We start from the raw sequence: 288358 nt of genomic DNA on the forward strand, positions 1-288358 counted from the left end.
GGGGTTGGGAGAGGGGGAGGGCGTTATGGACATGGGGGAGGGCGTTATGGACATTGGGGAGGGTATGTGCTATCGTGAGTGCTGTGAAGTATGTGATTCACAGACCTGTACCCCTTGGGATAAAAATACATTATATATTTATTAAAAAAAAAGGATGAATACCCAACTTTTGTAGCAACATGGACGGGACTGGAAGTCATTATGCTGAGTGAAATAAGTCAAGCAGAGAGAGTCAAGTATCATATGGTTTCACTTATTTGTGGAGCATAACAAATGACATGGAGGACATTGGGAGATGGAGAGGAGAAGGAAGTTGAGGGAACTTGGAAGGGGAGGCAAACCATAAGAGACTATGGCCTCTGAAAAACAACCTGAGGGTTTTGAAGAGGCAGGGGTGGGAGGTTGGGGGAACCAGGTGGTGTGTAATAGGGAGGGCACATATTGCATGGACCACTGGGTGTTGTGCAAAAACAATGAATACTGTTATGCTGAAAAAATAAATAAATAAATTTAAAGAAATAAAAGAAAAATAAAAGAAAATAAAAAGCATCTGTGCAGTGACAGAAACAATGAACAAAACTAAATGGTAAACTATGGAATAGGAGAAATTTACAAATAACACACCTGATAAAGGATTGACATACCTAATAAAGGGTTAGAATCCAAAATCTACAAAGAACTTACAAAGCTGAACACACACAAAATGAATAATCCAATTTTAAAATGTGTAGAAGACCCAGACATTTTTCCAAAGACTTACAGATGGTCAACACACACATTTGAAAAGATGCTCATTATCATATATCATCAGGGAAATGCAAGTCAAAACTACAATGAGGTATCACCACATACCTGTCAGAATGGCTAAAAAAACACCAGATATCAGGAGTGGTGAGGATGTGGGAAAAAAGGAACTCTTGCAATGTTGGTGGTGGGAATGCAAACTATTACAGCCACTGTGGAACACACTATGGAGGTTCCTCAAAAAGTTAAAAACAGAAATACCCTACAATCTAGTAATTGTGCTACTGGGGCTTTTTTTGGGGGGCGGGGCAGTGGGGGTTGTTCTTGTTTTTGTTTTTGCACTACTGAGTTTTTAACCAAAGATTACAAAAACACTAATTCAAAGGGATCCATGCACGCCTATATTTACTGCAGAATTACTTAACAATAGCCAAGATACGGAACCAAACCAAATGACCATTGATAGAGGAATGGATAAAGAAGATGTGGTATATATAAAATGGAATATTTTTCAGCCATAAAAAAAAGAACAAACATGGTTAAAACTAGAGAGTATAAGGGCATATAGAGGGAGAAGGAGCAAGATGGCAGCGGAGGAGGAGACCTAAATATCATCAGGTCCCAAGAGTTCAGCTAGATAGTTATCAAACCATTCTGAACACCTCCAGACTCAACAGGAGATCAAAGAGAAGAGCAGCAATTCTAGGAATAGAAGAGCAACCACTTTGTGGAAGGTAAGATGTATGGAGAAGTGAATCCGAGGCGATATACAGGAAGATAGACTGTGGGGGGAGGGGTTGACTCCCAGTAAGAGGTGGAGCAACAGAGCACAAAATCAGAACTTTCAGAAGTCAGCTCCACTGAGGGACGTCACTCCAGAGGCTAAGCAGGGGTTAGAGCCCTCGCAGGAACAGTGTGCTCACAGAAAGACCAGGAGTGTCTGAGTGTGGCAGAGCTCCCAGGTTTCGGAGCAGGGAAGCTGGCAGCAGAGATGGAGCCGAGGAGGGGGCTCTCAGCTCGGGGTTACCTTAAACAATGATCTCAAAGAGCAGGGACCCCACAAGTGACTGATTCTGGGAGACTCACCTTCCTCTTCCAGGAGGAACAGCATGGCAGGAATTTGCTGGGATTGGAGACTTCAAACAGAGCCCTGCACCAGGGATAGAAATGCTTGGACACAGGCTAGGTGAACTTTGAGTGTGGCTGGAGACCAGGGAGATGGGAGCGATTGACTGCTTTTCTCTCAGGGCACACTGAGGAGTGGGACCCTGAGCTCTTGGCTCCTTCAGCTAGAGATTGGGAGACTGGCATCATTATTCCCATCCTCCAAAGCTCTACAGAAAGCACTCAGGGAACAAGATCTCCTGAGACCATAACTGTGCAGATTACTTATCCTGGCCTCTGGCAAAGGCAGGGCAATTCCGCCTCGGGCAAAGACATTTGAGAATCACAGCTACAGGCCCCTCCCCCAGAAGATCAGCAAGAATATCCAGCCAAGACCAAGTATACAGATCAGTGAGAACTGCAGAACTCCAGAGCTAGGGGAAGGCAACACAGAGAATTCATGGCTTTTTCCCCATGATTCTTCAGTCTTTCAAAGTTAAATATTTTTAACTTTATTTTTTTCTCATTCAGTTTTTAAAATTTTTCCTCTTTTCTATTTTAACCTTTTTAAACTATTTTATCTTATCAATACCTTTTTTAATAATCATTTTAAATTTTCATTGTTATACTCTAGACCTTCATTGTATTTAACCTTACTTTTTGTATACATATAGGCTTTTCTTTCTTCTGGGATACAGTTTCTTCTAACAAATCAAAATATACCTTAAATCTAGGGCATGGCTTTGTTTCAGTCTCCAGCCTGCTCACATTCTTTCCTCTTTTTTTTTCAACCAACTCATCTTATCAATTCTTTTTTTTTTTTTAATCACTCAGTATCAGGGAAATACAAATCAAAACCACAATGAGATACCACCTCACACCAGTCAGAATGGCTAAAATTAACGAGTCAAGAAATGACCAAGGTCGGCCAGGATGTGGAGAAAGGGGAACCCTCCTACACTGTTGGTGGGAATGTAAGCTGGTGCAACCACTCTGGAAAACAGCATGGAGGTTCCTCAAAATGTTGAAAATAGAACTACCCTATGACCCAGCAATTGCACTACTGGGTATTTACCCTAAAGATACAAACATAGTGATCCGAAGGGGCACGTGTACCCGAATGTTTATAGCAGCAATGTCTACAATAGCCAAGCTATGGAAAGAACCTAGATGTCCATCAACAGATGAATGGATCAAGAAGATGTGGTATATATGCACAATGGAATACTATGCAGCCATCAAAAGAAATGAAATCTTGCCATTTGCGACGACGTGGATGGAACTAGAGCGTATCATGCTTAGTGAAATAAGTCAATCAGAGAAAGACAACTATCATATGATCTCCCTGATATGAGGACATGGAGAAGCAACATGGGGGGGTAGGGGGATAGGAGAAGAATAAATGAAAGAAGATGGGATTGGGAGGGAGACAAACCATAAATGACTCTTAATCTCACAAAACAAAATGGGGGTTGCTGGGGGGAGGTGGGATTGGGAGAAGGGGAGCGGGCTATGGACATTGGGGAGGGGAGGCGAACCATAAGAGACTATGGACTCTGAAAAACAACCTGAGGGTTTTGAAGGGTCAGGGGTGGGAGGTTGGGGGAGCAGGTGGTGGGTAATGGGGAGGGCACGTTTTGCATGGAGCACTGGGTATTGTGCAAAAAGAATGAATACTGTTATGCTGAAAAAATTAATAAAATGGAAAAAAAAATAGAACTACCATAGGATCCATGAGTCCCACTTCTGGTATATGTATCCAAAGAAAATTAAATTATCTCAAAAAGATATCTATCTTCCTATATTCACAGCAGCATTCACAAGAGCTAAGGTACAGGAAAAAGCCTGTTTTCATTGATGGATGAATGGATAAAGTAAATATGTGTGTGTGTGTGTGTGTGTGTATATATATATATATATATATATATATATATGAATGGAAATTAGCCTTTGAAGTAAGGAAATCCTACCATTTGCAAGAACATGAATAGACTTGGGAAGCATTATGCTAAATAAAGCAAGCAAGAGAAAGATAAATACTGCATGATGCCATGTATATGTGGAACCTACAAAAGTTTGTTTGTTTGTTTTTAAGTTGAACTCATATAAACAGAGCAGAATGGTGGTTGTCGAGGTTGGAGAGTGGGAAAATGTGTGGAGGTTGAGAGAAGGACGTAAGCTTTTAGTTATGACATGAATATGGTTTGAAGATCTAATGTGTAACATGGTGGCTATAGTTGATAATTCTGTGTTGTATAATTGAAATTTGCTAAGAAACTAAAACTGCACTAAATAAATAAATATGTGGGGAGCAGAATGCATTAATTAACTAGATTGTGAGAATCCTTTCACAATGTATACATATATCAACCTGTCACACTGCACATTTTTTTTAGAGTTTTTGTTTGAATTCTAGTTAGTTAACATACAGTGGACTATTGATTTCAGGAGTAGAATTCAGTGATTTATCACTTATATAAAACACCCAGTGCTCACCACAACAAATGCTCTCTTTAATACCCACCATCCATCTAGCCCATCCCCTATGCACCTCCCTCCATCACCACTGTGTTTGTTCTCTATAGTTAAGAGTCTCTTATGGTTTGAGGTGCACTTGGGTGGCTCAGTCGGTTAAGCACCTGCCTTTGGCTCCAGTCATGATCTCAGGGTCCTGGGATGGAGCCCCACATTGGGCTCCTTGCCCAGTGGGGAGTCTACTTCTCCTTGTCCCTCTGCCTCCTCCCCCTGCTCATGCTCTGTCTCTCTTTCTCTCAAATAAATAAATAAAATCTTTTAAAAAAATAGAGTCTCTTATGGTTTGGTTCCCTCTCTTCTTTCCCCTCCCATATGTTCATCTGTTTTGTTTCCTAAATTCCACATATGAGTGAAATCATATGGTATTTGTCTTTTTCTGACTGACTTATTTTGCTTAGCATAATACATTCTAGTTCCATCCACATCTGTGCAGCAGGTAAGATTTTATTCTTTTTAATGGCTGAGTAATATTCCATTGTACATATATACTACATCTTCTCTATCCATTCATCAGTCGATGGACATTTGGGTTCTTTCCATAGTTTGACTATTGTTGATAAAGCTGCTATAAACATCAGGGGAACTACACCTCTTTGAATCTGTAGTTTTGTATCCATTGGGTAAATAACAAATAATACAATTGCTGGATCATAGGGTAGTTTTATTTTTAACATTCTGAGGAAACTCCATACTGTTCCAGGGTAGCTGCACCAGTTTTCATTCCCACCAAAAGTTAAAGGGGGTTCCCCTTTCTCCATATCCTTGCCAACACCTATTATTTTGTCCGTTGTTAATTTTAGCCATTCTGTCAGGCATGAGGTGGTATCTCATGGTGGTTTTGATTCGCATTTCCCTGATGATGAAGGATGTTGAATATCTTTTCACGTGTCTTTTAGCCATCTGGATGTTTTCTTTGTAAAGGTGTCTATTCATATCTTCCTCCCATTTCTTAACTGGAATATTTGATTCCTGGGTGTTGAGTTTGGTAAGTTCCTTATAGATTTTGGATACTAACCCTTTACCAGATATGCCATTTGCAAATATCTTCTCCCATTCCATAGGATGCCTTTTAGTTTTGTTGTTTCCTTCACTGTGCACAAGCTTTTTATCTTGATGAAGTCCCAATAGTTCATTTTTGGTTTTGTTTACCTTGCCTCTGGTGATGTGTCTAGTAAGAAGCTGCTCTGGCCAAGGTCAAAGAGGTTCCTGCTTATGTTCTCCTCCAGGAGTTTGATGGTTTCCTATTTCACATTTCAGTCCTTCAACCATTTTGAATTAATTTTTATGTATGGTGTAAGAAAATGGTCCAGTTTCATTCTTCTGCATGTTGTTGTCCAGTTTTTCCAAACCATTTCTTGAATATCCATTGGATATTCTTTCCTGCATTATTGAAGCTTAGTTGACCACATAGTTGTGGATCCATTTCCAGGTTTTCTCTTCTGTTAAATTATCTACATATCTGTTTTTGTGCCAGTAGTATATGGTTTGATGACTACAGTGCTGTAATACAGCTTGATATCCAGAATCATGATGCCTCCAGCTTTGCTTTTCCTTGTTCAGGAGGGCTTTGGCTACTCAAGGTCTTTGGTGGTTTCATATGCATTTTACGATTGTTTGTTCTAGTTCTGTGAAAAACACAGGTGGTATTTTGATAGGGATTGTGTTAAATCTGTAGATTGCTTTTGGTAGCATAGAGATTTTAACAACATTTGTTCCAATCCATGAGCATGGAACGGTTTTCCAATTCTTTTCGTCTTCTTCAATTTCTTTCATAAGTGTTCTGTAGTTTTCTGAATACAGACCTTTTACCTCTTTGTTTAGGTTTATTCCCAAGTATCTAATTATGTTTTATGCAATTGCAAACCGTATCACTTCCTTGATTTCTTTTTCTGCTGATTCATTATTGGTGTATAGAAATACAACAGATTTCTGTATATTGATTTTATGTCCTGTGACTTTGCTGAATTCATGTATTAGTTCTAACAATTTTTTCTGGTGGGGTCTTTCAGTTTTCTACATAGGGTCATCTTCAGATAGTGAAAGCTTGATTTCTTCCTTGACAATTTGGATGCATTTTATTTCTTTTTGTTTTCTGATTACTGAGGCTAAGACTGACAGTACTATGTTAAATAGTAATGGTGAGAGTGGATATCCATCTTGTTCCTGACCATAGGGGGAAAGCTCTGTTTTTACCAATTCAGGATGATATTACCTATGGGTCTTTCTTATATGATTTTTATGACATTGTGGTATGTTCCATCTATTTCTACTTCGTTGAGGGTTTTTATCGAGAACAGATGCTGTATTTTGTCAAGTGTTTTTTATGTCTCCATTTAGAGGATCATATGGTTCTTATCCTTTTATTAATATGGTGTATCACATTTATCTGTGAATATTGAACCACTCCTGCAACACAGGAATAAAACCCACTTGATCATGGTGAATACTTCTTTTAACGTATTATTCAATTTGATTTGCTAGTCATGTTCATCAGAGACACTGGCCTGTAGTTCTCCTTTTTAGTGGGGTGTTTGTCTGGCATTCACATTGTACATTTTACAGTTAAAAATTTTTAAAAAAGAACAAAAATGTAGTCATTCCCATTGTCTGATTAGTGGTCCCTAACCTTAACTTTTATTTCTTCTTAAAAACAGATCCTCAGGCGCCTGGGTGACTCAGTCATTGAGCATCTGCCTTCAGCTCAGGTCATGATTCCAGGGTCCTGGGACCAAGTCCCACATCAGGCTCCCCATACTACGGGGAGCCCTCTTCTCCTTCTCCCACTCCCCCTGCTTGTGTTCCCTCTCTCACTGTCTCTGTCAAATAAATATATAAAATCTTAAAAAAAAAAGAAAACCCTGTTAATGAATTAAAAAAAAAAACCATATTCTCAAATAATGAAAAACTATTTTAATAGATTTTTAAAGACCCAAAGAAAATGTATTTTAAAATGCAATTACCCCAATTTAAATTCCTATAGCTAGGTCAGACAGCAGATTGGATACGGCAGAGGTGACAATTAACTAGGAAAATAGAAGAAATAATTGAGAGTATAAGGAGACACACCAAAAAAACAACCAACGAAACATGCAAAAGAGGTTAAGAGATATGAAGTTTAGATAAGAAAGTCTAAATATGTTTTGAGACACCAAATCATAGATTCAAAAAGCCAAATGAAATTTATGTTGTTAGACAGGATATAGTACATCATAAGTTTTTGATGAAGTGTTCAATGATTTATTAGTTGCACATAACACCCAGTGCTCATCCCAACACATGTCTGCCTTAATACCACCACCCAGTTACTCCCTTGTTTCCCGGAGTCCAGAGTCTCCCATGGTTTGTCTCCCTCTCCGATTTCATCCCATTCCATTTTCCCTCCCTTCCCTGTGGTTTTCAACTCTATTCTTTATGTTCCACATATGAGTGAAACCATATGGTAATTGTCTTTCTCTGCCTGACTGATTTCACTTAGCACAATCCCCTCCAGTTCCATCCATGTCAATGCAATGGTGGGTATTCATCCTTTCTGATGGCTGAGTAATATTCCATTGTATATATAAACCACATCTTCTTTATCCACTCATCTGTTGAAGGGCACCTCTGTCCTTTCGACTGTTTGGCTATTATGGACATTGCAGCTATGAACATTGGGGTGCTGTGCCCCTTCTTTTTACTACATCCTTATCTTTGGGGTAAAGACCTAGTAGTGCAATTGCTGGGTCATAGGGTAACTCTACTTTTAACATCTTGAGGAACCTCCACACTGTTTTCCAGAGTGGCTGTACCAGCTTGCATTTCCACCAACAGCACAAGAGGATTCCCCTTTCTCCACAACCTCACCAACACTTGTTTCCTATCTTGTTAATTCTGGCCATTCTAAGCGGTGTGAGGTGGCATCTCATTGTCGTTTTGATTTGAATTTCCCTGATGGCTAGTGAAGTTGAATATTTTTTCATGTGTCTGTTAGCCATTTGGATGTCTTCTTTGCAGAAGTGTCTGTTCATGTCTTCTGCCCATTTCTTGACTGGATTGTTTGTTTTTTGGGTGTTGAATTTGAGAAGTTCTTTATAGATCTAGGATATCAGCCCTTTATCCAAAATGTCATTTGCAAATATCTTCTCCTTTTCCATGGATTGCCTTTTAGTTTTTTTGACTGTTTCCTTTGCTGTGCAAAAACTTATCTTTTTTTTTAAATTCGTTTATTTGTTTATTTACAGCATAACAGTGTTCATTGTTTTGGCATCACACCCAGTGCTCCATGCAGTACGTGCCCTCCCTATTACCCACCACCTGGTTCCTCAACCTCCCACCCCCCCCCCCGCCCCTTCAAAACCCTCTGGTTGTTTTTCAGAGTCCATAGTCTCTCATGGTTCATCTCCCTTTCCAGTTTCCCTCAACTCCCTCTCCTCTCCATCTCCCCATGTCCTCCATGTTCTTTGTTATGCTCCACAAATAAGTGAGACCATATGATACTTGACTCTCTCTGCTTGACTTATTTCACTCAGCATAATTTCTTCCAGTCCCGTCCATGTTGCTACAAAAGTTGGGTATTCATCCTTTCTGATGGAGGCATAATACTCCATTGTGTATATGTACCACATCTTCCTTATCCATTCATCCGTTGAAGGGCATCTTGGCTATCTGTACCCCAATGTTTATTGCAGCAATGACTACGGTCACAAAAACTTATCTTGATGTACGTCCCAAAAGTTCATTTTGCTTCTGTTTCCCCTACCTTTAGAGAGGCATCTTGAAGGAAGTTGTGGCCAATGTCGAAGAGGCACTGTTCTCCTCTAGGATTTTGATGGATTCCTCTCATGTTGAGGTCTTTCATCCAGTTTATATTTGCATATGGTGTAAGAGAATGGTCTAGTTTCATTCTTCTACATGTGGTTGTAGAGTAGTCCCAGCACCATTTATTGAAGAAACTATCTTTTTTTCCATTGGATGTTATGTCTTGCTTTGTAGAAGATTAGTTGACCAGAGAGTCCATTTCTTGGCTCTCTATTCTGTTCCATTGATCTCTGCATCCATTTTTGTGCCAATACCATACTGTCTTGATGACTGTGGCTCTGTAATATAGCCTGCAGTCAGGCATTGTGATGCCTCAGTTTTGGTTTTCTTTTTTAACATTCCTTTGGCTCTTTGGGGTCTTTTCTGGTTCCACACAGATTTTAGAATTATTTGTTTTAGCTCGGGAAAAATATCTGTGGTATTTTGATAGGATTGTATTGAAAGTGTAACTTGTGCTCTGGGCAGCATAGACATTTTAAGGATGATTATTCTTCCAATCCATGAGTATGGGATATGATTTCATCTCCTCAATTTCCTTCATAAGTATTCTGTAGTTTCTAGAGTACAGATCCTTTGCCTCTGTGGTTAGGCATATTCCTAGGTATATCATGGTTTTTGGAGCTTTTGTAAATGCAATTCTAAGTATGGAACATTATTAAGATAAATAATAAGACATCCACATCTAGACACATACGAGTATACTTGCAGTAAACAAAAAAAGGGGGGTTGCCCCCGCAGGAGTAAAATCTTTAAAGTAACCAAAAATTGTGGGGAAAAGGAACAGAGTGGGGAACAGATTATGTTCAAAGGGGAAACAGGTAGACACCTGATTTCTAAAGAGCAATTATGAAAGACAAAGGGCAATGGAATGACATTTTCTGTATGATCAAAGAAAATAACTATTCACCTAGCATTTTCTATGCAGTGAAAATGTATATCAAGAGGAAGAGGAAATAAAGACATTTACTTATTTTTAAAATTTTTTTTTTCTTTTGTAAGAGAGTGAGAGAAAAGGAGTGAAAGAGGGAGCACAAGTGGTGGGGAGGGGTAGACAGAGTGGAAGAAGACTCCAGGCTGAGCAGTGAGCCTGAAGTGGGGCTCCATCCCAGGACCCTGGTATCATGACCTGAGGCAAAGCCAGTCATTTTATCAACTGAGCCATCCAGGTGCCCAATAAAGACATTTTTTAAATAGAGGTTCATTACCTGGCAGTTCTCACTCATGAAAATTTTGAAATATGTACATAAACAAACAGAAGAAAAATAATCCCAAATAGAAATTCTGAGATGTAAGAAGAGAGGAAAAAAGTTAAATATATAGTTCAATTTAAATGAACATTGAGAGTATCATATGAAAGTTATAAAAATGTCGATTATTTTTTAAAGATACAAGACAGAAAACACAAAGCAACAATACACATAAGTTTAAAGCCAAGTAAATTGAGTTAAATATATTCAAAATTCCTTGTATTAACATTATCCATGGACAGGAGAAAATCCTCACTAAGATATTAGCATATCAAACATTAGCATATGAAACAAATGAATGAAATCACAACTTAATTCAGTTTACCTGAGAAATGCAAGGTTGGTTTAACACGAGCACATAACGTATTCATCACACTGACAAATTATTAAAAAAATTATCTCAATATATGCAAAATAAACGTTCATTCACTCAACATTTTTCCATGATAAAACTTAGAAAACTAGTAGTATAAGGGATCTGTTAATATAATTATAAAATAAAGACCCTAGGTGACCCCATAATAAATGCTCTTTGGTGTTCCCACCTTTTATAATCCTTTTCCCTTAAGTGTAGCCAAGATCTGTGACTATACTCTAGCCATTAGAACATGGCAACTGTAAAGGAATCTTGCAGATATAATTGTTAATTTTGAGTTCATCAAAAAGGGATTATTCTATGTAAGCCTGATTGAAGCAGGTGAAATCCTTAAAAGATGACTGAGCCCTCTCTGCAGGGAAATTCTTCTTACTGGCCTTATGAAGTAAAAAGCCATATTGGAGAGGTCTACCTGGCAAAGAACAAGGAACAGCCTTGCTATAGACTGGATATTTCTGTCCCCCTGGCTCCCAAATTAGTGTGTTAAATTTTAGTGTTCAATATAATTGTATTTGGAGGTGGAGACTTTGGGAAGTGATTACTCATGAAGGTGGAACCCTCATGAATGGGATTAGTGCCCTCATAAAGGAGTCCTGAGAGAGCTCCCATGGCCCTGTGTAGTACGAAGAAACAGGAGGAAGACCACCATCCATGAACCAGGAAGTAGGCCCTCACTGGACACTGAATCTGCCAGTGCCTTGAATTTGGACTTCCCAGCCTCCAGAACTGTGAGAAGCAATATAATAAGATAGTTTAGCAAGATAGGTGAATCTAAGTTCAATATGCAAAATAATTTTATTTCTATAACCTAGCAACAGGAAATGAAGTTGATTTTTTTAAAATAATATTTATAGTAGGATCAAAAGTATCAAATAACTGGAATAAATCTAAAAAATATCTGCAAGACCTTTATAAGAAATTTTTTAAACATTGAGAGTTAATTAAAATCGTGTTTGGAAAACTCAGTATTATGAGAGAGAAAACACAAGCATGGGCAGCAGCAGGCAGAGGGAGAAGCAGGTTCCCCAATGAGTTAGAAGCCCAATGCAAGACTAGATCCCAGAACCCTGGGATCATGGCCTAAGCCACCCGGGCATCTCTGATCTGAATTTTATCATAAGGAAACATAAGAAAAACCTGCACTGAAAGACATTCTACATTACTGGAATTAACTCTTCAAAAGATTAAAAGTCATGAAAATCCAGGAAAGACTGACTAAGGAACTGTTCAAAATTGAAAGAGACTAAGAGACACAACATCTGAATTAAATACATGGCTCTGAACAGGAACTTTCTTGCTGTAAAGGGTATTACAGACAAGTGACAAAACTTAAAAAGAGCATGAGGACTAAATGATTAAATGATAGAATGTATAGGGTGCTTAGGTGGCTCAGTCGGTTAAGCAACTGCCCTGGGCTCACGTCATGATCCCAAGGTCCTGGGATGGTGTTCTGTATCAGTCTCTGTTTTCAGCAGGGAGCTTGCTTCTCCATCTCCCTCTGCCTGCCACTCTGCCTACTTGTGCTCTCACAAGTCTCTCTCTCTCTCTGTCAAATAAATAAATAAAATCTTTAAAAAAAATGTATAGTTGACACGGTTTGAATGGGTGCACTTATATGCAGATTTTTTCAATAAATGCATGACAGGACTGTACGTGTATTTTCTCTTATGATTTTTTAAAAGATATTTATTTATTTATTTATTTATTTATTTATTTATTTACTTGTTTGACAGACAGAGATCACAAGTAGGCAGAGAGGCAGGCAGAGAGAGAGAGAGGAGGAAGCAGGCTCCCTGCTGATCAGAGAGCCCAATGTGGGGCTCCATCCCAGGACCCTGGAATCATGACCTGAGTTGAAGGCAGAGGCTTTAACCCACTGAGCCACCCAGGCGCCCCCTCTTCCTTATGATTTTAATAACATTTTCTTTTCCCTAGCTTACTTTATTGTAAAAATATAGTATGGAATATATATAACATACAAAACAAAGTCTAATTAATTGTTTTTGTACAAGTAAGCATTCTGGTCAACAGAAGATTATTAGTACTCAAGCGCTTGGGGAGTCAAAAGTTATTCACATATTTCTGACTGCAAAGGGTCAGTGTCCTTAACCCCTGCATTATTCAAGGGCCAACTGTATTAGAATTAACTGTCTGATTGTCAAGGTTGTACAGTAGTTATGTGGGATGTACTGACTTGTAGGATATAAATGCTATGGGAATCAGGCATAATTTAACAATTGTCTTGCAAGTGGTTCTGGGGTAAAAGTTATTTTTTTCTTCTAATTTTAAAACTGTTCTCAAAAAGTAAATAAACAGAAAAGGTGAAAAGCCTTACGCAAATCTTATTTCACCATGAGGGAAGGGAAGAGCTATGCATCAGTATTTATTTATTTATATATCTATTTATTTTATTTTTTAAAAATTTTATTCATTTATTTGACACAGAGAGAGAGAGATCACAAGTAGGCAGAGAGTTAGATGGAGAGAGAGATGGAAGCAGGCTCCCCGCTAAGCAGAGCACCTGATGTGGGGCTCGATCCCAGGATCATGAAACCATGATCTGAGCTGAAGGCAGAGGCCCAACCCACTGAGCCACCCAGATGCCCCAGAATCAGTATTTAAAACTAAAATTATACATAGGTTTTATGGCACTATAAAAATTAGAATACATGCAAACATTGACAATAAACTTAGCAGCAATATATCAAAATAATGTCTATCTAAATCTCTAGGTTCATATGTAGAAATAAAAATAGGAAAATACCAAAAAGTTACCAATTAACATTACTGAAGTATTCATGAAACTTGGTTGGTTGGGTGCTGTTTAGAAAGCTGGTATTTGGGCAGCCTAAAGCATGTAAAACCCATAATGCTGATTTCCACATAAAAAATCTCCTTAAAAGTCAATTAGCTGCCAAGAAACATAGCTTAAAATATTATATAAACTTTCATTACACACATGATCCAGAAATATTTTTCTTTAATAAATATTTTTTGCATATCATCCATTTAATAGGAAACAATTAAAATGTTGTATAAACATCCAGTAAATAAATTTTTACTATTCATCTTTCAGATGCTATACTTTTTCTTCAGAAACTCTGAGTATTCTCTGTATGATTTCTGTACATCATCACAATTTATATGTCCTTCAAAAGTAGATTCCAAAGAGGTGGCCCCACCAGATGAGCCTGATTCAATTTCAGCAAGAGCTGAAAAGAAAAAGAATTACAGTCTTTATCTACAATACTTCATTCTTAACTAAAAGTTAGTAAAAAAAAAAAAAAACAAAGTTGAAGCCTTATGAGTATTATGAAGAATGAAAAATATCTAATAAAACTACAATATAAAATACAAGATAACTTTTAAATATATTTTGCTCACAGTTGCCCACTGAGGTAATTGCTATTGTGGATAAATATCAGAGCTTCTGTTTTTCTCATTACAAGATGATAACAGAGCCCACCCGTGAACAATCATATAGGACAGACTGAAAAATCAAACAGGCAACTTTCAGAGTTGAACATAAGAACACACAGAAGGAAAATCCTAGTTTTCTATCAATATTGTCTGCTTTTTGGTGGAGGGATATGTAAGCTGATACCTGAAGGACAGGGAAGAAGTGTGCCAGGTAGAGGGAAGACGCATATACAAAGAACATACACAGAGAGTGAGGAAGAACACTTGTGGAATTGCAAGTCAATGCTGAAGAGGTGCGAGAGCAAAGCAGCAGAGTAGGGTAAACGTTAGCGATAGAGAAGGCTGAAAAATCTGGCAAGAACCAGACTGATTGGGGTGTTTTTATTCCATGTATGGAGCTTGGAATTTTACCCAGTGGCAAAAGGTAAATCAATGACAAAATCAATGACTGAAGATTTAAATGTCACCTGTCAAGTGACAGCTATTTGAACTATAATTGCTTAACTATTACTTAAGACAAGACTGCTTTTTTTTTGGGGGGGGGGTATATCATTAGCAGAAACAAGGATTTGAGAAAGCCCACATATTCAGGTGGACAGTTCCAGAGGGATGGCAGAAGTGAAGGAAGATTATAGCTTGAAATAACAGATAAATAGGCATTTGGAGATTTTTTTTTTTTTAAAAGTCTGAAACACAATGACTAAATGAGGAATAAGTATATTTCTCATTATGTTTATGTTTTACATTTTTATTAGATATATATTAAAAATTTTAACATAGGACCTATTATCCAAACAATGGAAATCAATGCCATTTACCATTCATAGTTTATTTCAGAAATCAATGACCATCTTAATTCAGAAATTTGGCAACATACCTTCCTTTACTTCTCTAGTTATGTTTTTTTCCAACTCCAGTTGCATCTGAAATTAGTCAAATATTATTTATAATGTTCAAGTTAAACAAGAGACATTACTGTAGGAATCATATACAGCTTATGAAATGTGAACTTAAAATAACACTATTATGTCCTCCATGTTGTTATGCTCCACAAATAAGTGAAACCATATGATAATTGACTCTCAAGAGGAGAAGGGAGTTGAAGGAAATTGAAAGGGGAGATGAACCATGAGAGACTATGGACTCTGAAAAACAATCTGACGGTTTTAAAGGGGCGGGCGTGGAAGGCTGGGGGTGTCAGGTGGTGGGTGTTTTGGAGGGCACGATTGCATGCGGCACTGGGTGTGGCACATAAACAATGAATTCTGTTACACTGAAAAGAAATTAATAAAAAAATTTAATATAAAAAAACCACTATTAGAGACTAAAACTAAGTTAGGGATTGCTTAAATAGAAAGATAATCACATAAATAAAATAAATCCCTACTTATTTTAATCTTAGGCAACAGAAGAAATGCGTGTAATGCTATTTAGATAAATCTGATAAAAAGTACAATTAATAGTGGTCTATTAAATATACAAAATTTATAGAAGAAGAGGAATATGGCAGAGGCATAGGGGACCATAGTTTTGTCCAGTCCCTGGAATTCAGCTAGAGTTTTCAAATCATACTGAACACCTGTGAACTCAACCTGAGATCTAAGAAAAGAACTACTATAATTCTACAAATAGAAAAATGACCACGTTCTGCAAGGTAAGAGGTGTGGTGTGGAGAAATGAATCCAAGGTGATATATGGGAAGATAAACTGTTGGTGGGGTGGGAGGCATAAACCGCCTATCAGAAAGTGATATAGCAGTGGCGTGCAAACTGGAACTTTTATAAGTCTAATCTGGTGAGGGACATCCCTGCTTGAAAATCATTCAGGTGGAGAAGTAGGTCGGAATCCTAGGAAGAACTGCCTGATCTCAGGATCCCTGAGGTCACAGACAGAATGGGGTGCCTGAGTATGGGAGAGTTCCCAGGTGTTTCAGCAGGGAAACCAGATGCAATCAGAGAGCAGAGGAGGGGGCTTTCAGCTCAGTGTTGCCATTAACCACAAACCCCAGCCCATTGGGTAACTGCTCTTAGAGCAGGGGCCAAACACGCAGAAAATCCAGGGCAAGACCTCCCTCCCTCCCCCTGGAGGAGCGTCATGAATGCTGCTTTGCAGGAGACTGCAAAGTTCGGAAACTCCAAAGGGGGTTGCATGGCTGAGATAAAAATGCTGAGAGTGCATATAGAAACCAGGGAGACAAGAGTGATTGACAGATTTTCTGTGAGGACACACTGAAAGTGGAGGGTGCCCACTTTCAGCTCTAGGTCTGGACACTGGGAGGCTCACATTTTCATTCTAATCCTCTCATGCACTGTGGAAAACCGTCAGGGAACAAAAGCCACAAAGAGGAATCTGGAAGCCCTTACTTAGCTTGGCCCCCTGGCAAGGGCTGTGCAATACCACAAGGGCAAAGACCTCGGAGAATAAGCTCAAACTCAAAGGCTCTTCCCCCAGGAAATCAGCAAGAACTTCCCACTAGGATCAAGTTTAACCAATCACAGGGAAGTGCAAAGCTCTAGTGCTGGGGGGAAATACTATATAGGACTTATGGCTCCTTAATCTTTCAAGTTTAATTTTCTTTTTCTTTTTTCATTTCAACCAATTTCTCATTTTATCAACTCAGGTTTTTTTAACTTTTTTAAATTTCAATTTTTATAGTTACATTCTATCCTTTCATAGTGTTTAACTTTATTTTTGCATATGTACATTTTTTTCTTTCTTTACAATTTTGGGATGCAGTTCCCTCCAGCAAACAGACCAAATTTTTCCCAGAATCTAGTGCATTGCTCTGTTCTCATCACCTGTCTGATTATATTCTCTCTCATTTTAAATTTTTATTTTATTTATTTTGTTTTCTGGTCTCTTCTGATTGGTTTAAGATTATATTTCTCTGGGTTGTTTTTGTTATTTTAGTATTTTGTTCTTTCATTTTCTATTCTTCTCTAGACAGAATGACTATATGGAAAAACTCATCTGAAATAAGAGAACAGGAGGTACTACTGACTGTCAGGGACTTAATCAGTATGGATATAAGTAAGATGGCAGAATTAGAGTTTGGAATAACAACTATAAAAATACTAACTGGACTTGAACAAAGCACAAAAGACACTGGAGAATCCCTTTTTGCAGAAAAAAAAAAAAGAACAAAAATATTACCAAGTTGAAATCAAAAGGTTATTAAGGAGATGCAATAAAAAAAAATGGAGGCTCTACCTCCAGGAACAGTATGGAGGTTCCTCAAGAAGTTAAAAATATGACCCAGTAATTGTACTGCAAGGTATTTACCCCAAAGATGCAAAAATACTGATCTGAAGGGGCACCTGGATACCAATGTTTATAGAAGCAATCTCCACAATAGCCAAACTGTGGAAACAGCCCGGATGTCCATCAACAGATGAATGGATAAAGAAGATGTGGTGTATATATAAATATAATGGAATATTACAAAGCCAACAAAAAAGATGAACTCTTACAATTTACATTAACATGGATGGAAATGGAGGGTTCTATACTGAGAGAAATAAGTCAATCACAGAAAGACAATTAACATATTGTTTCATCCATATGGGGAATATGAGAAACAGTGCATAGAATCATAAGGGAAGGGAGGGAACACTAAATAGAAGAAATAAAAGAGGGAGACAAATCATGAGAGACTTTTAACTATAGGAAAAAAACAGAATTTTGCTGAAGGGGAGGTGGGATGGGGTAGGGGTGATGGGCATGAAGGAGGGCATGTGATGTGTAGAGCACTGGGCATTATATACAACTGATGGTTAACTGAACACTATATCTGAAACTGATATATCATGTATCAGCTAATTGAATAGAAATTTTTAAAAAATTCATCACGTACATAACGGATAATGGTGAAATAAAACACTACTTATCTTTTACAGACTTACTGAGCTATAATTAACTAATAAATATTAACTATTTCAAATTAAAAAATTCGGAGGCACTAATGGCTAGAATAAATGACACAGAAAGGAGAAGTAGTGACAAAGAAGACAAAATAATAGAGAATAAAGAAGTTGAGAAAAAAGAGAGATAAACAATTACTGGATCACAAGGGGAGAAATCAAGAAATAAGTGATACCATAAAGCAAAACAATATTAGAATAACTGGGATCCCAGAAGAGGAGGAAAGGAGGTGTGGCAGAAGGTATGTCTGAGAAATTATAGCACTGAACCTCCATAATCTGGGGAAGGAAAAAGGCATTCAAATCCAGGAGGCACAGAGAACCCCCTTCAACATCAATAAGGGTAGCCCAACACCTTGACATATAGTAGTGACTCTTGCAAATTTCAGCGACAAAGAGAAAATCCAGAAAGCAGCACAGGACGTGCCAGAAAGGACTGGCATGGTATAGTCAGGGTGCTAATATGAAGCCAGAACAATATGCAGCCAAGAATACGTTATTCAGCAAGACTGTCATTCAAAATAGAAGGAGAGATAAAGAGTTTCCAGGACAAAAAGAAACTAAAAAATCTGTGACCATCAAACCAGCCCTGCAAGAAATACTAAAGGGGATCCTTTAAGCAAAGAGAGAGCCCCAAAATGAGATAGACCAGAAAGGAACTGAGACAATATACAGAAACAACGACATTACAGGCAAAACAATGGCACTCAATTCATATCTTTTAATAGTTACCCTGAAAGTCAATGGGCCACATTCCCCAATCAAAAGACATAGGGTATCATTGGATAAAAAAACAAGACCCATCAATATGCTATCTGCAAGAGACTCATTTTAGATGCAAGGACACCTCCAGATTGAAAGCAAGGGGGTAGAAAACCATTTACCAATGCTAATGGACATCAAAAGAAAGCCAGGGTAGCAATCCTTCTATCAGACAAATTAGATTTTAAGCCAAGGCCGTCATAAGAGATTTGGAAAGACACTCCAAAAAGTGTCTCTCCAAAAAGAAGATCTAACAATTGTCAAGGTTTATGCCCCTAACATGGGAGCAGCCAATTACATAAGCCAACTAATAACAAAATTAAAGAAACACATCGAGCATGATACAATAAATAGCAGGGGACTTTTACACCTCACTCACTGCAATGGACAGATCATCTAAGCAGAAGATCAACAAGGACACAAGGACTTTGAATGACACACTGAACCAGATGGACTTCACAGATATATTCAGAGTACTCTATGCCAAAGCCACAGAATACATATTCTTCTCAAGTGCACATTGAGCTTTCTCCAGAAGAGATCACATAATGGGTCACAAATCAGGTCTCAACAGGTACCAAAAGTTTGGGATCATTCCCTGCATATTTCCAGACCACAGTCCCTTCAAACTTGAACTCAATCACAAGAGGAAATTTGGGAAGAACTCAAATACACGGAGGCTAAAGAGCATCTGACTAAAGAATGAATGGGTCAACCAGGAAATTAACGAACAAGTAAGAATTCATGGAAACAAAAGAAAATGAAAACACAACGGTTCAAAATCTTTGGGATGCAGCCAAGGCAGTCCTGAAGAGGGAAATATAGAGCAATACAAGCCTTTCTCAAGAAATAAGAAAGGTCCTAAATACACAACCTAACCTTCCCCCTAAAGGACCTGGAGAAACAACAGCAAAGAAAGCCTAAATACAGCAGGAGAAGAGAATTAATAATGACCAGAGCAAAAATCAATGAAATAGAAACCAAAAGTACAGTAGTACACGGCAACAAAACTAGGAGCTGGCTCTTTGAAAGAAGTAATAGGATCGATAAACTCCTGGCCAGACTTTGCGAAAAGAAAAGAGAAAGGACCCAAATTAATAAAACCATGAATGAAAGAAGAGAGATCACAACCAACACCAAGGAAAAACAAACAATTTTAAGAACATATAATGAACAACTATTTGCCAACAAATTAGGCAATCTGGAAGAAATGGTAACAGAAAAAGCTGAACATACCCATAACCAGCAAGGAAACTGAAGCAGTCATCAAAAATCTCCCAACAAAAAAAACTCCAGTTCCAGATGGCTTCCCTGGAGAGTTCAACCAAATACTTAAAGAGGAATTAATACCTATTCTTCTCAAGCTGTCTCCAAAAATAAAAATGGATGGAAAATTTCCACACTCTTTCTATGAGGCCAGCATTACCTTGATCCCAAAACCAGACAAAGACCCCACAAAAAAGGAGAATTACAGACCAATACTGCTGATGAACACGGATGCAAAAATTCTCACCAAAATACTAGCCAACAGGATCCAACAGTACATTAAAGGGATTATTTACCATGACCAAGTGGGATTTATTCCTGGTCTGCAAGGGTGGTTCAACATCCACAAATCAATCAGTGTGACACAATACATTAATAAAAGAAAGGACGAGAACCATATGATACTCTCAATAGATGCAGAAAAACCATCTGACAAAGTACAGCATCGCTTCTTGATTAAAACTCTTCACGGTGCAGGGATAGAGGGAACATACCTCAATATCATAAAAGCCATCTACAAAAAGCCCACAGTGAGTATCATTTTTAATGGGGAAAAACTGAGGGTTTCACCCCTAAGGTCAGGAACACGGTAGGGATGGCTACTCTCACCACTGTTGTTCAACATAGTACTAGAAGTCCTAGCCTCAGCAATTAGACAACAAAAAGAAATAAAGGCATCTGAATCAGCAAGAAGCCAAACTCTCATTCTTCACAGATGATGTGATACTCTTTGTGGAAAACCCAAAAGACTCCACCCTAAAATTGTTAGAAGTCCTACAGGAATTCAGCAAAGTGGCAGGATATAAAATCAATGCATTTCTATACACCAACAATGAGATAGAACAAAGAGAAATTAAGGAGTCAAACCCATTTACAATTGCACAAAAAACCGTTAAGATACCTAGGAATAAACCCAACCAAAGAGGCAAGAGATCGGTATTCTGAAAACTATAGAACACTCATGAGAGCAACTGAGGAAGACACAAAGAAATGGAAAAACCTTCCATGCTCATGGATTGGAAGAACAAATACTGTTAAAGTGTCTATGCTTCCCAGAGCAATCTATGCATTCAACACAAACCCTATCAAAATACCATCAACATTTTTTCAGAGCTGATACAAATAATCCTAAGATTTGTATGGAACCAGGAAAGACCTCAAATAGCCAAAGGAATGTTGAAAAAGGAAAGCAAAGCTGGTGGCATCACAATTCCGGACTTCAAGCTCTATGACAAAGTTGTCTTCATCAAGACAATATGGTATAGGCACAAAAACAGACACATAGGTCAATGGAACAGAATAGAGAGTCCAGAAATGGAGCCTCAACTCTATGGTCAACTAATCTGTGACAAAGCAGGAAAGAATGTCCAATGGAACAAAAGACAGTCATTCCAACAAATGGTGTTGGGAAAACTGGACAGCCACAAGCAGAGGAATGAATCTGGACCATCTTCTTATACCACACACAAAAATAAGATTCAAAATGGATGTAATACCTACATGTGAGACAGGAACCCATCAAAATCCTAGAAGAGAGAACACAGGTTGTATTCTCTCTGACTTTGGCCAAAGCAACTTCTTGCTAGACATGTCTCCAAAGGCAAGGAAAACAAAGACTTCAGCAAGATAAAAAGGTTTTGCATAGCAAAGGAAGCAACGGACAACACTAAAAGATGACCTACAGAATGGAAAATGATACTTGCAATTGACATATCAGATAAGAGCTAGTATCCAAAATCTATAAAGGATTTATCAAACTCAACACCCAAAGAACAAACAATCCAGTCAAGAAATGGGTAGAAGAAATGAACAGACATTTCTCCAAAGAAGACACACAAATGGGCAACAGACGTGAAGAAAAAAAAGCTCAACATCGCTTGGCATCAGAGAAATGAATATAAATCAAAAGCACAATAAGATATCACCTCACACCTGTCTGAATGGATAAAATGAACAAGTCAGGAAACAACAGATGTTGTCAGGCATGCAGAGAAATCAGAACACTCTTACACTGTTGCTGGGAATGTAAGCTGGTGCAGCCGCTCTGGGAAACAGTATGGTGGTTCCTCAAAGAGCTGCAAATAGAGCTACCCAACGACCCAGCAATTGCAATACTATAGATTTACCCCAAAGATATAAACATATTGATCCAAAGGGGCACCTGCACCCCAATGTTTATACCAGCAATTTTATTGATTTATCTATTTGAGACAGAATGAGAGATACAGAGCATGAGTGAGGGAAGAGGCAGAGGGGGAGGAAACAGCAGACTCCCCACTTAGCAGACAGCCTGAAGTGGGGCTCTATCCCAGGACCAAGGAATCATGAGCTAAGCTGAAGGCAGTCACTTAACCAACTAAGCCACCCAGGCAACCCTCAGTACCCTACATTAGACCCCATTTGGGGCATTCAGTGAGAGGATACCTTTTATGAGAAAGGTCTAAGTAAGAAAATTCTAGATGGGAATACTTGTAATATACGGCTGACCCTTGACCAGCATGGGTTTGAATGGTACAGGTCTACTCTACTTACACATGCACTTTTTTTGATACTGTATTTTAGTGTATTTTCTCTTATGTTTTTCTCATTAACATTTTTTTCTCTAGCTTTATTGTGAGAATATAGAATATAATACATGTAAGGTAGAAAACCTGTGTTAATGGACTATTTATGTTATTAGTAAGGCTTCCAGTCACCAGTACGCTATTAGTAGTTTAGTTTTTTAGATTCCATGCAGAAGTGAAATCATATGGTATATGTCTTTCTCTGCATTATTTCACTTAGCATAATCCTAGGTCGATCAATCTTGTCACAACTTGTCACAAATGTTGTCACAAAGATCCCATTCTTTTTAATAGCTGAATAAATATTTCATTGTATATGTATCACATATCTTCTTTATCTACTCACCTATTGATGGACACTGAGGTTGCTTTCATACTTTGGTTATTGTAAATAATGTTTCAAAAAACATAGTGGTGCATATAACTTTTCAAATTAGTGTTTTCATTTTCTTTGGGTAAATACCAAGTAGTGGAATTACTGAATGGTACTGCATTTCTATTTTTAATTTTTTGAGGAATCATAACACTTTTTGACAATAACATTATATTCAGGCCTTATAAAATTAATAATCTGACAACATTATTGGATAGCCTTGTAAAATTAATAACTCAGTACCACTTGATGAGAGAAACTTTTATTGAAGCAATTTTATAATACCATTAATAAATACTATGTAAAATATAAAACACTTTTTTATATGACATGACTTAAGGAATTACCAATGTAATGTTACTATCTTTTCCCCAAAACTTTTCCTAAATATTTATTTCTGTGACCTTTATTTCCAGGTGAGAACAGTGTTTAGATGGTAGAAATAGCTTGAAGTCCACTAATAAGGAGAACGCATTTGTAATTTTATTTATACTTTTCCATTTATCAAAAAAATAGGAGGTTAAGAAAATTATACACAGAAAAACAATGTACAATGTGTCAGCAAATTTTAATTCAAAGAATTATTAACTAGAAGGATTTTCTCATAACTGTTAGTTTTCAAACTATGGCTCATAGAAATCTAAGGTTCCACTGGGACACAGCAGGATTGAAGGAGAAGGAAGTCTACAGGTGTAGTCTCATCTCTCCTTTAGCTAACCAGCTCTACTTGTCTCTGTTTTATATAATACAGTTTAATGCAAAAAAAAAAAAAAAAAGTTAAGTTCTATTCTTTGGAAAAAAAATTTTTCCCCAGAGGCATAACAGTCACTAATTTAGTCAAAGTCCCTAATTTTACATAAGAGACAAAAAGGCCTCAGAGAGACTGTAGTTTGCCTGAGGTCAAAAAACCACTTAGTTGCAGGCCAGGAATGTGTTTTAGGTCTTACTGAGCCTAGAGTTTTATGCCAGTTACTTCCTCATATTCAGGAAAAATACATGCATTTTAACTAGAACTCAGAGAAAATGAATACATAAAACTTTGTCATGTGGCTCAATGAAGTTAAGGCATTAGGCAGAAAACAGCTTTCTAACTAAAATATAAATTTTTACAGTCATGAACAAAAATAAAGGAAGAGAACTTATCTTAACTCCTATTAGTAAGAGTCAATATACTCAATTTATAAGCACAAATTTTTTTGACTTGAAGGGACAGGGAACTTGAAGGAGAAAATCTTTAGTTGAACCAAAGGACCTGAAACTGAGGAAATTCTTCCTTGAAAGAATTATTCATTTCCTTCAAATAAAACTTGGTTTATCAAAATCAATCAACAAATGAGTTACCTATGGTGTGAGTTATTTATGTCAAAATTTAAAACACTGAACAGATTTCTCTTTGCCATTTAGCCTCTCCATTAGTTCATATGTACAAAAACATGATTAACTTTAATTATAAACTAAATCCACTCAGAAATTATAGGTAAACCTTCATTTCCATGTGAGAACATTTCTCTACCTTCTTCATGACAGGAAACGAGATTCACCTAATGGGTGAATTGGGGAGAAGGCACTAAGCAGTGCCTACGTGTTTCCAAATCTCTTCTTTGAAAAGCTATGCCTGCCATAGTAACATGAATTGAGGTCTGCTTTCATCTTTGTGGGATGGGCATCAAACATCTGTTCCTTCCATTTACAGCTGTGTGTGGAAGTGCCTAATTTGGAGTAAAGTACTAGGAAGTTCACTGTGGCCACATACCTAAGCCACATCCTCCAATTTGTTAGTATGTATTGAAGTCACTAAGCTAATCTCCGGATGCCTGACTCCTGTGTTCTCAACTCAGAAAGAGAAGAGCAAGGTCATCTGCCACCTACTCCACCACAGTTCCAACAAGAAAAATGATCAGACGATACTTGGAAACGGTTTCTTCTTCCTTGACTTTATACCTAACATTCACTGTTCAAAGCAACATACTTTCAAGAGGGAAAAAGTAGAAAAGAACAATTTCAGAAATAAACACAGAAAGTCTAGGAGGAGATAGAGGAATATGTTCCAAATGAAAGAACAATACAACACTTCAGAAAAATAACTAAATGAAACAGAGATAAGTAATGTACCTGATAAAGAGTTCAAAGTCATGGTCATAAAAATGATCAGCAAACTTGGGAGAAGAATGGATGGATTCAGTGAGAACTTCAACAAAGAGAAAATATAAAGAAGAACTTATCAGAGCTGAAAAATACAATAACTGAAATGAAAAATAGACCAGAGGGAATCAATAGCAGATTAAAATCTGCAGACGAACAGATCAGTGATCTACAGGACAGGGTAGCAGAAATCATCCAAGCCAAAAAAACAAAAAGATAAAAGAATTTTACAAATGAGGACAGGTTAAGGGACCTTCTAGGATCAAGCCCCACACCAGGCTCCATGCTCAGGGAGTCTGCTTCTCCCTCTCTCTGTGGCCCTCCCCTCCCATCTGTGTTCTCTCTTGCTTGCTCTCAAAAATAGATAGAAAGAAAGAAAAAAGAAAGAAAAGGCCATAACTAGAAATAAGAAAATTATGAAAGAAAGAGTTTTATTGGTAAAAGCAAACATACAATAAAAGTAATGATCAATAACTTTTATAAAGCCAGTATGAATGTTAGAAGACAAAAGTAGTAACAACAATTATATCTACAGTAATTAGTTCAGGGATACACAAAATAAAAAGATATAAACTAAGTCATCAAATACATAAAACAAGGTGGAGTGGAAAAATGTAGTGCTTTTAAAATGTGTTTGAACTTAAGTAACCATCAACTTAAAATAGACTTCTATATGCATGGGATGTTATATATGAACTTCATTGTGATCACAAAAATCTATAATATACAAAAAAGAAAAAGAAAGGCAACCAAGCATAACACTAAAGAAAGTCCACAAATTAGAAGGCAAGAGAGCAAGACAATAAGGAAACCAAATGAAAGAACAAGATTGAGGCCTCATTTACCATGAGCCTATGCTACTTTTGTCTACATTAGTAAGACCATGAATATACCTTCAAAACCATAAACCTATGTACATTGATTGAAATGGATATTTTAATAACAATGATACACAATGGAAACTAGCTGCTACTTTAAGACTCCCTATTATTCCCATCTTAGTCATCAGTCATTCAAGTGATGGCAAGGTGGATACATGTGAACTTCATTTTTAAAACTCTAATTGTGTGGCACCTGGGTGGCTCAGTCAGTTAAGGATCTGATCTTGACTTTGGTTCAGGTCATGATCTCAGGATTGTTGAGACTGCATCAGGCTCTGCACTAAGTATGGAGCCTGCTTACCCTCTGCACCTCACCCCCCACTGCCAGCTTGCACACACTCTCTCTCACCCTTTCTCTCTCTCTCTCTAAAAAAAACAATTCTGTATTTGCTTGATTTAGCAATTTAGAAAATGCTCTACAATTGCTCAGCAAGACATTTTGTAAAAATTGAGAAATAGTTTTTTGTTTTTTTTTTTAAGATTTATTTATTTGACAGATAGAGATTACAAGTAGGCAGAGAGGCAGGCAGAGAGAGAGGAGGAAGCAGGCTCCCAGCTAAACAGAGAGCCCGATGCGGGGCTCGATCCCAGCACCCCGGGATCATGACCTGAGCTGAAGGCAGAGGCTTTAACCCGCTGAGCCACCCAGGCGCCCCGAAGTTTTTTTTTTTTTTTAGAGATTTTATTTATTTATTTGACAGATAGAGATCACTATAGGCAGAGACGCAGGCAGAGAGAGAGGAGGAAGCAGGCTCCCCAATGAGCAGAGAGTCTGACGCGGGGCTCGATCCCAGGACCCTGGAATCATGACCTGAGCGGACGGCAGAGGCTTTAACCCACTGAGCCACCCAGGCGCCCCGAAATAGAAGTGTTGTAAGTTTTAAAAAATGCTCCAAGTAAGACAACAATTAAGGATGTACACTCAGGTAAGAAAATGACAACAATTACAACTTAAAAAGAAAAATTAATCTCTTTAGCATTACAAGTTTATTTAATTCATAAAAAGTACTTATCATGTCTTTGATAGTTGTCTTTCTCTGATTGACTTATTTCACTAAGCATAAAGACAACTATCATATGATCTCCCTGATATGAGGACATGGAGAAGCAACACGGGGGGTTAGGGGGTAGGAGAAGAATAAATGAAACAAGATGGGATTAGGAGGGAGACAAACCATAAATGACTCTTAATCTCACAAAACAAACTGGGGTGGCTGGGGGGAGGTGGGGTTGGGAGAGGGGGAGGGGGTTATGGACATTGGGGAGGGTATGTGCTATCGTGAGTGCTGTGAAGTGTGTAAACCTGGTGATTCACAGACCTGTACCCCTGGGGATAAAAATACATTATATGTTTATAAAAAATAAAAATTGGAGGGGGAGGCAAACCATAAGAGACTATGGACTCTGAAAAACAACCTGAGGGTTTTGAAGGGGCAGGGGTGGGAGGTTGGGGGAACAGGTGGTGGGTAATAGGGAGGGCACGTTCTGCATGGAGCACTGGGTGTTGTGCAAAAACAATGAATACTGTTACACTGAAAAAATAAATAAATTAAGGAGAAAAAAAAGTACTTATCATGGATTCTTTTAAATAATAAATATCCATATGTGATTAAGTGTTTGGATTCTTATTGTTCAGTTATACATAGGGGTGGGAAAATGGGTAACAGCAAACTTTAAAATTGTTATGAACCGTGGTAAACCAGGAAATTAGTCAAAGCATCTAATATAGATTTCATTCGTGAGCAATAATGTTTACTTTCTAAATCGAATTTAGATGTAAGTTTTCAAGAAATTTAAAATGTGTCAGTTTTGCAGTGCCTGGGTAACTCAGTCAAGTGTCTGACTCTTGTTTTCGGCTCAGGTTATGATCTTAGGGTTGTGAGGCTGGGCCCCATGTAGGGGTTCCACACTCAGCAGGAAGTCTGCTTGAGAGTCTCATACTCTCTCCCCCTCTTGTACACTCTCTAAATTAAATAAAATCTTGAAAAAATAAAAATATGTCAGTTTAGTTACATTTATTGAATTAAGTTAATAATAGGTATCTCTTGAAAGTAAGAGCTCCAGGAACTAAGAAAAAAAATTAAAATTTCTGTCTCATTTCTTTATTAGCACAAATAATTATGACTTTTACTTAATGTGTATTAGTTAGCTAAACAACTCAGAGTTTTACCAAATAAAAACAAAAATTATATCAGAAATCTGAAATCCAAGGAAAAAAAAGAAAGATAATATAACTAACCTTGGTCGAGAAAGACTCGATGTCATTACTTGAACGCCGTGAGTTTAAGGTACGAATCACCGTGACTTCTCTTAGAGGAACATTTCTATTGAATAGTGAACTATTATTAACATTTCTAGCATAAGGCAGATCAGGGGCTGGCCTCATCTTAATAGTGTCGGGCAAAGTTTGCTTCTGCTGCTTCTCCATCAGCAGTTTGGTACTAGTCTCTGCCAGCCTGTCACGAGTCCTGTTAAGATTACAAAACACAATGCTTAGTATTTCACTTCTCCCCAAATCAGTCCTAAATTACTTGCATTCTTTAAAGTTTCCATAATAGTAAACAGAATGTGCCATTAAACAGTGTTTTAACATGGTAAATGTGACAGAGCAGACCTACTATGTATAATTATAGGTGTAAAACTGTTCTGAAGAAGTACATATATTTCTGGGGTTCCTAACTAGCAAGTAATTCAAATTAAGGAGGGAGAGAAATGGCTATCAGTGATGTCCATGGCTTAACAGGTAATGCCTGCTGCCTTCTGGAATGGTTGTACTTAAAAGATTCTTGGGGAGGCCATGACACATACTTATATTTAGTAAACCAGTTTAGAGCTGCAAAAATAAACCATCCTGGGGGGTCTGCTTGTCTCAGTCAGTTAACCATCTGCCTCCAGCTCAGATCAGGACCCCAGAGGCCCAGAATTGAGCCCCACACTGGGCTCCCTGCTCAGCGGGAAGCCTGCTTCTCCCTCACCCTCTGCCTGCTGCTCCCCTCTGCTTGTGCTCACTTGCTCGCTCTCTCTCTGTCAAATAAATATATAAAATCTTGAAAGGAAAATGAAAATAAAAAAAAACAGCTCTCAAAGACATTTTTCAAGCATTGGCTTTCACCACTCTTGTACATTTCACACATTACCTCAGCGAAACTGAGCATTTGGCACTGAGGAATGATTTAGACGAACAATTGCTAGGGGAGAAGTAGATGGCAGAGTTGTGATCAGAAAGAACTGAAACAGCTCCAGAGGCGATTAGGTTATAACACAGATACCAGGGTACTGGAGGTGGAATCTGCCCTTTCCGTCTTGACCTTTTGGGTTAAAGATGCACTCTTCCAAAAATAAACTAACATTAATAAATAAATATTAATAAACTCATTTCTATTTAGTGTAATTCTGACAATTTTATAATAATACGCTGTCTAAATTATAAACCTTCAAACAATTAGTTTAAAGACTAGGAGATCAGATTAACTGAAAATATTCAAGGGAAAAAATAAAATCATTTAAACCAAAAAAAAGAGAAATGCAAACTGTCTTGGACTAACATTTCAACAGTAAGTTCATTTACAAACATCATTTTTCAAAATTATACTATCTAGTTGGCTTTCACTTACTACTGATCTCATGAACATGGCTCCATAAAAATTATGGTTTAGAGGCAATTTAATAAGCTAACTCTACTTCCTATGATTGTTTTAACTTACTTGTTCAGTTCATTTGTCAATGACATTCGATGTGTTACTTCTTCTAGGTAGAGATGCTTGTATCTGTCCAATTCTGTATTAATAACATCTCTAGAATTTTTCATTTTGGATAATTCAAATTCCAGCTCTTTAATTCTGAGTTCCATTTGACTTCTTAGTGAAGCATTATTATTTTCTCTTAACTGTGTTAAGCTTTCTTGAAATGCTACTTGTGTCTAAAGCAAATTAAAAGCTTAGTTTTAAAAGTGTTACAACCTGGGTAATTACAGTATATTTCTTTCTTTTAGTTTTGTGTCAATGATTCAGAGAGCAATTTTTAAAGTAAAAAAAAGCTGAAATGTAAAATATTTATCATTAATGTGAAACTGAATTAAATGTAAATAATGTTCATTCTTACATTAGAACTCATGCAATCTCATAATTCAAAGAATAATAAAATCATTTAAATTTTTAAAAAGTGAGCAATACAACTTAAGAATAATCGAGGTACATGGGGTGCCTGGCTGACTTAGTCAACTGAGTGCCTGACTCTTGGTTTCTGCTCAGATAGTGATCTCAGGGTCCTGGGATAAAGCCCTGTGGCGTACTCAGCATGAGGTATGCCTGGAATTTTCTCTCTACCTGTCCATCCTCCATTTGTGCTTTCCAAATAAATAAATAAGATATTTAATATAAAAAAAGGAATGATCTAAGTATGATACAATTTCTTTTACGTAGACATGCCCAGAATGGAGCCCAAACAAGCAACCAACTGAGCCACCCATGTACCCCATGGTAAAAAATTTTAAAGCACAATTTTTTCTTTTCCTCTCAATAACCTTGTTTTATACTAACTGGTCTTAAAAAATAAAATGACTTTCTACTGTAAATCATTCTGAAAGATCAATTTAGTGTGAATAATGATGAAAACTGAAATTTTTAAAGGGAAGGAACAAATGTTTCCAGAAATTTACCAAATGGCCATAAAGGAAGTAGAGGAAAAATCTCCAGTGCATATAACCAAAATGTAATTTGCAGTGAAATGAATTAAAGCATTTTATAGACAAATAAATTAACCTCTAAAAATAGATCCACTTCTTTTAATTTTTCTTTTACGTTCAATCTTGTCCTTTCTTCGAACTCCAGTTTATATTGTTCTATTTTACTGTATTCTACTATATTGACTTCTACACAACTTCTGAGGTTTACTACTTGTTGTTCCAACATCTTTGTATTCTTCTCTAGTTTTTCACATTTCGTCTGTATTTCTTTCATAGATGATAATTCCTGAGTAAGAACCTGGTTTTTTGAAGACACAGTTTCCAGTTTTACTGTAAGGTCATCAACCTGCATGAATAAAATAATACAGTTTGGAAGTAGAGTGAAAAGAGTCTAATGCAAAGCTAAGACCCAAAATTTTTTTAAAGATTTTAAATCTCTGCACCAAACATGGGGCTTGAACTCAAAACCCCAAGATCAAGAGTCACATACGTTACTGACAGCTCCAGCCAGGTGCTCAGATTTTAAAATAAGTTCATTTTCAACAAAATGTTATCTATATCGTAGTACAGTCTTGGAATGTGGAACCTCAAATAACTCAGAAAATCAAGAACAAAATTACAACCACTAGGAGTTGCTAAAATCAATCTCTGCTATCATCCTCTTTACCACACATTTGTATTATATTTTTATACTTTTCTTTTTCTATGATTGTTTCAGATTTTTCCTCCATAAAATAACTGTAAGTCACATCTTAGTAGAAAGTCTCTGAACCCTTGCCTCATCTTAACACTCCAAAATTTTTTAAAGATTTTATTTATGTATTTATTTGAGAGGGAGAGAGAGCAAGAGAGTGAGGGCAAGAGCAGGGAGAGGGAGAAGCAGACTCCCCACTGATCAGGAAGCCCAGCATGGGGCTCAATCCCAGCTTCCCAGGATCATGACCCAAGCCAAAGGCACTTAACTGAGCCATCCAGGTGCCCTCATACTCCATAATTTTTAAAGAAGTTTTAGGAATACCATGTAGACTTATGTAGGTCTGAGCCAGTAAATGCTTACCAAAATAAGACTTTGAAAATAAGACTCTAATTAATGAATCTATAAATACTGATTCTAATGCCATCAGCCTTTTTCTGAATTAACAAATGTTTAATGCTAATTTGAATTGCATTCTAAGGAGAAATGATTCACAAGGTTAAGAAATCACATCTCTCAATAAAAAAAAAAAAATTAGTGGGGAAAAATTTAGTGAGATAATCCATATATTTTTGGACCAAAAAAAAAATTCCTTAACTCGACAGTGTTACAATCCTTTGTTACTTCCCACAAAATAAGAGAATATGCTAAGCAATAAAAACAACCAAAAAACTTGCAGGAGTTTCGGTGATGCTGAGTTGGGAAGAACTCCTTTCCTTTAGATAGGATTGGAAAGACAAGGTGAGTGGATGTGGTGGTTTTATAAATTGACACTTCTCCCATGACAATCGCTCCCCTTCATATGTGCTGGCCTTAGAAACTGGTTCCTAGTGAACAGAATATGGCAGAGCTGCTGTGTGATTTTTAGGGCTCGGTTAGAAAATGTGATAAAGCTTCCATCTGACTTTCCTCTTCTGGGAAACCTCACCCTTAGAATCCAGCTGTTGCGGGAAAGCCCAGGCTACCTAGTGAGTCTTCATGCAAATATTCCAGCTGAGACTGCCCTGGCTAACATCCTAGCCCAAAGCCAACCTCAATAGCCCAACATGTGCATGAACAAGGTTTTAGAAGATTCTAGTTCCCAGCTTCCAGTCATCCCAGGTGATGCCAAATGAAGAAGAAATGAGTTGGCCTTACTCAGCCTTGTCCAAAGATTTGTGAACAAGATAAATGCTGTTTTGAGCCACTAGGTTATGAGACGGTTTATTACACAGCAATAAATAACTGAAACAGACACTGATATTAAAATGGGATGCTGCCATTAAAAAAAAAAAAACAAAAAAACAAAACTAAACCTTCTTTGAACCAGGTGGTGGGTGGAACCTGAAAGAAGACTGAGAGTGAGAAGCAGAGAAGAGTAAGAATGAAAACCAAAAGGGCTTCCAATGACTGTTTGCGGAAACCTGACGGCCCTTGAAGAGGCTTACAGCAAAGGCTTCTAGACAAGTGAAGAAAATGACACTAGAGGGAAAAGGAACTCGTGCCACAAACCACTTGAAAGTAAAACTGACAGGAGAGAGAAGCTAAAGAAAGACTATTCAATATGAAGGAACCAGGACTTACTGGGTTCATCTACCTGTTCCTCATTTACAGCCTCTCCACATGCTGTATTGTCAAATAACGCTAAAATAAAGAAATGGCTTCTGAGATAAAAGCAAATCCTGGAAGACACGGCCTATGGGTGAAGCCAAAACTATAAGCCCTTTATTAAGACTTGAGAAGGATTTAAGATGTGCCTCAAATTTCTTTAAGGATCTTAAGAGTATGAGAATTTGAAAGGCATTGTCAAATGAGAGCTGCACAGGAAACCTGAGGTGAAAAGCTTATCTCAAAAAGACCCAGGAGAATGGCTTTTCTAATGGCATGAAATCCAATCATATTCACGGAAAACTCAAAAAACGAAGAGAATTATAGTAGCAAAAACAGTGTTTGCGAGCTTGGACTAAAAGAGACCAAGATAGTACAAACTAAAAATAGGCCATTGAGTCTTAGAAGTCCCACCAGGAGGAAGCAGGCTGAAAAAGCAGCTACAAACACAGGTCATTCCTTAGGAAAAGGACAGAACCAAGAGCTCAAAGAGTAAAGCAAACAGCCATGGAGAAGCATTCGGGTGGTTAGGACCAAGTCCTAACTGAAGAACTGACAGCATGCTTCAGGGTGTGTTTCCAAACTGCTATGGACTAGTGTGCCTCCCATCTGCTTTCAATGGGAGAGTCCTCAGCAGGTTACCAGAGTGTTCCATTCTGAGTGGTAGAGAACTGTCTTCCTTAATTCACAAGGGTTCACTTGCACTCAAGGGACTATACTTCAGGCACCTTATCCCTGCTGTACCTGACTAAGATGATAAGATGTTGGACTCAGGCCTAAACCCAGTGCCAGGAGAACTGAGATTTATGGGAGGTATGGTGGGGAGGTGAGTGTATTTTTCATGTGGGAGGAATATAAAAAATTGTGGCTAGTGGGTAAATCACGCTGCTTTTTAAATGTGTGCATAGGTTTTTGTGTTTTTTTTTTACCTATTTTTAATTAACTTATTTATTTTTTCAACGTAACAGTATTCATTGTTTTTGCACAACACCCAGTGCTCCATGCAATACGTGCCCTCCCTATTATCCACCACCTGGTTCCCCCAACCTCCCACCCCTGCCCCTTCAAAACCCTCAGGTTGTTTTTCAGAGTCCATTGTCGCCTATGGTTCGCCTCCCCTTCCAATTTCCCTCAACTTCCTTCTCCTCTCCATCTCCCAAGGTCCTCCATGTTATTTGTTATGCTCCACAAATAAGTGAAATCATATGATACTTGACTCTCTCTGCTTGACCTATTTCACTCAGCATAATCACTTCCAGTCCCGTCCATGTTGCTCCAAAAGTTGGGTATTCATCTGTCCTTTTTTTTCTTTTTAATAAACATATAATGTATTTTTATCCTCAGGGGTACAGGTCTGTGAATCACCAGGTTTACACACTTCACAGCACTCACGATAGCACATACCCTCCCCAATGTCCATAACCCCCTCCCCCTCTCCCAACCCCACCTCCCCCCAGCAACCCCCAACATGGGGGGTTAGGGGGATAGGAGAAGAATAAATGAAACAAGATGGGATTGGGAGGGAGAAAAACCATAAATGACTCTTAATCTCATAGGTTTTACATATTCATTCCATTAAAAAAAAAAAAAAAAGACCATGGGCCTATCTTAGTGACTTTCTCCTAACACAATATGGTGAATTGTGAGCATCACAATGTGTATTCCAAGGCTAGGTTGCAAAAGACAATAGAGCTTCTGCCTTGCTCTGCAGCTCAGGCAGCTTTGTTGGAATTGAGCCCCCCATCTTGTAAGAAAGTTCAGGCCACAAAGAGTCCAGGTGTGCCTTCAGTGTTTCGGGTGTTTCGGGTGCCTGCCCCAACGATAGCCCTAGGCAATAGCCAGCATCAACACCACCAGATGTGAGTGAACAAATCTTCAAACAGGTCCAGCCCCAAGCCTTTCAGCTGCCCCACCTGAAGCTAGGGGAAGAGAAACAAGCTGTCCTGGCCACGCTTTTCCTAACTGTAGATTTGTCAACAAAATAAATGTTATTTATTTAAGCCACTAAACGTTGGGGAGTTCGTTAAGAAAAAACAAACAGATAGAAAAACGGATGACAAGAAGAGTTAATAAGATACATAATTTATACAGTAGAAACTAGTCTCCATTAAAGTGGGAAGTAATAAATGTTAAGATTAATTTTTTTTAATTTTTTAAAATTTATTCATTTGGGAGAGATATGGAGAGACAGAGCACAAGCAGGGGGAGAGGCAGAGGAGAGGGAGAAGCAGACTCCCTGCTGAGCTGGGAGCCTGACATGGGACTCGATCCCAGGACCTGGAGATCATGACCTGAGCCGAAGGCAGACATTTAACCATCTGAGCCACCCAGGTGCTCCTAAGCTTAATTTAATAATGACAAACAGTGCTAATCAGAAGAAGCCCATAACCAGAAGCAAGATCTAAGAGGTTTTTCTTTCCGTTTTCCCCCATTTAGGATGTCATTACCTGTGCATTTTTTATATATGACCTTTATTATGTTGAAGTATGTTCCTTCTAAACCTACTGTGTTGAGGGGTTTTGTTTGTTTGTTTGTTTGTTTGTTTGTTTAAGATTTTATTTACTTATTTGACAGAGATCACAAGTAGGCAGAGAGGCAGGCAGAGAGAGAAAGGAAGAAGCAGGCTCCCTGCATAGCAGAGAGCCCGATGTGGGGCTCGATCTCAGGACCCTGGGATCATGACCTGAACTGAAGGCAGAGGCTTTAACCCACTGAGCCACCCAGGCGCCCCTGTTGAGGGTTTTTATCATGAATTGATGTTTTACTTTGTTATCATGAATAGATGTTGCACTTTGTCAAATGCTATTTTTTTTAAAAGATTTTATTTATTTATTTGACAGACAGAGATCACAAGTAGGCAGAGAGGCAGGCAGAGAGGTGGGGGGGAAGCGGGCTCCCTGCCGAGCAGGGAGCCCGATGTGGGGCTTGATCCCAGGACCCTGAGATCATGACCTGAGCCAAAGGCAGAGGATTTAACCCACTGAGCCACCCAGGTGCCCCTCAAATGTTTTTTCTACATCTTTTGAAATGATCAGATGATTCTTCTCCTTTTATTAATTTAGTGTATCACAATGATTGATTTGCTGATATTAAAACACCCCCATAACCTAGGAATAAATCCCATTTGATCATCGTGATGATTTTTTTAATGTATTGTTGGATTCCGTTTGCGAGTATTTTGTTGAGGATTTTTGCGTCCATGTTCACCAAAGAGATTGGCTTAGAGTTCTTTTTGGGGTGTCTTTGTCTCATTTTGGTATCAGGGTAATACTGGCCTCATAGAATGAATTTGGAGTTTTTCCTTCCTTTTCTGTTTTTTTGAATAGTTTGAGAATAGATACTAACTCTTCCTTTAAATGCTCGGTAGAATTTGCCTCTGGTCCTGGACTTGTGTTTGTTCATAGTTTTTGGATTAATGATTCAATTTTTTTGCTGGTTTTCAGTCTGTTCAAATTTTCTATTCTTGTTTCAGTTCTGGTAATTTATATGTTTCTAGGAATTTGTCCATTTCTTCTACATTGTCCACATTGCTGGCATATAGTTGTTCATGATATCCTTTTATAATTGTCTGCATTTCTGTGGTGTTGGTTGTTATTTCTCCTCTCTCATCTGTGATATTATTTGGGTCCTTCTTCTCTTCTTTCTGATAGCTCTGGCTAAAGCTTTATCGGTTTTATTCATTTTTTCAAAGAACCAGCTCCTGGTTTCATTGATCTCTTCTATTTTTGTCTTTTTAAAGTTTCTATAGTGTTTTCTTCTGCTCTAATTTTTAAAAAAAAAAAATTTATTTGAGAGAAAGAGAAAGTGGGGAGAGGGTCAAATGGAGAGGGAATGAGAGAATCCTCAAGTAGACTCCCCACTAAGTACAGAGCCAAAAGCAGGGCTCAATCCCAGGACTCTGAGATCACGACCTGAGCTGAAATCAAGAGTCTGCTGCTTAACCAACTGAGCTACCCACTACTACTACTGCTCTAATTTTTATTATCTCCGTCCTTCTGCTGACTTCAGGCTTCATTTCTTGTTCTTTTTCTAGCTTCTTTAGGTGAAGGTTAGGCTGTTTTTAGATTTTTCTTCTTTCTTGACGTAGGCCTGTATTGCTATATACTTCCGTCTTAGAACCATATTTACTGTATCTCAAAAGTTTGGGCAATTGTGTTTTCATTTTCATTTGCTTCCATGTATTTTTTAAAAATTTATTCTTTTATTTCCTTTTGGTCCATTCATTGTTTAGTAGAATGTTACTTAACCCACATGTATTTGTGGTCTTTCAGAGTGTTTCCTGTGGCTGACTTCTAATTTAATAGTATTGTGATCAGAAAAGGTGCATGGTATGACTTCAGTCTTCTTGTATTTATTAAGACCGGTGTTGTGGGGATTATGGAGGGCACATATTGCATGGAGCACTGGGTGTGGTGCATAAACAATGAAGTTGGGAACACTGAAAAAAAAAATAAAGTTAAATTTTAAAAAAAGACTTATTTTGTGGCCTAATATGTGATCTATTCTACAGAATGTTCCAGAATGTGGATTCTGTTGTTTAAGGATGGAATATTTTGAATATATCTCTTTAGTCCATCTAGTCCAGTGCATCATATAAAGCCACCGTTTCCTTGTTGAATTTCTGATCTGTCCATTGATGTAAGTGGTGTGTGAAAGTACGCAACTATTGGTTATTTCTATTCCTTCCTAAAATATCTGAATTGTACATTGTCTTCATGGATACCTTTGCAATTAGGAATAAAAGCAATGAATTTCATTTAAAACATATATAATAAAATTAAAGGGCCCTAGTATTATTGTATTATTATCAATTAGTTCTTTTATGTTAGTCATTAATTGTTTTATGTACTTGGGTGATCCCATGTTGGGTGCATAAATATTTACAATTCATAGCTCTTCTTCCTGTCAGACTGTCCTCTTTATTATGATATAGTGCTCTTGTCTCTTACTACAGTCTTTCTTTTAGACTCTCTTTTGTCCAATTTAAGTCTTACTATTCTGACTTTCTTCTGATATCCATTTGCAGGATACATGTTTTTTCCATCCCCTGACTTCCAATCTGCAAGTGTCCTTATGACAAAAATAAAACTCTTGCAAGCAGCTTATACATGGGTCTTGTTTCTTCTTCTCCTTCTCCTTCTCCTTCTTCTTTAATCCATTCTGACATCCTGTGTCTTTTGATTGGAGCACTTACCCCATTTATATCCAAAGTAATTATCGATAGATATGTATTTGTCATTTTACTACTTGCTTTGTGGTTGTTTCTGGAGATTTTCTCTGATCATTTTTTGTGTCTTCGATGTTTTACTGGTTTTAGTGATATATTTGGATTTCTTTCTCCTCTTTGAGTGTTTATCAGTGGTTTTGATTTCTTTTTAGAGAGGGCACAAGTGGAGTGGGGAGAGGGAAAGAGAATCTTAAGCAGACTCCATGGCCGGAATAGAGTGCAGTGCAGGGATCAATCTCACAACCCTGAGATTATGACCTGAGCTGAAATCAAGTCAGATGCTTAACCAACTAAGCCACCCAGGCACCACTATTAGTGGTTTCTGATATGTAATTTGTATATAACCACTTCTGCATATAGCCGTCTATATTAAGCTGCTGGTCTTTCAGTTTGAGCCCATTCTTTTCTCTTCTCCCCATGATTTAGGTAAGGTATTATATTTTATATCCTTCTTTCCTGAGTTCCTTATTTTTTATATAAATGTTCATTTTTTGCTACTTTTGTGTTTCCTGCCTTATACTGTCACATTTGGTCTCTTCTTTCCACTCAAAGAGTCCCCTTTAATAGTTCTTGTGGCAGTCACAAACTCCTTTAGTTTTTAATCCGGGAAACTCTATATCTCCTATTCTGAGTAATAGGCTTGCTGGATAGAGTATTTTTGGCTACAGATTTTTCCCATTCACCACATTGAATAGATAATACCACTCCCTTCTGGCTTGCAAAGTTTCTGCTGAAAAACTTCCTGCTAGCCTTAAGGGGTTTCCCCTGGAAGTTACTGACTTGCTTTCCTGCTTTTAAGATGTTTTCTTTATCAGTATATTTTGAAAATTCAATTACAGTAGGTCTTGGTGTTGGCCTACTATTGTTGATTTTGATAGTTTTCGGTGTCTCCTGGATCTTGATGTCTGTTGCCTTCCCTAGATTAGGGAAGTTTTCTGCTATTATTTCTAGAAACAAGTTTTCTTACACCTTTTTTCTCCCTTCTTCTACTGGGACTCCTATAACATGAACGTTATTATATTTGATGGAGTCACTGAGTTCCCTAGGTCTGGTCTCATTTTGCATAATTCTTCTTTCTCTCCCTTCTTTGGCTTCATTGCTTTCCATTAATTTGACTTCTAAGTTGTTAATTTGTTCCTCTGTTTTTTTCCAGCCTGCTGTTCATTTCATTAGGTGTGCTTCTTGTCTCATTTATTCCATTCTTCATCTCTGATTCTTTTTTAACTCTTTTATCTCTGTTGTAAGGGTCTCACTGATGTTGTCCATCCTTTTCTCAAGTCCGGTGAGTATCCCTATGATCACTGCTTTAAATCCTCCATCAGCCATGATATTTACGTCTGTCTCACTTAAATCTCTGGACCCGTGGCCTTATCCTGTTCTCTCATTTGAGACAAATTCCTCTGTTTTCTCATTTTATCTAAGTGTCTACCAGCTTCTCTGTGTTAGAAAAGCCAGTTACATCATCTGCTCCCAAAAGTAATGGACTTATGTAAAAAGACATCATGTAGTGCCCAGGGTCTCGTGCTTAGGGGAGTATCTAGTGTGTGCTGCATGCACTCTGCTGTTGTGTTCTGGCTGCTCTATCCTTCAGGCCAGATATCTGCAGAGGCTCTCCCTAAGCGCTGTGGGCAGTGTTTGGTACCTGGCCTGAAGGTAGCAACTTTGAACTAGGTGTGCTCTGGTGTGCTTGTGAAATGAGACCTGTCACCACCTCCACTGGAACTGAGGCCCTCCCGAATCTGGTCAGATGTGGTGTGGGCAGGGGCTTGTGCTGATTTTCTGGGGGAAAGGCCTGCTGTGGTGGAACTGAGGCAAGAATGATTGAGCAGGGCAGTTCCACTGGAGTGCAAAGCGAGGGTGCTCGGTGTAAGCAGATTAGGCAGCCAGTGTCCGAGCTGCACTGCTTCCCACAGATGGCTCTCTGCTTGTGCTGAGAGGCAGTGGAGGGAAATGGCCTTTGTTCCCATAGAGGGGTCTCTGTGAACACTGCCTCTCAGGGAAATGCTCTGAGAAGAGTAATTTCCCTACTGTATGCCCCAGACAGCATTCAGATCACTGTTTCCATGCTGTATGTTCCCGGGTTGTTTGCCTGCCTTCTCTCCAAGAGCAGCACAGCGCCCTACAGGCTCTATCCCAGCCAAGCCCAGTGACCTTTATAAGTCCAGGTTTTAAGTCCCCCTGGTTGTAAGAACTCATGAAATTAAGCTCCTTTCACTTTCCAGTGTAGCCAGTGGCTACAGGGAAATGTTCTCTTTGTGCAGTCCCATGTCTCGCTCCTGCCCTTCTCCATGACCAAGACTCCCTTCTCCTCTGCAGCAGCCAGGACCTGTTTCTCTCCTTAACGACATCTCTGTACTTCCTACCTTCTTTGATGTGGCCTCTTCTCTCTATTAGTGGACTTTGTTCTCTTAGTCTTCAGGGATTAGGTGAACCTAGGCTCCTCTTACTCTGCCACCGTCTTCCTTTCTCTTAAGATATTTTTCTAAGATTCCCTTCAATTACAAATTATTACAACTGGCAGGAACGCCTTTTCAGAATTTCCCCTCAAGCTAGGGGAAAAGAAAAACTTGCAAGCAGAGAGACAATGTGATTTGAAGTATAATAGCTGAAAAATTAGAAATAGTTTAATAACCAAAATCTGACCTTTTACCTGATCTCCATTAACTGAAATTCTTAAAGAAATAGGCAGCTTTGAGTATTTTTTAATCAATCTAATACTCAATCTTTATTCTGTTTTCATCAGTGAGGAAATAAAGAGAACATTATGGAATCATTTTTAATCTTTTCATTAGAAAACCAAATGTACTATCCTTTGGCATTCTTTAAATTGAATATAACCTTCTCCTTTATCTTACTCCAAGCTTGTTTATGTGGGCAGATAAGTAAGACCACCTCGTCTTTACGTTGTGCCACAAAGCTTTCCCATATCATACAAACAGGCTTTGAAAAAAAATTTTTTTTTTTTTGGAACTTAAACTGATTATCTACTACTTGTCTCTGATAACTCCATTAAATAAAACCTGATAATTTACAGCTGTATTCTGGAAATAATGTAATAAATGTTTATTCCATTAATTATGTATTGAGCTATTAAAGTACATATCTTTCTATTTAAACTAAAAGAAGATGGATAAAGACAACTGAGTTTTCTGAGAATGTAGGATCTGTGCCAAGAATAGGATCAACACGAGTGCTATACACAAGAACCAGGTCAAAAGAGTATCGAATTGTGAGTTGCAATTTTGGATTAGCAAGATTTCAAAACAGGAAAGCTGAAGGCCCAGAGTTCATCTTTTCCGTCCTAGATGGTGAAATTTACGGATGAGTCTACACTTTATAACAAGTTCATAAAACATAATGAAGTAAATAGTAGACAGCAGATCCTACAACCAAGATCTGATGAAAATGGATATGCGAGGCACTGAGTGAGAGACTAGAGATATGAATGGAGAAAAGAAATAGGACTCTAGCTTTTTGAGCCTAATTTCTCATTGGATCAGGGAGTCAGCAAGGCATAAGTTGGTAAAAGTCTCCTTTTTAAGAAGCAAAAAATGTCTACAGGAGTAAGGTTAAGCTCTACTACAGTGACTTTTATTATTACATAAGTGAGTGGTAATTCACCAGAGGACTAGGGAAGATGTCTCATAAAATTTGATTGGACAGTGACATAAGGATAGACATATAGATCAATGTATTAGAACTGACAATCTAAAAAGAAAATGCTACATTATGGTGAACTGACGTATAACGAGGGTATAAAAAAATTAAATGGAATAAGAATAGTCTTTTTAACAAATGGTACTAGGACAAATGGATATCCACATGCAAAGTAATAAAATTAGACCTCTACCTCATGGCATATATACAAAATTTACTCAAAACATAAGAGGTAAAACTATAAAACTCTTAGAAAAAAAACATAGGTGTATCATTTGTGACTGGATTTGGCAACAGTTTCTTAGATATGACACCAAAAGACAAAAAAAGATTAAGTATACTTCATCAAAATTAAACACGTCTTTGCTTCAAACATCACCATCAATAAAGCGAAAAGTCAAGCTACTGAATAAGAGAAAAGATTTGAAAATCTTATATCTGATAAGGGATCTGTATTTAGGATACGCAAATAACTCTTACAATAATGAAAAGACAATCCAATAAAGAAATGGACAAAATAATTGATTCGGTCTTTAAGGAAGATATAGAAATGGATAATAACACACGTAAAAAGATGAGATGCTCAACTCAACATAATTAAATTTTTGTGGGTTTTTTTTTTTTTTTACATTTAATTTGTTTATTTGACAGACAGAGAGAACACAAGCAGGGGGAGCTGCAGAGGGAGAGGGAGAAGCAGGCCCTCTGCTGAGCAGGGAGCCTAATGCAAGGCTTGATGCTGGAGGCATCACAATTCCAGACTTCAAGCTCTATGACAAAGCTGTCATCATCAAGACAGTGTAGTACTGGCACAAAAACAGACACATAGATCAATGAAACAGAATAGAGAGCCCAGAAAGGGACCCTCAAGTCTATGGTCAACTGATCTTCAACAAAGCAGGAAAGAATGCCCAATGGAAAAAAGACAGTCTCTTCAACAAATGGTGCCATGGGCGCCTGGGTGGCTCAGTGGGTTAAAGCCTCTGCCTTCGGCTTGGGTCATGATTCCAGGGTCCTGGGATCGAGCCCCACATCGGGCTCTCTGCTCAGCAGGAAGCCTGCTTCCTCCTCTCTTCTCTCCCTGCCTGCCTCTCTGACTACTTGTAATCTCTGTCTATCAAATAAATAAATAAAATCTTAAAAAAAAAAACAAATGGTGCCGGGAAAATTGAACAGCCACAAGCAGAAGAATGAAACTGGACCATCTCCTTATACCACACCCAAAAAATAGACTCCAAATGGATGAAGGACCTCAATGTGAGAGACAGGAATCCATCATAATCCTTCAGGAGAACACAGACGGCAACCTCTTTGACCTCAGTCGCAAGAACTTCTTCCTAGAAACATCCCCAAAAGCAAGGGGCGCAAGGGCAAAAAATGAACTATCGGGACTTCGTCAAGAGCAAAAGCTTTTGCACAGCAAAGGAAACAGTTAACACAACCAAAAGACAACTGACAAAATGGGAGACGATATTTGCAAATGACATATCAGATATAGGGCTAGTATCCAAAATCTATAAAGAACTTATCATACTCAACACTTAAAGAACAAATAATCCAATCAGGAAATGGGCAGAGGACAGGAACAGACATTTCTGCAAAGAAGACACCCAAATGGCCAACAGACAGATGAAAAAGTGCTCAACATCACTTGGCACCAAGGAAATACAAATCAAAACTATACTGAGATACCATCTCACACTAGTCAGAATGGCTAAAATTAACAAGTCAGGAAACATCAGGTGTTGGCAAGGATGTGAAGAAAAGGGAACCCTCCTACACTGTTGGTGGGAATGTAAGCTGGTGCAGCCACTCTGGAAAACAGCATGGAGGTTCCTCAAGAAATTGAAAATAGAGCTACCTTATGACCCAGCAACCACATTACTGAGTATTTACCCTAAAGATACAAATGTAGGTATCCAAAGGGGCACGTGTACCCGAATGTTTATAGCAGCAATGTCCACAATAGCCAAACGATGGAAAGAACCTAGATGTCCATCAACAGATGAATGAATAAAGAAGATGTGGTATATATACACAATGGACTACTATGCAGCCATCAAAAGAAACGAAATCTTGCCATTTGCAATGATGTGTGGATGGAACTAAAGGGAGGGTATTATGCTGAGTGAGACAAGTCAATCAGAGAAAGACAATTATGATATGCGCTCTCTGATATGAGGAATTTGAGAGGCAACATGGGGGTTTGGGGGAGTAGGGAAGGAAAAATTGAAACAAGATGGGACTGGGGAGGGAGACAAACTCTTAATCTCAGGAAACAAACTGAGGGTTGCTGGAGCGGGGGAGGTGCAAGGGATGGGGTGGCTGGGTGATGAACATGGGGAGGGTATATGCTATGCTGAGGGCTGTGAATTCTTGAAGACCGATGAATCACAGACCTGTACCCCTGAAACAAATAATACATTATATGTTAATTTAAAAAAAAAAAAGACTGAGAGATGGTGAAATCAACCCAATTAACTGAGAGGATACAAATGTGATGGCAGGGAAATAAAAACAGATGTCTAGACAAGAACTAAATGAACGTTCACAGCAGCATTGTTAATGGCCAAAAAGTGGAAACAACCCAAAGGTGCATCAAATGATGAATGATCAAGGGTTTTAGCCCCCAGTGGAGTACTGTTTGATAATAAGGAATGAAGCACTGATATATGCTATGACACAGATGAACCCCAAAAACATTAAGCGAAGGAAGCTAGTCGCAAAGGACCACACACTGTGTGATTCCTATACATAAGAAATATTCAGAATGGGCAACTCTACAGAGGCGGGAAGTAGACTGGTGGTTGCCTGAGCCTGGGGGCAACGATTAAGGGTTTCTTTTCAGGGTCATTAAAATGTTCTACTTGATGGCAGTAATGGTTGCTCAACTCTATCAATATACTCAGAAACATTGAACTACACATATTAAATGGGTGAATTGTATGGAATGTGTATTCTATCTCAATAAAGCTTTAAAAAAAATCCAATGGCAACACCTAGATAATTTTCTTAATTCTCTCTTTTGGGTGTATACATGATCTAAATATTTCTGTGCATTTATTATATATTGAAGAGGAAAAGAAAACAAAGGAAATGTCTAAGTTCAACTGGTTTGGGAAATCACTTTTCTATACAAGTTATCCTGAAATCAGTACAGATTCTGTATCCATTCAAAAGAGTGGAGATGAAAAATAAGACAAGTTTCTGGAACATTCTATTAAACATTATCTTCTGCTTTTACACGGCTTAGCTCATCACGATAACAGAGATATCATTAAAAAACATTGTTTAGCGCACCTGGGTGGCTCAGTTGGTTAAGCATCCAACTGGGGATTTTAGCTCAGGTCATGATCTTATGGGTCATGGAATCAAGCCAGCATGGGGCTCTTTCTGGGAAGGGGTCTGTTTGAAATTCTCTCCATCTCCCTCTGCCTCTCCGACCCCCACCCCCACCACAAATAAATAAATAAGTCTTTTAGAAAAATTATTTAGTAGGAAAAAAGTCCCAATTTCTGTGAGGAATGACGTGTAAGTTTCAACTTTCCTAAGGGTAACTACTATAAGAGAAAAATGTATAACACAAATAACAGAATGAGAGTCAAAGTTTAAGAAATAAGTACATTGTGGGGATACTAAAATTATATTAAATTAATTATAATGAAAATACAGAAGGAAGTGGTCCATGGAAATAAGCATCCTAAAACACTTCATATTATTTAACCAACTACAGATTAACTTGACATGTGACATTTCATACATACCTGATTCCTACTCTGAGCCAGTTTTTTCTTTAAGTCCTGTACCTCATCTTCTAAATTCGTACGACAACGTGATGTCTCCTCCAGTGAAGCCTCTGACATAGATAGTTTTTTTAGGGTATCGGCCAGTTCTTCTTGAAGTTGTCTCACAGCGACCTAATAAGACATTTCTGTTACTGGTTTTATAAATCATCTTACTATTAAATTATGTTAACAACATATAACTTTAACCTATGTACTCGGAAAATTTCAGTACAAACATCAGTTCATCTCCTTTTCCTATCATGTACACATTATGGCTGTTTAATGAATTTGGTTAAAGACACAAAAAGATGTTATCCTGCCTAGTCAGTATTATGTTACTGAGATAATTAGTTCAGCCCCACTATCCATTCCTTGTGGATGAATTTTCGCAAAGCTTCCCAATCGACTGAAGTCTCAAGAACAAATGGGTATATAGGTGGGACTAACACTGGTAAATTCTACCGTATGAAATGTTTTCCCTCTTCTTTATTAGAGGCTTCAGTTAATGTCAGAGTTCCTCACATGTTCAATCCTCTGCTCAAACCCTTTTAACAGATAACTATCTCAGAACATAAGTGAAGTCATTCTAATGGCCTTCAAGACCCTAGATGACCTGGCTTTCACCTCTCCCCCTGACCTCCATTCCTGCTACACAAGAATCCTGCCACCCCTCATTAATCTGAAAATGGAGATCCAATGCCCAATTAATAAATTACAGAGCTACAATTCTCCTTGTGTTGGACAAACTTATGCCCAAATGATAGTAATTGAGCTTTGAAATGAGCAAATTATTTGTAAAATTGCTTAAAAAATTATAAATAGCAGTGGGAAGATTAAATCAAATATAGTTTTGCTAAAGCTCATCACAGTTGTCCCAAATTATGATTTAATGAAAAGTAAGGGCCTTCAAAGGATTAAAAGGTCATAAGAATACATGATTTCAGACTAAAAATTCAAATTTATATAAATAGGAATAAAATTATGCCAGCCTAAAATGTATATAAAGCTACCATGTATAGTTTGTATAAATGTATAAATGTTTCAAAGTATATATGTATATGTATATATACATATATTTATGCTTATATATATATATATATATACTTATACTTATGTATATATGTATAAAAAGTACTGAGATACTGTACATCCTAGGATAACATCCTAGCCCAAAGCCAGCCTCAATAGCCCAACATGTGCATGAACGAGGTTTTAGAAGATTCTAGTTCCCAGCTTCCAGTCATCCCAGGTGATGCCAAATGAAGAAGAAATGAGTTGGCCTTACTCAGCCTTGTCCAAAGATTTGTGAACAAGATAAATGCTGTTTTGAGCCACTAGGTTATGAGATGGTTTATTATACAGCAATAAATAACTGAAACAGACACTGATATTAAAATGGGATGCTGCCATTAAAAATAACCCAAAAAACTAAAACTAAACCTTCTTTGAACCAGGTGGTGGGTGGAACCTGAAAGAAAACTAAGAGTGAGAAGCAGAGAAGAGTAAGAATGAAAACCAAAAGGGCTTCCAATGACTGTTTGCGGAAACCTGACGGCCCTTGAAGAGGCTTACAGCAAAGGCTTCTAGACAAGTGAAGAAAATGACACTAGAGGGAAAAGGAACTCGTGCCACAAACCACTTGAAAGTAAAACTGACAGGAGAGAGAAGCTAAAGAAAGACTATTCAATATGAAGGAACCAGGACTTACTGGGTTCATCTACCTGTTCCTCATTTACAGCCTCTCCACATGCTGTATTGTCAAATAACGCTAAAATAAAGAAATGGCTTCTGAGATAAAAGCAAATCCTGGAAGACACGGCCTATGGGTGAAGCCAAAACTATAAACCCTTTATTAAGACTTGAGAAGGATTTAAGATGTGCCTCAAATTTCTTTAAGGATCTTAAGAGTATGAGAATTTGAAAGGCATTGTCAAATGAGAGCTGCACAGGAAACCTGAGGTGAAAAGCTTATCTCAAAAAGACCCAGGAGAATGGCTTTTCTAATGGCATGAAATCCAATCATATTCACGGAAAACTCAAAAAACGAAGAGAATTATAGTAGCAAAAACAGTGTTTGCGAGCTTGGACTAAAAGAGACCAAGATAGTACAAACTAAAAATAGGCCATTGAGTCTTAGAAGTCCCACCAGGAGGAAGCAGGCTGAAAAAGCAGCTACAAACACAGGTCATTCCTTAGGAAAAGGACAGAACCAAGAGCTCAAAGAGTAAAGCAAACAGCCATGGAGAAGCATTCGGGTGGTTAGGACCAAGTCCTAACTGAAGAACTGACAGCATGCTTCAGGGTGTGTTTCAAAACTGCTATGGACTAGTGTGCCTCCCATCTGCTTTCAATGGGAGAGTCCTCAGCAGGTTACCAGAGTGTTCCATTCTGAGTGGTAGAGAACTGTCTTCCTTAATTCACAAGGGTTCACTTGCACTCAAGGGACTATACTTCAGGCACCTTATCCCTGCTGTACCTGACTAAGATGATAAGATGTTGGACTCAGGCCTAAACCCAGTGCCAGGAGAACTGAGATTTATGGGAGGTATGGTGGGGAGGTGAGTGTATTTTTCATGTGGGAGGAATATAAAAAATTGTGGCTAGTGGGTAAATCACGCTGCTTTTTAAATGTGTGCATAGGTTTTTGTGGTTTTTTTTTACCTATTTTTAATTAACTTATTTATTTTTTCAACGTAACAGTATTCATTGTTTTTGCACAACACCCAGTGCTCCATGCAATACGTGCCCTCCCTATTATCCACCACCTGGTTCCCCCAACCTCCCACCCCTGCCCCTTCAAAACCCTCAGGTTGTTTTTCAGAGTCCATTGTCGCCTATGGTTCGCCTCCCCTTCCAATTTCCCTCAACTTCCTTCTCCTCTCCATCTCCCAAGGTCCTCCATGTTATTTGTTATGCTCCACAAATAAGTGAAATCATATGATACTTGACTCTCTCTGCTTGACCTATTTCACTCAGCATAATCACTTCCAGTCCCGTCCATGTTGCTCCAAAAGTTGGGTATTCATCTGTCCTTTTTTTTCTTTTTAATAAACATATAATGTATTTTTATCCTCAGGGGTACAGGTCTGTGAATCACCAGGTTTACACACTTCACAGCACTCACGATAGCACATACCCTCCCCAATGTCCATAACCCCCTCCCCCTCTCCCAACCCCACCTCCCCCCAGCAACCCCCAACATGGGGGGTTAGGGGGATAGGAGAAGAATAAATGAAACAAGATGGGATTGGGAGGGAGAAAAACCATAAATGACTCTTAATCTCATAGGTTTTACATATTCATTCCATTAAAAAAAAAAAAAAAAAGACCATGGGCCTATCTTAGTGACTTTCTCCTAACACAATATGGTGAATTGTGAGCATCACAATGTGTATTCCAAGGCTAGGTTGCAAAAGACAATAGAGCTTCTGCCTTGCTCTGCAGCTCAGGCAGCTTTGTTGGAATTGAGCCCCCCATCTTGTAAGAAAGTTCAGGCCACAAAGAGTCCAGGTGTGCCTTCAGTGTTTCGGGTGTTTCGGGTGCCTGCCCCAACGATAGCCCTAGGCAATAGCCAGCATCAACACCACCAGATGTGAGTGAACAAATCTTCAAACAGGTCCAGCCCCAAGCCTTTCAGCTGCCCCACCTGAAGCTAGGGGAAGAGAAACAAGCTGTCCTGGCCACGCTTTTCCTAACAGTAGATTTGTCAACAAAATAAATGTTATTTATTTAAGCCACTAAACGTTGGGGAGTTCGTTAAGAAAAAACAAACAGATAGAAAAACGGATGACAAGAAGAGTTAATAAGATACATAATTTATACAGTAGAAACTAGTCTCCATTAAAGTGGGAAGTAATAAATGTTAAGATTAATTTTTTTTAATTTTTTAAAATTTATTCATTTGGGAGAGATATGGAGAGACAGAGCACAAGCAGGGGGAGAGGCAGAGGAGAGGGAGAAGCAGACTCCCTGCTGAGCTGGGAGCCTGACATGGGACTCGATCCCAGGACCTGGAGATCATGACCTGAGCCGAAGGCAGACATTTAACCATCTGAGCCACCCAGGTGCTCCTAAGCTTAATTTAATAATGACAAACAGTGCTAATCAGAAGAAGCCCATAACCAGAAGCAAGATCTAAGAGGTTTTTCTTTCCGTTTTCCCCCATTTAGGATGTCATTACCTGTGCATTTTTTATATATGACCTTTATTATGTTGAAGTATGTTCCTTCTAAACCTACTGTGTTGAGGGGTTTTGTTTGTTTGTTTGTTTGTTTGTTTAAGATTTTATTTACTTATTTGACAGAGATCACAAGTAGGCAGAGAGGCAGGCAGAGAGAGAAAGGAAGAAGCAGGCTCCCTGCATAGCAGAGAGCCCGATGTGGGGCTCGATCTCAGGACCCTGGGATCATGACCTGAACTGAAGGCAGAGGCTTTAACCCACTGAGCCACCCAGGCGCCCCTGTTGAGGGTTTTTATCATGAATTGATGTTTTACTTTGTTATCATGAATAGATGTTGCACTTTGTCAAATGCTGTTTTTTTTAAAAGATTTTATTTATTTATTTGACAGACAGAGATCACAAGTAGGCAGAGAGGCAGGCAGAGAGGTGGGGGGGAAGCGGGCTCCCTGCCGAGCAGGGAGCCCGATGTGGGGCTTGATCCCAGGACCCTGAGATCATGACCTGAGCCAAAGGCAGAGGATTTAACCCACTGAGCCACCCAGGTGCCCCTCAAATGTTTTTTCTACATCTTTTGAAATGATCAGATGATTCTTCTCCTTTTATTAATTTAGTGTATCACAATGATTGATTTGCTGATATTAAAACACCCCCATAACCTAGGAATAAATCCCATTTGATCATCGTGATGATTTTTTTAATGTATTGTTGGATTCCGTTTGCGAGTATTTTGTTGAGGATTTTTGCGTCCATGTTCACCAAAGAGATTGGCTTAGAGTTCTTTTTGGGGTGTCTTTGTCTCATTTTGGTATCAGGGTAATACTGGCCTCATAGAATGAATTTGGAGTTTTTCCTTCCTTTTCTGTTTTTTTGAATAGTTTGAGAATAGATACTAACTCTTCCTTTAAATGCTCGGTAGAATTTGCCTCTGGTCCTGGACTTGTGTTTGTTCATAGTTTTTGGATTAATGATTCAATTTTTTTGCTGGTTTTCAGTCTGTTCAAATTTTCTATTCTTGTTTCAGTTCTGGTAATTTATATGTTTCTAGGAATTTGTCCATTTCTTCTACATTGTCCACATTGCTGGCATATAGTTGTTCATGATATCCTTTTATAATTGTCTGCATTTCTGTGGTGTTGGTTGTTATTTCTCCTCTCTCATCTGTGATATTATTTGGGTCCTTCTTCTCTTCTTTCTGATAGCTCTGGCTAAAGCTTTATCGGTTTTATTCATTTTTTCAAAGAACCAGCTCCTGGTTTCATTGATCTCTTCTATTTTTGTCTTTTTAAAGTTTCTATAGTGTTTTCTTCTGCTCTAATTTTTAAAAAAAAAAAATTTATTTGAGAGAAAGAGAAAGTGGGGAGAGGGTCAAATGGAGAGGGAATGAGAGAATCCTCAAGTAGACTCCCCACTAAGTACAGAGCCAAAAGCAGGGCTCAATCCCAGGACTCTGAGATCACGACCTGAGCTGAAATCAAGAGTCTGCTGCTTAACCAACTGAGCTACCCACTACTACTACTGCTCTAATTTTTATTATCTCCGTCCTTCTGCTGACTTCAGGCTTCATTTCTTGTTCTTTTTCTAGCTTCTTTAGGTGAAGGTTAGGCTGTTTTTAGATTTTTCTTCTTTCTTGACGTAGGCCTGTATTGCTATATACTTCCGTCTTAGAACCATATTTACTGTATCTCAAAAGTTTGGGCAATTGTGTTTTCATTTTCATTTGCTTCCATGTATTTTTTAAAAATTTATTCTTTTATTTCCTTTTGGTCCATTCATTGTTTAGTAGAATGTTACTTAACCCACATGTATTTGTGGTCTTTCAGAGTGTTTCCTGTGGCTGACTTCTAATTTAATAGTATTGTGATCAGAAAAGGTGCATGGTATGACTTCAGTCTTCTTGTATTTATTAAGACCGGTGTTGTGGGGATTATGGAGGGCACATATTGCATGGAGCACTGGGTGTGGTGCATAAACAATGAAGTTGGGAACACTGAAAAAAAAAATAAAGTTAAATTTTAAAAAAAGACTTATTTTGTGGCCTAATATGTGATCTATTCTACAGAATGTTCCAGAATGTGGATTCTGTTGTTTAAGGATGGAATATTTTGAATATATCTCTTTAGTCCATCTAGTCCAGTGCATCATATAAAGCCACCGTTTCCTTGTTGAATTTCTGATCTGTCCATTGATGTAAGTGGTGTGTGAAAGTACGCAACTATTGGTTATTTCTATTCCTTCCTAAAATATCTGAATTGTACATTGTCTTCATGGATACCTTTGCAATTAGGAATAAAAGCAATGAATTTCATTTAAAACATATATAATAAAATTAAAGGGCCCTAGTATTATTGTATTATTATCAATTAGTTCTTTTATGTTAGTCATTAATTGTTTTATGTACTTGGGTGATCCCATGTTGGGTGCATAAATATTTACAATTCATAGCTCTTCTTCCTGTCAGACTGTCCTCTTTATTATGATATAGTGCTCTTGTCTCTTACTACAGTCTTTCTTTTAGACTCTCTTTTGTCCAATTTAAGTCTTACTATTCTGACTTTCTTCTGATATCCATTTGCAGGATACATGTTTTTTCCATCCCCTGACTTCCAATCTGCAAGTGTCCTTATGACAAAAATAAAACTCTTGCAAGCAGCTTATACATGGGTCTTGTTTCTTCTTCTCCTTCTCCTTCTCCTTCTCCTTCTCCTTCTTCTTTAATCCACTCTGACATCCTGTGTCTTTTGATTGGAGCACTTACCCCATTTATATCCAAAGTAATTATCGATAGATATGTATTTGTCATTTTACTACTTGCTTTGTGGTTGTTTCTGGAGATTTTCTCTGATCATTTTTTGTGTCTTCGATGTTTTACTGGTTTTAGTGATATATTTGGATTTCTTTCTCCTCTTTGAGTGTTTATCAGTGGTTTTGATTTCTTTTTAGAGAGGGCACAAGTGGAGTGGGGAGAGGGAAAGAGAATCTTAAGCAGACTCCATGGCCGGAATAGAGTGCAGTGCAGGGATCAATCTCACAACCCTGAGATTATGACCTGAGCTGAAATCAAGTCAGATGCTTAACCAACTAAGCCACCCAGGCACCACTATTAGTGGTTTCTGATATATAATTTGTATATAACCACTTCTGCATATAGCCGTCTATATTAAGCTGCTGGTCTTTCAGTTTGAGCCCATTCTTTTCTCTTCTCCCCATGATTTAGGTAAGGTATTATATTTTATATCCTTCTTTCCTGAGTTCCTTATTTTTTATATAAATGTTCATTTTTTGCTACTTTTGTGTTTCCTGCCTTATACTGTCACATTTGGTCTCTTCTTTCCACTCAAAGAGTCCCCTTTAATAGTTCTTGTGGCAGTCACAAACTCCTTTAGTTTTTAATCCGGGAAACTCTATATCTCCTATTCTGAGTAATAGGCTTGCTGGATAGAGTATTTTTGGCTACAGATTTTTCCCATTCACCACATTGAATAGATAATACCACTCCCTTCTGGCTTGCAAAGTTTCTGCTGAAAAACTTCCTGCTAGCCTTAAGGGGTTTCCCCTGGAAGTTACTGACTTGCTTTCCTGCTTTTAAGATGTTTTCTTTATCAGTATATTTTGAAAATTCAATTACAGTAGGTCTTGGTGTTGGCCTACTATTGTTGATTTTGATAGTTTTCGGTGTCTCCTGGATCTTGATGTCTGTTGCCTTCCCTAGATTAGGGAAGTTTTCTGCTATTATTTCTAGAAACAAGTTTTCTTACACCTTTTTTCTCCCTTCTTCTACTGGGACTCCTATAACATGAACGTTATTATATTTGATGGAGTCACTGAGTTCCCTAGGTCTGGTCTCATTTTGCATAATTCTTCTTTCTCTCCCTTCTTTGGCTTCATTGCTTTCCATTAATTTGACTTCTAAGTTGTTAATTTGTTCCTCTGTTTTTTTCCAGCCTGCTGTTCATTTCATTAGGTGTGCTTCTTGTCTCATTTATTCCATTCTTCATCTCTGATTCTTTTTTAACTCTTTTATCTCTGTTGTAAGGGTCTCACTGATGTTGTCCATCCTTTTCTCAAGTCCGGTGAGTATCCCTATGATCACTGCTTTAAATCCTCCATCAGCCATGATATTTACGTCTGTCTCACTTAAATCTCTGGACCCGTGGCCTTATCCTGTTCTCTCATTTGAGACAAATTCCTCTGTTTTCTCATTTTATCTAAGTGTCTACCAGCTTCTCTGTGTTAGAAAAGCCAGTTACATCATCTGCTCCCAAAAGTAATGGACTTATGTAAAAAGACATCATGTAGTGCCCAGGGTCTCGTGCTTAGGGGAGTATCTAGTGTGTGCTGCATGCACTCTGCTGTTGTGTTCTGGCTGCTCTATCCTTCAGGCCAGATATCTGCAGAGGCTCTCCCTAAGCGCTGTGGGCAGTGTTTGGTACCTGGCCTGAAGGTAGCAACTTTGAACTAGGTGTGCTCTGGTGTGCTTGTGAAATGAGACCTGTCACCACCTCCACTGGAACTGAGGCCCTCCCGAATCTGGTCAGATGTGGTGTGGGCAGGGGCTTGTGCTGATTTTCTGGGGGAAAGGCCTGCTGTGGTGGAACTGAGGCAAGAATGATTGAGCAGGGCAGTTCCACTGGAGTGCAAAGCGAGGGTGCTCGGTGTAAGCAGATTAGGCAGCCAGTGTCCGAGCTGCACTGCTTCCCACAGATGGCTCTCTGCTTGTGCTGAGAGGCAGTGGAGGGAAATGGCCTTTGTTCCCATAGAGGGGTCTCTGTGAACACTGCCTCTCAGGGAAATGCTCTGAGAAGAGTAATTTCCCTACTGTATGCCCCAGACAGCATTCAGATCACTGTTTCCATGCTGTATGTTCCCGGGTTGTTTGCCTGCCTTCTCTCCAAGAGCAGCACAGCGCCCTACAGGCTCTATCCCAGCCAAGCCCAGTGACCTTTATAAGTCCAGGTTTTAAGTCCCCCTGGTTGTAAGAACTCATGAAATTAAGCTCCTTTCACTTTCCAGTGTAGCCAGTGGCTACAGGGAAATGTTCTCTTTGTGCAGTCCCATGTCTCGCTCCTGCCCTTCTCCATGACCAAGACTCCCTTCTCCTCTGCAGCAGCCAGGACCTGTTTCTCTCCTTAACGACATCTCTGTACTTCCTACCTTCTTTGATGTGGCCTCTTCTCTCTATTAGTGGACTTTGTTCTCTTAGTCTTCAGGGATTAGGTGAACCTAGGCTCCTCTTACTCTGCCACCGTCTTCCTTTCTCTTAAGATATTTTTCTAAGATTCCCTTCAATTACAAATTATTACAACTGGCAGGAACGCCTTTTCAGAATTTCCCCTCAAGCTAGGGGAAAAGAAAAACTTGCAAGCAGAGAGACAATGTGATTTGAAGTATAATAGCTGAAAAATTAGAAATAGTTTAATAACCAAAATCTGACCTTTTACCTGATCTCCATTAACTGAAATTCTTAAAGAAATAGGCAGCTTTGAGTATTTTTTAATCAATCTAATACTCAATCTTTATTCTGTTTTCATCAGTGAGGAAATAAAGAGAACATTATGGAATCATTTTTAATCTTTTCATTAGAAAACCAAATGTACTATCCTTTGGCATTCTTTAAATTGAATATAACCTTCTCCTTTATCTTACTCCAAGCTTGTTTATGTGGGCAGATAAGTAAGACCACCTCGTCTTTACGTTGTGCCACAAAGCTTTCCCATATCATACAAACAGGCTTTGAAATTTTTTTTTTTTTTTTGGAACTTAAACTGATTATCTACTACTTGTCTCTGATAACTCCATTAAATAAAACCTGATAATTTACAGCTGTATTCTGGAAATAATGTAATAAATGTTTATTCCATTAATTATGTATTGAGCTATTGAAGTACATATCTTTCTATTTAAACTAAAAGAAGATGGATAAAGACAACTGAGTTTTCTGAGAATGTAGGATCTGTGCCAAGAATAGGATCAACACGAGTGCTATACACAAGAACCAGGTCAAAAGAGTATCGAATTGTGAGTTGCAATTTTGGATTAGCAAGATTTCAAAACAGGAAAGCTGAAGGCCCAGAGTTCAACTTTTCCGTCCTAGATGGTGAAATTTACGGATGAGTCTACACTTTATAACAAGTTCATAAAACATAATGAAGTAAATAGTAGACAGCAGATCCTACAACCAAGATCTGATGAAAATGGATATGCGAGGCACTGAGTGAGAGACTAGAGATATGAATGGAGAAAAGAAATAGGACTCTAGCTTTTTGAGCCTAATTTCTCATTGGATCAGGGAGTCAGCAAGGCATAAGTTGGTAAAAGTCTCCTTTTTAAGAAGCAAAAAATGTCTACAGGAGTAAGGTTAAGCTCTACTACAGTGACTTTTATTATTACATAAGTGAGTGGTAATTCACCAGAGGACTAGGGAAGATGTCTCATAAAATTTGATTGGACAGTGACATAAGGATAGACATATAGATCAATGTATTAGAACTGACAATCTAAAAAGAAAATGCTACATTATGGTGAACTGACGTATAACGAGGGTATAAAAAAATTAAATGGAATAAGAATAGTCTTTTTAACAAATGGTACTAGGACAAATGGATATCCACATGCAAAGTAATAAAATTAGACCTCTACCTCATGGCATATATACAAAATTTACTCAAAACATAAGAGGTAAAACTATAAAACTCTTAGAAAAAAAACATAGGTGTATCATTTGTGACTGGATTTGGCAACAGTTTCTTAGATATGACACCAAAAGACAAAAAAAGATTAAGTATACTTCATCAAAATTAAACACGTCTTTGCTTCAAACATCACCATCAATAAAGCGAAAAGTCAAGCTACTGAATAAGAGAAAAGATTTGAAAATCTTATATCTGATAAGGGATCTGTATTTAGGATACGCAAATAACTCTTACAATAATGAAAAGACAATCCAATAAAGAAATGGACAAAATAATTGATTCGGTCTTTAAGGAAGATATAGAAATGGATAATAACACACGTAAAAAGATGAGATGCTCAACTCAACATAATTAAATTTTTGTGGGTTTTTTTTTTTTTACATTTAATTTGTTTATTTGACAGACAGAGAGAACACAAGCAGGGGGAGCTGCAGAGGGAGAGGGAGAAGCAGGCCCTCTGCTGAGCAGGGAGCCTAATGCAAGGCTTGATGCTGGAGGCATCACAATTCCAGACTTCAAGCTCTATGACAAAGCTGTCATCATCAAGACAGTGTAGTACTGGCACAAAAACAGACACATAGATCAATGAAACAGAATAGAGAGCCCAGAAAGGGACCCTCAAGTCTATGGTCAACTGATCTTCAACAAAGCAGGAAAGAATGCCCAATGGAAAAAAGACAGTCTCTTCAACAAATGGTGCCATGGGCGCCTGGGTGGCTCAGTGGGTTAAAGCCTCTGCCTTCGGCTTGGGTCATGATTCCAGGGTCCTGGGATCGAGCCCCACATCGGGCTCTCTGCTCAGCAGGAAGCCTGCTTCCTCCTCTCTTCTCTCCCTGCCTGCCTCTCTGACTACTTGTAATCTCTGTCTATCAAATAAATAAATAAAATCTTAAAAAAAAAAAACAAATGGTGCCGGGAAAATTGAACAGCCACAAGCAGAAGAATGAAACTGGACCATCTCCTTATACCACACCCAAAAAATAGACTCCAAATGGATGAAGGACCTCAATGTGAGAGACAGGAATCCATCATAATCCTTCAGGAGAACACAGACGGCAACCTCTTTGACCTCAGTCGCAAGAACTTCTTCCTAGAAACATCCCCAAAAGCAAGGGGCGCAAGGGCAAAAAATGAACTATCGGGACTTCGTCAAGAGCAAAAGCTTTTGCACAGCAAAGGAAACAGTTAACACAACCAAAAGACAACTGACAAAATGGGAGACGATATTTGCAAATGACATATCAGATATAGGGCTAGTATCCAAAATCTATAAAGAACTTATCATACTCAACACTTAAAGAACAAATAATCCAATCAGGAAATGGGCAGAGGACAGGAACAGACATTTCTGCAAAGAAGACACCCAAATGGCCAACAGACAGATGAAAAAGTGCTCAACATCACTTGGCACCAAGGAAATACAAATCAAAACTATACTGAGATACCATCTCACACTAGTCAGAATGGCTAAAATTAACAAGTCAGGAAACATCAGGTGTTGGCAAGGATGTGAAGAAAAGGGAACCCTCCTACACTGTTGGTGGGAATGTAAGCTGGTGCAGCCACTCTGGAAAACAGCATGGAGGTTCCTCAAGAAATTGAAAATAGAGCTACCTTATGACCCAGCAACCACATTACTGAGTATTTACCCTAAAGATACAAATGTAGGTATCCAAAGGGGCACGTGTACCCGAATGTTTATAGCAGCAATGTCCACAATAGCCAAACGATGGAAAGAACCTAGATGTCCATCAACAGATGAATGAATAAAGAAGATGTGGTATATATACACAATGGACTACTATGCAGCCATCAAAAGAAACGAAATCTTGCCATTTGCAATGATGTGTGGATGGAACTAAAGGGAGGGTATTATGCTGAGTGAGACAAGTCAATCAGAGAAAGACAATTATGATATGCGCTCTCTGATATGAGGAATTTGAGAGGCAACATGGGGGTTTGGGGGAGTAGGGAAGGAAAAATTGAAACAAGATGGGACTGGGGAGGGAGACAAACTCTTAATCTCAGGAAACAAACTGAGGGTTGCTGGAGCGGGGGAGGTGCAAGGGATGGGGTGTCTGGGTGATGAACATGGGGAGGGTATATGCTATGCTGAGGGCTGTGAATTCTTGAAGACCGATGAATCACAGACCTGTACCCCTGAAACAAATAATACATTATATGTTAATTTAAAAAAAAAAAAAAGACTGAGAGATGGTGAAATCAACCCAATTAACTGAGAGGATACAAATGTGATGGCAGGGAAATAAAAACAGATGTCTAGACAAGAACTAAATGAACGTTCACAGCAGCATTGTTAATGGCCAAAAAGTGGAAACAACCCAAAGGTGCATCAAATGATGAATGATCAAGGGTTTTAGCCCCCAGTGGAGTACTGTTTGATAATAAGGAATGAAGCACTGATATATGCTATGACACAGATGAACCCCAAAAACATTAAGCGAAGGAAGCTAGTCGCAAAGGACCACACACTGTGTGATTCCTATACATAAGAAATATTCAGAATGGGCAACTCTACAGAGGCGGGAAGTAGACTGGTGGTTGCCTGAGCCTGGGGGCAACGATTAAGGGTTTCTTTTCAGGGTCATTAAAATGTTCTACTTGATGGCAGTAATGGTTGCTCAACTCTATCAATATACTCAGAAACATTGAACTACACATATTAAATGGGTGAATTGTATGGAATGTGTATTCTATCTCAATAAAGCTTTAAAAAAAATCCAATGGCAACACCTAGATAATTTTCTTAATTCTCTCTTTTGGGTGTATACATGATCTAAATATTTCTGTGCATTTATTATATATTGAAGAGGAAAAGAAAACAAAGGAAATGTCTAAGTTCAACTGGTTTGGGAAATCACTTTTCTATACAAGTTATCCTGAAATCAGTACAGATTCTGTATCCATTCAAAAGAGTGGAGATGAAAAATAAGACAAGTTTCTGGAACATTCTATTAAACATTATCTTCTGCTTTTACACGGCTTAGCTCATCACGATAACAGAGATATCATTAAAAAACATTGTTTAGCGCACCTGGGTGGCTCAGTTGGTTAAGCATCCAACTGGGGATTTTAGCTCAGGTCATGATCTTATGGGTCATGGAATCAAGCCAGCATGGGGCTCTTTCTGGGAAGGGGTCTGTTTGAAATTCTCTCCATCTCCCTCTGCCTCTCCGACCCCCACCCCCACCACAAATAAATAAATAAGTCTTTTAGAAAAATTATTTAGTAGGAAAAAAGTCCCAATTTCTGTGAGGAATGACGTGTAAGTTTCAACTTTCCTAAGGGTAACTACTATAAGAGAAAAATGTATAACACAAATAACAGAATGAGAGTCAAAGTTTAAGAAATAAGTACATTGTGGGGATACTAAAATTATATTAAATTAATTATAATGAAAATACAGAAGGAAGTGGTCCATGGAAATAAGCATCCTAAAACACTTCATATTATTTAACCAACTACAGATTAACTTGACATGTGACATTTCATACATACCTGATTCCTACTCTGAGCCAGTTTTTTCTTTAAGTCCTGTACCTCATCTTCTAAATTCGTACGACAACGTGATGTCTCCTCCAGTGAAGCCTCTGACATAGATAGTTTTTTTAGGGTATCGGCCAGTTCTTCTTGAAGTTGTCTCACAGCGACCTAATAAGACATTTCTGTTACTGGTTTTATAAATCATCTTACTATTAAATTATGTTAACAACATATAACTTTAACCTATGTACTCGGAAAATTTCAGTACAAACATCAGTTCATCTCCTTTTCCTATCATGTACACATTATGGCTGTTTAATGAATTTGGTTAAAGACACAAAAAGATGTTATCCTGCCTAGTCAGTATTATGTTACTGAGATAATTAGTTCAGCCCCACTATCCATTCCTTGTGGATGAATTTTCGCAAAGCTTCCCAATCGACTGAAGTCTCAAGAACAAATGGGTATATAGGTGGGACTAACACTGGTAAATTCTACCGTATGAAATGTTTTCCCTCTTCTTTATTAGAGGCTTCAGTTAATGTCAGAGTTCCTCACATGTTCAATCCTCTGCTCAAACCCTTTTAACAGATAACTATCTCAGAACATAAGTGAAGTCATTCTAATGGCCTTCAAGACCCTAGATGACCTGGCTTTCACCTCTCCCCCTGACCTCCATTCCTGCTACACAAGAATCCTGCCACCCCTCATTAATCTGAAAATGGAGATCCAATGCCCAATTAATAAATTACAGAGCTACAATTCTCCTTGTGTTGGACAAACTTATGCCCAAATGATAGTAATTGAGCTTTGAAATGAGCAAATTATTTGTAAAATTGCTTAAAAAATTATAAATAGCAGTGGGAAGATTAAATCAAATATAGTTTTGCTAAAGCTCATCACAGTTGTCCCAAATTATGATTTAATGAAAAGTAAGGGCCTTCAAAGGATTAAAAGGTCATAAGAATACATGATTTCAGACTAAAAATTCAAATTTATATAAATAGGAATAAAATTATGCCAGCCTAAAATGTATATAAAGCTACCATGTATAGTTTGTATAAATGTATAAATGTTTCAAAGTATATATGTATATGTATATATACATATATTTATGCTTATATATATATATATATATACTTATACTTATGTATATATGTATAAAAAGTACTGAGATACTGTACATCCTAGGATAACATCCTAGCCCAAAGCCAGCCTCAATAGCCCAACATGTGCATGAACGAGGTTTTAGAAGATTCTAGTTCCCAGCTTCCAGTCATCCCAGGTGATGCCAAATGAAGAAGAAATGAGTTGGCCTTACTCAGCCTTGTCCAAAGATTTGTGAACAAGATAAATGCTGTTTTGAGCCACTAGGTTATGAGATGGTTTATTATACAGCAATAAATAACTGAAACAGACACTGATATTAAAATGGGATGCTGCCATTAAAAATAACCCAAAAAACTAAAACTAAACCTTCTTTGAACCAGGTGGTGGGTGGAACCTGAAAGAAAACTAAGAGTGAGAAGCAGAGAAGAGTAAGAATGAAAACCAAAAGGGCTTCCAATGACTGTTTGCGGAAACCTGACGGCCCTTGAAGAGGCTTACAGCAAAGGCTTCTAGACAAGTGAAGAAAATGACACTAGAGGGAAAAGGAACTCGTGCCACAAACCACTTGAAAGTAAAACTGACAGGAGAGAGAAGCTAAAGAAAGACTATTCAATATGAAGGAACCAGGACTTACTGGGTTCATCTACCTGTTCCTCATTTACAGCCTCTCCACATGCTGTATTGTCAAATAACGCTAAAATAAAGAAATGGCTTCTGAGATAAAAGCAAATCCTGGAAGACACGGCCTATGGGTGAAGCCAAAACTATAAACCCTTTATTAAGACTTGAGAAGGATTTAAGATGTGCCTCAAATTTCTTTAAGGATCTTAAGAGTATGAGAATTTGAAAGGCATTGTCAAATGAGAGCTGCACAGGAAACCTGAGGTGAAAAGCTTATCTCAAAAAGACCCAGGAGAATGGCTTTTCTAATGGCATGAAATCCAATCATATTCACGGAAAACTCAAAAAACGAAGAGAATTATAGTAGCAAAAACAGTGTTTGCGAGCTTGGACTAAAAGAGACCAAGATAGTACAAACTAAAAATAGGCCATTGAGTCTTAGAAGTCCCACCAGGAGGAAGCAGGCTGAAAAAGCAGCTACAAACACAGGTCATTCCTTAGGAAAAGGACAGAACCAAGAGCTCAAAGAGTAAAGCAAACAGCCATGGAGAAGCATTCGGGTGGTTAGGACCAAGTCCTAACTGAAGAACTGACAGCATGCTTCAGGGTGTGTTTCAAAACTGCTATGGACTAGTGTGCCTCCCATCTGCTTTCAATGGGAGAGTCCTCAGCAGGTTACCAGAGTGTTCCATTCTGAGTGGTAGAGAACTGTCTTCCTTAATTCACAAGGGTTCACTTGCACTCAAGGGACTATACTTCAGGCACCTTATCCCTGCTGTACCTGACTAAGATGATAAGATGTTGGACTCAGGCCTAAACCCAGTGCCAGGAGAACTGAGATTTATGGGAGGTATGGTGGGGAGGTGAGTGTATTTTTCATGTGGGAGGAATATAAAAAATTGTGGCTAGTGGGTAAATCACGCTGCTTTTTAAATGTGTGCATAGGTTTTTGTGTTTTCTTTTTACCTATTTTTAATTAACTTATTTATTTTTTCAACGTAACAGTATTCATTGTTTTTGCACAACACCCAGTGCTCCATGCAATACGTGCCCTCCCTATTATCCACCACCTGGTTCCCCCAACCTCCCACCCCTGCCCCTTCAAAACCCTCAGGTTGTTTTTCAGAGTCCATTGTCGCCTATGGTTCGCCTCCCCTTCCAATTTCCCTCAACTTCCTTCTCCTCTCCATCTCCCAAGGTCCTCCATGTTATTTGTTATGCTCCACAAATAAGTGAAATCATATGATACTTGACTCTCTCTGCTTGACCTATTTCACTCAGCATAATCACTTCCAGTCCCGTCCATGTTGCTCCAAAAGTTGGGTATTCATCTGTCCTTTTTTTTCTTTTTAATAAACATATAATGTATTTTTATCCTCAGGGGTACAGGTCTGTGAATCACCAGGTTTACACACTTCACAGCACTCACGATAGCACATACCCTCCCCAATGTCCATAACCCCCTCCCCCTCTCCCAACCCCACCTCCCCCCAGCAACCCCCAACATGGGGGGTTAGGGGGATAGGAGAAGAATAAATGAAACAAGATGGGATTGGGAGGGAGAAAAACCATAAATGACTCTTAATCTCATAGGTTTTACATATTCATTCCATTAAAAAAAAAAAAAAAAAGACCATGGGCCTATCTTAGTGACTTTCTCCTAACACAATATGGTGAATTGTGAGCATCACAATGTGTATTCCAAGGCTAGGTTGCAAAAGACAATAGAGCTTCTGCCTTGCTCTGCAGCTCAGGCAGCTTTGTTGGAATTGAGCCCCCCATCTTGTAAGAAAGTTCAGGCCACAAAGAGTCCAGGTGTGCCTTCAGTGTTTCGGGTGTTTCGGGTGCCTGCCCCAACGATAGCCCTAGGCAATAGCCAGCATCAACACCACCAGATGTGAGTGAACAAATCTTCAAACAGGTCCAGCCCCAAGCCTTTCAGCTGCCCCACCTGAAGCTAGGGGAAGAGAAACAAGCTGTCCTGGCCACGCTTTTCCTAACAGTAGATTTGTCAACAAAATAAATGTTATTTATTTAAGCCACTAAACGTTGGGGAGTTCGTTAAGAAAAAACAAACAGATAGAAAAACGGATGACAAGAAGAGTTAATAAGATACATAATTTATACAGTAGAAACTAGTCTCCATTAAAGTGGGAAGTAATAAATGTTAAGATTAATTTTTTTTAATTTTTTAAAATTTATTCATTTGGGAGAGATATGGAGAGACAGAGCACAAGCAGGGGGAGAGGCAGAGGAGAGGGAGAAGCAGACTCCCTGCTGAGCTGGGAGCCTGACATGGGACTCGATCCCAGGACCTGGAGATCATGACCTGAGCCGAAGGCAGACATTTAACCATCTGAGCCACCCAGGTGCTCCTAAGCTTAATTTAATAATGACAAACAGTGCTAATCAGAAGAAGCCCATAACCAGAAGCAAGATCTAAGAGGTTTTTCTTTCCGTTTTCCCCCATTTAGGATGTCATTACCTGTGCATTTTTTATATATGACCTTTATTATGTTGAAGTATGTTCCTTCTAAACCTACTGTGTTGAGGGGTTTTGTTTGTTTGTTTGTTTGTTTAAGATTTTATTTACTTATTTGACAGAGATCACAAGTAGGCAGAGAGGCAGGCAGAGAGAGAAAGGAAGAAGCAGGCTCCCTGCATAGCAGAGAGCCCGATGTGGGGCTCGATCTCAGGACCCTGGGATCATGACCTGAACTGAAGGCAGAGGCTTTAACCCACTGAGCCACCCAGGCGCCCCTGTTGAGGGTTTTTATCATGAATTGATGTTTTACTTTGTTATCATGAATAGATGTTGCACTTTGTCAAATGCTATTTTTTTTAAAAGATTTTATTTATTTATTTGACAGACAGAGATCACAAGTAGGCAGAGAGGCAGGCAGAGAGGTGGGGGGGAAGCGGGCTCCCTGCCGAGCAGGGAGCCCGATGTGGGGCTTGATCCCAGGACCCTGAGATCATGACCTGAGCCAAAGGCAGAGGATTTAACCCACTGAGCCACCCAGGTGCCCCTCAAATGTTTTTTCTACATCTTTTGAAATGATCAGATGATTCTTCTCCTTTTATTAATTTAGTGTATCACAATGATTGATTTGCTGATATTAAAACACCCCCATAACCTAGGAATAAATCCCATTTGATCATCGTGATGATTTTTTTAATGTATTGTTGGATTCCGTTTGCGAGTATTTTGTTGAGGATTTTTGCGTCCATGTTCACCAAAGAGATTGGCTTAGAGTTCTTTTTGGGGTGTCTTTGTCTCATTTTGGTATCAGGGTAATACTGGCCTCATAGAATGAATTTGGAGTTTTTCCTTCCTTTTCTGTTTTTTTGAATAGTTTGAGAATAGATACTAACTCTTCCTTTAAATGCTCGGTAGAATTTGCCTCTGGTCCTGGACTTGTGTTTGTTCATAGTTTTTGGATTAATGATTCAATTTTTTTGCTGGTTTTCAGTCTGTTCAAATTTTCTATTCTTGTTTCAGTTCTGGTAATTTATATGTTTCTAGGAATTTGTCCATTTCTTCTACATTGTCCACATTGCTGGCATATAGTTGTTCATGATATCCTTTTATAATTGTCTGCATTTCTGTGGTGTTGGTTGTTATTTCTCCTCTCTCATCTGTGATATTATTTGGGTCCTTCTTCTCTTCTTTCTGATAGCTCTGGCTAAAGCTTTATCGGTTTTATTCATTTTTTCAAAGAACCAGCTCCTGGTTTCATTGATCTCTTCTATTTTTGTCTTTTTAAAGTTTCTATAGTGTTTTCTTCTGCTCTAATTTTTAAAAAAAAAAAATTTATTTGAGAGAAAGAGAAAGTGGGGAGAGGGTCAAATGGAGAGGGAATGAGAGAATCCTCAAGTAGACTCCCCACTAAGTACAGAGCCAAAAGCAGGGCTCAATCCCAGGACTCTGAGATCACGACCTGAGCTGAAATCAAGAGTCTGCTGCTTAACCAACTGAGCTACCCACTACTACTACTGCTCTAATTTTTATTATCTCCGTCCTTCTGCTGACTTCAGGCTTCATTTCTTGTTCTTTTTCTAGCTTCTTTAGGTGAAGGTTAGGCTGTTTTTAGATTTTTCTTCTTTCTTGACGTAGGCCTGTATTGCTATATACTTCCGTCTTAGAACCATATTTACTGTATCTCAAAAGTTTGGGCAATTGTGTTTTCATTTTCATTTGCTTCCATGTATTTTTTAAAAATTTATTCTTTTATTTCCTTTTGGTCCATTCATTGTTTAGTAGAATGTTACTTAACCCACATGTATTTGTGGTCTTTCAGAGTGTTTCCTGTGGCTGACTTCTAATTTAATAGTATTGTGATCAGAAAAGGTGCATGGTATGACTTCAGTCTTCTTGTATTTATTAAGACCGGTGTTGTGGGGATTATGGAGGGCACATATTGCATGGAGCACTGGGTGTGGTGCATAAACAATGAAGTTGGGAACACTGAAAAAAAAAATAAAGTTAAATTTTAAAAAAAGACTTATTTTGTGGCCTAATATGTGATCTATTCTACAGAATGTTCCAGAATGTGGATTCTGTTGTTTAAGGATGGAATATTTTGAATATATCTCTTTAGTCCATCTAGTCCAGTGCATCATATAAAGCCACCGTTTCCTTGTTGAATTTCTGATCTGTCCATTGATGTAAGTGGTGTGTGAAAGTACGCAACTATTGGTTATTTCTATTCCTTCCTAAAATATCTGAATTGTACATTGTCTTCATGGATACCTTTGCAATTAGGAATAAAAGCAATGAATTTCATTTAAAACATATATAATAAAATTAAAGGGCCCTAGTATTATTGTATTATTATCAATTAGTTCTTTTATGTTAGTCATTAATTGTTTTATGTACTTGGGTGATCCCATGTTGGGTGCATAAATATTTACAATTCATAGCTCTTCTTCCTGTCAGACTGTCCTCTTTATTATGATATAGTGCTCTTGTCTCTTACTACAGTCTTTCTTTTAGACTCTCTTTTGTCCAATTTAAGTCTTACTATTCTGACTTTCTTCTGATATCCATTTGCAGGATACATGTTTTTTCCATCCCCTGACTTCCAATCTGCAAGTGTCCTTATGACAAAAATAAAACTCTTGCAAGCAGCTTATACATGGGTCTTGTTTCTTCTTCTCCTTCTCCTTCTCCTTCTCCTTCTCCTTCTTCTTTAATCCACTCTGACATCCTGTGTCTTTTGATTGGAGCACTTACCCCATTTATATCCAAAGTAATTATCGATAGATATGTATTTGTCATTTTACTACTTGCTTTGTGGTTGTTTCTGGAGATTTTCTCTGATCATTTTTTGTGTCTTCGATGTTTTACTGGTTTTAGTGATATATTTGGATTTCTTTCTCCTCTTTGAGTGTTTATCAGTGGTTTTGATTTCTTTTTAGAGAGGGCACAAGTGGAGTGGGGAGAGGGAAAGAGAATCTTAAGCAGACTCCATGGCCGGAATAGAGTGCAGTGCAGGGATCAATCTCACAACCCTGAGATTATGACCTGAGCTGAAATCAAGTCAGATGCTTAACCAACTAAGCCACCCAGGCACCACTATTAGTGGTTTCTGATATGTAATTTGTATATAACCACTTCTGCATATAGCCGTCTATATTAAGCTGCTGGTCTTTCAGTTTGAGCCCATTCTTTTCTCTTCTCCCCATGATTTAGGTAAGGTATTATATTTTATATCCTTCTTTCCTGAGTTCCTTATTTTTTATATAAATGTTCATTTTTTGCTACTTTTGTGTTTCCTGCCTTATACTGTCACATTTGGTCTCTTCTTTCCACTCAAAGAGTCCCCTTTAATAGTTCTTGTGGCAGTCACAAACTCCTTTAGTTTTTAATCCGGGAAACTCTATATCTCCTATTCTGAGTAATAGGCTTGCTGGATAGAGTATTTTTGGCTACAGATTTTTCCCATTCACCACATTGAATAGATAATACCACTCCCTTCTGGCTTGCAAAGTTTCTGCTGAAAAACTTCCTGCTAGCCTTAAGGGGTTTCCCCTGGAAGTTACTGACTTGCTTTCCTGCTTTTAAGATGTTTTTTTATCAGTATATTTTGAAAATTCAATTACAGTAGGTCTTGGTGTTGGCCTACTATTGTTGATTTTGATAGTTTTCGGTGTCTCCTGGATCTTGATGTCTGTTGCCTTCCCTAGATTAGGGAAGTTTTCTGCTATTATTTCTAGAAACAAGTTTTCTTACACCTTTTTTCTCCCTTCTTCTACTGGGACTCCTATAACATGAACGTTATTATATTTGATGGAGTCACTGAGTTCCCTAGGTCTGGTCTCATTTTGCATAATTCTTCTTTCTCTCCCTTCTTTGGCTTCATTGCTTTCCATTAATTTGACTTCTAAGTTGTTAATTTGTTCCTCTGTTTTTTTCCAGCCTGCTGTTCATTTCATTAGGTGTGCTTCTTGTCTCATTTATTCCATTCTTCATCTCTGATTCTTTTTTAACTCTTTTATCTCTGTTGTAAGGGTCTCACTGATGTTGTCCATCCTTTTCTCAAGTCCGGTGAGTATCCCTATGATCACTGCTTTAAATCCTCCATCAGCCATGATATTTACGTCTGTCTCACTTAAATCTCTGGACCCGTGGCCTTATCCTGTTCTCTCATTTGAGACAAATTCCTCTGTTTTCTCATTTTATCTAAGTGTCTACCAGCTTCTCTGTGTTAGAAAAGCCAGTTACATCATCTGCTCCCAAAAGTAATGGACTTATGTAAAAAGACATCATGTAGTGCCCAGGGTCTCGTGCTTAGGGGAGTATCTAGTGTGTGCTGCATGCACTCTGCTGTTGTGTTCTGGCTGCTCTATCCTTCAGGCCAGATATCTGCAGAGGCTCTCCCTAAGCGCTGTGGGCAGTGTTTGGTACCTGGCCTGAAGGTAGCAACTTTGAACTAGGTGTGCTCTGGTGTGCTTGTGAAATGAGACCTGTCACCACCTCCACTGGAACTGAGGCCCTCCCGAATCTGGTCAGATGTGGTGTGGGCAGGGGCTTGTGCTGATTTTCTGGGGGAAAGGCCTGCTGTGGTGGAACTGAGGCAAGAATGATTGAGCAGGGCAGTTCCACTGGAGTGCAAAGCGAGGGTGCTCGGTGTAAGCAGATTAGGCAGCCAGTGTCCGAGCTGCACTGCTTCCCACAGATGGCTCTCTGCTTGTGCTGAGAGGCAGTGGAGGGAAATGGCCTTTGTTCCCATAGAGGGGTCTCTGTGAACACTGCCTCTCAGGGAAATGCTCTGAGAAGAGTAATTTCCCTACTGTATGCCCCAGACAGCATTCAGATCACTGTTTCCATGCTGTATGTTCCCGGGTTGTTTGCCTGCCTTCTCTCCAAGAGCAGCACAGCGCCCTACAGGCTCTATCCCAGCCAAGCCCAGTGACCTTTATAAGTCCAGGTTTTAAGTCCCCCTGGTTGTAAGAACTCATGAAATTAGGCTCCTTTCACTTTCCAGTGTAGCCAGTGGCTACAGGGAAATGTTCTCTTTGTGCAGTCCCATGTCTCGCTCCTGCCCTTCTCCATGACCAAGACTCCCTTCTCCTCTGCAGCAGCCAGGACCTGTTTCTCTCCTTAACGACATCTCTGTACTTCCTACCTTCTTTGATGTGGCCTCTTCTCTCTATTAGTGGACTTTGTTCTCTTAGTCTTCAGGGATTAGGTGAACCTAGGCTCCTCTTACTCTGCCACCGTCTTCCTTTCTCTTAAGATATTTTTCTAAGATTCCCTTCAATTACAAATTATTACAACTGGCAGGAACGCCTTTTCAGAATTTCCCCTCAAGCTAGGGGAAAAGAAAAACTTGCAAGCAGAGAGACAATGTGATTTGAAGTATAATAGCTGAAAAATTAGAAATAGTTTAATAACCAAAATCTGACCTTTTACCTGATCTCCATTAACTGAAATTCTTAAAGAAATAGGCAGCTTTGAGTATTTTTTAATCAATCTAATACTCAATCTTTATTCTGTTTTCATCAGTGAGGAAATAAAGAGAACATTATGGAATCATTTTTAATCTTTTCATTAGAAAACCAAATGTACTATCCTTTGGCATTCTTTAAATTGAATATAACCTTCTCCTTTATCTTACTCCAAGCTTGTTTATGTGGGCAGATAAGTAAGACCACCTCGTCTTTACGTTGTGCCACAAAGCTTTCCCATATCATACAAACAGGCTTTGAAATTTTTTTTTTTTTTTTGGAACTTAAACTGATTATCTACTACTTGTCTCTGATAACTCCATTAAATAAAACCTGATAATTTACAGCTGTATTCTGGAAATAATGTAATAAATGTTTATTCCATTAATTATGTATTGAGCTATTAAAGTACATATCTTTCTATTTAAACTAAAAGAAGATGGATAAAGACAACTGAGTTTTCTGAGAATGTAGGATCTGTGCCAAGAATAGGATCAACACGAGTGCTATACACAAGAACCAGGTCAAAAGAGTATCGAATTGTGAGTTGCAATTTTGGATTAGCAAGATTTCAAAACAGGAAAGCTGAAGGCCCAGAGTTCATCTTTTCCGTCCTAGATGGTGAAATTTACGGATGAGTCTACACTTTATAACAAGTTCATAAAACATAATGAAGTAAATAGTAGACAGCAGATCCTACAACCAAGATCTGATGAAAATGGATATGCGAGGCACTGAGTGAGAGACTAGAGATATGAATGGAGAAAAGAAATAGGACTCTAGCTTTTTGAGCCTAATTTCTCATTGGATCAGGGAGTCAGCAAGGCATAAGTTGGTAAAAGTCTCCTTTTTAAGAAGCAAAAAATGTCTACAGGAGTAAGGTTAAGCTCTACTACAGTGACTTTTATTATTACATAAGTGAGTGGTAATTCACCAGAGGACTAGGGAAGATGTCTCATAAAATTTGATTGGACAGTGACATAAGGATAGACATATAGATCAATGTATTAGAACTGACAATCTAAAAAGAAAATGCTACATTATGGTGAACTGACGTATAACGAGGGTATAAAAACATTAAATGGAATAAGAATAGTCTTTTTAACAAATGGTACTAGGACAAATGGATATCCACATGCAAAGTAATAAAATTAGACCTCTACCTCATGGCATATATACAAAATTTACTCAAAACATAAGAGGTAAAACTATAAAACTCTTAGAAAAAAAACATAGGTGTATCATTTGTGACTGGATTTGGCAACAGTTTCTTAGATATGACACCAAAAGACAAAAATGATTAAGTATACTTCATCAAAATTAAACACGTCTTTGCTTCAAACATCACCATCAATAAAGCGAAAAGTCAAGCTACTGAATAAGAGAAAAGATTTGAAAATCTTATATCTGATAAGGGATCTGTATTTAGGATACGCAAATAACTCTTACAATAATGAAAAGACAATCCAATAAAGAAATGGACAAAATAATTGATTCGGTCTTTAAGGAAGATATAGAAATGGATAATAACACACGTAAAAAGATGAGATGCTCAACTCAACATAATTAAATTTTTGTGGGTTTTTTTTTTTTACATTTAATTTGTTTATTTGACAGACAGAGAGAACACAAGCAGGGGGAGCTGCAGAGGGAGAGGGAGAAGCAGGCCCTCTGCTGAGCAGGGAGCCTAATGCAAGGCTTGATGCTGGAGGCATCACAATTCCAGACTTCAAGCTCTATGACAAAGCTGTCATCATCAAGACAGTGTAGTACTGGCACAAAAACAGACACATAGATCAATGAAACAGAATAGAGAGCCCAGAAAGGGACCCTCAAGTCTATGGTCAACTGATCTTCAACAAAGCAGGAAAGAATGCCCAATGGAAAAAAGACAGTCTCTTCAACAAATGGTGCCATGGGCGCCTGGGTGGCTCAGTGGGTTAAAGCCTCTGCCTTCGGCTTGGGTCATGATTCCAGGGTCCTGGGATCGAGCCCCACATCGGGCTCTCTGCTCAGCAGGAAGCCTGCTTCCTCCTCTCTTCTCTCCCTGCCTGCCTCTCTGACTACTTGTAATCTCTGTCTATCAAATAAAGAAATAAAATCTTAAAAAAAAAACAAAAAAAAACAAATGGTGCCGGGAAAATTGAACAGCCACAAGCAGAAGAATGAAACTGGACCATCTCCTTATACCACACCCAAAAAATAGACTCCAAATGGATGAAGGACCTCAATGTGAGAGACAGGAATCCATCATAATCCTTCAGGAGAACACAGACGGCAACCTCTTTGACCTCAGTCGCAAGAACTTCTTCCTAGAAACATCCCCAAAAGCAAGGGGCGCAAGGGCAAAAAATGAACTATCGGGACTTCGTCAAGAGCAAAAGCTTTTGCACAGCAAAGGAAACAGTTAACACAACCAAAAGACAACTGACAAAATGGGAGACGATATTTGCAAATGACATATCAGATATAGGGCTAGTATCCAAAATCTATAAAGAACTTATCATACTCAACACTTAAAGAACAAATAATCCAATCAGGAAATGGGCAGAGGACAGGAACAGACATTTCTGCAAAGAAGACACCCAAATGGCCAACAGACAGATGAAAAAGTGCTCAACATCACTTGGCACCAAGGAAATACAAATCAAAACTATACTGAGATACCATCTCACACTAGTCAGAATGGCTAAAATTAACAAGTCAGGAAACATCAGGTGTTGGCAAGGATGTGAAGAAAAGGGAACCCTCCTACACTGTTGGTGGGAATGTAAGCTGGTGCAGCCACTCTGGAAAACAGCATGGAGGTTCCTCAAGAAATTGAAAATAGAGCTACCTTATGACCCAGCAACCACATTACTGAGTATTTACCCTAAAGATACAAATGTAGGTATCCAAAGGGGCACGTGTACCCGAATGTTTATAGCAGCAATGTCCACAATAGCCAAACGATGGAAAGAACCTAGATGTCCATCAACAGATGAATGAATAAAGAAGATGTGGTATATATACACAATGGACTACTATGCAGCCATCAAAAGAAACGAAATCTTGCCATTTGCAATGATGTGTGGATGGAACTAAAGGGAGGGTATTATGCTGAGTGAGACAAGTCAATCAGAGAAAGACAATTATGATATGCGCTCTCTGATATGAGGAATTTGAGAGGCAACATGGGGGTTTGGGGGAGTAGGGAAGGAAAAATTGAAACAAGATGGGACTGGGGAGGGAGACAAACTCTTAATCTCAGGAAACAAACTGAGGGTTGCTGGAGCGGGGGAGGTGCAAGGGATGGGGTGGCTGGGTGATGAACATGGGGAGGGTATATGCTATGCTGAGGGCTGTGAATTCTTGAAGACCGATGAATCACAGACCTGTACCCCTGAAACAAATAATACATTATATGTTAATTTAAAAAAAAAAAAGACTGAGAGATGGTGAAATCAACCCAATTAACTGAGAGGATACAAATGTGATGGCAGGGAAATAAAAACAGATGTCTAGACAAGAACTAAATGAACGTTCACAGCAGCATTGTTAATGGCCAAAAAGTGGAAACAACCCAAAGGTGCATCAAATGATGAATGATCAAGGGTTTTAGCCCCCAGTGGAGTACTGTTTGATAATAAGGAATGAAGCACTGATATATGCTATGACACAGATGAACCCCAAAAACATTAAGCGAAGGAAGCTAGTCGCAAAGGACCACACACTGTGTGATTCCTATACATAAGAAATATTCAGAATGGGCAACTCTACAGAGGCGGGAAGTAGACTGGTGGTTGCCTGAGCCTGGGGGCAACGATTAAGGGTTTCTTTTCAGGGTCATTAAAATGTTCTACTTGATGGCAGTAATGGTTGCTCAACTCTATCAATATACTCAGAAACATTGAACTACACATATTAAATGGGTGAATTGTATGGAATGTGTATTCTATCTCAATAAAGCTTTAAAAAAAATCCAATGGCAACACCTAGATAATTTTCTTAATTCTCTCTTTTGGGTGTATACATGATCTAAATATTTCTGTGCATTTATTATATATTGAAGAGGAAAAGAAAACAAAGGAAATGTCTAAGTTCAACTGGTTTGGGAAATCACTTTTCTATACAAGTTATCCTGAAATCAGTACAGATTCTGTATCCATTCAAAAGAGTGGAGATGAAAAATAAGACAAGTTTCTGGAACATTCTATTAAACATTATCTTCTGCTTTTACACGGCTTAGCTCATCACGATAACAGAGATATCATTAAAAAACATTGTTTAGCGCACCTGGGTGGCTCAGTTGGTTAAGCATCCAACTGGGGATTTTAGCTCAGGTCATGATCTTATGGGTCATGGAATCAAGCCAGCATGGGGCTCTTTCTGGGAAGGGGTCTGTTTGAAATTCTCTCCATCTCCCTCTGCCTCTCCGACCCCCACCCCCACCACAAATAAATAAATAAGTCTTTTAGAAAAATTATTTAGTAGGAAAAAAGTCCCAATTTCTGTGAGGAATGACGTGTAAGTTTCAACTTTCCTAAGGGTAACTACTATAAGAGAAAAATGTATAACACAAATAACAGAATGAGAGTCAAAGTTTAAGAAATAAGTACATTGTGGGGATACTAAAATTATATTAAATTAATTATAATGAAAATACAGAAGGAAGTGGTCCATGGAAATAAGCATCCTAAAACACTTCATATTATTTAACCAACTACAGATTAACTTGACATGTGACATTTCATACATACCTGATTCCTACTCTGAGCCAGTTTTTTCTTTAAGTCCTGTACCTCATCTTCTAAATTCGTACGACAACGTGATGTCTCCTCCAGTGAAGCCTCTGACATAGATAGTTTTTTTAGGGTATCGGCCAGTTCTTCTTGAAGTTGTCTCACAGCGACCTAATAAGACATTTCTGTTACTGGTTTTATAAATCATCTTACTATTAAATTATGTTAACAACATATAACTTTAACCTATGTACTCGGAAAATTTCAGTACAAACATCAGTTCATCTCCTTTTCCTATCATGTACACATTATGGCTGTTTAATGAATTTGGTTAAAGACACAAAAAGATGTTATCCTGCCTAGTCAGTATTATGTTACTGAGATAATTAGTTCAGCCCCACTATCCATTCCTTGTGGATGAATTTTCGCAAAGCTTCCCAATCGACTGAAGTCTCAAGAACAAATGGGTATATAGGTGGGACTAACACTGGTAAATTCTACCGTATGAAATGTTTTCCCTCTTCTTTATTAGAGGCTTCAGTTAATGTCAGAGTTCCTCACATGTTCAATCCTCTGCTCAAACCCTTTTAACAGATAACTATCTCAGAACATAAGTGAAGTCATTCTAATGGCCTTCAAGACCCTAGATGACCTGGCTTTCACCTCTCCCCCTGACCTCCATTCCTGCTACACAAGAATCCTGCCACCCCTCATTAATCTGAAAATGGAGATCCAATGCCCAATTAATAAATTACAGAGCTACAATTCTCCTTGTGTTGGACAAACTTATGCCCAAATGATAGTAATTGAGCTTTGAAATGAGCAAATTATTTGTAAAATTGCTTAAAAAATTATAAATAGCAGTGGGAAGATTAAATCAAATATAGTTTTGCTAAAGCTCATCACAGTTGTCCCAAATTATGATTTAATGAAAAGTAAGGGCCTTCAAAGGATTAAAAGGTCATAAGAATACATGATTTCAGACTAAAAATTCAAATTTATATAAATAGGAATAAAATTATGCCAGCCTAAAATGTATATAAAGCTACCATGTATAGTTTGTATAAATGTATAAATGTTTCAAAGTATATATGTATATGTATATATACATATATTTATGCTTATATATATATATATATATACTTATACTTATGTATATATGTATAAAAAGTACTGAGATACTGTACATCCTAGGATAACATCCTAGCCCAAAGCCAGCCTCAATAGCCCAACATGTGCATGAACGAGGTTTTAGAAGATTCTAGTTCCCAGCTTCCAGTCATCCCAGGTGATGCCAAATGAAGAAGAAATGAGTTGGCCTTACTCAGCCTTGTCCAAAGATTTGTGAACAAGATAAATGCTGTTTTGAGCCACTAGGTTATGAGATGGTTTATTATACAGCAATAAATAACTGAAACAGACACTGATATTAAAATGGGATGCTGCCATTAAAAATAACCCAAAAAACTAAAACTAAACCTTCTTTGAACCAGGTGGTGGGTGGAACCTGAAAGAAAACTAAGAGTGAGAAGCAGAGAAGAGTAAGAATGAAAACCAAAAGGGCTTCCAATGACTGTTTGCGGAAACCTGACGGCCCTTGAAGAGGCTTACAGCAAAGGCTTCTAGACAAGTGAAGAAAATGACACTAGAGGGAAAAGGAACTCGTGCCACAAACCACTTGAAAGTAAAACTGACAGGAGAGAGAAGCTAAAGAAAGACTATTCAATATGAAGGAACCAGGACTTACTGGGTTCATCTACCTGTTCCTCATTTACAGCCTCTCCACATGCTGTATTGTCAAATAACGCTAAAATAAAGAAATGGCTTCTGAGATAAAAGCAAATCCTGGAAGACACGGCCTATGGGTGAAGCCAAAACTATAAACCCTTTATTAAGACTTGAGAAGGATTTAAGATGTGCCTCAAATTTCTTTAAGGATCTTAAGAGTATGAGAATTTGAAAGGCATTGTCAAATGAGAGCTGCACAGGAAACCTGAGGTGAAAAGCTTATCTCAAAAAGACCCAGGAGAATGGCTTTTCTAATGGCATGAAATCCAATCATATTCACGGAAAACTCAAAAAACGAAGAGAATTATAGTAGCAAAAACAGTGTTTGCGAGCTTGGACTAAAAGAGACCAAGATAGTACAAACTAAAAATAGGCCATTGAGTCTTAGAAGTCCCACCAGGAGGAAGCAGGCTGAAAAAGCAGCTACAAACACAGGTCATTCCTTAGGAAAAGGACAGAACCAAGAGCTCAAAGAGTAAAGCAAACAGCCATGGAGAAGCATTCGGGTGGTTAGGACCAAGTCCTAACTGAAGAACTGACAGCATGCTTCAGGGTGTGTTTCCAAACTGCTATGGACTAGTGTGCCTCCCATCTGCTTTCAATGGGAGAGTCCTCAGCAGGTTACCAGAGTGTTCCATTCTGAGTGGTAGAGAACTGTCTTCCTTAATTCACAAGGGTTCACTTGCACTCAAGGGACTATACTTCAGGCACCTTATCCCTGCTGTACCTGACTAAGATGATAAGATGTTGGACTCAGGCCTAAACCCAGTGCCAGGAGAACTGAGATTTATGGGAGGTATGGTGGGGAGGTGAGTGTATTTTTCATGTGGGAGGAATATAAAAAATTGTGGCTAGTGGGTAAATCACGCTGCTTTTTAAATGTGTGCATAGGTTTTTGTGTTTTTTTTTTACCTATTTTTAATTAACTTATTTATTTTTTCAACGTAACAGTATTCATTGTTTTTGCACAACACCCAGTGCTCCATGCAATACGTGCCCTCCCTATTATCCACCACCTGGTTCCCCCAACCTCCCACCCCTGCCCCTTCAAAACCCTCAGGTTGTTTTTCAGAGTCCATTGTCGCCTATGGTTCGCCTCCCCTTCCAATTTCCCTCAACTTCCTTCTCCTCTCCATCTCCCAAGGTCCTCCATGTTATTTGTTATGCTCCACAAATAAGTGAAATCATATGATACTTGACTCTCTCTGCTTGACCTATTTCACTCAGCATAATCACTTCCAGTCCCGTCCATGTTGCTCCAAAAGTTGGGTATTCATCTGTCCTTTTTTTTCTTTTTAATAAACATATAATGTATTTTTATCCTCAGGGGTACAGGTCTGTGAATCACCAGGTTTACACACTTCACAGCACTCACGATAGCACATACCCTCCCCAATGTCCATAACCCCCTCCCCCTCTCCCAACCCCACCTCCCCCCAGCAACCCCCAACATGGGGGGTTAGGGGGATAGGAGAAGAATAAATGAAACAAGATGGGATTGGGAGGGAGAAAAACCATAAATGACTCTTAATCTCATAGGTTTTACATATTCATTCCATTAAAAAAAAAAAAAAAAGACCATGGGCCTATCTTAGTGACTTTCTCCTAACACAATATGGTGAATTGTGAGCATCACAATGTGTATTCCAAGGCTAGGTTGCAAAAGACAATAGAGCTTCTGCCTTGCTCTGCAGCTCAGGCAGCTTTGTTGGAATTGAGCCCCCCATCTTGTAAGAAAGTTCAGGCCACAAAGAGTCCAGGTGTGCCTTCAGTGTTTCGGGTGTTTCGGGTGCCTGCCCCAACGATAGCCCTAGGCAATAGCCAGCATCAACACCACCAGATGTGAGTGAACAAATCTTCAAACAGGTCCAGCCCCAAGCCTTTCAGCTGCCCCACCTGAAGCTAGGGGAAGAGAAACAAGCTGTCCTGGCCACGCTTTTCCTAACAGTAGATTTGTCAACAAAATAAATGTTATTTATTTAAGCCACTAAACGTTGGGGAGTTCGTTAAGAAAAAACAAACAGATAGAAAAACGGATGACAAGAAGAGTTAATAAGATACATAATTTAGGGGCGCCTGGGTGGCTCAGTGGGTTGGGCCGCTGCCTTCGGCTCAGGTCATGATCTCAGGGTCCTGGGATCGAGTCCCGCATCGGGCTCTCTGCTCAGCAGCGAGCCTGCTTCCCTTCCTCTCTCTCTGCCTGCCTCTCTGCCTACTTGTGATCTCCGTCTGTCAAATAAATAAATAAAATCTTTTAAAAAAAAAAAAAAAAAAAAAAAAAAAAAAAAAAAGATACATAATTTATACAGTAGAAACTAGTCTCCATTAAAGTGGGAAGTAATAAATGTTAAGATTAATTTTTTTTAATTTTTTAAAATTTATTCATTTGGGAGAGATATGGAGAGACAGAGCACAAGCAGGGGGAGAGGCAGAGGAGAGGGAGAAGCAGACTCCCTGCTGAGCTGGGAGCCTGACATGGGACTCGATCCCAGGACCTGGAGATCATGACCTGAGCCGAAGGCAGACATTTAAACCATCTGAGCCACCCAGGTGCTCCTAAGCTTAATTTAATAATGACAAACAGTGCTAATCAGAAGAAGCCCATAACCAGAAGCAAGATCTAAGAGGTTTTTCTTTCCGTTTTCCCCCATTTAGGATGTCATTACCTGTGCATTTTTTATATATGACCTTTATTATGTTGAAGTATGTTCCTTCTAAACCTACTGTGTTGAGGGGTTTTGTTTGTTTGTTTGTTTGTTTAAGATTTTATTTACTTATTTGACAGAGATCACAAGTAGGCAGAGAGGCAGGCAGAGAGAGAAAGGAAGAAGCAGGCTCCCTGCATAGCAGAGAGCCCGATGTGGGGCTCGATCTCAGGACCCTGGGATCATGACCTGAACTGAAGGCAGAGGCTTTAACCCACTGAGCCACCCAGGCGCCCCTGTTGAGGGTTTTTATCATGAATTGATGTTTTACTTTGTTATCATGAATAGATGTTGCACTTTGTCAAATGCTATTTTTTTTAAAAGATTTTATTTATTTATTTGACAGACAGAGATCACAAGTAGGCAGAGAGGCAGGCAGAGAGGTGGGGGGGAAGCGGGCTCCCTGCCGAGCAGGGAGCCCGATGTGGGGCTTGATCCCAGGACCCTGAGATCATGACCTGAGCCAAAGGCAGAGGATTTAACCCACTGAGCCACCCAGGTGCCCCTCAAATGTTTTTTCTACATCTTTTGAAATGATCAGATGATTCTTCTCCTTTTATTAATTTAGTGTATCACAATGATTGATTTGCTGATATTAAAACACCCCCATAACCTAGGAATAAATCCCATTTGATCATCGTGATGATTTTTTTAATGTATTGTTGGATTCCGTTTGCGAGTATTTTGTTGAGGATTTTTGCGTCCATGTTCACCAAAGAGATTGGCTTAGAGTTCTTTTTGGGGTGTCTTTGTCTCATTTTGGTATCAGGGTAATACTGGCCTCATAGAATGAATTTGGAGTTTTTCCTTCCTTTTCTGTTTTTTTGAATAGTTTGAGAATAGATACTAACTCTTCCTTTAAATGCTCGGTAGAATTTGCCTCTGGTCCTGGACTTGTGTTTGTTCATAGTTTTTGGATTAATGATTCAATTTTTTTGCTGGTTTTCAGTCTGTTCAAATTTTCTATTCTTGTTTCAGTTCTGGTAATTTATATGTTTCTAGGAATTTGTCCATTTCTTCTACATTGTCCACATTGCTGGCATATAGTTGTTCATGATATCCTTTTATAATTGTCTGCATTTCTGTGGTGTTGGTTGTTATTTCTCCTCTCTCATCTGTGATATTATTTGGGTCCTTCTTCTCTTCTTTCTGATAGCTCTGGCTAAAGCTTTATCGGTTTTATTCATTTTTTCAAAGAACCAGCTCCTGGTTTCATTGATCTCTTCTATTTTTGTCTTTTTAAAGTTTCTATAGTGTTTTCTTCTGCTCTAATTTTTAAAAAAAAAAATTTATTTGAGAGAAAGAGAAAGTGGGGAGAGGGTCAAATGGAGAGGGAATGAGAGAATCCTCAAGTAGACTCCCCACTAAGTACAGAGCCAAAAGCAGGGCTCAATCCCAGGACTCTGAGATCACGACCTGAGCTGAAATCAAGAGTCTGCTGCTTAACCAACTGAGCTACCCACTACTACTACTGCTCTAATTTTTATTATCTCCGTCCTTCTGCTGACTTCAGGCTTCATTTCTTGTTCTTTTTCTAGCTTCTTTAGGTGAAGGTTAGGCTGTTTTTAGATTTTTCTTCTTTCTTGACGTAGGCCTGTATTGCTATATACTTCCGTCTTAGAACCATATTTACTGTATCTCAAAAGTTTGGGCAATTGTGTTTTCATTTTCATTTGCTTCCATGTATTTTTTAAAAATTTATTCTTTTATTTCCTTTTGGTCCATTCATTGTTTAGTAGAATGTTACTTAACCCACATGTATTTGTGGTCTTTCAGAGTGTTTCCTGTGGCTGACTTCTAATTTAATAGTATTGTGATCAGAAAAGGTGCATGGTATGACTTCAGTCTTCTTGTATTTATTAAGACCGGTGTTGTGGGGATTATGGAGGGCACATATTGCATGGAGCACTGGGTGTGGTGCATAAACAATGAAGTTGGGAACACTGAAAAAAAAATAAAGTTAAATTTTAAAAAAAGACTTATTTTGTGGCCTAATATGTGATCTATTCTACAGAATGTTCCAGAATGTGGATTCTGTTGTTTAAGGATGGAATATTTTGAATATATCTCTTTAGTCCATCTAGTCCAGTGCATCATATAAAGCCACCGTTTCCTTGTTGAATTTCTGATCTGTCCATTGATGTAAGTGGTGTGTGAAAGTACACAACTATTGGTTATTTCTATTCCTTCCTAAAATATCTGAATTGTACATTGTCTTCATGGATACCTTTGCAATTAGGAATAAAAGCAATGAATTTCATTTAAAACATATATAATAAAATTAAAGGGCCCTAGTATTATTGTATTATTATCAATTAGTTCTTTTATGTTAGTCATTAATTGTTTTATGTACTTGGGTGATCCCATGTTGGGTGCATAAATATTTACAATTCATAGCTCTTCTTCCTGTCAGACTGTCCTCTTTATTATGATATAGTGCTCTTGTCTCTTACTACAGTCTTTCTTTTAGACTCTCTTTTGTCCAATTTAAGTCTTACTATTCTGACTTTCTTCTGATATCCATTTGCAGGATACATGTTTTTTCCATCCCCTGACTTCCAATCTGCAAGTGTCCTTATGACAAAAATAAAACTCTTGCAAGCAGCTTATACATGGGTCTTGTTTCTTCTTCTCCTTCTCCTTCTCCTTCTCCTTCTCCTTCTTCTTTAATCCACTCTGACATCCTGTGTCTTTTGATTGGAGCACTTACCCCATTTATATCCAAAGTAATTATCGATAGATATGTATTTGTCATTTTACTACTTGCTTTGTGGTTGTTTCTGGAGATTTTCTCTGATCATTTTTTGTGTCTTCGATGTTTTACTGGTTTTAGTGATATATTTGGATTTCTTTCTCCTCTTTGAGTGTTTATCAGTGGTTTTGATTTCTTTTTAGAGAGGGCACAAGTGGAGTGGGGAGAGGGAAAGAGAATCTTAAGCAGACTCCATGGCCGGAATAGAGTGCAGTGCAGGGATCAATCTCACAACCCTGAGATTATGACCTGAGCTGAAATCAAGTCAGATGCTTAACCAACTAAGCCACCCAGGCACCACTATTAGTGGTTTCTGATATATAATTTGTATATAACCACTTCTGCATATAGCCGTCTATATTAAGCTGCTGGTCTTTCAGTTTGAGCCCATTCTTTTCTCTTCTCCCCATGATTTAGGTAAGGTATTATATTTTATATCCTTCTTTCCTGAGTTCCTTATTTTTTATATAAATGTTCATTTTTTGCTACTTTTGTGTTTCCTGCCTTATACTGTCACATTTGGTCTCTTCTTTCCACTCAAAGAGTCCCCTTTAATAGTTCTTGTGGCAGTCACAAACTCCTTTAGTTTTTAATCCGGGAAACTCTATATCTCCTATTCTGAGTAATAGGCTTGCTGGATAGAGTATTTTTGGCTACAGATTTTTCCCATTCACCACATTGAATAGATAATACCACTCCCTTCTGGCTTGCAAAGTTTCTGCTGAAAAACTTCCTGCTAGCCTTAAGGGGTTTCCCCTGGAAGTTACTGACTTGCTTTCCTGCTTTTAAGATGTTTTCTTTATCAGTATATTTTGAAAATTCAATTACAGTAGGTCTTGGTGTTGGCCTACTATTGTTGATTTTGATAGTTTTCGGTGTCTCCTGGATCTTGATGTCTGTTGCCTTCCCTAGATTAGGGAAGTTTTCTGCTATTATTTCTAGAAACAAGTTTTCTTACACCTTTTTTCTCCCTTCTTCTACTGGGACTCCTATAACATGAACGTTATTATATTTGATGGAGTCACTGAGTTCCCTAGGTCTGGTCTCATTTTGCATAATTCTTCTTTCTCTCCCTTCTTTGGCTTCATTGCTTTCCATTAATTTGACTTCTAAGTTGTTAATTTGTTCCTCTGTTTTTTCCAGCCTGCTGTTCATTTCATTAGGTGTGCTTCTTGTCTCATTTATTCCATTCTTCATCTCTGATTCTTTTTTAACTCTTTTATCTCTGTTGTAAGGGTCTCACTGATGTTGTCCATCCTTTTCTCAAGTCCGGTGAGTATCCCTATGATCACTGCTTTAAATCCTCCATCAGCCATGATATTTACGTCTGTCTCACTTAAATCTCTGGACCCGTGGCCTTATCCTGTTCTCTCATTTGAGACAAATTCCTCTGTTTTCTCATTTTATCTAAGTGTCTACCAGCTTCTCTGTGTTAGAAAAGCCAGTTACATCATCTGCTCCCAAAAGTAATGGACTTATGTAAAAAGACATCATGTAGTGCCCAGGGTCTCGTGCTTAGGGGAGTATCTAGTGTGTGCTGCATGCACTCTGCTGTTGTGTTCTGGCTGCTCTATCCTTCAGGCCAGATATCTGCAGAGGCTCTCCCTAAGCGCTGTGGGCAGTGTTTGGTACCTGGCCTGAAGGTAGCAACTTTGAACTAGGTGTGCTCTGGTGTGCTTGTGAAATGAGACCTGTCACCACCTCCACTGGAACTGAGGCCCTCCCGAATCTGGTCAGATGTGGTGTGGGCAGGGGCTTGTGCTGATTTTCTGGGGGAAAGGCCTGCTGTGGTGGAACTGAGGCAAGAATGATTGAGCAGGGCAGTTCCACTGGAGTGCAAAGCGAGGGTGCTCGGTGTAAGCAGATTAGGCAGCCAGTGTCCGAGCTGCACTGCTTCCCACAGATGGCTCTCTGCTTGTGCTGAGAGGCAGTGGAGGGAAATGGCCTTTGTTCCCATAGAGGGGTCTCTGTGAACACTGCCTCTCAGGGAAATGCTCTGAGAAGAGTAATTTCCCTACTGTATGCCCCAGACAGCATTCAGATCACTGTTTCCATGCTGTATGTTCCCGGGTTGTTTGCCTGCCTTCTCTCCAAGAGCAGCACAGCGCCCTACAGGCTCTATCCCAGCCAAGCCCAGTGACCTTTATAAGTCCAGGTTTTAAGTCCCCCTGGTTGTAAGAACTCATGAAATTAAGCTCCTTTCACTTTCCAGTGTAGCCAGTGGCTACAGGGAAATGTTCTCTTTGTGCAGTCCCATGTCTCGCTCCTGCCCTTCTCCATGACCAAGACTCCCTTCTCCTCTGCAGCAGCCAGGACCTGTTTCTCTCCTTAACGACATCTCTGTACTTCCTACCTTCTTTGATGTGGCCTCTTCTCTCTATTAGTGGACTTTGTTCTCTTAGTCTTCAGGGATTAGGTGAACCTAGGCTCCTCTTACTCTGCCACCGTCTTCCTTTCTCTTAAGATATTTTTCTAAGATTCCCTTCAATTACAAATTATTACAACTGGCAGGAACGCCTTTTCAGAATTTCCCCTCAAGCTAGGGGAAAAGAAAAACTTGCAAGCAGAGAGACAATGTGATTTGAAGTATAATAGCTGAAAAATTAGAAATAGTTTAATAACCAAAATCTGACCTTTTACCTGATCTCCATTAACTGAAATTCTTAAAGAAATAGGCAGCTTTGAGTATTTTTTAATCAATCTAATACTCAATCTTTATTCTGTTTTCATCAGTGAGGAAATAAAGAGAACATTATGGAATCATTTTTAATCTTTTCATTAGAAAACCAAATGTACTATCCTTTGGCATTCTTTAAATTGAATATAACCTTCTCCTTTATCTTACTCCAAGCTTGTTTATGTGGGCAGATAAGTAAGACCACCTCGTCTTTACGTTGTGCCACAAAGCTTTCCCATATCATACAAACAGGCTTTGAAAAAAAATTTTTTTTTTTTTGGAACTTAAACTGATTATCTACTACTTGTCTCTGATAACTCCATTAAATAAAACCTGATAATTTACAGCTGTATTCTGGAAATAATGTAATAAATGTTTATTCCATTAATTATGTATTGAGCTATTAAAGTACATATCTTTCTATTTAAACTAAAAGAAGATGGATAAAGACAACTGAGTTTTCTGAGAATGTAGGATCTGTGCCAAGAATAGGATCAACACGAGTGCTATACACAAGAACCAGGTCAAAAGAGTATCGAATTGTGAGTTGCAATTTTGGATTAGCAAGATTTCAAAACAGGAAAGCTGAAGGCCCAGAGTTCATCTTTTCCGTCCTAGATGGTGAAATTTACGGATGAGTCTACACTTTATAACAAGTTCATAAAACATAATGAAGTAAATAGTAGACAGCAGATCCTACAACCAAGATCTGATGAAAATGGATATGCGAGGCACTGAGTGAGAGACTAGAGATATGAATGGAGAAAAGAAATAGGACTCTAGCTTTTTGAGCCTAATTTCTCATTGGATCAGGGAGTCAGCAAGGCATAAGTTGGTAAAAGTCTCCTTTTTAAGAAGCAAAAAATGTCTACAGGAGTAAGGTTAAGCTCTACTACAGTGACTTTTATTATTACATAAGTGAGTGGTAATTCACCAGAGGACTAGGGAAGATGTCTCATAAAATTTGATTGGACAGTGACATAAGGATAGACATATAGATCAATGTATTAGAACTGACAATCTAAAAAGAAAATGCTACATTATGGTGAACTGACGTATAACGAGGGTATAAAAACATTAAATGGAATAAGAATAGTCTTTTTAACAAATGGTACTAGGACAAATGGATATCCACATGCAAAGTAATAAAATTAGACCTCTACCTCATGGCATATATACAAAATTTACTCAAAACATAAGAGGTAAAACTATAAAACTCTTAGAAAAAAAACATAGGTGTATCATTTGTGACTGGATTTGGCAACAGTTTCTTAGATATGACACCAAAAGACAAAAATGATTAAGTATACTTCATCAAAATTAAACACGTCTTTGCTTCAAACATCACCATCAATAAAGCGAAAAGTCAAGCTACTGAATAAGAGAAAAGATTTGAAAATCTTATATCTGATAAGGGATCTGTATTTAGGATACGCAAATAACTCTTACAATAATGAAAAGACAATCCAATAAAGAAATGGACAAAATAATTGATTCGGTCTTTAAGGAAGATATAGAAATGGATAATAACACACGTAAAAAGATGAGATGCTCAACTCAACATAATTAAATTTTTGTGGGTTTTTTTTTTTTACATTTAATTTGTTTATTTGACAGACAGAGAGAACACAAGCAGGGGGAGCTGCAGAGGGAGAGGGAGAAGCAGGCCCTCTGCTGAGCAGGGAGCCTAATGCAAGGCTTGATGCTGGAGGCATCACAATTCCAGACTTCAAGCTCTATGACAAAGCTGTCATCATCAAGACAGTGTAGTACTGGCACAAAAACAGACACATAGATCAATGAAACAGAATAGAGAGCCCAGAAAGGGACCCTCAAGTCTATGGTCAACTGATCTTCAACAAAGCAGGAAAGAATGCCCAATGGAAAAAAGACAGTCTCTTCAACAAATGGTGCCATGGGCGCCTGGGTGGCTCAGTGGGTTAAAGCCTCTGCCTTCGGCTTGGGTCATGATTCCAGGGTCCTGGGATCGAGCCCCACATCGGGCTCTCTGCTCAGCAGGAAGCCTGCTTCCTCCTCTCTTCTCTCCCTGCCTGCCTCTCTGACTACTTGTAATCTCTGTCTATCAAATAAAGAAATAAAATCTTAAAAAAAAAACAAAAAAAAACAAATGGTGCCGGGAAAATTGAACAGCCACAAGCAGAAGAATGAAACTGGACCATCTCCTTATACCACACCCAAAAAATAGACTCCAAATGGATGAAGGACCTCAATGTGAGAGACAGGAATCCATCATAATCCTTCAGGAGAACACAGACGGCAACCTCTTTGACCTCAGTCGCAAGAACTTCTTCCTAGAAACATCCCCAAAAGCAAGGGGCGCAAGGGCAAAAAATGAACTATCGGGACTTCGTCAAGAGCAAAAGCTTTTGCACAGCAAAGGAAACAGTTAACACAACCAAAAGACAACTGACAAAATGGGAGACGATATTTGCAAATGACATATCAGATATAGGGCTAGTATCCAAAATCTATAAAGAACTTATCATACTCAACACTTAAAGAACAAATAATCCAATCAGGAAATGGACAGAGGACAGGAACAGACATTTCTGCAAAGAAGACACCCAAATGGCCAACAGACAGATGAAAAAGTGCTCAACATCACTTGGCACCAAGGAAATACAAATCAAAACTATACTGAGATACCATCTCACACTAGTCAGAATGGCTAAAATTAACAAGTCAGGAAACATCAGGTGTTGGCAAGGATGTGAAGAAAAGGGAACCCTCCTACACTGTTGGTGGGAATGTAAGCTGGTGCAGCCACTCTGGAAAACAGCATGGAGGTTCCTCAAGAAATTGAAAATAGAGCTACCTTATGACCCAGCAACCACATTACTGAGTATTTACCCTAAAGATACAAATGTAGGTATCCAAAGGGGCACGTGTACCCGAATGTTTATAGCAGCAATGTCCACAATAGCCAAACGATGGAAAGAACCTAGATGTCCATCAACAGATGAATGAATAAAGAAGATGTGGTATATATACACAATGGACTACTATGCAGCCATCAAAAGAAACGAAATCTTGCCATTTGCAATGATGTGTGGATGGAACTAAAGGGAGGGTATTATGCTGAGTGAGACAAGTCAATCAGAGAAAGACAATTATGATATGCGCTCTCTGATATGAGGAATTTGAGAGGCAACATGGGGGTTTGGGGGAGTAGGGAAGGAAAAATTGAAACAAGATGGGACTGGGGAGGGAGACAAACTCTTAATCTCAGGAAACAAACTGAGGGTTGCTGGAGCGGGGGAGGTGCAAGGGATGGGGTGGCTGGGTGATGAACATGGGGAGGGTATATGCTATGCTGAGGGCTGTGAATTCTTGAAGACCGATGAATCACAGACCTGTACCCCTGAAACAAATAATACATTATATGTTAATTTAAAAAAAAAAAAAAAAAGACTGAGAGATGGTGAAATCAACCCAATTAACTGAGAGGATACAAATGTGATGGCAGGGAAATAAAAACAGATGTCTAGACAAGAACTAAATGAACGTTCACAGCAGCATTGTTAATGGCCAAAAAGTGGAAACAACCCAAAGGTGCATCAAATGATGAATGATCAAGGGTTTTAGCCCCCAGTGGAGTACTGTTTGATAATAAGGAATGAAGCACTGATATATGCTATGACACAGATGAACCCCAAAAACATTAAGCGAAGGAAGCTAGTCGCAAAGGACCACACACTGTGTGATTCCTATACATAAGAAATATTCAGAATGGGCAACTCTACAGAGGCGGGAAGTAGACTGGTGGTTGCCTGAGCCTGGGGGCAACGATTAAGGGTTTCTTTTCAGGGTCATTAAAATGTTCTACTTGATGGCAGTAATGGTTGCTCAACTCTATCAATATACTCAGAAACATTGAACTACACATATTAAATGGGTGAATTGTATGGAATGTGTATTCTATCTCAATAAAGCTTTAAAAAAAATCCAATGGCAACACCTAGATAATTTTCTTAATTCTCTCTTTTGGGTGTATACATGATCTAAATATTTCTGTGCATTTATTATATATTGAAGAGGAAAAGAAAACAAAGGAAATGTCTAAGTTCAACTGGTTTGGGAAATCACTTTTCTATACAAGTTATCCTGAAATCAGTACAGATTCTGTATCCATTCAAAAGAGTGGAGATGAAAAATAAGACAAGTTTCTGGAACATTCTATTAAACATTATCTTCTGCTTTTACACGGCTTAGCTCATCACGATAACAGAGATATCATTAAAAAACATTGTTTAGCGCACCTGGGTGGCTCAGTTGGTTAAGCATCCAACTGGGGATTTTAGCTCAGGTCATGATCTTATGGGTCATGGAATCAAGCCAGCATGGGGCTCTTTCTGGGAAGGGGTCTGTTTGAAATTCTCTCCATCTCCCTCTGCCTCTCCGACCCCCACCCCCACCACAAATAAATAAATAAGTCTTTTAGAAAAATTATTTAGTAGGAAAAAAGTCCCAATTTCTGTGAGGAATGACGTGTAAGTTTCAACTTTCCTAAGGGTAACTACTATAAGAGAAAAATGTATAACACAAATAACAGAATGAGAGTCAAAGTTTAAGAAATAAGTACATTGTGGGGATACTAAAATTATATTAAATTAATTATAATGAAAATACAGAAGGAAGTGGTCCATGGAAATAAGCATCCTAAAACACTTCATATTATTTAACCAACTACAGATTAACTTGACATGTGACATTTCATACATACCTGATTCCTACTCTGAGCCAGTTTTTTCTTTAAGTCCTGTACCTCATCTTCTAAATTCGTACGACAACGTGATGTCTCCTCCAGTGAAGCCTCTGACATAGATAGTTTTTTTAGGGTATCGGCCAGTTCTTCTTGAAGTTGTCTCACAGCGACCTAATAAGACATTTCTGTTACTGGTTTTATAAATCATCTTACTATTAAATTATGTTAACAACATATAACTTTAACCTATGTACTCGGAAAATTTCAGTACAAACATCAGTTCATCTCCTTTTCCTATCATGTACACATTATGGCTGTTTAATGAATTTGGTTAAAGACACAAAAAGATGTTATCCTGCCTAGTCAGTATTATGTTACTGAGATAATTAGTTCAGCCCCACTATCCATTCCTTGTGGATGAATTTTCGCAAAGCTTCCCAATCGACTGAAGTCTCAAGAACAAATGGGTATATAGGTGGGACTAACACTGGTAAATTCTACCGTATGAAATGTTTTCCCTCTTCTTTATTAGAGGCTTCAGTTAATGTCAGAGTTCCTCACATGTTCAATCCTCTGCTCAAACCCTTTTAACAGATAACTATCTCAGAACATAAGTGAAGTCATTCTAATGGCCTTCAAGACCCTAGATGACCTGGCTTTCACCTCTCCCCCTGACCTCCATTCCTGCTACACAAGAATCCTGCCACCCCTCATTAATCTGAAAATGGAGATCCAATGCCCAATTAATAAATTACAGAGCTACAATTCTCCTTGTGTTGGACAAACTTATGCCCAAATGATAGTAATTGAGCTTTGAAATGAGCAAATTATTTGTAAAATTGCTTAAAAAATTATAAATAGCAGTGGGAAGATTAAATCAAATATAGTTTTGCTAAAGCTCATCACAGTTGTCCCAAATTATGATTTAATGAAAAGTAAGGGCCTTCAAAGGATTAAAAGGTCATAAGAATACATGATTTCAGACTAAAAATTCAAATTTATATAAATAGGAATAAAATTATGCCAGCCTAAAATGTATATAAAGCTACCATGTATAGTTTGTATAAATGTATAAATGTTTCAAAGTATATATGTATATGTATATATACATATATTTATGCTTATATATATATATATATATACTTATACTTATGTATATATGTATAAAAAGTACTGAGATACTGTACATCCTAGGATAACATCCTAGCCCAAAGCCAGCCTCAATAGCCCAACATGTGCATGAACGAGGTTTTAGAAGATTCTAGTTCCCAGCTTCCAGTCATCCCAGGTGATGCCAAATGAAGAAGAAATGAGTTGGCCTTACTCAGCCTTGTCCAAAGATTTGTGAACAAGATAAATGCTGTTTTGAGCCACTAGGTTATGAGATGGTTTATTATACAGCAATAAATAACTGAAACAGACACTGATATTAAAATGGGATGCTGCCATTAAAAATAACCCAAAAAACTAAAACTAAACCTTCTTTGAACCAGGTGGTGGGTGGAACCTGAAAGAAAACTAAGAGTGAGAAGCAGAGAAGAGTAAGAATGAAAACCAAAAGGGCTTCCAATGACTGTTTGCGGAAACCTGACGGCCCTTGAAGAGGCTTACAGCAAAGGCTTCTAGACAAGTGAAGAAAATGACACTAGAGGGAAAAGGAACTCGTGCCACAAACCACTTGAAAGTAAAACTGACAGGAGAGAGAAGCTAAAGAAAGACTATTCAATATGAAGGAACCAGGACTTACTGGGTTCATCTACCTGTTCCTCATTTACAGCCTCTCCACATGCTGTATTGTCAAATAACGCTAAAATAAAGAAATGGCTTCTGAGATAAAAGCAAATCCTGGAAGACACGGCCTATGGGTGAAGCCAAAACTATAAACCCTTTATTAAGACTTGAGAAGGATTTAAGATGTGCCTCAAATTTCTTTAAGGATCTTAAGAGTATGAGAATTTGAAAGGCATTGTCAAATGAGAGCTGCACAGGAAACCTGAGGTGAAAAGCTTATCTCAAAAAGACCCAGGAGAATGGCTTTTCTAATGGCATGAAATCCAATCATATTCACGGAAAACTCAAAAAACGAAGAGAATTATAGTAGCAAAAACAGTGTTTGCGAGCTTGGACTAAAAGAGACCAAGATAGTACAAACTAAAAATAGGCCATTGAGTCTTAGAAGTCCCACCAGGAGGAAGCAGGCTGAAAAAGCAGCTACAAACACAGGTCATTCCTTAGGAAAAGGACAGAACCAAGAGCTCAAAGAGTAAAGCAAACAGCCATGGAGAAGCATTCGGGTGGTTAGGACCAAGTCCTAACTGAAGAACTGACAGCATGCTTCAGGGTGTGTTTCCAAACTGCTATGGACTAGTGTGCCTCCCATCTGCTTTCAATGGGAGAGTCCTCAGCAGGTTACCAGAGTGTTCCATTTTGAGTGGTAGAGAACTGTCTTCCTTAATTCACAAGGGTTCACTTGCACTCAAGGGACTATACTTCAGGCACCTTATCCCTGCTGTACCTGACTAAGATGATAAGATGTTGGACTCAGGCCTAAACCCAGTGCCAGGAGAACTGAGATTTATGGGAGGTATGGTGGGGAGGTGAGTGTATTTTTCATGTGGGAGGAATATAAAAAATTGTGGCTAGTGGGTAAATCACGCTGCTTTTTAAATGTGTGCATAGGTTTTTGTGGTTTTTTTTTACCTATTTTTAATTAACTTATTTATTTTTTCAACGTAACAGTATTCATTGTTTTTGCACAACACCCAGTGCTCCATGCAATACGTGCCCTCCCTATTATCCACCACCTGGTTCCCCCAACCTCCCACCCCTGCCCCTTCAAAACCCTCAGGTTGTTTTTCAGAGTCCATTGTCGCCTATGGTTCGCCTCCCCTTCCAATTTCCCTCAACTTCCTTCTCCTCTCCATCTCCCAAGGTCCTCCATGTTATTTGTTATGCTCCACAAATAAGTGAAATCATATGATACTTGACTCTCTCTGCTTGACCTATTTCACTCAGCATAATCACTTCCAGTCCCGTCCATGTTGCTCCAAAAGTTGGGTATTCATCTGTCCTTTTTTTTCTTTTTAATAAACATATAATGTATTTTTATCCTCAGGGGTACAGGTCTGTGAATCACCAGGTTTACACACTTCACAGCACTCACGATAGCACATACCCTCCCCAATGTCCATAACCCCCTCCCCCTCTCCCAACCCCACCTCCCCCCAGCAACCCCCAACATGGGGGGTTAGGGGGATAGGAGAAGAATAAATGAAACAAGATGGGATTGGGAGGGAGAAAAACCATAAATGACTCTTAATCTCATAGGTTTTACATATTCATTCCATTAAAAAAAAAAAAAAAAAAGACCATGGGCCTATCTTAGTGACTTTCTCCTAACACAATATGGTGAATTGTGAGCATCACAATGTGTATTCCAAGGCTAGGTTGCAAAAGACAATAGAGCTTCTGCCTTGCTCTGCAGCTCAGGCAGCTTTGTTGGAATTGAGCCCCCCATCTTGTAAGAAAGTTCAGGCCACAAAGAGTCCAGGTGTGCCTTCAGTGTTTCGGGTGTTTCGGGTGCCTGCCCCAACGATAGCCCTAGGCAATAGCCAGCATCAACACCACCAGATGTGAGTGAACAAATCTTCAAACAGGTCCAGCCCCAAGCCTTTCAGCTGCCCCACCTGAAGCTAGGGGAAGAGAAACAAGCTGTCCTGGCCACGCTTTTCCTAACAGTAGATTTGTCAACAAAATAAATGTTATTTATTTAAGCCACTAAACGTTGGGGAGTTCGTTAAGAAAAAACAAACAGATAGAAAAACGGATGACAAGAAGAGTTAATAAGATACATAATTTATACAGTAGAAACTAGTCTCCATTAAAGTGGGAAGTAATAAATGTTAAGATTAATTTTTTTTAATTTTTTAAAATTTATTCATTTGGGAGAGATATGGAGAGACAGAGCACAAGCAGGGGGAGAGGCAGAGGAGAGGGAGAAGCAGACTCCCTGCTGAGCTGGGAGCCTGACATGGGACTCGATCCCAGGACCTGGAGATCATGACCTGAGCCGAAGGCAGACATTTAACCATCTGAGCCACCCAGGTGCTCCTAAGCTTAATTTAATAATGACAAACAGTGCTAATCAGAAGAAGCCCATAACCAGAAGCAAGATCTAAGAGGTTTTTCTTTCCGTTTTCCCCCATTTAGGATGTCATTACCTGTGCATTTTTTATATATGACCTTTATTATGTTGAAGTATGTTCCTTCTAAACCTACTGTGTTGAGGGGTTTTGTTTGTTTGTTTGTTTGTTTAAGATTTTATTTACTTATTTGACAGAGATCACAAGTAGGCAGAGAGGCAGGCAGAGAGAGAAAGGAAGAAGCAGGCTCCCTGCATAGCAGAGAGCCCGATGTGGGGCTCGATCTCAGGACCCTGGGATCATGACCTGAACTGAAGGCAGAGGCTTTAACCCACTGAGCCACCCAGGCGCCCCTGTTGAGGGTTTTTATCATGAATTGATGTTTTACTTTGTTATCATGAATAGATGTTGCACTTTGTCAAATGCTATTTTTTTTAAAAGATTTTATTTATTTATTTGACAGACAGAGATCACAAGTAGGCAGAGAGGCAGGCAGAGAGGTGGGGGGGAAGCGGGCTCCCTGCCGAGCAGGGAGCCCGATGTGGGGCTTGATCCCAGGACCCTGAGATCATGACCTGAGCCAAAGGCAGAGGATTTAACCCACTGAGCCACCCAGGTGCCCCTCAAATGTTTTTTCTACATCTTTTGAAATGATCAGATGATTCTTCTCCTTTTATTAATTTAGTGTATCACAATGATTGATTTGCTGATATTAAAACACCCCCATAACCTAGGAATAAATCCCATTTGATCATCGTGATGATTTTTTTAATGTATTGTTGGATTCCGTTTGCGAGTATTTTGTTGAGGATTTTTGCGTCCATGTTCACCAAAGAGATTGGCTTAGAGTTCTTTTTGGGGTGTCTTTGTCTCATTTTGGTATCAGGGTAATACTGGCCTCATAGAATGAATTTGGAGTTTTTCCTTCCTTTTCTGTTTTTTTGAATAGTTTGAGAATAGATACTAACTCTTCCTTTAAATGCTCGGTAGAATTTGCCTCTGGTCCTGGACTTGTGTTTGTTCATAGTTTTTGGATTAATGATTCAATTTTTTTGCTGGTTTTCAGTCTGTTCAAATTTTCTATTCTTGTTTCAGTTCTGGTAATTTATATGTTTCTAGGAATTTGTCCATTTCTTCTACATTGTCCACATTGCTGGCATATAGTTGTTCATGATATCCTTTTATAATTGTCTGCATTTCTGTGGTGTTGGTTGTTATTTCTCCTCTCTCATCTGTGATATTATTTGGGTCCTTCTTCTCTTCTTTCTGATAGCTCTGGCTAAAGCTTTATCGGTTTTATTCATTTTTTCAAAGAACCAGCTCCTGGTTTCATTGATCTCTTCTATTTTTGTCTTTTTAAAGTTTCTATAGTGTTTTCTTCTGCTCTAATTTTTAAAAAAAAAAATTTATTTGAGAGAAAGAGAAAGTGGGGAGAGGGTCAAATGGAGAGGGAATGAGAGAATCCTCAAGTAGACTCCCCACTAAGTACAGAGCCAAAAGCAGGGCTCAATCCCAGGACTCTGAGATCACGACCTGAGCTGAAATCAAGAGTCTGCTGCTTAACCAACTGAGCTACCCACTACTACTACTGCTCTAATTTTTATTATCTCCGTCCTTCTGCTGACTTCAGGCTTCATTTCTTGTTCTTTTTCTAGCTTCTTTAGGTGAAGGTTAGGCTGTTTTTAGATTTTTCTTCTTTCTTGACGTAGGCCTGTATTGCTATATACTTCCGTCTTAGAACCATATTTACTGTATCTCAAAAGTTTGGGCAATTGTGTTTTCATTTTCATTTGCTTCCATGTATTTTTTAAAAATTTATTCTTTTATTTCCTTTTGGTCCATTCATTGTTTAGTAGAATGTTACTTAACCCACATGTATTTGTGGTCTTTCAGAGTGTTTCCTGTGGCTGACTTCTAATTTAATAGTATTGTGATCAGAAAAGGTGCATGGTATGACTTCAGTCTTCTTGTATTTATTAAGACCGGTGTTGTGGGGATTATGGAGGGCACATATTGCATGGAGCACTGGGTGTGGTGCATAAACAATGAAGTTGGGAACACTGAAAAAAAAAATAAAGTTAAATTTTAAAAAAAGACTTATTTTGTGGCCTAATATGTGATCTATTCTACAGAATGTTCCAGAATGTGGATTCTGTTGTTTAAGGATGGAATATTTTGAATATATCTCTTTAGTCCATCTAGTCCAGTGCATCATATAAAGCCACCGTTTCCTTGTTGAATTTCTGATCTGTCCATTGATGTAAGTGGTGTGTGAAAGTACGCAACTATTGGTTATTTCTATTCCTTCCTAAAATATCTGAATTGTACATTGTCTTCATGGATACCTTTGCAATTAGGAATAAAAGCAATGAATTTCATTTAAAACATATATAATAAAATTAAAGGGCCCTAGTATTATTGTATTATTATCAATTAGTTCTTTTATGTTAGTCATTAATTGTTTTATGTACTTGGGTGATCCCATGTTGGGTGCATAAATATTTACAATTCATAGCTCTTCTTCCTGTCAGACTGTCCTCTTTATTATGATATAGTGCTCTTGTCTCTTACTACAGTCTTTCTTTTAGACTCTCTTTTGTCCAATTTAAGTCTTACTATTCTGACTTTCTTCTGATATCCATTTGCAGGATACATGTTTTTTCCATCCCCTGACTTCCAATCTGCAAGTGTCCTTATGACAAAAATAAAACTCTTGCAAGCAGCTTATACATGGGTCTTGTTTCTTCTTCTCCTTCTCCTTCTCCTTCTCCTTCTCCTTCTTCTTTAATCCACTCTGACATCCTGTGTCTTTTGATTGGAGCACTTACCCCATTTATATCCAAAGTAATTATCGATAGATATGTATTTGTCATTTTACTACTTGCTTTGTGGTTGTTTCTGGAGATTTTCTCTGATCATTTTTTGTGTCTTCGATGTTTTACTGGTTTTAGTGATATATTTGGATTTCTTTCTCCTCTTTGAGTGTTTATCAGTGGTTTTGATTTCTTTTTAGAGAGGGCACAAGTGGAGTGGGGAGAGGGAAAGAGAATCTTAAGCAGACTCCATGGCCGGAATAGAGTGCAGTGCAGGGATCAATCTCACAACCCTGAGATTATGACCTGAGCTGAAATCAAGTCAGATGCTTAACCAACTAAGCCACCCAGGCACCACTATTAGTGGTTTCTGATATATAATTTGTATATAACCACTTCTGCATATAGCCGTCTATATTAAGCTGCTGGTCTTTCAGTTTGAGCCCATTCTTTTCTCTTCTCCCCATGATTTAGGTAAGGTATTATATTTTATATCCTTCTTTCCTGAGTTCCTTATTTTTTATATAAATGTTCATTTTTTGCTACTTTTGTGTTTCCTGCCTTATACTGTCACATTTGGTCTCTTCTTTCCACTCAAAGAGTCCCCTTTAATAGTTCTTGTGGCAGTCACAAACTCCTTTAGTTTTTAATCCGGGAAACTCTATATCTCCTATTCTGAGTAATAGGCTTGCTGGATAGAGTATTTTTGGCTACAGATTTTTCCCATTCACCACATTGAATAGATAATACCACTCCCTTCTGGCTTGCAAAGTTTCTGCTGAAAAACTTCCTGCTAGCCTTAAGGGGTTTCCCCTGGAAGTTACTGACTTGCTTTCCTGCTTTTAAGATGTTTTCTTTATCAGTATATTTTGAAAATTCAATTACAGTAGGTCTTGGTGTTGGCCTACTATTGTTGATTTTGATAGTTTTCGGTGTCTCCTGGATCTTGATGTCTGTTGCCTTCCCTAGATTAGGGAAGTTTTCTGCTATTATTTCTAGAAACAAGTTTTCTTACACCTTTTTTCTCCCTTCTTCTACTGGGACTCCTATAACATGAACGTTATTATATTTGATGGAGTCACTGAGTTCCCTAGGTCTGGTCTCATTTTGCATAATTCTTCTTTCTCTCCCTTCTTTGGCTTCATTGCTTTCCATTAATTTGACTTCTAAGTTGTTAATTTGTTCCTCTGTTTTTTTCCAGCCTGCTGTTCATTTCATTAGGTGTGCTTCTTGTCTCATTTATTCCATTCTTCATCTCTGATTCTTTTTTAACTCTTTTATCTCTGTTGTAAGGGTCTCACTGATGTTGTCCATCCTTTTCTCAAGTCCGGTGAGTATCCCTATGATCACTGCTTTAAATCCTCCATCAGCCATGATATTTACGTCTGTCTCACTTAAATCTCTGGACCCGTGGCCTTATCCTGTTCTCTCATTTGAGACAAATTCCTCTGTTTTCTCATTTTATCTAAGTGTCTACCAGCTTCTCTGTGTTAGAAAAGCCAGTTACATCATCTGCTCCCAAAAGTAATGGACTTATGTAAAAAGACATCATGTAGTGCCCAGGGTCTCGTGCTTAGGGGAGTATCTAGTGTGTGCTGCATGCACTCTGCTGTTGTGTTCTGGCTGCTCTATCCTTCAGGCCAGATATCTGCAGAGGCTCTCCCTAAGCGCTGTGGGCAGTGTTTGGTACCTGGCCTGAAGGTAGCAACTTTGAACTAGGTGTGCTCTGGTGTGCTTGTGAAATGAGACCTGTCACCACCTCCACTGGAACTGAGGCCCTCCCGAATCTGGTCAGATGTGGTGTGGGCAGGGGCTTGTGCTGATTTTCTGGGGGAAAGGCCTGCTGTGGTGGAACTGAGGCAAGAATGATTGAGCAGGGCAGTTCCACTGGAGTGCAAAGCGAGGGTGCTCGGTGTAAGCAGATTAGGCAGCCAGTGTCCGAGCTGCACTGCTTCCCACAGATGGCTCTCTGCTTGTGCTGAGAGGCAGTGGAGGGAAATGGCCTTTGTTCCCATAGAGGGGTCTCTGTGAACACTGCCTCTCAGGGAAATGCTCTGAGAAGAGTAATTTCCCTACTGTATGCCCCAGACAGCATTCAGATCACTGTTTCCATGCTGTATGTTCCCGGGTTGTTTGCCTGCCTTCTCTCCAAGAGCAGCACAGCGCCCTACAGGCTCTATCCCAGCCAAGCCCAGTGACCTTTATAAGTCCAGGTTTTAAGTCCCCCTGGTTGTAAGAACTCATGAAATTAGGCTCCTTTCACTTTCCAGTGTAGCCAGTGGCTACAGGGAAATGTTCTCTTTGTGCAGTCCCATGTCTCGCTCCTGCCCTTCTCCATGACCAAGACTCCCTTCTCCTCTGCAGCAGCCAGGACCTGTTTCTCTCCTTAACGACATCTCTGTACTTCCTACCTTCTTTGATGTGGCCTCTTCTCTCTATTAGTGGACTTTGTTCTCTTAGTCTTCAGGGATTAGGTGAACCTAGGCTCCTCTTACTCTGCCACCGTCTTCCTTTCTCTTAAGATATTTTTCTAAGATTCCCTTCAATTACAAATTATTACAACTGGCAGGAACGCCTTTTCAGAATTTCCCCTCAAGCTAGGGGAAAAGAAAAACTTGCAAGCAGAGAGACAATGTGATTTGAAGTATAATAGCTGAAAAATTAGAAATAGTTTAATAACCAAAATCTGACCTTTTACCTGATCTCCATTAACTGAAATTCTTAAAGAAATAGGCAGCTTTGAGTATTTTTTAATCAATCTAATACTCAATCTTTATTCTGTTTTCATCAGTGAGGAAATAAAGAGAACATTATGGAATCATTTTTAATCTTTTCATTAGAAAACCAAATGTACTATCCTTTGGCATTCTTTAAATTGAATATAACCTTCTCCTTTATCTTACTCCAAGCTTGTTTATGTGGGCAGATAAGTAAGACCACCTCGTCTTTACGTTGTGCCACAAAGCTTTCCCATATCATACAAACAGGCTTTGAAATTTTTTTTTTTTTTTGGAACTTAAACTGATTATCTACTACTTGTCTCTGATAACTCCATTAAATAAAACCTGATAATTTACAGCTGTATTCTGGAAATAATGTAATAAATGTTTATTCCATTAATTATGTATTGAGCTATTAAAGTACATATCTTTCTATTTAAACTAAAAGAAGATGGATAAAGACAACTGAGTTTTCTGAGAATGTAGGATCTGTGCCAAGAATAGGATCAACACGAGTGCTATACACAAGAACCAGGTCAAAAGACTATCGAATTGTGAGTTGCAATTTTGGATTAGCAAGATTTCAAAACAGGAAAGCTGAAGGCCCAGAGTTCATCTTTTCCGTCCTAGATGGTGAAATTTACGGATGAGTCTACACTTTATAACAAGTTCATAAAACATAATGAAGTAAATAGTAGACAGCAGATCCTACAACCAAGATCTGATGAAAATGGATATGCGAGGCACTGAGTGAGAGACTAGAGATATGAATGGAGAAAAGAAATAGGACTCTAGCTTTTTGAGCCTAATTTCTCATTGGATCAGGGAGTCAGCAAGGCATAAGTTGGTAAAAGTCTCCTTTTTAAGAAGCAAAAAATGTCTACAGGAGTAAGGTTAAGCTCTACTACAGTGACTTTTATTATTACATAAGTGAGTGGTAATTCACCAGAGGACTAGGGAAGATGTCTCATAAAATTTGATTGGACAGTGACATAAGGATAGACATATAGATCAATGTATTAGAACTGACAATCTAAAAAGAAAATGCTACATTATGGTGAACTGACGTATAACGAGGGTATAAAAAAATTAAATGGAATAAGAATAGTCTTTTTAACAAATGGTACTAGGACAAATGGATATCCACATGCAAAGTAATAAAATTAGACCTCTACCTCATGGCATATATACAAAATTTACTCAAAACATAAGAGGTAAAACTATAAAACTCTTAGAAAAAAAACATAGGTGTATCATTTGTGACTGGATTTGGCAACAGTTTCTTAGATATGACACCAAAAGACAAAAATGATTAAGTATACTTCATCAAAATTAAACACGTCTTTGCTTCAAACATCACCATCAATAAAGCGAAAAGTCAAGCTACTGAATAAGAGAAAAGATTTGAAAATCTTATATCTGATAAGGGATCTGTATTTAGGATACGCAAATAACTCTTACAATAATGAAAAGACAATCCAATAAAGAAATGGACAAAATAATTGATTCGGTCTTTAAGGAAGATATAGAAATGGATAATAACACACGTAAAAAGATGAGATGCTCAACTCAACATAATTAAATTTTTGTGGGTTTTTTTTTTTTACATTTAATTTGTTTATTTGACAGACAGAGAGAACACAAGCAGGGGGAGCTGCAGAGGGAGAGGGAGAAGCAGGCCCTCTGCTGAGCAGGGAGCCTAATGCAAGGCTTGATGCTGGAGGCATCACAATTCCAGACTTCAAGCTCTATGACAAAGCTGTCATCATCAAGACAGTGTAGTACTGGCACAAAAACAGACACATAGATCAATGAAACAGAATAGAGAGCCCAGAAAGGGACCCTCAAGTCTATGGTCAACTGATCTTCAACAAAGCAGGAAAGAATGCCCAATGGAAAAAAGACAGTCTCTTCAACAAATGGTGCCATGGGCGCCTGGGTGGCTCAGTGGGTTAAAGCCTCTGCCTTCGGCTTGGGTCATGATTCCAGGGTCCTGGGATCGAGCCCCACATCGGGCTCTCTGCTCAGCAGGAAGCCTGCTTCCTCCTCTCTTCTCTCCCTGCCTGCCTCTCTGACTACTTGTAATCTCTGTCTATCAAATAAATAAATAAAATCTTAAAAAAAAAAACAAATGGTGCCGGGAAAATTGAACAGCCACAAGCAGAAGAATGAAACTGGACCATCTCCTTATACCACACCCAAAAAATAGACTCCAAATGGATGAAGGACCTCAATGTGAGAGACAGGAATCCATCATAATCCTTCAGGAGAACACAGACGGCAACCTCTTTGACCTCAGTCGCAAGAACTTCTTCCTAGAAACATCCCCAAAAGCAAGGGGCGCAAGGGCAAAAAATGAACTATCGGGACTTCGTCAAGAGCAAAAGCTTTTGCACAGCAAAGGAAACAGTTAACACAACCAAAAGACAACTGACAAAATGGGAGACGATATTTGCAAATGACATATCAGATATAGGGCTAGTATCCAAAATCTATAAAGAACTTATCATACTCAACACTTAAAGAACAAATAATCCAATCAGGAAATGGGCAGAGGACAGGAACAGACATTTCTGCAAAGAAGACACCCAAATGGCCAACAGACAGATGAAAAAGTGCTCAACATCACTTGGCACCAAGGAAATACAAATCAAAACTATACTGAGATACCATCTCACACTAGTCAGAATGGCTAAAATTAACAAGTCAGGAAACATCAGGTGTTGGCAAGGATGTGAAGAAAAGGGAACCCTCCTACACTGTTGGTGGGAATGTAAGCTGGTGCAGCCACTCTGGAAAACAGCATGGAGGTTCCTCAAGAAATTGAAAATAGAGCTACCTTATGACCCAGCAACCACATTACTGAGTATTTACCCTAAAGATACAAATGTAGGTATCCAAAGGGGCACGTGTACCCGAATGTTTATAGCAGCAATGTCCACAATAGCCAAACGATGGAAAGAACCTAGATGTCCATCAACAGATGAATGAATAAAGAAGATGTGGTATATATACACAATGGACTACTATGCAGCCATCAAAAGAAACGAAATCTTGCCATTTGCAATGATGTGTGGATGGAACTAAAGGGAGGGTATTATGCTGAGTGAGACAAGTCAATCAGAGAAAGACAATTATGATATGCGCTCTCTGATATGAGGAATTTGAGAGGCAACATGGGGGTTTGGGGGAGTAGGGAAGGAAAAATTGAAACAAGATGGGACTGGGGAGGGAGACAAACTCTTAATCTCAGGAAACAAACTGAGGGTTGCTGGAGCGGGGGAGGTGCAAGGGATGGGGTGGCTGGGTGATGAACATGGGGAGGGTATATGCTATGCTGAGGGCTGTGAATTCTTGAAGACCGATGAATCACAGACCTGTACCCCTGAAACAAATAATACATTATATGTTAATTTAAAAAAAAAAAAGACTGAGAGATGGTGAAATCAACCCAATTAACTGAGAGGATACAAATGTGATGGCAGGGAAATAAAAACAGATGTCTAGACAAGAACTAAATGAACGTTCACAGCAGCATTGTTAATGGCCAAAAAGTGGAAACAACCCAAAGGTGCATCAAATGATGAATGATCAAGGGTTTTAGCCCCCAGTGGAGTACTGTTTGATAATAAGGAATGAAGCACTGATATATGCTATGACACAGATGAACCCCAAAAACATTAAGCGAAGGAAGCTAGTCGCAAAGGACCACACACTGTGTGATTCCTATACATAAGAAATATTCAGAATGGGCAACTCTACAGAGGCGGGAAGTAGACTGGTGGTTGCCTGAGCCTGGGGGCAACGATTAAGGGTTTCTTTTCAGGGTCATTAAAATGTTCTACTTGATGGCAGTAATGGTTGCTCAACTCTATCAATATACTCAGAAACATTGAACTACACATATTAAATGGGTGAATTGTATGGAATGTGTATTCTATCTCAATAAAGCTTTAAAAAAAATCCAATGGCAACACCTAGATAATTTTCTTAATTCTCTCTTTTGGGTGTATACATGATCTAAATATTTCTGTGCATTTATTATATATTGAAGAGGAAAAGAAAACAAAGGAAATGTCTAAGTTCAACTGGTTTGGGAAATCACTTTTCTATACAAGTTATCCTGAAATCAGTACAGATTCTGTATCCATTCAAAAGAGTGGAGATGAAAAATAAGACAAGTTTCTGGAACATTCTATTAAACATTATCTTCTGCTTTTACACGGCTTAGCTCATCACGATAACAGAGATATCATTAAAAAACATTGTTTAGCGCACCTGGGTGGCTCAGTTGGTTAAGCATCCAACTGGGGATTTTAGCTCAGGTCATGATCTTATGGGTCATGGAATCAAGCCAGCATGGGGCTCTTTCTGGGAAGGGGTCTGTTTGAAATTCTCTCCATCTCCCTCTGCCTCTCCGACCCCCACCCCCACCACAAATAAATAAATAAGTCTTTTAGAAAAATTATTTAGTAGGAAAAAAGTCCCAATTTCTGTGAGGAATGACGTGTAAGTTTCAACTTTCCTAAGGGTAACTACTATAAGAGAAAAATGTATAACACAAATAACAGAATGAGAGTCAAAGTTTAAGAAATAAGTACATTGTGGGGATACTAAAATTATATTAAATTAATTATAATGAAAATACAGAAGGAAGTGGTCCATGGAAATAAGCATCCTAAAACACTTCATATTATTTAACCAACTACAGATTAACTTGACATGTGACATTTCATACATACCTGATTCCTACTCTGAGCCAGTTTTTTCTTTAAGTCCTGTACCTCATCTTCTAAATTCGTACGACAACGTGATGTCTCCTCCAGTGAAGCCTCTGACATAGATAGTTTTTTTAGGGTATCGGCCAGTTCTTCTTGAAGTTGTCTCACAGCGACCTAATAAGACATTTCTGTTACTGGTTTTATAAATCATCTTACTATTAAATTATGTTAACAACATATAACTTTAACCTATGTACTCGGAAAATTTCAGTACAAACATCAGTTCATCTCCTTTTCCTATCATGTACACATTATGGCTGTTTAATGAATTTGGTTAAAGACACAAAAAGATGTTATCCTGCCTAGTCAGTATTATGTTACTGAGATAATTAGTTCAGCCCCACTATCCATTCCTTGTGGATGAATTTTCGCAAAGCTTCCCAATCGACTGAAGTCTCAAGAACAAATGGGTATATAGGTGGGACTAACACTGGTAAATTCTACCGTATGAAATGTTTTCCCTCTTCTTTATTAGAGGCTTCAGTTAATGTCAGAGTTCCTCACATGTTCAATCCTCTGCTCAAACCCTTTTAACAGATAACTATCTCAGAACATAAGTGAAGTCATTCTAATGGCCTTCAAGACCCTAGATGACCTGGCTTTCACCTCTCCCCCTGACCTCCATTCCTGCTACACAAGAATCCTGCCACCCCTCATTAATCTGAAAATGGAGATCCAATGCCCAATTAATAAATTACAGAGCTACAATTCTCCTTGTGTTGGACAAACTTATGCCCAAATGATAGTAATTGAGCTTTGAAATGAGCAAATTATTTGTAAAATTGCTTAAAAAATTATAAATAGCAGTGGGAAGATTAAATCAAATATAGTTTTGCTAAAGCTCATCACAGTTGTCCCAAATTATGATTTAATGAAAAGTAAGGGCCTTCAAAGGATTAAAAGGTCATAAGAATACATGATTTCAGACTAAAAATTCAAATTTATATAAATAGGAATAAAATTATGCCAGCCTAAAATGTATATAAAGCTACCATGTATAGTTTGTATAAATGTATAAATGTTTCAAAGTATATATGTATATGTATATATACATATATTTATGCTTATATATATATATATATATACTTATACTTATGTATATATGTATAAAAAGTACTGAGATACTGTACATCCTAGGATAACATCCTAGCCCAAAGCCAGCCTCAATAGCCCAACATGTGCATGAACGAGGTTTTAGAAGATTCTAGTTCCCAGCTTCCAGTCATCCCAGGTGATGCCAAATGAAGAAGAAATGAGTTGGCCTTACTCAGCCTTGTCCAAAGATTTGTGAACAAGATAAATGCTGTTTTGAGCCACTAGGTTATGAGATGGTTTATTATACAGCAATAAATAACTGAAACAGACACTGATATTAAAATGGGATGCTGCCATTAAAAATAACCCAAAAAACTAAAACTAAACCTTCTTTGAACCAGGTGGTGGGTGGAACCTGAAAGAAAACTAAGAGTGAGAAGCAGAGAAGAGTAAGAATGAAAACCAAAAGGGCTTCCAATGACTGTTTGCGGAAACCTGACGGCCCTTGAAGAGGCTTACAGCAAAGGCTTCTAGACAAGTGAAGAAAATGACACTAGAGGGAAAAGGAACTCGTGCCACAAACCACTTGAAAGTAAAACTGACAGGAGAGAGAAGCTAAAGAAAGACTATTCAATATGAAGGAACCAGGACTTACTGGGTTCATCTACCTGTTCCTCATTTACAGCCTCTCCACATGCTGTATTGTCAAATAACGCTAAAATAAAGAAATGGCTTCTGAGATAAAAGCAAATCCTGGAAGACACGGCCTATGGGTGAAGCCAAAACTATAAACCCTTTATTAAGACTTGAGAAGGATTTAAGATGTGCCTCAAATTTCTTTAAGGATCTTAAGAGTATGAGAATTTGAAAGGCATTGTCAAATGAGAGCTGCACAGGAAACCTGAGGTGAAAAGCTTATCTCAAAAAGACCCAGGAGAATGGCTTTTCTAATGGCATGAAATCCAATCATATTCACGGAAAACTCAAAAAACGAAGAGAATTATAGTAGCAAAAACAGTGTTTGCGAGCTTGGACTAAAAGAGACCAAGATAGTACAAACTAAAAATAGGCCATTGAGTCTTAGAAGTCCCACCAGGAGGAAGCAGGCTGAAAAAGCAGCTACAAACACAGGTCATTCCTTAGGAAAAGGACAGAACCAAGAGCTCAAAGAGTAAAGCAAACAGCCATGGAGAAGCATTCGGGTGGTTAGGACCAAGTCCTAACTGAAGAACTGACAGCATGCTTCAGGGTGTGTTTCCAAACTGCTATGGACTAGTGTGCCTCCCATCTGCTTTCAATGGGAGAGTCCTCAGCAGGTTACCAGAGTGTTCCATTTTGAGTGGTAGAGAACTGTCTTCCTTAATTCACAAGGGTTCACTTGCACTCAAGTGACTATACTTCAGGCACCTTATCCCTGCTGTACCTGACTAAGATGATAAGATGTTGGACTCAGGCCTAAACCCAGTGCCAGGAGAACTGAGATTTATGGGAGGTATGGTGGGGAGGTGAGTGTATTTTTCATGTGGGAGGAATATAAAAAATTGTGGCTAGTGGGTAAATCACGCTGCTTTTTAAATGTGTGCATAGGTTTTTGTGTTTTTTTTTTACCTATTTTTAATTAACTTATTTATTTTTTCAACGTAACAGTATTCATTGTTTTTGCACAACACCCAGTGCTCCATGCAATACGTGCCCTCCCTATTATCCACCACCTGGTTCCCCCAACCTCCCACCCCTGCCCCTTCAAAACCCTCAGGTTGTTTTTCAGAGTCCATTGTCGCCTATGGTTCGCCTCCCCTTCCAATTTCCCTCAACTTCCTTCTCCTCTCCATCTCCCAAGGTCCTCCATGTTATTTGTTATGCTCCACAAATAAGTGAAATCATATGATACTTGACTCTCTCTGCTTGACCTATTTCACTCAGCATAATCACTTCCAGTCCCGTCCATGTTGCTCCAAAAGTTGGGTATTCATCTGTCCTTTTTTTTCTTTTTAATAAACATATAATGTATTTTTATCCTCAGGGGTACAGGTCTGTGAATCACCAGGTTTACACACTTCACAGCACTCACGATAGCACATACCCTCCCCAATGTCCATAACCCCCTCCCCCTCTCCCAACCCCACCTCCCCCCAGCAACCCCCAACATGGGGGGTTAGGGGGATAGGAGAAGAATAAATGAAACAAGATGGGATTGGGAGGGAGAAAAACCATAAATGACTCTTAATCTCATAGGTTTTACATATTCATTCCATTAAAAAAAAAAAAAAAGACCATGGGCCTATCTTAGTGACTTTCTCCTAACACAATATGGTGAATTGTGAGCATCACAATGTGTATTCCAAGGCTAGGTTGCAAAAGACAATAGAGCTTCTGCCTTGCTCTGCAGCTCAGGCAGCTTTGTTGGAATTGAGCCCCCCATCTTGTAAGAAAGTTCAGGCCACAAAGAGTCCAGGTGTGCCTTCAGTGTTTCGGGTGTTTCGGGTGCCTGCCCCAACGATAGCCCTAGGCAATAGCCAGCATCAACACCACCAGATGTGAGTGAACAAATCTTCAAACAGGTCCAGCCCCAAGCCTTTCAGCTGCCCCACCTGAAGCTAGGGGAAGAGAAACAAGCTGTCCTGGCCACGCTTTTCCTAACAGTAGATTTGTCAACAAAATAAATGTTATTTATTTAAGCCACTAAACGTTGGGGAGTTCGTTAAGAAAAAACAAACAGATAGAAAAACGGATGACAAGAAGAGTTAATAAGATACATAATTTATACAGTAGAAACTAGTCTCCATTAAAGTGGGAAGTAATAAATGTTAAGATTAATTTTTTTTAATTTTTTAAAATTTATTCATTTGGGAGAGATATGGAGAGACAGAGCACAAGCAGGGGGAGAGGCAGAGGAGAGGGAGAAGCAGACTCCCTGCTGAGCTGGGAGCCTGACATGGGACTCGATCCCAGGACCTGGAGATCATGACCTGAGCCGAAGGCAGACATTTAACCATCTGAGCCACCCAGGTGCTCCTAAGCTTAATTTAATAATGACAAACAGTGCTAATCAGAAGAAGCCCATAACCAGAAGCAAGATCTAAGAGGTTTTTCTTTCCGTTTTCCCCCATTTAGGATGTCATTACCTGTGCATTTTTTATATATGACCTTTATTATGTTGAAGTATGTTCCTTCTAAACCTACTGTGTTGAGGGGTTTTGTTTGTTTGTTTGTTTGTTTAAGATTTTATTTACTTATTTGACAGAGATCACAAGTAGGCAGAGAGGCAGGCAGAGAGAGAAAGGAAGAAGCAGGCTCCCTGCATAGCAGAGAGCCCGATGTGGGGCTCGATCTCAGGACCCTGGGATCATGACCTGAACTGAAGGCAGAGGCTTTAACCCACTGAGCCACCCAGGCGCCCCTGTTGAGGGTTTTTATCATGAATTGATGTTTTACTTTGTTATCATGAATAGATGTTGCACTTTGTCAAATGCTATTTTTTTTAAAAGATTTTATTTATTTATTTGACAGACAGAGATCACAAGTAGGCAGAGAGGCAGGCAGAGAGGTGGGGGGGAAGCGGGCTCCCTGCCGAGCAGGGAGCCCGATGTGGGGCTTGATCCCAGGACCCTGAGATCATGACCTGAGCCAAAGGCAGAGGATTTAACCCACTGAGCCACCCAGGTGCCCCTCAAATGTTTTTTCTACATCTTTTGAAATGATCAGATGATTCTTCTCCTTTTATTAATTTAGTGTATCACAATGATTGATTTGCTGATATTAAAACACCCCCATAACCTAGGAATAAATCCCATTTGATCATCGTGATGATTTTTTTAATGTATTGTTGGATTCCGTTTGCGAGTATTTTGTTGAGGATTTTTGCGTCCATGTTCACCAAAGAGATTGGCTTAGAGTTCTTTTTGGGGTGTCTTTGTCTCATTTTGGTATCAGGGTAATACTGGCCTCATAGAATGAATTTGGAGTTTTTCCTTCCTTTTCTGTTTTTTTGAATAGTTTGAGAATAGATACTAACTCTTCCTTTAAATGCTCGGTAGAATTTGCCTCTTGTCCTGGACTTGTGTTTGTTCATAGTTTTTGGATTAATGATTCAATTTTTTTGCTGGTTTTCAGTCTGTTCAAATTTTCTATTCTTGTTTCAGTTCTGGTAATTTATATGTTTCTAGGAATTTGTCCATTTCTTCTACATTGTCCACATTGCTGGCATATAGTTGTTCATGATATCCTTTTATAATTGTCTGCATTTCTGTGGTGTTGGTTGTTATTTCTCCTCTCTCATCTGTGATATTATTTGGGTCCTTCTTCTCTTCTTTCTGATAGCTCTGGCTAAAGCTTTATCGGTTTTATTCATTTTTTCAAAGAACCAGCTCCTGGTTTCATTGATCTCTTCTATTTTTGTCTTTTTAAAGTTTCTATAGTGTTTTCTTCTGCTCTAATTTTTAAAAAAAAAATTTATTTGAGAGAAAGAGAAAGTGGGGAGAGGGTCAAATGGAGAGGGAATGAGAGAATCCTCAAGTAGACTCCCCACTAAGTACAGAGCCAAAAGCAGGGCTCAATCCCAGGACTCTGAGATCACGACCTGAGCTGAAATCAAGAGTCTGCTGCTTAACCAACTGAGCTACCCACTACTACTACTGCTCTAATTTTTATTATCTCCGTCCTTCTGCTGACTTCAGGCTTCATTTCTTGTTCTTTTTCTAGCTTCTTTAGGTGAAGGTTAGGCTGTTTTTAGATTTTTCTTCTTTCTTGACGTAGGCCTGTATTGCTATATACTTCCGTCTTAGAACCATATTTACTGTATCTCAAAAGTTTGGGCAATTGTGTTTTCATTTTCATTTGCTTCCATGTATTTTTTAAAAATTTATTCTTTTATTTCCTTTTGGTCCATTCATTGTTTAGTAGAATGTTACTTAACCCACATGTATTTGTGGTCTTTCAGAGTGTTTCCTGTGGCTGACTTCTAATTTAATAGTATTGTGATCAGAAAAGGTGCATGGTATGACTTCAGTCTTCTTGTATTTATTAAGACCGGTGTTGTGGGGATTATGGAGGGCACATATTGCATGGAGCACTGGGTGTGGTGCATAAACAATGAAGTTGGGAACACTGAAAAAAAAATAAAGTTAAATTTTAAAAAAAGACTTATTTTGTGGCCTAATATGTGATCTATTCTACAGAATGTTCCAGAATGTGGATTCTGTTGTTTAAGGATGGAATATTTTGAATATATCTCTTTAGTCCATCTAGTCCAGTGCATCATATAAAGCCACCGTTTCCTTGTTGAATTTCTGATCTGTCCATTGATGTAAGTGGTGTGTGAAAGTACGCAACTATTGGTTATTTCTATTCCTTCCTAAAATATCTGAATTGTACATTGTCTTCATGGATACCTTTGCAATTAGGAATAAAAGCAATGAATTTCATTTAAAACATATATAATAAAATTAAAGGGCCCTAGTATTATTGTATTATTATCAATTAGTTCTTTTATGTTAGTCATTAATTGTTTTATGTACTTGGGTGATCCCATGTTGGGTGCATAAATATTTACAATTCATAGCTCTTCTTCCTGTCAGACTGTCCTCTTTATTATGATATAGTGCTCTTGTCTCTTACTACAGTCTTTCTTTTAGACTCTCTTTTGTCCAATTTAAGTCTTACTATTCTGACTTTCTTCTGATATCCATTTGCAGGATACATGTTTTTTCCATCCCCTGACTTCCAATCTGCAAGTGTCCTTATGACAAAAATAAAACTCTTGCAAGCAGCTTATACATGGGTCTTGTTTCTTCTTCTCCTTCTCCTTCTCCTTCTCCTTCTCCTTCTTCTTTAATCCACTCTGACATCCTGTGTCTTTTGATTGGAGCACTTACCCCATTTATATCCAAAGTAATTATCGATAGATATGTATTTGTCATTTTACTACTTGCTTTGTGGTTGTTTCTGGAGATTTTCTCTGATCATTTTTTGTGTCTTCGATGTTTTACTGGTTTTAGTGATATATTTGGATTTCTTTCTCCTCTTTGAGTGTTTATCAGTGGTTTTGATTTCTTTTTAGAGAGGGCACAAGTGGAGTGGGGAGAGGGAAAGAGAATCTTAAGCAGACTCCATGGCCGGAATAGAGTGCAGTGCAGGGATCAATCTCACAACCCTGAGATTATGACCTGAGCTGAAATCAAGTCAGATGCTTAACCAACTAAGCCACCCAGGCACCACTATTAGTGGTTTCTGATATATAATTTGTATATAACCACTTCTGCATATAGCCGTCTATATTAAGCTGCTGGTCTTTCAGTTTGAGCCCATTCTTTTCTCTTCTCCCCATGATTTAGGTAAGGTATTATATTTTATATCCTTCTTTCCTGAGTTCCTTATTTTTTATATAAATGTTCATTTTTTGCTACTTTTGTGTTTCCTGCCTTATACTGTCACATTTGGTCTCTTCTTTCCACTCAAAGAGTCCCCTTTAATAGTTCTTGTGGCAGTCACAAACTCCTTTAGTTTTTAATCCGGGAAACTCTATATCTCCTATTCTGAGTAATAGGCTTGCTGGATAGAGTATTTTTGGCTACAGATTTTTCCCATTCACCACATTGAATAGATAATACCACTCCCTTCTGGCTTGCAAAGTTTCTGCTGAAAAACTTCCTGCTAGCCTTAAGGGGTTTCCCCTGGAAGTTACTGACTTGCTTTCCTGCTTTTAAGATGTTTTCTTTATCAGTATATTTTGAAAATTCAATTACAGTAGGTCTTGGTGTTGGCCTACTATTGTTGATTTTGATAGTTTTCGGTGTCTCCTGGATCTTGATGTCTGTTGCCTTCCCTAGATTAGGGAAGTTTTCTGCTATTATTTCTAGAAACAAGTTTTCTTACACCTTTTTTCTCCCTTCTTCTACTGGGACTCCTATAACATGAACGTTATTATATTTGATGGAGTCACTGAGTTCCCTAGGTCTGGTCTCATTTTGCATAATTCTTCTTTCTCTCCCTTCTTTGGCTTCATTGCTTTCCATTAATTTGACTTCTAAGTTGTTAATTTGTTCCTCTGTTTTTTCCAGCCTGCTGTTCATTTCATTAGGTGTGCTTCTTGTCTCATTTATTCCATTCTTCATCTCTGATTCTTTTTTAACTCTTTTATCTCTGTTGTAAGGGTCTCACTGATGTTGTCCATCCTTTTCTCAAGTCCGGTGAGTATCCCTATGATCACTGCTTTAAATCCTCCATCAGCCATGATATTTACGTCTGTCTCACTTAAATCTCTGGACCCGTGGCCTTATCCTGTTCTCTCATTTGAGACAAATTCCTCTGTTTTCTCATTTTATCTAAGTGTCTACCAGCTTCTCTGTGTTAGAAAAGCCAGTTACATCATCTGCTCCCAAAAGTAATGGACTTATGTAAAAAGACATCATGTAGTGCCCAGGGTCTCGTGCTTAGGGGAGTATCTAGTGTGTGCTGCATGCACTCTGCTGTTGTGTTCTGGCTGCTCTATCCTTCAGGCCAGATATCTGCAGAGGCTCTCCCTAAGCGCTGTGGGCAGTGTTTGGTACCTGGCCTGAAGGTAGCAACTTTGAACTAGGTGTGCTCTGGTGTGCTTGTGAAATGAGACCTGTCACCACCTCCACTGGAACTGAGGCCCTCCCGAATCTGGTCAGATGTGGTGTGGGCAGGGGCTTGTGCTGATTTTCTGGGGGAAAGGCCTGCTGTGGTGGAACTGAGGCAAGAATGATTGAGCAGGGCAGTTCCACTGGAGTGCAAAGCGAGGGTGCTCGGTGTAAGCAGATTAGGCAGCCAGTGTCCGAGCTGCACTGCTTCCCACAGATGGCTCTCTGCTTGTGCTGAGAGGCAGTGGAGGGAAATGGCCTTTGTTCCCATAGAGGGGTCTCTGTGAACACTGCCTCTCAGGGAAATGCTCTGAGAAGAGTAATTTCCCTACTGTATGCCCCAGACAGCATTCAGATCACTGTTTCCATGCTGTATGTTCCCGGGTTGTTTGCCTGCCTTCTCTCCAAGAGCAGCACAGCGCCCTACAGGCTCTATCCCAGCCAAGCCCAGTGACCTTTATAAGTCCAGGTTTTAAGTCCCCCTGGTTGTAAGAACTCATGAAATTAAGCTCCTTTCACTTTCCAGTGTAGCCAGTGGCTACAGGGAAATGTTCTCTTTGTGCAGTCCCATGTCTCGCTCCTGCCCTTCTCCATGACCAAGACTCCCTTCTCCTCTGCAGCAGCCAGGACCTGTTTCTCTCCTTAACGACATCTCTGTACTTCCTACCTTCTTTGATGTGGCCTCTTCTCTCTATTAGTGGACTTTGTTCTCTTAGTCTTCAGGGATTAGGTGAACCTAGGCTCCTCTTACTCTGCCACCGTCTTCCTTTCTCTTAAGATATTTTTCTAAGATTCCCTTCAATTACAAATTATTACAACTGGCAGGAACGCCTTTTCAGAATTTCCCCTCAAGCTAGGGGAAAAGAAAAACTTGCAAGCAGAGAGACAATGTGATTTGAAGTATAATAGCTGAAAAATTAGAAATAGTTTAATAACCAAAATCTGACCTTTTACCTGATCTCCATTAACTGAAATTCTTAAAGAAATAGGCAGCTTTGAGTATTTTTTAATCAATCTAATACTCAATCTTTATTCTGTTTTCATCAGTGAGGAAATAAAGAGAACATTATGGAATCATTTTTAATCTTTTCATTAGAAAACCAAATGTACTATCCTTTGGCATTCTTTAAATTGAATATAACCTTCTCCTTTATCTTACTCCAAGCTTGTTTATGTGGGCAGATAAGTAAGACCACCTCGTCTTTACGTTGTGCCACAAAGCTTTCCCATATCATACAAACAGGCTTTGAAATTTTTTTTTTTTTTTTTGGAACTTAAACTGATTATCTACTACTTGTCTCTGATAACTCCATTAAATAAAACCTGATAATTTACAGCTGTATTCTGGAAATAATGTAATAAATGTTTATTCCATTAATTATGTATTGAGCTATTAAAGTACATATCTTTCTATTTAAACTAAAAGAAGATGGATAAAGACAACTGAGTTTTCTGAGAATGTAGGATCTGTGCCAAGAATAGGATCAACACGAGTGCTATACACAAGAACCAGGTCAAAAGAGTATCGAATTGTGAGTTGCAATTTTGGATTAGCAAGATTTCAAAACAGGAAAGCTGAAGGCCCAGAGTTCATCTTTTCCGTCCTAGATGGTGAAATTTACGGATGAGTCTACACTTTATAACAAGTTCATAAAACATAATGAAGTAAATAGTAGACAGCAGATCCTACAACCAAGATCTGATGAAAATGGATATGCGAGGCACTGAGTGAGAGACTAGAGATATGAATGGAGAAAAGAAATAGGACTCTAGCTTTTTGAGCCTAATTTCTCATTGGATCAGGGAGTCAGCAAGGCATAAGTTGGTAAAAGTCTCCTTTTTAAGAAGCAAAAAATGTCTACAGGAGTAAGGTTAAGCTCTACTACAGTGACTTTTATTATTACATAAGTGAGTGGTAATTCACCAGAGGACTAGGGAAGATGTCTCATAAAATTTGATTGGACAGTGACATAAGGATAGACATATAGATCAATGTATTAGAACTGACAATCTAAAAAGAAAATGCTACATTATGGTGAACTGACGTATAACGAGGGTATAAAAACATTAAATGGAATAAGAATAGTCTTTTTAACAAATGGTACTAGGACAAATGGATATCCACATGCAAAGTAATAAAATTAGACCTCTACCTCATGGCATATATACAAAATTTACTCAAAACATAAGAGGTAAAACTATAAAACTCTTAGAAAAAAAACATAGGTGTATCATTTGTGACTGGATTTGGCAACAGTTTCTTAGATATGACACCAAAAGACAAAAATGATTAAGTATACTTCATCAAAATTAAACACGTCTTTGCTTCAAACATCACCATCAATAAAGCGAAAAGTCAAGCTACTGAATAAGAGAAAAGATTTGAAAATCTTATATCTGATAAGGGATCTGTATTTAGGATACGCAAATAACTCTTACAATAATGAAAAGACAATCCAATAAAGAAATGGACAAAATAATTGATTCGGTCTTTAAGGAAGATATAGAAATGGATAATAACACACGTAAAAAGATGAGATGCTCAACTCAACATAATTAAATTTTTGTGGGTTTTTTTTTTTTACATTTAATTTGTTTATTTGACAGACAGAGAGAACACAAGCAGGGGGAGCTGCAGAGGGAGAGGGAGAAGCAGGCCCTCTGCTGAGCAGGGAGCCTAATGCAAGGCTTGATGCTGGAGGCATCACAATTCCAGACTTCAAGCTCTATGACAAAGCTGTCATCATCAAGACAGTGTAGTACTGGCACAAAAACAGACACATAGATCAATGAAACAGAATAGAGAGCCCAGAAAGGGACCCTCAAGTCTATGGTCAACTGATCTTCAACAAAGCAGGAAAGAATGCCCAATGGAAAAAAGACAGTCTCTTCAACAAATGGTGCCATGGGCGCCTGGGTGGCTCAGTGGGTTAAAGCCTCTGCCTTCGGCTTGGGTCATGATTCCAGGGTCCTGGGATCGAGCCCCACATCGGGCTCTCTGCTCAGCAGGAAGCCTGCTTCCTCCTCTCTTCTCTCCCTGCCTGCCTCTCTGACTACTTGTAATCTCTGTCTATCAAATAAAGAAATAAAATCTTAAAAAAAAAACAAAAAAAAACAAATGGTGCCGGGAAAATTGAACAGCCACAAGCAGAAGAATGAAACTGGACCATCTCCTTATACCACACCCAAAAAATAGACTCCAAATGGATGAAGGACCTCAATGTGAGAGACAGGAATCCATCATAATCCTTCAGGAGAACACAGACGGCAACCTCTTTGACCTCAGTCGCAAGAACTTCTTCCTAGAAACATCCCCAAAAGCAAGGGGCGCAAGGGCAAAAAATGAACTATCGGGACTTCGTCAAGAGCAAAAGCTTTTGCACAGCAAAGGAAACAGTTAACACAACCAAAAGACAACTGACAAAATGGGAGACGATATTTGCAAATGACATATCAGATATAGGGCTAGTATCCAAAATCTATAAAGAACTTATCATACTCAACACTTAAAGAACAAATAATCCAATCAGGAAATGGACAGAGGACAGGAACAGACATTTCTGCAAAGAAGACACCCAAATGGCCAACAGACAGATGAAAAAGTGCTCAACATCACTTGGCACCAAGGAAATACAAATCAAAACTATACTGAGATACCATCTCACACTAGTCAGAATGGCTAAAATTAACAAGTCAGGAAACATCAGGTGTTGGCAAGGATGTGAAGAAAAGGGAACCCTCCTACACTGTTGGTGGGAATGTAAGCTGGTGCAGCCACTCTGGAAAACAGCATGGAGGTTCCTCAAGAAATTGAAAATAGAGCTACCTTATGACCCAGCAACCACATTACTGAGTATTTACCCTAAAGATACAAATGTAGGTATCCAAAGGGGCACGTGTACCCGAATGTTTATAGCAGCAATGTCCACAATAGCCAAACGATGGAAAGAACCTAGATGTCCATCAACAGATGAATGAATAAAGAAGATGTGGTATATATACACAATGGACTACTATGCAGCCATCAAAAGAAACGAAATCTTGCCATTTGCAATGATGTGGATGGAACTAAAGGGAGGGTATTATGCTGAGTGAGACAAGTCAATCAGAGAAAGACAATTATGATATGCGCTCTCTGATATGAGGAATTTGAGAGGCAACATGGGGGTTTGGGGGAGTAGGGAAGGAAAAATTGAAACAAGATGGGACTGGGGAGGGAGACAAACTCTTAATCTCAGGAAACAAACTGAGGGTTGCTGGAGCGGGGGAGGTGCAAGGGATGGGGTGGCTGGGTGATGAACATGGGGAGGGTATATGCTATGCTGAGGGCTGTGAATTCTTGAAGACCGATGAATCACAGACCTGTACCCCTGAAACAAATAATACATTATATGTTAATTTAAAAAAAAAAAAGACTGAGAGATGGTGAAATCAACCCAATTAACTGAGAGGATACAAATGTGATGGCAGGGAAATAAAAACAGATGTCTAGACAAGAACTAAATGAACGTTCACAGCAGCATTGTTAATGGCCAAAAAGTGGAAACAACCCAAAGGTGCATCAAATGATGAATGATCAAGGGTTTTAGCCCCCAGTGGAGTACTGTTTGATAATAAGGAATGAAGCACTGATATATGCTATGACACAGATGAACCCCAAAAACATTAAGCGAAGGAAGCTAGTCGCAAAGGACCACACACCGTGTGATTCCTATACATAAGAAATATTCAGAATGGGCAACTCTACAGAGGCGGGAAGTAGACTGGTGGTTGCCTGAGCCTGGGGGCAACGATTAAGGGTTTCTTTTCAGGGTCATTAAAATGTTCTACTTGATGGCAGTAATGGTTGCTCAACTCTATCAATATACTCAGAAACATTGAACTACACATATTAAATGGGTGAATTGTATGGAATGTGTATTCTATCTCAATAAAGCTTTAAAAAAAATCCAATGGCAACACCTAGATAATTTTCTTAATTCTCTCTTTTGGGTGTATACATGATCTAAATATTTCTGTGCATTTATTATATATTGAAGAGGAAAAGAAAACAAAGGAAATGTCTAAGTTCAACTGGTTTGGGAAATCACTTTTCTATACAAGTTATCCTGAAATCAGTACAGATTCTGTATCCATTCAAAAGAGTGGAGATGAAAAATAAGACAAGTTTCTGGAACATTCTATTAAACATTATCTTCTGCTTTTACACGGCTTAGCTCATCACGATAACAGAGATATCATTAAAAAACATTGTTTAGCGCACCTGGGTGGCTCAGTTGGTTAAGCATCCAACTGGGGATTTTAGCTCAGGTCATGATCTTATGGGTCATGGAATCAAGCCAGCATGGGGCTCTTTCTGGGAAGGGGTCTGTTTGAAATTCTCTCCATCTCCCTCTGCCTCTCCGACCCCCACCCCCACCACAAATAAATAAATAAGTCTTTTAGAAAAATTATTTAGTAGGAAAAAAGTCCCAATTTCTGTGAGGAATGACGTGTAAGTTTCAACTTTCCTAAGGGTAACTACTATAAGAGAAAAATGTATAACACAAATAACAGAATGAGAGTCAAAGTTTAAGAAATAAGTACATTGTGGGGATACTAAAATTATATTAAATTAATTATAATGAAAATACAGAAGGAAGTGGTCCATGGAAATAAGCATCCTAAAACACTTCATATTATTTAACCAACTACAGATTAACTTGACATGTGACATTTCATACATACCTGATTCCTACTCTGAGCCAGTTTTTTCTTTAAGTCCTGTACCTCATCTTCTAAATTCGTACGACAACGTGATGTCTCCTCCAGTGAAGCCTCTGACATAGATAGTTTTTTTAGGGTATCGGCCAGTTCTTCTTGAAGTTGTCTCACAGCGACCTAATAAGACATTTCTGTTACTGGTTTTATAAATCATCTTACTATTAAATTATGTTAACAACATATAACTTTAACCTATGTACTCGGAAAATTTCAGTACAAACATCAGTTCATCTCCTTTTCCTATCATGTACACATTATGGCTGTTTAATGAATTTGGTTAAAGACACAAAAAGATGTTATCCTGCCTAGTCAGTATTATGTTACTGAGATAATTAGTTCAGCCCCACTATCCATTCCTTGTGGATGAATTTTCGCAAAGCTTCCCAATCGACTGAAGTCTCAAGAACAAATGGGTATATAGGTGGGACTAACACTGGTAAATTCTACCGTATGAAATGTTTTCCCTCTTCTTTATTAGAGGCTTCAGTTAATGTCAGAGTTCCTCACATGTTCAATCCTCTGCTCAAACCCTTTTAACAGATAACTATCTCAGAACATAAGTGAAGTCATTCTAATGGCCTTCAAGACCCTAGATGACCTGGCTTTCACCTCTCCCCCTGACCTCCATTCCTGCTACACAAGAATCCTGCCACCCCTCATTAATCTGAAAATGGAGATCCAATGCCCAATTAATAAATTACAGAGCTACAATTCTCCTTGTGTTGGACAAACTTATGCCCAAATGATAGTAATTGAGCTTTGAAATGAGCAAATTATTTGTAAAATTGCTTAAAAAATTATAAATAGCAGTGGGAAGATTAAATCAAATATAGTTTTGCTAAAGCTCATCACAGTTGTCCCAAATTATGATTTAATGAAAAGTAAGGGCCTTCAAAGGATTAAAAGATCATAAGAATACATGATTTCAGACTAAAAATTCAAATTTATATAAATAGGAATAAAATTATGCCAGCCTAAAATGTATATAAAGCTACCATGTATAGTTTGCATAAATGTATAAATGTATCAAAGTATATATGTATATATGTATATACATATATTTATACTTATATATATATACTTATACTTATGTATATATGTATAAAAATACTGAGATACTGTACTTTTTATTCAGTTCATTTGGGAAATCTGGAGCTAACTCTCAAGTTAATCCACTTAACTGAATCTCAATTTCAAAAATATGCATGCTTTAAAAATCCTCTATACTTGCAGTGTTGGCTTTTAAAATATATATACACATATAAATGGAGAAAATATATATATACAAACACATATATATACATATATATTTATACATATATATATATATACACATGGAGAATATATATATATATATGTACACACACACATATGGAGAAAAAATAATAATTTCAGAAACTAAAATATATATACATACAAATACATACAAACGTGTACTTCAAAATAACTAAAGAAAATACCACAGAACTACTTTTGTTATCCATTTCTATCTCCTTTTGTTTGCAAAGGTGATTGTTTAGAATTCCAATTTGTAATATTCTGGCATCCTGTTCTCGACAAAGTTGTTTCTTAACATCATTCCGTTCTTCCACAACCTAAAGACATATTTCATTAGGATTTTGGATGACACCGTTAAAAAAAAAAGTCAAAAGCTTAAGAGAACTTAAAAAAAAATGTTCAAAAGAAGAAGCCTTTTTAAGTACAAGGATTTTTATCCTACATAAATAACTCATATTTTAATTTAAATGACAGCTAAATTTGTCATAGAGTAAAAATACAGGAAGATATAGTATGTGAAATAAAATTTCTTTACAAAACATTTAACTAATTCCATCATAGTCTCAAGGTGATTTAGCCTGTATTTTAATATAAAAAATCCAAAACTGGGGTGCCTGGGTAGCTCTGTTGGTTAAGTGTCCTACTCTTGGTTTCAGCTCAGGTCATGATCTCAAGCTTTTAAGATCCAACCCTGAGTCAGGCTCTGCACTCAGAGTCTGCATGAGATTCTTATCCCTCCCTTTCCCTCCCCCTCTACACATTCCCCTACTCATGCTCTCTCTCTTAAAATAAATAAAATCTTTAAAAAAAAAAAGCCAACATGCATATTTATCTCAATTTACCCTCCATCCCTTCATTCAGAAAATATACATAGGGTTTATATGAGAAGCCAAGAATTACAATAAATTAATGATTTTAGCTATAAATATCATAGTTCCTATTAGTATAAAACTAAATTTTTTATCTATTTTATACCTAAGTAATATACATTAAATCAAAGGGATATTATAAATAATACTGATGGAAATACGCAACTTTTATCAAAGACTTACCTGATTGAAATCATATCTTACAGTCCTCAATTCCATATCTAGTGTTCTAAGATTAAGTTCAAGTTCTTGTTTCATTTTAACTTCTTTATTATATTGCTTGTCTCTTCTTGTTAGTTGCTCCCGAGTCTTTTTATATAACGTTTCAGCAATTGCTCTGTTCTCCTTTTCTTGTTGTAAAGTAAATCTGCAAATAAATGTGCGTATTTTAAAATTTGTTTTGTAAGCAATAAAAAGCTCATGTTATGATCTGCTTCCACATATGCTGTTTTTTTTTTATCCAAATGAAATTTCTACGTTCTCAATTTTTATTCCTTTCTAGGGCTCATGTTTTTAATTTCTCACTTCAATCTTCTCCAAAAGATACATGTAGTTGAAAAGAAGCAATGAAAAGCATTATGCTGCTTAGTACTAATATCTCTGGGAGACATTGTAGGGAAAGGAATTTTGAAATTATTCAAGAAAGAATGGAAGATTATTGTTTTTTCCACATAGTCATAATTACTCCTCCATTAGAAGAGATACTGTAGTTATTATTTAAAAAGAGAAGTTGCTGTTCATAAAGAAGTTATAATTCACTTAAAGTAAATTGCTACTTCACGAAATATCACAGGTACGGCGTGTAAGACAGCATCTGCAGATGCATTTACAGGTCACCCGCAGACTGCTGTGATCCAGGACGAGGCTAGGGAGTCGAATATCTGTTGCCCTACGATTTTTACGTTTCTTCTTCTGCAATACTCTCAATTTACCTTGCTGATTATTATTCATTTCATTTTTTTGAAGATTTTATTTATTTATTTCATAGAGAGAGCACAAAAAGGTCTCGGAGTAGCAGGCAGAGGGAGAGGGAAAAGCAGGTTCCCCGCTGAGTAAGAAGCCCAATGGGGGACTCAATCCCAGCACCCTGGGATCAGGACCCAAGCCAAAGGCAGACACTTAAACACCTGAGCCATCCAGGTGCCCCTTATCAGTTTTTTTTTTAATTAACACATAATTTATTATTTGATTCCCCTATTATCCATTTAATAAATCATTTGAAAACCCCTTTTATAACAACACAGGATCTATATTAAGTAAACAATAAAGAGTAATATGTGCTTGCAGGACAGACTTTTCAATTAATTTTATCAACATATAAGAGAGATGCTGAAAAAACATAGCAGTAATCATTTTCCATTTTACTTTTTAGTCACACCAAAATTAGTTTTAAAAAAACTAGTTTTTAAAAATTTTTCTGTCTCGAGAAAAATGGCCATTTTATACCCTATTGATGGGTCCAATTTAAAAATAAGATCAAAGAACTTTTTTTTTTTAAAGATTTTATTTACTTATTTGACAGAGAGAGATCACAAGTAGGCAGAGAGGCAGGCAGAGAGAGTGAGAGGGAAGCAGGCTCCCTGCCGAGCAGAGAGCCCGATGCAGGGCTCGATCCCAGGACCCTGAGATCATGACCTGAGCCGAAGGCAGCGGCTTAAACCACTGAGCCACCCAGGCGCCCCAGGATCAAAGAACTTTTTAAAAAATTTTTATACTTCAAGTAAACAACAGTACATTGAAGAATTTATTCCAAGTAACCAGAAATGTAGAAACAGATTTATATAAAAAACATTCCTTACAGCATTAATTAAAGTATAGAAAAATGGGGGTAAAAAACCCAAAATTCAATTTGTTAAATAATGAGGTTTCCACATGGTGGATTTCTATACGGTCATTAAAATTATGATTTGGAATATTCATTAAATTATTAAAAGTATTTACTGTTAAGAACTTGCTGTATTATTTTGAAGAATCTCATACTTCACAATACTAAATAAGTTTTCTTCCCTATAAAATCCCAGAAAGTAAGTTGGCAATTTTAAAACTTGTACACATCTGTAGTATAAAAGTAAATAATTCAAGGGGTGCCTGGCTGACTCAACTGGTAGAGCATGTGACTCTTGATCTCACGGCTGTGTGTTCAAGCCCCACATATATTGTGTGTGGAGCCTATTTAAAAAAAAAAAAAGGTAAATAGTTCAAGTATTTCCTTAAAACCAAGATTATCATACCTCAAACTGCAGAGTTCTTGTTCCCATTCTATTTTTTGAAGCTCCAACTTCGATATCATTTCTTTTGTTTCTAATAGCTCCTTTTGTAGTCCCTTAACCTTATTTTCCATTTTTTCATTTTTTCTTTTAAGTTGTCCACAGTGATATTTTTTACGTTCTATTAATCTTTCATATGAAAGAACCGCATCCTGGATTTTCAATAAACTGACAGAATCTACATCAGAAAAAAAACAAAAACAATTAAAATATATAGGGCACCTGAGTGGCTCAGCTGGTTAAGCATCTGATTCTTGGTTTCAGCTCAGGTCATACATAATCCCAGAGTCGTTGGATCGAGCCCTACATCGGGCTCCACTCAGCATGGAGTCTGCTTAAAATTCTTTCTACCCTTCCTCTCTCCCCCTCTGTTCTTTTTTTTTTTTAATTTATTTATTTGACAGACAGAGATCACAAGTAGGCAGAGAGGCAGGCAGAGAGAGAGAGGAGGAAGCAGGCTCCCTGCTGAGCAGAGAGCCCTGATGCGGGGCTCGATCCCAGGATCCTGGGATCATGACCTGAGCGGAAGGCAGAGGCTTTAACCCACTGAGCAACCCAGGCACCCCTCCCCCTCTGTTCTTTTCCACACCCCCAGTCATGCTTGCTCTCAAATAAATTAATTAAATATTAAAAAAAGAAAAAGAAATAAAATATATGAGTACTTTTTGCATATAAAGGGTTATTACCTGCCTGAATTACAGTTATGGTTTCATATGCATATATATATATGTCAAAACTATCAAATCATACACTTCATACATGTGCAGTTGCCCTAACTTAAGCTGTTGAGGGGGAAAAATCTCTATTGTAAGGAAAAATATCTAAAACAGTGGCTGAGACACGGAAAGAAGGATATGACACAATGCAAGATGAAGCTGAGGACTGTGGTCTTTCACCCCAAAACGATGAGAAGTAATAGCTAAGCTTTAAGCAAGGGGGTCACGTGATGAAATATAAATTTTTAAAAATATATGGTAACTATGGTTGCAGTGTAGACCAAGATCCTGGGAGGTGGAATGACAGGGAAAACAGTCCGAGGTCGTTTCAGTATTCTAGGACAAATATAGTAGTAACCTGACCTTGGGTGAGGGCACGGAAGAGGAGAGTTAACACACATCAGGTGTGCCATTCCCATGACGAAAAGCATAGTGGAAATTACAGCTCTTTGGCTAAGAGTATTCAACATTTCTCTATTTTCATACAAAACATATTTCTGAGATGAGTAGCTCTATAACACATCAGTGTTGTACGGTACAGCACGAGACAAGAAGTTCACATATTACTATAGTAATGTACATACAAAGGCTTCATATTTACACAATGGTCTTACCTTTACAATGCATGCCATGTTGTTCAATTAGCGACATGCAAATCTTATGATTAGAGCAAGGCATGTGGAAATCCTCCAAAATTGTTTCAGAAGATGGAGTTAAGTCATCAAGATCATCCATAGAATCAAGTTTCTTTTTGACCTACAAATAAATAATACTACTTCAAAATGTCCCCTAAATATTGATAAAATATACTAAGTGTAGAGAGATGATAAATACCCATATCTTTTTATAAGAGCAAAAAAAAGGTACTTTCAAAAGGACTGATTTTTATCAAAATGACCTTTATCAATAACTAGTGTTTCTGAACAACTTTTTCAAAGTATATGTCTGTACAACAAAGGCAGATTTTCTATTTTTTCACTATACTTTTCCTAAAGTAATATTTTATCATGGAATAATATTTCTGATAAACATTATTTATCAAAATAACATCATAAAATAAAAATTTTAAAATTAATAAATGGAAAAAAATTTATATATATATATTTACCTCTTCCAAATCACTAGATATTTTCTTTATAGATCTAAAAAAAAAACAAGTCTTTTCAGGCAAATATTAAATACTTAAAATACAAATAATATCTAAATCATATCTAAATTATATTATTAATAATTTTAACAAAGCATTAAATTTAGATCAAACTGACAAAAAGCAAAGGAAAATCATAACGTTACTTGCATTATTTGATACGAAGAAACATACCACATTTTTTGTTGTCATTTTCAATAAAAACAAGCTTTTACTGGTTCTAAAAACTATTTGGAAAGTGCAAGTTAAGTTCTTAAATGAAAGAAACCCTTTTTTAATAATCATGATATTAGTGTTTTGAGGATCTACTGTGTAAATACTATGCATTATTATGAAAACTTCGCATGTTTTAAAGGTATTTTAAGCCTCACAACAATCTTATAAACATAGGTAATCATATTAGGTATTTTACACAGGAAGAAAATGGGGCACAGAAAAAAGTAACTTCCGAAAGCTGGTACAGGGGGTCAGGAGTAGACCCAGCATCAAATCCAGGAAATGTGCCTTCAAAACATGTGTTTTACAGTATATGGTGAAAGTAATATTTAAGTGTTTTTAAGTTATCTGATAGCAAAGGAATCTATTAGTATTCCAGTTTTAGCTATAATTGTAAATATTAATTCATGAATCTTAATCTTTTTTTAAATAAAAAGACTTCATATGTAGGCAATATTGAAAATCTACTTTCAAACAACTCAAGATTTGCTTCCTCTAAATAAGTTGATCAATGGGCATTCATTTATTCATTCAACTGTTTATTCACAGACACTTATTGAGCACACTATATATGTGTCAATGACACTGTTGGTACAGGAATCTTCAGCTTTTGTAATTTAGAACTTTATAAACCAAAAGTAATAATCTATGATAGATTGATAGTTTATTTTTCAATTATAAATAAAATCTTTCCCCTTCCCCCAGAATCTAAACAAATATTAAGTAAATATAACCAGATAACTCAAAGTCCCTAATAAAAACCATAGCTATTCATGATACTGTCAAAGGCACTGAATATCTAAAATTATCAAGGAATGGGGGCACCTGGGTGGCTCAGTGGGCTAAAACCTCTGCCTTCAGCTCAGGTCATGACCCCAGGGTCCTGGGATCAAGCCCCACATTGGCTTGCAGCTCAGCAGGGAGCCTGCTTCCCTTCCTCTCTCTCTGCCTGCCTCTCTGCCTACTTGTGATCTCTGTCTGTCAAATAAATAAATAAAATCTAAAAAAATTATCAAGGAATGATTAGTTCTATTCACAATGGCCTAAGGTTTGTATATTTACTATTATACGTATTGTTTTAAATCAATGAATGATAGTATCTGCATATTCAATTATATGACAATACTCCACTGTGGAAGCAATTCTGAATAAACAATTTCTTGACACAAAACTACATGAATAGGAGTACTAAGGACAATTACTACATCATCTTTAAAAGAATGTAATACAATCAATAAGCTTTCTAACATTTGGAAATATGAACAAAATTAAAATAAATAACCATGTCTATCTCTATTGGATCATTGCTGGGAGCATACAAAGGTATTCTAAAAGTTCCCATCTTAAAATTCAAAAATAAAAAAAATTCTTTTAAACTCCACATTCTTTTTCAGGTATCATCCATTTCTCTATTACCTTTCCCTGAAAAAATTCTCTAAGGAGTTATTTATACTTATTCATTACAGTTCAACTTCCATGGTGACTGTCCAAACTGCTCCTTGTCAAAGTCACTTGTCCTCATCTTAACCTTTCAAGCAGTGTGTCTAATATACTTGAGTATTTCTTGTCTTCTCCTGTACCTACACTACAGCATTTTATTTCCATAAAAAGTAATCACTGTTAAAATTCCTTCAGAGGGAAATAAAGAATTTATAGATTTTACCTTCCTTCATCCTGATCCGTTCCACTTGAAGTGCTGTCATCATTCATTTGTAGTGGACGAGAAATTAGAGAAGGGGCTTTTGCAAACCTTGATGTAATCACAGATTCTTGTGATATTTGTTTTTCTTTATCCCCTTTCCTTACTTCCTTTATATCCAAAGCAGGATCACTGTTTTAAAAAATCCATTTAAAATATCCATTAAAAAGCTAATGTTTTCGGGAGCCTGGGTGGCTCAGTTGGTTAAGCCACTGCCTTTGGCTCAGTGGTCTTCTCCCCTCTCATGCTTTCTCTTACTCTCTATCCCTCTCTCTCAAATAAATACTCGACCATTCTCTTATACCATACACAAATATAAACTCGAAATGGATAAAAGACCTCAATGTGAGGCAGGAATCTATCAAAATCCTAGAGGAGAACATAGGCAGTAACCTCTTCGACATAGGCCACAGCAACTTCTTTCAAGACATGTCTCCAAAGGCAAAGGAAACAAAAGCAAAAATGAACTTTTTGGGACTTTCTCAAGATAAAAAGCCTTTGCACAGCAAAGGAAACAATCAACAAAACAAAGAGACAACCCATGAAATGGGAGAAAATATTCACAAATGACACTACAAACAAAAAGCTGATATCTAAGATCTATAAAGAACTCCTCAAACTTAACACACACAAAACAGAAAATCACATCAAAAAAATGGGCAGAGACATGAACAGACAATTCTCCAAAGAAGACATACAAATGGCTAATGGGCACATGAAAAAATGTTCATCTTCACTAGCCATCAGGGAGATTCAAACCAAAACCACATTGAGATACCACCTTACACCAGTTAGAATGGCCAAAAGCAACAAGACAGGAAACAACAACTGTTGGAGAAGATGTGGAGAAAGGGGAACTCTTTTACACTATTGGTGGGAATGCAAGTTGGTGCATCCACTTTGGAGAACAGTATGGAGATTCCTTAAGAAATTAAAAATAGAGCTTCCCTATGACCCTGTAATTGTACTACTGTGTTTTTACCCCGAAGATACAGACGTAGTGAAAAGAAGGGCCATCGGTACCCCAATGTTCATAGCAGCAATGGCCACAATCCCCAAACTGTGGAAAGGGCCAAGATACCCTTCAACAGACGAATGGATAAAGAAGATATGGTCCATATATACAATGGAATATTATACCTCCATCAGAAAGGGTGAATACCCAACTTTTGTATCAACATGGATGGGAATGGAGGAGATTATGCAGAGTGAAATAAGTCAAGCAGAGAGAGTCAATTATCATATGGTTTCACTTATCTGTGGAGCAAATAATAACACGGAGCACATTGGGAGATGGAGAGGAAAAGTGAGTTGGAGGAAATCGGAGGGGGAGACAAACCATGAGAGTGATGGACTCTGAGAAACAAACTGAGGGATTTGGAGGGGTGGGGGTGGTGGGTTGGTTGAGTCTGGTGGTGGGTATTAAGGAGGGCACATATTGCATGGAGCACTGGGTGTGGTGCATAAACAATGAATATTGGAACACTGGGAAAAAATTAAATTTAATTTAATTTAAAAAATCTTTTAAAAAATTTTTAGAAGATTTAAAAAGCCAATGTTTTCTAATAATTTTACTGGTAAAGAATAAAAAAAAACAATTTTTTGTAAAATTCTGCTACCCATCTCAATTCCTTTATTACTTCACAGAACAGTTATGAAGTCCAACCATATATAAGCAAATACACATCCCTTGCTTCAAAGACTGATAAATATGCAATTACAGTACAACGTCTTTGTGGTGACAAAGCAGCTGTGGACCTCTTTGTAGGAGCTGTGGAACCAAGCACCATAAACCAAGGGACCTAGGAAAACTCTTGCCTACCCATGTATCAGACAACAGGCACACTCACTACAGTCCCAGCTGTGGATCCAGCAATAGCTCATACACTGGCTCCAGCCCCTTCCTCTCAACCACATCTAGCAGCCCCTGGAAAACACTTAGATAATCACCTATTAAAAAAAGAGCATTTTGAGTGAGGAGGAGTCAAGATGGCGGAGAAGGAGCAGTCTGAAACTACATCAGGTAGCAGGAGATCAGCTCGATAGCTTATCTAAACATTGCAAACACCTACAAATCCAATGGGAGAGCAAAGAGAAGAAGAACAGCAACTCTAGAAACAGAAAATCAACCACTTTCTGAAAGGTAGGACTGGCGGAGAAGTGAATCTAAAACGACGGGAAGATAGAACGCGGGGGGAGGGGCCGGCTCCCGGCAAGCGGCGGAGCAACGGAGCACAAAATCAGGACTTTTAAAAGTCTGTTCCACTGAGGGACATTGCTCCAGAGGCTAAACCGGGGTGAAGCCCACGTGGGGCCAGCGTGGCCCCAGGCCCCGCAGGGTCACAGAAGGATCGGGGGTGTCGGAGTGTCGGAGAGCTCGCAGGCATTAGAACGGAGAAGCCGGCTGCAGAGACAGAGCCGAGGACTGAACTCTCAGCTCGGGGTTACCTTGAGCTGGTCGCAGGCTGGGTGAGCTCGGAGCGCGGCTAGAGGCTGGGGATACGGGAGTGATTGGGTGCTGTCCTCTGGGGGCGCACTGAGGAGTGGGGCCCCAGGCTCTCGGCTCCTCCGGGCCGGAGACTGGGAGGCCGCCATTTTCATTCCCGTCCTCTGGAACTCTACGGAAAGCGTTCAGGGAACAGAAGCTCCCAAAAGCGAACCCGAGACGATTACTTAGTCCGGCCACCGGTAAGGGCGGTGCAATCCCGCCTCGGGCAAAGACACTTGAGAGTCACTACAACAGGCCCCTCCCCCAGAAGATCAACAAAATATCCAGCCAGGACGAAGTTCATCTATCAAGGAGAAAGCAGATTCAATTCCTAAGACAGCAGAGCAATTCCAGAGGAGGAGAAAGCAAAGCACGGAACTCATGGCTTTCTCCCCATGATTCTTTAGTCTTGCGGCTACTTCAATTTTTTTTTCTTTTTTCAATTTTTTTTCTTTTTTCAATTTTTTTTCTTTTTTCAATTTTTTTCTTTTTTCTTTTTTCTTCTTCTGCTAAATTTTTTAAAACTTTTACCCATTTGTTTTTTAACGTTTTTTGACTAGTTCATCTAAATATATATATTTTTTCTTTCTTTTTTATATTTTTTTATTTGTTTTATTTTTTAAATTTTTTTCTTTTTTTTTTTTTTTTTCAGAACCTGTTTTTATCCCCTTTCTCCCCCCCACAATTTGGGGTCTCTTCTGATTTGGTTACAGCGCATTTTTCTGGGGTCTTTGCCACACTTTTAGTAGTTTATTTGCTCCTTCATACCCTCTTATCTGGACAAAATGACAAGGCGGAAAAAATCACCACAAACAAAAGAACAAGACACAGTACCAAAGGCTAGGGACCTAATCAACACAGACATGGGTAATATGTCAGATCAAGAGTTCAGAATGACGATTCTGAACATTCTAGCCAGGCTCGAAAAAGGCATGGAAGATATTAGAGAAACCCTCTCTGGAGATATTAAAGCCCTTTCTGGAGAAATTAAAGAACTAAAATCTAACCAAGTTGAAATCAAAAAAGCTATTAATGAGGTGCAATCAAAAATGGAGGCTCTCACTGCTAGGATAAATGAGGCAGAAGAAAGAATTAGTGATATAGAAGACCAAATGACAGAGAATAAGGAAGCCGAGCAAAAGAGGGACAAACAGCTACTGGACCATGAGGGGAGATTTCGAGAGATTAGTGACACCATAAGACGAAACAACATTAGAATAATTGGGATTCCAGAAGAAGAAGAAACAGAGAGGGGAGCAGAAGGTCTATTGGAGAGAATCATTGGAGAGAATTTCCCTAATATAGCAAAGGGAACAAGCATCAAAATCCAGGAGATGCAGAGAACCCCCCTCAAAGTCAACAAGAATAGGTCCACACCCCGTCACCTAATAGTAAAATTTACAAGTCTTAGTGACAAAGAGAAAATCCTGAAAGCAGCCCGAGAAAAGAAGTCTGTAACATACAATGGTAAAAATATTAGATTGGCGGCAGACTTATCCACAGAGACCTGGCAAGCCAGAAAGAGCTGGCATGACATATTCAGAGCACTCAACGAGAAAAACATGCAGCCAAGAATACTCTATCCAGCTAGGCTATCATTGAAAATAGAAGGAGAGATCAAAAGCTTCCAGGACAAACAAAAACTGAAAGAATTTGCAAACACCAAACCAGCTCTCCAGGAAATATTGAAAGGGGTCCTCTAAGCAAAGAGAGAGCCTAAAAGTAGTAGATCAGAAAGGTACAGAGACAATATACAGTAACAGTCACCTTACAGGCTACTAATGGCACTAAATTCATATCTCTCAATAGTTACCCTGAATGTTAATGGGCTAAATGCCCCAATCAAAAGACACAGGGTATCAGAATGGATAAAAAAACAAAACCCATCAGTATGTTGCCTACAAGAAACTCATTTTAGACGCGAAGACACCTCCAGATTTAAAGTGAGGGGGTGGAAAACAATTTACCATGCTAATGGGCATCAGAAGAAAGCTGGGGTGGCAATCCTTATATCAGATCAATTAGATTTTAAGCCAAAGACTATAATAAGAGATGAGGAAGGACACTATATCCTACTCAAAGGGTCTGTCCAACAAGAAGATCTAACCATTTTAAATATCTATGCCCCTAACGTGGGAGCAGCCAACTATATCAACCAATTAATAACAAAATCAAAGAAACACATCAATAATAATACAATAATAGTAGGGGACTTGAACACTCCCCTCACTGAAATGGACAGATCATCCAAGCAAAAGATCAACAAGGAAATAAAGGCCTTAAATGACACACTGGACCAGATGGACATCACAGATATATTCAGAACATTTCATCCCAAAGCAACAGAATACACATTCTTCTCTAGTGCACATGGAACCTTCTCCAGAATAGATCACATCCTGGGTCACAAATCAGGTCTCAACCGGTATCAAAAGATTAGGATTATTCCCTGCATATTTTCAGACCACAATGCTCTGAAGCTAGAACTCAATCACAAGAGGAAAGCTGGAAAGAACCCAAATACATGGAGACTAAACAGCATCCTTCTAAAGAATGAATGGGTTAACCAGGAAATTAAAGAAGAATTGAAAAAATTCATGGAAACAAATGATAATGAAAACACAACAGTTCAAAATCTGTGGGACACAGCAAAGGCAGTCCTGAGAGGAAAATATATAGCGGTACAAGCCTTTCTCAAGAAACAAGAAAGGTCTCAAGTACACAACCTAACCCTACGCGTAAAGGAGCTGGAGAAAGAACAAGAAAGAAACCCTAAACCCAGCAGGAGAAGAGAAATCATAAAGATCAGAGCAGAAATCAGTGAAATAGAAACCAAAAAAACAATAGAAAAAATCAATGAAACTAGGAGCTGGTTCTTTGAAAGAATCAATAATATTGATAAACCCCTGGCCAGACTCATCAAAAAGAAAAGAGAAAGGACCCAAATCAATAAAATCATGAATGAAAGAGGAGAGATCACAACTAACACCAAAGAAATACAGACAATTATAAGAACATACTATGAGCAACTCTACGCCAACAAATTGGACAATCTGGAAGAAATGGATGCATTCCTAGAGACATATAAACTACCACAACTGAACCAGGAAGAAATAAAAAACCTGAACAGGCCCATAACCAGTAAGGAGATTGAAACAGTCATCAAAAATCTCCAAACAAACAAAAGCCCTGGGCCAGACGGCTTCCCAGGGGAATTCTACCAAACATTTAAAGAAGAAGTAATTCCTATTCTCCTGAAACTGTTCCAAAAAATAGAAATGGAAGGACAACTTCCAAACTCATTTTATGAGGCCAGCATCACCTTGATCCCCAAACCAGACAAGGATCCCACCAAAAAAGAGAACTACAGACCAATATCCTTGATGAACACAGACGCAAAAATTCTCGCCAAAATACTAACCAATAGGATTCAACAGTACATTAAAAGGATTATTCACCACGATCAAGTGGGATTTATTCCAGGGCTGCAGGGTTGGTTCAACATCCGCAAATCAATCAATGTGATAGAACACATTAATAAAAGAAAGAACAAGAACCATATGATACTCTCAATAGATGCTGAAAAAGCATTTGACAAAGTACAGCATCCCTTCCTGATCAAAACTCTTCAAAGTGTAGGGATAGAGGGCACATACCTCAATATTATCAAAGCCATCTATGAAAAACCCACCGCAAATATCATTCTCAATGGAGAAAAACTGAAAGCTTTTCCGTTAAGGTCAGGAACACGGCAGGGATGTCCATTATCACCACTGCTATTCAACATAGTACTTGAAGTCCTAGCCTCAGCAATCAGACAACAAAAAGAAATTAAAGGCATCCAAATTGGTAAAGAAGAAGTCAAACTATCACTCTTCGCAGATGATATGATACTATATGTGGAAAACCCAAAAGACTCCACTCCAAAACTGCTAGAACTTGTACAGGAATTCAGTAAAGTGTCAGGATATAAAATCAATGCACAGAAATCAGTTGCATTTCTCTACACCAACAACAAGACAGAAGAAAGAGAAATTAAGGAGTCCATCCCATTTACAATTGTACCCAAAACTATAAGATACCTAGGAATAAACCTAACCAAAGAGACTAAGAATCTATACACAGAAAATTATAAAGTACTCATGAAAGAAATTGAGGAAGACACAAAAAAATGGAAAAATGTTCCATGCTCCTGGATTGGAAGAATAAATATTGTGAAAATGTCTATGCTACCTAAAGCAATCTACACATTTAATGCAATCCCTATCAAAATACCATCCATTTTTTTCAAAGAAATGGAACAAATAATCCTAAAATTTATATGGAACCAGAAAAGACCTCGAATAGCCAAAGGAATATTGAAGAACAAAGCCAAAGTTGGTGGCATCACAATTCCGGACTTCAAGCTCTATTACAAAGCTGTCATCATCAAGACAGCATGGTACTGGCACAAAAACAGACACATAGATCAGTGGAACAGAATAGAGAGCCCAGAAATCGACCCTCAACTCTATGGTCAACTAATCTTCGACAAAGCAGGAAAGAATGTCCAATGGAAAAAAGACAGCCTCTTCAATAAATGGTGCTGGGAAAATTGGACAGCCACATGCAGAAAAATGAAATTGGACCACTTCCTTACACCACACACGAAAATAGACTCCAAATGGATTAAGGACCTCAATGTGAGAAAGGAATCCATCAAAATCCTTGAGGAGAATGCAGGCAGCAACCTCTTCGACCTCAACCGTAGCAACATCTTCCTAGGAACAACGGCAAAGGCAAGGGAAGCGAGGGCAAAAATGAACTATTGGGATTTCATCAAGATCAAAAGCTTTTGCACAGCAAAGGAAACAGTTAACAAAACCAAAAGACAACTGACAGAATGGGAGAAGATATTTGCAAACGACATATCAGATAAAGGGCTAGTATCCAAAATCTATAAGGAACTTAGCAAACTCAACACCCAAAGAACAAACAATCCAATCAAGAAATGGGCAGAGGACATGAACAGACATTTCTGCAAAGAAGACATCCAGATGGCCAACAGACACATGAAAAAGTGCTCCACGTCACTCGGCATCAGGGAAATACAAATCAAAACCACAATGAGGTATCACCTCACACCAGTCAGAATGGCTAAAATTAACAAGTCAGGAAATGACAGATGCTGGCGAGGATGCGGAGAAAGGGGAACCCTCCTCCACTGTTGGTGGGAATGCAAGCTGGTGCAACCACTCTGGAAAACAGCATGGAGGTTCCTCAAAATGTTGAAAATAGAACTACCCTATGACCCAGCAATTGCACTACTGGGTATTTACCCTAAAGATACAGACGTAGTGATCCGAAGGGGCACGTGTACCCGAATGTTTATAGCAGCAATGTCTACAATAGCCAAGCTATGGAAAGAACCTAGATGTCCATCAACAGATGAATGGATAAAGAAGAGGTGGTATATATACACAATGGAATACTATGCAGCCATCAAAAGAAACGAAATCTTGCCATTTGCGACGACGTGGATGGAACTAGAGCGTATCATGCTTAGTGAAATAAGTCAGTCGGAGAAAGACAACTATCATATGATCTCCCTGATATGAGGACATGGAGAAGCAACATGGGGGGTTAGGGGGATAGGAGAAGAATAAATGAAACAAGATGGGATTGGGAGGGAGACAAACCATAAATGACTCTTAATCTCACAAAACAAACTGGGGGTTGCTGGGGGGAGGTGGCATTGGGAGAGGGGGAGGGGGCTATGGACATTGGGGAGGGGAGGCGAACCATAAGAGACTATGGACTCTGAAAAACAACCTGAGGGTTTTGAAGGGTCAAGGGTGGGAGGTTGGGGGAACAGGTGGTGGGTAATAGGGAGGGCACGTTTTGCATGGAGCACTGGATGTTGTGCAAAAACAATGAATACTGTTATGCTGAAAAAAAATAAATAAAATGGGGCAAAAAGAGCATTTTTAGAAAACTAGATTTCCTACAGTAAAGTTCCAGCACACCACTGGAGCAAAAACAAAACAAAACAAAACAAAACAAAATCGGGTTTGGATACACTGGAAAGGAAGTCATTAAAGACTACTTCAAATGCAAAGACAGCAATGTAAAACTTCAAAGAATATAAAAAGTCAAGGAAATATGATACCACGAAATGTCACAATAATCTTCCAGTAATTGATTTCAAACACATGAAGATCAGTAGTTTATCCAAAAAAGAATTCAAAATAGCAGTTTTAAGTAAACTCAGTGAGCTACAAGAAAACACAAAAAGCCAATTCAGGGGTGCCTGGGTGGCTCAGTCGGGTAAGGTCTGCCTTCTGCTCAGGTCATGATCTCTAGGTCCTGGGATTAAACCCCAAATCAGGCTTCCTACTGAGCTTCTCCCTCTCCCTTTGCCCCTCCCTCCTGCTCATACTCTCTCTCTCTCACAAATAATTTCTTTTTAATTTTCTTAAATAAAATGATTTGGTAACTTTTGTATACTTTTAGCTTACTATTTAATCCTAATATAAAAAGCTAGATTTACTAATATAAAATTATAATTACTTTTTCATGTACTAAATGCATGCAAGAGAATATTATTAGCATATAGCTACATAAACTCACAAAAAGACTAAATTTCCCACAAGAGATTATTAATTTAGGAATTGAACATGAGCCCCTAAGAGCACTGAAAACAAAAACAAAGCTAGCAATTATTGTTTTGTTAAAACTGTTAGATAATTATTTTAGTTAAAATTTAACATTCAAAAAAGAAGGATCTTACTGAAAGCAATTATTAAACAATCTTTCTCGACCTAAATTTCAAAAATAAATCTATAATTACAGAATATGAAATAGCTTTCATTTTGAACACAGTTGATAGAAGCAACTTTTAAATAGAAAAAATCTAGTTAAAGTCGCCTCAAACTTAGGGTGGGGGGAACCCAACTCTGAAGCGATAGTAACAAGAAGCCACCAGATGCAGTTTTAAATGTGTGTAATTGATCGAGGCCTACTGGCCTCACTCGCCAACCAGGCAATGTCAGCTCCTCCTTTCTAAAAGAAAGCCAAGATGGAACAAAATCACTCCAATACACATGCCCTGAGTGCCAGCCAACCAACAACAGTCTCACCCAAATTACCATGGTGTTTCAGATGATGACAAACCACTTAATTCTCTGACAGTCCCCCAAACCTTAAACTCTACTCTTCCCAAATCCTTATATAATAACAGACTGCTCTGTCAGAAAAGACTGACCAGCATAGTTCTCACTTACTAGCAGGCAATAAATTAGCTTCATCTTTTTATTTTACATATTGAGGGCTCATAATCCGTTCGCAAGAATTGTTAAAGTCTTATAATAATTTACCATCATATTTCATTTTCCCTAATAAAATATAAATGAAGTTTGTGATTCCTTTGATCCATTTTACTATAATTAAAACTAACATAAATACCAGTAAAAGAATAAGTAGCAAGTAACCACAATATTGGGCCCCCCAAAAATTTAAAAAAAAAAATGTATACAACTGACAGGTTAAATTGGTAGAAGGGACCCATGTCAAACTTTCCTTTTGTTTAAGTGAGAATTAGTATTATGTTAAAAACAATACATGCAGGTTAAACTCCATTCACTCAATATATATTTATTGGATAAAACTATATATGCTAGAACGTTTTCTAGGCACCAAGAACATGGCAATGAACAGATAAAAATCCTACTCATGAGTGAAGTAAACACACAAAAAAAATAAACTACACAGGCAAAATAGCCAGTAATAGAGGAGAAAAACTAAAGCAGAGAAATCAAATTTTGATGTGCTCTAGGATAAGAAAGAAATCAGGACATTTCCCAAAATATAGGATAACCAAGAAATCGGGATAACCAAGAAAAGTCTTAAATTTTTTTTAAGATTTTATTTATTTATTTGACAGAGAGAGAGATCACAAGTAGGCAGAGAGGCAGGCGGGGGCGGGGGGAGCAAAGAGCCCGATGTAGGGCTTGATCCCAGGACCCCCACATCATGACCTGAGCTGAAGGCAGAGGCTCAACCTACTGAGCCACCCAAGCACCTGAAAGGCCTTAATTTTTAAGCAAAAATTTTTTTAAAAAAAGGAAGGCGCAAGGAGCAAGCAAGCCATAAGAGTATTGATGGGAAAATCACTCCCGACAGAGTCAACAGCAAGTAGAGAGGTATGCTCAAAGTGTTTATAGTGAGCAAAAAAAAGAAGCGAAACATTCAGTGTGCCTCGACAGAGTGAAAAGGACAGAAAATAGGAGTTCAAATCAAGGAGAGGTGGTAAGCAATAGGGAAAGACCCGAGATGAATAGATCATACAAGTCTTTGTAGGTGTTAGAAAGAACTTCGGCATATACTCTGAGTGAAATGGGAGGCAACTGGGGTTTGAGCAGAGGAAGACATAATCTGACTTATGTTTTAAAAGACCCACTGTGTTTAGAATTAATGGAAAAAGAAAAGACAAAAGAACAAACAAGAAGACCAATTAGTTAATTATTACACTTATACAGACAACAGATGACAGTGGCTTGGTCATGGAGGATGTGTTTGGCTTCTGGATATATTTTGAAGGAAGACCTGACGAGACTGGCTGACAGATTAGATGGGATGTGTGTGAAAGAGAAAAAGACAGGAGTCAAAGATGATACCAAGTTTTTTGGCAGAGCAACTAGAAGAATTGTCATTAACTTAATTAGGAAAGACAAGAAGGGCAGGTATAAGAAATAATATCAGTAGTTCAATTTTGGACATGTTAAGTTTGCAATACCTAATAACTATCCCAAAGAAATATCAAATAGGTGGTTTTATATGTACGTCTGGAATTCCACAGAGAGATGTGGACTGGAGATACAAACTTGAGGATTATTAGAATATACAAGATAGCAAAAGTCAAGAGAAAGAAGATCAAGGACTGATTCCTGGAAGGAGAATCAGGAGAATGAGGAGAAAGAAGCAAATCAGGCTGAGATGCACAGACTAGAAAGGCAGGGGGGAAACCAGGTGAGTGAGTGATATCCTGAAAGCTAAATGAAGATAGAATTTTGGAGAAGAGAGTTTTCCAATGGGTCAAATATTGCTGATAGGTTAAAAAAAATGAGATCTAAGAAATTATGTCTAGATGTATTAAAATGAACATCAGTGGTAACCTTTGAAAAATCAATTCTGGAGTAATGGGAGTAAAAATTACTAGTGAGAATTCAAGAGTGAATGGGAGGGAAATAAGGATCATTGAGTGTACATGGTTCTTTTAAGGATTTCATAGCTAAGTGGAATGATCATAGATGACTTAATTTTCTTGTTTAGTTCAATCCTTACACAATGGTGATGTAGTATTTTTGTAATATTTTGAAATTTTTTAAATTGCATACATGTAGCACTAATTTTTTTTTTTTAAGTGCCTGACCAAGGGGACGCCTGAATGGCTTAGTCGGTTAAGTCTCCGACTCTTTTGTTTTGGCTCAGGCCATGATCTCAGGGTTGTGGGATCAAGCCCTGCACAGGGCTCTGCTCTCAGTGCCAAGCGGTCCCTCTCCCCACCACCGCACCTCACCCCCACTCTCTCTCTAATATAAACAAATAAAATCTTTTTAAAAAGCCAGACCAAGGCATTAAAAATTCATGAAATTATACAAGCAAAAGACTCCTTAAAATTTTTTCTAGATATATAATATTATATAACCTGATTATCATTTTTCTCATGCTTAGAAAGACCACAGAAAAACTCTAAGTTCCAACAGCAGTATTTCATGCTTGATAAAAATCATCGAACTCTAGGATATCTTCTACTATCCAAAATCATTAGTCATATTAAAATTCTGTAAGTAAAGTACAAGGGGTTTAGAATGTAGAAAATATTCCTATTTTGTAAACTGAATTCTCATAAATTCTATAATATGAAGTCACTATTGAAAATTTTGGTGGGGTGCATGTAGAAATAGATTCTCTTTAAAAAGGAAGGATAATAGCACACATGCATGGTACCTTAAGAAGATTCAACGCATTAGAGACATCTTGGTTTATAGCACAGGGATCAAATCAAATGTTTGTATAGAACATGGGACAAGTTGCCATATGAAATCTCTTGGTAATACTCAGATCAATTTGAGGGTCCAACATTTGAGCACTCGTACATTAGGAACCAAAAACCAAAACCTAGTGACTAGCAATTTTGTTGGAAATAAGAGTGCCAGTATAGCAGGTAACTTCTTTTTGCAACACAGCAGATTTTAAAAGTATTCCATTTTCCACAGAACTCGACCATTCTCCTACACCATACACAAAGATAAATTCTAAATGGATGAAAAACCTCAATGTGAGACAGGAATCCATCAAAATCCTAGAGCAGCACATAGGTAGTAACCTCTTTGACATCAGCCACAGCAAATTCTTTCAAAACATGTCTCCAACGGCAAGGGAAACAAAAGTGAAAATGAACTCTTGGGACTTCCTCAAGATAAAAAGCTTCTGCACAGCAAAGGAAACAGTCAACAAAACAAAGAGACAACCCACGGAATGGGAGAAGATATTCGCAACTGACACTACAGATAAAGGGCTGATATCCAAGATCTATAAAGTACTTCCAAACTCCACACCCAAAAAACAAATAATCAAGTCAAAAAATGTGCAGAACAACAGACACATGAAAAAGTGCTCCACATCACTCGGCATCAGGGAAATACAAATGAAAACCACAATTAGACACCACCTCACACCAGTCAGAATGGCTGAAATTAACAAGTCAGGAAATGACAAATCCTGGTGAGGATGTGGAGAAAGAGGAACCCTCCTAGACTGTTGGTGGGAATGCAAGCTGGTGCAACCACTCTGAAAACAGCATGGAGATTCCTCAAAAAGTGGAAAATAGAGCTACCCTATGACCCAGCAATCACACTACAGGGTATTTATCCTAAAGATACAAATATAGTGATCCGAAGGGGCACGGGCACCCGAATGTTTATAGCAGCAATGTCCACAATAGCCAAACGATGGAAAGAACCTAGATGTCTATCAACAGATGAATGGATAAAGAAGATGTGGTATATATATATATATATATATATATATATATATATATATATATACAATGGAATACTATGCAGCCATCAAAAGAAATGAAATCTTGCCATTTGCGATGACTTGGATAGAACTAGAGGGTATTATGCTGAGTGAAATAAGTCAATCAGAGAAAGACAATGATCATATGATCTCCCTGATATGAGGAAGTTGAGAGGCAACATCAGGGACTTGGGGGGTAGGAAAGAAATAAATGAAACAAGATGGAATCAGGAGGGAGACAAACCGTAAGAGACTCTTAATCGCACAAAACAAACTGAGGGTTGCCAGGGGGAGGGGAGGAGGGAGAGGGTGCTTGGCTTATGGACATTGGGGAAGGTATATGCTATGGTGAGTGCTGTGAAGTGTGTAAACCCAGCAATTCACAGACCTGTACCCCTGGGGCTAATAATACATTATATGTTAATAAAAAAAAAATTTGTTAAAAAAATGGGCAGAAGACATGAACAGACACTTCTCCAAAGAAGACATACAAATGGCTAAAAGACACATGAAAAAATGTTCATCATCATTAGCCATCAGGGAAATTCAAATCAAAACCACATTGAGATACCACCTTACACCAGTTAGAATGGCCAAAATTAACAGGACAGGAAACAACAAGTGTTGGAGAGAATGTGAGAAAGGGGAAACCTTTCACACTGTTGGGAATGCAGGTGGGTGTAGCCGCTTTGGAAAATAGTGCGGAGGTTCCTCAAAAAGTTAAAAACAGGGCACCTGGGTGGCTCAGTGGGTTGGGCCTCTGCCTTCGGCTCAGGTCATGATCTCAGGGTCCTGGGATCGAGTCCTGCATCGGGCTCCCTGCTTGGCAGGGAGCCTGCTTTCCTCCTCTCTCTCTCTGCCTGCCTCTCTGCCTACTTGTGATCTCTCTTTTTCAAATAGATAAACAAAAATCTAATACACACACACACACCTATATATATATTTTAAAAAGTTAAAAACAGAGCTACCCTAAGACCCAGCAATTGCATTACTGGGTATTTACCCCAAAGATACAGATGTAGTGAAAAGAAAGGCCATATGCATCCCAATGTTCATAGCAGCAATGTCTACAATAGCCAAACTGTGGAAGGAGCAGAGGTACCCTTCAACAGATGAATGGAAAAAGAAGATATGGTCCATATATACAATGGAATATTCTGCAGGCATCAAAAAGGATGAACACCAACATCTGCATCAATGTGATGGAACTGAAGGAGATTATGCTGAGTGAAATAAGTCAAACAGAGAAAGACAATTATGACATGGTTTCACTTATTTGTGAAACATAAGGAATAGCATGGAGGAATTAGAAGGAAGGGAAAAATGAAGTGGGGAGAATCAGAGGGGGAGAAGAACCATGAGAGACTACGGACTCTGGGAATCAAACTGAGGGTTTTAAAGGGGAATGGGGTGGGGAGTTAAATGAGCCCAATGATGGGTATTAAGTAAGGCATATATTGCATGGAGCACTGGGTGTTATAAACAAACAACGAATCACAGAACACTACATCAAAAACTAATGATGGACTGTATGGTGACTACCATAACGTAATTTAAAAAAAAGAAAAAGAAAAAGAAATGCTGGGATAGAAAAATAAATGAGTAAATAAAAGTATTCTAAAATTTGCATAAAACATGACATCAAACCAAAAATTTTAAATATACTTTGTTAAACAATCAGTACCTTATAGACCTAAACTCATTTTTTCAAACAGTCACATACTACATTGTTTTACAGGGGTGAAAATTTACTTCCCTATTGACAGATACTTAGACTATCTTCAACTTTTTTATATGAAAATAATGCTATAATAAATATCCTTAACATATGTCATATTTTATATCTATAAAAATGTATAATAAATATCCTTAGAATAATGTGTGTGTGTGTGTGTGTTTACACAATTCATGTTTTCCTCTAGGATCTAGTCCTGGCAATGAAGCTCTTGGGATAAAGGGACAGAATATTTAAAGTTTTTGAAACACACTGCTAAATCATCCTTCAGAAAGAGTTTACCAATTTTATTGAACAACAGTGTATAAGAATTCCCTTTTCTTCACATCTGCTAACTTTGGTTGTTAATTTTTTAATAAAATATTTATCATTATGATTGCAAAAAATGCTATCTCATTATTTAAATTTTTCTGATTAGCACCCAAGATGAAATAGCCTTACTAAAAAACATAAAATTTGTTAATCATGAATGTTAGCTCCAACTAGAATTTGTTTTATAGGAAAATAATAATTACTTACTATTTAATATTGCTATAGGCTTACCCATCAGAATCTTCATTTTCCGTAATAGGACATAGGTTGTTATCAGTTTTTCCACTCGCTATTGGATGCATTAGTCCAGCAGCAGCAGAAGCATATACGCTTTCTAACACTGCCATTTCATCATTTTGGTGCTTCTCCGTTTCTTCAATCTTTAATGGAAGTTTGATACAAAGGATAATCGTTACTAGTTTATTCATTAAAAAGAACTTTTTTCATTAATTATACATGTTTTAAAGATTTTATTTATTTATTCATCAGAGAGAGAGAGAGAGAGCACAAGCAGGAGGAGGTGCCGGCAGAGGGAGAAGGAGACTCCCTATTGAGCAGGGAGCCCAATGCAGGACCCCATCCCAGGACCCTGGGATCATGACCCGAGCCAAAGGCAGACTCTTAACCAACTGAGCCACCCAGTCATCCCAGAACTGTTTTCAATAATTTCAATCAAAATCAATCATTTGACTCTTAGCTTTTCATAATTTTAATTGATAAAAATATTTTGTGTTTATCATTACAAGTAACTGCAATTTTTATAAATTCTGCTTCATTTCTGTTTCAATAAAAAGAGAGGAATTGGGACCCATGGGTACCTTGTTGGTTAAATATCTGCCCTGGGCTTAGGTCATGATCCCAGAGTCCTGGGACAGAGTTCAGGCCTCCTTCTTCTGCCAGTACTTCCCCCTGCTTGTGTGCACACACTGTCTCGCTCTCTCTCTCTCTGACAAATAAATAAAATCTTTAAAATAACTAGTTTGGTTTATACTTTTTGCCATTTGCATGTCAAACTCTTGGTCTTCTTTCACTTCAAACGTAACCCGTGGGTTCCTTACTTTTTTATTTTCTCTGTCACTATCAAAACTCATTTTTGTTAAAAATATGCTCAAAGTCTGATTTGTTATCATTTTCATAGTCTGATTTATTTTCACTTAAAGAAAGATCAGAAGATGACTGGCAACTATGATCTGAGGATGAATGGGAAAGAACAACATTTTCGGGTCTAGACTCTTTCTGTTCAGGTAATGCCTGAAATGCTACAAAGACAGGCACTGCAGATGCAACTCTTTTTTCACAATCAAGTCTATCATTTGTCAAATTAGAAGGTATTTCCATTAGGTTTGCTCCTTCTTTAAAGTGACTATTTAGTGACTCTTCCTTAGGATAAGCAGTAATTTTGTTGTTTGTGTTTGTTTTTTTTTCCACAAATTTCACCAAACTTCTGCTTTAACTCTCTGGTGATGAGTTTTAACTTATTTTTCCACTCTAATTTGTCTTGTTTGGTCTACATGTCCTCACACTTTTGAACAGAGGGGTGTTCTGAATATAAAAATATATCATCCTTTCTATCACATTCCTTAATCATTTGGGTTCTTGAGCCATTTTTGATAGATACAAAAATGGAAAGTTAAAATGCTGTATTTGATTTTCAGATGTCCTTTCTGTCAGCATACGTGTTTGTAAAATAACTTTATCCTTAAGTAATCAAGTATGGACAAAGAAAAAATTAGAAAATAATTAAAATTTAACTGTTAAATTTCTTAATCTATGTTAAGCTGCTCCCAAGTCACTGGATTGTAACTAAGAAGCGAAAATAACTTGCCCTAGCCTGAGACAGAAGAAAAACACAAATCCATAAACTTAACTTTGTCAGTTTTTTTAAACTAAACAATTCATTACATGTTACAGCTACCAAAAAATGAATTAGATGATTTCCAATGTTACAAACTTAAAAATATTTTATCTTACCATACCTTAAACAGTGAGCCCCAATAGTGCATTTGAGGATTTTTTTAAAGATTAATAACTAGAGAACAGGCAAACTTATTATTAGGAGCCAAAATCAATAAACATCAATCAGAAAGAAAAATAAATTCCTAAATTTTAATGCAAATTACATACTATGATAGTGTCATACATCACTATAAATTATCTGCCTGTATCCAGCTATTGTAACGTCCACCGAGAGTGGATAAGAAAAATGTTAATAACATCTACAGATTCCCTATACGGAAATGAAATAACTGAAAAAGTGTCAGTTTATTACCCAAACACAAAAGTCCCATTCTGGAAGGTTTGATTCTACAACAGGCAATTATGTTGATTTTATGACCCCTACGCTCTGAAGTCAACTACACAGAGATCACAAGGCAAAATAAATCTTTAGTCTTGGCATTAGTGACTGGCAATACAGAAGTGCACATTTTGAACCACTGAGAACTGCACATTAAGAACCACTAAGAACCATTCCTTCTACATGAATCTAGGTCAGTAGTCATCATTGTTGTACTGCTCATAATTTCAACTGCTTAAACAAACAGTTCAGTATTTGATGTTACCTTTTCAGCATGTAAAAACTTACAAAAATGGAAGAAGCAAGCAATATTCAGGAATTTTTTTGGTCCAATTCCAAGGATAAAGTTTAGCTATAAGTTACTATAAATTATAACAATATTTTAAATTTGGTAACATTATAAAATTTTACAAAAATATTAAATATTAACTTATAAATTAATTTAAATATTAAATTATAAATTAATATAAATATTAAATTATAATCTATCAACTTCAATACGTTCTCTTCAGAAGATAATTTCAATTGAACTATTTTACATTCTTAAAGCAGGGAAAACAATATAAAATTGGAAATTGAAATTTAAATTTGTATATACCTGCAGGTGTTTATTTTCACTTTCACTAAGACTTTCTTCCTCTTCTTCTGTTGTCATTTCTAAGTCTAATTCTGCTGAAAAATCTATATGTGTAATTAAAATGGACAAATTAGAATGGTTAGATAAAAGCTATAACCTTCATAAAAATAGAAAACAACATCTTATCAATTAAGAGTTTAAATTAAACTTAATCTTTAGCTGAATATTTACTTTAAGAAATACTTTTAATTATCAAAAACTTCAACAAACCATTTGGGAAATACTAAATGTCACTAGGTTGAAAGCATACAAACATCTGAAAGAATCACTCACAAATTCATCCACCTAACACCAAGGAACAAAACAATCAGAAGCAAAATTTTAAAATGCATCAGAAAGATATAAAATCACAACATACTATTCTTTACCTTGTTACAGTACCTCTTAAACAACACCCTAAGCTTCAACTACAACATTACTCATGGTTTCCAAAATTACTAGTATTTTTTATGCCTTTATCAGTGTACAACCTTCCTACAGGTGTATTTCCCTGATGAATGTAAACCTTCCTAAAATGTTTTCCTCCACTACTTGACAAATTTCTTCACATCTCGTAGGACACAGACTGCTACGTAAAGTCATCCTTGATTAAGGCTACCCTTCCCTAGATAAACAGATCTCTTTCTTTGGGGCTACATTAGTACTATACAGATTTTTCTAGTGCATCTTCACCACCAGAACTGTAAGTTATTTCTTTATGTATATATATTCCTTTTGTTACTAGACTGTATGGAACAACCTCTCTCTCTCTCTTTTTTTAAGGGGGGGGAGGAGAAGAGGGGGAGAGAATTTTGACCAGGCTCCACGCCCAGCACTGAGGCCCACATGGGGCTTGATCTCACAACTCTGAGATGATGACCTGAGCCAAAATCAAGTGTTGGACATTCAACCGACTGAGCCCCCCAGGGGCCCCTGTATGGGACAATCTCTTAAATCATCTCTCTGTTAAGACAATCTCTTAAATCATCTTTATTTTACTCAGTAATTATTTACTGAGTTCTCAGTAAGTGCTAGGCACAGGTTTAAAGAAGCATGTAGATAAAAGGTGTCAGGAATGGATTTTGTAGAGATAATGCCTGAACTGAGACAGCAACACTGAGGTCAGCCGGATTCAAAGGGGTTAGAGGGCAGAAAATGGGGGGAGTATAGAAGCCTGTTGTAAGACAAGGGAGAGAAACACACAACAGGATAAATATCTGTCTACAATATAGGAATCAAAGAGCAGTTCAGAATGCCAGAGAAAAGGGCAGAAAATAGAAAGGGCTAGAGAGCTTAGCAGAATTCAAAATTATGAAAGCTTTGTATGTAATTTTAAGATACCTGGACACAAACATGTTTTCAACAATGGTTCACAATCATATTTGCATTTGAGACAGATCACTCTAAATGCTGTGGAGAGGGATGAATTTGAGGGGCATTGTAACAAAAGACGGGAGATGAATTAGAAGGCACTGATGCAAAATAAAGATGAAGCACACCTGAACTGACAGATGGTTCTAGAAATATTGAGGATATAAAATTATCAGGGCTGGTACCGAACAAATCTACATTAAATGAATAAACACACAATCTTGGATCCCTAGCAACCAACTTTGCTCATTACTTTATGAAAGGCATCAAGTGGGAATTATTCTACATGAACTGTTTTAAGTTGCACGTATTTATTTTATAATTTTTCTGCTCCATGTCTTCCTGTGTTACAGGAGCCTGTGAGTACTTTGTTTTAAAAGTCCTGCTTCTTGGATCCACCAAGCTCATGAGGAAGTAACAGGAACAAGTCACTTGCAGAGGTAAATAACTTTTAATTCATTGTCTGCATTCACTACTCTAGGAGATAATTTAAAATCTTTTGAAAATATAGTGTTAATTTGACAAGTAAAGAAAGAACTTAAAACTACAGGGGTGAAAAAAATACTGTACAATTTATTAGTACCAACCTGATCATATGACTGACGAAAGGCACTGAGTTAACTGGTACATTAAGTAGAGCACACATTAGATATGGTTAATCAATAGATGGAGTAGATCAGGAGAATATTATTTTTAAATGATATAGTACACCTTAAAACCAATATTCCACCTATTCATCAAAATTAATGAAGGGGGGCACCTGGGTGGCTCAGTCAGTTAAGCGGCTGCTTTCAGCTCAGGTCATGATCCCAGGGTCCTGGGATGGATTCCGGCATCAGGCTCCCAGGTCAGTGGGGAGTCTGCTTCTCCCTCTGCCCCTCCTCCCACTTTTTCTCTCAATCTCTCTCAAATAAATAAAATCTTTAAATAACAACAACAACAATAATAATAATAAAGGGCATCTGGGTGGCTCATTGTGGTAAGTGTCTGACTCTTGATTTCAGCTCAGGTCATGATCTAAGGGTCATGAGATCGAGCCCCACATCAGACCCTATGCTAAGTGTGAAGCCTGCTGCTTGGGGTTCTCTCTCCCTCCCTCTCCTTCTGCTTCCCTCCCTCCCTCCCCACTTTCTTGCTCTCTAAAACAAAAAATAAAAATAATAAAACAAGGAGATAGACTATGCGTACATAGTTGAGAAGATGGTACTATATAGTAAATTATCAATGATTCCCATTATTGCTGGGAAAACCAACTCTAAAATGAAGTCATAGAGAATGTAGGAAATATTTTAATATTTGGTTTGGGTAGTTGCTTTTTCTAGTTACATTGAATATAATTTGACCAATACTTGTGAATTTAAAGCTATAAAAATAAAGCTAAGAAACTGTGTTTTAAATAAGCAATCTTTAGACCTCTACCTAGTATTCCTAACTGGGCACAAACTTCTAAATATAATCCTGCCACCCACTCTCAAGTGAATGCTAAAAACAGCCTAAAAGAAATTATTTTCTCCTAATTCTTTTTTAAAAAAAGATTCTATTTATTAAAATAAAAAATATGTATTTCAGAATTAGTGTCACACTTACTGATAATAAAAATTTTAACATTTAGGGAACCAATCCCGTATTTCTATAGTTTCCAAAAGTAGTTTGATTTGGTAGATCATATCAGTCTTTCGAGGGTTTTTGGAAACAGCTATCGTATCAAAAAATTAAATATCTTTCCAAAAAAAAAAGCCATAGCTTCCGTATCTCATTTGAATAATGAATACCGACGTAACCTGTATCTTTGATGTCCAATAGACCTGAGGAGGATGAATACGTGGCTATGATTGACCCCATGTCTAGCGCTCCATCTGCTTTCAGTATTCTTCGTGGAGCAGCTGTGATTGAATCTGTTCTAGTGCAAATACCCTCCAGCCATCTCAAGTGAATTCCTGGAGTTTCTTCCACAACTCCAAAATTTACCAGCTAAGGTGCCTTTCCCTTTTCCCTCATTCCCCCTTCACTATGCCCCTTCAAAAAGTAATTTCTGGGAGTGCCTGGATGGAATAGTGGATTCAGCATCCGGCTCTTGATTTTGACTCAGGTCTTGAGGGCAGGGTCCTCAGATTGAACCCTGCATCGAGCTCCAGGCTCAGAAGTAAGCCTGTTTGAGGAATCTCTCTCCCTTAGCCTTTGCCCCTCCCCCTGATCGTTCACTGTCTCTCTCATTCTGGCTCCCTAAAACAAATAAAGAAAATAAATCCTAATAAAAGACTTACTTGTGGATCTATGGTCTTGATTGCTCTGCTTTTACACCCTTTTTATTAGGGATTATCTCCACCACTTCTTTCCTCTTTATTTAGCACTAGGATCTTACATCTATAACCTCTCTTTCTGCATCTCCACGCGCCCCTCTAGCTAAAAACATGCTCACAATAAAAAACAAAATAATGGGTTTTCCTTGATCCTATGGTGTCTTGAAGTATCCAGTGGCCTTTCCAGATGTCTCTGTGTGGAAGTACACCCTTGCTACGGAGCACATGACCCAAGGACCTTTGACATTCGCATCATCTGACAGGTCAGAATGCAGGATCCCAGACCTGCTGCTCATAATGTTCATTTTTTTTTTTTAATTTTTTCAAAGATTTTATTTCTTTCTTTGACAAAGAGAGATCACAAGTGGGCAGAGAGGCAGGCAGAGAGAGAGGGGGAAGCAGGCTCCCTGCTGAGTAGAGAACCCGATATGGGGCTCAATCCCAGGATCGTGAGATCATGACCTGAGCACAAGACAGACGCTTAACACATTGAGTCACCCACGCGTCCCTCACAATGTGCATTTTTAACAAGGTCTCCAATGATTCAGTAAAATTGGAGAAATTCTGGTCTATACTGAGTCTGCTGCCACAATCCTTCACCTTAACTTCACCTTCCAGAAGCAAGCCTCACGTTCGTCACTATCAATTCTTCAAAACTGGAAATGTCTTAAAAGTCATAAACTTTCTAACGGACTTTGAATCATGGCTAAAGCTTCCTTGATTCCCCTGAACTGACCCTGCTCTTTTGTTCCTTCCAATTCCCTTACTTTGCACTCAATGATACTATTTATGAAGTACCACCATTTTATAAGCTATTAATACAGACACACTTATTGCTGACTAGGACATAGCTCTGAATAATCAGCCATGTCAGTCCTTAATGTCTTCCCAACCATGAGGAAAGCAGGAAGAGGGGGAAATTTTTGGTACACTACTCTGACGGGTTTTGGTACCAGAAACTCACTTGATATTATTCTTGCATTTCAAATAGTCTGCTCTTCCTTTTAAAAGAATTGAGCTAAAGCTTACATTTTTCAAAAGCTCTTTTTCTTAGGCTTGTAAATATCTTTTGTTCTAACATGGTTATCAGCAATAACATTGACCTTATTTATATACAATCCTTCACTTAAACTTAGCCAAAAAAAATAATAATTCAGAAGAAGACTGTGAGCATTTCAAATATTTAAATATACTTCTTTCCATTATTATATTTCTATTTAAAAAAACCTGATTTGGATGTTTGTTTTTCCTCCATTTCTCCTCCTTTCTTAGGAACAGAATCTTTCTCCTCGACAGTAGGCTGAAGAGGTATTGAAACAATATGATTAGTACGTAATGTACATTTCATACAATCTGTAGTTAAAAATTCAAAATAAAAATATAAGCTTTACCTTCAAAAAAGAATATTTTCCTGGAGAGTCTAAAATGCAAAAGGGACATATAGTTAATTATATGTACATATGAAAGCCAACTAAATATTCATACAGTTAGTACTAAGATGAATCCTCATGCCTGGCTGTGATTACATTAGGTTTTCATTTTCTGTTTCTAGAGATAGGAAGGTGGGTTAGGACAGTGACAAGACAGAAATATGAACCCATTATAAGTACTGAAGAAAAATACAAAATATAAGCTCAACAGAACATGCAGTTAGGATTTCAAAAGTCAGATGATGTTTCAAAGGAGCATAACTAATATAGAAGACTGCACGTATACCAATGTGAACATGCTGACTGATGGGGAGAGAAGCAACTTTTAATGAGAGGAATAAATCATGACCCTGAGTGGACAAACATGAAAGCCAATGGCAGAATGCAACAGCACATCCTTAATGCAGTACAGCAGAATCCTTTTTACCATTATACTACAAGTATTAACAACGTTCTTCCATTTTGTCCTGTAATTTAGGCAGTCCACGTTTGTAATGATAGCTCAACTGAATGCATAGTTGAGTTTTCATCAGAGAAACATTATGAATTGATTGGCTTGGATATACACTTGTAGGATAATGGTTAATAAAAGTACTCATTTTGGGCGCCTGGGTGGCTCAGTGGTTTAGGCCGCTGCCTTCGGCTCAGGTCATGATCTCAGGGTCCTGGGATCGAGTCCCGCATCGGGCTCTCTGCTCCACGGGGAGCCTGCTTCCCTCTCATTCTCTCTCTGAATGCCTCTCTGCCTACTTGTGATCTCTCTCTGTCAAATAAATAAATAAAATCTTTAAAAAAAATAAATAAAATAAAATAAAATAAAAGTACTCATTTTGTCCATACCCATGTGGGCTACTTGTATGCCTACATTTCTGGTATCCTCTAGTTTAGCCATCTTAGTTTCTCGATCCACTCATGCAAGAAGATATATAAAACACATCTAAGAAATAATGTACAATAAGCTTTCAATATGGAAATATGAATATCAAAATGGAAGAATTCTATTTAATTGCCTCAGAATACTTAGGCACTGAAAATCTTTTGTATTTCAGAATCAATGTCATACTTACTAACAATTTTAGCATGTAGGGAACCAACCCTATGATTTCTTTTGTTTCCAAAAGTAGTTTGATTTGGTAGACAAGGTCAGTTTTTAAAGGGTTTTTGGAATCAGCGATAGTATCAATAAATTACTACATTAAAAAAAAAAAGCTATAGCTTCCGTATCTCATTTAAATAATGAATACCGATCTAACATATATCTTTGATGTCCAGTAGATCTGAGGAGGATGATTACATGGCTATGATTTACCCCATGTCTAGCACTCCATCTGCTTTCAGTATTCTCTGTAGAGCAGCTGTGATTGAATCTGTTCTAGTGCAAAAACCCTCAAGCCATCTCAAGTGAATTCTCTGGAGTTTCCTCCTCAACTCCAAAAATTCTCAGCTGACGTGCCTTTCTTTTTCCCTTGTTCCGTCACTATCCCCCTTCTTCAAAGTAATTTCAGGGGGCACCTGGCTGGAGTAGTGGATGGGCCATCTGGCTGTTGATTTTGGCTCACGTCATGATGGCACGGTCCTGGGATTGAGCTCCGCATTGGGCTCTAGACTCAGAAGTGAGCCTGTTTGAGGCATCTCTCTGCCTCTGCCTTTGCCCATCCCCCTAATCACTCACTGTCTCTCTAATTCTCTCTCCCTAAAATAAATAAAGAAATTCTTAAAACAGAGTTATTTCTGGATCTATGGTCTTGTTGCTCTGCTTTTATACCCCTTTTATTAGGGTTTATCCTCACCAATTCTTTCCTCTTTATTTAGCACTGATATCTCACATCTATAACCTCTTTCTGCATCTCCTCGCACCCCTCTAGCTAAAAAACATGCTCACAAATAAAAAAAAAAATACTTTTCCTTGATCCCATGGTGTCCTGAACTATCCACTGGCCCTTCCAGATTTCTCTACAGAAATCCCTTGCTACAGAGCACATGACATAGGGACCACAGACATTGGCATCACCTGAGAGGTCAGAATGCCGAATCCCAGACCTGCTGCTCACAATCTGCATTTTTAGCAATGTTTCCAATGATTTACTAAAGTTGGAGAAATACTAGTCCATACTGTGTCTACTACCACATTCCTTTACCTTAACTTAACCCTCTAGAAGCAAGCCTCACGTTCGTCACTATCAACTCTTCGAAACTGAAATGTCTTAAAAGTCATAAGCTGGGGAGCCTGGGTGGCTCAGTGGGTTAAAGCCTCTGCCTTCAGCTCAGGTCATGATCTCAGGGTCCTGGGATCGAGCCCCACATCGGGCTCTCTGCTCCGCAGAGAGCCTGCTTCCTCCTCTCTCTCTGCCTGCCTCTCTGCCTGCTTGTGATTTCTCTCTGTCAAATAAATAAAATATTTAAAAAAAAAAAGTCATAAGCTTTCGAAAGGACTTTTTATCACGGCTAAAGTTTCCTTGATTTCCCCCGCACTGGCCCTCCTCCCTTCTTCATTCCAATACTCTTACTTTGCACTCAATGATACTATTTATGAAGTACCACCATTTTTATGCCATTAAGATACACACACTCATCGCTGACGAGAACATAGCTCTGCATCATCAGCCATGGCAGTCCTGAATGTCTTCCCAACCATAAGGAAAGCAGTAAGAGCAGGAAAATTTTGGTATCCTACTCTGACAGGTTTTGGTACCAGAAGCTCACCTGATATTATTCCTGCATTTCAAATAGTCGGCTCCTCATTTAAGAGAATTATTTTGGTGGGGTTATGGACATTGGGGAGGGTATGTGTACACCTGGAGATTCACAGACCTGTACCTCTGCAGCTACTAATACATTATATGTTAATAAAAATTTTAAAAAGAAAATTAAAAAAATAAAAGAATTTCTTTATTTTACCACCTTCCACTCTAAGAGCTGCTTATTGTCCTTCATTTACTCCCTATATTCTCTGACTTTCTCATCAGTCACTCTTTCGATCGTTTCCACTTATTTCCTGACGTTCCTTTGGTCTTAGAGTATCTTGAAATGGAACCACTGATTTAGCTCCTTCGTGGCACCCTCGGTTTCACCTGTTCCTGACACCTGATAAGACTTCAACTTATCTCCTTTTCAGTCTTTCTCCTATCTATTCAATAGGTGATTTTCTTTGGATATTTAAATATATCAGTATTCCCATTTTACATCAATATTTTATCAAGTGACTTTCTAATAAAATCCAATTCTTACCTTCTAGTTGTTCATTTAATGTACTTGTCCCTTTCTGATCTGCATTTCCTGATAAATGATCAGTGTATTTCTTTGGAAGACTCTCAGAATTACTCTGTTAAAATGGACAACAAAAATGAGTTGTATAAAGATTTCCTAATCCTTTTCTAAGAAAATATCTGAATTTTCTACTTTGATAGTAATCAGACTCACAAATAAAAAAGCATGTACTGGAAACTGAAACATTTAAAAACTTCATATATGCTTTCTAAATTAAGTGGAACGTTTAACCTTCATTTGGCCACTGACTGTAAACTGAACATCAAATGCCAGAGTAAATATTTTCTTGGACAGAACACTGACTTATATGTACATTTCAACAGGAACTAACAAAAACACCTAACTCTCCTTTGCATTCCCCCCCCAAAATAAAAGGACATTAAAAATATGCATTTAAATAAATTCTTTAATAAGTGTATTTCCTACAAATTTAAACTGTTCCTAACAGCAGAACCTTTTTCCATGTTAAAATAGGACACCTGACATAAGAAACCTTGGAGTAGGTCATGTTGACTATAAAGAGTACAGTGTGGTTACTGCTGCTTCATTTGGATAAACAAAGGCTTGGAAACTTTATTGACAGGATGATGGTTAGATGCAATGGCAAAGGAGGAAGAAACACTTTTCTTGGAATTATGTTTAAATAATAGCAAAAAATTTTAGATATAGGTATGAAACTCTCCAAAAAGTATAATAAGCTTTCATAAGGGAATAAGAAGAATATGTATTTATTAATTACCTAAAAGGTACCAGGCACTTATTTTAGTATAAACATTTTCTTTTCTACAAACAACAATAATACCAGTGGCTATGACAATGGGGTGGATCTTCCTGCCTCCTGGTCATTCCAAGACATTAGAGTGAAATGATGAACAGGTGTGATCCACGGTTCTCTCTGTCTAGAAAGTCTAGAAGGTCTCCAAGACCTTCAAACAGCTGGTCCTTCTCATCCTTCACTGGGCAGCTCTTGCCACACTCAGAGAGATCATTTCTGACCAACAAAATTCCATTCGCATTCTCATCCCCATCCTAACTACAAACTCTCCCAATATTCCCTAACCTAACATTTCCATTTTCTTTATATGAACCACTAACAGTGACTTACAGTGGGTTGTTGTTTCCTTATTTTTCTGCTCCTACCACTACAGCCTAACCCCTCAACTTGTACAGCCTGGTACATAGCTGGTATTCAATAACAAATGTATTTAAGGTCAAAAAACTTAAAATAATGTCACAGAGGGGGCGCCTATATGGCTCAGTCAGTTAAGCAACTGACTGTTGATTTCAGTTCAGTTCATGATCTCAGGGTTGGGAGATTAAGCCCCATGTTGGGCTCCACGCTGAGCATGAAGCCTACTTGGGAATCTCTCTGTCCCTCTTCTTCTGCCCCTCCCCACCCCTCTCACATGCTCTCTCTCTTTTTCTCTAAAAAATAATAACAACAAGCTCACTGAAAAGGTCTCAAGTACCAAGTCACCATACTAGGTATCGAACCCTTGCACAATGCAAGGCTTAAGGGCATTGATAGCCATGCAGTCCAAACTCCACATCTAACTTTGGATTCCCCAAAAACTTTACTAATCTCCTATTGAACTTCCTACTTCAAAAGCAATTATACTTAAAAATAGCAAAAGTGGGGGCGCCTGGGTGGCTCAGTGGTTTAAACCTCTGCCTTCGGCTCAGGTCATGATCCCAGGGTCCTGGGATCGAGCCCCGCATCGGGCTCTCTGCTCAGTGGGGAGCCTGTTTCTCCTTCTCTCTCTGTCTGCCTCTCTGCCTACTTGTGACCTCTCTCTGTCAAATAAATAAATAAAATATTTAAAAAAATATAGCAAAAGTGTATATTAAAAACCAAAATATTTAAATAGAGGACCTTAGATCTCTAGAGTAGAGATCATTAGATCTCTAGATCTAATCTATTTCTTAATCCTCATTTGACCATTGACTCTGTAAACTGAGCACGGAAGGTCAGAGTAAATTATAACCTAAAGCTGACCTTACCAATAACGTAAAGTCAATTAACACATTTTGTATGTCCTATATATTATATACTCTATTCCTACAATATAAACTAAAGAAAATGTTTAATCAATATGATTAAGAAAATCATAAGGAAGAGAAAATACATTAACAGTACTGTCCTGTATCAAAAAAAATCTGAGTGTAAGTGGACAAACAATTCAAACCCATCTTGTTCAAGGGTCAACTGTATACCACACAATGTCACTGAAATTTAACACACCCCAAACTAGAAACCCACCTGCCCATTCTAACTTTCCTCTTCTTTTGACACTACTGCCATTTATTTTATTGCCCTTCAAAAATCTTCACATTTCAAAAAAGTGTCCTCGATATTTAGTAAACCACTAAATACTGCTGTGATCATTTTTGTCTTGTATTTCTACAGCGCCCTTAACAGTTTACAAAGTGTTTTCACATTTGTTCATTACACATACCTGAGAGGTAGGTATTAGAACCATTTTTATAAATGAGGTCTGTGACATTCAAACAGGTTAAACAAGTTTTTCTGGGATCCCACAGCTACCGAGTGACAGAACCTGGATGCTACCCTATCTTTTGACTCAAACACGGTGCTTGCAGCGCTGTGGAGCACCTCCTTGTGCTAAGAGATCAGGCCCTTCTTACCTCCTTCCACAGTGTGACACCTTAGAAAAGGTCATCATTACCTTACACTTACGCTTCTACAAGTACGGCTGCCACAAAGATACCCGAGGCATACTATTTTAACGATCCGAAATAGTTTTTACCTGTTGAAAACACCACTAAACCGGGGGTGCCTGGGCATTTCCGGGATCTAGCCCCATATGATACTGGGGAGCCTGCTTCTCCCTCGCCCTCTGCCCCTCTCCCCGCTCATGCTCTCTCTCTCTCTCTCTCTCTCTCAAATAAATAAATAAAATCATTTAAAAAATAAACAAAACACCACTAAACCAGTGGTAATAATACCACTAATACCATTATATTATTACAATTTTTATTATAATCCCAATGCTCCTTGTAAATCTACTTCACAATCCAAATATAAGAGTTTCAGGGTCCCGCAATGGTTCAGTTGAGCTCTGTGCTCAGACTGGGGTCTGCTTCAGATTCTCCCTCTCCCTCCCACTCACTCACTCTCTCTCTCAAATACATAAATACACAAAATATTTTAAAAATATACATATACATATGCATATACATACAGATAGATAGAGAGAGAGAGAGATACACTTTCAAGTCCCAGGCATTATCTTTTCAAGTTCCAACTTGTAAAAAACTAAAATCCGAACTCTTTCTAGATCTCACTAGGAGTTTTGCACATCCATATACACCACAGAATCATATATCTGGCCATAAGCTGGCCTGGAGTAATTATTTGGTTATTTAGATAATTTCAAAACACAAACTAATTCCTTATCACTTCTAAGCCTCCGTTTTCTGCAATAATATTACACAGCTTTCATTAGGTTAAGTTTGTAAATTAATAGAACTGTATTATGCTGAATTATTATATTTAGCACATAAATATTTTATCAATTACAGGTAAAAAGCATAAGGAAATAGTTTGTATGGGCAAATGCAGAGATGAGAGAGTAAAGTCTAAGCTTCCCTTTTACGTTTTAAAATCACTCCATGCTTTCATTTTAAAATAATAATAAAACAGTACCTCAGAATCCCAAGGTGATTCTTCATTTTGTTCTGCCAATCCTAATGCTGACAGCGTCACTATAAAATATAGTCACAGATACATTAATGAGAACATGTATTATGAATTTTAAATGTATATACAAGCCTATCCCCCTTCATGAATACTTCAATAAAATAAAAGTCAAAGCAGTAAAGATTTTCAGAGGGTTGAAGAATTTTCAGGAAGAAAAAGCTGGTTTACTTAAATAGAAAGACAGCAAAAAAAAAAAAAAAAAAGACACGAAAAATATCTTAAAGAAATGGGTAACGGGGCGCCTGGGTGGCTCAGTGGGTTAAAGCCTCTGCCTTCGGCTTGGGTCATGATCCCAGGGTCCTGGGATCGAGCCCCACATCAGGCTCTCTGCTCAGCAGGGAGCCTGCTTCCTCCTCTCTCTCTGCCTGCCTCTCTGCCTACTTGTGATTTCTCTCTGTCAAATAAATAAAACATTTAAAAAAAAAAGAAATGGGTAACATAACTGGATCTACATACTGTGATATTTTTTATACTAGCATTTAAGCCTAGAAAAAAATGCATCGATGTTCACTAACTTACCATGTCTATCATTTTTATCTGCCCCATCAGCAGAAGTCAAACAGTCATTAACTGTTTGCTCGTGTGGAACACTTTCAGTAATACCATCGTCCTTTGTTCCAATTGCTGGCTGCTCCTCTCCTTCCTATAAAAACAACACAAAACAAAAACCCAACTTCAGAAATCATCACATCAATTCACGTGCTCATCACTCACTCACTCACAAAGACAAATCTGTCAAGTCATGGGCACTGTCCTAGGAGAAGCTGGAAAAACAAATAAAAGAGACTGCCATATATACTAGTAGGGGTAGAGATGGACAAAAACAAGAACAGAAGAGTATCATTTACTAGATCTACAGGTGAAGAGAATAAAGCACAGTGAAGGCACAAAGGGGAAAACAGTTGTATATGGGAAGCTCGGGAAATGCTGCAAAGGTAGGGCTGTATCTTGAGAGAGAGATACACAAAGATGGTGTGAAGGGCATTCTAGAAAAGGTAGAATGAGCAAAAGGATGACGTATGGAATAACACAGTAATTGACGATAGCTACGGAAGGTGGCAAAACTGGAACACAATTTTTGGGAGTGGGATAGAGACAGAATCGGAAAACCAGGACTGAAACAAAAAAGGCAAGTGTCATGCTGGAATATGGACTTTCTCCTTCAGGTAATGGGTATCCACTAAAGAAGCAGAGGAGTTACATCACCACAAATATATTCTAGAAAGGTCACTCTGACAGCAATGAGGCACAAAGGGGCACCTGGGTGGCTCAGTGGGTTAAAGCCTCTGCCTTCGGCTCAGGTGATCAGGGAGCATCAGGTCATGATCCCTGATGCGGGTGATCGAGCCCTGCATCGGGCTTTCTGCCCAGCGGGGAGCCTGCTTCCTCCTCTCTCTCTGCCTGCCTCTCTGCCTACTTGTGATCTGTCTGTCAAGTAAATAAATAAAATCTTTAAAAAAAAAAAAAAGGAACCCAAACCAGAAACCAGAAGAGGATTTCAAAATTGTAGGTGAGAGAGGGAATTATAGTAAGATATGAAAAATGGGAAGCAGGTACAAAATAATGAATGGAGAGTGACTGAATGTGGTGATTTTTTTTTCTTTTTTTGCTTTTTAATATTTTTTAAAGGTTTTATATTTATTTGTCAGAGAGAGAGCACAAGCAAGAAGAGTAGCAGGCAGAGAGAGAAGCAGACTCCTCGCTGAGCAAGGAGCCCAACAAGGGACTCAAGCCCAGAACCCTACGGTCATGCCCTGAGCTGAAGGCAGATGCTTAGCCGACTGAGCCTCCTAGGCACTCCTTTTTCTAATTTAAATTCAATTAATTAACATAATGTATTATTGTTTTCAGAGGTAGAGATGTGATGATTTTTTTTCTAAAAAGATTTAATTTATTTATATTTAGAAGGAGAGGGTGTGTGCATGCAGGTAAAGGGGCAGAGGGAGAGGAAGAGAGAGAATCCTCAAGTAGACTCCCTACTCAGTATGGAGCCCGACCCGGGGCTTCATACCAAGACCCTGACATCATGACCTGAGCCAACACCAACAGTCGGATGCTTAACTGAGCAAACCGCCCAAGTACCCCTGGATGTAGTAATTTCAGGGAAGTTTGGAGTCCAGGATTTTTCCTACTTCAGTGTTTCAGTGGTGCTATCTACTAGGATGGGGAAAACAAATGACAGAGCAGATTACAAAAAGTCAGGGAAGAAGAAAGGGTCAGAAACAATGTCTTCAATCTGGGACATACCAAATTTAAAGCACCCAGGAGACTTTTTTTTTAAAGATTTTATTTATTTATTTGTCAGAGACAGAGAGTACAAGTAGAGGGAGGGCAGGGAGAGGGAGAAGCAGGCTCCCCGCTGAACAAGAAGCCCAATGCAGGACTCAATCCCAGCACCCTGGGATCATGACCTGAATCAAAGATAGATGCTTAACTGACTGAGCCACCCAGACATCCCAAAGCACCCAGAAGACTTAAGAAGAAAATTCTAGACAAATACATTTGGAGTAGGAAAAATGACATTACTTATGGTTAAAAAGATAAATATCGGGTGCCTGGGTGGCTCAGTGGGTTGAGTCTCTGCCTTCAGCTCAGGTCATGATCTCAGGGTCCTGGGATCCAGGACCACATCGGGCTCTCTGCCCAGCGGGGAGCCTGCTTCCCCCCTCTTTCTGCCTGCCTCTCTGCCTCCTTGTGATCTCTCTGTCAAATAAAAACATAAAAATCTTTTTTAAAAAAAAGATAAATATATATACTAAAATATACCAACCTGATATTATTAAATAATGTAAACCTACACAGAACTCTTGAAATTTTCAGAACAAAAATAAAAGCAGAGGGGGAAAACCATGGGATTCAATATCTCAATTACATACTTCAACATTAGTTTCAAGGATAGAAAATATATTTTTATTAATGTAGGCAAGTTAATGGGCACCTGGGTGGTCAGGTGAGATCCTCAGGTGAGGATCTCAGGTTTGTGAGACTGAGTCCCACATCATGCTCCTGCTCAGCGGGGAGTCTGCTTCTTTCCTTCTCTCTTCCTCTCCCTCTGTCCCTCCTCCCCCCCAACTCTGTCTCTCCCTTGCTCTGAAATAAATCTTTAGAAAAAATATATACATAAGCAAGATTCATTTCTGTAATGAATACCATTTTTAAGATTAATAAAGATTTAACTGCAAAACACCAATTCAAGATTTTTGTAAGAATACTCATTTTTAAAAATTAATCTTAAAAGATTTATATTAATAAGAGAAATATGGGATTTTAGAATTCTGAGGCATTTTTAAGTACTACGATATATGAGAAAAATATAAAACTCTATTTTAAAATTCACATGGTTTTCTTATTCCACTATGAGCAGCATATTTCACCAGTAGTTAAGGACCAGAGAAAGAATCTAGTATTAAAAAATAATCATGATCATCCAAGTTAAAGGTTTTAAAGCCTCCAAATACATGTGTCATTATCAAGCAGGACCCAATATTCACATGAGGAAAGAAGAAAGGGACAAAAAAATAAATAAATAAAATCACCAGTACTTCTGAATTTCAGATATAAAAGAATTCACATGTTAAATTTAACAACTGTGGGAGCTCCTGGCTGGCTCAGTGGGAAAAGGGTGTGACTCTTGATCTCAGGGTTGTGAGTTCAAGCCCCATGCTGGGTATAGAGATTACTTAAAATTTTTTAAATCTAAAAAGAACCCCCCAAAACTAATAGCTATGAATACTAATGTTTCCTAGTAATATAAAATGTTTCCACCATTGGAGATATTTGAAAAAGTAAAAATCATCTCCCAGAAATAATTCTGTATACTCCATTAGCAACCTTTCCTTCCTTATGATTCTATAATGACAAATAGTTCATATTAGGAAAAAAACTATAAACTGTGAGTTCATTCATTTGATGTGTGTGTATGTATATGCAGATACAATTAAAAATAAATCAGAAACTTAAAATAATTTCTACCATATTTTATAATGTAGAGTATCTGCTCTCCCATAGCCCCACTACTGCTATTGTGTTTTTATCATAATCTCTCTCAACTCTGCAAGTTTACATTCATCTCACCCTTCTTAAATGAATTCTTTCCCTTCGTGTCCTCCCGCATCTTCACATCCACCTACAGCTGTTCTTTCCAGTTGCTTTCTAATTCTGTCCTTCCATAATGGCATCCCTAAGAACTGTTTACTCCCACCAACCTTTATAAATCTCAATCCAATTACCTCTCTACCATTATGACACTGTTTTCTCTTATGATCTCGAGGACTTCCCTTTCTTCCTACGATTCTTTTCATTATAAGGATCAAGAGGATGAAATATGAAAAAAACATCGGGAAAAGTTTAAAATGAAACAACGTACCTTTGTAAGACCAAGGCCTAACAATGTGAAAGGAGGTTTTAGAATAGAATCTGGTGATGGCAAAGCAGAAGAGTCACAGACGTCGACTGATGGTTTGGAAGGAACGCCAACCGTATCTTCACATTTGTTATCAGAATTATCATCCTCAAATACAGTTTTATCTCCCGGTGATACAAGGCCAGGTTTTGTTTCCACTTAGTAAAAAACAAAATAAAGAGTATATGAAAATATCTGTAATTTCGAATTACTGACTAACACAAGAACGGACAAAAATCAGTGAATAACACAAGTCTTCAAAGAGCTTACAGTTCTTGAAAAGCTGAGAATCAATCATTAGTTGTCTTAAGTTTGGTTTTGAGGTATTCTAGAAAAAAAATTAATAGTATTAAGGATTACAAATAACACATTTGGTAAAATAATTGTAATATTCACCATTGTCAAATGAGCACCACTACACAAAGAACATGGGTTTTGGAATCATTCAAATGTAGATTCAAATCTGTTCTGCCATTTACTAGCCTACATTTTCTCATGGGGTGAGGATTATGAGAGATGTGTGTGTTCCAAAATTCATTGTGTATGCACCACACCCAGTGCTCCATGCAATACGTGCCCTCCTTAATACCCACCACCAGGCTCAACCAATCTCCCACCCCCCGCCCCTTCAAAACCCTCAGATTGTTTTTCAGAGTCCATAGTCTCTCATGGTTCTTCTCCCCTTCCAATTTCCCTCAACTCCCTTCTCCTCTCCATCTCCCTATGTCCTCCATGTTATTCCTTATGCTCCACAAGTAAGTGAAACCATATGATAATTGACTCTCTCTGCTTGATTTATTTCACTCAACATAACTTCCTTGCTGTTTTCCAGAGTGGTTGCACCAGCTTGCATTCCCACCAACACTGTAAGGAGGTTCCCCTTTCTCCGCATCCTCTCAACACTTGTTGTTTACTGTCTTGTTGATTTTGGCCATTCTAACTGGTGTAAGGTGGTATCTCAATGTGTTTTTGCTTTGAATATCTCTGATGACTAATGATGATGAACACATGGAACTGGCACAAAAACAGACACACAGACCAGTGGAACAGAATAGATTCCATATATGAACCCTCAACCTATGGTCAAATAATCTTCAACAAAGCAGGAAAAAAAATACAGGAGAAAAAAGACAGTCTATCTAAAATTCTAAGCTCACAATTAGAGGATAGTAAAAAATATACTGTAACCTTCTTTCTTATTTATTTCCTCAACATAATTCATTTGCACTTATAAATACTAAACATGAAAAAGGAATATAAATTTTTAATTATGTATTTTTAAAATTTTAATATTTAATTATAACTTATTATGCACATTACATTACTTATAACATTCCATTATACAGAATTCCATCTGTCTGCTCATTAATTCACATTCAAAAAATATTAAAATTGCTTCTTCAGGCAAGGTTTTATTCTAGGTGTTCCAGGAGATGCGCAATTATGTTTCCTAACATCCAATAGCTTATCATGATGCAGGAGCTTTAACATGAATATTCAAATAAATATAAAGTGACTGAAAGTTTAAATCTTAGAATCTGATACAAAGATTATGAGTAAATATTTTTAAAAACTATAATATAAAAGGTTTCTGAAATTAGACAATTTACCATATGGATATGAAAAGCCTGTCCTTCTAGTGTTAATTATTATTTTAGGCAAAACATGTATTCTTCCCTTAAAGAGTTTTAACTATACTCTTTATGGAATTATTTTGAAAACACAGTAGAATGCCTTTGCAATATAAATTTTGAGAGGCAGTTTAAATTTCTGAATTTCTGCAATTTCCAAACTTATTTTGGTCTAAATGTAAAACAAGGGATAGAAAAAGCGAAAAAAAATCTTCTTTCATAAAACTACATGCTACCAAAATAAAAAATGTCCAAGAAAAAGCAATCTGCAATAAAAAACTGGGTCCACTAAAGACTCATTGAGGCATGAATACTATAAAAGTCATGTTAGAAAGAGAGAGAGAGAGAGAAAGAGAAAGGAAAAGAAAAGTCATGATAAGATAATTTAAAACTCACAGTAAGAATCCTTATCCTTGACCAAATGTCATATTTCCTCCATCATGGGAAAGCTTTTCCCAATATAATTTTCCTGTCATTATATATTTCCAGCCCATTTTTTCCACCTTCGATATTTAACAGAGTTAAAAAAAAAATTCAACTTCTCATATTTCTATAAAATGGTTTGTTCTGACCAACATTCTACTTCAAACATAAAATGATGATAGGCAAGCCACTGTTAAATTTTAAGAGTAAATAATACACAAAACTAAATTCAGAGCAGGAAAATTAATTTCACAAGAGTGTACATTACCTTCATAGTCAAACTTAAGTCTTCATCATCTGATGTAGGCCATGAAGCGTTACCATCACCAGGTTTAATGGAAATACTTTAGAGCAAAATATACAACAAAAACAAGTTCATGAAAAAGAAAAATCGAGTGAAAGTTCATCTATTTATTTATTGAATAAAGTTTCTTGATGTAATTGAACTTTGGCCTCTGTTTTTTTTATTAAGTTTTTATTTTAATTCCAGTATCATTAACACACAGTGCTATATTAGTTTCATGTACACAGTATAATGATTTAGAAATTCTATCACCCAGTGCTCATCACGACAAGTGCATTCCTTAACACTTAGCTCCTATTTCACCCATTCCCCCACCCATCTCCCCTCTGGTAACCATCAACTTGGTCTCTATAGTTAAGAGTCGGTTTCTTCATTGTCTGTCTCTCATTTCTTGTTGTTTTTTTCTTTGCTCATTTCTATTGTTTCTTAAATTCTACATATGAGTGAAATCATATGGTATTTGTCTTTCGCTGACTTAACTCCACTTAGCACAATACTCTCTAGTTCCCTCCATTTCACTGCAAATCACAAAATTTCATTCTTTTCTATGGCTGAATATTCCATTGTATATATATGCCACTTCTTCTTTATCTATTCATCTATCAATGGACACTCGGGCTGACTATTGTAACTAATGCTGTAGTAACCACAGGGGTACATGTATCCATTCAAATTGGTATTTTCGTATTTTGGGGAGTAAATACCCAATAGTGTCATTACTGGATTGTAGGGTAGTTCAGTTTTTACCTTTTGGAAGAAATTCCATACTGTTTCCACAGTGGCTGCATTAGCTTGAATTCCCACCAATAATCCAAGAGGATTCCTTTTCTCCACATACTTGCCAACATTGTTACTTATGTTTTTTATTTTAGCCATTCTGACAGGTAGGAAGTGGTATCTCATTATAGTTTTGATTTCCATTTCCCTGATGATGAGTGATGCTGAGTATCTTCTTAGGTGCCTGTTGGTCATCTGTGTGTTTTCTTTGGAAAAATGTCTGTTCGTGTCTTCTGATCATTTTTAAATTCGGTTGTGTTTTGGGTGCTGAGTTCTATCAATTCTTTTTATTTGTATACTAACCCGTTATTGGCTATGTCATTTGCAAATATTTACTCCTATTCCATAGGTTTCCTTTTTGTTGTGTGGATTGATTCCTTCACTGTGCAAAACCTTTTGATTTTGATGTGGTCCCAACAGTTTCTTTTTGCTTTTACTGCTCCTGAGGCAAGAGCAGTAAGCAAAAATAAACAGAAACAGACTCAGAAATACAGAGAATTCTATATTGCCAGAAGGGAGGGGGGTGGGGGATGGACAAAATGGGTAAAGGGGAATGGGAGGTTCAGGATTCCAGTTAGAGTAAGTCACAGGGATCCAAGTACAGCATAGGGAATACAGTCAAGGGTATTGTAATAGCATCATGCAGTAAGAGAGAGTAGCTACACTTGTAGTAGGCATGGTGTAACATTCAGAGCTCTTAAATCACCTGAAACACAACATAACATTATGTGTCAACTATGCTTCAATTTTAAAAAATAAGCAAACAAATATACAAATGTTAAAGAACAAATTTATGTCATTAGTGGGAATACTGTTCCCAGAGAGATTAAAAACTATAAGGTCCAACTTTTTCCCTACACAGGTCCTGCCTTATTTAGGTATATGAACTAGCAACACCTTAAAAATCATCATAAGTGAGGGAGGAGTCAAGATGGCGGAGAAGTAGCAGGCTGAGACTACATCAGGTAGCAGGAGATCAGCTCGATAGCTTATCTAAACATTGCAAATACCTAAAAATCCAACAGGAGATCGAAGAGAAGAACAGCAATTCTAAAAACAGAAAATCAACCACTTTCTGAAAAGTAGGACTGGTGGAGAAGTGAATCCAAAACCACAGGAAGATAGACCGCGGGGGGGAGGGGCCGACTCCCGGCAAGCGGCGGAACAACGGAGCACAAAATCAGGACTTTTAAAAGTCTGCTCCACTGGGGCGCCTGGGTGGCTCAGTGGATTAAGCCGCTGCCTTCGGCTCAGGTCATGATCTCAGGGACCTGGGATCGAGCCGCGCATTGGGCTCTCTGCTCAGCAGGGAGCCTGCCTCCTCCTCTCTCTCTGCCTGCCTCTCTGCCTACTTGTGATCTCTCTCTCTGTCAAATAAATAAATAAAATCTAAAAAAAAAAAAAAAGTCTGCTCCACTGAGGGATATTGCTCCAGAGGCTAAACCAGGGTGAAGCCCACACGGGGTCAGCGTGGCCCCAGGTCCCGCAGGGTCACAGAGGATCGGGGGTGTCAGAGTGCCGCAGAGCTTGCAGGTATTAGAACGGGAAAGCCGGCTACAGAAACAGAGCCGAGGAGTGAGCTCTCAGCTTGGGGTTACCTTGAACCAGTTGCAGGCTGGGTGAGTTCAGAGCACGGCTGGAGACCGGGGATACGGGAGAGATTGGGCGCTGTTCTCTGGGGGCGCACTGAGGAGTGGGGCCCTGGGCTCTTGGTTCTTCCGGGCCGGAGACTGGGAGGCCGCCATTTTCATTCCCGTCCTCCAGAACTCCATGGAAAGCGTTCAGGGAACAGAAGCTCCCAAAAGGGAACCTTAGTGGATTACTTAGTCCGGCCCCAGGTAAGGGCGGTACAATTCCACCTCAGGCAAAGACACTTGAGAGTCACTACAACAGGCCCCTCCCCAAGAAGATCAACAAAAAAACCAGCCAGGACAAAGTTCGTCTACCAAGGAAAGCAGGTTCAATACCAAGGACAACAGCGGAATTCCACAGGAGAAAGCAAAGCACGGAACTCATGGCTTTCTCCCCATGATTCTTTAGACTTGCAGTTAATTTAATTTTTTTTTCAAATTTTTTTTCTTCTTCTACTAAATTTTTTTAACTTTTACCCTTCTCTTTTTTAACGTTTTTTTAACAGTTTATATAATATATATATTTTTTCTTTCTTTTTTATATTTTTTCTTTGTTTTCATTTTTTAATTTTTTCTTTTTTTTCCTGAACCTCTTTTTATCCCCTTTCACCCCCCCAGATTTGGGGTCTCTTCTGATTTGGTTAAAGCACATTTTTCTGGGGTCGTTGCCACCCTTTTAGTATTTTACTTGCTACCTTCATATACTCTTATGTGGACAAAACGACAAAGCAGAAAAATTCAACACAAAAAAAAGAACAAGAGGCAGTACCAAAGGCTAGGGACCTAATCAATACAGACATTGGTAATATGTCAGATCTAGAGTTCAGAGTGATGATTCTGAAGGTTCTAGCCGGGCTTGAAAAAGGCATGGAAGATTTAGAGAAACCTTCTCTGGAGATATAAAAGCCCTTTCTGGAGAAATAAAAGAACTAAAATCTAACCAAGTTGAAATTAAAAAAAGCTATTAATGAGGTGCAATCAAAAATGGAGGCTCTCAATGCTACGATAAATGAGGCAGAAGAAAGAATTAGTGATATAGAAGACCAAATGACAGAGAATAAAGAAGCTGAGCAAAAGAGGGACAAACAACTACTAGACCACAAGGGGAGAATTCGAGAGATAAATGATAACATAAGACGAAACAACATTAGAATAATTGGGATTCCAGAAGAAAAAGAAAGAGAGAGGGGAGCAGAAGGTATATTGGAGAGAATTATTGGAGAGAATTTCCCTAATATGGCAAAGGGAACAAGCATCAAAATCCAGGAGGTGCAGAGAACCCCCCTCAAAATCAGCAAGAATAGGTCCACACCTCGTCACCTAATAGTAAAATTTACAAGTCTTAGTGATAAAGAGAAAATCCTGAAAGCAGCCCAGGAAAAGAAGTCTGTAACATACGATGGTAAAAATATTAGATTGGCAGCACACTTATCCACAGGGACCTGGCAGGCCAGAAAGAGCTGGTGTGATATATTCAGAGCACTAAACGAGAAAAACATGCAGCCAAGAATACTATATCCAGCTAGGCTATCATTGAAAATAGAAGGAGAGATAAAAACTTCCAGGACAAACAAAAACTGAAAGAATTTGCAAACACCAAACCAGCTCTACAGGAAATATTAAAACGGGTCCTCTAAACAAAGAGAGAGTCTAAAAGTAGTAGATCAGAAAGGAACAGAGACAATCAGTCACAGTCACCTTACAGGCAATACAATGGCACTAAACTCTCAATAGTTAACATGAATGTTAATGGACTAACTGCCCCAATCAAAAGACACAGGGTATCAGAATGGATAAAAAAACAAAACCTGGGCGCCTGGGTGGCTCAATGGGTTAAGCCGCTGCCTTTGGCTCAGGTCATGATTCCAGGGTCCTGGGATTGAGTCCTGCATCGGGCTCCCTGCTCAGCAGCGAGCTTGCTTCCCTCTCTCTCTCTCTCTCTCTCTCTCTCTGCCTGCCTCTCTGTCTACTTGTGATCTCTCTCTGTCAAATAAATAAATAAAATCTTTTTTAAAAAAAATATGTATGTTGCCTACAAGAAACTCATTTTAGACCCGGAGACATCTCCAGATTTAAAGTGAGGGGGTGGAAAACAATTTACCATGCTAATGGACATCAGAAGAAAGGTGGGGTGGCAATGCTTATATCAGGTCAAATAGATTTTAAGCCAAAGACTATAATAAGAGATGAGGAAGGACACTATATCCTACTCAGGGGGTCTGTCCAACAAGAAGATCTAACAATTTAAAATATCTATGTCCCTATTGTGGGAGCAGCCAACTATATAAACCAATTAATAACAAAATCAAAGAAACACATCAATAATAATACAATAATAGTAGGGGACTTTAACACTCCCCTCATTGAAATGGACAGATCATCCAAGCAAAAGATCAACAAGGAAATAAAGGCCTTAAATGACACACTGGACCAGATGGACATCACAGATATATTCAGAACATTTCATCCCAAAGCAACAGAATACACATTCTTCTCTAGTGCACATGGAATATTCTCTAGAATAGATCACATGCTGGGTCCTAAATCAGGTCTCAACCGGTATCAAAAGATTGGGATCGTTCCTTGCATATTTTAAGACCACAATGCTCTGAAGCTAGAACTCAATCACAAGAGGAAATTTGGAAAGCACCCAAATACATGGAGACTAAACAGCATCCTTCTAAAGAATGAATGGGTCAACCAGGAAATTAAAGAAGAATTGAAAAAATTCATGGAAACAAATGATAATGAAAACGCAACAGTTCAAAATCTGTGGGACACAGCAAAGGCAGTCCTGAGAGGAAAATATATAGCGGTACAAGCCTTTCTCAAGAAACAAGAAAGGTCTCAAGTACACAACCTAACCCTACGCGTAAAGGAGCTGGAGAAAGTACAAGCCTTTCTCAAGAAACAAGAAAGGTCTCGGGGTGCCTGGGTGGCTCAGTGGGTTAAAGCCTCTGCCTTCGGCTCAGGTCATGATCTCAGGGTCCTGGGATCGAGCCCCGCATCGGGCTCTTTGCTCCGCAGGGAGCCTGCTTCCTCCTCTCTCTCTGCCTGCCTCTCTGCCTGCTTGTGATTTCTCTCTGTCAAAGAAATAAAATATTAAAAAAAAAAAAGGTCTCAAAAGTACACAACCTAACCCTACACCTAAAGGAGCTGGAGAAAGAACAAGACAGAAACCCTAAACCCAGCAGGAGAAGAGAAATCATAAAGATCAGAGCAAAAATCAATGAAATAGAAACCAAAAAAACAATAGAACAAATCAACAAAACTAGGAGCTGGTTCTTTGAAATAATTAATAAGATTAATAAACCCCTGGCCAGACTTATCAAAAAGAAAAGAGAAAGGACCCAAATAAATAAAATCATGAATGAAAGAGGAGAGATCACAACCAACACCAAAGAAATAAAGACAATTTTAAGAACATAGTAGGAGCAACTCTATGCCAACAAATTTCACAATCTGGAAGAAATGGATGCACTCCTAGAGACATATAAACTACCACAACTGAAACAGGAAGAAATAGAAAACCTGAACAGACCCATAACCAGTAAGGAGATTGAAACAGTCATCAAAAATCTCCAAACAAACAAAAGCCCAGGGCCAGACGGCTTCCCAGGGGAATTCTACCAAACATTTCAAGAAGAACTAATTCCTATTCTCCTGAAACTGTTCCAAAAAATAGAAATGGAAGGAAAACTTCCAAACTCATTCTATGAGGCCAGCATCACCTTGATCCCAAAACCAGACAAGGATCCCACCAAAAAAGAGAACTACAGACCAATATCCTTGATGAACACAGATGCAAAAATTCTCACCAAAATACTAGCCAATAGGATTCAACAGTACATTAAAAGGATTATTCACCACAACCAAGTGGGATTTATTCCAGGGCTGCAAGGTTGGTTCAACATCCACAAATCAATCAATGTGATACAACACATTAATAAAAGAAAGAACAAGAACCATATGATACTCTCAATAGATGCTGAAAAAGCATTTGACAAAGTACAGCATCCTTTCCTGATCAAAACTCTTCAAAGTGTAGGGATAGAGGGCACATACCTCAATATTATCAAAGCCATCTATGAAAAACCCACTGAAAATACCATTCTCAATGGAGAAAAACTGAAAGCTTTTCCGTTAAGGTCAGGAACTCGGCAGGGATGTCCATTATCAGCACTGCTATTCAACATAATACTAGAAGTCCTAGCCTCAGCAATCAGACAACAAAAGGAAATTAAAGGCATCCAAATCAGCAAAGAAGAAGTCAAACGATCACTCTTCGCAGATGATATGATCCTATATGTGAAAAACCCAAAAGACTCCACTCCGAATCTGCTAGAACTTGTACAGGAATTTAGTAAAGTTTCAGGATATAAAATCAATGCACAGAAATCAGTTGCATTTCTCTACACCAACAACAAGACAGAAGAAAGAGAAATTAAGGAGTCCATCCCATTTACAATTGCACCAAAAACTATAAGATACCAAGGAATAAACCTAACCAAAGAGGCTAAGAATCTATATGCAGAAAACTATACAGTACTCATGAAAGAAATTGAGGAAGACACAAAGAAACGGAAAAATGTTCCATGCTCCTGGATTGGAAGAACAAGTACTGTGAAAATGTCTATGCTACCTAAAGAAATCTACACATTTAATGCAATCGCTATCAAAATACCATCCATTTTTTTCAAAGAAATGGAACAAATAATCCTAAAATTTATATGGAACCAGAAAAGACCTCGAATAGCCAAAGGCATACTGAAAAAGAAAGCCAAAGTTGATGGCATCACAAGTCCAGACTTCAAGCTCTATTACAAAGCTGTCATCATCAAAACAGCATGGTACTGGCACAAAAAGAGAAACATAGATCAATGGAACTGAATAGAGAGCCCAGAAATAGACGCTCAACTCTATGGTCAACTAATCTTCGACAAAGCAGGAAAGAATGTCCAATGGAAAAAAGACAGCCTCTTCAATAAATTGTGCTGGGAAAACTGGACAGAGACATGCAGAAAAATGAAATTGGACGATTTCCTTATACCACACACGAAAATAGACTCCAAATGAATGAAGGACCTCAATGTGAGAAAGGAATCCATCAAAATCCTTGAGGAGAACACAGGCAGCAACCTCTTTGACCTCAGCCACAGCAACATCTTCCTAGGAACATCGCCAAAGGCAAGGGAAGGAAGGGAAAAATGAACTACTGGGATTTCATCAAGATCAAAAGCTTTTGCACGGCAAAGGAAACAGTTAACCAAAAGACAACTGACAGAATGGGAGAAGATATTTGCAAACAACGTATCAGATAAAGGGCTAGTGTCCAAAATCTATAAGGAACTTAACAAACTCAACACCCAAAGAACAAACAATCCAATCAAGAAATGGGCAGAGGACATGAACAGACATTTCTGCAAAGAAGACATCCAGATGGCTAACAGACACATGAAAAAGTGCTCCATATCACTCGGCATCAGGGAAATACAAATCAAAACCACAATGAGATACCACTTCACACCAGTCAGAATGGCTAAAATTAACAAGTCAGGAAATGAGAGATGCTGGTGAGGATGTGGAGAAAGGGGAACCCTCCTCCACTGTTGGTGGGAATGCAAGCTGGTGCAACCACTCTGGAAAACAGCATGGAGGTTCCTCAAAATGTTGAAAATAGAACTACCCTATGACCCAGCAATTGCACTACTGGGTATTTAACCCTAAACTTACAAACATAGTGATCCGAAGGGTCACGTGTACCTGAATGTTTATAGCAGCAATGTCTACAATAGCCAAACTATGGAATGAACCTAGATGTCCATCAACAGATGAATGGATAAAGAAGATGTGGTATATATACACAATGGAATACTATGCAGCCATCAAAAGAAATGAAATCTAAAATCTATAAGGAATTTAGCAAACTCAACACCCAAAGAACAAACAATCCAATCAAGAAATGGGCAGAGGACATGAACAGACATTTCTGCAAAGAAGACATCCAGATGGCCAACAGACACATGAAAAAGTGCTCCACGTCACTCGGCATCAGGGAAATACAAATCAAAACCACAATGAGGTATCACCTCACACCAGTCAGAATGGCTAGAATTAACAAGTCAGGAAATGAGAGATGCTGGTGAGGATGCGGAGAAAGGGGAATCCTCCTACACTGTTGGTGGGAATGCAAGCTGGTGCAACCACTCTGGAAAACAGCATGGAGGTTCCTCAAAATGTTGAAAATAGAACTACCCTATGACCCCGCAATTGCACTACTGGGTATTTACCCTAAAGATACAAACATAGTGATCCGAAGGGGCATGTGCACCCGAATGTTTATAGCAGCAATGTCCACAATAGCCAAACTATGGAATGAACCTAGATGTCCATCAACAGATGAATGGATAAAGAAGAGGTGGTATATATACACAATGGAATACTATGCAGCCATCAAAAGAAATGAAATCTTGCCATTTGCAACCAACTGAATGGAACTAGAGGGTAGCATGCTTAGTGAAGTAAGTCAATCAGAGAAAGACAACTATCATATGATCTCCCTGATATGAGGACATGGAGAAGCAACATGGGGAGTTAGGGGGATAGGAGAAGAATAAATGAAACAAGATGTAATTGGGAGGGAGACAAACCATAAGTGACTCTCAATCTCATAAAACAAACTGAGGGTTTCTGAGGGGAGAGGGGGTTCAGAAAGGGGGAGTGGGGTTATGGACATTGGGGAGAGTATGCGCTATGGTGAGTGCTGTGAAGTATGTAAACCTGGTGATTCACAGAACTGCACCCCTGGGGATAAAAATACATTATATGTTTATAAAATAAATAAATAAATAATTTTAAAAAAAAACAAAACACCATCAAAAGCACTGAGACACCCAAGAAGAGAGACTGCTATAAAAATAGAGTCCTGGTAGCTAGCTGTGCCTCTATTTCCCTATACACTGCCTAATATTTTCTTTCTGTGAGCTCTTAGATCACTCTTTTATAGGGCTCAGTGGTACCCTCCAACCTTTTAAATCTTTAGCCTATGAAACCAGATTCCCAAAACAAGCATAGCATCAAATGACCAAGAGCAGGAGCCATTTCCTGCTCCTGGAGGACAAGCTAAACAGAATTTTCATCCATTTGATCATCTCAATGTAGACATGTTACCAACTACCCAAATGAAGCTCTTTTACTGATTTGACAGCCAGTCTTAGCCCACCAAATCCTACCTGTACATGGGAAGGACATCAAAGAATTAGAAAAAGAGGTGGAGTGAGGAGACCACTACCTTGGCCATACATCTGTGTAGTTCAGAATCTCCATTCCCCCATTACTCGAGAGGATCTAAGCCAAGATTGGGGTGGAAGTAGATGATATCACTTTCCTATATGCTGTAAAAAGCCTTCCCCATGGCTCAAATGATTTTAATACTTCTCAACAGAAAACCTGAGGTATGCCAGTTCATTCAATTAAACCAAAAAACAAAAAAACTGCTCATGATTTTCTTGAACCCTCTATTTTAATATGCTTTTCTAAACAACTCCCAATATCCTGTGTCCTTCATTCTACTGTGTGTGTGTGTGTGTCCTTCACTTCTGTAATCCGTCTTTATCTAACTTATCATAAGTCCAAATATTCTGACATCTTTACTAAAACTCTTATTCCTATCCAACCCAGTGTCGTTATTCTTGAAACTTGACCTCTCATGCCAATTCCTTCCTTACGCACCTTCACTGTGTTCACTGGACCCACTCCCATCTTTCTATTATTAAAACATTCACCTATTAAGATGAGAAAAAAAGGAAAAAACCTGAATGTAAATCTCATTTCTGTCACTTATCATATCCAAATAAGTCACTTAAATCTCTTTTGCGTTTCAAATTCTCCATTTAAATAATCACTTGGTGAGGATGTTAAACACAGGTTGTAGTACCAGAGGGTATTTTGATTAATTCATCTCTAAGATGCCCTAAAATCCTGAAATTCTATGTGCTTTTGATTTTGTCTATAGAAAAACAGAGAATACTTAGCTGGCAGAAAGGGAAAAAATTAATAGAATAAAAGCAACACCAAGAAAAGCAGAGAAGAAAGGAAAAAAAAAAAAACAAGAAAAGATTAGAGAAAAGTCAATGGAGAAAAGGAAAAAAGTCTACAGAAAAAAGGAAAAGCTTCAAGGAACTGGTCAAGGGAAGTAGCCTAAAGGGAAAACTAGAGTGGGAAGTCAGTAAACAGAGAATCATTTAGAAATATCCTCTAAATAGATTATAAAATTAATTAACGTATCATGGCCTACACCTAGATTACATATCCATCACTTCTGGAAAAATCATTCATCTCAAGGAGAGCAGACATCTCTATATCTAAGAATTTGCCTGATTAGGTCTTGCTTATGTAAAAGCTATGTACTATGGCCAGGGTAATGAGAGCCATCCTAAAATCTTTGACAGTAAAAACAAGAGACTAGTTACCATTGCACTATTTACCCCTAGTTATCACTAGTTGTCAAATATATTAGGACAAATTCTTGGACTAACCTGGTTTCTTAAGAAAACTCTAAATGTAAACACATAACTAAATTTGACTCTCTGAGTTGATCTGACTAGAATCTGTACCTTAATTAACCCCAGTGCTGCTGAGGGACAGAAGAATGGATGTGGGAATCACGCAGGCTGACAGTCAAATCATGGGTCTACTACTCATTTTTTTTTTACATTGAAGGATGCCTTTATATTATGATACCCTCCTTAAACAGAAACACAATTCAAATAGAAACACACTTGTAAAACTCTTATTCTCTTAATCAAACCTTCATTTACTACCACACTCAGCTACTAGCGGCATTTGGATGCAAAGGTTTCACTTGTGCTAATCTGGACAAGCCAAGGCAGAGACTCTGATTTGGAGACTTAACAGACACCCCTGCCAGTGGGCTCCTGCGGCGGCTGCTGCTGCTGCTGCTGCTTCCAGATAGCGCTGGTGGCATCTATTTAGGTTTTCTGCTTCCAGCTGAAGGTTTGCATATTTGTAATGATTTCCAAGTGGCCTCTGAAGAAAGGGAAGCCTTTTTTGGTGAAAGCTGAGATTCTGATTTCCAGGCAGCTGGAGCACAGTCTCTTGAAGTCACTTCCAAAGTATCACGTTTGGATTTAGGTTTCTTCACCTTTTTTCCAACTGGGGATTTTACCTTCATTTCTTTCTTTTTAATTTCTTCCACTTTATTTTTTCCCAGAGTGACGTTCGCACCATCATCTTCGCTCTCCCTAAAATCAGAGTCATCCTCAGACTCTCCACCAGGTGGCTGGTTCAGAGTCGTCAGCACTACGGCCATCACTGCCTTCCCAAAGAATCTTCCTCTGTCCTACCACAGCTGTTGATGCTGCTTTTCTTTTCCCTTGAGCACCGTACACATCATCTTCCTCGGTAAGCTAATCCAAATCTAAATCATCACTGGCTACACTGCAATCGGAGAGATGGGGAGCCTTAGTCATTGTCCCAATTTCACTGCTGCCACATTTTTTTGGTGCTTTTATCTGGAGCCTCTCCCACATCGATGGTGACCGCTGGAAGTTCCTTCACGGATAAAGCTAGCGCCACTTCCAAGTCTCGCTGGTAGAGTTCGTCACCTAAAGCCATCCTTTTTAAGGGGTTTTCTCTTGTAGTGGGATATCTTCTTTCTGGAGATTCTTCAGTTTAGGTTTCCTTGTTTCTAGTATTAACTCCTTTGGTGTTGTTCTGGGCTTCTTATTCAAAGGTGTGGTTGCAGAAACAAAGTCCTCATCGCTGCCAGAATTTTCAAACTGTGAGTAACTGACTAGTTTCTTATGCCTCACAGGGGGCACCACGGCCCCCTCCAAGACGGAAAATTCGCAGCGTTCAAGCTCTTGTTAGCAGCAGTGGTGGTTTCTGGGTCTGCTACTCTTTAGCTATGGAATCATAGGTCAATTAATCAACGTTCCTGAACCACAGCTGACTAATTAACAAAAAAATTGGCTGTAACAGCACAGCTACTTTGTGATGCTATTGTAATGACTATATAAGTAATAAATGTCAAGCACATAATATAGTGCCTAGCGCACAGCAGAACTCTCAATAAATGCTTTTCTCTGCATTCCCTTGTTAACACAGAATTTGTTTAAAAATCCATAAAAATCCTACCTGCTTAAAGAGTCTTCTTCAGAAGTCTTATTCGCCACTAAAGAAAAGAGCAAAATACATTTTGAATCAACAGAAAAATACAGAATATTCAAAGTGTAAGACTGATGATGTGTTAAAAAGTATTCTTCGGGACCACACCTGGCAACCACACTGGAGTGAATATTAATTATACTATTGGTAGGCAGTTAACTCACTAAGAAATCTTACTTTCTCCTCTACATTTACCAAATGCAAGAAAAGAATGGTATCCATCAGAATTTGATACCTACCAAGGAGATTTTATAATGACCACAATTTTAACCAAACCCTTGAGACTGACAGAAAATGGTGTCATTAGCAGAATCATCATCATAGACTGACAATGTCGGGATTCTTCTGGATTCCTCAGGACTTTCACTATGAGGCGCAGTTTAAAAAGACTGTACTTATTTTGCTGTAACACAACAGAACTTCTCCAGATCTCCAGCAGGGGCTGTTAAGATTGGGGTGAAACACCTCATCACAAAGTTTGGTCTACAGCCACTGTACTTTGCAGCATGGCAAAACAGAGCAAACAGACTCTCTCTGGCCTTATTTCCAATTGCAAGATAAGTATCAAAGCTTTTAGTGATTTTAGTGATTTTGGTTCTATAAAGTAAAACCTCTTGAGACGACCTACTTTGATTGCTGGAGAGTCTATCTGGATCCACCTCTTAGACGACAATGGTACCAATGATTAGCACTGGGTAGTAGGATATGATGTCATTGTTCTCAACCCTCCCCACTATGTGACGAATGTCTGTAGAAATCACACGTTTTCAGTCAGTAAGGCATATGTCATCAGATCCTACACTGATGAACATAACAAAGGACAGAGATTATCTTGAATCACTATATTCAATTACCTCGGAATTTTAATTTTTTAAACATTCAAGAAGATATCCACTGTATGATTGCAACTATATGACATTCTGGTAAAAGTAAAACTTTTTTCTTTAAGATTTTTATTTATATATTTGACAGACAGATCACAAGTAGTCAGAGAGGCAGGCAGAGGGAGAGAGGAGGAAGCAGGCTCCCCGCTGAGCAGAGAGCCCAATGCGGGGCTCGATCCCAGGACCCTGAGACCATGACCCAAGCCGAAGGCAGAGGCCTTAAACCACTGAGCCACCCAGGCGCCCCAAAAAGTAAAACTTTTTAAGTTAGGAGTTAAGGGTTACGGCAAAGGGAGGGATGAACAGGCACAGCACAGAGTACTTTTAAGGCAGTGAAACTATTCTATGTGACAGCACATGACAGATACATGTCATCACACATTTGTTAAAACCCATAGAATGTACAACACCAAGACTGAAGCCTGATGTAAATTATGGACTTTGGATGATAAAGATGAGTCAATATAAATATAACAATGTATCACTGTGGTTCAGGATGTTGACAACAAGGCTACGTGTGTAGAGGAACACGCGGTAAATGGAAACTAACTGTACTTTCTGCTATATTTTGCAATGAACTTTAAAACGCTGTAAAAAATAAGGCCTATTTACTGTGAAGGGGAAAAAAAAGTATCCATTGAGACTGTTAAGTGTTGGTACAGACCAGGTGAATTATCAAGTACTTACAACTTGATTTCCTTCTGGGAACCTGGAATTTTGATATATGCTAGGGAGAAGATGCCTTAAAGAAAACTTCAGGCACTGAGCATCTGTAAGATTCTTGTATTGGCAGACAACATCTCACATGAGTTGTCATGATTTGATGCTGGAGGAATTAAGCACACCCATAGGCAGTGGATTCTTAGAAGCCTGCACTTGGCTTCGTCTAGACTTCACTCCATGCACCTTTTCTTTGCTGATTTTGCTTTGTTATCATTTCACCATAATAAACTGCAGGCATGAGTACAAATATGCTGAGACGTGTGAGTTCTTCCAGTGAATAACCAAATCTGGGTGTTATTTTGGGAGCCTCTTATACAAATGCATCATATGCAATTTTTATGATTAAGGTTGATGTTTTAACACACAATTACAGTTAGAAGGTTATTTCACAGAACACCTTTCCTCTGTTTTTAGTATTTGCCTGGGAGATTCCTGTATTTCTACATCCATTTGAATAAAGGCATAAAAGGAATAGACGAAATAATGTCAGAAAATAATGTGAAACAAGCAACAATCATATTTTAATTGGGGAAAAAAAGAATTCTGATGATTATCAGTATGTTCTACAGTATAAAAGTTCCTATAAAAACACTAAAAGGTCACATAAATTTTCTCCACCTAAATAGGGCTTAATTCACTTTTTTGTAGTTATGAATCAATAAGGTAACTGGGATAATTATAGAAAAATATATAACTATCGTACACAGTATAATAACACACTATTGATTATAGAGGTTTTTTGTTTCCACTCATTTTCTTAATTTCTTATAGAATTATAAACATAGTTCACCTATTAAAGGCAGTTGTTGACAAACTGGTCAAAAAGTCAGAAATACTACATTTAAAATGTAGGATGAGTCAGCCACTCCATCCTGAAAATAGTGGATTTGATCCTTAAAGATCAACAGGATTCATTTGGGGGAAAACAAAGTGAGTTATCTTATATTACATAGATGGTTAAAAACTTGTCAATCTAATTGGCCACATATTCTTGTTAAGCCACAGTTTACCAATTTCTGAAAAAATATAAAAGCATGTCACATTAAAACTGTTATCAGGTAAAAATTTCTGACCGTCCAGAAAATGCCTTCAATCTTGGCCAAACATCATCACTAATCCTGTCACTGTGGTACAGGTACAAAGAAGTTTAGCATAAGAAACAACAAAATATGAAATACATTTTAGATGGGGTAGCCTGTTACCTTAGAAGGAAATACACATTTGGTAGAAATGTGTTCCAATAGTGATAGATTCCAAGACAGTTTTCCTTAAAGCTTTCTTTAGAGATGAAATTCAGCAAGGAGCGGTAAAAGTGGAGATATCAGAAGAAGGCAAATGGAAGAGGATGGAGAGAGACAGCACCAACAAAAATAGTCCAGTGTTGACTTTTTTTACTGACATAGAACCCTAGCAAGTGAGAACAGTATATTCAACATATCACCTTATATTTTCTCCTTGGTATTATACTAGTTTTCTGCAATAAAATACTTAAAAGTGGCCAGTTTCTCCCAAACTGCTGGTCTGTATAAACTCTTTCTGATCAAAATTTAAAACTGTCAAAATACAGCTGCATCATGATTCCATATCAGAGATAGGGCCTGACAGTGGCTTCCTGCCTATTGCTTCCAGATTTTTGTTCTGGTATTCATCCAGGAGAGTGTACCAGGGACTTGAAGAAAAGCTCAAGTATCTCTACACGAAACAGGTAAGAAAGACAACACTTTTCCTCACACTTGACCCCTATGTTTTGACAGTTATGGAAAAATGTTGGCCAGTCTACTCACCAGGGTGGACCATTTCCCCTTGACCCTGTCCAGGTAGATACTGCAAGTTACAAAAAAGTTAGGGAAGACCTTACTTGATGTGTTATTTTTCCATATTTGGACACAGAGTGTACCAATCGTGTAAATAACAGACCTGTCAACTCAAAAATTGTTCTTTTGAAAAGGTTACCACCAAAGAGCTTTTAAAAATTAAATCTAACTTTTTTTTAGTGATTTTATTTGATACAAATAATACTCCTTGAAAAAAATTTTTTTAAGTTTTTCAACAACATTTCCTCTAATTCCTCTCCTTTTCCCCAGCCACTTCTCAGTCTTCTCTACTAAGTCTTACACCTCCGTCCACCCCTTATATATTGGTAGTCCCAGGGTTTGTTCACTCGCCTTCGTCTATTTCTATATGTTTTCCATCATGGACAAGCTCAATCTTTGTCCAAGCTATGACTTTGCCTAATAATTCTAATCAGATTATTTCAAATCAGCACCTCCAACCTTGATGCTCTATCTCCAGCTAGAAACTCCTAGTATTCGATTATCCAATTACTGAAAATATACTACAATGGATATTCCATCAAATTCAACATATACAGAAAATACTTGGTCTTCCTTATTCCCACGGCACTCCGATAAAGTCCTACTCATTCTTCATGTCCAGTTTAAATGTTAGTGCACAACCTGGGAACGTATGACTCTTCTAAGATTTCCTCTCCCCACCCCCCCATTTTTTTTTTAAGATTTTATTTATTTATTTGACAGAGAGAGAGAACACAAGCAGGAGGAGTGGGAGAGGGAGAAAGCAGGCTTCCCATGGAGTAGGGAGCCCAATGCAGGGCTTTATCCCAGAACCTTGGGATCATGACCTGAGCTGAAGGCAGCCACTAAATGGCTGAGCCACCCAGGCATCCCCTCTCTCCCCTTTCTACATTCAATAATCATGAAATCGTATTAACTATACCTCTTTTCTATCTCTGCTTTATATTTCCTCTGCCGCTGCCCTATGCAAACATGAACTCTTAACTGATGACTTCCAGAAGGAAAAAAAAAAAGCCACCAACTAATATTGTTATTTCTTAAATGAATAAAAAAATTTTAAGCAAAACAAATGAGAAAGGGGGCACCTGGGTGACTCAGTTAAGCGTCTGCCTTCACCTCAAGTCATGGTCTCAGGGTCCTGGGATGAAGCCCCGTATCAGGCTCCCTGCTCAATGGGGAGTCTGCTTCTCCCTCTCCCTCTGCCCCTCTGCCCCACTTGTGCTCTCTCTCGAATAAATAAAATCTTTTAAAAAGTTTTAAATTTAAAAAATGAGAAAGACATAAGGCCTAGAAAAAGAACAACATTGTAAATTGAATAAATTGAGCCTCCTGACTTTTTCAGTATAGAGGAGTGAACATTTCATAATGGACTGATACTAGACTGAGGAAATATAAGCGTCCTTTTTCTTCCAGTCTCTTTACATGGTTTTTTTCCAATCTACCCGCCACATGAAGGGTGACCAAACTATGGCCACAGGCCAAGTCAGACCAGTCACATGTGACTGTGCTCCCATAAAACTTTATTTACAGAACCAGATGGTTGGTTCTTGCTATTCACCTACGTATTGCTATGGCTGCTTTCACACTATAATGGTACTTGTAGTTGGGAAACCACAGGGCCTAAAATAGTCACTACCTGGCCCTTGAGAGAAAAAGCTTGGTGATCCCTATTTTGTGCCACAACCAGACGGCCCTAATTCAAATCTAATCTTGTTACCCTTCTGCTTCACATTATCCAGTGAATCCCTGCATCAAGTACTGCTGGCTCCCTCCCCGATAACCATGCCATAGTTTTGATTCTTGCTGGAGAACCACAACTTCATTTGGATATTTATTGTCCCAAACACAAAGAAGGTGGCCTTACCCTAGCTTCAAAAGGAGAAATGATTATTCTAAGCTAATCACAGTACCTGATTTACCAGTGGCTGGTTTAGGAACAAGCATGAGATATAACTTAGCTTATAAGATGTTAGAGGAAATTACTGCAAGCCTCTGAGTTTTCTTCCTATTTAAAAGAAACATAGAGGGGTGCCTGGGTGGCTCAGTTGTTAAGCATCAGCCTTCGGCTCGGGTCATGATTCGAGGGTCCTGGGATCCAGCCCCACGTCAGGTTCCCTGCTCAGCAAGAGGCCTGCTTCTCCCTCTGCCGCTTTCCCCTGCTTGTATTCCCTCTCTGTCTCTCTCTCTCTGTCAAATAAATAAATAAAATGTGGTTCTTCTCTCTTCTACTATTGATTTGCTCTATCACATTGATTGATTTGCGAATGTTGAACCATCCTTGCAACCCAGGGATGAATCCCACCTGATCATGGTGGATAATCTTTTTAATGTGCTGTTGGATCCTATTTGCTAGGATCTTTTTGAGAATCTTAGCATCCATATTCATCAGTGATATTGGTCTGAAATTCTCTTTTTTGGTGGGGTCTTTGCCTGGTTTGGGGATCAGGTTAATGCTGGCTTAAAGACAGTCTCTTCAATAAATGGTGCTGGGAAAACTGGACAGCTATATGTAGAAGAATGAAACTCAACCATTCTCTTACACCGTACACAAAGATAAACTCGCATTGGATAAAAGACCTCAACATGAGACAGGAATCCATCAGAATCATAGAGGAGAACATAGGCAGTAACCTCTTCGACATTGGCCACAGCAACTTCTTTCAAGATATATCTCCAAGGCGAACCATAAGAGACTATGGACTCTGAAAAACAACCTGAGGGTTTTGAAGGGTCAGGGGTGGGAGGTTGGGGGAACAGGTGGTGGGTAATGGGGAGGGCACGTTTTGCATGGAGCACTGGGTGTTGTGCAAAAAGAATGAATACTGTTACGCTGAAAAAATAAATAAAATGGAAAAAAAAACCAAAAAAAAACAACAACAACAAAAAAAAGATATATCTCCAAAGGCAAAGGAAACAAAAGCGAAAATGAACTTTTGGGACTTCATCAAGATCAAAAGCTTCTGCACAGCAAAGGAAACAGTCAACAAAACAAAGAAGCAACCCATGGAATGGGAGAAGATATTTGCAAATGACAGTACCCAGGATTTATAAAGAACTCAAACTCAGCACACACAAAACCTTGTCAAAAAATGGGTAGAAGACATGAACAGACACTTCTCCAATGAAGACATACAAATGGCTATCAGACACATGAAAAAATGTTCATTATCACTAGCCATCAGGGAGATTCAAATTAAAACCACATGGAGATACCACCTTACACCAGTTAGAATGGCCAAAATTAGCATGACAAGAAACAACGTGTGTTGGAGAGGATGTGGAGTAAGGGGAACCCTCTTACACTGTTGGTGGGAATGCAAGTTAGTGCAGCCACTTTGGAGAACAATGTGGAGATTCCTTAAGAAATTAAGAGAGAGATTCCCTATGACCCTGCAATTGCACTGCTGGGTATTTACCCCAAAGATACAGATGTAGTGAAAAGAAGGGCCATCTGTACCCCAGTGTTTACTGCAGCAATGGCTACGTTCGCCAAACTGTGGAAAGAACCAAGATGCCCTTAAATGGATGAATGGATAAGGAAGATGTGGTCCATATACACTATGGAGTATTATGCCTCCATCAGAAAGGATGAACACCCAACTTTTGTAGCAACATGGACGGGACTGGAAGAGATTATGCTGAGTGAAATAAGTCAAGCAGAGAGAGTCAATTATCATACGGTTTCACTTATTTCTGGAACATAACAAATAACATGGAGAACATGGGGAGATGGAGAAGAGAAGGGAGTTGAGGGAAACTGGAGGAGGAGATGAACCAGGAAAGACTATGGACTCTGAGAAACAAACTGAGGGTTTTGAAGGGGCAGGGGTGGGATGTTGGGGGAGCCTGGTGGTGGGTATTATGGAGGGCATGTATTGCATGGAGCACTGGGTGGGGGGGGTGCATACACATTGAATTCTGTTACACTGAAAAGAAATTTAAAAAATAAAGATATTAAGAAAGAAAAAAAAATAGGGGCCCCTGGGTGGCTCAGTTGGGTAAGCACCTGCCTTCAGCTTAGGTAAAGATCCCTGGACTCTGAGATTGAGTCCCACATTGAGCTCCCTGCTCAGTGGGAAACCTGCTTCTCCCTGTCCCACAGGAGAGCCTGTGCTCTCCCACTCTCTCTCTCTCTGTCAAATAAATAAGTAAAATCAAGAGAGCAAGAGAGAGAAAGAGAGAGAGAGAGAAAGAGAAAGGAAGAAAGCAAGAAAGTGAGCTTATACAATTTACACATTGGGGTTTTTTTCCCACTGCTCTTTCATAACAAAACTTCCTTACTCTGACTTCATCTATGTGTCCACCAAAAGCACTTCACTCTGAAAAGTCTTACCTGGATTGCTATTTTGCGAAAAATTTGTAAGTCTTCCTTCTGTATATTTGGCAATTATTTGGTGATTGCTACATATAAAAAGGGTGATAAACAATGTTACTATTTTAATACTGATATGAAAAACATTTACCAAATATATCAAATTCATAAGAGCATTTTGAATAATATCAGAGCTAATATCAAAACTTAAATTACCCCATATACTTCAAAGTAAGGTGAACCAGTCTGAAGTAGTAACTGAGCAATTAGTAGTGTTAGCTTGCCATAATGGAACATGTCTTGAACTCAAGTGGTCCTAACTCTATAACCACAGCTATTTGCTCTCGGACGAGCCACTTCTCTCTGGCTCCAAGTCTTCCTCTATAAAACAGGCATCTTTCTGCCTTATTTCACAAGGTTGTTAAGGGATTTAATGAAATATTATACCCAAAACATGGCCTCTCAGGAAAGGTGATGCCCACTACTCTGGGAAGCGCAGTATGAGACCTTTCATCACCTCATAAGAAAAGGCACTCCCCGGAATTTAAAGCAGGCTTGAGATATAGGCCTAGTAACAAAGGAGAAAGGAAAGTCCAGGCTCTTCCTGTAGCATTATTTGAACCTCTTTAACAGCTTAGAAGGGTCCCAACTACCATCTGCTAGCAGGATAGACAAGCGAAATCCTCAAGGGATACTTCATTATGAAGGTCTGTGCTAACATATGGGCTTCATGTAAGGCTTTTGACTGAAGGGAAGGGTGTGTGTGGCTAAAGCCAGGGGGCCTAGCGGCCAGAACAGGGTGCTGGTACCTTGGAATAGCAGCTGAACATACAAGCATATGTCGTAAACTAAAAAATGTTGTAACTTTGAAGTCTCATTGTGGATCACCATGAAGACTGAGGAATGTGGATCAGCAAGGGCATCCTGGGAGCAAAGGTCAATCATAACCAGACTGCAGAAAAATAAAATTGCCTTCTAGAGGACAGGTCTGTATGAAATGTTATTTGCAGGGGTGCCTGGGTAGCTCAGTCATTTAAGCGTCTGCCTTCAGCTCAGTCATGATCTTGAGGTCCTGGAATTGAGCCCCACATCTGGCTCCCTGCTCTAACCCCTCCCCCTGCTCATGCTCTCACTCTCTCTCTCTCAAAAAGTAAATTCTTTATTTTTATTTCTTTCTTTTTTTAAGATATTTATTTATTTATTTATTTATTTATTTATTTATTTATTTGAGAGAGAGAATGAGAGAGGGAGAGAGAGAACATAAAAGCAAGGAGGGTCAGAGGGAGAAGCAGACTCCCCACTGAGCAGGGAGCCAGATGGGGGACTCAATCCTGGGACTCCAGGATCATGACCTGAGCAAAAGACAGTTGCTTAACCAACTGAGTCACCAAGGCACCACACAGCAATGTTGCACCAATAGAATCAAAGGAAACAAGGGAATGATAAGAATGTCCTTTCTCCCCTCCAAATGACTTGCAAAAGAGGATGGTCTCTTTGGTCTTAGGGAACTCCCTAGGTTCTTGGAAAATTCAAGGGGGAAAGAATAGGAGACAACTCTCAAGAGAAAGTATAAGGTTTGCTACTAAACTGAACATCTTGGGACCCAAGTAACTAGTTGGGGGGGGGGGAAGAGGTGATGTTGGGGCACCTAGGTGGTTCACTTGGCACTTGGTTTAGCATCTGCGTTCAGCTCAGGTCACGGTCTTGGGGTCCTGGGATTGAGCCCCACGTCAGGCTCCCTGCTCAGCAGGGAATCTGCTTCCTCCTCTGTCACTACTCTGTCCCTCTCTGAAATAATTATAAATAAAATCTACAAAGAAAGGAAAGGAGGAAGAGAGGAAGGGAGGGAGGCAGGGAGGCAGGAAGGAAAAAAACACAAATGTAACATTCTTTGTACCCCATGTATAACAGTTATCCTTGGAATGAAACAGATACAGTTAGGATCCCTAAAGATAAAGGTCTCAATAGTCCTGAGATAAAAAAAAAAAAAAAAAAAAAAAAAAAAAAAATATCCTGCACTCATTTCTAATGCTGACTAGTCTAGCCTTTGTCTTGGTTTCTGGCAAGTGATGTGGGCTAACTCACTGCGGTCCCAAAATTGCCAGAATCAAACTACGAACTCTCATCCGTTGCATAAGAACTAAGAGTTAAATTATTTCAAACTTCAGTTTAGTGATAGCTAACATTTTAATGTACGCCACCCAGGCGCCCAAGAACAGCATAGTCTTCTGCCGTCCATCCACATTCATCTCAAGAAGAGGGATTAACACCTTTCTGAAGAAGAAGCCTGACTACATCTGGAGATTTAAAAGTTGCAGCAAGCATGAGGGCTGTTCTAAAATAACAGAGACATAACTTCACCCTTAGGAACTCAGAGTTATCTAAACAGCAAATTTCATATACTTTACCAGGTTAATATCTTGCCTGTTGGTACAGAATTGACCACTAACACAGTCAAGTGTTTATCTTTGTAAATTACATCCATGGCTAAAATTAAAGGACAAAAAAGAAGCCTCTTGTCCCACCTGGGTATGATAGTAGAAATTGCTAGTTTAAAGTCATTTGATGAACAAGAAATTGTGCTGAGGTCACTTAACTGAAGAAGTGAAGATTTTAAAAAAGAATTCCCCATTTCTTCCTTAAGCTGATTCAGTGTACTTCCCAAGCCTTCTAGAGGACAGGTCTGTATAAAAAGTTATTTGCAGGGGGGCACCTGGGTGACTCAGTGGGTTAAGCCTCTGCCTTCGGCTCAGGTCATGATCTCAGGGTCCTGGGATTGAGCCCCACATCGGGCTCTCTGCTCAGTGGGGAGCCTGCTTTCCCTCCCTCTCTGCCTGCCTCTCTGCCTACTTGTGATCCCTCTGTCAAATAAATAAATAAAATCTTTTTTAAGAATATGTTATTTGCAGGGGTGCCTGGGTGGCTCAGTCATTTAAACATCTGCCTTCAGCTCAGTCATGAACTTGGGGTCCTAGATTTGAGCCCCACATCTGGCTCCCTGCTCTAACCCCTTCCCCTGCTCATGCTCGTGTGCGCTCTCTCTCTCAAAAAAATAAAATCTTTAAAAATAAAAAAACAAAAGTTGGGTATTCATCCTTTCTGATGGAGGCATAATACCCCATCGTGTATATGTACCACATCTATGCTGAGTGAAATAAGTCAAACAGAGAGAGTCAAGTATCATATGGTCTCACTTATTTGTGGAGCATAACAAATAACATGGAGGACATGGGGAGATGGAGAGGAGAGGGAGTTGAGGGAAATTGGAAGGGGAGATGAACCATGAGAGACTATGGACTCTGAAAAACAACCTGAGGGTTTTGAAAGGGTGGGGAATGGGAGGTTGGGGAACCAGGTGGAGGGTAATAGAGAGGGCACGTATTGCATGGAGCACTGGGTGTGGTGCAAAAACAGTGAGTATTGTTACCCTGAAAATAAATAAATAAATACAAAAAAATACAAAAATAAAAGCTACTTGCAGGCTTAAAATAACAGCATTCATACTAATAGTAATAAAAGAGTCATAGTTGCATTTAATGATACTAAGATAAGCATGTATTAGGCACTAAATTAAATACTATATATATAAGATATTATTTACACACAACAACCCTTGAAGGATATATTATCCTCCTTCTCATATCAGAGAACGTAGCTGGTGATGATAAGTAATGTTCCCAAAGTCACATACCCAGCAAGTAGGAAAGGAATTAGACCTAGTCTTGTGTCTATCTAAAGTCCATCTCTTTTCTCTTTATCACCAACCTATGATTTGTCCTCACTAAAAGAAAAATCTATTCAATTAAAGTTATCTTTCATCCTTCGACCCTTACCAATAAAAACAAACAAACAAACAAACAAACAAAAAAAAAATATATATATATATATATATATACTGAACATGAAAAAGGATGATAAGCCCACACTATCTGGTAATAGTAATTAATAATCACTTAGGGATCATCTAACATCAGTATTCTTTAAAAAAAAAAATTTAAAGCAACGAGTCATCCAAAAGATAAAACAACTCCTATTTATGTTTAATATGCATCTTTTAAGGAAAATATATATGAAGTAGAAGTTTCCAAAAAAATACAAAAGGGTTAAGAAGTTCAGTATTGTGTCATAAAATAAAAGGAGTCTACACTTTATAATAAAACTAATATGAAACCCATTTAACTAACATAAAATCCTATGGCAGAAAAATAAAAGCCTACAGATCACATCAATCAATGATATGAAGGAATATAAATTCTGCCGCATACTGTTCTTCATGTTGCCCTGTCAGAATAATTGTTTTAGGCCTAACTGATGACATGTCGACATTTCTCACTATATAATTATAAATTAATCTTCTTCTTATTAAGTTAATCTGACTTAATGTTACCACACTAGAACAATATAAGGTTTAAAAAAAAACTACTGTACCTTTTCGACTCATCAACCACGTGTACATCTGCTTTTATTCCAATTAACAATTCCACCATTTGGTGTTTGTTTTCATTTACAGCAAGTAAAAACGGTGTGAGTTTGAACTGTTAAAGTGTAAAAACAATTTATAATTTACAAAATTACGTATTTCCATACTGAATTTTAAAACCTATAAAGGATCCTCTAACCTTAAACACATATATAAATACTCTCACTCCCCCATCTTCCCCACCCCCCCCCCACGTCCCCTAACCCCCTGCTTTCACAGCTGCTCCTTCTCTTTACAATAGCCCCTCTCAGGGGGCCTGGGTGGCTCAGTGTGAGCTTCTGCCTTCAGCTCAGGTCATGAGCCCAGGGCCCTGGGATCCAGCCCCAGGTCAGGCTCCCTGCTCAGTGGGGAGTCAGTTTCTCCTTCTCCCTCTGCCCCACCCCTCTGCTCCTGCTCTCTCTCCCACTCTCACTCTCTCAAATAAATAAATTTTTTTAAAAATAAAATAAATTAAATTAAGTTAAATAGCCCTCCTCCACCTCTTCAACAGATTAACTGTACTCATTCTCCAAAACTTACTTCAAACATCGACTGGTTCCAAGAATCTCGGCTTCGATCACAGCATTTATCGTTGTATACTCCACTTATTTTATTGCACCCATCGAGACCAAGAGCTTCTTGAGGGATGGGACTACTTTTTATCTCTATACCTCCAAACTCTAAAATATAGCTTTAAAAGCTTAAAGTACTTTTACTGAGTTAACAGCCTAAATGATTATCTCTGGAGTAGTGTTTCTTAAATTATATCCCAAAGAATAGATACTTTGCTGGAAAGTGAGGATTCTGCCTCAATAGAAAGATTCAATGATCCTCTGTGTTTGAGAAATATTACAGAACTGCACTATATCTCTAGCGCAAAAGAAATCTGTTTAAATTTGCTTATCCCCATTTGACAATACTTCTCATGGCAAACATTAACATTTTAGAAATTAGAGTTTCAGGGATACAGTGTTGAGAGTTTCCAATAAAGGTGAAGGTTTTCTCCAGGTTATACCAACATGCTTGATTCTCTTCTATCAACGGTATCAGGATCCCAGATGTCAACATAAAGCACTCTTGCTCCAAATGGGTCACTAAGGAGATGGACTCTGAATTAAAACAGCAGCTCTGGGGCATCTGGGTGGATCAGTCAGTTAAGCGTCTGCCTTTGGCTCAGTTCATGTTCTCCGGGTCCTGGGATCCAGCCCTGCATCAGGCTTCCCTACTTTTCCCTCTCCCTCTGCCCTTCCTCCCTACTCATGTGTGTTCTCTCTCATTCTCTCTCTCAAATACATAAAATCTTTCTTTAAAAAAAGTTCATTAAAGTGAAATCTTAAAACTGAATAACTGACTTGACAGTTTACAGCACTGTTAGCCAAAGCCGGCTTTTTTCAAAACTTGAAGAAAACCAACACTTGGGTCAACTAAAACTTAATAACTATAATCAATTGTAGATAATTGCTGCACTTAAGAATGAAAATGTATCAAAACTAGTATCAATATCAACTGAATCATAGAGACAAAGATCACTTCTCTATCTCTATAACTAGATCATGGTCTTAGAGCAGAATAAGGCATATTCCATGTAAAATTACTCAGAATTACTACTTGGGTTAGAAGTCAAGGCATGAAAATTCTTGCTATGTAAAGAACATGCTTCTCTTCTTATAAGTCTGTATATGTGCTTTCTTCCTGCTTTCTTTCTTTACAGTCCCTACAAAAATGTATTTCTAAAAAGTACACTCAAGAAAAAAAAAATTTTAAAAAAAGTGAAATCTTAGACAATTAAGTTATTTCAAAATATTTTCATTCAGGGAATGCTCGAGCTTCTACATATGAAAAAATTGACCCTACCTATGTCAACCAACAGTGCTTCCTTAAGGAGAGTGGTAGGACGTAATGCATGTCAAAGAAATAACAAGTGCAATAGTGAGCGCGGTCCTCCACTACTCCCCACGCACAGCTACTACCCCCCTGAGGACCTACACAATGCTGAGCAGGAACTACTCTGGGAAATGGGAGACCCCAATGCGGTGCATGGCAGGCAGAGTGGCTATGAGCACAACTAGATGCCGCTGTAGGATGTCATGACCCGATCCCCTTGCTCTCATCTTCAGAACCTTGGGGCCTGGAATGCCCAGGGACTGCAACCTGCTGCTTTCTCCTCCCACTTGCACTCACCCAAGTTACCCTACTGGGTCATGGTCTCCCACCCATTCCCAGCAGCACTCATTTCCTAAGTCCCTGCACAGCACCCAGCCTCCATCATCACCTCACTCCCCTCCAGGCCTTCAATCCTTTGTGGGCTCTGAGCCCACCAGCCACTCCCAAGAACTAATGGGAAGATTCTCCTTCTGGGGTGGAAGGGTGGCTGGGAAACAGAACTCTGCCCTTTCTGTGGGCATCGTCATTCTCTAGTCCTCCCTACCCTGGTTTTGGAGTTGTTTCCATGGTGACAGGACTTGATGTATAAAATTCAGTATTTAGTATTTATTACATATATGAATAAATATGTAAATAAATGTTTTGTGGCTAAAAAATTTATATACAGGTTTTAAAATTTCAAATACTTTATAAATAAAGTTGACGTACCTTGTTTCTTGCTTCAATATTTGCATGGTATAAAATCAGCTTCTCTACTATTGACGTGTCCTCACCAGCAACAGCATAGTGGAGGGCAGTATTGCCAAAATTATCAGTAAGATTTGGATTAGCACCGTGTTCTAAAAGAATAGTTACACATGGCTCTTCTTGAAATTGTACAGCCTGTCAGTAGTATACCAAGAAACAGAGTGTAAATTCTAGGAATTTAAAGCAAGCATGCCATAGTTTTCACCAATTAGTTACATTTAATTGCAATAAATTTTCATTCTAAGTAACTAAATCAAATCCATCGCAGGCAGACACAGCTGCTACCACACACCTTCATTAGAGGAGTCCTACATTCTCTATCATAGAGGTCAAGCTGGCATTTCTTCTCTACAAGAAGAGTCACTATGTCGGCATGGCCGATAGTACAGGCCAGATGAAGAGGAGTCCTATGAAAGTGAAAGAACGTTTTAGGAAATTATAGTGCACTATTTCAAAACATGCAATTAATTCATGTAATTGTAAACATTAAATAGCATCTTATTCCTTTGACTCAAAAACAAACATTTAGTTTTCTTTTGAAGAAAGTACAATATTTATCAGTGATTATTCACCATACTAGTAGAGGAGGCGGCTATCTGACTTGGTAGAGCGTGACCTCAGGGTTCAGCTCAACCTGGGTTTAATCCTACTTAACTCTGTCACTTCATAGTTATGGCTCAGCCTTATCCTCAATTTCCTCATCAAAAAAAATGGAGATAAAAATAGTTATCTTATGTCCCCTGCCCTGCTCAGTTTGAAGGTCATGTGACTCTTGATCTCAAGGGTCATGAATTCAAGCCCCATGTTGGCTATAGAGATTACTAAAAACTAAAAAAATAAATAAAGAATAGTTATCTCACAGGACCTCGTCACCATGCTTAAATGAAGATCTATGCAAAGTTTGTTACATATTATTATTATAACTATTACTATTGCTACTATTATATAAAGACAACACTCCCATTAGGTAAAGTGATACAATTATGCCTACTTCTCAGATATGTTTTAAATATTCACAAGAATACTATATCTCAATGATTCTAGGAGGCTCATTTTGTCACCTTTTAGTATCTCTGACATTGGAATGTGATTTATAATTCAAAATGTCTTACAACTATAATTGACAGAATTTTTTAAGATTTCTTATTGGTATATAAAATGGTGGGGCATCACACAATCAATGTGCCTTACGTTAAATGAAATAATGGTATATACATACAACAATTATACTGCAGTTCTAGTCACATGGTTGGCATTTCAATAAATTTTAGTTCTTGAAAGCATTATGGGGAAAAAGGACTAAAATAATGAAGGCTTTTCGGTTCCAAGTTTTATAAAGTCAACTTTAGTTCTTTTAAGCTGTCTAGTCATATCTGAGTCTTTTCAAATATGACATTCCAGTCAAAGCCTTGGTAAAATAACCAGTGTTTCCAATGGTGTCCTGTTACAAGGAGAACAGATTCTTACTGAACTTATGCAAATGACTGATTGCCATGGAAGAAAGAATACTGACTGAGACCTTTTGGTTTCAGAGGGTTCCGATAGAAAGAGTTGAATACCTTGATTTGTTTACAAATGACTACTTTTACATCTCTGTAAGTTACAGGAAACTTAAGAAAAAGTTTCCCTAGCCTGGAAGAGCAAACATTACAGAACCAGTAATGTTTAAAATAAGACAAAACATCAAGAGATACAACATTACAATCTTTCAGTTCATCTAGTTCCATGTTACTAATTCTGGTTTAGTCCCAATGCAGCTTTTACTTCTGGAAATTCTTACCCATTTCAGTTCCAGGATTTTAACATATCAAAGACCTGTATTTGTCCTGAAAGTCTTCCCATATGAATTTCCTTTAAGGCAGAAGTCATTTTACAAGATAATGCTTAGAAGGCAAATTTATGAATCAGTTAAGTACAAAACATGTTTACCAGCAGATTTCAAAAGCACAAACCCAGTTCCAGCAACCAACGCTCTAGCATTTTATCCCATTTGGTTAAGACCTAGATGACCAACAAATTTAATTCCATTTGCCATTCAAGCAAACCTTCAAACCTTCACAGTTTCAGGTTACCAAAGACTTTGAGAGCTACTTTAACAATTACCCATTAATACCCTGAGACAGACAATTAGCCATCAGTTTAGTCACCTCTTTGCTATCAGATTTCACGTTCCATCTGGGCCCACTCCACTTTAGACGCCATGCTCTCCTGCCAGCAACGGGGAGGGGCTAGGCAGTCCACATCGGGCCAGAGAAGACAGGAACGTCCCCAAAACAAAAAGAGTTTCAGCAGCTGCTTGGGGATACTCCTTAAAGTCTCTGTCTTGAGTTAGACTAACCCCAGTTGGCTCGAGTTATAGCCATTAAAAGTCAGAATCCCCTCACTCTCTGCTTGCCCCATTTCTTCAAACACAGAAAACAACACAACAGACAACAAAAAGACAAGACAAAGACAACTGCAGGCCCAGCGGTCCTGCCACAGGTGAGGATTTTCTAGGGGTACTCAAACCCCCTGACCACCTGCCTAAGAGGACTCGAACCCCCTGACTGCCTAGGGGGACTCGAACTCCCTGGCGATCTACCAGTGGAGGGAAGGAGTGTCCCTGCATCCACTCCAGCCCTGGGGAGCACGGCTGTGTCCAGCTTCTCCCCGGTGGGCCATACCCTGGAGCTCCGCAACCAGACAGACAGGATCCCGTGATCTTACGTCCGGAGGCTTTTCCCAGAAATTCTGATGCTGGCTCAGTTCTCATCATTTGATCCCGGATGAGCTCCCAATGTTAGGGTCCGTAATCAAAGGAACGAGACTGGTACAAAGCGAAGGTCAAGCAAAGCTTTATTTCATGCCAAGCATCAAGAACCAAACTGACTGATCAGGGCTGTCTCTTGGAAAAAAAGCGACCCCTCCCAGCCTCACAGACTAACTTCTATAGAGGTAGTTTAGCTGGGCTATACACAGGTGGCCAATGAGATTGCAATACACAGAGAAAACTGCACAGTCATGCTAGGTCTGCACACACAGAGAAAACTGCTAGATTACACACGGGTAGCCAATTGAATTTCAATTTACCCTTGTGGATATACAGTAGGGCCCCACTGATTGGATGTCTTCACCTGGCCTGACCCGCCCTTGTATCTAGGCTTTGCAAGTGAGTTCCTCTTGGGGGGGGGGCAGGGTAAATCTAAGTTCACTACATAAACACAAAATGACTCCCTCTGGCTAACCATGCCCTTACATCCCTATTACCGTTTCTTCTTGTCTCTTTTATTCACGTCTTTCCCAAGCAGTAGCAACTGCTGCAATCTCAATATGTTGCCCATGACAGCAGCTCTGTGGATCTTTTTGAGATGTTTCATTCGGATGTTATACCGGCGCTGGGGCTTGTTGTCTTCTTCATTCTTGTCAACCGGGGCCCCCAAGCCATTCACCACCTCCCTGCGAAAGGTCAGGGATGAACACACCTTCCCCATCCCGAAAGAAAAAAACTTCTTCATTGCAAAGCCTAGAGGATTCACCAACACTTCACCTTCCACTGGGCTTTTTGCCACTTCTAGACACCAACACTAGCACTAGAGATAAGCCCAACCGACTCACAATGGTTTGGAATGTTGGAGCACCTAACAACCGTAACCATGATGCCAAGCACAAATGCGCTTGCGCACCTCTGAAACCCGCGTGGCTGCGTCTGCGCATAAAGGGCCAGCGACTAAAGGTACCCAAAGCGCATGTGCAAGGCCCAACCCTCTCACATCTCAGTGCTGCGGGGCCTCTGCTGGGCTCGCCACTGGGGGGAGGGGGGGTGGCGGGGGGAGGGGGGGTGGCGGGGGGAGGGGGGTGGCGGGGGGAGGGGGGGGTGGCGGGGGGAGGGGGGGGTGGCGGGGGGAGGGGGGGGTGGCGGGTGGCGGGGCCTCCGCTCGGCTCACAGCTCCGGGGCTATAAATCTGGATAGTATTATTTTAAAGACTCTGAAGACCTACAAGAAACTAAGAAATGTTTATTCATGAAAATTACTAAAGTTTGGTTAGAGCTGTGTGAGTCTGTGGTGTGCTCTCACTTCCCATGCCAGAAACTTGTCACTTAGAAAAGGGACTTGCCTGACCTGAGGCAGAGTAAGTCAAAGAGGTGTGGCCTCCATGCTAAGCACACAGAGTTCTCTAACCTGAGGTTGCAATGCTGTTTGGGGGAAACAATATAAGAGTAGGAAGGTATTTAACTGTGAGCTCTGAGAGGTCAGAGAGCCATCTGGATGTGATAAGCACTCCACATAAACTCCAGGTTTACCCGAGGCATGCAGTAGAAACTGAAGCTGGTTCAAGCCACCCACATGCCCATGGTTGCCAAGCCATGCACATACAGGCAAAAAAGCAAAAAACTTGTTAGAAAGCAGAAACCAGGTAGCCTTGAAAATGACCCAAATGTTGAATGGACTAATAAGCTAATAAGCCCACACAGATCCCTCAGCAGAGGAGAAAGCATGAATAATGAGGTCTGCACACAACATCTGCCCAATCTTTGGCTAAATGCTAAAGGATGCAGGCACAGCAGCAACATGTAGGAAGCAAGACTTAAAAATTTAAGAAATGAACAGAGACATCAATGGCTGCACACTGCAGGAGAGACAGACTTCATAAATTTACTGGAGGCAAGTTACTAAACAAGACAACCCCCTGGGGAGGAAATAAGAACCCATAATTGCTACATTACCTGAAATTCAACAAGATTATAAAACAAAGAGACAAGAAAGATGACCCTACTACGAAAAGCATTAAGGAGAAACCATCTGAGTATTTCCAGATGGTAGATTCAGCAAAGATTTAAAAGATTTAAAAGCAGCTACATGAACATGGTCAAAGACTAATGGAAATAGTGTTGAAAACCATGATGAAAATGACACAACATATGAAGAGTCTCAATAAAAAGATACAGGGGTGCCTGGGTGGCTCAGTGGGTTAAGCCTCTGCCTTCAGCTCAGGTCATGATCTGAGGGTCCTGGGATGGAGGCCCACATCAGGCTCTCTGCTCAGCAGGGAGCCTGCTTCCCCCTCTCTCTCTGCCTGTCTATATGCCTACTTATGATCTCTCTGTCAAATAAATTAATCTTTAAAAAATAAAAATAAATAAATAAAAAGATACAAAGTAAATTAAAGATTTGAATGGAAACTTACAGCTGAAAAATATAGAACCTGAAATGGAAAATTCAACTGATTTGAGATGACAGAAAAATCAGTGAACATGAAGAATCAACAGAAATTATTCAATCTCAAGCAGAGAGGGAGAAAAAAAAAATGAAGAAAATGAACAAAGCCTGAGACCAGATCAATGATAAGTGTACCAAAACATATGTAAGGAGACCCCCAGAAGGAAGACAGAAAAGGATTAATAAATATATTTGAAGAAGTAATTGCCAAAAATTGCTTAAATTTGATGAAAACCTAATCTGCAGATCTGTGAAGCTCAGTAAATCCTAACTAGGAAATAGACAAGGACATCCACACCTAAACAAGTCATCATGGGGTCAAACTGCTAAAAGTCAAGGATAAGCAAACAAAAACAAAACCTTGAAATCTGCAAGAGAAAAAAACCAACCTATCACAAAAGGAGACCAAAATTATGATTAACAGCTGACTTCTTACAAAAAAATAATGGGAGCTAGGAGTCTATGGGATAACATAATCCAAATGAAAAAAAATAATGGAAGCTAGAAGTCTATGGGATAACATAATCTAAATGATTAAAGATTTTTTAAAAAGGCAACCGCGTATTCTTTATCCAGCAAAACGATTCTTAAAAAAACAAAGGCAAAAATAAATGATATTCCCAGAGAAAGACTGTGGAAATAAGATTATATAAAGCACGAGTTATGTCACTGTATTGTTGAGTTGCTGTAACATGCACAGATACAACATATGACACTGGGAGCACAGAGAAGAAAATGAGATATACTGAAACAAAGTTCCTACATTTGACCAGAATTAGAGTAGACTGATAAGATGCACAAGTCACACCTAGATCAATCACTAAGATGTAACTCAAAAAAGGAGAAACAGAAGGATCTCTTGAGATATGAGAAAAACAGAAAAGAAAAAGCAAAATGGGACGTGTAGAAACAAGTACATCAAAACTAAATCTGAATTAACTAAACACTGCACTCAACAGAGATTAAAAAAAGCAAGATTGATAAAGAACTTGTGTTCAGAATATATCATCTCTTACACCACATAATAAAACAATGCAAAAGGGACAGTGAGGGTGCTGTGAATGGATGTTTCTCCAAAGAAAATATACACATGGCCAATAAAATAGGAGAGGATATCACTAGTGTAGATAAACGTATGTTAATCTATGAGATATTATTTCATTCACACCAGAATGACTTTATCAAAAAGACTCTAAGAATATGCTGTAGAAGATACAGAGAATGATGCATTTCATCAGGTCCGTAAAAAGGTAAACTGAAACTTACTACATGACCCAGCAATTTCTACCCCAGAAGTGTACCTAGGAAAAATAAAAACATGCATCCACACAAAGACATGTAAACACACAGGGAGAAGGAAGGAAGGAGAGAGGGACAGGGAAGGATGAAAGAGAAGAGAAAAGGGAAAGGGAAGTGGGCAATTAAAAAATGGGACAATGAATCTGGACCAAGGGTATACAGGGGTTCCTTGTATTATTCAAGTAACATTTCTGTAAGTTTGAAATTAGATCAAAATTTAAAGCTACAAAAAAAAAAGGGCAAGATACTGTATAGCAAACTCCCTCTATCAACTTCTTCAATGAAGACCATATACAGCTTAAAAGTTATTAGAAAATTGTAGGTAATTTTAATAAAATCACTTCAAGAATATAATCTGGTTGTAAAGCCAATACAATGAGCTCTAAAATAATTCTCTATTCAGTTAAATAAAGTCATCTGTAAACCCTGTAACAACATGTTCATATTCACAAAATCTGAATGAAAAGCAAACATGACTTTCCATAACCAGGAGGGTAATTCAAAGTTCACTTTGAAAGGACTGAGACTTGGGGTTAATCTCTCTTTTAATACCAAGCATAATTATATAGTTATTCGGATTTTGAAGTGACTCACTTTTTATTTAACAAAATATTTGCTGCTCTGAAATAAATTTCATTAGTAAGAATGATGATGTTTTAAAAAAAAAAAAAAAGACCATGAAAATGCAAGCTGCATTTCTAAAAGGTTGTAATCATTTAAATTCTGATAAATCTGTACATTTACAATTCTCTCTTAGACAAAAACAGAACTATTTTATATATGGACAATCTGGAGCACAATAATTAAGTGCATCTTAATGAAGTTTCCACCGACCTATGTAGAAATATACTTCACATGAGCCAAATGGCAGCATTTCTTCATCAAAGATAAATGGTACTATCTAAAAACAAAGATAATCCTTTGATAATTTTACATTGCCAAGTAAAAGTACTTTCCAAGAGCTAAAGGCACAATTTTTTTAAATTTTTTTTTTATTTATTTAAGGAGAGACAGTAAGAGAGAGCATGAGAAAGGAGAAGGTCAGAGGGAGAAGCAGACTCCCTTTGGAGCTGTGAGCCCGATGTGGGACTCGATCCTGGGACTCCAGGATCATGACCTGAGCCAAAGGCAGTTGCTTAACCACCTGAGTCACCCAGGCGCCCTAAAGGCACAATTTTTATTCACATCTAGTAGAGGAACCAACCATAAAATCATTACTTATTTTCAACTGAATAACTGATTAACATTTCTCAAATAAGCTGTTTCCAATCCTAATAGTTCTTTATTTTCTTTAACATATTTGCTATGGGCTGATAATTTGCCATAGGTGTCATCATGAGAATAACCAGAATTAGATTAAATGTGACAAAAGAGAGACAAAGTGTTTCACACTCTTGAGTGATACCAAGGCAAGAATCGGAGAAAAGCATCGCAAAAGGAGACTACCGAAACGCTACTTATATATTCCTGCAGCAAAACCAGCAATGCGTCCACTTTAAGAGTTATCATCTCACTTCCAATTTCTTTCCCTCAAGAACAATTTGAATCTCTTTGGCATCCAAAGTCTCATAGGTTAGTAAAGCTTCTGCTAGATTCTTACGCTCTTTTGCATGAGTCTTCAAGATATGTTTCGCTCGTTCATATGAGTCCTGAAATGAAAAAAAGGAGGTATCTAAGAGACAGAAAACTTAGTAGAAGCTAAAATCATGAATAAGAAAAAAATGTATATAAAAAATGTGAACTATATTCATTTCTATTTATAAAAGATAAAAGCATGAAGCTCTTTTTTAAAATTAACATAGAATGTATTATTTGCCCAGGGGTACAGGTCTGTGAATCATCAGGCTTACACACTTCACAGCACTCACCACAGCACATACCCTCCCCAATGTCCATAACCCAGCCACCTCCCTCCCTCCCACCTCTTCCCCCCAGTAACCCCCAGTTTGAGTGAGATTAAGAGTCTCTTAAGGCATGGAGCTTTTAAACACCCAGCCTATTTGATTGATTGATTAATTGATTGATTGATAAGGCAAGCTTGATTCTCAAAGATTAGTTTCATACTTGCAAACATTCTATTTTTAACCTCAAAACGTATCACATGGATAAGTGAGGACTACTTAGGTAGTTATACTTAAAGATATATAAGTATATACTATACTTATCTGCTTTTTAAATAAGGTCTGAGAACAAAGAAATCTATTTCTCTATTCAATATACATGTTAAAAAGGAAAGGCAGGTTTGCTCCTTTTGCCTTGTGAGATTTCACCAGTTTATTCACTTTAAAGGGTGAGAAAAGATCTACTTTTCTATTCTTATTTGGTAACAACTTACCTGTCAGTCAGTGACTATACCTCTGTAAAATGAGTTTACCAATACCAAGAAGCATACGTCATATAAAAATAACACAATTATGAAAAATAAACATCATTAGACATTCTGAACAAAACTGTTATGGTCAAGTGAAATATCAAATTAAAGAAAACATATAAAGTATTATAAATATGTCATGGAATATTGAAACTAATAACCTAGGATGAATTAGTATTAACTTTAAAAACTCCATTGGAATGAAATCCTTACACTGTAACAAGTAAGACTATGATAAGGTTTTTATATTTCTAAGTTTCATACACACTTGAACCTAAAATGTATACTAGCTAATCATAATTTTCCTTAATAACAACCTAAGTGTGCCATCTAGTGGAAAGAGTATCTACCACCCTCGCAAGCTTAACATTTCAGAAGAGTATTAAGAGCAAAGAAAGTATTTCCAATGCTCTAATACTAGAAGAGAAAATTTACTCAAAATAACAAAATAGTAAAAAAGAATGAAGATTCAGGCAAGGGAGAGAGAATTCCTCTTCTGAAACACCTTCTAAACCTTTCCATCATATAAACTTTTCATAAACTTAATGACTTTAAAGCTTTTACCTCCTTGAGTTAATCAAAACCAGGCCTTCCTGGGGAGACTCCAAATCCCTCAAGTGACAGCTACTGATTCACGCCTATCCCAGATATTTCAGGGTAAAGAGGGGACCTTCGCTCCCCTCACCGCTGACAGACTATTACTTTATGACCCTCTTCTATAAAGCATGATTCCTTTGAAGTTAACACCATCTGACTTCAACATCCTTCATTCTGCCACCTACAACCCTAATTCCAGTTCTTGTTCACTAGACTTTCTGCCATTTAGCTCAGTCTTTTCCATTCCAAGACCCACCTTCGTGTACATCCAAATGGAATGCACATATCCAACCTCTGCACTAAGCACCAGACCCACGTATCCCTCCCCATGTGAAATCTTCACTAAGACACCTCAAATTCAGGGGCGCCTGGGCGGCTCACTTGGTTAAGTGTCTGCCTTCGGCTCAGGTCATGATCCCAGAGTCCAGGGATCAAGCCCCACATCAGGCTCTCGGCTCAACCCGGAGTCTGCTTCTCCCTCTGCCCTGCACCCACCCCACTTTATGCTCATGCTCTCTCGCTCTCTCTCAAATAAACAAATGAAAACCTTGAAAAAAGAAATCACTTCAAATTCAGTATGTATAAAAACTCAGCTCATAATCTACACACTTCCCCACCTTAGACCATCATCAGTGTTTTCTCAGTCAACAGCACACACAGCTAGATGGCGGCACCAGGCAGAAATTGAGAACACAGCTTTGTTACTTAATTTAGCTGCTCTCTCACCCAAACCTCAGAAAGGCATTCAATTCCACTAGATCAGCATCTCTTGAATGCATTCACTTTTCTCAATTTCCCCTCTCACTGCCCTAATCCAAGCATCTGCGGTGCCTTAAGGAGATTCCGCAGAACCTACTAACTCATCTCACTGAATCGACGCTCACATATTCCGTACTGGACCCTACAATCAAAAAGACTTTTGTTTTCAAAGACCTTTATGCTTCATTCTCAGCATATATATACAGTGAGGCACAAAGCGACTAATATTTGTTGAATATAATCTATGTCAGAGTGAAAAACCAATAAAGACTCAAATAATCAAATACCCCCCCTATTCTAACAACACTATGGTTTTACAGATGAAGTAGAATATTTATAATTACTGATATTAACTGTTCCTAGCCTATGGTCAGAATAAAATAAAGATTCAGTCTATGACCAGAGGCTCCCAACTACATACTGAAATCATGGCTTCAATGGTGCACTCATTCTCTTGATTATATATAGCGACAGTTTTAAGCAGGGGATAACCATTATCTTCTGGTAGCACCTAACTATTTAGGCACATTAATGACTAGATAGATGAATAAGCACAGAAAAACAGCATTACCCTTAGAAGGATTCTAATTTCTGGTTCAATAGCAGATTGAGTTTCTGGTCTCTGTTTCCCAGTATCACTGTAGGTCATAACTGCAAGCTAAAACAAACGAAAAGAAAGGAATTGAACAGAAACACATCAAACCACTAAAAATGTTAACAGAGGAAGTATTATCCTATACTTAAGGAAACCTCATCAAGGGCAAGAAAGAAATTCAGTATAGAAATTTCATCATTCTTCTAAAAGTGTAAGACTAAAAAGTATGAACAAGAGAGAAACTTTAAAATCCTAAGGATGGTTCTGAGTACCTTCTTAGAAAACCTTTGCCACTATTCCAAATCCAGAAATCCACAATGTAGTGTATTAGAAGTGCTGTGTGAAGCCACAGTGATAACGTAGGAGAGTGAAATACTGGGAAGGGTAAAGTAAACAAGCTTGGCAAACAGAAGCTTTAGGTCATATGAACAGAAACAGAGTATCTTCTCATTTGCTTAACTCATGACATACTATTATTGTCCAAGCAGCCAGAATGGAAAGTGAATACTATGTTTTCGTGCTTAAAAAAAAAAAAAAAAAGTTTAGAATGAGCTGTGACAAATCTACTCGGAATGAGACAGGGGGAAAGTAAATGTTAGCAATTTATAATGAGAACCCTCTCCCCTACGGTGCCTGGGGTAGCTCAGTGGGTTAAGAGACTCACTTCAGGGGCGCCTGGGTGGCTCAGTGGGTTAAAGCCTCTGCCTTCGGCTCAGGTCATGGTCCCAGGGTCCTGGGATCGAGCCCCGCATCGGGCTCTCTGCTCAGCAGGGAGCCTGCTTTCCTTCCTCTCTCTCTGCCTGCCTCTCTGCCTACCTGTGCTTTCTGTCTGTCAAATAAATAAATAAAATCTTAAAAAAAAAATAGAAAAGGAAGGAAAACTTCCAAATTCATTCTAAAAAGAGACTCACTTCAGCTCCAGTCACGGTCCCAGAGTCCTAGGATCACTGCACTGGGCTCCCTGCTCAGCCGGGAGTCTTCTTCTCCCTCTGACCATCCCCCCTCTCATGCTCGCTCTCTCCAATAAAAAGAAAAATAAAGTCTTAGAAAAAAGAACCCTGTCTCATAAGGAGACACTTGGCAAATCATCATTTGATATATGAAGGGGGATAAAATTAGCTATTACCTTTTCACTCATTACAAATTTGGTAACCATCTGCTTTCCAATTTTGGTTGCATTATCAAAATCACTGGAAGCACCTAAAATTTAAAAATATACATAGACTCAATATTTAAAAATATTTTTTTTTAAGATTTATTTATTTGACAGAGAGAAATCACAAGAGAGGCAGGCAGAGAGAGAGGAAGGGAAGCAGGCTCTCCGCTGAGCAGAGAGCCCGATGTGGGACTCGATCCCAGGACCCCGAGATCATGACCTGAGCTGAAGGCAGCGGCTTAACCCACTGAGCCACCCAGGCGCCCCTTAAAAATATTTTTAAATCAGCAAGCACAATCTGACCTAAGGCCATTCTTTACAGCCAACCTGTTGTGATATGGTCAGCTCCAAATATAAGCTCCTCAGCCACTCTTCCTCCCATACTAACATCCATCTGTGCAAGCAGCTGAGCTCTAGTTTCATTCCATCTGTCATTCTCAGGCAAGAGGGACACCTGGACAACTGGAAACAAAGAAAAACTCCAGACACAGTTGGAAATGCTTCTATTAATGATCAGAATTACCGTCTGGCTCTTGCTATAGCACTTAATGTCATGATGCTGACAGCTCAAAGACATTTAGTAGAGAGATGGTCTCAGGCGACTAATGACAAAACTGGCATTATGCAAAGGAAGAAAAATTCTTTATAAAGCAAAAGTTCAATTTACATGTCATAGCTATATAATCCTGCAATAGGATAATGCTGCAATAGGATGGATTTGTGCCCAGGTGCCAAAAAAGGCTTAAAATGTCTATCGTTAGAAAGATAAGAAAATGAAACTTGTACTCAGTGAGAAAAATCTTAGAAAGACTATGGAACCACTAACCTAGTTTCTTTGTGGAGGGAAAAAAGCAATGACATATTTAAGAATAATACTTTGTTGTCATTCCAGACTTAAATTTCATCATGTAAATATATAATATTTGAAATATTAGTATTCTTTATTAGCAGGTAAGTTTCACGAGTATCTCTGATCTCACAATGGTTCAGAACATTAAAGAAGAAAGTTACCAGCAAACTTAGAACTTAGTTGAATGTTCTTTTTAAGTATTTTCCTCAACAGTTTCCTACATAAGCTTTTGGAGAGTGTTATTTGAAAGAAAAGAAAAAAAACAAGATACTTACATGTCCAAGTGTTGGCCCTCTTGGCATGATTGTAGCTTTGTTGATAGGCATCGCGTCCTTAGTGTAATATGCAATGATAGCATGACCGGATTCATGATACGCTGTGATGGTTTTGTTTTTATTGTCGATTTCCACACTTCGACGTTCAGGCCCTAAGGATAAAAATGTATTGAATAAAATTATTCCGTTAGCAAGGCATATTTAGATGCATGAAACCCACTTGCCTTTAAGTAATTCTAAGAGTGACATGACTTAATATCGTTATTAAGTTATTTTAAACCAAAATAACTTGCGAACTGACAACAAACTTGTAAGAGCTGTCCTCTTACTCTTTACTATCAACCAGGAAAGTTTAATTCTATTTCCAGAAAATAAATTTAAAGAAATGTCACAGCTAAATTGTTCTGAAGCCAATTCAAGATTTAAAATCAAATACTGAAAATTAGCAAAATTTCTTTTATCTGTACAATTATTCTTTTATCAGCAATACCAGATAAGAGTAAACAGTGTACCCCCTGCGCCCAAACAGTATAATCATATAAACTGTATTTGCTCTGTAAGAGGCCCAAATGTGTGGCTACTTTTGAGTAAATATTTTCTTGCTCCTGTACCTTTCTTTCTTGTAACATTTTTCTCAAAAATAATGTATTCTCTAACATAACGAACAGTGTAAGACAGGGAAAAGAAAAGAGAGAGAAAACCTACCCATTAGAATTTTATCTTTGGAAAACTCTAGTTCCTTCATGGTAACCATTTCTTTTCCATCAACAGCTTCCTTTAACGCAGCCTGGTTCACAAGATTCTCCAACTCTGCTCCAGAAAAGCCAACAGTACCTCGAGCTATAATTTCTGGATCCACAGCTACGTAGATAAACACAATATTAAAATTCCAAAACGACTCTTCACAAATGACTCATATTCCAAGAGAAAAAAGAAAACAGCTATCCTGAACGAGAACTTAAAATACTTATATCACTGTAACTACAAAATAAACTTACTTTTTCTAAAGGAAAACCAAAACTACCATTAAATAGATCATTAAAATCCCACTGGGACACATCACAAAAGTTCTTGAATTTAAATAACTTTGTGAAAAATAAAAAAAATGCAGAGTTGCCAGACATGACTGATAAACCTTCAAATTATGACCTAAACTGTTACTAGCCTAAGCACAACTGAGAATGTATACTCGTAGATAACATTTTGTTTTCTGAATTTCATCTTGAAATACTTTATACATAAGTATTTAGTATTATATGTACATTAATAAAAGCTCCCCTTATTAGAGGAAATATCAGAGGTTTTTTATTTTAAAATTTTATTTATTTTTATTTGAGACAGAGAGAGTGAGAGAAAGCATGATAGGGAAGAAGGTCAGAGGGAGAAGCAGACTCCCCATGGAGCTGGGAGCCCGATTTGAGACTCGATCCTGTTACTCCAGGATTGTGACCTGACCTGAAGGCAGTCACTTAACCAACTGAGCCACCCAGGCGCCCCAACATATCAGGTTTTATGAATTGATTCACCTATCCTTGAAAATACTACAGCTTAATTTAATAGCTGCATTTATTACTCAAGTGGGTCCATAATATTTTCATATGTTTTGTTTTACAGTTTGCCTCTTTTGGGCCCAAAGTGATGATATTTTATGTGCTTTTTCTACTATTTCATATTTTACATTCATCTAAAAACACTTATATTTATCTGCAAGTATTATCTGAAAACTCTCAAGAAAACATTCTTTTTTTAAAAAAGGAATTTTTTAAAATTTAAAAATTTAAATTAATTAAATTCACTAAATTTATTATTTTAATTATGTTTAATTTATTGTATTGTTTTATATCTAATTATTCATTTATAATAATTTTATTTATAATTACTTATATCTAATCATTTAAAATTTATTATTTATTATTTCTTTAATAAATTATTAATTAATTTATTATTAACTTAGTTATTTAATATTAGATTTCTTTTTAAATTTTAAAATTTTTAAATATTTTTGAGAGAGTGAGCAAGCAAGAGCACATGAGCAGGAGCAGAAGGAGAGGGACAAAAAGACTCCCTTGTTGAGCATTAGCCTGATGGCGGGGTTTGATCCCAGGACCCTCACAACCTGAGCCAAAGGCAACCACTCAACCAACTAGGCCACCTGGGAGCCCCAGGAAAACATCCTTTAGGGATTCAAACGACAGAATGTCCTACATATGTAATTATCAAGAAATAAACTTTTTAAAAAGGAAATACAAATGGAGAGAAAAGAGGACATAGAAAAAACTGGTCTTCTGAGACATTTATCAAGTAAGGACCACAAATAGGGTGGAATGAAATATTACCATTACACAGAGATAATAATAAAGTTTGTTTCTAGAATGAGTCTTACACTGATCAAACTTTATTTTATTGAGATACCATTTCAAAATTTCTGTTCGACCTTTTACATCTGGTCTTGGAACTGTAACGTGCATGTCAAAACGACCAGGACGGGGCGCCTGAGTGGCTCAGTGGGTTAAGCCGCTGCCTTCGGCTCAGGTCATGATCTCAGGGTCCTGGGATCGAGTCCCGCATCGGGCTCTCTGCTCAGCAGCGAGCCTGCTTCCTCCTCTCTCTCTCTCTCTGCCTGCCTCTCTGTCTACTTGTGATTTCTCTGTGTCAAATAAATAAATAAAATCTTAAAAAAAAAAAAAAGCTCTAAAAAAAAAAAAAAAAAAAAAAAAAAACGACCAGGACGTATTAAGGCACTAAAGGGACAATATGAGAAGAAAATATAAATTAATCTGAGTACTGAAGGTCAAGTTAAATAGGACACTCTGAAGACAAGATGGAAAGATAATGACAACCATGGCAACAAAAACCATGGATGGAGTTTTGTTTCTTATTTTAATTCCAGGACAGCCAACATCTATGTTCGTTTCAGGTGTACCATACAGTGATTCGACAAGTCCACACATCACCCACTGTTCATCCCAAGTGCGCTCCTTAATCCCCATCACCTATTCCACCCTGGACTGGAATTCTGAATATAAATATTCACAGGACTCCTTTAAAACATGGCTCAAGTAACAGTTTCAATAACCAGAAGGCAGAACAAAGGTTGATAGGAGATAGATGGTACGCAACCCTCATAAACAAAAACATGCAAGCTAGTCAATCAAGGAACAATAATTCTACAGCAGTCTATTATGAGAGCTACTCTGTGATAGCTTCCTATCACAACTGCTGTAAGTATAAAATGTTAAACCACAGACTTAGGCAAAGATTAAAAAAAACTATTAGATCAAATTAAAATATGAATACCTTCTATGACAAAATCAAAAATTTAAAACTGTAATTTTATTTTAAAAATGTTCTCCCATCACCCCCAAACTTTTGTGATATAAAGTTGTCAGAAGATTCTTTTAACAACTTTACTGAAATTTAATTCACACATCACAGATTTCAAAGTAGATAATCCAGTGGTTTTTAATATACTCAGAGAACTCTAACTTAAAAATATTTTTATTCCCCCATTCCAAAAAGAAACCCCATAGCCACCAACAGTCACTCTCCATTCTTCCCTCCTTCTGGCAGCCACTAATCTACTTTCTGTTGCTATCGATTTACTTATTCTAGACATTTCACATAAACAGAATCATATGTGATGTTCAGTGATGGGCTTCCTTCTCTTTTAAAGTTCATCTACGTTTCAGTACGTATTGGTACTTGTCAAAAAAAAGTCTTTTAATACGTACTTATCTAATGCCTCTGGGAAGTTTGTGGCTCCTATTATGATAACTCCTTCATTGGGTTTAAAGCTAGTAAAAAAGAAGAAAAATAACATTTCACTGAAAATTAAAACAACACACATACAGATATGCTCTACACAAAACTATCATTAAACTTAGTAACAGTAAAGAAAAGGGACTGACGCTTTTTACACTCAAAGTGATAAGACATTCTCTATCATTTTTTAAAAAGAACAAATGTTATTACGCTAGTACACTTCAATAAAACTGCTAACAATACATCACAAAGTCATCTATGATTACATGCCTTCATAGTATTTGTTCTACTTAGGAAGACATGACCTGACAGAAAAGGCTAGGGAACCTGACTAATTTGTGAAAAATTATTCTCAAGCTAACCAATTCAAATTATTTGCTCCTAGACTTCCCATTTGGTTCCAAAAGGTCATAGACGGTTTTAAGAAGTCCTTCCTTCTATCAAAGCAACCCCACCTCTTGCTCTTTATATTTTAAAAATTGATGCAGGGGCGCCTGGGTGGCTCAGTGGGTTAAGACCTCTGCCTTCGGCTCGGGTCATGATCCCAGGGTCCTGGGATCGAGCCCCGCATTGGGCTCTCTGCTCTGCAGGGAGCCTGCTTCCTCCTCTCTCTCTGCCTGCCTCTCTGCTTAGTTGTGATTTCTCTCTGTCAAATAAATACTAAGAAAAAAAAAAAACTGATGCAAACTTTTATTTTTTTTTAGAGTTTTTTTTTAAAGATTTTATTTATTTATTTGACAGAGAGATCACAAGTAGGCCGAGAGGCAGGCGGGGCGGGGCGGGGCGGGGGAAGCAGGCTCCCTGCTGAGCAGAGAGCCCGATGCAGGGCTCGATCCCAGGATCCCGAGATCATGACCTGAGCCCAAGGCAGAGACTTTAATCCACTGAGCCACCCAGGAGCCCCTGATGCAAACTTTTAATCTACCACAACACTAAAATCGAGTCACAAACTGTAGGAACAAGCAAACACTCTTTAAGTCTCCAAACTAGTATTCTCAATAGGAACCATCACTTTCCTGTCATGCTACAATCAATGAAAAAAGGTATAGAGATCAGCAGTTAAGAAGAGCTGATACCTCAGTCACCCCATTAGTAATGGAAAGAACACAATACAGAGAATCCAGCTTGTCTTGACTTCATGCACAGGGACTACTCTGTTGCCTACATGTTTTTCCTCTTTCTTTTTTTTTTTTTTGAGATTTTATTTTTAAGTAATCTCTATACCCGATGTGGGGCTCAAATGTACAACTCCAAGAGGAAGAGCTGCATGCTCCACTGACTTAGCCAGATGCCCCGCTATTTCTCGAATGTTCCCAAATATATTACCACATCCCAAAGACAGACGAAGATTCAATTACCCATCCATTTCAGCAAGAAGCTGATTTATAGTCTGCCTTGAATATGGATGCATTGGAGACTCAATTCGCTTCCCACCAACAGAATCTAATTCATCAATAAATATAACACAGGGAGCATTTGCTTTTGCTTCCCCTAGGAAAAGAGAAAAGATACAAATAAGTTTAATGAAATCAATGTTTTTTGAACAAAATCATGTAAGTATTAAAAACCTGTAAGACTGTCAAAGGCAACCAAAGACATTCATTAAGGAGAGAGTACATAAAATGAGATCTCTTTCGTTTAAAACTGATTTAAGAACAGTATCCTCAGGAAAAAAACTGTACCATACAAAATGATACATAATAAAAACTGAGTATTCATTCTTCTGACTGTACAAGCCACAGTCAGATTTGAGGCTAACTATTCCTTAATTACATACTACTGAATTAATGAATAAGATAAAAAGGACAACAACAACAGAAAACCCAGCTTTTCAACAGGCCCCAACCTCACCTAACACTTCTAGCTCCTCTATTTGGGAAAGTACAGTTCTGTTTAGGTCACACATTAAATTACCTAAAACCAAAACCCCACAATGGTGAGGTCAGCTATCAATCATAATTGAATAGGAAATAAAGGGTAAGAATCCCTCTTCCCCTAAAATTAACAAAATTTCGTATTGTATGAAAGATACATTAAAACGTACTAAATAGATTTCTGATACGGCTGGCTCCCACACCCACAAACATTTCATCAAATTCTGATCCAGAAGCGTAATAAAAAGGAACATCAGCTTCTCCAGCCACAGCTCGAGCAAGAAGCGTCTTTCCTGTCCCTGGTGGTCCAACTAAAAGTATTCCTAAAAGAGAAAACAAATTCACTGATTCAACTTAAAAAATGAAAGTAAAACCTGACGTGAGCCTATGAAACAAATAGTTATTAATTAATGCATACATAGTTTTGAGGTGGAAAGCACATGACTATTATTTTGAAACAAAGCAAAACATATGTCTCTGGTAATGATTCACTACAGGAACTTCTTCGAAACTAATTTCCCTCTACCATTCATATCTTGAGAGAATGGAACATAATAAACTTATCTGTCATTAAACAAGTACGATAAAATTCACATAAACACAGGTTAAAAGATTAAGCAACCAAATGTGGCACATGAACCCTTGACTTCATGTTCTTCCATAAAACACATATGTAAGAAACTGATGAAAATTTGATTTGGACATCTGATGAAGATTTGAAAAAATTCCGGAGTACAAGATATTAAGGAAATAGTATTCAATTTTATTTGGTAGGATAAATTATTCTCTTTAGGATAATGTCCCTAGTCTTAGGTGACACATAACAAAGTACGGAGAGGTAAAGTAGTTCATGTCTACAGCTTTGTAACTCTTCCTGTGTTCGAAAACTTTCTTAACAGCAGTACTTTTCATAAGTTGGAATAACAGATTTCTCTGGTCTCCACGACTTTTCATTTTTCATTTAAAAAGGCAAAAAAACAAAAAAAATAAAAAATAAAAAGGCAAAAAACCCTTTATTAATGCTATATTTTAATATAAAAAACTATTAAAGGAAATTTGTTGAAAAATACCCTTAAGACTACCCCCTTGTATTGCCATGTTATTGTTATTCTTAACTGGTTTAAACGGTAGAATATATTTTTGTAACTGAGAATTTTCCCACAATTTTACAAAATATCTCTTGTGATTAGAAAGAAAAGTGTTTACCTATTCTATGACTTTAAACTTTAAACTTTCTGATGTTATAGTACTGATTTTAATAAATGAATCCTAAATTAGCAGAGATTCATGCGAACAGTTTTATATACTGCTGAACACTGTCAGTAGAAATAGTGGGCGGTGTAGAAACAAACCTTAAATATGAGTGCCCCATTTAACTTACCAATTCCACCACTAGAATTAGAATCAAGAATAACGAATAAATAAATGAGTAAATCTAGAATTTATTCTAAAGAGATAATTAAGGACGTAGGCAAAGCCTTGAGATAATAAGATGATCATCACAGTGCTGATTTTATTATTTTAATTAAAAATGTCTGAGTATAGTTGACACACAGTTACATTAGTTTCAGGTGTACAACATAGTGATTTGACAAGTTTCAACATTATGCTGTGCTCACAAGTGTAGCTACCCTGTCACCATACAACACTATTACAGTATCACTGACTATATGCCTTTTACACCTCTGACTTACTCATTCGACAACTGAAAGCATGTTTCTCTCTTTCCTCTTCATACATTTTGCCCAGCCCACACACTGCTAATTTTAACCACAAAACACTAGAAACCATAAAAGCTTAATGTGATTACAGCATAGCATGATCATATAGTCCAAGGACACCCAAAGTCATTACAATCTTGTACCCAATTCTAGCAGATGGTTTTCCCTCACACCAACAAACAATTCACCAATACCAGTCGGCACACTAACATTCAAATCAATTCTGATGCTACCCACGTGGAGACAGCATCAAATACTGTAAGTTAAGGACTTTGTCCCCAAAGACTGCAGAATACATACTAACTTGTGGAAAGTTCCAGCCCTCTTATCACATGGTTGATTCTCCTGGCAACCAGCTGCTAACCTTAGGTGTGCCCTAAAAGTTGACTCATTAACAGAAGACAAATCTATTCCTGTCATCACTATAAAACTACAAGAAATGGGACTAAGACATATGTATTTCTTTTCTTTTAAAGATTTTATTTATTTATTTGACAGACATAGATCACAACTAGGCAGAGAGGCAGGCAGAGAGATAGGTGGAAGCAGGCTCCCTGCCGGGCAGAGAGCCCGATGCGGGACTCGATCCCAGGACCCTGGGATCATGACCTGAGCCGAAGGCAGAGGCTTTAACCCACTGAGCCACCCAGGCACCCCTATATATGTATTTCTAATTATAAATCACAACAGTCATTAAAAGAGAAAACGTCAAAGACAAACAGGACTATTCCACAAATTAGTATGTTTTAAGGTCATGAAAGATCCACACCCACTCCCACAATAACAGAGTGAGGAGGGGAGCCTGGGTGGCTCAATCAGTTAAACATGTGACTTCGACTCACCTCATGATAGGGTCGTGAGACTGATCCCTGCATGGGGCTCTACACTCAGTGCACAGTCAGCTTCAGATTCTCTCCCTCTGCCCTCCCCGTCCGGCTCCTGCACTTGCATGTGTGCTCACTCTCTCTCTCTCTCTCTCTCTCTCTCAAATAAATAAATAAATAGGCTAAACAACTTTTTCAGACTGAAGAAAAATCAAGGGATGCCTGGGTGGCTCAGTCAGTTAGGCAGCAACTCCTGATTCTGGTTCAGGTCATGATCCGTCTGCTTGAAGATTCTCATTCTCTTTCTCCCTCTGTCCCTCCCCACTGCGTGCTCTCCCTCCCTCTTTCTCTAAAATAGTTTTTAAAAAAAGATTAAAGAAAAATCTAAATGTATAAACCTGGATTGAGTCCTAAACCTGGATTTGGGGTGGGGGATGGGAGGACCTCACTACAAAGGGTATTAATAAGAGAAATGCAGAAATTTGAATATAACTAAATTCCATAATTAGTTCTGGAACTGTGTGAAATTTCCTGACTTTAATAACTATACTGGAGTTATGTAATAGAATATTCTTATACTTTAGGAGATATATAACGAGGTATTTGGGGTTAAAGGAGCATGATATCTACAATTTACTCTTAAACAGTTTTAAAATACATTTATGTAAAGAATGTGAGCAAATGGGACAAAGTGCTAAAAAACCACTGAGTTTGGTTAAGAGTACAGAGAGTTCTCTGCACTATTCTCACCATTTAAAATCTGAAATGTAATAAAATTCAAAATCCCCTTCCTCTCAAAAAAAGTTTATACAATGGTATGTTCGGAATGAACACTTATTTGTAAAATAGCCTTTAATAACTAAACCTTAAGCTTTTAAATCGGTAAAAATTAAATTAGCAATAGATTATTGTTTGTTTAAATGTCAAGTCATGGTAAAGGGAAGGTACCTTACCTTTTGGAAGTTTACCTCCAAGCACAGTAAATTTTTGTGAATTTGTCAAGAATTCAACAGACATCATTAAAAATGTTAGCTATCGGGGCACCTGGGTGGCTCAGTGGGTTAAGCCTCTGCCTTCAGCTCAGGTCATGGTCCCAGGGTCCTGCGATCAAGCCGCACGTTGGGCTCTCTGCTCAGCAAGCCTGCTTCCTCCTCTCTCTCTCTCTGCCTGCCTCTCCAACTACTTGAGACCTCTGTCTGTCAAATAAATAAAAATAAATAAATTTTTTTTTAAAAGTTAGCTATCAATTTAAATTAGAAGCGCATTTATGTGTGTAATTTTATGTATTTATTTTAAATTACACTGGTCTAATAATACATTTGCAGCCAATTTGCCACCCTGTATTAGACAACTTTAAATAGTTCTCAGAGGGGAAAAAAAGAACTCAAGTACATTGGTCAGGGTTAAAAAGAAACTACCTGACAAGAAGTATACTAAAACATGAAACATCTCTGGGCTGAAGGGCATTATGGAAATTTAGAATTAAACTCATGACTCTCTTAGATTTTCTAAATGAAAATTTAGAATTAAACTCATGACTCTTAGATTTTCTAGGACTTTCTGTAGGAAGTATACAATCGTTACAGAGTAAACAAGTTTTTTTAATTAGGCTTAGAATGGTCTTTGAAAGTTACTGATTAAATTATTAAAACTAAATAAAATGTTTGTAAAGTTAACAATTGTATGTAAAGCTCTGTCCACCCCTAAGGAGAAACGCATACATATGTTCACCAAGAAACATAAGAGATCTTCATAAGAGCACTCTTTAGGCCAAAACTAGAAACAACCCAATGTCTACCTAGTGGAACATACACACTATTGTGATCCATAGAATAATCCACAATGGGAATGAATGAAGTAAAACTTCATGTAAAAACATGGATGGATCTCATAAACATCATGTTGAATGAAAGAAGCCATATACACTACATGTATTCTGTTTATGTAAAATTCAAACACAGGCCAATTAATGTATATGTTATGAGTCAGAACAACGATATGCTTGCGGTGGGAAGAAAGGGACACTAGGAAGTTTCTGATAATATTTCACTTCTTGAGCTGGGTGCCAATAATATACTGATTTCACTGTGTGAAAACTTACTAAGGTACAGATTTGTGATTTGTACAGTTTTGTGTGAATGCTAAGCTTCAAAATTTATGTTTATAAAGAGATCTGGGGGGCTCAGTCAGTAAAGCAGCTCCCTTTGGCTCAGGTCACGAGCCTGCTCATCCCTCTCCCTCTGCCACTCCCTCTGCTTGTGCTCTCTGGCATGCTCTCTCTCTTGAATAAATAAATACAATCTTGGAAAAGAAATAGCATTTCCCCCAAAACTTAAAAAAAATATATGTATATAAAAAGAGATCTAGCCCTTTATCTATTAAAATACATTTTTTAAATATTCAAAGATATCCATATACTAAAAGAAGGCCAAAAGACATTTGGTTAAGGTAATCAACAACTTTAAACTGTAGGAAAAAGGGAAACAGATTAGATGGAATCTACTGCTAAAGCTACATTTCCTCTGCTCAAACTTTGTGTCAAGAAAATTCCCAACTGAGGTATATAAAATCTACAGAGAATAGAGTTTAGGGATCAAGACAATGAATGAAGTTATAAAAGCCTTTATTAGTATTTTTATAGCAATTATATGTAAAATTATTCCTACAGAACCAGAAATTCTAGGCAAGGAAATGAAATTCCTATACTAGCTCTTTAAGAGTCGGTAAAACTGATCACAGGTACCACCTACTGACCCACCTATTTTGGTAAATGTTATAAATTACATTGGTCTATATAAATTTAGATTCTATAGTGATGATAGTAATATAAAATTTAAAAAATAATTATAATATTTGTTTAGATTAGCACAGAAAACTTTGTGATAATCTACAAACTTTGTGATGACCCCTTTCTAGTATTATCAATACGTCTTCTTTAGCTTCATAATCAGAATTGGACGCATTCCAAAAGAAGTGTAGCCTATTGAGTACTGAGTATAGACACTGCAGGGAGAAAGGAAGAACGCCTCGCTGACCATAGTCTCAGCACAGGTTCAATGTAGAGCAGGCTGACTGCGCATCTTAAAATGGGCAGGGCCCTCTGCACTAATCAGTTTTCAAATACTCACCGCACCAACCTCTTCCTCAGTTATTCTCTTTTCGCAATTCCAACAGGGTTCACAGCTGTTTAAATTGCCAATGGAAGGGAAGAACTACTTGGTATAAAATTATCATAGTGACTCCTGATACTTTATTCCCTAATAGTCGAGGCTGTGAAAAATATTTATGCATAGAGAGGGAACAGAGTGTGGAAAGAGTAGGTGCTCTCATTCTACTCCATATTAAAGTGAACTTTTGACTGGTCAAACAAGTCAGGCACATTAACTCTCAGGATCTTTGCTCTCTCTCTCTTCCTCCGGCTAGAAGTGTCCTTTGCTCAAATACATACATGGTTTAGGCACACCTGCATGGCTCAGTCAGTAGAGCATGTGATTCTCGATCTCTGGGTTAAGTCTGAACCCCATGTTGGGTGTAGAGATTACTTAAAAATAAAATTTAAAAAAAAATGCATGGTTTACTCCATCATCTTCAAATCTTCACTCAAATGTCACCTTCTCAGTCAATCAGACACTGAATATCCCCATTTAAAACTGTGATCTTTCTCTCAAAACTCCCAATCTTCTTCACGCCATACCATAGTTTTCCCGTAAGATTTCATCACATTTGAATATACTCTATTATTTCCTTATATGCAATATCATGGTTTAGTTTCTGTTAGAAATGACAGCAGAGACTTATTTCTTCTGTCCCAATACCTAAAAAAGGGCTGGAGAATACGCAGTGAAGCTAAAACTTCCAAGGTTCTAATCATGGCTTCGTTTTTTTCTAGTGTCCAGCCCCACCCAGGACCCCACCAGAGTGGCCTCATACAAATGACAGTGCCATCGCCCAGGAAATTCCTAAGGATTTAGAAGCTCTGTGTCAGACATCAGCATCAAAGACCGAACTGCAGAAGCAAAGATGCACTTAGTACTCTTGGCATTTAGGGAATTACAAGAGTTTTAGCACCTGGAATTAGAGGTAGAGACCAATATATATATTTTCTATTTTATACCTTTAAAATCAAATACTGGCCTTATATAATTAGATAATATTTGAAGAGTGCAGGGTAAACTTTTTAATTTACTCCTTTAACATGTTCAAAGGTGACATTTTTCATCTGGACGGGATCTACTGCAGAGTCAAACCCCGTTGTTGTCCAGAAGCAGACTAAAGAGAAAAAAAAAATATTTATTTATATATTTGATAGTTTCATAAAATTTCAACCACCCTATTATTCAGATGTAAGAAAGTACAGAAAATTATATCTAAGTTTACATACATTAATTCATAGTGAAGTAAAGAAACTACATCTTCCAGATTTCTAGACCATGTTCAAGGAATAAATGACTCACATTAAAATGACATCTTTTTTTTTAAGATTTTATTTATTTGACAGAGAGAGACACAGCAAGAGAGAGAACACGAGTAGGCGGAGTGGGAGAGGAGAAACAGTCTTCCGCCAAGCAGGGCGTCTGATGTGGGCTCGATCCCAGGACTCTGGGATCATGACCTGAGCTGAAGGCAGACACTTAACGACTGAGACACCCAGGTGCCCCTAAAATAACATCTTTATACCTTCCAATTAAAATAAAAAATTGGGGTGCCTGGGTAGTTCAGTGGGTTAAGCCTCTGCCTTCGGCTCAGGTCATAATCTCAGGGTCCTGATTGAGCCCTGAACCAGGCTCTCTGCTCAGAAAGGGAGACTGCTTCTCCCTCCCACTCTGCCTGCCTCTCTGCCTGCTTGTGATCTCTCTCTCTCTGTGTCAAATAAATAAATATTTTAAAATTAAAAATTATTTCCCTCTTCCCCTATATATCTAACAAGAGAAATTTAAACCAATCATTCTCAAACTCAATTCTGCATAAAAATCACTTGAGAAATGTACAAATGCAAGTTCCCAGGCCATGGCCCAGAACTTCTGGTTTGTAGTTTTAGAAAAAGGTCCAGGAGAGTTTGCATTTTTAACCATCACCCTAAATTATCCTGATACAACTGGTCAGGGACGCACACCATGAAATACACTGCCTTAAACCTAGCATAAAAACTGGCATTAGCATTTTTTAAAAGGGTAAACCTTAAAAGAGATTATTTCACTTTTCATGCAGCCTCCTCCTCTAGCAACTGTTATTACTTGCCCTCAGATGCTATATATCAGTAATGGCATCATTAAGAAAGAAGTGAAAGCTTGGAAAGACAGTAAAATACTTCAGACCAACTACAGGGAACTATTACAAAACTTTCTTAAAACCTCTCCCCTTTGGTTAAACTTCCCTACTGAACAGATGTAAGTGAGTAAATAGAACAATTCCTAATTTCCTCAGAAGAAGACAAAACTATTGTCTTTAAGACAGAAATTTAGATGCAAAAAAAAAAGATCAGTAAGCAAAACTAGAGTTTTGTTGAAAACACTTAACATACCAAGAATACACAAGTTGGCAGAGCAAATGTAATATAGTAATTCTACATTGGACACTAACAGTTTTAGCCCACTACATTGTTTATTATTTAAGGAGCTACACAGAGGGACTTTATCAATTATGCAAACTAAATTTATAGCCAAACCACTTGAACCTTATAAGAAATTACAAGGCAATGCATTTCATATTTTGATATATTTTTTGTTTAATATAAGAAATTAAGAAACATAAAACAATAGCCAGAACTAACCCCACCCCTCCAATATCAATCATATGGTGTCCCTACACTGGTTGTGTTTTGAAAATGAGGAGACAAAAGAAGATGACCTAGCTATAAAAAGAATATTCTGGGGGCGCCTGGATGGTGGGTTAAGCATCTGCCTTCGGCTCAGGTTATGATCTCAGGGTCCTGAAACTGAGCCCCACATCTGGCTCCCTGCTCAAAGGGGAACCTACTTCTCCCTCTGCCTGCTGCTCCCCGTGTTTGCACTCACTCTCTGTCAAATAAATAAAATCTTAAGAAAAAAAAAGAATATTCCTGGATGTTAAATCTCATCTAAGGTTTGATGACACAAAAACTTAAAATATTTGGGGTAACATGAAAGTTCTGGGATGAAGTCCTGATCCAGACCCACTGTTATTCTTTAACTGTTACCGGTTTTTTTTCTCTCAAGGTAACAAATCATAAAGAACATAGAAAACATGAGGTAAAAACTGAATAGCTGAGAAAGCAACAGGAACTACTTAGGATGGGCATTATTACTGCATTTTAGACTGGCAAACTGAGAACTACGAGAATCTCTTGAGGCAATTCTTAATTATATACTATATTTATATGTGTGTGTGTGTGTGTGTGTGTGTGTGTGTGTATTTTAAGATTTTATTTATTTGAGGAGGGAGAGAGAAAGCACACAAGTGGGGGAAGGCGCAGACGCCTTGATCCCAGGACCCCGAGATCATGACCTGAACTGAAGGCAGATGCTTAACCAACTGAGCCACCCAGGAGCCCCAGATTTTTATATACTTATGTATTATATATAAATTTTTCATAAATTTATTAGTGTGTCTTTGAAATAGGGGACTATTTCATTTTGTATTATTATTATAAGATTATTCTACATGTTTTTAAATTTTATAATTGGACAGATGTAACTTTCTAGAAGTCTGGAAAACCAACCATTAACGGAAGCTAAGCTAACATTTTTGCTATAACATAATCCTTGGAACATTAACAAAATATTAATTATTTTCTCAAAATAAAACTTGAAATTTGTAGTGTCTGAAGGAACTTTTCTTGTAACCCACAAAGCAATGTAAATATAATGAGCCCTGATAATGCAGTTGGCATGTAACCGTAACAGATTAAAACGTTTCTATTTCAATGCAAAAAACCACCTCAAATTGACCCAATCTGTGAAGTGTTGACTTAGGAAAGAAAGGCCTAGACACCAGAACAGTAAATGCTGGGGCACCTGGGTGGCTCAGTGGATTAAGCCTTTGCCTTTAGCTCAAGTCATGGTCTCAGGGTCCTGGGATCAAGCCCCACATCAGGCTCTCTGCTTAGCAGGGAGCCTGCTTTCCCCGCTCTCTCTGCCTACTTATGATCTTTCTCTCTCTCTGCCAAATAAATAAATAAAATCTTTAAAAAAACAAAAACAAAACAGGAAATGCTTCTTCTCTCCTGTCTAAGGCAGACTATGAAAAAAAGTCGAGTATTTAAAAGATTAAAAATAAAAGTCAGATAAATAAAAAGAGCCTTTACCAGACAAAAATGGATTTTTTAAGAGTCCATAAATGCCAAACAGCAGCAGAACAAAGAGAATCAGACGAGTTCGTCTCAGAGAATCTGGAGGAGGAAAAGAAAAAAAAAAAAACTTAAATCAAATAACAACAGTGACAAATGATACCTTGATGAAGCAATTAGGTTATTGACGGTAACCATATTCCATCAAATGCAATTTTGAAACCTGACATTCTTTTGTATAATTTCCATGATTTCCTTTCAGCACCCTATTATCAAAAACCTCATGAAGGCACTCATGCTTCTGTCCTTGACTTTGGTTCTCATTTGAGAAAAGGGAGAATGTCAACAGTTATTTCCATTTTGACACAGCTTAAGTTACAAATATAATGGAATATAACCAATGAAAAGGTGCATATGTGTTAGAAAAAATATGTGTAATCACTTAAAGGTAGGACTAGGACTTCCTTTTAGATATTATTCCCAAATATGGATGGTGTCTAATCAACTTACCATTGGTTGATGGTTTTTTGCGTTAGGGCTTGAGCTTTCAGAAAACCCTCTGCAAAACCAGTTTTAAATGCATCTTGGTGAGCTTCAGGTATATTATTGGTTTTCATGAGTTTGTCCAAACTCTCAACATCTGATCCCCTGTCCCGCAACAGGAACCCCTAAGTACACAAACAAGGCATCAGTACTGACTTACTATATAGATAACACTGCCCAATAATATAATGATCACTTACAAAAATATCCTTTCAAAAATTCTATAATTTCTAGTTTTTGCTGACCATTAGAAGAATTACGCTGACTCAAAAATAAATTACTTGGGGCGCCTGGGTGGCTCAGTGGGTTAAAGCCTCTGCCTTCGGCTCAGGTCATGATCCCAGGGACCTGGGATCGAGCCCCACATCAGGCTCTCTGCTCCACAGGGAGCCTGCTTCCTCCTCTCTCTCTGCCTGCCTCTCTGCCTAGTTGTGATTTCTCTCTGCCAAATAAATAAAATATTAAAAATAAATAAATAAATAAATAAATTACTTAATCAATGGCAAGGAAACTAACTCTGGAACTTACACTTCCATCCATTGATTAAGAAAGAAACTCTCTGTAAGAACACTATACTGAAAACAGTAGGTCGCATGTGGACTTAGGGTTCCAGTGGTTTGATGTTCACACTCCTTTATCTCTACTAGAGGAAAAACCTCATTAATTTATTAAATGTTTACTGAGTACCTTTTACAAACTTGGACTTGTATAGGTTGTGAAAATGTAAAGATAAATAACCAATGATCAGAAAGAATGTTCTCAGTCTACTGGGGAGAGATGAACAAATAACTAATTTTTTGAAATCATTTGATATTATGTTAGAAGTTCTAGGTCTGGGAGCACCTGGGTGGCTCAGTCGGTTAAGCATTCGACTTTTGGTTTTAGGTCAGGTCATCGTCTCGGAGTCATGGGATCAAGCCCATCAGGCTCTGAGCTCAGCAAAGAGTCTGCTGAAGATTCTTTCCCCTCTTTCCCTCCCCTACCTTGCTCTTCCTCTGGTCGCATGCATTCCCTCTCTCAAATAAAGAAGATCTTAAAAAAAAAGAGGTTCTAGGTCTGGTGGTACTATAAATGCTACCTCAGAAGTCAAGAGAGGCATCACAGAGAACAGGATTTCTAAACCACAGGGAACACAAAGCATAAACAATCTGACAGAGCCATGAAATAACAGGCCTTAACACTCAGGAACGGCAAGCGATCTTGTAATGACAGGACTTTAAATGCCAAGAAACAAGCGGAGTAGAGGTTCAGAGGGGGTGCCGTATTGAAAGATGAGAACAGAAAAATGGTTGGCAGAGGCCAAATGGATACTACAGCAGGAAACTGACAAGAAAGCAGGGGAATACAATTATTACATTAAAACATTTTAGACAGATGGTGGGTTGGTGGCAGTCTGGAGGCTGGAGTCTGAAGAACTAGCCTGCAGCTCAGAGCTTTTGACCTTGCCTCTCTGCCAGGCTCAGCATGTCTCTCGTCTGCAGACTAGTTCCCATGTCACAAGCTGGCTGCAGCCTTCTCAGGACCCCATTCAGACACAACAGCATTGAGCAGAAGGAGGGGGACTGCTTATCCACGTGCCTCTGATAACAAGAGAAGAGCCTTTTCTCCAAGAACACGAAGGCCTCTCACATGCAGTGGCATGCCCGCATCCGATTCAATAACTGACAAGGGAACTGGGTCACAATGACTGGCTTAGATCTATTAGGATTTCTTGCTGGGGTCTGGATACTATATCTTTCTCAACACGCATGAGTTAGGGTTACACACTGGAATGTAATAAAGGCTCTACATCCCGAGAAAAGGTGGGAACAGCTTGTAGGTAGGCAAACAAGATTTTTATCTTGGGTAACACTTCCGGAAACTTCGACATGCTTCCCAACGTGTATGGAAGAACACCAATTGCAACGGTCCACAGCCAATCTCAGACCACCTTGACTATCCTATAATGCTATCCCATCCCAGGAATAGTGTGAGACTTCATCTGAAACTGTGCTAAATTAACTTGCTCCATTTAGTCGGCTTTTTAGGTGGCTAAAGAGGAAATAAGGCAGGAGCAACATCTATTTCTTCTGAGAAATTGTGCTACTCTATCCACAACCTCCTCTGAAAGAACATACGCAGTAGCCTGCTACATCCCTTTCATGTATGCCATTGAAGGTTCTGCTGGCCACTTCAGAACAACGCTCAAGACAACCCAAACCTAACAGTAATCACACACCACTTTCTTTTAGATAGAAAAGTAAGTCGTAAAGCAATATAAGCAATCTTTCATCGAACAACTGTTTATTGAGCTCCTATTACATTCTCTTGCCTGGGACTACGCAATTAATGATTGGCAGACAAATAATCATGACCTTGTAGAGCTTGAGTCCAGTAGGGAAGACAGGCATTATTGGCTAACAATAATAATAGAAGCAAATGTAAAATTATCAGTGATAAGCGCCAAGAAAGAGCTGCAAGGCAGGTCCACAAAGGCAGATTTGAGGAGCTAAAGCTTGAGCTTATGTTGCGGGAAGACAGGAGTCCACTTGGTAAGTAGTGGAGAGGTAGAAGAGTGACCAGACAGAAGGAGCCTCGTGTGAGAAGATTCTGTGGCAAGAGAGAACATGGCCAGAGAGGTTGGAGCATAGAGGAGTGAGGGAAGTGGTGCAGGAGAAAGCCAGAGTCTAAGCGAGGGGCCAGATCATACAGGCACTGGGGACTTATGTTTAGAAATAGAGTCTTCATCCTAAACGTAAAGGGGAATTTCTGAAGTGTCTTGTCTAAGTGGTATCAACAGATTCATATTTGAAAGTGTTATTCTGCCAGGGTGAAGGTCAGGTTGCATACAAGAAAGCCATTTTTAAGGCTAATGATGCAGTATTCCACATTAAAAAAAAATGTTGTTCAGACTATGGTGGAAACTGACAGAAGAATTCAAAAGATGTTTTGAAGGTAAAAATTTCAGAATTCAGTGGTTGATAGGATGAGAGATAAACTAGCCTGTCCAAATGAATGGTGGTGCCAGTCAATGAAAACAGACCATAGAAATAGGACTTGGAGTAGAGTGGATACCAAAAATACATGAAGATCTCATACAACTCAATAGCCAAACAAAACAAAACACAGTCTGATTTTACAATGAGTAGAGGCTCTGAATAGACATTTTTCCAAAGAAGACATACAGATGGCCAACAGGTACTTGAAAAGATGTTCGACATCTTTCACCATCAAGGAACTTCCAATATACGTGCCAACTTTTCAGATGTTGTGCCCCGTTAGCCCACTAAGAATGGATGATTGTCTATCTCATTTCCTTAAGACCCATAGAACAATTAACAGGGTAGAAATTATTCCTTAAAGTCAGGCTTCTTACCTGGTTTTTGGTTCATTACCACTCATACAGAACCTTTCTTTCCACAGATTTGCTGTCAAAGTAAATGTTAAATACTCTGAGAATGCTGTGTAAAATAGTGTAGAAACTGTCATTGTTAAGACTATGATCAATTCTCTCAAACTAAACAATCTAGTTTTCATAGTGGGGGGGGCAGAGGGACATTTTATTATTAGTCTGTTTCCAAGTTTTCCACAAGAAAAGCACAGTCAAGGGCGCCTGGGTGGCTCAGTGGGTTAAGCCGCTGCTTACGGCCCAGGTCATGATCTCAGGGTCCTGGGATCGAGTCCCGCATCGGGCTCTCTGCTCGGCAGGGAGCCTGCTTTCCCCTCTCTCTCTGCCTGCCTCTCTGTCTACTTGTGATCTCTCTGTCAAATAAATAAATAAAATCTTTAAAAAAAAAAAAAATTTAAAAAAAAAAAAAAAAAAAAAAAGAAAAGCACAGTCAACATGTTAATATAATGGGTCGACCCTTTATAAAATAAACTTAGCCTAAAATATATGAGTATATAATTAAACTTCTCAGTATGCTATAGAGCTCTACAAAAGCTTCTAATACCTGGTACCAAGAATGTTGACCCAGAAGAACTCTTCTTTTCTTTTTTTTTTTTTTTAATATTTTATTTATTTATTTGACAGACAGAGATCACAAGTAGGCAGAGAGGCAGGCAGAGAGAGAGGAGGAAACGGGCTCCCCACTGAGAAGAGAGCCCGATGCGGGGCTCCATCCCAGGACCCTGAGATCATGACCTGAGCCGAAGGCAGAGGCTTAAGCCACTGAGCCACCCAGGCGCCCCTCTTCTTTTCTTATATTCTCCAAATTGGTCAAGAGCCATCTTCCCTGGCACTCACTACAGAACACTTATTACCTTTGTGAGATGGAAATTAATGAAAGTAACTACATCTAGACTTTCATTATTGGCACAATTACATGACCACACATCAGTATAAGGAAACATCTCCAATTCCCTGCTTTGAACACAAAGATTTTAGTCCCAAGATTTCTGTTGAATGTCTCATTTTAGGATTCTGAACAAGTCCTACATACAATGGGTCAAAGGAAATCCAGTCACATTTGGTGATGGGGTGGGAAGGTACAGAGGGAGGGATAGAAGGAGGGTGAGGGAAAAAGACTGATTTTAGTTCAGGAGACTCTGAGACCAGAAATTCTTCTCGAGTCAACCTGCCCACCATTATGCTTACCCATAGAAGTAAACGGCTAAAAAGAACAGGAAATACTAGAGAGTAACAACAGATCAAACCTTTAATTCTCTCTGAGAGACTTTCCTCCTAGGTTGAAGATCTCCAAACATAGATCTAGTCCTTATCCATAATTATAAGCTGTGCATTTTCCCTGCATTTAGTAGATTAGTTCTTACTGCATTGGGAACATTGGCCTGAGGCCATGTTACTATCAGATACTTTCTTAGGAAGATGTAATGGACATGGATTATATTTAAAATCAGTCCATAAACCTTTTCTTTTCGGTATTGCACCTTGTGTGGTCCATATAATTCTTATGCCAAGTGGACACACAACCCAGCCCCAGCATTGAGGGTCTTTGTAGGAGTACTGGGAGAGAAACTAATGGCTTCTGAGATTGATGGCTATGAAGATCATGAAGGTCTAGTGCTGCTGGGGCAATCTTTCCTGCAATCTGGACAGATGTGAGGAAGGATGAAGACAATGGGGAAAACAACAACAACAACAACAGAACCAACAGTGGACCAGCTATATGCAGCTGTTTGAAGTTATTCAAACCCTGAACTTTTAAGTCTCATGTGTGGATAAATTCCCTTTTGTTTAAGCTACTTTGCACTGGGTTTCTACTACTTATAACCAAAAGAGATTGGACTGATGAAGAGAAGGAGAACAGGGAATGAAGGGACGGTGAGGACAGGAAGGTCTTATGACTATAGCTAGACAACAGCCTTACAAAAGCATTTATGACAGGAAGGGGGCTGGTTCCCCACTGGTTCCCTTCATTTGTCTTTTGTAGGCCCAGTTCAGTTTGCTAAACCAGAATATGTTAACAGAGTTAGGTCAGAGCTGAGAAGTGGGTGGAATTGCCTTCTACTTTTTGCTTCTGCCTTAGGCACGCTTCTCCTCCTCTGATCTCTTCCTTCTCCTTCCTCAAACACAACCTCAGTACTCCCCTCACTTCAAAATATCATTTCTAGGAGAGTTCAACTCTCAGCACAGCTGACAGTCATACCCTCCTTCTCCTCTGGCCTATATTTTCTGCCAGCTCATAGCCTTGGGCCAGACAGGGAACTCCTGGCCAAGACCACTTTACATCTGACTTCTCTTGGTGTAACCTAGTTTAAGTTGCCCAATGCCCTTTTCACTTACAAAACCCCCAGAGAAACTCCTTTCCCTTGGGCTGAGATTCCAACCATTTAAACCATTTAAATCCTATGCATATGTGATGCATATTATAAATGTTATTCCACCTACAAATTCTTATGTAACACTGTAACTCTAGCCCTATAGTCTATGAGCCCGTATTTGAGGGAAAGTTATAACCAAATGTCCCCAAACAGCTTGTGATCTTTAAAAAAAGTAAAAAATGAAAAACAGCAGTGTCAAACTTTTAAAAATAGGAAACTGGTGCCATCTTGTGGTTACAAAGAAGTAAAAATAAAAATTTTATCTCACTTTTTCAGTATATTAAAGAATCATTGCCAAAATCAGACCCACCTTAAACAGTCATTTCCCTCAGTTCTGAAATTCCCAGATAAAACCTCTTTATTCCTCCTTTAGAATATTGTTCATGTGGAGAGCTTTCCTTGTCAATCAGACTTATTGCTGTCTCAGTCAGAAAAATCTAATTTCCTGAAAAAATAGTTTCCATCTGCAAAGCTGACTTTTTACCTAAACATTACATTTTAGAAAGAAAAACGTGTACTTTTTTTTTCTCAGAGTGAAGAGGCATAAAAGCTTTCATATTTATTTTGCTTTCCCCTATCTATTAACAATTGTATGCTCCATTGTTTGACTTTCTCACATCATTTTTGGGAAAACGTTATTTAATAAGAATTCTGGTAACTGTAGTAACATTGGCCAAGGGGCAGTCTGTAATCAGCATGCTGCTTAGATAATCAGTAGGGTTTTAACGATTCAGGAAGGAACTTCCTGCCCTTTGTTTAATTAAAACAGCTTCTCTTGAAAAAAAACCTCTTTCCTGACTGGTATTTACATGAAGAATTGCCCATGTTAAAGGAGGCAGCAATCCATGCAACAGCATCATTAAGCTCTGTGTTGCATTGTGCCAATGAGTACTGTCAACAGGGATATGAGAGCTCTTTTAACCTTGAAAAGATAGAAAAGCCTGCCTTGGCCTTGGTGATCAGGAAGTGAGGTTTAGCTCTCCCCACAGTGTGATAACAGCTTCTGGGAAATTGACTCTGGGCTGTGTATCTATCTCTTGCCCTAAATCAACAAATTTGCCATCGATTGTGTCATATTGCCACTGTGCCTAGCAAAGCTTGATTCTCTTCCTCATCTTCCAGCCAAAATCTACTCCTGGTGGAAAGGATTAAGACGATGCAGCAAAGAAGGCAAGTTCCTATTAGATTAATTGAACCGGTTCTCTGTCCAGCAAACCAAGCCAATGACTAATGGTTCTACTCTGGCAGGGAGCATCCCCCAGAAGGTTGTAGAGGCCCCTGTCATTGCTGATGGTTACCTGGGTCTCTTCTCATGCCCCAGCATCAAGGTTCTACCATTTGGCTCCAAACCTGATGTCCAAAAGTCACCCTACACTCTTTCTCACCTCCCACATCCAATTAATTATAAGTTCTGCCAGATTAGCCTTCTAAATTTGTCTAAGTTTAGCTCTTTTCATCTTGGCCCTTGGACATGACAGCTCTTTTCAGTTCTTACTTACAGATAATTCTTTGCAGCTAACTAAGCTATAGAAATCTGGGGGGAAAGTTTGAAACAAAGCTTACCCAAGTTCTTTGTCTAGTAACAAAACCAAAAACCTGGCACTACTCTCCTTCAGGTCCTCATTCTCTGTTGGGTGTAGCCTCCAGGGGCCTTGCCCTTTCAAATCTATCAGATCTTCAGCATCGCTCCCTTAATGAATCTTCCATTGGCTCCCTATGTATGACAAGCTGAAGTCTCCTCCTCAACACGGACTCTTGAGCCTCCTGCTCTGGCCAGGCACACTAGCCATCCCTCTTCTCACCTCTGCCTCACACTGCATGCTCCCTGTGTGCACCTGCTCTGGTAGCTGGGCCTCAGCCCACATGCCTGTCTCCAACACCCCATTCACATCCCATATGCTTCTCATGACCAACTTCTACTTGTAATTTGCATCTGAGCTCCAAGCACACCCCCAAACACACCCACAGTCCTCTGAACCCCTGAAATGCCTGTGTGTGTCTACTATTATACTAGGCATGTTGAGTTAATATTATCCTTCAATCATCATGCTTTTTCTTACGGAATATTTAGTGATTAAATGTGTAAACATTGGGGCGCCTGGGTGGCTCAGTGGGTTAAGCCTCTGCCTTCGGCTCAGGTCATGATCCCAGGGTCTTGGGATCGAGCCCCGCATCAGGCTCTCTGCTCATCAGGGAGCCTGCTTCCTCCTCTCTCTCTGCCTACTTGTGATCTCTGTCTGTCAAATAAATAAATAAAATATTTTTTTAAAAATTTATAAATAAATAAATAAATGTGTAAACATCAGAGAAGAAAAATAGTGACATTAAAGTTTTGGCCAAAAGATACAAGATTTTTTAGATAGAAAAGATGAATCAAAGACAAACTTCAAGACGACAACATAGGAAGCTCCTGAATGTTCCTCCTCCCACAGACACTACACATCTACAGCGATGTATGGAATAATTTTCTCTGAAGAAGTCCTGAACACTAGAACAGTTCCTCCGCAACAAGGAATAAAGAACCACACTGATACGAGTAAAAGAGGCAAAAACAACAGCCTACACACAGTGATCCACGATTGGGAAGGATCCCCAAAATAAGAAGCTTTACCCTGAGGAGCAAGGAGTTTGTGCCCATACCAGGCACCCCAGCTCTTGGGTCCTGAACGGATGAGATGAGACCCCAAAATGTAAAATCAATCGAGATTAGGTCCAAAGGAAGCATAGAATTGTAGGGAACAGAGAACCTGTCCTTAAAGGGCTTGAGTACAGACTCATTAGCCCTGGGACGCAGCAGTTTGAAAACCACCTAGACCATATGAGAAGAAGACTCACTTACTAATTAAAGTGACTGCCAGAGAGGCAGGAACCTACTAGGACTCCCTTCAGAGAAGGAATTGTCGCCAGGCACCACTTTTGTGATCTCACTCTACCTCGAGAATGCTGGGGCAGGTAGGTACCATTTTGGCAATCTTCCTCTAACTTGTTAGTGCAGGTGGGTGTGCCCCACTTCCCCCACACCACAGCTGCACCACAGCCAGTCAAGCACGCACCCCACCTCCAACACACTACAGCTGTACCTCAGCCAGACGATTCCCCTACCCCCGCACACACTACACAGATGTGGGCCCACCACAGCCAGCAGTCGTGTGCAGCCCACACTGGGGACTCTTTTGCAATGCCTCCTGAACAAGGAGATTGAGTTTCTGGGCCCCATGGTCATTTTCTTTTTTTTTTTTTTTTTTAAGATTTTATTTATTTGACAGAGAGAGAGATCACAAGTAGGCATAGAGGCAGGCAGAGAGAGAGGAGGAAGCAGGGCTCCCCGCGGAGCAGAGCGCCTGATGCGGGGCTCCATCCCAGGACCCTGAGATCATGACCTGAGCCAAAGGCAGCGGCTTAATCCACTGAGCCACCCAGGCACCCCCCCATGGTCATTTTCTATATAAGGTCACTCCTTCAATACTGGAAAGATAGTCATTTCACTTAATACAGACAAACACAGAGAATCAGACAAAATAAGGAGACAGAGGTATATGTTCCTAAATAAAGAATAAAACAGGGGCGCCTGGGTGGCTCAGTGGGTTAAGCTGCTGCCTTCAGCTCAGGTCATGATCTCAGGGTCCTGGGATCGAGTCCCGCATTGGACTCTCTGCTCGGCAGGGAGCCTGCTTCTCTCTCTCTCTCTCTCTCTCTCTCTCTCTCTGCCTGCCTCTCTATCTACTTGTGATCTCTCTCTATCAAATAAATAAATAAAATCTTTAAAAAAAAAAAGAATAAAACAAAACCTAAAAACAAAACAAAACAAAAAAACCAAGCCTTAATGAAATCGAAGTAAATAATCTACTTGAGAAAGAGTTCAAAGTTGTGGTCATAATGATGCTCACTGAACTAAGGAGAAGAATGGAGGAAAACACAGTAAGAACTCCAAAGTTTGGAGGATAAAAGAAAGTACCAAGCAGAAGTCACAGAGCTGAAGAATACAATAACTACAAGGAAAAAATACACTAGAGGCTTTCAATAGCAGGCTGGACGAAGCAGAAGAACAGATCAATGAGCCAGAAGACAAAACAAGAGAACTCGACCAAATAGAGCAGGTAAAAAAAAAGATTTTAAAGTGAGCTATCTTACGGTACTTGTAGGGCAACATGAAGCTGAATAACATCTGCATTATACAGGCTGCAGAAGGAGAAGAGAGAGAGAAAGAGCCAGAAAACTTATTTGAAGATGTAATGGCTGAAGACTTCCCTAATCTGGCAAGGAAACAAACAGGTCCAGGAAGCCCAAAAAACTCCAAAGAAGATGAACCCAAAGAGATCCACACCAACACACATTATAATTAAGATGTCAAAGTTAAAGATAGAATCTTAAAAGCAGCAAGAAAACAACTTGGTGTGTATAGAGGAAGCCCCATAAGACTATCAGCAGATTTTCTGGCAGAAATTTTGCAGGCCCAAAGAATGGCATAATATATTCAAGGCACTGAAGGGAAAAAACTTCCAACCAGGAACATTTTCCCCAGCAAGATTATCACTGAAAACAGGAAAAATAGAATTCTTTGGATAAGCAAAAGCTAAAGGAATTTATCATAACACTGACCTTACAAGAAATGTTAAAGGGACTTCTTTAAACTGAAAAAAATGGCTTTAAAATAGTGGTGAGAAAATACAAAAAAGTAAAAATCTCACTGGAAAAGGTAAATATAAAGTAAAGGTAGTGGATGAATCACTTAGAAAGCTAATGTGAATGTTAAAAGACAAAAGTAATAAGATTAAAACTGCAATAATTTGTTAAAGGATAAATAAAGTTTTAAAAACATAAAATGTAACATCAAAAATCTAAAACATGGCAGGGGAATAAATTTTTAAAAAAAAAAGAAAAAAATAGATTTTCAATGAAGCACACATTTTTATGATGATATTTAAAAGATGCATTAAAAGATGATTTATGAGGGCACCTGGGTGGCTCAGTGGGTTAAGCCTCTGCCTTCAGCTCAGGTCACGATCTCAGGGTCCTGGGATGGAGCCCTGCATTGGGCTCTCTGCTCAGCAGGGAGCCTGCTTCCCGAGCTGCCCCACCCACCTCTCTGCCTACTTGTGATCCCTCTCTGTCAAATAAATAAATAAAATCTTTAAAAAAAAAAAGATGATTTATGAGCTAGCAATTTTTTTATCATGCAATTCTGATTTTTTTTTCAAATTGCCAATTCCTGTTATACAGAGGACAAGTTTCTTTAAAGAGATTTATATAAGTGGTATTTATAATTTCAGATGATTATTATAAAAATTATGTATTTAATCTGAGGGAAGAAATCAAAATAAATATAAGAAATCTAGAGAAGCTTCTTCTTTCCTAATTAAGGGACATCTTTAAGAAATTGAAAAGAAGAAGTAACAGAGCTACATATGGAAGAACTACAAGAATGTCCACAAAGCAAAAGAAATTTCAACATTCTGGTATTACCCAAGTGGAGAGAGGAATTTGTGCAGCTAAAATATCTAAAAAGTAGAGGTCACTGAAAGAGAAACTAAAATGAAGGGAAGGGACAAAATAGAAGGACAGGAAGTGTCAGAAACAAACCGGAAGTGACTAATGTCCAGTTTCATCCAGTTTAAAAAAAAAACAATTTTATGTATTCAAATAAGATATTGGTAGCTGCTCTGTTGAGTCTTTGAAAGTTCTGAGTGGATGGGGGGTTTCTTCTGATTCTATTGTTGATTTCTTCCACACTTGCATCAACTGTGATCTTCTCAACAAAAAGATGTCCCATTAGTTGTGTTATTCATCTATTGCTGGGTAACAAAATACCCCAGAACTTAGTGGGTTATTGTTCAAGATTCCCTGGTTGTCAACTTGGGTGCTGCTCAGCTAAGCAGGTCTTCTGTGGGTCCCACCTCAGGTCATCATAGGGTCCCCAGTCATCTGATAGACTGCTTGAGATGGATTCATAGGTCTGGAAGTTGGTGCTGGCTGTCCCTCTCCATACATTCTCTTATTCTTAAAGAGACCAGCCCAGACTTCTTTACACGGAATTCTCAGGCAGCCAGAGAGACCAAACTCCAATGCACAAGAGCTTTTTGAATCAACCAATGTCATGTGTGCTAATGTCCCATAAGCCAAAGTAAGTCTCATGGCCAAGCCCCTGTTTAAAGAAGGGAGCAAACATACTCCAACCCTTGAGGAAAGGAGCAGAAAAGTTCCACAGCACAGGGCATACACAAAGGGAGAGGAGGAATGTATGACTATAAACAAGCTTCCTCAAGTATCATCTAATTTATTTCTGAGGGTTCTGCCAATGTTCAAGATGCCGGTAGATTTTATATCTGGCACTTACAGAAGTCAGTGCAGTCTCCTGGAGGCCAATGAGGAAATCAAATGAGCAAAGATCTGAGACCAACCTTTTGTCTGTGGTTTGGAACCTGTCTCCTATTGATTCCATGCTTGAGCTCATCATGCCACTTTCTTTTTAAAAATTGTCCTCTGGATCACTGTTCCTGCAGTATTAAGCCCAGATTCCTTGGTGTGGCATTCAAAGCCTTTCACTATTCTCCCTTCTTGACTGTGGTTTATTATTTATAGTAAGCTAGTTGATTTATATTTAGTAAATACAGAATAAGCTATTAGATTTAATACATAGTGAGTCAAAGACAGTGGAATTGATTCCTTCCTCACTTAAAAATATTGGTGGTGAAATACTGGTAGGGCAGCCCTCTTTCACAAAATCATTAAGGTTGCCATGTCTCTTCAAACATGCCTTTTATAGCCACCTAGGAAGTATCCGTATCCTCATTCCAACTATCTGGAAGGAGATAGAGCTTGGGAGAGTATGCATGGAGAGTTTTAATGGGCCATCCTTGAGTGAGGCACACCCAGTCTGCTTCATTCTAGAACTTAGTTGCGTGGTTACTGAAATAAAGCCTTATAACCCCACTTCCAAATCATTCATTTCTTCCCCACGTCTTGGTGTCTAATCTTCTTCTGTCCTTTCTCCAACTGATAAACTCACGCTTATTAAGATCTAGCTTTAATGTCACTTTCCCTGCGAAACCATTCCAAACTCCAGAAAGTTATTCACTCTTTATATTTATCCCCATCAAAGCACTGAACATACTGATTAACTAGATGTATTACTGAAAGTACTGACTAGCTCCGTTTAAAAAGATCATAAGCCCTTCCCAGTAGAGAGATGCAATATTCACCATCATCTAGGGATTGCACAGCTTTGTGTCTAGAGAAAGTACAAAACTGTTGACTGAATGAATGCAGTCATGGTTTCCAATTCAGGTCTTCAGGTAAATCATAAAATGCTCTGTTAGCACTATTCCAGACTATCCCAGGTCAGACAATGGTGTGATCATGGAAGGCTTGAAACTCCCATTTCTGCATTGTGACAAAACTGTACGCCACACTTTCTCTCCCTGTTCTTTCATATCTGGGAGACCGTACAGATCCAGACGAAAAGAGGAGCTCGGTAATAGCCAAACCAAAGTTCAGTAGTTAGCCTGAGACCAGAGAACCATTTTAATTGTACTTATTCCCTCATCAAAAAGAAGGAAAAGGGGGCACCTGGGTGGCTCAGTGGGTTAAAGCCTCTGCCTTCGGCTCAGGTCATGGTCCCAGGGTCCTGGGATCGAGCCCCGCATCGGACACTCTGCTCCCCAGGGATCCTGCTTCCTCCTCTCTCTCTGCCTGCCTCTCTGCCTACTTGTGATTTCTCTCTGCCAAATAAATAAAATATTTTTTAAAAAGTTTTAAAAAAAGAAGGAAAAATGTGTATCTGAACTGTTGATAAAACACAAATCAAAATACTCACACTTTTTTTCTATCCTCTTAGCAAGTATTTTTTAAACTTTAATGCTTCTCATCGCTGGAAAGGGTGAGACATTTTTCCTCTTAATTTAAGATAGCTTTAAACAAGTTTTAAGGCTTAACACACAAAGATGTGTTGAGACAGACACTGCCCTAGTCTTCGGATAGAAGTAGAACCTTAGTACACTAAGGAAACAGCTTGGAAGTACACAGCAAAAACAAAACACAACAAAAACCCATTAAAATGTTCCAATCTTCTGCTCTGAGATTCTCATTTTGAAACATATTAAAGAAATAAGCAAAGATATCAGGCACACTTGTTCATGATAACATTCCTTATAATAAAACAAAAAGAAACAACCTAAACTGTAGGTTTAAAAACACATAACCTTTGAAAGACTAAAAAATACACAGGATGTATAAATAACCATGAGTCAATACGGATATAAACAATGGACTCGCAGACAATTGGGGGAAGAAGAGGCAAATCTATGCAGAAGAAGTCCAAAAACTTTTATGTAAATACTCCATTTTCGAGGAGGCAAAGTGTAGCTCTCCACTCCTGACATGTGGGCTCTGCAGAGTGGCTTCCTTCCAAAGAGGACCATGTGGAGATGAGGGTACTTCAGCCAGATCAGGGAAATGAGCATCAACGGTGATCAATTACACTGACAGCATGTGTCCTTGATATGATATGATGAGAATAGTACGCTACTTATGTGGTGTTCCTCCCCCAAAATCCATAGTCCCAGTTGGCCACGAGAAAAAAAAATATTAGACAAATCTCAATAGAGGAACATTATACAAGGAAACTGACCAGTACTCCTCAAAATTGTCAATGTCATCAAAAACAAAGGAAGTCTGGGATGGCCGTAGCCACGAGCAGACTAAGGAGACATAACAAATAAATGTAATATAGTATCTTGGATGGGATCTCAAAACAGAGAAGAGACGTCTGACAAAAACTAAGAAAATACGAATAAAGCACAAGCTTTAGTTAATAATAATGTGTCGTTGATGTTTGTTCATTATTGTAACAAATGTACAGATGTAACAAATTAAAGTAAGATGTTCACAATAGGGAAAATTTGGTGCGGGGTGTACAGGAACTTTCTGCACTATCGTCTCAATTTTTCTATAAATCTAAATTTGTTCTAAAAAATAAAGTCTATCTTTAAAACTGCATTTAAAAACCCACAGAATGGCATATAATTAATATGTAGCTTAATATGTGGATTACAAATTAAGGTCATGTCTCTTTTAATTATTCAAATTCAGTCATTCCTAGTGTCCATGTGGTTACCATGAAATTATCTTTTCCTTCCTTATCCTCCCCCCTTAGAAACAAAAAAATGTTGTGCTTGGGCCTAATGACATTGGTAATGACAATAATGATAATTGCTAACATTTATTGAGTGCCAGACACTGTTTTAAGGACTTTGTGTATATTAACTCATTGAATCCTCACACCATCCTGTGAAAGCCCTATTTTATTGCATGCCCATGATGACGTTTGGCAGTTTCTTATAAAATTAAACATATACCATTTGGCCCAGCCATCCTGCTCCTATTTATCTATCCAAGAGGAATGAAAATTTACATTTATACCAAAACATGTACATGAACACTTTAAATAGCATTATTCATACTACTGAGAAACTAATTGGAAATGACCCATATTCCTTCAACGGGAGAACGGATAGACAAATGGAAATACATCCATACAATGGTATACACTCAACAGTATAGAAAACCAACTATTGGTCTCCATGAAACACGATTTCATTCTCTTCATGATCACAATACTGTTTAACATGCCTTGGGTTTAACTTTAACTGTGCCTTGGGTTCCCCCTTAACAGAAATTCAGCTTAGTTGTTGAGATATTGAAGAGATTCAAGTTCAGTTTTTTCCCAAGACTACTTCATAATTTCTTCTATTAGGAGAAACATAATTTCTGATGGTCTCTCTTTTGTGAGGTTAACACCGCTGATGATCATTGCTTAGATATAGTAATTCACTGAGGATTTGCAAAATGAGGAGATTCTAATTCTGTCCTCAATTCTGGAATATTTCTGCAAAGAGAAACTTCCCTTCACTTCAACCACAGGCCCAAGATAAATGTTGACTAGGGATTGTACAACTTAGTGCAAAAAAAAAAAAATTCTTAGTACAAATATATATTACTTTTGTAGTAAGAGAAACAACATATCTTTTTAACCATGAAGGCAGAAGTGATGCTTCAGTACTTTACGAGGGTAAGTCCTCACTCCACCTGGATACCTACAATGGTGTGAACCCCTACATCACCAGGCCAGGTCCCCAGGATAACACACATGACAAGGTGCCTGGCTGCTAATGATGGAAGCTTGGTCCCATCTGAGGGCCAGCGGAATTCCAGGCCGGGCTGCTCAAGGCACAGCATCCAGCTGCCAACAATGCTACTGTCCCTCCCAAGCCCCTAACCATGAAAAGCTTGTCCCAGGTTCCTGTCTGTCCCAGAAGACTGACCACATGGAGCCTTAATGTTTCTCCAGCCATATGTCTGAATAAAGGCAGAGTATTCTGTAGGTGGCCCCATTTCCACAGGAAGAAAGAGGCAGTTAGGATTCCTTTCCACAGAAGGAACAGAGAAGAGATTGGTGAGTTCTCCAAACGTCCATGCTGGTGAGAGCAGGCTTGCACCAGCCAGCGTCATTAAATTCTGGTGCTTGCTCTGGGAGCCGGGACATGCTGCTTCCTGCCCAAGCAGAGTTGGTGACAAATTCAAAAAAGAGCACAAGCTCATGAAGCACCGTAAAACCCCCACATAGGGTTTTATGGTGTGACATATTTTCCTGAACTGTCCATGAAAGGCGTGCAGAGGTAGAGAGAAAATGAAGTCTCTGGGAGGGACTACAGTGGGTTTCATTCTGAATTCCAGTTGAAGAGTAAAAAGGGAGTGAAGTCACCTGTGAAACTCCTGGGATTTTCTAGAATTGGAGAAAATGATGTTTCACCTGAAACCATCTGTGTGCTTTTCTCTAGTTCACAATTTCAAAATGCTTCGGAGAACTTAAAGGAGGAACTTCCTGCAACTCTTTGGGTCAGAAATGCGAGTATGCTAGGGGTGACTAATAACTCTCAATGTCCTGACCTCGGGGACACTAAGATGTCTAAAGACTGTGCAGGGACAGCAGCAGGGACAGTGTCAGTATTCTGACAGCAATTTAGGGCAAAGGTCAGTGCTCGCTGCAGAGCTGCCGTTAGGTGAACATTCATGTTAGCTTGCCAGAGAGAAGGCAGTGACTCACCGGCTCTTCTGCTGAGCACAGACCCTTCTGACGCCAACATAGTTCTAGCTTACTCATCAGGCTAAACCTAGAAGTCAGCGTCATGGCATCCGATGTAACACTAAAGAAATGGAGAAATACAGACCTGTAGAGAGCTGATAGAGCATTTCCTTCCATCCAGGGCTGTTTGCTCAGCTGGCAATGGACACACACAACGGTTAATGTCATGCGTAGATCACGCAGCAAGCAACCAAGAGCATTTAGATGGCCGTGGTATAACACAAGGGTGTTGTGTGCAGCCATGCGGGGTAAACCAACACACAAACCCACCAAAAGTCGGGAATGGAGGGGAAACGTATATCCATTTGGGGGTTTGGACCTGAACTGGTCCTACGACCTCCAGAACTGAATTCTCTCTGTGTCCAAAGGAAAATGAGCAGTAGGGCGGGGCTTGAAGTGCCAAGAAGGGTGTGACAATGTTTAGTCTGGAGAAAAGAAGACTGAGGCAAGACAGAAGGCCTCACGTGTTTGAAGAGCTGTCCCATGTAAAAGAATCTGACTGTGCTCCGACGGGGGCAGGAGCCAGCGTGAAACGAAGCAGGGCGATTTTAGCTCCCTCACTTCTGTACCAGTCAGATCTCTCTGAAATGGAAGGAGCTGCCTGGAGAACAGAGCTTTCCTGCTGGTGGGTGTGTGTGAGCGGACAATGGACACACATCAGGATGACTGCAAAGGCCCCATTCAGCCCCAGCCAAAGACAGGATTGAGAATTCAGCCTTGTGCCCTCCCTGATGGCAGGTACCAGACCAAGCCCTTTGGCTATATAAATAGAACCCTCACAGATCTGGGTTTCATCATTCCTTCCCCATTGCAGATGAAGAAACTGGGGCTCAGAGAGGCTAAATGGTCAGCCTGAAGTTGCTCCACTAATATCAAATATTGCACACTCTCCATCACATTAAATAAGGCAATAGTCTCCAAGCTTCCTGAGGAAGCAAAGGTATTATTTTTAAATATTATCAACATCCTACATTCCTAGGGCCATCAATAAAATTCTCTCAATTATAAAACCTAACAATTCCCTTTGGGGGACCCAGGTGGCTCAGTGGGTTAAGGGTCCAACTGTTGACTCGACCCAGGTCATGATCCCAGGGTCGTGAGATCAAGCCCCACGTCAGGCCCCACACTCAGCATGAAGTCAGCTTGAGATTCTCTCCATCTCCCTCTGCCCCTCCCTCCTGCCTGTACACCCTCTCTCTCACATAAATAAGTAAACAAAATCTTTAAAAACTAAACAAAATGAAAAAACAAAACTAGCGATTCCCCAAACATCTGACGGCATATGCCAGTGGCTCTCTCTGCTGGAAGTCCAGTGGTTTCATCGCTAACGAAAGGAAATAGAATGAACAGGCTCCTTCTGAAACTTCTACTAGGGATCGCAGAAATCAAAGTTTGCGTTATTCATACCATACAGTCACTGCAACGCTATTTCTTTTTTTTTTTTAAGATTTTATTTATTTATTTGACAGAGAGAGAGAGATCACATTAGGCAGGCAGAGAGAAAAGGGGAAGCAGGCTCTCCGCCGAACAGAGAACCCAGTGTGGGGCTCGATCACAGGAGCCCAAGATCATGACCTGAGCCAAAGGCAGAGGCTTAACCCACTGAGCCACCCAGGTGCCCCTCTGCAACACTATTTCTTAAACCAATGCTTTATATGTTTTCTGACTACTATACTTGTTTTATCTTGTGAAAATGCTGGCTTTACATCAGTCATTCTCAAAGTGTGGTCTGGGGACCCTCAACAGGGGTTCCTCAAGATCCTTTTAGGAGGATCCACAAGCTCAAAGCTCTTTTAAAACAAACCTAAGTTCACTGTCACATTCTCTCTCTATGGTGGTTTTTTGCAGAGGTTACATGACTTAAGATACCACAACAGAGTGAATAAAGAAGCAGATGTGAGAGTCCATGTATCTTCTATGAAGCCAGGCATAAAGAGATTTTCAAAATCATAAAATAATGCCACTTTTTGCAGTAATTTTTTTGTTCTGCAAATTAGTTATTTTCCTGGAAGTGACTTACGCTAACATGTAATTGTTTTAAATAAATTAATGAATAAATGTTTTTAAATAGATTAATGAATATTTTTAAATTTCAATTTAAATTAAATTTAAATTTAAATTTTTAAATTTCTCAGTTTTGTGTTCTAATACTATAAATATTTATAGACACAATGGCCATAAACAGGAGCTTTCTGGGATCCTCTATAAATTAAGAGCATAAATGTATATGTGACATGTGTTTACAGACTAAGACTCAGTTAATAGCAATTTAACTTATTTTACTTTGAATTTCACACACCATAAAAGGTGTTTTCCTGGCTTCTATTTCTAACTATTGATATCCACCTTAAAGGCATCCCTCTAATGGCTTCCAGGAATCTGAATTCTCCCTGTCTCCTGCCAGAGAGGACTCAGCCAAGGCACCCCAATGGAATGGCAACCAAACACTTGGCTGTCTAGTAACTGTACTCATCTTTCTCAGTTTTACAGATGACACTAACACTTGAAAGTTGTAAGGCTCTAAGTTTAATTCCTGGGCATTTATCCATCTCATCTCATTGGTACCTCCCTGTGACATGGACTTCTTGACCATCTGAAGAGTATGTCATTTGAATCACCAGGCACTGAGGCACTGACGTTTCTTGTTATTCTATTTGCTATATTCAAGAACTTGAACCATTTGAGATTTTGCCCTATTTGCAAGCTAACAATTTAGCATGACACAATTTCATGGATACTGAGAGAAGACATGAGACTCCTGGGTCAGAAACAAAGAACTTTATTACTATAGTAATAGCAATAGCTTGACTGTCAGCATTCGGGCCACTTCTCCCCATCCCAATTCCCACAAAGTAATGAAAAGCAGGCCAGGTGATGCTTGCACACACACTGGACCGAGTTACAGGAGAGGAGCACTGAGCGTAAGGAACCCAAATCATTTACAATGGGCAGCAAACCTGCCTGATTTTTGTCCCAGAAGATGATCTTTATTATGCTGGACAGTAAATAAAGCTGTCCTTTGCTTCAGGAGACACTATTAATCTTATGAGGTTGCTTATTATATGAACATCCTTGAATAGATGGTATAAAACAAAAGCAGTTAGTGTTTCTGCAGATAAGACAGAGAGAAAATGGATACGTGTTTCTCAACAACCCCTCTTCCCTTTATACACAGTCATCAATCTTGGACCCAAATCTGCACCATTTCCTTCTCTCCCCCCCCCCCCAATGTTATGAACAAGCCATAAGTCCTTCCCCTTCACTTATTTGGGTGTGATTATCCTTCCAAAGAGTTTTCTAGGTTTTTTTTTTCCCTTTCCACCCAACCCAAGGTAGATATTTAGACACACTCTCCATGCCCACAAGAAAATTCAGAAACAATTTTTTTTTAAGATTCTATTTAGTTATTTGAGAGAGAATACGAGTAGGGAAAGGGGCAAGGGAGGAGAAGCAAACTCTCTGCTGAGCAGGGAGCCTGATATGGGGCTCGATCCCAGGACACCAGGATCATGACCTGAGCCAAAGGCAGATGTTTAACCAGCTGAGCCACCCAGGCATACCCAGAAACAAATTTATAGAGATATCAAAGTAAGAACTAAAGAGTAAAAGAGGAGAGGAGAGCTTACAAAGTAAACACCAGATGAAAAAATTATTCTAGAGAGGCCTGGAAGAATATGAATAAAATGGCTTCTGGTCCTTTTCAGAAGGGGCATTCTTAATTTTCTGTAAAGAAATGTTCTCCTAGACCAAATAAATCTGATGTTCAATCTAACATTCACCTTTTTAAATCTACTTAAATTTTTGGAAGCATACCCAAGGAATTGCCAATAACAATGTCTTCTGGAAAGGGCTACTCTGGTCAGAGGAAGGAAAGACATTTTTACTTTATTGCATTCTATTCTGTTGACTTCTATGATACTAGCTTAACATTATTATTTGGTGTTTGCTTTATTCCTTCCATTGTGTAGGCTATCTAGCTATGGGTTTCCCAAACTGGAGCTGTCCGTTCTCTGCATCTTGACCTAGTAACTAAGTCAAGTAGCTAGTAACTTTGCCCCATCTTCCAGTTGGCCTATCAGTAAGTTAAGCAGGAGATATCAAGAATGTCTAATGTGAAGAACCCTAACACAACCAATCCCACTGGCGAAAGCTTGCCACTCAAAGTAGGCTGAGAAGTGCTTCAAGCCAATTTGTCCTGGATACTCTTTTTAAATAGTCTCAGAAATGCAGATAGACCTCAGCAATACCAGGGGAATGGAAAGAGAAAATGCTAGAGTAAAGTATTTGTATTTGAGACAGAAATACCATGAATTTCAAATTATCTCATAACAAAGACAACATGTACTCTAGCAATCCTTGAAACGTGAAGGGGATACTTCTTTTGAAAGTCAAGGCTTGTCTACCTTTATTACCTTCTGTAAATTAGCAAAACATTATAATAGAAAGAAGCTAAGGGGAGGAGTCATTAACCCCTGGGTTTGCAACCCAAATTCCCCATTAATCAGATGTGTGACCTTGAGCAAGTTACTTGACCTCCCCGAGTTTCAATTTCTCATCGGAAGAAATGGGAGTAAGAACATCTACATCCATTTGATTGCTGTAGGTAAGTAAAGAGTTTGTCACAGAGCCTGGTTGGTGCACAGTGGGTGTTCAGGGAGGTGTTGCTGTGTAGACACGCAGGGATTACAATTAATTTGTTCTCCACAGTGTCAGTGACCTGAGTCATCAGCTCTCGTTTGCTGATGAGAATCTGTGCCCTGACTCAGAGCTCAGTGTCCACTTAAAACAGGATGGGAAAAGTTGGATGTTAAGAATGTGGATTCTGGGGGTACCTGGGTGGCTCACTGGGTTAAGCCTCTGTCTTTGGCTCAGGTCATGATCTCAGGGTCCCAGAATCGAGCCCCATATCGGGCTCTCTGCTGGGCGGGGAGACTGCTTCCCTCTCTCTGCCTGCCTCTCTGCCTACTTGTGATCTCTGTCTGTCAAATAAATAATTAAAATCTTAAAAAAAAAAAAAAAAAAAAAGAATGTGGATTCTGGAGTCACACTGCCTGGGTTCAAATCCCAAGTCCACCATTTCCTAGTTGATAATCTTGGACACACTCATAACTTCTCACTGCTTTCGTTTCTTTGTGAAGTAGGGGAAAACCAACCTCATACAGCAACATGTTAGCTTGCTTGCCACTGAGACAAGACTGAATAATAATACAAATAACACTATTAATTCGTACTATTAGAAGGGCAAGTCCAGGAGTCAAGTAGAATCATTCCCCAAACCTGAAATTCAAAATGAAACAGGAAATGCAAATGTCATTTTTAGAAACAGCAGGGGTCTCAGTGATTGGAGTGTTTGGAAGAACTTTCTCAGAAGAGGCAGCTGCCAGAACGGAAGGGCTGAACTCCAAAAATTTCCTGTGCTCCTTTTTGTGTGTGGAAAAATAAACTAGTTGTCTTCATAGCTAGTTTTGAATAGTCCTGCGTATGAGCCTCACATTTACATAGCAAATACTAAACAATCAAATTTGTCATACAAAATACAGCAGGTGAAGAGTTTAAACCCTTACCAGATTATGGGAGGAAGCCCTTGGGAAACATGACCAATTTAAGTAGAAACTTTTATAAGAATGATACAGTAGAGGGGCGCCTGGGTAGCTCAGTGGGTTAAGCCTCTGCCTTAGACTCGGGTCATGATCTCAGGGTCCTGGGATCCAGCCCCACATCAGGCTCTCTGCTCGGCGGGGAGCCTGCTTCCCCCCGCTCCCCCTGCCTGCCTCTTTGCCTACTTGTGATCTCTCTATCTGTCAAATATACAAATAAAATCTTTAAAAAAAAAAAAAAGAATGACACAGTAGACCCTTGCCATTCATGAGAATATAAGTCCCACAGATCACAACACTGATGCCAACACCAACACCACCAGAACAGACGACGAGCTGTGTCACACATCACATTCCTTTGAGGGTCATGTTTTCTTGGCTGATCCTCCAACCACTTGTTAACTGTCAGTTAAAGGTTAAAGAAGTTTTGTCACATTCAGTGGAGATTTTTCACAAAGAAACATACCCCTTTTTGATTCCCAGAGCTACCCAAAGCAGACCTGCAGTCAGACTGCCTGGATTCAGTCCCTGCTCATACTTTGGGCCGAGGGACCGTGGGCACACCACCCAACATCTAGGGACCTCAAGTCCCCACATCCCACCATGAGACAACAGCCCCTCCATCCCAGGCTTGTTGTGGGACCAAAGCACAGAGATCTGGGGCCAGAGTCCCGCCTGTGTAAAACGTGGGCCTCAGTGAGACTTCATTTACCCTGTGATGTTATTTCCTACCAGCCCATAAAAATAAAAAGAGATTGTAAATCTGCCAACGTCGTAGTCTAACTAATACTATCTCTCAGAGTAGCACAGGGGTTCCAAGACCTACGTTATTAGTTCTAAGCTCTGCAGTGCTGCTCTAAGATTATTATCTTCATTTCACAGAAAAGGCAGTTGAGGTGCAGAAAGATTCATTCCTTGCTTAATGTCACCCAACTGGAAACAGCTGAGGCTGGCCGGCCCCACTGCTATGGCCCGCACACCCTTTGGTTAGGCTAGGGGGTCTTTCCATAAATCTTTATCCACACCCTGCGCGGAACACCTGCTTTGTAGCAGGCCCAGGGCCACACGGAGGCACAGACCCGGGGCCCTGAGCCGAAGGAGCTCTGTCCCCTCGGTCACCATTCACTCTCCTTTCCCAGCAGTTCACCGATGATGACGCAGGTGGTAGAGTGTCTTGAAGATTTGTTTGCCTCATTAACTGCTGTCTGGCAAGATCTGTTACCACGTGCCAGGATGGAGTCACAGTGTCATTCAATACCGGATAAGGAAAAGGCTTTCTGAGGGAAAGGCAAAATTAAATAGGTCAGAGGTCAGCAAGAGAGAAGGCATGACGCTTTATTTCAAGAAATAGGTACAAAAGATAAAAATAGAGCAGACACAAGCAGATTTCCTAGAGAGTGTAAGAATGTCAAAGGTTGGGGAGGTCGGGATTTCTCAGAGCTTCTTAAACAATAGGAGTTATTGAATCCAGGGCTCCTGCACGTCAACGCTACGTCCTCCCCAGAAGCGCTCCCAGGCCGTGATGTTTACCAGTGGGACCAGGAATAAAGAATTCACTCCACTTAGGCAAGGGCAATACATCACATTGATAAGAGAAAACACAAAAGCCGTATGATCATTTCAATAGATGCAGAAAAAGTATTTGGCAAAGTACAACATCCCGCAGAGTAGGGCTAGAGGGAACATATATCTCATACCATAAAGACCTTCTATGAAAAATCCATAGCTGACATAATCCTTAGTGGTTAAAAAAAGAAAACAAAAAACAAAACTGAGAGCTTTTCCCCTGAGCTCAGAAACAAGACAGGCATGTCCCCTCTCACAACTTTTATTAAACATACCACTGGAAATCCTAGCCAGAGCAATCGGACAACAGAAAGAAATAAAAGGCATCCAAATCAGTAAGGAATAAGTAAAACTTTCACTATTTATAGATGATGTGATACTTTACATAGAAAACCTGAAAGATTCCACCAAAAAACTACCAGAACTGATACATGAATTCAGTAGAGTCACAGGATACAAAAATCAATGTACAGAGATCCGTTGTTTTCCTATACGATAATAATGAAGCAACGGAAAGTGAAGTTTAAAAAAAAAATCCTGTTTATAATTGCAATAAAAACAATAAAATATCTAGGAATAAACTTAACCAAAGTAGTGGGAAAGAAAACTGTTCTCTGAAAATTATAACACTAATAGAAGAAATTTAAGATGATACCAAAAAATGGAAAGATATTCCATGTTCATCGGTTGGAAAAACAAATATTGTTAAAATGTTTATACTACCCAAAATATCTACAGATTATTGCAGTCTCTATCAAAATACCAACAATGTTTTTCACAGAAATAGAACAAACAATCCTAAAATTTGTATAGAACCACAAGAGACTCAAATAGCCAAAGCAATCTAGAAAAAGAAAAACAACAATAGAGGTATCACAATTCCAGATTTCAAGCTATATTACAAAATGGTAGTAATTACAATAGCATGGTACTGGCATAAAAATAGACACATAGATCAATGGAATAGAACAGAAAACTCAGAAATAAAACCACAATTACATGGTCAATTAATCTTCCACAAAGCAGGAAAGAACATCCAATGGGGAAAAGACAGTCTCTTCCACAAATGGAGCTGGGAAAACTGGACAGCTAGATGCAAAAGAATAAATCTGGACCACTTCCTTATACCATCCTCAAAAATAAACTCAAAATGGATTAAAGACCTAAATATGACTCCCAAAACCATAAAAATCCTTGACGAGAGCAGAGGCAGTAACCTCTCTGACGTTGGCTGTACCAAGATTTGTCTACATAAGACAAGGGAAATGAAAGCAAAAATTAACTATTGAGACTTCACCAAAATAAAAATCTTATGCACAGTGAAGGAAACCATCAACAAAACTAAAAGGCAACCTACAGAATGGGATAAGATATTTGTAACTGCATCCAAAATATGTAAAGAACTGGTACAACTCAGTACCCCAAAAAAGCAAATAATCTAATTAAAAAGTGGGCAGAAGACATGAACAGACATTTCCCCAGAGAAGATATCCATATGGCCAAAGGACACACGAAAAAATGTTCGGCCTCACTCATCATCAGGGACTATCTTATGATGCAGTAATTGTTCTACTGGGTATTTACCCTCAAAATATAAAAACACTAATCCAAAGGAATACATGCACCCCCAAAATTTACTGCAGTATTATTTACAATAGCCAAACTATGAAAGCACCCCAAGTATCCATTGATAGACGAATGGCTAAAGATGTGATATAAATGATAGATAGACACACACACACACACACACACACACACACACACACTCACACACTCACACAATGGGATATTATTCAGTCATAAAATAAGAATGAAATCTTGCCATTTGCAATGACATGTATGGAGCTAGAGAACATAATGCTAGGCAAAATAAGTCAGAGAAAGACAAACACCATATGATTTCACTCATGGGTGGAATTTAAGGGACAAAACTACCAAGGAAAGGGAAACAAGAGAGAGAGAAACCAAGAAATAGACTCTTTTAAATATATATATGTGTGTGTGTGTGTGTGTATACATATATATATATTATTTATTTATCTGAGAGACAGAGATAGTGACAGAGACAGCAAAAGAGAGCATAAGCAGGAAGGAGAGGGAGAAGCGGACTCCCCACAGAGCAGGGAGCTCAACACAGCTCTCGAGCCCACCATCGTGGGATCATGACCTGAGCCAAAGCAGACGCTTAACTGACTGAGCCACCCAGACAGAGAAACAGACTCTTTACTATAGAACACAAACTGATGGTTACCGGAGGGGAAAGAGTGGTGGCATGAGGGAACTGGGGGCTGGGAATTAAAAAGTACACTTTCCATGATGAAATAAAATAAAGTACATCAATTTAAAAAAAAGAATTCTCTCCACTTTGAGTGCAAGGTCTCTCTGTGGGAGCCACCTCACCTCCGCTGATGAGACCTGCTTCACTCTGAGTTCTAACTCCCTTGTGTGACTCAGAACTGTGAGGTTTTCTCCTAAGCCCACTCTCCTCACCAAAAGTAAATCTATTTTATTACTCTCTATCAACCTCACTTTCGTGGGATTAAGCATCATGCCTTTGCTTCTCCCCCACATCCCTGTGCAAGACTAAGCTTTTGCGTTCTGTTCTACTTCATTTTTTCCGATGTCCCTCACCACCCACCGCATGGTTTCACAATGAACTCTGAAAAAAAAAAAAATCCTTCTATGGCAAAAGCTTCACTAGAGAAGAGGTTACGTCCTTCTCATTCTCTGTCACATGTCCAGCACTGGGGGAGGAGGGGTCTGTGGGTATTGAATAAATGAATGAAGAATCAAATGAGTGAAAACCACAGAAGGTCCTCTTAAACTTTAAAAGTCCAAGAGAAGGCAATTTTCACCAATGTGTGGATCAGAGTTGGGCTTTGAGGGTTAATTCTTTTTTTTTTAATCTCTTGCATTAAAAATGAAGAAATAAAACTTGATTTTGGTTTCCCACTCTCTAATACCTTCCCGTTCACCCACTTCCCTAAAATGAGGTTTTGGTGGAGAATTAGGATATTCAAGGTTAGTAATCACAACCTTAGAAGAGCCTGCATGGCTCAGTTGATTGGGCTCAGGTCATGATCTCAGGGTCGTGAGACTGAGCCCCACATCGGGCTACATGCTGGGTGTGGAGCCTGCTTATGATTCTCTCTCCCTCTCCCCCTGCTCCTCTCCCCACATCTCTCCCTCTCTAAAAAACAAACAAATAAATAATAATGATAAGAATAATCACAGCCTTAACCCACCTCAGAACAGAAGTATATCAATCAACTTTTTAAGGTACCCGGTGAAACACAAAACAAATGAAGACTTCCGTGTAACACTCCCATGGGTACTCATGGGCATGGGTTGCTTAAGATGTGGTCAGGCTAGAAACAGAAGGGTGTTCTGCATGACTTCTCCAGGGGCTTCTGGTTCTGTGATGTTTTTTTAGCACAGGCAAGGCATGGTGGCTGAGGGGGCTGCTTATATCCCTAGGCTTTCCAGGGCGGTGCTGAAGAGAGAAGAGTCTGTAAAAGTGTGACCATGAGCCTGAATTTTGAAAACTCAGCGCTAGATGGCATCACCTATTTGTCCAGGCACTCAAGGAACTGGTTTTTCTCTGTTTGGAGCTCATCTCTAGCGAATAAAATGCCATCGACATTTTTGGCGCAGCTTTTTTTTTTTTTTTTAAACTCGGTATCCTGTTGTGACTATTTTTCAATGATCATTCTATAATCAGCAACATTTAAGCCTGAAGCAGATGCATGAGAAGCCTGAGAGAGCCCTTGTGGAAATAGGATCTCCAGATACGTGGCCTGGCCAAAAAGCCGCTCTCTGTAAACCATGGTTATCAAATTTCTACCCAACCCACTTTCCTCTGCAGACTTCAAAGGCTGAGAGCAGAAGGACATACACAAATAAAAGAGGAAACAAAGTTCAGTTCTGAGTAACACCACTCAGTGTTCAGTTTGTGACGTTTCCAAGGTTGAGTCTGTGCCTTTCCAACAATAGGAGAACATCGGGTTTTAACTGGGTCATGATATGATGCATGAGTTATTGCTCTATTGTGTTTTCTCCCCCACAGACCTTTCCTGAATGGCGAGTCTCAAGTACATGAGTCAAGTCTAAAGACACAAGTCTCTAGTGGCCGATAGGACTTGGCTCCTGTCGTAGACTTTGGGGGCTAAGAATGATACTCACCAAGTAAGTGTGCAGCCAAGACTCTCTACAACTCTTCAAGTCTCTTGCAGGAGCCCAAATGCTCTCCACGCTAAAAACAGTAATCGCTAGCATTTACTGAACACCTACTGCATGCCTGGCAATGTGCTAAGTCCTCTGAATGCATGTTTCATCCCCCAAGAAGGCTTTGAAGAAGGTACTATTAATATCACACCCATTTTATGGTAAATGAAGAGAGAGGCTTATTTACATAACCTTCTCAAGGTCACGCAGCTAGGAGTAGTAGATCTAGTTTCAAACCCAGGTTTCATTAGCTGTAGGTTATGCCATGCCTCCCGCCCCAGACTAATAAACTGCCAAGAAATTTTTTAAAAATTCTTCATGGAATTTTCCTGTAACACAACAAGGGAGGTTTCAGGGGGATGGGGACATGATGGGCAGAGCTGATCTTGGAGTGTTTCTACAGGCAGATCTGTCTGCCGTGTGGCCTCTGAGGGCCCCATCACATGGTCCTTCAGAAAGACTCTTAGGTCACCTTAGGTAAGCTGTTTCCGTGGAGCTGGGAAATGGCGTATTTGTTGCTGGAACATGGGCCCCCTTACGTATGCACATGAGTCTCATGAAGCCAAGACGATATCAGAAGTGGGAGACCAGACTTAAGTAATGGAGCACCCGATGTCTCTCTGTATCTAGAGAGTGACAGAGACAGTGAGAGAGAAAGTGAGAGCCTTGCATTTTTCAAAACACTTCCTCCCACTCCTCATTTGGTTCTCACGACCGAGGTGTGAGGTAGAAGGAGCTATTGTTATTTGCACGTGATACACCAGGGACCAGCTTTGCGCAGCCCCAGCTTGATTTGCGGGCCGTCAGTGTGGTCACCCAGGGCTCCACACTCAGAGGGCCCAGAACGTGGGCTTTCATTCATTCCCAACCAACATGGTGGCTACTGTGGTCTTTGAGTTTGTGCTTTATAAAGGAAGTCCCGTAGGACGGCGACACAGAAGCTGGGGTTGGAGTCTCGGCTCACCCGGGGTCTTGCCCTCCACTGGCTCCTGGCTGCCCAGTCCTTGGCCACTGCCCCTTGCTCCAGCAGCCCACCACCACCCTGGGGAAGCCTAGCAAGGACATGGACAGGGCCGGGGTAGGACCAAGAGGGTCTGTGTTCACCCTGCCAGTGTCCCTGTGCATGAAGGAAAGAGATTTTAAAGGGAAAATAAAAGGCACCGTGACAGGTTGAGAGAGAAAGACAGCAGTGGAAAGGAAACAGCTTCCCCCCTACTCCTCCCCACCTGCTTTTAGGACAAGAGGCCCCACATTTTGGTTTTGCACCTAGCCCTGACTCTCTGAGCTCTTTCGAAAAGCATTGCAGAACCAGATGGGCCTCCAAACTGCTGGCCTGCTATGCCTTCCATTGCAACAGGTCACGAGAGAGCTGTCATCTTACAAAAGAATTTGGTCAAGTTTCCCCAAACCACAGTCTCTCCATCCGGGCATTTAAAAACCAGGTTCAGTTTAAAAATGTATTTGTGCACATCTAGAATGAACGTTTCCCACGCCAGGGATCTCAGGCCCGGGGTCATCACTGCTGTCTCCCACACGCCTGCAGCAGCCCCTCGCTCATAGCCGGCGCTCAAAAAAACATTTATTGAATAACGGAATGAGTTACTGATCAGCAATCCTTCTACGGAGAGGTGTTCTCCAGAAGGCGAGGCCTGTGTCTTGGTTCCTGTTCCTCTTGGAACTCAGCACAAAGCTGAGCCCGGCTTCATTCTTCCCGGTGGATCAGCTGGTCATCTGAGCAACGGTGCAAAAGTCAACAATCTTTTTCTCCAGTGAAGTCCCACTCGCTGTGTCTTCCTACCAGACAGCTGCCAAGGGCCCCCCGAGAGTGCCAGGAGCGTGGCCCACATGCTCCCTGATGAATGGCCATGGAAGAAGCAGCTGGGGAGGGAGAGGAGGGGGTGAAGACCTCCTCAAGAAGGAACATGAATTGCTGGCTCTTCCCTCCGCGTCTGTCTGGCCAAGTTCCTATTTGCCTTGGGTAGAAGACTCGGGGGCCAGGCGCACCCAGCCATGGGAGGCCTCTGAGCAGAGCGGCCCTGGGCCAGGAAGGCAGGAAGTTACAGTGGTGAGCCACGGTGGTTCCAGCCTGCAGCGTTTCACAGATTTCACAGAATGTGGACGCAGCCTCTTGTAAGAGGCTGACCACAGAGCCCTCCACGCTGACATGCCTTGCTGGGCTTACCTGAAATCATGTGCCTGGAGGCCAGTGACGCACAGAGAAGTTCCAGCGAGGATGTCTGGGGGGCAAGCCACCTGGCCGGGTAATCCATTTCCACGGTAATGCATTCAGTTACGTAGAACTGTCAGAATAAAGCCTTCCTGATGCCACACCCAACTTCAGACGAAAATCTATTTCCCCTGCCACTGGGGAAAAGAGACAATACTTAACTTTTCCTGGAGAAGAGATGTTAAAGAGCCATGCTAAGGGTGCTAATGGCATTTAGTTGTCTAAGGACGTCACTGTTTTCAAAATGAGAACATTGCCGCCAGTTGCCCTCCATATTCACAAAGGGCAAACAGAAGGAAATAGAGAAACATTCTGGAAAAGAGACTTTGAGTAGATGGAGCAGAAGATTTTTAACATAAAGATGACTAATCTATGAAACAGGCTTCCAAGAAAACTATAAAACCTCCCTCACCTTTAGACAGAAAAGGCAAGGTACTTGCATATTCACCCAACACGCATTTTAACAAGCACCCAACAGGTGCACGCCCAAAATGTATGCGAGAGCAAAGTAAGTAGGAGTCCCGCTTCTAGGAATATGGTCGGCTAGAAATCCTGAAACCCTCCTGCTACAAAGCTTCTGCATGGTAGATGAAATATAAACTGCAAAGTTTTCAATTTTGAATCGAGAAAGTTGTAAGGAACATAGGGAGCTCCCCCAAGAACAAGGGAGAAGCCCAAGTTCATGAGGACAAGACAACCATGCCTCCAGCTGATCCAGACGAACCTCTAAGCAGCTGCATTTAGGGACACAGGAGACAAGCCTCGTGCACCACTGAAAAGGAGACAGCTCAGTCAACACTCCCCATAACTTGAAAACACACACACATACACACACATACATACACACACACACACACACACACACACAGAGCCCAGACCCAGCGGTGACAGATGTTGACTACACTTACGGTGATGAGCGCTGAGGAATGAATAGAATGGCCAAGTACCATGTTGTGCACCCAAATCTAATATAACATTGGATGGATGTCAACACGCTTCAATTTAGAAAAGTCTCGCCTTGGGGCTTTTCAAGGCTGTGCACACCCTACTGATGTGAAAGCTGATCAGGGACTATGAATACTCAGGGAGGATTTTAAAACCTTATCCTAGAGCCAGCGCAAAGATAGACCTCATCTCCTTCTCCCTCGGCCCCTCCTCCTCCACACTGCCCTGCTGTTTCAAGCTCAGATGCTCACTCCCTAAAACAAATAAACAAATAAAAAAACTAAAGACCTGAAAGGAAGCCAGAGAGAAAAGATGGATTATGTACATGTACAAGGGAATGAAAATAAAATGAACAGCTGTTTCTTAACAGCAAAAGGAGAAGTCAGGAAACGGAGGATATCCTCAATATTAATACAGGAAGAGAGTGAATATCAGAATGGGCTGCACAGGGAAACCGTCTGTCAATAAAGAGTGAAATGAAGACATTTTCAGGGGAAAAAAAAATTGAGCATGATTACCATGAACAGATCTTCCAAAAGAAACTCTTCGATGGACTTTAAGACAAAAGGTCTGACCACAGAGAGAAGGTCTGAGATACAAGGGTTTTGTTTTTTGAGTAAAGTATAGGAAAATGATGTGGGGAAATAGAAATAAAGTGAGCCAATATAATTTTTTTTTAAGATTTTATTTATTTATTTGACAGAGAGAGAGATCACAAGTAGGCAGAGAGGCAGGCAGAGTGGGGAGGAGAAGCAGACTCCCTGCTGAGCAGAGAGCCCAATGCTGGGTTGGATCCCAGGACCCTGAGATCATGACCTGAGGCAAAGGCAGAGGCTTAACCCACTGGGCCACCCAGGCGCCCCCAATATAATTTTTAATTGTGAAGTTCCAAAGGACTGAATGGCATTAGCATGTGAAGTAGGAGAAATAGATTGGTGCTTTAGCACTCTAAGATTCTTTGATTTGGGAGGAGAATAAATTTATTAACTAACTTTGGGTTTTGTAAAGTATTTATGTTAAATCATCAAATGTACCCAATAAACAGGTAACTTACCAATGGTGGGGAGAAATGAATGGAAAAGGCCCTACTCCCATGAATGAGTCTCAAAAACATAATATTGTGCCAAACCAAATTCACACAGTAGAAGTTGATTTACATAAAGTTAAAAAATAAACAAAACTAAGGGATACACTTGTTATTTAGGGATACATAAAATTTGGCAAAATTATAAAGAAAGACAAAGACGTGATTAACAAAATCAGGATTACTCAGCTCTGGGAAAGGAATGTGAAAAGATACCTGGTCATGTTTCTTTCTTAACTTGGAGTAATAATACATGTATATTCTCTTCTTAGTTTTAGTGTATTAGTATTATTACTTAAAATGTACCTCAGTATTACAGAGCTGGTTCCCAAATTTGAAATGCGTTCATACTTAAATTAGTCTGCCATTGCTGAGAAACACACCACACCAAACCTCAGTGGTTTTAAACAAGAATCATTTATAATTGCTCACGCATCTGCAGATTCCCCGGGGCTCAGCTAATCTAGGCTGGGTTTGACAAGGGAAGAGAAATAAATATGGTCTGTTGCTTGGGAGGAACTGTAAAGTCAGATGCCAAAAGTTATTAATAAAGAGAGAAGTGAAAACTTGAGGTCAATAATGTACCATATCACGGCTCTTAAGAAATTCAGAAGTTCAATATCTCAACACATTTATTTCCTGCTTTATTGGAGTAAAACACACATAACACCTACCATCTTAACCAAGGCTAAGTATACAATTCCGCAGTACTGAGCACACCTACTCCCTGTTGCCGTCACCACCATCCAACTCCTGGGCTCCTTTCGTGGTGAAAAACTGAAACTCTCTACCCACTGAATAACAATCCCTCAGGGCGCCTGGGTGGCTCTGTCAGTTAAGCATCTGCCTTCAGCTCAGGTCATGATCCCAGGGTCTTAGGGTCAAGCCCCACATTGGGCTTCCTACTCATCTGGGAGTCTGCTTCTCCCTTTCTCCCTGCCCCTCCCTCTGCTCCTGTGCACTCTCTCTCAAGTAAATAAATAAAATCTTAAAAAACAGAACAAACAAAACAGCCATTCCCCCATCCCTCCAGTCCCTGAAGACCACCATTCTACTTTCTGCCTTAATGAATTTGATGCTCTAGGTCTCTCATCTAAGTGGTCTTATACGCTTGGGTTTGTGGGGTTTTTTTCTTTTTTTCCTCATTTCACTTAGCATCATGTCCTCAAGACTCATGTTTCTGTACAGTGTGTCAGAATTTACTTCATTTTTAAGACTGAGCAATATTCTATTGTATGTACATGTTACATTTTATTTATCTGTCCGTCCATAGAAAGAGGTGTAGGCGGCTTCCACCTTTGGGCTATTGTGAATAACCACCATGATTAAGAGTGTACAAATATTTTTTCAAGCCCCTGATTTTATTTCTTTGGGATGCATACCCAGAAATGGAAGGGCTGGATCAGACAGTAATTCTATTTTTAATTTTTGGAGCAATCACCATTTTGTTTCGCATTGTAGCTGCAGCATATTACATTGTCAAGGGTGCACAAAATTTCCAATCCCATGCCCCTCCCCCACCCATGCTCATGACACTTATTACTTTCTGGTTGTTGTTGTTGTTGTTGCTGTTTTATAGTTGCCATCATAATGAGTATGAGGGGGTATCTCACAGTGGTTTTAATTTGTCTTTATTCAATGATTAGTGGCTTTGAGCATTTTTTCATTTTCATTTTTCATGTGTTTATTGGCCACTTGTATATTATCTCTGGAGAAATGTCTATTCAAATCCTTTCTGCATGTTTAAATCAGGTTTTAGGGGGGTTGTTGTTGAATGGTAAGAGTTCTTTGTATATTCTGGATATTAATCCCTTGGCAGGTGATTTCCAAATATTTTCTTCCATTCTGTAGGTTGGCTTTTCAGTGTGTTGATTATGTTCTTTGATGTACAGAAGTTTTTATTTATAATGCAGTTAACTTATCTATTTTTTTTCTTTTGTTGCCTGTGCTTTTGGTGTCATATCAAAAAACTATTGCCAAATCTAATGTTGTGATTCGGTAATAATTTGGTTTTGATCTAAGCTTTTCCACTGTTTTCTCCTAAGAGTTTTATAGTTTTGATTCTCATGGTTAGGTCTCACTTTCTGGTCTTTAATTTTTCTATATGGAACAAAGGTCCAATTTTATTCCCCTGAATGTAGATATCTAATTTTCCCAAGACCATTTGCTGAAAAGACTGTCCTTTCATCCATTGAATGGTCTTGGTGTCCATATGGTCAAAAGTAATTTGACCATATGTGAGGGCTTATTTCTAAAGTCTCTATTTTAGTCAATTGATCTATATACCTTTCTATAAGCCAACACCAAACTATTCTGATTACCGTATTTTTGTAGTAAATTTTGAAATCAGATCCAACTCTGCTCTTCTTTTCAAGACTGTTTCAGCTTTTCTTGAGATTACATATGGAGTCTAGGATAGATTTTTCATTAGGATTTGATAGGGATTGCTTTGAATATGTAGGTTGTTTTGGGTAGTATTGACATCTTAACAATATTTAGTCTTCTGATTCATGAAGATAGGATGTCTTTCCATATACCGGTATCTTTAACTTCTTTCAGCAATATTTTGTAGTGTTTAGTATCCAAACATTTTGTCTCCTTGTTTAATTCCTAAGTGTTTTATTCTTTTTGATGTTGTCATAAATGAAATTTTTTTCTTAATTTCCTTTTCAGTGTGTTCATTGATACTTGATACACTAACTTCCTTTTTTAAACATGGGACTTAAACATATGCCCAAGTGGGTTGTTCATTCCTTTACCAATTGTTTCTTGAAAGTAGATATGTTGTATAGTCATAGTGCTCTTAAAGAAAACGAATCAATAATTAGGTATCTTACCACAAAGAAAAGTCAGGCCTCAAAATTTTACAGGCAAGTTTTATCAATTATCCAATTATTTAAGGATTCCAAAAGTTGAATAAACCAATTCTTTAAGAGGATATAAAACCAGGAAAATTCCCCAACATATTCTATGAAGTTAGTGGAACTTCATCATTACCAATTCACACAAAGAGAAAATGAGAAGGAAAATATGACTCCTGAACACAGATGCTAATTTGTATACAAAATATGTGCAAAATGAATCCAAGCGTGTATTTTAAAAGCACACTATGGCCACTTAACTTATTCCAGGAATGCAGCAAGATGGCTTACTTTTAGAAATATTCATATATTTCACCACTAAATACATCCAAAGAGAAATTTTGTGTTAACTCATAAAAAGAGTTTGATCTTATAAAAGCATTTGATAAAATTCACCAGCAATGCATTAAAAAAAAAAGTCTTAGCAAATATTTTAGGGCCCTGCACGCTCAAATGGGGTAATTTGAGGAGAATTTAATGATTTGCAATGGCAAGGGCCCAGTGAAATAAAACCAGTTGAGATATTGTATCATCCAGGACAAGTTCCTTACAAGGCTTGAGACAGGGGTTCAGGTGCATGTATTTATTGACAGTGTTATCCAGAGAAAGGGAGTGAGGGAAGCAGGATACGGCAAGGGAAGAAGCTGGAAAGATGCGATTTACCTGGAGTCTGGCTTCAGTCTGATCCCACAGCAAGTTCTGCTGCATCGTAATCACCAGAGTTGGCCCCCACTTTAGGCAACCTAGGGAACCGGGCTTTTGTACTCATGTTTTACTCAGTTCTTGGCTATGGGCTACCCCAGCAGAGGGAGTGGGGACTGAGAGTTCATGACATCTCTGGCAAGGCAGCTTTTCTTGGGCCAGAAGTAATTCCACCTGTTGAGGACACAGCATCACATAATGGCCATTGGTTGAAGGTGTATGTCCTGAAGCATAGTTAATCTCACCTCCCAGAGGGTCCACTCCAAGTTGGCACCTTGGCTGCCCCTTCAAGAGGCCATTCCATCATCCTTTCCAGCTAACCCCTTCTGAATGGCACAGAATACAGTAGGACCCAGAGTCATGGACCTGTCATCTATACCCAACATCACACTTTCCTGGCTATGAAAGAACCATTTACTCCAAGACAGTGTCAAAAAGAATCCTGCATCTGTGGATCCAACATCCTGTGAAGATTTGGGGAGTGGTTCTGGCCCAAGTTCTACAGGCAAGAAAGGCAACACCATGCCCCCAAACACACAAGAGTCTCGGGGTGAATTATTGTCCTTTTTTGGGATTAAAGGAGGTGGATTAACCACTTGCCACCAGTGACGGGGGGCTTAGTCCAAGGCTGGTGGTGCACTAGAAGCTCAGCGCTGGTCTCTGTCTCTGTGAATGGCGGCTCAGACACTCACCAGTGCTGGCCGTGGTATTGTACTAACATGTGGCCTGCATCTCTCCCCCCTCTCTCCTCTGAGCCCATTGTACCACCTTGCTATGTTGAGGACAGGAATTAGCTGGCATCTATTGACCAAGTCATCCCAGCCACGTGGTACTGTATTGCCTCTTCTAGGGTGGATGCTCTTTTGAGAACATGAACAAGGGACACAGATGGCCTCACACTTGGCGTTCCCTCCCCTACAGTCATCCACACACCTCCTCTCCAGACCCGCGTATCTTCAATCTTTCAACCAGGCTTCTTCAAAGCCCCTGACCAATCAGCAAAGCCAGGTGGTCCACATATGCCCTTTCCTCTTCATTTTTCTCTCCTCACAAATTAGATACCCCAAGGTGGACGGCATGAAGCTCAGTCTAGTCAGAGGATTTTTCCTCACAACTCTTCACCTCCATTCCTGAGTGGTACTTCCAAACAGCAGCGGCCCATTCTCCAGTTCCCTCATCTGACTGAGCCAAACCCTCTAGGAACTGGGCAGAGGCTTTTATTTTAAGCTGGGCCTAGGAAACATTCACCCTGTCCTCCACCCACCAATGTCTGCCACATGTGTGGTCTGAGGAGATGTCTGGACCAGCCCTGGAAAGAACGAGTATTTTTGAGTTACGATGATCAATAAGAAACATATTTCTTACAAAAAGTGTTAATTGGTAGAGGACATGAAACTTCATGTACCTCTTGGCTTTCTCTATTTCAATCCTAGATGTGCTCTGTCCATTTTACAAAGGATTCCTACTGGTCTTTCTGACCTTAAGACTTGACAGATCTGACTGTGCCCAACTCAGGATGGAAAGTTTTGGCTTCACGATCATTTGGTGCCACATTGTTGGACTCTGTCTTTACCAGGACCCAGGAGCACATCAGAACCTGCTTCTCAAGTGAGTGTAATGTCCTCTGCTCTAGATAACACGTTCTTGCTCCAGAATCCCAGAAACCTTTGACCTCTTACTAATACTTGCTAGAGGCTCCAAAAAGTGTTTTTAACAATGACAGATTTTGAGTATATCAAAGATCTGAGTCATGTGTCCTAAATTCCAGGGATGTTTTGTAAGCATTATATGCATCTTAGACCTGCTACAGATTATTTACTGTATCTGGACTTTATTCAAATCCAGCATCATTCCACACCATGTGGGTCAGAACAGTATTCTCAAATACAAAGAAACTCTCCCATTATGGAGGAGTGAAAATGTTACTGAGGGCCCAAAAGCAAAAGACCAGGCTGGATGGCTTTGCTCAGGAAAAGTGCTGGGTCATGCTAACCGACCTACAGACTGTGGAGGAAGGGACCAAAAAAGCTCTAGAGAGGCAGGCTGGCCGCTGTGGATTTGCTGTCTAAGACAGGGAAACCACCACCTGACAGTGTTCCTTGGGAGGCCCTGGAGGACTCCCTGTCTCCCAAGATAATAAGGAATGTACTGTTTAGGGGAGCACAGACATTGCGGAGAAGCTCAATGGAGGTTATCTCCTTGGGCCAGGGTGGATGGGAGGAGATATTGTTGCAGAATTGAGATTTCTTGGAGCCATGGTGATCCCAGATGGCAGCATTTAACTCTCAGAAGACAGGTGAGCGCAATGACCAGAACAGACAGCAGAGTTGGAATGGCCTTCATCCACAGAGGCCGATAAAGAGGGTTAATAGAGTATGTCGGTCCTACAACAAGCGAGATGGGTGTTATTCAATTGTTAAAATTGAAGGACCTTACAAACAGGTGGGCAGAAGGCTGAGATCAGTCACTGCAATGGAAGTCAGGCCTCTTGCTCTGTTTCTAGACTTGAAATGCCCTTAGACTTAAAATTCATCAACTGGTGGAGAGGCCACATCACCATAAAGGATCCTGAAGCATCATGGTAACTGCGTAAAGTAGTGATTTCCCTAGTTCTTCCCCCAGAGCATCTACTTGGCTAATCGTATACTAAGGAAAGTGATACTCTCACATCTTTTGTTTTTTGTTTTGTTTTTTTTTTTCAAAGATTTATTTATTTATTTATTTGACAGAGAGAGATACAAGTAGGCAGAGAGGCAGGCAGAGAGAGTGAGAGGGAAGCAGGCTCCCCGCCGACCAGTGAGTCCGATGCGGGACTCGATCCCAGGACCCTGAGATCATGACCCGAGCCGAAGGCAGCAGCTTAAACCACTGAGCCACCCAGGCGCCCCTCTCACATCTTTTGAAGACTACTGGATAGAGGGCCAAGTTGCTCTGGTTCCTGCCATCCTGGGCCTGTGTTAGAGTAAGGGGCACATTGAGTTTAGGTGGTAAATGGAGTCCTACCCCAGGTCCATCTCACAGTGGGTCCACGAACTGTACAGACTCACCCAATGGCTACTTCCTGGATACCTGAATGTGTGGTAGGAATGAATGTCCCTAGTAGTATTTGGAACTCTCACACTCGTATTTTGATCTTAAGAGTAAGAGCTATTAAATCAGAAAAAGCCAATTAGCATCCCCTAAAATCATGAAGGGGCTGGTGATAGTGCCATCCTCAGAGACAGAGAATGCAGGAATAGTGGTCCTCATTACACCATTTATGTTGCCAGTCTAGTCCCTACAAAAAATGGGTAGATTTTGATGAATGACAGTGATTTACTACAAACTTTACCAAGTTTAAGTACCAACTGCACTTGCTAGGCCAGACATGGCATTTTTATTAAAGCCGATTAACAGATTCTGGTACGCACTTATTGATCTGGCAAATGCATCCTTCCTAATATTTATTAGAAAATAGGATCAGAAAAAACTTTGCATTCACTTAAGAATGAACAACATACATTCATTCACGGTCTTGCCTGAGGACTACATTAATTCCTCTGCTTTTTGTCAGGGACCTGGACCATTTGGAAATTCCATAGAAAATCTCATTGGTTCATTATTTTGATGACATCATGTTAATCGGATGAACAAAGGTGGCAGAGATTTTGAATGCTTTGGTAAGGCATATGTGTTCCAGAGGGTAGAAGAAAAACCCTACAAAAATTATAAGAAAATACTGGTATTTCTTTATCTATTCTCCTATTAAGGAACAACCCGGTTGTCTCTGGTCTTCTTGATTTTTTAACAATGTTGCTATGAACATTCATTTCATGTTTCTTGCTGCACCCACGCAGGAGTTCTTGCAGGTGTAGACTTACTCAGATCTACCTTGATCCTGCACCCGCAAGCATTCTTGCACGGGTGCACCAAGAATTTCTTGTAATGAAGTACTATCCATTACCAGACCATTAATGAAAAATGAACAAACTACAGGTACCTCAATATGAAGGAATCCTCAAAATTTTCAAAACAGATTGCTGAAGAATACATTCAGTATGATGTTTTTATAAAGTTCAAAATCAAGCAAAAGAAACAATGCGTGGGGACTCATAAAAGCGTGATAAAAACTAGAAGCAAAGCAAGACCATTCAGGAAGGCAGTTAGGTCTGGGTGGAGAGAAGGACATACGGGGTCAGAGAGGAGCACACAGGATGTTTGATAATATCAACCCCACAAAAATCATGTGTGTTAAATTGTTTTTTACACAATCCAATTTTTAATTAGTTTATAATTTTTAAATAAAATAAAACTTATTAGGCACAATCCTTTGCCTCCAGCTGTTCACAGTCTGAGAAGTCAGACATATAAAAATAAACCCTAATACAAAATGTATAAGAAAATAACATCAGGGAAAAAAGTACCTAGTTATAACTGGGAAGATCAGGAGAAGCTGGTGACATTTGAGATGAGCTCTGAGGAGATTTCTAAGGAGTAGAGAGAGAGAAGAAAGTTCTGTCTAGGGTGCGAGCATATTAGCATATTCCCTGCAGAGGATGCTGGGAAATGAGGGAGATGGTCCACGATTCCATCTCTTTGCTATTCCTTCCACTTCCACCCTTTAGTACAACTTCTACCACATCCAGGGTATACTCACTTTTCTCCAGTGAAATAGAGCACAACTTTTTTTTTTCCCCAGTGTTCCAAGATTCATTGTTTACGCACCACAGCACAGCTTTTGAGCATAAAGAATGGTGGTTTGAGGGGCGCCTGGGTGGCTCAGTGGGTTAAGCCTCTGCCTTCAGCTCAGGTCACGATCTCAGGGTCCTGGGATCAAGTCCTGCATTGGGGGGAGGGGGGGTCTCCACTCAGCAGGGAGCCTGCCTCCCTCCCACCCCCACCTGCCTCTCTGCCTACTTGTGATCTCTGTCAAAAAAAAAAAAAAAAAAGAATGGTGGTTTGGATTAGAGTTCCACCATTCAACAATGCTCACTGTACCACACTCTCCTGTGTAAAATGGAGACATCATCGTTACAAAAGAGTTCTTTCAAGGAATGAAAAATGGAGGTGGATGTTAGCTCCTTATTTTCAGGATGCATGTCTGTCAGTGACTTGATTTTTGTCTTTGGCTTGACTCGATCTTTAAGTTCCAGGTAGAACAGATATGGTTCCCTTGGCCTCAGAGGGCAGGTGGACTCAAAACCAGCCCAGCCATGACACATAGCACTGGAGGAAAGGTCATTGACTTCCCAAGCCTCAGTCTCCTCACTTGAAAAGCAAGAGGAGGACGGAATCCAGCGTAGATAAATAGATTTTACCTCACTTGCCACCCACGGACAGTGGCTGCCTGGCCTGATTAAGGAAGGTTTTAGAAGCCTTTAGCTTCTGTGGGTGAGAAAACTCCTGGCCAGTTCCTGTCTGATCAACAGGCCATGAGCAAGGGTGGCCGTCTGTCCTCTTTTAAAAGCCTGTGAAGAGCTATCGTGAGTGCTGTGAAGTGTGTAAACCTGGCGATTCACAGACCTGTACCCCTGGGGATCAAAATACATTATATGTTTATAAAAAAAATACTTAAAAAAAAAAAGCCTGTGAAGTCAGAGGCAAAGTAAAATAGCTCATCAGCTGGGCAGACTGTCTAAATAATGAAGGTTCTGATGAACTCCCTGCTCAGCCAGCATTTCTTTCATTTGAGTAAACAAGTCAATTTATGGTTTAGGCTGATTTCATCCCTAAAATGAATGTTACAAAAAAGCTGAGTGTACTTTTAGGAAATGTTCCCTTTTAAAGAGTTCTTATCTATGGTGACATCAGACAGAGGCTTCCAGTTGGAGAAGAATCTTTTCTAGAGGAAAGTTCTGACCTTTAAAGAGGGGTATTTAAATAGCCTATCCTCATTGCAACCAGGCCTCTGGGTTCCAGCTTTGATAATCAATGCCCATAACACTTAGATGTGAAACTCTGATTTGGTGTATGAGTCACTGTAGGCCAACATGGGGCAGGGGAATACCCTGTCCACTAGAGAGAAACCTCACTATGGCATGGGGCAGGGCGGGGAGGACGCAGGCGTGGAATGAGTCAGACACAGCTACTCCCGAGAATCTCCACGCTGATGTTTCCCCCACTTATCTCAAGTAACTGAGGGGCTTTTTCCTTTAAAACAAAAAAAGTCACCGACACACCGAACAGGATTTCAGAAGCCAGTTTCCAGATGGTTCCATGCCAAATTACTCTGGAGGAATCTTTTTTTCTTTGTATTAACTTTTTTATTGTGGGACATTTTTAAATTATGTAGAATCAGAGAAAATAAGAAAACAAACTGCGTGGGTTAATCACAAGCTTTAGTAGTTAGGAATTCAGGGACCATCTCGTTTTATCTCTGTCCCGCCCCCGCTGCCCCAACCCATCACCCCCCTCCCCCCGGGGGTTATTTCAAGGTAAATTCCACATATACCATTTTGTCAGCAAATTCAATGGGGCTCTTATACTTGTGCTTCCCAAGTTGAAAAAGTTATGACTGGGGCGCCTGGGTAGCTCAGTCGGTTAAGTGCTGGGTCATGATCCCGTGGTCCTGGGATCGAGCCCTGCATCGGGCTCTTGGCTCAGCGGGGAGCCTGCTTGTCCCTCTCACTCTGCCTGCTGCTCCCCCTGCTTCTGCTCTCGCTCTGTCAAATAAATAAATAATATCTTAAAAAAGAAAAGAAAAGTTCTGACCAAGCAAGTCAGCTCTGTCAACATTAATATCGCATCTGTTACTACTCCCTCTTACAGACCAGACTGCAACTGACCCTGGGTCATAGGGATAGTAAGTTGACAGAGCCGGAGCTTAAACCCAGGTGGTCCAGCTCAAACCTGAAGATAAATTATTTAAACTCAGAACCTTATCTGATTACAAGTGACTCCCTAATAAGAAACACTGAATGTGGAAGGTAGCTGCTAGCTTGCATAATACACTCAACTAATAATTTTTCAAACACCCAGTCTGTTCACAGTAAGGGTTTATACATAAATAGTGCCTTGCACTATTTGCAGTGTGCAAAGCTATTGAAACTTCTGGACAGCCCTTGACTAACAATGACTGCATATGTTACAAAGTAGCAAACTAAAGTTCTGAACAGCCCACTCAAACATTTGCTGCTAAGAGGTCTCCAACTCTGACTTGAAGGACAAGTCTCCTTTCAAAACAGGGTCTGTGTTGCTATCAACAAAAGTAAAGCAGGGAGAAGTAAAAACCAGTGTACAAATGTAAGTTACATGTCTCGGTCTCTACCAAAAAAAAAAAAAAAAAAGATCTACCAAAAAGAACAAATGAACAACAAGGAGCCACTATAGGAAATTCTAAATTATCAAAAACTACTCATCTCCTGCTCAGCCTTACCCCTACTCCAAGCCCCGTGGCCTGGCCCATCCCATGGGAGGAAAGGGTTTGTTTGGAGATGCTAGACATGACACAAAGCCACACTGGGAACGTCCGTCTGAGAATAGCTTCAAGAGGGAAGAAAAAATGCAATAGATAAAAGAATCTCAAGAGGCTACAGGAAAAAAAAAATATGAGTACTGAAATTACATTTCCTGCAGTTTCAGGGAAGACATGCTCCGTCATCATTCTGTGAAACATGGTCCACTATTCTGCCTGTGGGCAGGGAATGGGAGGAGAAGGCTGCAGTGTTTCCTGTCGTCTTCACTCCTGTGAACTCACAAAACCATCCATCCAAGTCATACTCTGAAGCCTCTTGACCAGAGTACTTAAGTCACTCTTTGTGCAACGTGCTCTATCTATACACTGAAATCACACGATGCCTGTATTAATTTTTTTCAGTGTACCCCAAGGAAAACATGTTTCCTTCACTTAGGCTCCTTAAGACGGGCTTCCTTGAATTACTTTTGTATGAAATACTGAAAATAGATTTCTAAACAATCAAGTATCTACTATAAGTGCATTTTATTTTTATTTTTTTTTTTTAGATTTTATTTATTTATTTGACAGAGTTCACAAGTAGGCAGAGAGGCAGGCAGAGAGAAAGGAGGGGAAGCAGGCTCCCTGCTGAGCAGAGAGCCCAATGTGGGGCTCGATCCCAGGACCCTGGGATTGTGACCTGAGCTGAAGGCAGAGGCTTTAACCCACTGAGCTACCCAGCTGCCCCTACAAGTACATTTTAAAGCAACTTAAGGTTTAGGATGTTCTAGTGAATTATTTCCTATATTGCAGATTTAACAAAAAAGAGTCTCTTGAAAAGTCATGGTTTTTTTTTAAGTAAGAGCTAAATATTCAGTCAGCTTGCTGAGTGTCTTTGGCTGTGATTTTTAACTTTTTTTTTTTTTAATTTGACCTAGCTTTCCCCCAGATATAAGCCAGAAAAATCTGCTGTGTCTGGAGATACTTTTAAAGCTACAGTAAGATCACCAATTCCAGTGAGACAGATAAAACAGTTTCTCCCATCAGAAGGGTCTAAGATGTGTATCCTCCAGGAAGAGACAATGGGGTGGGTGGGAGAATCAAAGCAAAGACATTGCTGGAAAGTCTACAATGACAATGAATCTTGTGGACAAGTGGCACGAGCTTGCTCTCGTCATTGACTTTTGCTTCCAGTCCTTAGAGGGTCATCCCCTGATGGTTTCCTTAAAATGAAATGTCCAAGCTATCCCTACCTCACTCCCACCCCCAAAAAACTAATAACCTAAATTTCAGTTTCATTGTTACTGTAATTCCATAGGATCCAATCAGACATTTTTTCTCACTTGAGCTTAGCCAACATTTGCTTGCTATTGTGTTTTGCTTCTCCGGAGCCGAGGAACCAGTATAGGGTCTCTTGTCCGGTGGAGGTAAAAAGGGTCAATAAACAGTTAATGATGATGTGGAGTTGAAGTTTATTTTTTTAATGGTGAAAAAATTTATATTTAGATTTTGTCAGCTGGACTTAGTTTACATGATCCCAGTTTGGTTGGCAACACCTGAAGTATCATGGTCAGGAGCCAGCTGAACTTCTGTCTATCAGGCCTGATGAGAGTATTGACCTTGACCGTGGCAATGTCAATAGAGCTTCTTCACAGCTTGTTTGATGTGGTGCTTGTTTTCCTTGATATCCATGATGTGTCATTGACTTCTATTTTCTTCAGGGCTGGCTAGGTAGTCAGGGGAACTTGATGGCATCACGGTCAAGTTTCTTTCTCCTGGGGGTGCTCTTTCAAAGACTTCTGGGCTGCCTTCGTAGACGCAGTGTCTTCGGCCATCAGAGTGTTAGGTGGTGTGAGGATCTTGTTTTTGTGACTATGGACTCCTTGTGGCACTATTTTCCTGGCCTTCAAAGCCTTTGTTTTGGCTTCAGCTTGGGGGGTGGGGGCGGGGTAGGGGGACAGGAGCTTCCTTCTTCACCTTCAGCGCCATCTGTATGAAAGCTATCTTGGTGTTTAGATGCTGCGGACCACCGATTTATTTTTTACATACATTCTTAAGTAACAATCTAGATCTTGTGTGGTTTGAAGAACAGAGCGCTAAGGAGGGAACAAAAACACATAGACCAGATGTATCTCTGCTCCAGAGGAACAGAATGAATTTGCCAACCACATCTCCTTAAATCCCCAAACAAGGGAATGAATGGGTGACCTGGTATCCTCATTTTCCATGTGAGAGTCTGATGATCCAAGTTCTCCGAGAGTGAAGTAGACTTCTAAAGCCCTATCTCTCCCATTATAAAGCCTGGCTCTTAACCAAAGTGTAGACCACTGCACACGCCACACGCTGAGTTTTGTGTACTTTATGTATCTGGGCAACCTAACACCGCACATGGAACATTCGAGTGAACTTTATCTGGTCTTACAAATACAAACAAGAACAGATAGCCTATGACAAAGAAGGAATATGGAATTTCTACTTTTTCAGAGCCATTAAGAAGGATTCCAGGCTGAGGTGTGAATTGTTATGAATGGTTATTTGCTGAATTATCCGTATGTTCGGCTAGTGCTTAACATAAGGAGTCGTCATTTAGTGGCAGAGCATAGATAATAAATACAGCAGATTCTACAAACTATAAGTCAGTACTTCACCACCTTACACCAAATGCCTCTTTTACTATTGTGACATGAACTTGGGAGAAAGTAAAACCTACATATATAGTCAAAAAAATTTAATGTTTAAATACTTGGGGGGACTTAAGAGAAGCTATAGAGCTATGTTGTTGTAACGAAGAAGAGATTAATTGTGCTGGAAGAGTGCCCTACTGACTTCCATTTAAAGATGATCAACTCGGCACACGTTTCAGTCTCCGTGTTCTCCTGAAGCTCCACTAATAGGAATGGATTTCTTAGAAGCATAAAGACCTAAACAAATGGGGGGCATTGGAAAGCTATACGGTAACAGGCTTTGCAGAACCAAGAAATTGAACACTAACCCAGTATTGAGAAAAGTCCAGAAAGAACCTGATATAAATGGCAGACCTCCGAAGGCTGAAGAAAAGGCCTTATCTGATACTTCCGAAAAGACTAAACACCACAGGGTTGGTTAAAAGTCTGTTTAAGTAGCAGTAAAATCTCCATATCTAATCCCTTACTTCTGAGACTGTCCCTCCTTACCTGCTGTAAACCTGGGGGTGTATTCCCTGGAAGGGGCAGAACAGAAGGCATCTGGGCTGGGGAAGCCAAGCATCATTGAAGGTGATGCTTCATTTCCAAGGAAAGAAGGATTCAGAGAAGACATATGAAATGTTGAGACCCTAACCACACTCGGCTGCCGGAAGCTGACATCCAGACCCGAACCACCCAGACAGCAGACCAGACAATCCCAAATCCACTTCAAATGGAAACACCTAAAGATACAAATCCTGGTATGAAGAGTGAGTTTTCCCCCAATGAAACAGCATATTTGGATCATGCTAAAGTTCACCCCACAGTTAGAAAGCATCCCAGATGCCCAGCAGGGCCAGTCAGCTCTGAGCACCCAGCTGCTAACCATGAGTGGACAGCCAAGGAGAGGCCAGTGTCTGCAGAAGTCTCTAATAAGAAAAACAGGTCAAAGCAAATGAATCAACAATAGAAACATAAAGGAAAAAGAGAAGAAAACTGAAAAAAGAAACTACCATCAATTTCTCTAGAATAAAATAAGACAAGATACTCTCTCTGTGAAATAAGAACAAAGTTTTCAAAGAGGTTTTTCTAAGAACAAGGTGTTTTAAAATTGAAATATAATCAAGAGAAAAAAAATTAATCTCTGGAAAGTTTTGAAGTTAAAATTGAAGAAAAATCCCAGAAATTGAAAAGGAAAAATAGAAAGAAACACACACCCCCACATAAACACACATTCACGAAAATTGTAGAATCTAATGAAGAGCCCAGAAGAAGCTAACTGAAAAAAAATGAATAGAAGAACATTAAAGAACTTACGCATAAACATTTCCCAAGTCTGAAAATCGGTTTCCAAATCGAGAGTTTAGAAGTCCAGAATCATGAGCTAAGACATGTTGCCATGAAGTTTCAGAACACTGTAGTCAAGGATCAACAATCTGCATGACTTGAAAGTTGTCAAGAACCTACTAGAAAGTAGGATAGAACAAAATGCCTGCGAAACGTTGAAGGGAAATTTTTTCCTATCTAGGCTTCTATACGCAGCCAACTATCAGTTAAGCATGAGAGTAGAATCAAAACGTTTTCCAAAATACAGGTTCTTACAACTTTGCCTCCCACGCACTGTCTCTCAGGAAGCTATGAGAGAATTACTCTCATGAAATCAGCAGGGAAGAAATGTACTGATGGTAGGAAATCTCCTGATGGTGAAAGGAATTCTCAAGATCTCCAGCCCCATCTCATGACTCTGTGGAACAGAAGGCACAATGTTGAGCAGAGGACCTAGAGATCAACCAGTCTGGGATGGTGTGGGTGAGCCCGCCAGTGCTTCCTTCAGGAGGGTACCTGCTGGAAAGGGAAAAGTCAGGGACAGCCTCCAGCCGCCATGTTGGGCTGTGCCCTCCCCACGTTGTTCCCACCAACTCCTGAGCACTTCTGCCAACATGGGATTCCTCTAGCGAGGCTCTCAACCAGGCATGCTGGGATTTCCTCAGAGCTGCCCTGAAGTCTGAGCCTTTTCCTTCCCCTTTTCCTTTTCCAGATGTCACACCTGCATCCCGCTCTGAAGGCTCTCCCTTCCTCCCCCTGTCTTCAACCTCTATCTTTCCACAGACATTTCTCCCCAGGAATTTCTCATTCTTCAAATACCATCTTCATGTCTACTTCCTAGAGGATCCAAACTAACACAAATCCAAAACAGGTTCGGAAGCTCCTGGGAAAGATCCATCAAGAAGACAAAATTATTTGAATACCGAGTATGTTCATTCTATTGAACAATATTAACACAAATGGAGGTGATCTGGGGATAATCAGTGATAAATACAGGGACAATTAGCCCCCCTCTGTTGGAAAAACAGAGAGATGGGAATGTGGTAGTGCCAGTTGTGAAACAGAACTAAATTTTCACCTTTGGGCACTTGGCTGGCTCAGTCGATTAAGCGTCTGTCTTCAGCCAAGTCATGATCTCAGGGTCCTGGGATCAAGCCCACATGGGACTCCCTGTTCAGCCAGGAGCCTGCTTCTCCCTTTCCCTCTGCCCCTCCCCACTGCTTGTGCTCTCTCTGTCTCTTTCAAATAAATAAAGTCTTTTTTAAAAAAAATGGGGGCGCCTGGGTGGTTCAGTGGGTTAAGCCTCTGCCTTTGGCTCCGGTCATCATCTCAGGGTCCTGGGATCGAGCCCCGCATTGGGCTCTTTGCTCAGCAGGGAGCCAGCTTCCTCCTCTCTGTCTCTCTCTGCCTGCCTCTCTGCCTACTTCTGATCTCTCTCTGTCAAATAAATAAATAAAAATCTAAAAAACAAATAAAATTTAAAAAATAAATCTTTACCTTTAATATTGAGAAATCAATAGAAAATGCCTACAACAGGAAAATAGAGAAGCAGCAAGCGTGACACACGGTGAAATAAGGTGAATGTTACGAGAAGAATCAGAATCATTGAAAGTCATTGCCCCTGGAGAGCAGATAATGCAAGAAGGTAGTTCAGGGAACTGGGTTTTTTGGGGTTAAAAGCTATAATGAGCAATTTAACTCTTAAACTATGTACAACTATAACTTTCATCAAAAAATACATTGCAAAACAAAAGAATGCATTGCAAGGAAGCTAAGTGTGAAGAAAGGGAAAGGACCTAAGCAGACAGTGAAAGAGGGAAGAGTGAGCCATGAGAGGTGGGTGGCAAAGGCCTGGGAGCTAGAACCCACAGCTTATGCTGCGCCCAAAACAGAGGGACTAGAGGTCAGCGTGGCTGGAGTGTGCTGAGCAGTGAGGAGAAAGGCACGCCAGGAGACTGGACACACAGATGGGGACACACGGGGCCTCGTCAGCCACATTATCTCAGGACCTTACCTTGGGAGCCATGGGAAGGCTCCGAAAGATTTTCAGTGGGAGGATGTCTCACATTCATGGTTAAGGTCACTGCCAAGGGTGCTGAGAATGTGTTGAGGGAGATGGGGAGAGCAGCAGGGTGAGGAAGAGGGGGCCGTCCAGAATGATGGCCAGTTGTCTTCCTTGAGGTCCTGGGGAGTGGTGGGGGTGGGTGTGGGGGCAGGTTGGCTGCGAATTACTGGGAAAGCACATGAGGCTTATACTGAGGAGTGGCCCATGTGGGACCAGAGATACATTCAGTTTAAGTCAAGATGTCAAGTGAGCAATTAGAATCACAGGTCCCTGGGCTTAACAGAAAGATCTCGCCTACAGGTGCCTGGGTGGCTCAGTCAGTTAAGCAGCTGCCTTTGGCTCAGGTGATGATCTCATGGTCCTGGGATCAAGCCCCATGTTGGGCTCCTTGCTCAGTGGGGAGCTTGCTTCTCCTTCTCCCTCTTCTCTCTCTCTGTCTGTCTCCCCCACTCTCTCTCTCAAACATGATGCTGGTCACAAAATCTGGGGCACAAGAAGAAAGTTCAAATGATACCAAAAAAGAAAGAAAAAAAACATTAAAAAAAGGCACTGTGACAAACTGGAAATTGGCTAAATTTCTAAGAGTTTTGACACCTGACTTCATAGGTGAAACACTGTTGTAACCCACGGGTTTATCCGTTTGGTGCATGAGAACGAACCTGTGTGATTTCTTTGACTTTTGTCAGTTATTTGATCAGACTGATGCAAACACTCACATTGCTTTACCCTAGCCACTGATGTGTGTCATTTCTGGATGGTTCCTCCCATCAGTGGGAGGCCTGGGGCGTGTATTGTCAGAATCTCCCATTCTGTCTTCTGCGTTTATCACACTCTGTGACTGAGGTCTTTCCAACTGCTGAAACCACTTCCTAAGTATGAGAAATGAGATGTTTTTCTACTCAGGTAAAACATAAAATTTAAACACAAGCCCTCTTGAAAGGGTAACTGAATAATTATATGCCAAATTGGAATACAACTTGGGAAGTATTAAAATAATAAGTCTTTTGCTGAAGAAGTCTTATCAATTGCTGTTTTCTCTATAGATTGTCTTAATAAAACAACATTAAAAAACCTGACCGGAAGGTGTTACGATATTTTCCTTCAGGAAAAAAGAAAATCAACACAGCTGAGTGTGCACAAGCTTCTGGTCTTTGGAAAGGGCATCTGGGTACATTTGCATGGGTTCTGTATGTTGTCTTGATTGTTGTGGATAGTAAATAAATAGTAAATGCCTTGGGAGAAGACTGCTTCATACTAATAAATGCCAACTCATAGGAGTAAAAATGGGGTATCAGAAAAATCACAGAATAGTAGTTTTGACCACATAGGCCACAATTTGTATTGTCCTATGCTGTAATTAAAGGGAAATGCTTACTTCTCTTATTTTGCTCTCCCCAAACAACGCTTGTGAAATAATGCTTTGGAAGAATGATAAAGGAATATATATTTTTCTCATCTCATCTCATCATTTCTTTACTTCTTCAGTTGCATTCCATTATTTCTGGGGCTTGAAATTGTAGGCGGAGGGAATGGGTGAATCATATCCAAAGTTCAGCTACCCGGAAAAATCTGTGTATTTTTTCATAGTCTTTGGTGGAAAACCATAAAAACTGTCTCTGGTAAATGTATGCAAAACTTATTGGATACATAGTGAATGGCTCTTGGCATCAGAAAACAGCAGCCAGGGCGCCTGGGTGGCTCAGTGGGTTAAGCCTCTGCCTTTGGCTCAGGTCATGATCTCAGGGTCCTGGGATCGAGCCCCGCATCAGGCTCTCTGCTCAGCAGGGAACCTGCTTCCTCTCTCTCTCTCTCTCTCTCTCTCTCTGCCTTGCTCTCTGTCTACTTGTGATCTCTCTCTCTCTCTCTCTCTGTCAAATAAATAAATAAAATCTTTAAAAAAAAAAAAAAGAAAGAAAGAAAGAAAAAGAAAACAGCAGCCAAAGGAGTCCGGGTAGCTGGGCATACCGCAGGTCAGTTTGCTTAAAAGGCTGCAATTGGTCTTTGCCCCCAGATTCTGGTCATTTTCCACCTTTGATTGGTCATCCTTCTGCCACTCAACCCCATCCTACCACCATAGTAACCTCTAATCGCCCTGAGTCTCTGCTTCAACCCCTCAGGATTCAAGGTTTTAGCTAAGAACATCCAACTGCATTAGCTTACTAATGAGCTCTTACTCTGGACTCCAGGGAGAGAGGCTAGAGAATATGTTTTTCTGTCTACATTCTGTAGGGTCCTGTCTTCCTCAAGTCAAACAAGTGGAAATTAATTCCACAGTACCAGAGAGGGTGTTCCAATGCTGGGCAACCAAAAAATGATATGACCACCAATACAAGTTTCAAACTTTTTTGACAATGATTCCTAATAAGCAACCCATTCACAGCACACAGCAGCGCATGCGCACGCACACACACGCACGCACACATCATGCACACTCATACCTATGATATAAAGAAAAGTTTTATATGATACTTATCATTAGTTATCAGCCCTACCACCTTATGACCTGCAGTGTGCACAAAAAACACTAGGGGCGTCATCCACATAAACTAAAATGCAAGTGACATTCTTAAAGTGTGCAGTGCACAACCTGCACAGCCATACCTAGCAGATTTGTGTGCACTGCATTTTGTTCTTTTTTTCTATTTTGATTTTTGTAAATGTTCATTGCAAACCACTAAACTGACTTCGTAACTCGTGCAATGGACTGACTGTGTCCCCACCCCACACACACACCCCAAAATTCAGATGTTGCTGCCCTAACCCCCAATTCCACTATATTTAGAGATAGGATATTTAGGTGGTAATTAAGGTTAAATGAGGTCATCAGAGTGGAGCCTCTAATTCAATAAGACTAGTGGCCTTACATGAGGAGGAAGAGATCGCTCCCCATTTCTCACCCAACAAACACACACACAGGAAAGGCCATGTGACCACATGGTTAGAAGGTGCGATTGCACCCCTCTGCAAGCCAGGAAGAAAGCTCTCACTAGACATCCACCCTGCTGGCACCCTGATCTCAGACTGCCAGCCTCCAAAACAATGAGAAAGTAGATTTCTGCTGTTTAAGACACTCAGTCTGTGGTATTTTTGTTTTGGTCACCCTAGCAGACTAAGACAATCCCGCATGTGAAAATATCACATGACACCATGCTTAGGGTGATGCATTAGAAACTTGGGGACCCCTTAGCGGTCCATTTCTACCTGCAGAGTTTCCCTGATCATTCCAGGATACAGCTGTTTCCAAACAAACCTACCTATTCTCTTCTTCCGCCTCCCATTTCTCTCCCCAGGGCCTTTTTCTCCCATTTGCTTCCCGCTGGACCACGTCATTAATTCCACATGGGCAACTTAAACATGCCATCTTCCTTCTTTCCTGGCTTGCTTGCTTGCTTGTTTGTTCTTTCCTTTCTTCCTTCTTTTCTTTGCTCCCTCTTCCTTCTTTATTTCCTTTGATAAATGGATTCTTTAAGACCTCAACACTTCCCTAAGCTACAGTATCTGTTGAGAGCGTGTTCATGAACTCACGGTGGATTTCGAGCACACGGAAATCAAGGTTGGGTATCTGGCTTTGAGTGCTTTGTTAAGTGTCTCTTACCATGAGCACTCTCTTATTACGAGCAAAATTGGAGCTTTTACAAATAAAGACTAGAAAGGCCAATTTTGTTTCTCATTTTGAAAACAAGCCTATCCCCACCCAATGTGTAAAATCAAATCTAATGTAGTCTAGATTAGATCAAGATAGAGCCAAGACTAGTCTCTATAAAGGGAGTAATAAATTAAGAGAAATTACCTTAAAAATTGTGTTGTTTCCCCCGTGCTCTGTTCCTGCTTGTCTCATCTCATCTCCTCTCAGCACTGAGTACGGGCTTGCGCTCCAGAAAAGAATGTGTTTTCAATCCCCTCTTTCATCCAATCTCTTCTTTGCCTTCCTCTACTCCTTAAAATGTCGAAAGGCGGGAACATTATCTTGCATTGACATTTACTACATTCCAGTTCCTTTGTCCGTATGATCTCACCTTATCTTCACACCCATGGGGTAAATACTCTGAACCCTGCTTTACAGGTCGGGATCTGGGGATTCAGAGAGTTCAAGTTCACACTGGCTTGAGTTGTGGATTCATGTCTGTCCAATTCCAAGATTCACAATTCTTTGTTCTATACAACATTGTCTTCCAACTGCATCCTTTTATTCAAATTCAATCAGAGTACTGTCTTTCCAAAATTCGGGATCCCGACCTCAGAGTATCGTAGAAAATGTGGATCCCATAGCCTACTCCTTTGCAAGAACTCAGGAGCCCGCGTTCTGATGTTGGGAACTGCACACAGCACCCCTGGATGGCAGCGTTCATTGCCTAAGAATTTATATTCTCCAGCCCAATGGGCTTCTGTTGAAAATTCTATTAAATTTTGAAGATAACTTCACCAGACTAAAAGCTTCATGGTTTTCCTGTTACTGACCACCTTAAACTTCTTACATCTTTATTTGAATCCATCCAGCCTCATCCTCGCACAATATGATGGGCCTCTCTCTTCGTCTTTTGGACCCTGTTGTTGTAGAAGTGGGACAGGGCCTGCCGGCAGAAAACCCAAGGCTTTCCTTCTGGTTTTGACTCCCGGCAGCTCTGGGTCTTTAGACCATCAGCTCACCTTCTTGCAAGATTGTCTCAGCAATGCTGCATGAACAAAATTCTACTAAATCCTTTCGAAGCTCTCTTTTTGCTCTGATATTCAGTGATCTTTTCATGTTACTGACTTTCCAGGGTTTTGTTGCCATAAGACTTCTAGAAAAGGTGCTAAACTGTTCTCTTGAGTTCAGATAGCTCTAATTCTAATTCTAAATGAGTTGTTTTGAATCAACACTCTTTTCTGGATTAGGAAAACTCCTTTCTCCAAAGACTTAGTTAGGTATGAATACTGTAATGTTTCTAGATTGGCAGGGAAAGCCAGGGAAGGTGTGGGAAGGAAGTGGTGACGGTCAGGAGCTGGTAATGTGCTCGAGGAGGTAAACAGTGGTCAGTGAGGTCTGGGGAAATTTCTCTCTCTGGCCCTGCAAACAGAACTGCACGCTACAGTGATTCCCCTAGACGCCTCTTCCAGAAGTGCCCCCGGTGCCCTCCGCTGAGACCTGTCTGTGGGCTTTGACTGACCAACCGGTTTACCTTAGGTGGCCCAGGAGAGGCTGTTCTCACTCTGTCCCCTCCTCTCTCCTTTTGAGATGCAATTTCGACTTTTCAAGCAGTAAAACTTTGAACAAAATTCGGTCCAAATCCAAGAGCTCGTGTTCTTATCAACTTTGCAACTTCATAAAAATGCAAACAAATCCATCTTCCAGAACAGCAGAGCACCCACATGCTTGTAAACCTTGGCCGCTCAGAGTTCGATGGTTTCAGGGACCTTTTCATGTACTTTGCATAATCAAACAAAACAATTTCCAAGGTACACCCAAGTTCCATCGTTTATACTTGAGGGAAATTTGAGGACTTGGCCAGTAAGGAAGCTGGAGACAAGGGAAATCTGTAAAACTCTGGACAGCAGCACCGAACCAGTGGAGTACCAGACCCCAACAGGAGCCTATAGGTACCCAGAGGTCTCAGGAGTGCCCGGCAGAGATATGAGATACAAGACCAGATAACACCTCCTTCACCATAGACCAAACTTGCAGGTGGGTGGGGACCCAGCTGCCTACACCGTGTGCTTTGAAGGGCTTGGCAAAGATAACACTACCTCTGTTCTTCCCACAATGCCTGAAATTTCGCCACCTGTCATTTCCTCTTAGTCAAGCACTGCCCTCTCTCAAGTTTTCATTCAAATTATAAACACTCAGGAAATAGACCAGTGCTCTGCCGTGGATTAGCCTGCTACATGGTACCGGGAAGCGAGGAAAGCCAGTGGGGAAGGAGATCAGATAGGAAGGGGAGGTGCTGTCTCACTAGGGGAAAACCTCCTAACCTCACAGATGTGCCTGGAACCAGCCCCATCTGTGCTCATCTCACACACTTTCCTCCCACTGCAAGGGAAAATCTGAGATCGTGGGTGTGTTTTCTTGAATCATTAAAGAATCTTCCGAAGATGGCCTAGATTTGCAAACAATATGGCAAAGACACCAGATGAGAAAAAGAGTAGAGCCTCTCACACAGTGCCTGTCACTTCCTAGGTGTTCAGCAAATAAATGTTCCTTCCTTCTTTCCCTAGTGCTTCAGTGTCTCTACTGAATTAATTCATTCCCACGCAGTTAGATTTCCTCACGGTGTAGCTTTCATGTCCAAATGGCCAGAAATTCCAAATAATCAAGTTCATAAGAAATCCACCTTTGAGAAGGAACTCTTGCCATGGAGATCAGCAGAGCCCCACACCTGTTCATCATTGGTTGGGCTGCTTCCGGCTTCCAGTTTAGCTGGAACTGGGAGTTAAAGAAAGTCAGCAAAACATGCAGGTTAAAAGTACCTTGTAGAGAAGGCATTGGGATGGAACTCACTTCTCTCTAGATCATTTATTACGGCAAATATTTCTGTTGCCATTTCATTTCTAAGTGCTCTAACCATACAAGCCTGAGAACGTAAAACACTGTGATCATAGCTCCTTGGTCTCCCATAGTAGTCTGGGCGTTTAAGGGAAACAGATCTTCCCTGTTTCCTTTGATATGCATGGAATGAAGATGCGTCTTCACTGATTCCTGAGAACACAAATCCCCAATGGTTAAGCAGACAGAGAAGGGGCTGGAAGGTGGGAAGGACATTTGTCAGGGCAGGATGCAAGGGAAAGTGTGTTCAATGTGCGGGTTGCCAGGAGTAGGGCCGGAATGGGTAGGGCACGAGTCGGGGAGGGGGTTAGGAAACGGTCCTGGAGAAGTGCCAAGGAAAGGTCGTTGTGCTTGACATGCAGGGTTAAGGAACTGTAATTTTATGGGAAAAGGATGCAGAGCCCTCATGCTTAAGCAGTAGAGTGATGAGGCGCGCCCAGAGTCCCCAGGCAGGAATTGCAGGGAAGCAGAGGCGAGTGCTGCAGGTTACAAAGGCTGCTGTGGGGCGCCTGGGTGGCTCAGTGGTTTAAGCCGCTGCCTTCGGCTCAGGTCATGATTTCAGGGTCCTGGGATCGAGTCCCGCATCGGGCTCTCTGCTCGTCAGGGAGCCTGCTTCCCTCTCACTCTCTCTGCCTGCCTCTCTGCCTACTTATGATCTCTCTCTGTCAAATAAATAAATAAAATCTTTAAAAAAAAAAAATTAAAAAAAAAAAAACAACAAAAAAAACAAAGGCTGCTGTGCAGGTGTGGGAGACACAGTCCAGACACGGAAGATACAGGATTCAGTGAGCAAGTGAAAGTTGCAAAGAGGGGACAGAGCAGAATGGCTCTCAGCATTCCAGCAAAGGCAACAGGGTGCATAGTAACGAGAGTCCTAAAGACATGGAAGGAGAAGTGGGCCTAGGAAAAGAGGAGAAAAATTTCCTTCTGACCCTCCCCAGACTTGCATGATGATGGGGGGCGGGTGCTAATGGAGCTTGGTGGGGAGTCTGGGCTGGAGGGACCCAGGATGGGGTGGAGACAGGTGGGCGCAGAGAAGGTAAACCAAGGGCTCTTCTGCCCGGAGCTGGATGCCTTCTGTGACCTTGTCCCTACCCTCTCTGACTCCTCCGGACAGGACCACCACTGGGTCCGCAGCCATTTCTTGCCCGCCGGGTGTGGCCAGCAAGAACAGGCCCCCTACCCTGCAATGCATCTGACACCCTTCAGGCTTCCATTAACATTTGCCAAATAAACAAATGAATAATGAATCCCAAGTCTCCACAGAAGAGGACTGTATCAGCAAGGCCCCCACGGGAAACACTGACCAAACTGAAATTAAAGAGAGTTTAATAAAGGGACTGCTTTCCGAGATGTGGAAGAGTGAAGAGAAACCAGAAGGTATAGTGCTGTCTGTTGGGCAAGGAGGAGTGGGGCGGGAGGGGGGAGGTGGTGGGCATTACCATTCCAGGGCCCAACCGGCCTGGAGGAAGGGGTCACCAGAGCCAGGACAGAGAACAAGCTAGAGCCACAGGGCGGCACCTGGGGTCTTGTTAAGGAAGGTAGGAGTGGATCTGGAGTTGTGGGGGGAGAATGCACGGCTGAGGAACCCAACAAAACACACACACACACACACACACACACACACACGCCTGCATCTCCCACTTGAAACTCATCAACCAGAAGAGCCTGGCTATATGTTCACATGCATATTGCAAAGGCTCCTAGAGGCAAAGGCAAAGAGGCACCCTCACCCCTGGAGAAAAATGGGTCTGTCCTAAGCAGTCAAGGGCTAGAGGGGTCTCATTTCCAAAGTACTTTCGTAGACGTGCGTCTCAAAAAGAAGTTCTCTGTTACGTTAAAAAAAAAAAAAATGTATGTGTGCCATAGTCAAGTAAGTTTCAAAAGTCCTGGGTTAAATTGATTTTTCACTTGAAGGTGTGTGAAGCCCTTTACCATCCTAGCATATATGGTTGATTTCCAAAAGAAAGGGCTTCTTGGTAGCATCGCATGGGCCGGTGAGTTCTAACGAATCAGGCCACAGCAGATCTAGCTCTTGAATTCAACTCTGTGTGGACACCACAAACTGCTTAAGTCCCTGGGATCTCCTTTTCAATGCCTGCCTGTGTCAAGGGGTGGATCTTAGATGTTCGTTTGTGTAGGATTCAATGCCTGTCCCAGCGCCAGCACTGCTCCGTCATTCTGGATTCCTCAGAGTAAAAAGCATGAATCCTTCGGAGAACTTCAGAGCAACAGCCTCCTCAGAGGGCTCGGGTTGTCTGTTTCCTGCCCTTGACCTTAGTTAGTCCCGAACTGGCTTGTCATCGGCTCTGCACCGCTCTGGTCCCTGGCAGTGACACACGCCCGACCCGACTGCCTGCAGCAAATTACTCATCCCGGGGATTCTGCCCCGTCTGGTTCTACCTCCATGACTCATGCTTCTCCATCTGTGACACTTCAGTATCTCCAAGGTCGTCCCCGCTGGGCCCAGGATCACATGTCCTTGTGGTTCTGAGCTCATCAGACCTCCTCAGCCATGCCACCTGTTCTGTCCTCAATGCTTTTCTTCTGGCTGCTGGTTTTGTCCCATATCATTTTGTTTAGTCTTTATATCTTCCTCTTTTTTCCTACCAACAGTAGGCAGCAGTTTCATTTTCTCCCCCTTTCTTCCCAAAGCTGCTCCTTCCCTCCTCCCCTGCCCCCTCACTGTTCCCTGCGGCTTCCCTGCATTCCTTTGGGTGGAAGTTACCATTAACCGCCATGTTGGGACCCTGAAGCCCAACCCTCCCTTCCGTCATGACACAGTAGCAAGTTAGCTGCTCCCTGGGGCCACCACAGAATTTATCATTCAAACCAGGATGCTTGGAGTGTGAAAGAGGGCACTGTCAGTCATCACGCCAAAACAAGAGGTGCAAACCAGGACTGTCCCAAATAGGGTTTTATGGTCCCCCCCGTCTTTGTAGACATACGTAAGACCTGCCTACAATACAGCTGAGATCTCAACGAATTAGGACATTAGGTATGTCCTAATCCTGCAGATCTGAGTCACTATACCTGACAGAATGGTTTCTCGAGTCACATCTTGCATGTCTCAGACTGCCCCTCAGATCAGCCAGATTGCTCCCCTGAATGACAAGCTCCCCAAATGGGTGGCTAAACCCGCTGTCGTATTCACGGTCATCCTCACTGACGTTGTAGTTGCGATAACAGCGGCATCTGCTGCCTGGCCTTCTCTGCCCCCTCTTCCCCCAGGATTCTAGGCTACTGCCCCAACCCTCCGGGCACCTGCAGCAACATCCACCAGTTCATTCCCAAAATCACGAGCAAGAACTCGTGGCTCACGAATCCCCAGACCGTAACCAGCCTGCTTCTGCTGTGAGGTCTGTGCTCCTCTTCCTCGGCAGCCAGGTACGTTCCGGCAAGTGCCACACGGATTTCACTAGCCTCACCATGTCAACGATAAGGGTTAGACCCCCAAGGCAAACTAGTTTAGCTCCAAAGGGGAATTCATTGATTCAAGGATCCGAGAAGGAAGGACAGGGATGCAGCGGGGCTGGAGAAAATCCTGGAACCAGAGATCTGGTTGCCCCCGGGACTCCACCCGCAGCTCTGGTCCTATCTGGGGGCATCAGCTTGACGGTCTCCCCTTAATGGCTAACATTACCATATGCCAGGAAATGGAGCTTCCGAGGGCCCAAGTTTTGCACCTTGGTGGGGTGTGTGTGGTTGTGTGTGGGGGGGTGTGTTTGTGGGTGTTTGTGTACAGTGACGGGAATATTTCCATCAATTCCTATGTGTGAACCTGGAGCACGACAACCAAGAACCCCTGCAGTCACAAATGGCTGAGAGGACCCAGCACACATCCATGTCTCCTCTCAGTCTCCTCCCAGGAGGACTGATGAGATCTCTGCTTGGATTCAGGGGAGAGATTTCCTGACTGCTTGGGTATGAAGGTCTCTGCAAGAAATGAGCTTATCGGTGGTATATGGACACTGGTGATGTCGCTTACATTCTCAGATTCCTCTGCCAAGTTTTGCTGATACCTGGGGAAGGAAGAACTAGTTGTGTTTACTGCTGTTCTCGGTGAGTGTAAACACACCTCAGTGCTTTTGACCCAGAGGTCAACACTAAGATCACGGCAGTGGGTCTCCAGTCCCAAGATCCGACTTTCCATACCTAAGCAAATCAGCCAGGGCTGGAGCGAGAAGGCTGGGAGGGTCTTTTCCAGGAAGATGGATTTGCCAGGCGGAGAGATCCAGAGGCTCCTGGACGCTGAGTCTCCTGGACCCCCAGTACTGCCCACCTCAGCTGGGGAAGTCCTACTTCTCATCCCCCCATTTCTCATCCCCCCAACCCTGAGGGCACGCATGTGAAGCCTGCCGTCAGGAGAGCTTAGGCTAGCTTCCTTTCGTGTTGTTGTGTTACTTTATTTGTTGTCGTCAGCTGCTGCCGAGGTGGTTATTTCAGGGAGGTCCCTATAAGCTGTCATTACATGATTGCCCTGGCCTGCCACCAAACAAGCCAGAAGTTGTCCCCGACGCGCCCGTCCACCCAGGCCCCTCCAAGCCAACAAACACGCTCTGACTTCCACGCCCAGGCTCGCTCCTCCCGTTCCTGCCTTCGCCAGCCCGGTTCCTCGGCTGAGTGTCCCCTCATGGGGACTCACTCATCTTCGCTCCTGTCCCAAGGGTTCTTTACCTTTGACACCTTTCCTTCTGGCACTTGCCCTGTTTTTGGTAGATGGAATCTGTTGTTCCCTTTTGTCAAGCCGCATGGACCCTTCTTTGAATTTCTCTAGGGGTCTTTTGTGAAGACCCTGTTGCCCAGGTGCCTTGTGATACACACACATACACACACACACACATTCCACGGCCACTAGACTTGCTCAGTTTCCCTTCTGTCCCTCTCCCTCTTTCTCTTTAGGGATCTAAACCAAGCAAGGCCATCCTTGTCCCGGTGGGGCTGATGGGCTCCAGGCGGTGCCTGTGGCTTCTCCAGATCATCCCCAGCATCCCTTTACCTTTCTTCAGCATCCTCTGGGACATCCCCCATTCCTGCCTGAAACCTCTCTGGCAGGCTCTGCCCTCAGGCATCCGTGATGTGGGCTCCTGCCTGCTCTCCGGACACGTGCAACCAGCCCCGTGTTTCACTTCCCTTCTCACTCGGCGCCCACCTCTGCTGCGGCCGGCCCATGGGTTGTTTATACAAATGCCAACTTCCCTCCACCTCATCGTTACCCTGGCTGGTTTTTTTTTTTACAGTCAAATCACAGTTGTTGGCACTACGCTTGAAACACTATTCTGAACTGCATGGTTGGATTCAGAGTTTCCTCTTTTCGGTTGCATTTTAAAAATCACAAAGTATGGTCCTATGTCATTATAAAAATAATACCTAGTTGCAATCAAAATATAGCAATTAAAATAGTAACATTTTGTTGTATGATATGCCCTTCCTGTTGTTTAAAAGTTTTTTTTTAAGACCTTATTTATTTGTCGGAAAGAGAGAGAGACAGTACAAGCAGGGGGAGTAACAGGGAGAGGGAGAAGGAGGCTCCCAGCCAAGGAGGGAGCCTAATGCAGGACTCAATTCCAGGACCCTGCCATCACGACCTGAGCAGAAGGCAAATGCTTAACGGCTGAGCCACCCAGGCATCCTGAAAGATAAAGTTCTTAAAAAATACTTGTAGTTATATCACTCATACAGTGTGGATCTTTCTATTTTCATTCAGTATGAAGACTGACTCATCAAATATTCATCAAGCATTTTTATGGGTGAAGGGTTGTACCAGGCTCCAAGGACGCAAGGCTCCTCACCCCCCTCACCCCCCTGACCCCCGATGTCCAAAGTAATGGGACAGTTATGACACTACAGCCAGCACGTGCTGTGGCCCCCAGTCTGGTCTTGAAGGAGGTGGTCAGGGAAGGCTTTCCTGAGTGAGGTGAGGCCCAAGCCAGGATCTGAAGAATTAGGAGGAATTGTCTGACCAATAGGAAGGACTGTTCTAAGCAAAGAGAATAGCATGCATGCGTGCAAAACAGAAGGAAGTGGACAGGAGGAGTTTTGAAGATTGATTAGAGAGATAACCAACCATGTAAGCTTATGTAGGTTATTGAGTTTGAATTTTATCCTGAGATCAATGAAGACTTCCTTTTCAGCAGAATCAGATTTGCTGATCACACAACTCTAGCTAAAATAATGGAACATTGATCAATTTCTTGGTATAATTATTAACTCTTCATAATACATATTTCTTTTTTTAAGATGTTATTGATTTATTTGACAGAGAGAGAGTGAGAGAGCACAAGCAAGGGGAGCAGCAGAGGGAGAAGGAGAAGCAGGCTCCCTGCTCAGCAGGGAGCCCAACGAGGAGATCAGTCCCGGGACTCTGGGATCCTGACCTGAGCTGAAAGCAGATGCTTAACGACTGAGCCACCCAGGCACCCCCATAATACTATTTCTACTGATAATACAAGTGGATGTACCATAATTTACTTAATCGTTTCTCCACTGTTACTGATATTTTGCAATGTTAAAGTTGCAGTAAGCATATTCTCTTTGACTCTTCCCTATGCAAACTAATTCCAAACTAATGGAGATCCACTTTTGGATGTCAATTAAATAACCTCTTCTATGTAATTAACTCTATCTTTTCTTTGTTCCAATTTCAGTTCATATTTTATGTCTCCAATGCAACCCCTCACTGGTCTACACATTTAGCACAGCCTATTAGGATAGCAGCTAGATAGGGAGTCCCCCTGGGACCCTGGGACATGACCATTGATGCCAACATACCGACAGTCACTACCAAACTTCCCCTAGCACACTCCATTTGCGGGAAAGGAGCTCAGTGCATTTCACATCAAACAGAAAGCCCCAGGGACCAGACTGCATATGTTTGTTGTTGTTGTTGTTGTTGTTGATGATGTTTTAAAGATTTTATTTATTCTTTTGAGAGACAGAGAGAACGCAAGCAGGGGGAGAGGCAGAGGCAGAAGAAGAGGGAGAAACACGCTTCCCTTCCAAGCAGAGACCTGGACATGGGGTTTGGTCCCAGGACTCTGAGATCATGATCTGAGCCAAAGGCAGACACTTAACCACCTGAGCCACCCAGGCGCCCCCTGCATGTGTTTTTGAAGAGTTGGGAGTTGGAGTAGGGAGAAAGCATAGTGATAATTGCCAGTGTATACACTGACTGAAAATATACAGAAAACTCACACCAACCCTTTTCACACACTTCCTCTTTTTTTTTTTTTTTTTGGACCTTTTTTTAGTTATCCCAGTTTAGTTCTTAATTACCACCAGTGAGTGTAGAAGGGGAAGGAAGCAAATATCACCCTTCTTGAGTAGCTGGGCTATTTTGGGTCAAACGTGAGGGACCCACAATTGAAGCTTTGAACTAAAACTTTTATTAAGCTCACGCCAATGGTGTAAATTACTAAACCTCGTTTCTCCGGTTTGGGTGTCAGAGAACCAAAACATGTGTTGGCTAGAACTATTCACGTATGGTGATATCCCTGCAAACTTTTTCTTATTTTGCCCTCTTTCTTGACCACTCAGCTTCCTCTCAGGTCAAATTTTATTCATTAAGGAAACACTCGGTTTTTATGGTTCATAATTTTTTGCTAACTAGGCTGTGTACCACCAAGCTATTTAAAGCCCTGCCAAAGTTTATAAAACTTCTGGAACCCCTTTACTGATAAACTCCTCATCCTTGGTGTCTTGTGAGTGTATTTTCAAATCCCTTCCAAGTCCTATTAAGGACATGCTCCTTTGCACAGAACGAGGACTGCTGGAAAGAAAAGTCCTTCATTCACTTACTCGTTCACTCATTTGTTCAAGAAATGTTCTCTTCTACCATGATCCAGGTTTCGGTGAAACAGGATCCAAGTCCCAGCCCTAGTCTCAAAATTCAATCAAGGGTTGAGAAGTTAGAGGGTCTGGGTGGCTCAGTAAGTGGAACATCCCATTCTTTTTTTTTTTTTTAAGATTTTATTTATTTATTTGACAGACAGGGATCACAAGTAGGCAGAGAGGCAGGCAGAGAGAGAGGAGGAAACAGGCTCCCCACGGAGCAGAGAGCCCGATGCGGGGCTCGATCCCAGGACCCTGAGATCATGACCTGAGCCGAAGGCAGCGGCTCAATCCACTGAGCCACCCAGGCGCCCCAGAACATCCCATTCTTGATTTGGGCTCCAGTTATGATCTCAGGGCCGTGAGGTCAGGCCCTGTATCAGGCTCCGTGCTCAGCATGGAGTCTGCTTAAGGATTTTCTCTCTCCATCTCCTTCTGCCCCTCCCCTCACTCACGCTTTCTCGCTCTCATTCTCTAAAATAAATAGAAGCTTAAAAAAAAAAAAAAAACTTAAGTTATTCTCTGCTCTGGATCCCTTAGCAAAAAGGACCCCTTGGTACAACTTTCAAAGGGGACTTTAACAAGGTGGCAGACCTGATATAGCCCTGCAGCAGATCCCGATTCAATACTCACCTCCTCCCTATAGGACAAAATCGTTTTCAGTTATAAAAATAAAATGAAGTAAATTAGAGCTGTGACCCGAAGAGAAGCCCAGACAATGAAAGTAGTTTCTTACTGAACTTCAACTATATAACCCTGCCAGTAAAAAATAAATAAATAAAAAGAGATACTACATTTAAAAGATAAAGGGCTAGTATCCAAAATCTATAAAGAACTGATCAAACGCAACACCCAAAAAAAAAAAAAAAAAAAAAATCCGGTCAAGAAATGGGCAGAACACATGATAAAGAAGACGTACAAATGGCCAATAGACTCGTGGAAAAATGCTCACTGTTACTCATCATCAGGGAAATACAAATCAAAATCACAATGAGATATCACCTCACACCAGTCAGAAGGGCGAAACTTCACAACTCAGGAAACAGATGTTGGTGAGGATGGGGAGAAAGGGGAAGCTTCTTACATTGTAGGTGGGAATGCAAGCTGGTGCAACCACTCTGGAAAACAGTATGGAGGTTCCTCAAAAAAGTTAAAAATAGAGCTACCCTATGACCCAGCAATTGCACTAGTAGGTATTTACCCAAGGGATACAAACATAGTGATTCAAAGGGGTCCCTGAACGACAATGTCCACAACAGCCAAACTATGGAAACAGCCCAGATGTCCATCGACAGATGAATGGATAAAGATGTGGTACAGGGGAGGAGAAAGAAGGCGGCGGAGGCGGAGACCTAAATATCATCGGTCCCAGGAGTTCAGCTAGGTGGTTATGAAACCATTCTGAACACCTACACACTCAACAGGAGAGTGAAGAGAAGAAGAGCAGCAATTCTAGGAACGGAAAAGCGACCACTTTCCGGAAGGCAGGACGTGTGGAGAAGTCAATCTGGGGTGACAAGAAGAGAGATCGCAGGGGGAGGGATGAGCAGTGGAGTCTCAGAGCACTAAATCCAAACTTTTAGAAGTCCACTCCATGGAGGGATGTTGCTTCAGAGGCTAAGGGGGGGTGAGCCCTCACGGGGACAGTGTGGACTCAGGTCCCCCGGGGTCACAGAAAGACCGGGGGTGTCTGAGTGTGGCAGAGCTCCCAAGAATCGGAGCGGGGAAGGTGGCTACAAAGAGGGAGCCGAGGAGGGGCTCTCAGCTCGGGCTTACCTTAAACCGAGATCCGAGGCACAGTCCAGGCTGCTCTTCGAGCAGAGACCCCACAAGTGGTAGATCCGGGGAGACTCACATTTCTTCCTCTTCCGGGAGGACAGCATGAGCATGTGGCAGGAATCAGCTGGGTTTGGAGACTCCAAATGGAACCGTGCGCCAGAGGCAGAAACTCTGGAGGAGCTCGGAGTGTGGCTGGAGACCAGGGACATGGGAGAGATTGACTGCTTTTCTCCGAGGGCGCACTGAGGAGCGGTCCCGAGCTCTTGGCTCCTCCAGCCGGAGACGGGGCGGCCGCCATCTTGCTCCCGTCCTCCAAAGCTCTACGGAAAGCGCTCAGGGAACAAAAGCTCCGAGACCAAAACCGCGGATGACTTAGCCTGGCCCCTGGCAAGGGCGGGTCAATTCCGCCTGAGGCAAAGACATTTGAGAATCACAGCAACAGGCCCCAGAAGATCAGGAAGAACATCTAGCCAAGACCAAGTCTACCGATCAATGAGAACTGCACAACGCCACAGATGGGGAAAGCAACACAAAGAATTCATGGCTTTTTTCCCATGATCCTTTAGTCTTTCAAAGTTAACTTTTTTAATTTTTTTCTTATTCTGCTTTTTAAATTTTCCTCTTTCTTATTTTAACATTTTTAACTATTTTATCTTGTCAATACTTTTTTAAAAATCTTTTTGAGGTTCCTCAAAAAGTTGAAAACAGTGCTATCCTATGACCCAGCAACCGCACTACTGGATATTTACTCTAAAGATCAAAATGCAGTGATCCAAAGTGGCACATGCTCCTGAATGTTTATAGCAGCAATGTCCACAATAGCCAAACTATGGAAAGAACCTAGATGTCCATCAACAGATGAATGGATGAAGAAGATGTGGTATATATATACACAAAGGAATCCTATGCAGCCATCAAAAAACCCCGAAATCTTGCCATTTGCAACGACATGGATGGAACTAGAGAGTATTACACTAAGCAAAATAAATCAATCAGAGAAAGACAATTATCATATGATCTCTCTGATATGAGGAATTTGTGAGGCAGGGCAGGGGCTCATGGGCGGTAGGGAGGGAAAAAAATGAAACAAGATGGAATCAGAAGGGAGACAAACCATCAGAGACTCTTAATCTCATGAAATAAACTGAGGGTTGCTGGGGGGTGGAAGGGGAGGGAGAGGGTGGTTGGGTTATGGATATTGGGGAAGGTATGTGCTATGGTGAGTGCTGTGAAATGTGTAAGCCTGATGATTCACAGACCTGTACCCCTGGGGCAAATAATACATTATATGTTAATATATATTTTTAAAAATGTGATATATATCTATAATGGAATACTACTAAGCCATTAAAAAGAATGAAATCTTGCCATTTGCAACAATGGGGATGGCACTACAGGATATTATGCTAAGCAACATAAGTCAGTCAGAGAAAGACAACTACCATATGATTTCACTCATGTGGCATTTAAGAAAAAAAACAGATAAACATAGGGGAAGGGAAGGAAAAATAAAATAAGATGAAAATTGAGAGAGAGGTAAACCATAAGAGACCCTGAACTCTAGGAAACAAAGTGAGGGTTGCTGGAGGAGAGGTGTGTGGGGAGACGGAGTAACTTGGACAATAAGGAGGACAATAAGGTGATGGACAATAAGGAGGGCACTTGAAGTAATCAACACTGGGTGTTATATGCAGCTGATGAATCACTAAATTCTACCTCTGAAACTACTTTTTTTAAAAAGCAAAAATTAAAAAATAAAAAAATGTAAAAGATTAATGTTTTTAATTGCATGAATGTGTTTTTGAAAGAGGAAAAAACTATTTTTTTCTGATGCAGTAAAGAATAGTAAATTCTAGTTTCTAGTTTCCAGCTGTGACTCATGCAAATTGGCTGATGGCCGACAGATCTTTGATTGCTCTTCTCCGTATAGTCATGTGACATGCACTCTATGGCGTGGCCAGATTGATACATCTCTCTTCATTCATAGTTTATTAAAGAGCAACATTTATGAATTTTAATTACAAAATTAATCTTCCACAGGAGACAACAGATAGACACATGGTTACAAAAAGAATGCGGTTTAACAGAGATTCATATAAATGGCATTTCACAATAAGTTTCAGAACTCGGAATGTTGTCAATGTTTTTGTTTCTTGGGAGTTGATCCCAGGGGCTTTCAGAAGTCTTCACACTAAAAAAAAATTTCCATTATCTTGTAAATACCTTCTCCAGAAAATTTCACTGTCAAGTTTGATCTGCCTTTGCAGAAAACTTCTACAGTTTTCCTTCTTCTGCAAAAATCAGAGCATGAACACCAACATTGTTTGACCTATTCCTTTTTTTTTTAAATTTTTAAAAAAGATTTTCTTTATTTATTTGACACACAGAGAGAGAACACAGAAACAGGGGAAGTAGCAGGCAGAGGGAGAGGGAGAAGCAGACACCTCCCCTCCCTCCCCTGGGCTGAGCAGGGATCTCGACACAGGGCTCCATCCCAGGACCTCCGAATCATGACCTGAGCCAAAGGTAGACGCTTAACCAACTGAGCCACCCAGGCACCCCGGACCTATTCCTTTAGTGTCTAGTTCTTGGG

At 39.4% G+C, this 288358-nt stretch overlaps 2 protein-coding genes across 2 annotated transcripts; both read right to left on the minus strand.

Annotated features, from left to right (window-relative positions):
- Positions 1 to 13875: 13875 nt before the first annotated feature.
- LOC123946521 (ankyrin repeat domain-containing protein 26-like) lies at positions 13876 to 194508 on the minus strand. Its single transcript, XM_046011883.1, is given in 38 exon segments — positions 13876 to 14015; positions 15101 to 15146; positions 28371 to 28599; positions 29836 to 30050; positions 30892 to 31161; positions 45745 to 45897; positions 60154 to 60306; positions 74562 to 74714; positions 89210 to 89362; positions 103609 to 103761; positions 118011 to 118163; positions 119507 to 119641; positions 120377 to 120560; positions 122425 to 122638; positions 123791 to 123932; positions 124285 to 124318; positions 126203 to 126370; positions 142066 to 142214; positions 144729 to 144811; positions 145022 to 145052; positions 149652 to 149717; positions 149809 to 149837; positions 150688 to 150743; positions 150745 to 150784; positions 153076 to 153169; positions 156782 to 156840; positions 157355 to 157478; positions 161202 to 161395; positions 161508 to 161565; positions 163560 to 163635; positions 176162 to 176198; positions 183946 to 184013; positions 184220 to 184223; positions 186126 to 186259; positions 188353 to 188459; positions 190976 to 191149; positions 191307 to 191421; positions 194261 to 194508. Coding segments are annotated over 38 exon segments (4641 nt in total).
- A 4507-nt stretch (positions 194509 to 199015) lies between these two features.
- LOC123946522 (ATP-dependent zinc metalloprotease YME1L1-like) lies at positions 199016 to 213311 on the minus strand. Its single transcript, XM_046011884.1, has 12 exons — positions 213248 to 213311; positions 209920 to 210072; positions 209234 to 209366; positions 207845 to 207907; positions 206838 to 206854; positions 206497 to 206592; positions 204819 to 204974; positions 204114 to 204265; positions 203316 to 203442; positions 202959 to 203032; positions 201809 to 201895; positions 199016 to 199159 (listed from the first exon to the last, which is right to left on the minus strand). The coding sequence occupies exons 1-12, from the start codon at positions 213309 to 213311 to the stop codon at positions 199016 to 199018; spliced, it is 1266 nt and encodes a 421-aa protein (XP_045867840.1).
- Between the last annotated feature and the right edge of the window lie 75047 nt (positions 213312 to 288358).

Source organism: Meles meles, chromosome 7 (genome assembly GCF_922984935.1).
Source record: "Meles meles chromosome 7, mMelMel3.1 paternal haplotype, whole genome shotgun sequence".
NCBI classification, from domain to species: domain Eukaryota; kingdom Metazoa; phylum Chordata; class Mammalia; order Carnivora; family Mustelidae; genus Meles; species Meles meles.

Bases quoted from the DNA above. Each gene is read 5' to 3' on its own strand.
- LOC123946522 (XM_046011884.1), bottom strand. From the start codon at position 213,311: ATGTCTGTTGAATTCTTGACAAATTCACAAAAATTTACTGTGCTTGGA. The intron at 203,443-204,113 runs GTAAGTATCTTG...CCAGTTGTCCAG, and splicing joins GAGGGCCAACACTTGGACAT to GTGTCCCTCTTGCCTGAGAA. The intron at 203,033-203,315 runs GTTGGCTGTAAA...TTTAAATTTTAG, and splicing joins AGCTGACCATATCACAACAG to GTGCTTCCAGTGATTTTGAT.